Source organism: Gallinula chloropus (genome assembly GCF_964237585.1).
Source record: "Gallinula chloropus genome assembly, chromosome: 20".
Classification (NCBI taxonomy): domain Eukaryota; kingdom Metazoa; phylum Chordata; class Aves; order Gruiformes; family Rallidae; genus Gallinula; species Gallinula chloropus.
The window spans coordinates 2,667,438-2,955,795 of NC_140105.1; the positions used below are offsets into that span (position 1 = coordinate 2,667,438).

At 50.8% G+C, this 288,358-nt stretch overlaps 3 protein-coding genes across 4 annotated transcripts; 1 reads left to right on the forward strand and 2 right to left on the reverse strand.

Moving 5' to 3' along the window:
• Positions 1–45,309: 45,309 nt before the first annotated feature.
• Positions 45,310–174,758, reverse strand: SEPTIN9 (septin 9; the record flags this gene model as incomplete). 2 transcript variants are annotated; one of them, XM_084273343.1, is made up of 12 exons in its annotated part: positions 45,310–45,445; positions 46,134–46,185; positions 47,679–47,775; positions 48,516–48,611; positions 51,014–51,131; positions 57,620–57,757; positions 58,602–58,683; positions 59,084–59,212; positions 63,143–63,328; positions 96,962–97,621; positions 149,942–149,998; positions 174,737–174,758. In XM_084273343.1, the coding sequence occupies 12 exons, from the start codon at positions 174,756–174,758 to the stop codon at positions 45,310–45,312; spliced, it is 1,773 nt and encodes a 590-aa protein (XP_084129469.1). The 2 variants fall into 2 exon arrangements, with proteins under 2 accessions (XP_084129469.1, XP_084129470.1); XM_084273344.1 differs by lacking the exons at positions 149,942–149,998; positions 174,737–174,758 and adding an exon at positions 111,378–111,432.
• A 42,820-nt stretch (positions 174,759–217,578) lies between these two features.
• LOC311199594 (uncharacterized protein) lies at positions 217,579–221,301 on the reverse strand (the record flags this gene model as incomplete). The annotated part of the gene is made up of 5 exons (XM_084273715.1): positions 217,579–217,586; positions 218,327–218,458; positions 219,631–219,762; positions 220,685–220,726; positions 221,001–221,301. 5 exons carry the CDS (start codon positions 221,299–221,301, stop codon positions 217,579–217,581), a joined length of 615 nt encoding a protein of 204 aa, XP_084129841.1.
• Positions 221,302–281,418: 60,117 nt separating this feature from the next.
• Positions 281,419–282,567, forward strand: LOC311199530 (urotensin-2 receptor-like; the record flags this gene model as incomplete). Its single annotated transcript, XM_084273641.1, has 1 exon — positions 281,419–282,567. One exon carries the CDS (start codon positions 281,419–281,421, stop codon positions 282,565–282,567), a length of 1,149 nt encoding a protein of 382 aa, XP_084129767.1.
• Positions 282,568–288,358: the final 5,791 nt, after the last annotated feature.

The following is a 288,358-nucleotide window of genomic DNA, read 5'->3' on the forward strand; positions in this document are numbered from 1 at the left end:
ATGAAGCAGATGCTATTATTTTCTACTGGTATCCAACATCTTCCCCTACAGTCCATGTATTGCTCTCAAGCAAATACTAAAGCATTCACACCTTCTTTATTAAAGTCCATCAGGAGAACAAGAGGGCCACAGAAAAGAGTCAGAGCAGGATGGGAACCAGCCTCCCACGTGCAGCTGTAGCACCTCAAGATGCTGTCCTTCCTGGCAGTGCTCTGCATCAACCCCAGCTCACCGTGCTAAGGTGTGTGCAACACCACACTTCCAGAAAACACAGTGCTTTAGGTCAGATACCAGGAAGGATTTCTGTACTGAAAGGATTGTCAGGGGTTGGCACAGGCTGCCCAGGGAGGTGGTGGGGTCACCATCCCTGGAGGGATTTAAAAGGTGTGTAGATGAAGTGCTCAAGGACATGATCTAGATGTGGGCTGGGCAGGGTTAGACTGTGGTTGGACTCAATGATCTAAAGGTTCTCTTCCAACCCAGGTGATTCTGTGAGGCTTCCTAGACTTTGCCATCTGGTTGAAGGAGATAGTGTTGTTCACTGGGCAAGTAATAGTTGCTATTTTGCTACAACATGCACTTTTATTGCAAGAGCCTGCTCACACAACAGTTTTGGGTAAGGGGAAAGCTTACAGACTCACACTGATGTCAAGAAATGGCATCTTTATGCTGAGGCATACTTTCTGGGGAGCTTGAACAAGCCCTGGGTTAACGATACCAAGCACAGTGGGCCCTGGGTTAATGAAACTGAGCACGGTGCATAGTGGGACAGAGAAATAAAAGCAATTTACTACATTAGAAATAAAGTGGTTTCATTATTTCTCAATGGAAATAGCTGGAAACAAATGCCCTGCACCCAGATGGGAGTTATGAGGAAGAATAGAAATCCACTATGGCGATGAGGCTTCACCACTGCAACATACAGGAACCCAGGAGTGGCCACCCCTGCTCAGCACCACCCCTCTGCCCTCCAAGCTGGAGATGGGCAGTGGCATCTCCCCCTGGTTTTGCTTTGGAACATCAGACAGACCTTTAAGGCATTTGAATCATTGAAGGCCCTTTACTCAGAGCCTGCCAGTTCCCCAGGTCCATCACTTGGGGTGGGGAGGACACATCCCAGGAACCAGCTTTCCAGTTGTCAATTACACTGCAGCTCCACAGCACAATTATTCATAAATATTTATACACACACATGCCCTTTGTTCTGCTTTTGTGTGACATAGAGGGGAATTTGGGCTCTGTTCTCTCTCCCTCACCTGGATTTGCTTTGCCCTTTCTGCTGGATACAAGGGATTTGATTGAATTAACTTAATTGGCAAATGTATTGTTCAGACAGCTGTGACAGGAATGACTCCGTGCATTAGTCAGAAGGTTAAGCAGCTCACGGCAGCTCCCAACACCTTTTTTTTGCTGCCAGACACCTCTGTACCAACTCTGAACTGTCGTGTTTCAAAGCAGGCTTGGGGCTGTGTTGTACATCACATGTGGGTGCCGAGAGGCAGCCCGGTCAGAGGTGCCTATGCCTGGCTCCTTGCCATGCTCTCCCAGCCATTTGCCATGGCAGGTACACCAGAAATTCTATCTACACGGGCTTTTTTCTCCTCCTGTGTGTCTGGCAAACAGCCCTGCCCTGCAAACCAACGTTCCTGCCTTGTTTTTAGCTCATGTGCTGTGGCTGAACGTGGCCTGTGCTGCAGAGCTCAAAGCTGTGTGTGCCTGTGCCCTGCAGCACTGATCTGCTTGGTAACCTCACCCTTGCAGCCTGAGTTCCTACTGTGTAACCTGATAGTAATGGGACCACAGCGGCACAGGGATCCCTCCACAGAAAACAGAGCAAGCAGCATCTCCAGGCATCCAGGTCTCCAGACAGGATAACTTGTACCTGGGGAGACCTTCCTCTCCACCCTCTTAACTCTTCAGGCGCTGAGCTGAGGGGTCTCAAAACCTCAGATCTTCAGCTAAGTGCCTAAAACAGACAGCAGAGCAGTGCTTTCCCTTCTCCCTTGAGCTGTTGGCTGTTACTCATTGCATTTTACACAAACCACATAATTTTACACCTTGAAAGCCCACTATATACCTATGATCTTCCAGTGTCAATACTTTGGCATCCTTTGAATTCACACAACAAGAGGAAAAGCTGACAAGAGCTTTTTCAGCAGCACAGGGAAGCACAAGGGGAACCTGATGGCTGGAGGTGCTGTGGGATGGGCCAGGACATAAAACAGGAGACATTTTTTGGTCATCTTCTCAAGATGGAGCCAGGCCCCACAGCACAACATTGCTGTACAGGCACAGAAGCTGTTGCTATACCAAGGGGAAACAGGCTGTCACTTATGTCACTGACAGCAGTGATTTGGTGGGTGCAGAGAGACAGCAGCACCAATCCTGATGTCACCTGAGAAGTGGCTGCTGGATGCTGCCAGCACTCTGATGCTCTCATGCATGGAGGAGGTCACCTCTGGATGACTAGCAAGGCAAAGGGTGGGAGAGGCTTGTATTTACCACCACCTTGCACCCCGAGCATCCTCTGGACAGGCAGCAGTCCATCACCCAGGGCTGGCAGGTCAGCCCTTCCCCACCACCACAGGCACTTGAAAAACACATTTAAGACTTATTCTCTGCATATACAGGCATAGAGAGAATGGGAAAATTTCATAACCATTTTGATTTCCACTAACTGAAGCCAGTGTAAATCTCTGTTTTTTATGAATCTCACTTACATTTTGTGCCTGACTTGTGCATAAAACTTCCTCAGATTTACACAAGCTAACTCCATAAGTCATCCCCTTCCCAATCGGGCCCTATATCTTGATGACCTTTTAGAAACCAATGACTGCTTTCCTGTTGTTATCCATAATTGGAAAAGCACTGGAGATAAGAAAATTTATAGCAATGAGTGATCTACCTGCGAGAGACAATAAAGAACCCTGGGCAGTGAAAGAACAGGGAAGAAAAATCCCACACACGGGGATGCGCCGGCACAGGGGCACACAGAGACACAGAGACACACACAGCTCCAGCTGAACTTCACTAAATCTCTCTTAAGTCTCCTCTCCTTGAGCCCTTGGCTCCCCTGACCATGCAGTCTCCATGCTGCAGGACAGATGTACCACTATCAAGCATCTGCTCTGCCCTCGGGAGGCCCCAGCTGGAGTCCTGTGTCCAGAGCTGGGGCCCAACACAAGGAAGATGTGGGGCTGTTGGAAAGGGGTCAGAGGAGCCACAGAGATGCTCAGAGGGCTGGAGCAGCTCTCCTGTGGAGAGAGGCTGAGGGAGCTGGGCTGGGTCAGCCTGGAGAAGAGAAGGCTGTGGGGGGACGTCACTGCAGCCTCCCAGTCCCTGAAGGGAGCAGAAGAACAGGAGGGGAATCAGCTTGTTAAAGGGCAGAGACTGGCAGGACAAGGGGATGGAGTGAAGCTGAAGGAGGGAAGGCTTTTTAGAACTGGCTGCCCAGAGAGGGGGTGGGTGCCCCATCCCTGGGGGTGTTCAAGGCCAGGTTGGATGGGGCCCTGGGCAACCTTGTGTAGCTCCAGGCCTGGAGGTTGGTGTCCCTGCCTGTGGCAGGGGGTTGGAGCTCTGTGACCCTTGGGGTCCCTTCCAACCCAGACCAGTCTGTGATTCTAACCACTGGCACCCCCCTAATCACTGTACGAGCAATTTCACACACCCCTAAAGCCTGCCCTGGCTTCAGATGGATCCCAGCCACGGGTCCATACCTCAGCTTGGCTTTCTTATTTGCAGTCAGAGACATTAGACAGAGCTATCTCTAATAATTAACTCCCAAGAGAGAAGTTAAAGTAAAACCAGTAAGAGCAAACTGCTCAGAACCAGGGAAAAAATGATAATAGAAAAGGAGCAAATCCTGGCAGGGGCTGGGCTGAGGAAAGGCAAATGGAAAGGAACAGTCGGCACTGAGGAAACCCTGGCAGGTCTCCCCTGCAGCACTCAGCCCTCACAAATAAAACCCTCCCCAGCTTCAGCAAAGGTTTTGTGTGCAAAAGGTTTTGTCTGCTCCAGATGCCCTCAACTTGCAGCTTTTGAACTGGCCCCTGGGCAAACCCTGCTCAAGGCTGTGTGGGGAAAACCAGGTGGTGGCATCTCAGCTCAGGGTCACACCCCCCACCTTGCTGGGGTCTCCTCTGGTTCTGCTGCACTCCGTTTGCACTGAGGACACCTCCCTCAGACATCTGTATTTTGGGATTATTCATTAGGAATTGATTAGTTCATCCCACAGTCGCCCCCTGATCATATTCTTCCTCTGTACTAACATCTCAATGAATGAGCAGTCAAGTAGAAAATGAATGCATTAGTGCCTGATTGTATTACTAAGCTCTTGTATATGCTAATGGATGCAGCAGGGTTTAATTCAGCCAAATAACAAACAGGTAGTTACAGAGTTAAACAGCACAAGTGTCCAAACAGGAGTAAAACATCAAAAAAAAAACCCCTCTTAATTCGAGTGCTAAACCCAAAAGATATTAACTTTGGACATGAGTGTGTGTAGGAGGAGAATTCCTTTGTCTGGGTAGAGACATTTCCCTGCTAGTGTTCCCACAATCATTGACACTGAGCTGGCCACTTTAATCCCTGCCAGGGTAGAATCGATTACAAACCACCTAGTTAATTAAAACAACAACTTGCATGCAGACCTGCTTTTCAGTAGAATCTAGGCTCAGAAAATTACTTTTTGGTAACTCCATTGGAATCTCTATTTGCAACTCAATGTGCAAGGTAAAGTTCTCTGCTGGGAACACAGAAATGCAACTTTTTGGACTTTTTTTTTCTCTTTAAGCCATACACTGTGGGTGATAATTCCCTATTTTCATCCACAGGCAACTGCAATTGTACATGTGAAAGAGAAGCACTCAGAACACACGCTCATCTCAAAACAAATGGGTACGTTTGCTGAGCAGGTTGGCTGGTCAGGAACTTTGGTCTCCTTACACTGATGTTCTGCTCACTGGATCACAATGTACTCATCAAAACTGTACCAGTAAGAGATGAAAAAGTCTGGAAAATTTCCACAGAGCAAGCCTCAGGTTTGCCACCCTTGTTTACTAGAGATCCCAGACAGGCAAAGCTGTGCAGCCAGGCATACCCACCACCACTACATCCACTGGGCATCAGGCTCAGACCTGCTCCATGGGCTGGTTTTGGACAGGATGGAGATAACTTCCTTCAGTAGGCTCTGGGTTTGTGCCCAAAGCAGTGCTGGGAATACAGAGATGCTTCAGGCCCTGCTGAGCAGGGCTTGCACAGAGCCAAGGGCTGTCCTGCTCCTCAGCCCACCCCACCAGCCAGCAGGCTGCACAAGGACTCAGAGGGCACCCAGCTGACCCCAGTGACCCAAGGGATGTCCCACACCATAGGGCATCACGCTCAGCACCTCAGGGGCTGGGGGAAGAGGAAGAGAGGGGAGCAGTGGTGTTTGGAGTGATGGAGTTTGTCTTCCCACGTCACTGTTACGTGTGCTGGAGCCCTGCAGCCCTGGGATGGCTGAACACCTGCCTGCCCATGGGACATGGGCAATGAATTCCTTGTCTTGCCTGGCTGCATGTGCAGCTTTTGCTTTGCTGATTGAACTGTCTGTATCCTAAGCCAGGAGTTTTCTCCCTTTTGCCCTTCTGACTCTCTCCCCCATCCCACCCAGGGAAGGGGAGCGACCGGGCGCAGGGGCTGAGCTGCTGGCTGGGGTTAAGCCACAACACTCATGCTCCTCAAATTTACAAGGATAATGTTTCAGTGAGCTTTTCATAAGAATTGCTGCACAGGTACATGTTGTGTAAGGAATCAACACCCTAACACATCCACATGGTCACCACTAAAATGTAACCGGGGCTGTTTAAAAAGGTTCTTCCTCCTTAGCATGAAAAGAATCAGCTACAACACAAAGGACCCTGCAACAGCTGTCAGCACAAAGCCTGGGCAGCATCCCCCTCCACAAAGGCATGGGCATCCAGGGCTCTCAGGCCCATCAGGGTGACAATACAGGAGAGCAGCGGCTGTGTCCAGCATGACCTGAATACAGCAACGGGACTCAGCCGTGAGGCTGCATTCCTTAGGCAGCCTTGCTGGCTTATGGGCTTGCACAGAAAGCCCTAAGAAGTCCCTCCTGGATATTATCCCTCTTGAAAGGAAAAGCAGGATGCAGTAAGGTTGCAGAGAGCCCCTGAGCAGGGCCAGCTACCCCAGGAATGCTTTTGGATCTCTGCACTACAGAGGCCCCTGGCACTGGCAAAACTAAACGTGCCAGGGATGCTGGACAGCTGAGCCAAGGTACCATGAACTGCAGCTGGGCCAAACAGCCCTGCAGATCCAGCCCTTGCACATCTTCATCCTTCTTGCACAAGAAGCCAAGCGTGGCACAAGACACACACACACCAGTCCTCTGCCACTGACCCAAATCCAAACCTCTTGAGAGAGCAAAGGAGTCTAAACCAGGGGGATGTGGCTGCTTCTTTGAGTCCAAGATGGGCAGTTCTCCCAGAGGTCAGCTAAGGGAGATTTTAAGCTCCCACTTCTGCTAAGCCTCTGATGGACTGGACATACCTCAACTGCATGAAGATGATCAGACCCCTATGGTCAAAGACCTGTCCTTTCATGATCAGTAAGATGCTGTGGAACTGCGAGCCCAAAGCCACTAAGCAGAGTCTAAATTAGAGCCTGCAAGAGGTGCCTGTAACAACCTGAGCAGAGAAGACTGACTCATCCCCTTGTTTTCCCCAAGCACAGACTGTATCTGTTTGGCAATAGACCAAGGAAAATGACAGTATAAACTGCCAGATCCCAGTAAATCTCTTCTTTTGCTGCCTGTTTTTCACTTCCAGGAGGCAGAGATAGCTTTGTTACTATTCCATAGAACGAGCCTCATTCTCACACCTAAATTGGGCTCCCTCATCTTCTTAATAGGCAAAGTGACAGAGGAATTGGTCTTGTGCAACACCATAAAAAACTCTCCCCAAGAGTCAGTCAGCACTCTACACCTGTTTGTAGTCTCCTTGAGCAGCGAAACACAAACAGGCTTTGCACCATGCTGGGGGGGGTACAGGTAAGGATCACTGGGGTCTTGCTGCAAGGTGCCCCCAGCACCGACCGTGTGGGAGTCCCACTGGCTGCACCCAGCTTGACCAGAAGGTTTAGAGTACATGGCAGGTGAGTCTCCTAGCAGAAGCAGGAGACAAAAATGACTCTCAAACACTGTATTTGCCAGCCTTTCTGTATCTGTGGGAGAGATGATACTATATATCTATAGTAATAGTCTGACTTAAGCGCAGGAGAAAGCTGCTGGGCTTCGACTCCTGGGAGAGCTCTGTGGGAGCAGCAGGAGCAGCCAGACTCCCCTAAGGATCTCCAGAAGAACAGCCCCAGGAAAGGACTCCAGAGCTGGTGCCTCGGGCAGAACTGAAAAACGGGGTGTTAGCACAGGCCAGCAGAAGGGTCAGCACTCCCCCTCATCCTCTGCAGCATCTGTTAGTCCTGACATAAGGCCAGTGGAAATCTAGGGTTTGCAATTTTGGCATGTTTCCACTAAGAACCACAGTGAGACCATTCACTCTTTTTATACAGCCCACCAAAGAGCCATTTAGTGATAATGACCAAACTTGGTTTCATCTTGAAAACCTTTAATAGACTCCTCTATATTATTGAGGTTTTAATGGAGCTAGCAGGAAAACAGAGGAAGTAACACACACAATATGAAGCAGCTGGGGTTTGTTTTCTGTGTTCAGAATAAACCCCTATTTTGAATTCTTTCTAAATTTTTTCTGCACTTCCCCACTCAGATAAATTTATATTTATTATTTCAGATCTTCCATCACCTCCTTTTTCTTGTCCTCTTTTCCCCCTTCTCTCTACAGCTGTAGAAGAAAAAGAACACAATAAAAAAGGAAAAACAAGTGGTGATGACCCTGTTAGAGACTTTTCTGGGAGTGACTGCTCCCCACGAGTCTGTCCCTCTTGCTCTTCCCCTTACAAGGGCAAAGAGCTTGAGGAGGCAGCACGCATGAGACCCAGGCAGAGAGCAGGACGTAGTTCATGAGCCATGTGACAAGTGACAGGATTTGTCAGGACATGATTAGAAGAATCATCTGGTCTTTCCAAAGTAAGAATTAGAAGCTGGATATGTATGAGTAGACACGGGTCAGCAGACCAGGTCACTTGCCTTCCCTTGAGAGATGCCATTCTCCCTCTCTGGTTGAGAAGGGAAACAAGACAGAGGAGCTCTAGGTCTCTATGAACACTAATAGACCCAAGGAGAGGAGAGGATGGGGCCCTCCAAGTGCCCCTCAACACAAGCAGATGGGGACAGCAGCAACGGTTCAGTCATCTCAGAAATAATTTGCTTGCCCAGACACAAACAGCAGCACCTACCTGGTGACTGTGTAGTCCCAAGACTTGTACAAACAGGATAAGCCTCTCCATAGAAATTATCTTCTTGATATTAGATAGGTGCTCCTGAGCCAGAGGAGCAAACTCCCTCGAGAACAGCGATAAGACCTCTCCAACTGCCAGAAACAGCCAGGTTATCAAGTGTTTGTGGTAATCAGCAGGAGAAGGTGATTACATTCAACCCCAATAGGTTAGCAGGAATATCAGGCAACATGGGCACAAGTACTCGTGATTATGAGCTCCTGGCTGAATAAAGCCAGTGAGATATAAACAGAGGCATCAGTAGCAAAGGAAACCAGGACCACAACTCGACTGGCTGGGTGAATTGGATCTGAACACCAGAAGCAGCAGGTAGCAAAGCAGAACTGCTCTAGGCAGGGAAACAAATTTCGCAAAAGCATTTGAAAAACACATGGTTTACTCAACTGAGTAAATCTCTTCGCTGCATGCCATACATCCCATGGAAAGGAGAAGCTCGGAGGGTTTTATTCTTGTAAGCACAGCACTAAGTCTGGGAGGCAAACTGCCTTGGAGGAAACCTTTACAGCGATTAGAGTTCGGGTTTATATGACATGAAGTAGTGAGATGGACTGTTTATAACATCAGGAAAGCCTTGCCTGGCCTCACTGGGGAACCAGATACATGAGGAAGATGCCTTGTAAAATCTGCAGGAATTGTCCAAGCAGTTCAGAAAAGGAACATGGGGCTGGTTAAAGTCATCAGACTAACAGGCCTGCAGACAGATGCTTTGTACTAACAGGAGGGGGGAAAATAACAGCCTGGGAAACAATGGACTCACCAACACTGTTTAGCTTCACCTATAAAAAACATCTCCACGCACACATCCAGCCTTGAAGGTTTTATCAGGAGCAAGATTCCACTATAAAGATTACTTTCTAAGATTCTTCATCCTGACGTGTTCAGTTGTATCCAGATAACCCATCATATGGACCAAAAAATGCTCCTGCCCTGTCTCCACATTGCCCAGAGTGGGAAGGCCAAGAGCATTACTCAAAGAAAGTAGCTGTATGTTGTTTAAAAACAGGAAAATGACTTTAACTTATTTAATTCTTTTGTTGGCAGTCATTTTCAGTCTCCAGATCTACTTTTCACAACCTATAGAAGGTCCCATGCTTGGAAGAACTGTCACAAAGCTGGAGAGAAACAGGTAGGAAACGGCTGCTCTGGGTTTTGTACCAGTACTCTCAGAGCAAAAGACTTTGCTCAGGCAAGGAGCAGGAAGATGATCTGCTAATTTGTCCAACAAGATCAACTCAACTCCAAAAGGAACTGGCACACCCTGTTATGGTAAGGAAGTGGGGTTAATTCCCCTAAAACCAGAGCTGGACCACTAATCCATGTACCCATCTCATAGGACTCCTAGGGAAGTGCTCTTAATCAGTGCCACCATGAAGCAAGAGCATGTAGCTCCATCACACACACAGCCAGCACGCTCTCCATCAGTGAACCAGCCTCACCTCCTGTGAGGAGGTCTCAGGTCCATTGAGGGTAGCACCAAGGCCCCATTAGGGTGACCATGACAACAGGGGAGCAGGAAGCCCAAAGAGTGATAGACATTAGCACCGTATTTGTGTCAGTGGGGGGGATGTTCCTGCTGGTATCTGTGCCAAAACCAGGATCTGAGGCAGTCCAGGTCCCTTCACACTCCTTGCCCCATGGTGCTTCCAGCATGCAGTTGGCCAGTAAGGAAACGTGGAGGAACCTGCCCAACATCCATGCTCCCAGCTCAGACAGGAACCATTTTGCAGGTTCCCAGTCCTCCTGCATCTGCCCGAACTGACTGGCAGCCTTCTAACTGCTGTGCTTTCCACTCCTCCTCCTGCAAGGGCATGGCTGGGCAGCCTGCAGAAACACCGCTGGGAAGAAGGGACCACCACTTTGGGATGGGGGGAAGGAGAAGACGGGTTGTTGGGGTTTTCTAGGGGATGGTTTGGGGTTGTTTTCTCCAGGAGCTGCTGTGTCATCTTGTTTTATTTTCTGCCATCGCAGGCTGCTGGCAGGATGACTTGGTTGCCAGGGAAACCACTGGGAAGGTGCACAGGGCTGCTGCCCACATCCAGGCACCAGGACCGCCTGCCACCAGCAAGGGAGGGCTCCCCACAGCAAGGCTGCCCACAGCAAGGCTGCCCACGACCACCAGCCTTACTGTGCCCACACCAGCACCGTGTCATGCCATGGGACCCTGGGGGGCATCGAGGAGAGTGGCCAGCAGGTTGAAGGAGGTGATCCTCACCCTCTGCTCTGCCCTGCTCAGGCCCCACCTGGAGTGTTGTGTCCACTTATGGGCTCCCTGGGATAAAACAGCCAGGGATCTCCTGCAGAGTCCAGAGGAGGGACATGGAGATGATTAAAGGACTGGAGCATCTCCCCTGTGTGGAAAGGCTGAGTGAGCTGGGGCTGTTCAGCCTGGAGAAGACTAAGGGGGAACCTTATTAATGGTTATAAATATCTTAAGTATGGGATGCAGGGGGAAATGGGCAGCCCCTTCTCAGTGTCTGTGGAGAAAGGACAAGGGATAATGGCTGCAAGTTGGAGCACAGGAAGTTCCACACCAACATGGGGAAGAACTTTTCCCCAGTGAGGGTGAGGGAGCCCTGGGACAGGCTGCCCAGGGGGTGTGGAGTCTCCTTCTCTGGGGATATTCCAGCCCCGTCTGGACACCGACCTGTGCAATATGAGCTGGGGAGCTGCTCTGGCAGGGGGTTGGACCCAATGAGCTCTCGAGGTCCCTTCCAACCCCTATGATTCTATGCTAGCAGACAGGGACAAAACCAGCAGCAAACCAGGTGTCTGCTCACACATCACTGGGATTAGGGGCTCCCAAGCTATGGAGAGAGCTCTACACAAGGGCTGTGATGAACAGCACAACCCTCACCCACCAGAGAGGAGGGGTTAGCACAGTGCCTAATGGAGGCTCTATTTTTGTTATTTTTTATTTTTAAATCACTGCCATTAGGAGAATTGTTATGGTTGGCAATTTGCAATAATCAATTTGAAATCACAGTTTGATTAGTTAATGCACTTTCTGCTGCTCTCTGCTCCTAATTTGATTGGGAGGAGAGAGGGGGATTTTCTGGTCTGTGACTGTGTTCCAGCTCTGGTTTGCACGCAGCAGACACGTCCCTGCTCCTCACCCATCCCAGGGGGCTGGGCCAGGCTACAGCAGCACCCTGTGCCCCATGGCATGTCCCAGCCAGGGACAGGCTGGGTGTCCCCTGCCCTCTCCAGGCAGCCAAAAGGCTGCCACCCTTCCCTGCACACCCCAAGGGGTTGGGCAGTGCTTCCTCCCTCTCCAGCTTAGCGTGAAGGGCTGTGGGCAAGTGAGTGGTCAAGTGGGCTCTGGAGTGGGAAGAGAAGCTGAGCATCAGCTCCAGAAATACCTGTAATACACAATAACTTCTGAAAAACACTGGGCAGGCACTGATCTTCACACTTGCAGGTAGTATACAACTATCCTGAAGCTGACACATCAGTGCTACACACCATTCCCAGCAGCCACCAGCAGCAGATAGAGCCATGAAGCTGGAGGAGCACTTACAGGAAGAGAAGAGAAGGAAACACATTTTTCTCTCTTTTGTGACAGATTCAGGCTTCAAATATCTCTTTATAATCCACAGGACATGCCCAACCTGCTAAAGCAATGCAGGAATTGCTGATCAGCTCTCTTAGAAGAATGATCACTCAGTCCAAGCAGGCTGTTAGTGCAGTGGCACACCCTCACTAATGTACATCTTCTTTACAGAGTATCTCATGGCCTTGCTGATGTTCTACACCCAGTTGGACCTTAGGTTGGCTCCAACAGCTCAGATCCCATCACATCCCATCCCAGCAGGATGATGCTAGCATTGAGTATCTACCAGTCAACACCCACCCTCAGGAAAGGTTGAATTTGGAGCTGCAGAGCTCCCAAGGACCGTGAGTCCAAGTGAGCAGACAGATCCCAGAGGCAAGAGGAAAACTGGAAGAGCTATGGCTCACAAGGACCTGGGAAGCCACGGTCCTCCCAGCTTCAAGAGCTGTGACAGCCTCATTGACAGTGTCTTTCCACCTTAAAAATGACACCATCCTGACACAATGTATCTCCCCATCCTCAAACCAGCTCTGAAGAGAGTGATTCCTGTTTCAGAAGAAATTAAGTGCAAACCAACTTTCTTCAGACTCACACACCCCAGACTGGAGAGGGGGGACCCCAGAAGGCACAGGGGAAATTGCTGGTGCTATTACCATGTAAAATGCTGGGCTGCTTCTGTGGCTGGCAGACTGTGCTTCATCAGACTGATGAGCTGAGTGGTTAGTAGAGAAGCAGGGGGAATATCTCTATCCATTACCCTTACATATCAGCACCGGGGTGACTCAGGCATCACCAGAGCCTGAAGGACCCCGAATCCCTCCTCTCCACAGCAAACACTAACTTCTGAGAAGTCAGTTGAGGCCACCCTACTTGGTGCTATTTTCTTTCCCCATCACTCACGCTGCCTCTTGCAGCTCTTCAGTCCTGCTCCTTCCTTTCTCTTCCTGCTCACACTATTCCCGTACCAGGCAGCTTCCTCCACCCACCTCTCCCCATCCCCAAATCTCTGCATTTAATGCTCTGTTCCCACCTCCTTGGTTATTCTCAGCACCATGTACCAAAGATACACCAGACAGAAAGGCTATGACACTCTCCTCTGCTGCCTTAAGTGAGCAAGCTTATATATATTACATTAAAGGAGTAGGAAAAAACCCAACAAATCCATCTTGTGGAGACTTTACACATCCCACCTGCTCTCAGAGCATCCATGGGAGAAATCTGGATTGTTGCAATTGACATTACCTGGTGCAGTAATTAGAAGCTGTATTTACAGCCTTGCTACCATTTAATGCTCTTTTGCATCTGTTGTACTTTCACTTAGAGAGTAAATGTAGTGGGGAACATCTGTTTTCTGCTGCCAGCTCATGCGACGTTCCCCGGCCAGCGATTTCCCCTCTGTTACAGGGGGCTGTAATTGTTTCAATTACTGTTGCAGGGACAGCAACAGGCACCAGCCCTGGCCCAGGTTTTCAAGCAGACTGGAGATCTGAGGTGACATCACTGGCAGGGAAGCTCTATACACCCTCACAGCCCCTCCTACACTACGGCTCTGCACTTGCTTTCTCACCAAACCCCAACCATGGGTCATAGCATCACAGACTGGTGTGGGTTGGAAGGGACCCCAAGGGTCACAGAGCTCCAACCCCCTGCCACAGGCAGGAACACCAACCTCCAGGCCTGGAGCTACACAAGGTTGCCCAGGGCCCCATCCAACCTGGCACTGAACACCCCCAGGGATGGGCCACCCACCCCCTCTCTGGGCAGCCTGTTCCAGCCCCTCACCACTCTCTCTGCAAAGAACTTCCCCCTAATATCTAATTGCTTGATGACATCAGTCATCTCACAAATAGGGATGAAGACAAAGCAGAAACATTTAATTCCTCCTTCCCCTCTACCTTGCACACCAGTGATGCACCTCAGGGTGCCTGGAGCCCTGGGCTCGAGGATCACAACTGAGTGAATCACAGAAGGTTAAGGGGTTGGAAGAGACTTTAAATGGTCATCTAATGAGGTCCCTGTTGACTTTAACCTTGCAGAGGATTTGCTGTTGCAACTGAGTGCACAGAAGATGATGGGGCCTGATGAAGTTCATCCCAGGGTACTGAAACAGTCGGCAGTAGTTATTGTGAGACCTCTCATAGTTGGTCCTGGGAACTTGGAGAGGTCCCAGTCAACCAGAAGCTAGCAAATGTTACTCCAGCTTTCAAGAAGGGCAAGAAAGACAACCCTGGTAATTACAGACCTGTCAGTCTCACCTCAGTGCCTGGTGAAATTATGGAGAAGATTATTCTAGGAGTTATTGAAAAACACTTGAAAGACAATGCAGCCATTGGACAAAGCCAACACCTGCTCACAAAGGGACAGTCATGCCTTACACTCCCACACTGCACTAACACCCATTTACAACAAAACTACCACTTAGTGGACAAAGGGAAGGTGGTGGCTGTGGGGTTTTTGGAGTTTAGTGAAGCTTTTTATTCCCTCACTCACAGTAACCTTTTGGACAAAAGGTCCAGCATACAGCTAGACACATACACAGCACAGCTGGCTGAAGAGTCAGGCTCAAAGAGCTGTAGGAAGTGGGGTAACATCTGTCTGGTGGTCAGGCAATAATGGTGTTCTCTAAAGCTCAGTGTTCTTGTCAATGACCTGGGCACAGATCACCAGTATACACTACGTTTGCCAAGGATATTGACTTAGAAGCAGTAGATTCCCTTGAAGGTAAAAAGGCCTTACAGGGAGATCTCCATAGATTAGAGCTCTGTGTATTCACAATCTGGATGAAGTTTAACACATGCCAGCATTGGCACCTGGGACTGCATTATCCTGGGTGTATGTATAGGTTTAGGGACAAGAGGCTGGTGTGCAGCTCAGTAGAAAGGGACCTGGGGCTTTTGGTAGATGGGAAGCTCAGTATGGGTCAAAAGGACCAATCTTATGGGGTGCATTAAGCACAGTGTAGATACCTAACCAGTGGAAAGAAGGGATTGTCTCACTCTACCAACGTGTAGCATTGGTACAGCCTCACCTCAGTTTGGGGCCCAAAAATAGGAGGATATGAAATATCTTCATGTGTCCAAAGGGGGACAACAAAGACAGTGAAAGGACCAGAAGGCATAACTTCTGAACTGCTGAGAATACTTGGCTCATTCAGCTTAGAGGAGAGTCTGGGGTGACCTCATTGTTGTCTACAACTTCCTCATAGAGGGGAAGATGCTGACCTAATGCTGGTGTCCAGTGGTATCTCTGGTGTCCAGGGATGGCTTCAAACTGTGTCAGGGGATGTTCATATTGCCTATGATGAAAAAACTCTTTACCAAGAAGATGGTCAAGCACGACAACAAGCTCCCAGGGAACTGATTGTGGCCCAAAGTCCATCAGCATGCAAGCAGAACTTGTACAATGCTTCTTTTTGTGGAACCAGGAATTAGACATGATAATCCTTGTGGGTCCCTTCCAACCCAAGGACACTCCATGATTCCCTTCTCCCACCTAGCTGAGAGCTGCATTGGCAGTTTGATGATGTTTGACTTCCCCTAGTGAAGAAACATCACTTGCTGTAGTCACGTCACCCTGAAGGAGAGCTTCTGAAGCAGCAGATCCCCGTTGGATTGGTTATTCTGGGACACGCCCCTACACCTCTCTATTTCATAAAACCCCTTTTACCCACCCTGACCCTACGCCCCCAGCCCCACAGCACAGAGATCAGCGGCACATTCAGCATCTGCCACAAGAGGGACCCCCCGCCAGAGCCGCAGCAGAGTCTGGCAGCTGCCCACACCCCACACCCCCACCCCACCCCCCTCCCTCTCGTGGTCCTGCCAGTTGTCTAAAGATTTGAGGTTTTGCTGGAAACAAAGGTGCTTCCGAAAGGACACACCCACCACGCCTGGGGCTGGGATCTAAATCCAGGACCTTCGGTTACCACCTCATCCCAATCCCAAGTGTGACCCCCCCTGGCCCGAGCGCATCTCCCGCGGGATGCTGAAAGGGGGCAGCGCTGCCCAGAGCTGCAGCGGCTCCCACAGAAGAAACAGGCTGACGTGAAAACTACATTTTACAAGAGGAAACCTGCAGCACGGGGAAGGGAAGTGCTAACCCCTGTCTGACCAAGCAGATTCAGGGGTGACTCCAAGGTCTCCCATCCCTGCCCAGTGCCCCCAGCTCCACAGCCGGTGCTTTCCAAGCAGCTGAGCTGGGGACTAACACTCTGCCCTGTATCTTCTCATCCCCTTCCATTTCCCAGAGGAGCATCCTTCAGCCCAGCCCAGGGACTTGTCTGGATTAGAAGAATGGCAAGACTGCAGCTAGAAAGCATTTTAAATCCCTGCACTGGCACAGGCATGGACACAGTCCTGCTTGCTCTGGTCTCACCTATTTTGGTTAGTACTGAATCAAGCTAAACTGACACAAGGGTGTCTACTTGCCCAGGGTAGAGCTCTGTAGTCATTCCAGGACTGACTTTCTCTAAGCTGGGCTCAGTGTGCTGGTGAGACACAGCAGGAGAGCAGTGTGGAGGCTGTGGCTGGGGAGAACAGAGGGGGTGCAGCAGGCTGAGGTTCCACTCCCAGCAGGGAGAGGGTATCACAGATCAGAAAGGTCATCACAGACCTTAACAGTCAGGCTGTGGCTGCACTTACAACACCTTTCCAACACCTGCCCCCAGTACCAACAGGTCTCCTCCAGACCAGGCACCCCCCTGGCTTGAAGCTGCCTTTACCAACCCTCCAATCTGGCTGCAAAGGGCTCGCTCAGCTCATGGCCAACTCCAGCATCACAGATGAACCTTCCTGCAGCTCTAGGGCTTAGGCTTCTACATAGTCCAGGGGGTCTGCAGCCAGACCCTTTCCCAGATTTGATTCACTGCTCTGATCCATCTCTCCCAGCCAAACTGAGCTGCTCCAGGTTGGATGCCACCTCCCCACAACCACTCTCTGATCCCAGGGCTCACCAGGCAGCACTACACCACAAATAACTGTTAGTAAACAGCAGCAGCTTGAAAACCCACCAGGAAAACTGGTTTGCTCTGTAGTATGCTTAAGGAGGAGAGCTAGGGTTAGGCAGGGTTTGTTACCATCAAGCCAACAGAAGGCTCTTAAGTTTATTTAGGTCAATTAACTGCAGCTTTCACATTAAGTTCTCATCTCATTTTACAGACAAGCTGTAAGCAAAGAATAATAATAAAAAAACAGGGTCAGCTGAGGAGAGCACAGCCCAGGATTTCTAGACTGTTAAGTCATTTAAACCCAAAGGATAGGAACAAAACTGGGGATCAGGGAAGGGTGCACAGACCACCTAACATCATCTGCTGCTCTGATCACGTCTGTGGCACAGCAGGTGATGTTAGGTGGTCTGTGCACCAAACTTCCAGGACAGGGAAAGATCAGGGGGGGAAAGCCCCTATAGAGCACTGCACAAGGGGAAGCCATTTGTGTAGAGCACCACCAGGTTTTATTGGCCTCACACACCCTGGGAATGATGCTCCATATTCTTGAGTGCCATCTACTGGCATTTTTATCTCTTTGCTATATATTAAAGCCAACCCCAGTGTTAAAGAGCAGTCGGGTTGCAGTCAAGCACTTGAAAAATGCCAAAATCCAGGCTGCACACATAGCCTGGTCTCCTTGCATACATGTGTCACAGCACACATCATGATAATACAACCACACACCACTTCTCCTGCAGGAAAAAGCCCCCTTTCCTAGACCAGATGGATAGTGCTCTCTTAATGAGCAGCTATTCAATATTTTTCTTTACCCTCATCATTCACTAGGTAGCCCCATGTCCTGGGTAAGGCATGCTATTGAAGTCCCAGTCTAAATAATGAGCTATTAATTTTCTCCTGGGCTTTCACAGCATTTATTATCATAGTATCTGAGTGGTTTGCAAACATTAATTTGCCTTACAGCAGCCCTGTGAGGAGGGGTGAAATTATTCTTGTACAGACAGAGAACTGAGGCATGGCCAAATTAAAACCTGAGGGGTACTGTGTGGCTGGGTGCTCAATTTGAGATGCAGGATGGACCCATCTCAGTGTTTAGAGCATCACTTCCACAGCCTCCATACTCAGCTACAAGCCCACAGCTTTCCCAGTTGTTCCCAGTCCTGCCTGCCATGGCAGCTGGGAACCCAGCAGCACCAGGGTTGATTTGAAATTAAGTTTCTCTGCATTTTATCCAGGAAGTGTCTCTGGGAAGTGTTAAGCATCTCTAATGGAGAGGGACCATTCATCAGGGAGTGTAGGGATAGGACAAGGGGCAATGGGTTTAAATTAAGAGAGGGGAGATTTAGATTAGACATTAGGCAGAAATCCTTCCCAGAAAGTGGGGGGGAAGCCCTGGCACAGGCTGCCCAGAGGAGCTGGGGTTGCCTCTGGATTGAACAGGCTTCAAGGCCGGGTTGGATGGGGCTTTGGGCACCCTGGGCTGGCGGAGGGTGTCCCTGCCCATGGCAAGGGGGACATTGGGGGAATATTGAGGTCCCTTGCAATGCAAATCAGTTTGGGGTCCAAAGTCAGCTGCAGGCATCCAGGCTATCTTACTGTCTGCAAAGCAACAATCCTCCAGGATACATCCCTCCCAATATTGGCATCTCTCCCCACAGATTCCTCAGAGCCCGAGTAACTGCTTCAACAGCATGAGTATGGGGCAGCAAAGACATGCCTACTATGGATCACCCCAAAGACCATCTCTCAGGCAATACAACCCAGCACAAAACACTTCCTCTTACACCTTGGGTGAGCTTAGAAGACAAGAAATCAGGGCAAAAGGCCTTGCCTTGCACAAGAGATGAACCACCTCCTCTGCCCACAGTCCATGCACACAGAAGGCAAAAGTGCTTGTAGAAAAGGCTAAATTAGTTAATTCTTACACAACAGGCTCAGTAATCACTGAGACCAAAGTGGAGCAAAGATACAGGAGCTTCCCTTCCCTCCTCTTGCTGCTTCAAGGCTCAAAGAAGCTTTTCAGGATTCCTTCAACTCGCAGCAGAGGATCTTTTCTGTGCCAAGGGAGCTGCCATCACCATCCTGCCAGGGGATTGCAAAGGTGCTGGGAGGTAAGAGCCACCCAGCACCCCAGGCTGCAGCACCACGTGCCTCAGTTTCCCCTTCTCAAGACACATGAGCCATTGCATCCTCCCCTTCAAGGGGCTGTGGCATCTCTGGGCACAGAGCATCCTTCTCTGCACCAGGCTCCAACCTCAAGTGGAACAACCAAGTTCTCCTCGGACAAACTCCCTGCCCAACACCTGGGTTAAACTCTGTAGAAAATAGTTAATTAATCTCTCTTGCTGTGGCCTAATTCTCTTTTCAACACGTGGCTGTCACTTCCCTGTCATCAGAGCTGATTTACAATGGGGTTTAATTAAATCCTCCGTACATTATTCAGCATTCTCTGAAGACAACACCAAAGCAGCCAAGGGTATTTAAAATGTCACCTGCTGAGACGTATCATCTCCTCCTAAATAAATATGACAGTGATCAAACTTTGGCTAATTACACTGACTTCGTTATTTGTTTGTATGTTTTAATATTTAATTGCTTTCGTGTTCATCCAATTACAAAGCAACAGCAAATAGAAATTAACTTTTTATCAGCGTGTTCCCAGCCTGGCTAATCAGCACTTCAAAGGCCAGACACAATAGGAGGCCATCCAACCTGAGAGCGCTTTACAATCTATTCTCTGCTGAATGGACCCTTCTATTAAATTAAGGGAGAATTGTGTTTGGCAGTGTATTCCCAGCTCCCACCCGGGTTCCCTTTATGTGGCCATTTATGGGCCTTGCTGGAGCATCCCTGCAGCAGGGTAGTAAATTGTGGGTATTGCTCCTGCCCTCCTTCCAGCAGCGCCGCGAGCGGCTCTGCAGCTGCCCGAGGCAGCGGTGGGTTGCTCCACAAAAGTGGGGTTTTTTCAGTGTTTTTCACTGATAAAAAACACTTTTGAAAGAGTTGTGGGGCTGTGGCACATGCTGCCCAGGGAGGGGGCTGAGTCCCCACCCCTGGGGGTGTTTAACAGAGAGGAGATGAGGTGCTCAGGGAGCTGGTTCAGCACAGGATGGGAACGGTTGGACTGGATGATCTTAAAGGTCTTTTCCAACCTGGTGATTCTGTGATGCTGTGAAAGGCTGTCCTTTGGGTGCTCACCCCTCAGTGTCGAGCAGAGGGGAGTGCACAGGCACCTCGTTCCTTGCACAGGGGGATCAAAGGCAGCACCAAGCGCCACGTCCGAAAGCACCGGTTGGCTTGAATGGAGCAGAAGTTAAAGCTGACTCCCCACCACCACCCCCAGCACTCCCCAGTCTGAAGCTGCCAGTGCTGTTAGCACCAGTGTGGCTGTAGCAGAAGCCCTGGAGTGCTCACAAACTTTTCATCCTGGATCCTGTTGGAATTAGGCTCAACTCTGCAATGGGATCAGTTGTGTGGTCTCCCATCCCAGCTGACCCAGACCTGTGCCCATTTTAGAAACTACCAAGGGTAAACAGCAAGAAAAGCTTGAGGACACACAGCTGAGAGAAGCAGGATTACTTTGCCCATGCAACAGCCTCACAAGTGACCAGGAAACTATTTATATTGTCAGAAATCTGATGTGGAACACGAAAGGTTAAGTGAAGCTGCTTTCCCTCCACAAATCTCCCAGCAGAAGTGGAAGCTGCTGCAGACAAAGTGATTTAGGGTCAAAGAAAACATAAACAGCACATATGCCAAACATCAGAGGAGAAATACCACCAGACAAGCCCACGCATAAGTGACCCACATTAAAGAGCCAGGACCTGTGTGGGGCTGGCCCTGTGTTTCACTGCTTTGCCCCATTATTATTCCTGCAAAAAGCTGAGCTGACAGTGAAAGTCTGGATGAGGGATCAGGAATTGTGCTGCAGATGAACGTGATCCTTGGATGCAGCCTATGTAATAGTGATAATAAAACACAACCTCCTCTGAAATATGCAAACAAATCTGTGCATGTATAAACCCAGCGTGGGCAGGGGACCTTCCCCTTGGAAGCACATGCACATGCTGGTGTTACATCCCAATCTTGGCTCGTTGTGTTTCAGAGTTCATGAGAATCTCTCTTTCCACATAAGCACCAAGAGGACGAAGAAAAACAGAACCACAGAATTGTAGGGGTTGGAAGGGACCTGAAGAGATCAAGTCCAAACCCCCCTGCCAAAGCAGGGTCCTTTCCTAACTGAAAAACACTCTCATAACTGAAGAGGAGACCCCTTCTTGCCACACATCAGTCCTCAGTAGAGTTGTACCCAACCCAAGCAGTAAGTGAAAACCTCAAAGAGCCAAGTACAACCACAGGTCCTTCACACAGGTTCTAGGAGATGCCACAGCGATTATCACACTTCAGTTCTACTTATCTACCAACATCTGTTGCAGCAAGATCATACAAGGGGGGAAAAAAACCCAACAGCACAACCAAAAAACCCTATTTCTCCAAACTTCACCACGGCAGCAAGAGCTCATCTCAGTCCCTGGGGTATCAGGAGATCCAGTCCCAGAGCAGCACCATCTTTCTGAAAAGGATGGTGTGACATGTTATACAGAAATGAGGTGGGAGGAAACAGTTGTTCTAGGGCAAAAGAAGGGCTTGTATCAGATGGGTTTGGTTTTTCTTTAAAAAGGCCAAAGACAATCTCTGCTTTTGCCCCACTGAGAAACAACTTGGGTTTATTTTAGGCTTATCTCATAAAATATTAAATGAGCAAAGAAATGCATTTGAAATACTTGGATTTTATGGAAATTGAATACTTAGTTGGACTCAAACTTTTTTTCCCCAGATTTTTTTAATCTTTTAATCTACTTTCATTTAAGAACTCAAGAACTGCAGAGGGGGTTTATGAACAGGAGATCCAGTTTCTGCCTGGTTTCAGGAAGGACCCATTCACCATACTGATTTGCTACAGGTTTTGTTTCCTTATTTTTCTTTCCCTCCAGAGTTACATGGTTCATTAAAGAGACAGAAGTACAGGACTCACACCAAGAATGATGCTGAAGTGACTTGGATGGGTAGTTTGAAACAGCTGGATGATCAGTGGAGGAGAGGTTTGGGGTTGGAGGAGAAAAGCAGAAATATGCACATGAAGAAAACAGGCACTTTCCACTTGGATGAAAAATCTGAAGCATTTTGAAGCCTGTGCACAAAGACCTCAGCAAACTTGGCTGCCAGTGACATGAGAAGGGCAGCAGATAAAACCCCTGCGTACTTCCAGTTAGAAAGATGCGTTTGGCATCACTGGAAAGTCACCACTTTCCAAAGGCAGCAGAAACTGGTCAAAGGGCTTAAAACCCTTTAATTCCACACAACCCCCTGAGATACAGACTTTTCAACAAGGAAACTAAAAAGAAAAAAGTATTCTGGTTTTCCTGGCCAGTCCAATGCCTGAAGCACTGCTCATCCTGCAAGAGCAATGAGGACAGAGGTTTCCAGGCACTGAGTGACCCTGCTGATACCAGCGTGGGGTTTTACACTGGAAAAAGCACATCCCTGCATTCCCAGTGAATCAGACTGGTCTGGGTTGGAAGGGACCCCAAGGGTCACAGAGCTCCAACCCCCTGCCACAGGCAGGGACACCAACCTCCAGGCCTGGAGCTACACAAGGTTGCCCAGGGCCCCATCCAACCTGGCCTTGAACACCCCCAGGGATGGGGCACCCACCCCCTCTCTGGGCAGCCTGTTCCAGCCCCTCACCAATCTCTCTGGAAAGAACTTCCCCCTAATATCTAATCTAACCCTTCCCTCCTCCAGCTTCACTCCATCCCCCTTGTCCTGCCAGTCTCTGCCCTTTAACAAGCTGATTCCCCTCCTGTTCCTCTGCTCCCTTCAGGGACTGGGAGGCTGCAGTGAGGTCCCCCCACAGCCTTCTCTTCTCCAGGCTGAACAAATCCTGGTTTGAATCATTTCAATATCCTTTGACCTAAGGGGAGGGGAAGTTGGAAAGAGTCCTGAAGTCCTGGTTATATCACCTTCCACCATGCAATTTATTTTCCTCCTGCAGCTTGGAGCAGATCCGGATCCTCAAGCTCCAGCTAATTGCAATTGTACCATTCCAACTGAAACACAAAACCCCAGGCTCTGCTACCAAAACCAGCTTGGTTCAAATCAAAGGTTTCAGCTGGCACAGCCTGTTCCCCCTGTAACTCCCCCTGTAACTGGGGTTTGGAACTGTGATTTACCATCCAAACCCAGCACTGATATTATTATTACTGTATCTAAAGCTTGAATGTTTTCCAGGGTGGCAAAGATATCTCCTGTTCAGTTTTACTGCTTAGTTTCTGCATTTTTCAGCTCTGTGATATATTGGGTGACTGAGTCCAGGGCACACATCCAGCCTTCTGAAGCTGTCATGTCTACAAACCTCAAGAAATAAGTCCATGCTGGGGCCAACCATGACAAAAATCAGGCCTCCCCCCAGTTTCCCATTTCTCTGGTCCCAGATTCTTATTACAGAGCTGTTAAGTTTTAAATTGACTATTTCATATAAAAGTCCCAGATCCCAGAGTCAGAAAATTATAGGACAACTTTCACTTCCATTCCCAGAGATTCAAGTTTCAAACCTTCGTGGCTGCAGAGGAATATTTCAAAGGGCTGTAAATTCAGGAGGAAAAAAAATACTTCTGATGGTTAAAAACACCCCAATCCAATGGGATACTCCCCAGAGAACAGTTGGTGCTCTGGTCAGCAAGTGTTTGATACGGGTATTCCTGAGAAATTACTCCAGGACCCTGGGACAGATCACACAGGGCGGTGTCCAGATGGGGCTGGAATCTCTCCAGAGATGGAGACTCCACACCCCCTGGGCAGCCTGTCCCAGGGCTCCCTCACCCTCACTGGGGAAAAGTTCTTCCACATGTTGGTGTGGAACTCCCTGTGCTCCAACTTGAGGCCATTGCCCCTTGTCCTGTCCCCACAGACAGCAAGAAGAGGCTGCCCATGTCCCCCTGTGTCCCACCCTTCAGCTATTGATACCCATTGATCAGATCCCCTCTCAGGCTTCTTTTCTCCAGGCTGAACAGCCCCAGTTCTTTCAGCCTATCCCCACAGGGGAGATGCCCCAGTCCTTTAATCATTTCCATAGTCTTCTTTGGACTCTCTCCAGGAGATCCCTGTCTGTTTTATCCCAGGGAGCCCAGCACTGGACACAACACTCCAGGTGGAGCCTGACCAGGGCAGAGCAGAGGGAGAGGATCCCCTCTTGTGACCTGCTGGCCACACTCCTCCTGATGCCCCCAGGATCCCACTGGCTCTCTCAGCCCCCTGGGCACACTGCTGGCTGATGCCCTGTGCCACACCAAAGCCTCTTCAGAAGCAAACACTCCCAGAACACCACAGCCCAAGCCACAGCCAGGAACAGACCAACTTCCACCACACTAAATATTATTAAAAATATCAAAGCCCCACACACATTGCATTTGCAATTCTGATTCTCTAAGAGGAAATGGCTCCCAACTGGGGGAGGGGGAGACAGGAAATATTACAGCAGGGTTATTTTGTTACACTAATTACCGATAATGGCACATACTAAGCTACCAACCACACTCAATTCATTTTGAAAGCTATATAATAATGTTTAGGATAAGGAATTAATTTTTATAGCCACTGGAGCAGATTTACTTGTGCTGTAATGCAGATTTATTACAAATTAAATTCCCTAACTCCAGAGGTTGACTTGGAGAAGCTCAGCAGGGCTGAAGGAGACACACCCCATGGCAAAGAGGGAAGTTCAGCAGCATCAAGGCTCCTGTCTTCAGGGCAAAGGGTGCCCACACCACTATCAGCCCTTTTGCACGCACATGTCTGGACATACCCCTGGGGAAATCCAAGCCCACAGTGTGAACATGTCAGCAGGACCCAGGGAGTGACTTTCATTGAGTCAGCTGTGAAAGCTGGGGTGGGGGGGGGTTTACTGCAGGGCTTTAAAAGGTAAAGTTTCTGTACTACAGGGGTGGGTTTTTTCCCCATGCAGAAAGATCTCCATAAAAGATTCATAAAGTGAAAACTTTGAAGTACAGTCGAGAAGATGCATTCATTAATTTACAGAAACATCTCTGACATCAATCATCAAGTATGAAAGCATTCAGATTCTCTGCCAGTTCCATGCAACAGCAGTGCTGCCAGATCAGGGCTGACTTAGAGCCACAGGCAGCACTGGGCCTGAACAGGAGAGCTGAACAGGGAGAGTCTATCCTTGTCAGCACATCAGACACAGTCCAGAACAGGGACCCTGCTTTGGCAGGGGACTTGGACCTGATGATCTCCTGAGGTCCCTTCCAACCCCTACAATACTTTGATTTCCAATTAGCTCAAGCTTGAGTCCAAAGGGATTGCTGTTTAGTGAATGATTGGGCTAATTTCAATTTCTTCATCCTCTCTTGCTCATCAGTTTCCATCACTAGAACCATCACTACCTGGATGGGAAGTGCCCAAGACCTTTTCCTGCAGGTACACAAGCCAGGCTAAGCTTGGAAGTCCCCTCAAAAGCCTCAGGATCCAGAGGTCTGGTTGGCTGCAGATTGTTAGACAAGGACAGGGACCAAGAGTAAAACCAGGCTGGGCTTGGTTTCCTCTGGAGGGAGGGAACACTTTCTGCATCCAAGGAAGGAACACCCAACTGTGTACACAAGAGTGCTGGGGGACCCTCAGAGCAAACACAGCATGGATACAGAGGATGGTGAATCTTGGCTTTTAGCATCCATCTCTTGGCTGCACAGGGAATTTTCCAGTTTCTCAAGTCTCAGGAGAAGGCTTTGGAGCTGGCACAGGGAGCCCAGGCTGGGGCAGAGCGAGTATATGCAGCCAGATAAGGAGCTACATACATCAAGATGTGTCACACTGGGGGACTTCTGGTGGGATCATGGGATGGGACCTTCATCCCTAATGGAGCCCAATGGGAAATATTGCCAATATCTAGACACCCCTGAGAAATACTCAGATAAATACCCATGGGTGAGCACCCGCCAGGATGCTCTTCAGGACAAGGACTGGCTGTGTACAACCCTTCCCAATCTGCAGCTTGGAAAAGGGGCCCCAGCCTGCCCACCCACCCTTGGCACTGCTGCCCCCTTAAGAAAACAACCCCCATGCTTATTCAGCCTGAGTTCTGCAACAGCTTCAGTGACAACTGGCAGCCCAGCGTAGCAGCCAAGGCAGGCAGGAGGGGCTTGCAGTGGTTTTTAAACATCATCTCTGCACCATCTGATCCATGCAGGCACCAAACAAAAACCTACTCAGATTCCTTCAGAGAAAGAGCAACGGAGCTGGAGCTGCTCCAAGTCTTTTCCTGGCTCCAAGCAGCTCCTGGCCACGTCTCCACAGGGCTCACACACAGACACACACACCAACGTCACAAAGAGTTTGACTGATAGTGCGTTCCTGTTGTTTTTAATGACACTTCTAGAGATCCCACCACATTAAGCTTCATCCTGGGAGGGAGATGCCGAGGGAGGAGGAGACTCATTAGCTTATCCCTCACCCTGGCGAGGAGGAAGAGGAGGAGGGAGGAGTTTCCTATGCTAATTCTGCGCGGGCTGATCTCCCACCGATGCTTTCCCTGTGCTCCAGGATAAATGAGACTTTCCTAATTCTTTCCCCACCGCAAATAAACAGACAGGGAGCCTGCACCACGCAGCTCGCGCTGCCCTATTCATCACAGCATCCCGACTGTAGGTAACAGTGATTACAGCTAATTATTGGCAATTACCACCGCTGAGCTGGTAGGTGTGTTTCCCCAATAACTTTCCCCAGCTCTGAAGCTTTTTGAGGTCTTCAGAAGGCAGAAAGGCTGGAAGAAATCACTCCCCTCCTGTCCAGCAGCCAGACCCTCCTCCCCAAAAAGCTTCAGGCATCACCAATCAGGTTAAAAACCCCCAGGAAAACACCCCCAGCCCCACGAGCCTGTAGCATCAGGCACACGCCAAGTCTGCACGCTCGGCACAGCCGGTGGATGTGGAACACCTCCCCTTGGAACAACTCTTCTTCCTCCCCTTTTGCTCCTCCAAAAAGCTGACCCTGCAGTGGATCCTGCATCCCCCCTGCCCCTCCTCTAACCACGCAACTCGGTTCATAGGAGGAATAACCCCGCACCGCCGAGAAGCGCCCGCACAGTCGGTGCTTCTCCCGCATATAAAGTACCAGCAGGCTGAGGGATGGACCCTTTGAGAAATTCGTATGCCAGCCTTCCCACTATAGTAATTTCATTCTGTCTTTGTAATTGTCTGATATTACATTGTTCCCTGCCGGAAGATTAATTAGCTAGTCTTACCCTCCAACATACCATCCCTCTGCAACCCTCAAGGAAGCTGGAGTGGTGCCAAGTCGCAGGGATTTGCTATTCTGGCTGGCAGCTGCTACTGTCGCTACAGAAAAAAGCAGCCTCCTTTTGTCCCCAAACAGCAGTTGCTGTGCCAACTGACCCCCGTGTCCTCAACCTTCCTGAAACCACTGCCAAGGAGGTGGCCAAGTTTCCATGGCACGGGCTGGGCAGGGGGGCAAATGGGTGGTGGAAAATGGAAATGATAAAAAAAAAACACCAAACCAACCCAAGAGAATAAACCACCCAACCCCGACCGCCCCCACACCCCAACCCTCTGCCTGGCATAATTACTCACGCTCGTTAAGCATGGCTGCATTGCGTATGCGAGTCACGCGGGACAGGCGTGCACGCACCAGGCTGCCGGCACACCGATGCCACGGTCCCGGCTAGCGGTGGGAAGGGCACGGGTGAGATGGCATCCTGCATCCCAGCAGAGAGCCGCCTTCACGCCCCGGCCCGTCGGCAGCCTGTGCTGGGGAGGAGAGGGCAGGGGCGGGAAGGAGCATCGCCAGCCATGTCGGCTTGTGAGGAAGGGGGGGGAAAAACCGCTCTTGGCAAGGAGCCCGGCCCAGCGCCACGGTGGATCTGCTGCTTTTGTTCCTGCTCCATCTTCCCCATCTCCCCTTCCCTCCTCTCACACATGCTCTCCTTGTCTCCATCTTATCTCCAGCATGTGGGACCCGCAGAGGCGCCGGCATGCGCACCCACCGTCACCGCCCCACCGGGACGCGAGCCGTGGGAGCACACAGGCACCCCTTTTCCTCCCTGGCTTTTGTGGAGGGAGAAGAGTTCAGAAATAGGGAGATAAAGCACTTAGTAAAGGCACACATCTGAACTCCAATGCCTGCCACAACCCAGTGCTTATAAGCACGTCAGCTCTCTCCCTGCAGGTAACCATTGTTGGTGCAGTAGCTGGTTGTCCCCACAGCGCTGTGCGGCCACCCTGGCACAGGGTAGCACCCAGGACTGCAGCAGAGGAACCACCACAAACACCAACAGGTCGTGTTTTAAGGTTAAAAATCGTGAAGGAAAAGGAGACCAGGAGCCAATAGCAGCAGCGATGAGTAGAGGGGTGTACCGGACCCAGTACAGTCAGACATGGTTCAGCCACAGTATCCCTTCCGCCTGTCCCCAGCGCTGAGACACCAGGACAGCCCAAACCCAGCCTCTCCACCTCCCATCCCTCACCAAACTCCAAAAAAAGGCCAGTTTGTGATGTTCTTGCTTTTAAGTTGGGCAGATCCCCGTTCCTCACAAGCACACACCACCAGCCACACAGGGACCAGCACAGTGACACGGGGCTGCTTTTACTGGGCACGGGAAACCAGTTTGAAACCACCCATTACAGGACTGTGGGAAACGGCCCCATATCGTCACAGGGGCTAATTAAAGCTTCTCCACTAAGACAGCAGATCTGGACTGTCTGGGCACCCGCCTTTGCCAGCACCCCCACCCCCCTCCTCCTCGGGTGCTACGGAAACGGGAATTAAGCAGTGATGAATGCAGTATTAATTAATTAAGAGAAGAGGCACGTGAAGGGGGTGGAAGGCAGGGAGGGGGGGTGTCTGGTGTGGCCCCAAGGAGGGGCTGCTGTAAATTTGTTCCTTATTGTTTTTCGCTGACCAGAAAGCACTGAGAGGGGAGGGATGAGGGGGGGAAAAACACCCCTATACGCCCAGGCGGTGAGACCGACCCGCTGGCACCCCGTGCCAGAGCCACCATCCTCCATCACGGCGTCGCACGGGGAAGAAGAGGCTGTCTCAAGGCAGCGAGGAGGGAGCGGGAGCGCCGCCCGCGGCTCGGCGCCGCCATCTTCTTCCAGCGCGGAGGCCGAACAGCGGAGCGATTGTGCACACTCCTGAGATGGCTGTTGGGGAAGGGGGGGGTCTTTGCTCTGGAGACGTCCATGGGGAAGCTCAAGGCAGCTGAGGCCGGGGACACGCTGCCTTTGGGCTGTGCATGGAGGCTGTTTACACACACGATCAGCTGGTATTTTAAGCTTCTTAAACACACCAAAAAACAAGATGGGAAAGCACATTGTGCATCTCTGGTTTGTGTTCCCCACACAACACCTCATTCGCTACACACCTCCCAGAGAAGAGGAAGGACTTGTCCACCCTCGCAGACAGCTGGTCTTCAAGAAGGGAAACAACTCCATGTGTCTCCTCCATCCTGCAGGCTGCAGCTTCCAGGGATGATCTTCTGGAGCTTGGAGACAGCCACCCTCCCAAGATAACCACAACTTTGTTATACCAACAATCAGGGCAGAGAAATTCAGCAGCAGACCCCACTGACTTGCCCAGGCTTACAGGACAGGTAACATCACTCCCTGTTCCAAAGACCTTCTGGGCACCTCTGGCATAGCCTTGACAGGTATCTCAAATGTGAACGCTGACTGTTTTCTTCCTTCCCCCATTACACACACACTCCAGGAACCACCACCCAAAGGTACAGCTGTGCTTCAACCCACACCACAGATTCATCCCTGGTTTTGGCTGTTGGTGTCCAGGCCTCTCTGCCCCCCAGGTTACATGCCCACAGTTAATCTAGCCACCACTCAGAGCTTTGCCTCATCACAAACCTCCTCCTGGAAGAGCTCAGGAGGGTCATGGGGTGGGAGGTGTTTTGCAGGATCCTTCCAAACAGTGGGCTGCACACTCAGGACCACATGCTGTTTCTCCAACCCAGAGCCTACATTGCAAACTCCAGTCCTACATCACTGTCTCCTGGACCAGCTTTTTGGGATCCTCCAGAGATGTGACTTCTCCATGTGTTTCTAAGATCTTCCAGCTCATTGTCCTTCTCTGACATGACTGTAAGACCACACTTTATTCCTTTTTTCCCCTGCCACAGGGATAACCCTTCCATAGCCAGGCATCACAGCAGCCACTGCACCAGCAACCTGGTTGTTATTCTGTCCCTCCACTTCCTCTACCTCTCACCCAGGGTGGGTTATTTATACAACATCTTTTAACATTGACTTTTTGAACACACTTTAATTGCTTGCATTTAAAATAAAAATGCCAACCTGCCTGAGTGACAGTCTTCATTACAGCTCCAGTCCTCCAACTAATTAATATCTGTTAGCTTTGGCTTATACCCCAGGATGCCTAAATCCAAAATACACACAGCTGCCAAGTTCCTCTGCAAACAGAAACACTTGCCTTGAAGGGAGAATCACAGCATCACAAGGTTGGAAAAGACCTTTAAGATCATCCAGTCCAACCATTCCCATCCTGAGCTAAAACAGATCCCTGAGCACCTCATCTCCCCTCTGTTAAACACCCCCAGGGGTGGGGACTCAGCCCCTCCCTGGGCAGCCTGTGCCACAGCCCCACAACTCTGCCAGGGAAGATCTTTTCCCTCATATCTGAGCTGACCCTGCCCTGGGGCAGCTTGAGCCCATTGCCCCTTGTCCCATCTCCTGTCCCCTGCCTGAAGAGTCCATCACTCACCTCTCTAGCCACGTTATCCAGCTTGCTTCTGCACAATCTCACCACAGCCCTTGCTTTCAAGGACTTTGGCTTCAGAGAAGGAAAGCTCACCCAACTCACAAGATATCACTAAGAAATCAAAGAGGAAACCCAAAAGAAAGCAAAGAGAAGAGAAAAGGAGCGACACCACCAAGTGCAAGGCATGCTTTCTACCTGCTTTCTCATGCCCAATGGCTGCACAGGAAAGATTGAGCCTGTTCAAGCAAAATGCCCCCCAAGCAGGCTCTTCTCCAGCCCAGAGAGGACAGTGAGCTGCCTACATCCCAATCACACCAGGACAGACCCTCCTTTCCAGGGCTGTGTTACTGTGGTGCACATCAGAGAAGCCTGCACAGTCTCAGGAGTGCTTATTCATCAAGGTGACAAATAAAGGAGCCACACCAAGGTGTACCAAAGAACTGGCAGGGTAGAAAGGAGGGTACAGTACTCCTGCTAGCCCCCCCTCCCAAGTGCCAGTGCAGTCAGCACATCCTAAGGCTTAGGACTGATTAAAAAAGGAAAAGCCTTATGTAAACTTAATGCATAATTAACCTGAGAAACACACTCACAGAAGACATTATTGAGGTCATGAGAGCATCACAGCCACACAGACAGCTCCATCGGTGTACGAAGGATGGAACATCCACTGTTAGATTACTTGAGTGCTCATCTGGTGCAGGGGATAAAACCTGCTGTATCCTAAGAGGGACAAGCCTCCCTTCCAGGCTGATTGTAGGGGGGTTCTTACAAGCTTCCTCCAAAGCATCTGACGCTCCTGGCCAGGAAAGAGGGCCTGGGTTAGACAAGCCACTCGCACTTTTTAGTCCAGGTCAGGTCACCAGGAGATTCAGGAGGGACTTTAGTCTTGGGAAGAGGAGGCTGAGGGGAGACCTCATCACTCTCTACAACTGCCAGCAAGGTGGTTGCAGAGAAGTTGGGGTCGGTCTCTCTTCTCAGGTGAGAAGTGATATAAGGAGAGGGAATGGCTTAAAATTGCACCAGGGAGATTTAGGTTGGAGATCAGGAAGAATTTCTGTACTGAAAGGGTTGTCAGGGGTTGGCACAGGCTGCCCAGGGAGGTGGTGGGATCACCATCCCTGGAGGGGTTTAAAAGGCATGTGGATGGAGTGCTTGGGGCCAGGATCTAGAGGAGGATGAGGCAGGGCTAGGCTGTGGTTGGAGTTCAGTATCTCTTCCAACCCAGATGGTTGCATGACTTTGCTGCTCTACTACAGGCATCTGAATGGGACACCCAGGTCTGTGTGAGTTACCCTTGGCTGCTCTGTGCTTACTTGAGGAAACCAGCAGCTACAGGAGTGACCAAGCCCTGCCCAGGTGCAGTGGGGTGAAATGCCCTCGTGTGGTGCCAGTCTGTGTGATGCAGCATCACGTGCTGCCCTGGGCAGCACCCAGGGTGGGTGATGCATCAGGGTACCCAGAGGACCATGCTGAGCTGTCCCAAAATCAGTGTGCTGGAGGGCTCTGTGTATTTCTAAGCCCTTACAAGTCTATGCAAGGAGGTGTAAAGTCCCCTTCTCTCTTCTCACCAACTCCTCCCTCATCCCTTTCAAAGCCCTGCCCTTTCCCTTGCCCCTCCTGGACTCACATCACTGTCAAGGTTTCAGAGTGCAGAGGCACCTTTCAGACCCACCCAGCTCTTCTCACTCCTGTTGGGGATTCCAAGGTCTCAAAGATTTTCCTGATGCCAATTAAAATACAAAAGGAAAGCCTCCCATTGGCCAACATCTGCAAGCAACACACCCCCAGGCCCAGCCCTCCTCCCTCTCTGGCTTGCTCACAGCCCTGGCAGCTGTTTCACATTTCCCACTGAAGAAAACCTCATGTTAAATCAAGGTCTCTCTTGCCAAAAACCCAACAAGGCCCAGATTTCATGAAACCTCTTGGAGAGACTGAGAGCTGCCTTTCCCCAGGCTGCCCCTCTCCCAGCAGATCATCATCTGGAGACTGGAGGCTCCCTTTGGAGGCAGCCAGCAGCAGCACACATCCAGCGTGGCTCTGCACACCCAGTTCTGGGCTCACTGCCCAGCACCCAAACATCCCACGTGCACAGTGCCTGCCTGGGCTCACTCCAGCACCCCAGAGGGGGTCACTGCAATGGGCTCACCCACAACCAGCCCTCACATCCCCACCTGCCCCAAGCCAATAGCTCTGGTGCTTCCAGCACACACAGATGCCAGCAGCACCACAGGGTCTCTGCAGGGCAGCACCAGGCTCTGTCTTCGTGTTCCAAGCAATCCCAAATAAGCCAGGGTTTCCAAATAGTTAATTTTACAGCTAATTTACTGAGATGTTGATATAAAAAGCTTGGGCTCCTCATATTTGCAGAAAGCAAGTATTCTAGGGTCCCAGGCTTCACTTGAAGTGCCTCTGCTTCTTCAAGGGTAGAAAGGCTCACTTGGGAAGGAGGGATGCTATCAGACCACCAGACTCTGGGAGAAGTGGAAGCACCAGGTGTCACAGTGACAGCACAGAACACATTCAGGGCCAGGGAAATCAAGCTTGATCCAAGCTCTGATGTATGTTGGGTTTACCCCAGCACACAGCCCAGACCTGTCAGCACAAGGCAAGGACTCCCCTGCTTTCCTCACACCCCTCAAGGTCTGGTTTATTCCAGCAATTCCATGCACTTAAAGCCTCAGCTCCAAGAGTAGGGCAGGTGTACAGACAAGGAGGCAGCTTTGAGCTGCAGGACCCAGCATGATGGGGGCATGTGGGCAGTGAAAGCCCAGGGAGCCCCCAGCTCATGGGTCTGCAGTGATTATGGCACATCCTTAAAAGCTGCTGGGAAAGCTGGGTTTCCCCATCTGTCCCCCTGATCACTTGGAGCCTGTACTTTCAGTGCAGGATGAAAGCCTGGAGCAGCCTGATCCTTCAGACCAGAGTCCTGCACAAGCAGAGCACTTGTCACACATTCCAGCTTCATTTCCTTCATCCCCTCTCACACAGAGCCTCCCATCACATTTCAAGAGGATCTGTGGCTCAGCTGTCACTCAGGCATCCATCACAAGCACCACAGAAGAGCCCAGACAAGCACAACATCCCACATCCCTCAGTTCTACTGGGAGGGAAAGCTGGCTGCTGGCAGCACCCAGAGCCTCAGAGATGCAGCTCCCACACCTATCCAGCAACAAGAAAAACCAACCCCTCAGCTCAGAGGTGCCATAACTCACACCTGACACTTCAGTATTCATTGGCAGCCCCAATAAAACCTTCAGCACTGGGGGGAGGGTGAGGCCACACTCTGCTGCAGCAAGTTGCTGCCATCACCTTGTTCCACAGGCAACATGATTCAAGCTTCATTTGCCTTTTGTTTCTTGTGAAATGACACCTCACACACTTGCTGGACAAGGGAAGCCACAGTGTCATCAGGTCACCATGAAGATCTGAGGGACACTTCTTCCCTTTAGGAAGAAATAAATTGCAAAGGTACTTGGAGAGGTTTTTCCTTGTTCACATGGAGCAGAACTTGCAGTTGCTGGTTTACTGAATGACACAGAGGTGTCACTCATCTTTAGAGCTCAAAAACAAGCAAGAAAGGAGGGAAAAGGTAGTATTTCACATGCTGAGCAAGGCTCAAGCTGGTCTTACACCTGAGGGCAGGTTTCCCAGACCCAGGATGTTCATACCAACCTGAGCCTTAGTAACTCCCCATGTGATGATGTATCATCCAGCCCCTGCCAGGCCCTCACCAGCTCACTCCAGGACAGTTTCCATATAAATATATTATATAAATTATACCTATCACTGTATTGATAAAGATAGCTGGAAGCCTCATGGCTGGAAACCTCTCAGGACCTCCAGTCATTTCTTGCTTCAGGTCTGCTGGTGCACTCCTGTGGGAGAGATCCAGACCTTCCTCCCTCAGACCTTTTGATCCCCCTGCACAACACCCCTGGCACAACTGCTGGTGCTCCTATGCATCCCACAGAGAAAAGCCCACCCTTCTGCAGGGCTTCATCCCTGCAAGCCCCCTGGGTGCCCAGCTCCCCTCCCACAGGGACACACAGCTGCCACAGAACCTGCCACCCCAACTTCCCAGAGCCTCCCAAAGCCTCCTGCTCCTCACCTGATCTAGAGCAAGGAGCACAGAGATCTCACCCAGATGATGAACACCCATTTTGCTGGCTGAGCTTCAGCACTCCAGAGGGAGCTGGTCTAAACTGGGGGAGCAGCCTGAACATCCCCACCCTTCTCCCCTCCTTGCTTCTCGAGCACACAGAGCTTGCTCCTCCTCTGCAGCTCATCCTTAGACCTGTTGATGCCTCAGCCATCAAATTTACCTTCTCCAGACCGCAGCCCGGCGCAGGGTGCAGCCAGCACCAGTCTGGGCTGGGTCTCCTCCCAGTGCCAGTCCTCAAGCCCCCGGCTCCAAACAGGCTTCGCTGGGTGAGGGGCACACAGGATTGGTCCTGCGGGAGGACAGGGAGCTGACAGCAGCTTGACCCGGGGCTTGGCAGGGATGGCACAACCCAAGAGACAAAGATGCTTTGTGCCTATTGACGCCCCAGTTCATTTACATCTCTAAAGGCAGCACTTGTCCTCCTGAGCATCCCGCGGCCTTTGCAAGGAAAGGTCAGGCTGTTCCACCTCCCAGCTATGCAGCTGCCGTTCTTCCAGGAGGGTTTTACACCCAGAGCTTTGCAGAGCCCTCTGCTCGGTGCAGCTGCCCCGGTTGGAGCCCTCAGCTGGCCACGGAGTACCCGAGGGGACCAGGCGGGAGGGCTTGGGACCAGCTCCTCTCCTCCATGCGAGAGAGGAGCACCGCTACAGCAGCCCCCTCCAGCCAAAGGGACCCTGCCCATCCACTGGGTCCTCGTTCCTTCATCAGAAGGTCTTAAACTCGCCAAGATCAAGGGCCCTTTCATTGCTCGTTCCCCAAAGCCAGGGGAAAGCTGCAGATATACTATGAGCACTTAGGAGGAAAAACATTACAGCATCTAAAGGCACTTTAAATGATTTAGATACAAACTTGCCTGTAATAAGACATCTATTTTGGTTAATCTCTTAGTTGCAAATCTTGAAACTCTTGAACCTGCCTCAGGCTACTGTCAGCAGCACTTCATTTAACACTGCTTATTGGGAATAACTGCTATTTCCCACTGTAACCTCCAAACCTCTTAAAGTCTCTCTTATTGCTTTGCCCAAATATACTTGCCTTGAGGATACAGAGGGTTTTTTCTCACTAAGAACCGTTAAGATGATTTGAACAAGCTGAATCAGAAGAGACCATTTCCCAGGCGAAGCAGCCAAGGCTCAAAATACCTTTCCCCACGATATTTAGGGAGTGAGTCTTTTCTGAGCATTGACTTGGGTGGTGAAATCAAAGGTCTGTGCTTTGATTACTCCTCACAAGCAAAGGAGATGAAGGGATGGGTGTGTTCATCCTCCCAGAGACTCACCTGGGGTCAAGCACCTCTGCCTGCGCCTTAGGGATAGGGAGCACCTGCCCTGCCTGCACCAGGGATGCAGAGACCATCACTGCTCTGCCATGCCTGTGGCCAAAGCTCTCTGGGGAGACTGGGGGGTGAACTTGGCAGGGAGGTGTGTGCACATTTAGATCACCAATGCAACGCTTGTGTTTTAAGTTCAACCACATTTCTATTTCATGAGGGTGCAGAGCCACGGTGGGTGCTGAGCTGTGCAGTGCCCAAGCCCTGCTCCAGCCCATCAGCCCTAGCACTTGGTTCTAATTAACAGGCTTAATTTAAGCACAGCTGCTCTAATCACAGGCAGTTGGGCCCTAGACATACATAGCAATACTATATGGACAGGCTGTTGCAGCTCCCTCCTTCAGCTTCACTCCATCCCCCTTGTCCTGCCAGTCTCTGCCCTTTAACAAGCTGATTCCCCTCCTGTTCCTCTGCTCCCTTCAGGGACTGGAAGGCTGCAGTGAGGTCCCCCCACAGCCTTCTCTTCTCCAGGCTGACCCAGCCCAGCTCCCTCAGCCTCTCTCAGCTGCCACCCCACTTCTGATGGAGCCCAGGGTAGCATTAATACAGGATTTTCAAGCCCAGTCCTATGTCTAAGGCAATTAGGTTCACAGACCCCAACAACAGCTGCCACCTTCTCTTTGGCCACTACCCAGTTTTGACCAACCTGGAGCAGGGCAGAGAAGTGAGGGAGCACAGCCCCAAAGAAAAGGAACAGGCTCACACTGTGCTGGCTCAGGGCAGGCACAGGGCAAACTGGTTCAGCTCCAGTTCCATCAACACACCTGAGAAAGTGCTCAGGCATTAAGGGCTCACAGGTGCTGAGACACCACCCCATCCATCTGCACCAGTCTACACACCAATATTTTGATGCAAAAACCCCAAATCAGTATGAAATATAGGCATATATAAGGTGTGCTTATGTTGTGTGGGTTCTGGCTGCTAAAGGATCCCATCTGCCACACACATACACACAGGTTTGCTAGGAATGAAAGTCACAATTAACCCAGTTTCTGCTGAGCTAGAACCAACACGCTGCCTGCACAGCTGAGCTGGGCTCAATCTCCAAGCACTCAGCTTCAGCACACCACAGTCCCTGGAAAGCTGCAGAGACCAAACTGCATCTTTGCAGCCAATGCTCAGGGTTTTGTTCCCTCTGCTCTCTGCCTCAGGGATAACCCTTAGTCTGAGCTCAGGCTGCACCTAAGAAACACTCCAAGAGACTTCAAACAAGCACCAGTTTCCCCCCAAAGACCCCACTTTGCATAAGCAAAGCCAAAACCCCAAAGCATCGGCAACAAGGTACCCACACAGCCCTGGGCTTTGGGAGAAAGCCAGCCCAGAGTAAAAAAAGTGACATTTATATCCCAAGCAGAATAAAAACTCACTGAATGAGCTTCTCCAGGCATTGCAGCTCCAGCAGGACAGAGACACCTCAGGAGCTCTGGGTTGGGGCAGCCTCACACATGCTGGCTGGGGTCAAACTGCCCAGCACACCCAACCACACTCCCAGCAACACCCCTTGGCCCCACAGCTGCTGCTTTTAAGCCCTCAGAGCATCTCCCTCTGAGCACCTGCCCCAGCAGCTGGCAGCACTTACTGCTCTCCAATTAAGCTAACTTTGCCCCAGGAGGTGAGGTGGTTGTGCTGGTGCTGCTCAGGTCACCTTCAGTTCCCTGGTCCTTGCATGAGGGCAGCAAGATGTGGGCAGGTACCCAGAGGTGCTCAGGACCTGGCTGGCCTGCCTGTGCCAGCAGTGGGAGCAGAGATGCCAGGCTGAGGTGGGGTCAGGTGCCAGGACTCCAAACCAATGGAAGTGTCCTGGCTAGAGGGGTCAGTGTGACCCCAAATCTGCTTGCTCCTCCACCACAGGCCACAGAAGTGCTCAGAAAAGGAAACATTAAGCATCTGCCTCACATCTTTTCCTCCTGAAAAGTGGCCTAGTGCCTCTGTCCACGTGTGCTAGTGGGAACAAGGCTCTGCAGAATGTTTGTGAAGCTCAATCAGTGAAATGTTGAAACCAATAAAATTACTCAAATTCTCTCAAAAAGAAAGCAGGAGGGATGCTGGGATACAGGGATGCTGGGGTACAGGGATGCTGGGGTACAGGGATGCTGGGGTACAGAGATGCTGGGGTACAGGGATGCTGGGGTACAGGGAGCTACAGGAAAACAGGTTAGTGTGGAACTGCTCATGCAGATGAAGCTCTCAGTCTATTCTCACCACAGTAATGAGCACATACATGATTAATGAAAATATTTATCCTCATAACCCACTGCAGCAAGTTAATATTTAATCCAAAGTGCACGTGAGAGCTGAGCCTCTCCTGGTTCCTCACCTACCTCCTGAACTCCACAGACTGACCCAAGATGTGCCTCTCTGGGGCTGATCTAAGGACCACGCTGGCTTTTCTGCATAAGCACCACACCTTTTGATCCTGTAACCGCTGTCACTTGGGACCTACAAGGTTTCTTGGATAATCCCAGAGAGTCAGTGCTTTGTAACTCCTCTCACTTTGATATTCAAGGCAAAGCTGGACAGCCCACACATGAAAAGACAGCCTTCCCTTTCTTCCCAGGCTTAATTTCATCTGCAAATTAAACATATCGAGACAGATATTTATTGAAGAATCCCTGATCCTCTCAGGGGGGCTGTGGAGGCTCCAATGTGTAATTTTGCTTTAGGAAGGTGGGTTTAAACTTGACTTTCTGCCAGGGCTGGTGGCAGAGGAGGAGAAGGGCAGGGAAGGGAGGGAACACTGGTGGCAGTGCTACCCCAGCGCTCCTCAGCAAGCCAAGCCTAGGGCTGGTGTGGTGTGATGTGGTGTGGATGTGCAGAGGGATGAAGGCTCTTTCCATTTCCCTGTCATTGTCTTCTTCAAAGCTCTTGCAGGGCATCCTTTTGAAAAGCCTACAATTTTTACTTTACCCTCCTCCCAGCCACCGGGCTGTGTGAACATTGCCAGCAAGAGTTTTCAGCTGTGACTTACCAAAAACATTAATACATTAAATCAACCCCCAACAAGCCACCTTTAAGACTGCTGCATGGATTAAAATAACTGCTAAGCCTGGGTCCTGGGGTTCTTCATGACAAGTTGCTCACACACAGTCATCCATCCCCCTGTATCCCTGTCATCCTTCCCCCTGCATCCCAGTCCCTCTGGCCCACACTGTCACTGGGGGTTGTCTCCAGCACCAAAAAAACCCACAAAAAAGGAATGTTTTGCCTTATGTGGTTCTTCAGAGATGCCCCAGTGGGGGTGGATAAAGGTTAAAAGGCATGAGCTTTCCAGTGCCCAACTCCTTCCCTGAAATGGGTCTTCCTGCTATCACCCAGGGCTCCAGTCACAGAGAAATTATTCCCACCTGTGAGACCCCCACCCAGTTCCATCTGCCACCCTGCAACCCCTCTGACCTGAGGGATCCCAGTGGCCAAGGACCAGGAGCAAGGAGGTTTCTGCAGAGCAGCTTGGGATAAACTGCATCACCCCCCTGCAGCTGCTGTAGCTGAGGGAGGGGACCCCCCAGCTTCTTCTCAGGGGTGCTGGAGATGGTGTGCTGGGCTCTCACACCTTGGGAGCGGTGGGGTCCCCCCCATCAGACCCACGTAGCCCCTGTAAATCTCTGTGACCCTCATCTTCTCCTTGCAGGAGGCACAGCCAGCACCCAGCCCACACATCCTGGGAGCCCCAGGGTGATTCATTTCCCCAGTGGGCTTAGTGAGCTGAGCCCTGAAGGCAAAACTACAAACTCCTTCACACAGCAGTTGTCTTTCTCCTTTTTTCCAATGGAATATTCCCTCTACTTACCTTCTGGATAAAGAGTGACCTAATGCTGCTCTCCTTCTGCCCAATTTAAACCTCCACCACATCACACACACCCCCCTCTGTGATAGATTTGGCTGCTGGGAGCCCCACTAAGAAGCTCTGGCTTGGTGTGTGGATTTGTTAGTGCTGGGCTGGCTGTTACAACCAAGGTGTTGGGGCATGTTTCTGATTGTGAGGGCTTGGTCAGGATGCTGGGACCCACCACCAACTTGTGGAAAAGATGGGTTCAGTAGGAGTAAGAAGAGGGACTTTGGTACATTAGTGTGTGCTATGAGGTATGTCTTTAAGCTTCAGTAAACTTTTGGAGTCCCTGGGAAGCTGGTAATGTGCCTTTGAAGGAAGAGTGACTTGGGAAATTGCAGGGTTTTAGCTTAGCTGGGTCATGTTAATGAGAAAATACCATGGGCTGTGGGGGGAAGGCTCCTGAATTCCATAAGGTAGGAAGAAATGACTCTGTTTTCCTAAATGAAGCAATGCAATGCAATACTGCTCCTAAAATCAGGCTGATGGGGGGATTATTTACTGATTTCTATAGGGCCAGACACAGGCTCAGCCAGCAGAACCCATCCTAAACAGCAGCAAAGAGTTACAGGCTTCAGCTTGCTGCAGGCAGGGGAGGAAAGCTTCTGCTGTGACCCTGAGGAGGCACAGGCTGGCTGGGGCCAGCACCCTGTGTGATGGAGGTGGCACTGGGGTGGAGATGGAGGGACAAATGCTCCTTTCTGCTAGAGCCATGGCAAAGATGATCAACCCCCCCACCCCCCCTCCAGCTTTCAGCTGCAGTGCAGCAGCTTCACAGTAATTAAAGGCTGAGATCTCTGGCTCTGCCTGTGCCTGCTGCAGCACATCAAAAGGAGATGGTTCCCATGAGGACAGGTCCCACGTCACCGAATTCAGGTTCTGATGCACAGCACAGGCTGGTGTGGGAGAGTGATGATCCCCAAGTGCCTCTTAACAGCAGCTCATATTGAGCAGGTGATGACGCAGCCCCCTCAGGTACCCCAGGCTTGTGGTGACTTGGTGATGCCTCACTTTTTGGGGAGCACAGGCTCACCCCAAGGGACCAGCCCTGAAGCAGGAGGTGGCCCTTTGGGGCAGAGCAGGCTCCCAGCTCTAGGAGCTCAGGGTCTGTGGGTACCGTGCAGCCACAGCATCCCCTCCTGCTGGCACCTGGCCTCTTACCCAGTGAGGATTTATTCCTCCCTGAACAGGTCTCCAATGACGTTATTAATCAGGGAGATGGACGAGTAGAACACAGTTTATTATGTGCTGTGGATGAGTGATAAGTCTGGGTGCTGATGCTGGGGATAGCAATCAGGAGAGGGCGAAGGAAAGGAAGAGGAGGGGAGAGCAGCATTGTGGGTAAATATATGCACTTCTGGTGGTGATTACCCTCCAAGTAATTAGTTTTTAAATCAGGCAGACGTTTCAGGAACTACTTGCTATGAGCTGCTTTAATTATTTATACTCCCTTTTATTCTTGTTATTTATAGTCACCCTCTGTGGACGGTGAGACTCTCTGAGTCGGGTGGTCAGGGGGAACCAAGACCCACCTCCAGTCCAGCCTGGCCAAGCAGCCACCTCCTCCACCATTGCCAGCACCCCAAGAGCCTGGCTGTGCTGGGGGGTTCCCCCTCTCCTTCCCACAGCCAGGCCAAGAGGAGTGAGCGCTGGTCTTTGCTGTGGAAAGCCCTGCTTGGGTGGGTAATTAAACTCTCACTCATCTTCATTTCCCTGGTTTGTTAAAGCCAGGCCACTCATCAGCTGTTAGTGCCCAGCCCTTCCCATCAGCTGCAGCACGTTTGGGGGATTTCCCTTTGGGACAGGGGGGTGGGCAGGGGCTGGGGGAGCAGCCCCTTACCTGCCACCTCCTGTGCCCAAACCCTCCCCATCCACCCTGGGGAGGGTTTCCCAACCCACCCAGGTTGCTCCCACCCTTCAGCCAAGGCTCTGGGGGGAAGTGGGGGGGATTTTGCAACAGCAAACCCTTCCCCCAGCTGGGATTCTCCTGGAGCACCACACAAACTCCTGCTCCATCAGAGCATCTGGCGGTGCTGCCCTCCCTCCTCCAACCCCACCTCTCCCCAGCTTCCTAACATCTGGAAGCCATTCCCAGCCCCATTCCCACCCAGGGACCTCCGACCTGCTGGGCTCCTCCTCTGGGCTGAACAAAAGCCACTCTTATTGCTGAGCTTGGGAATGTTGCCTGTTTTCCCCCACACCAGCCACAAACCATTTCTCAGTCTGTCACCAGGAGAGCATCTGCCTGGAGAACCCCAGAGCATCCTCTGCCCCATCGCTCTCCATGGGCACAGGCACATGCTGGTGCTGGGACAACCACAGAAACCAGACACCAGCACAAGAGAAAAACACTGTACAGGGAAAAGCTGCTGCAGAGGTGTCCAGAAGCAAAGCCCATGGGCCATGTTTGTAATTACTACGTGTTGATTGTTTTTCCCCCTGAAGACCTTTTGCTCTGGGTCTTGCTCCTGTTACGATAGTGGGGACACCTTGATCTCCCTCCTCCTCACTGGAATGCTGTGTCCAGTTCTGGGCCCCTCAGTTCAAGAAGGACACAGAACTCCTTGAAAGAGCCCAGCACAGGGTCATCTGAAGGCCAACCCTGCAGTGGCAAAAGGGCTTGAAGACCATCTGCCTGTGAAGCCAAAGCCCCATTTGTGTCCAGCATTGAAAGGTGCAACCCCCTTAATAAAAACACCAGCAACCACAGTGGAAAGAGCTTCACCACCACAGCAGATGGGAGAGGACCCACCTGCCTTGCTCAGGATGCTTGAGGACACGGAGGATGTGCTGGCTCAGTCCCCAGGGTGCTCAGCAGCAGCAGCTCTGGTGCAGAACACTGTGTAGAGACTCAAGTCATGGTGTGGAGCACCCAGAGCAGCTGCCTGAGGTATCATAGAATCATAGAATGGCATGGGTTGGAAGGGACCCCAAGGGTCACAGAGCTCCAACCCCCTGCCACAGGCAGGGACACCAACCTCCAGGCCTGGAGCTACACAAGGTTGCCCCATCCAACCTGGCCCTGAACACCCCCAGGGACGGGGCAGGTAGGAAGAGTTATGGGGTTTGGAATGAAGAAAACATTCACCCCACAGTGAGCAGAGGGCAGCAGCAGCTCCAGAGCCAGACTCCCCCACCACAGGGTCCCCACAGCAGCAACACACCCCAGTTGGGAAGAGCCACTCCAAAAAGCCTCCTTCTGTTTGCATTTGAAACATTTATTTTGGGAAATACATATTAAACACTATTATTTATACAAAAATGGACTAAATTTGTCATAATGCTTATAACCCCCAAAAGGCCGTTTTAATAGGTCTGGGTGAAGGGTTTTTTGGTGGTTTTGGGGTTTGTTTTTTTTTTTTTTAAATTGTATTATTATTGGTTTGTCTTCCAAAAAACACAATCAGGTTACAAAGGAGAAAGTGGGGTGTCTTGCTTGGCCCAGCTTGAGATACTGACCAGAGGGGAGGAAAAGCAAGTTGAAATGATGTTGGCAGAAGTGCCTCCTGCAGAGATCCTTCTCCCCTTTCAGTTTTTCTTTAAACACTTGAAATATATATATTTTTTCAGTTAATACACCTTTTTTTTTGGCTTTGTTTTTGCTAAAATATAGCAAGTCAGCAAGTAGATAGTTGGGTTTCCCCCCAACCCCAACAGCTGTGGTGCTGTTGCAGAGGGGGGAAGATATGAGTTAAGGGGGGGAAGGGGATTCTCCTTATGCTGCACCAACCCCTCACACACACCCCTTTGGCTGTTGGGACACACACAGCAGTGTGGGGGGGCTGATGCAGACCCTCCTGGGCATCCCCACCAAGGTGAGAGCATCCTCCTCCATCTGCCTGATCACTGCGCTGAAGGAGGTGGCTCTGCCCCTTCCCCTCCCCTCAGACACCACAGGGTGGGCTCTGCAGGGACCTTCCAGTGCTAGGGGATGGGACACGCTGTCATTTTATTATGGGCACCCCTCCTTCCAAAAAAAATAGGGTGATTGGCAGTTTTATCCCTTGGGATACAGGGACTGATGGAGCAGACACGAGAAAGGCAAGCGGAGCTGGGGCGGGGGGCAGAGCTCTGCCCAGTGTCACAGGGGTACCGAACCCACCCCCTCAAAGGGGCTTATTTACTGGAGAGTCATTGAAGGAGGTGGGGGGGGGGAGGGTGGAGCAGGGGGGGCATGAGGCAGAGCACCCACAAACCCTCCCCACGGCTGTGGGGCTCTGTCTGCATGTTCACGGTGCCCTTGCACAAGGGGTGGCAAAAGAGGGGAGCGTGATACATGTACACACGTCACACCAGGGAGCCAAAGACTACAAAAATAATTCAAAAAATACCCATCAGCCTCCTCTGACGTAGGGAAAAGCCCAAGAATCACAAGGGTTGGAGAAGACAACCCTCCACCTCCCACCACGGCTTTGCAGAGACGTCCTGCTCAGCCCCTTCGGACACAGTCTGAGCCTTCAGCAGGGAAAAAACCCAGCCCACTGAATGAAAAATAAATAGACAAATGTTCCCAGGACATCAGCCACGTCTGTGGGAGAGGGAAAAGGAGTCTCTATGAAGTGTCACAGGCCTTTTGCAGGCTGCAAAGACAGACAAGGCCAGCCCTCCCTCCCCTCTCCCACACTATTGCAAGGTAACAGTCTGAAAAGGCACTTCACCCAAAGCAGTCGCTCTGCCTGGCCGGGGGTCGGTGACAGGCGAGGTGACACCTAAACACTCCCAGTTTATTGCATGTAGGCAGGGTAGAGGGATGGGTTGGGGGTTGCAGAGGGCTCGGAGGAGGCAGCAGGAGACAAGGATGGCACCGCCTTGCTCTCTTCACACCACCGTACCTGGCTTCTGAAGGCTACAGTCACCTGGAGAGACCCTTTGCCTTCCACGGACGGAGAAGAGCCTCTGCATGGAGGGGCAGGCAGGGCTCTGGGGGCACTCCCCCAAGCTCAGCTGCTGGGCCAGCACTGGGGGCCAGCAAAAGCCCAACCTCCTCAGGGAGATGGTCCCCAGCCCAGTGATGCTGGACCAGGGGCTGAGAAGACAACCCGTGCCACAAAGCAGGGGGAGGACGAGCGGTCACCCCGCTCCGCACGACAGAGACGGCGCCTGGTTATTTGGTCAGTTAACATTGGCAGGGGGGTTGGGGGGTGGGAAGAGGGGCAGTGGCAGAGGATTTATATAAAAATAAAAGGGGGAGAGGGGAGGAATAGCGAGCGTGAGCGAGCAAGGTCCTGGCTACGGAGCGAGACGGTTACATTTCGTTAGCCACCAGCTCTTTGTCGGTCACGCCGTTGGAGAGCGAGCTCTGGCCCTCGTTCAGCCTCTTGACCCTGTAGGCTTCAAAGTGGATGTTGCTGGTAATATCCTTTATGTTCTGCATGTGTGTCCTGTGGGAAAGGGAGATGGGGACAATCGCACCGTGCTGGGCACAGGTTTGGCCAGCCCAGCCTCTGCCACCCCAACCCTTGCACCCCTCAAGCTCTCCTTTCTAACACCTCCCCAGGCCAAATTTCCTGTGATTGGGTTTGCAGCCCCAAACAGTGACCTGCCAGCAACAGCTCATGTGTGCAGCAGTTATCCTGCAGCCAAATTTAGGAGTCTGCTGTCCCCTCCAGGAAGCCAAGGGCGCTCAGCCTCCCGCTCCCCAGCAGCACGGACACCCCCCATTCATGAGGGACCAGTGATCACCCAGCCCCCACAGTGGCACCTTCCTGGGATGCAGGAGGGTGATAGAGGTAGGATCTGGGGCTGGTGAGGACTCACTGAGGCCCAAAGGCTTCCCAGCTGCTCACAGGTGAGCTGGTGCATACCACCAGCAATCTCAGAATCTATCCTGACCCATCCAGTGCCCCTCTCCTCCCTTAACTCAGCACCATCAGGGAGAAAAACCCCCCAAACCCATGTCCCAGCTGAGGGGCTGCAGCCTTGCCCCAGGCTGGGAGAGGAGGGGATGGATGGAGGGACAGATGGAGGGATGGATGAGCAGAGCTGCTTCAAGCTGGGCTGGGCTCTCCCCTTTCTTTGGATGCCACCTGGTGACTGAAGGCTACAGGGACAGGGCACAGTCCTACCCACCTGATGAGGAGGTCCCGCAGGTAGGCGAACTCACAGTGTGTCGTGTTCTCCACTGGTAGGAAGAGAGAGAAACCCATCAGCAGGCACACATATGGCTTGAGGATGGCAACCACTGGGGGTACAGAGGGACCTACGTGGACCCAGCAGCATGTGGAGGGCTGAGGTGGGACCTTACCCCCAGGGCAAGAGGGTGCAGGGCTCAGGAGTCCTTTCTGCTGCTGTAAGGCTGGTACCCAGGTACCTGCCTCAGCTCAGCATGACCAACTGGCCAGTAAGGTCTGGTCTGATGGAGTGTTCCCAGTCCCTTCCAACCCTGTCCCACCAAATGAGGGAACTCCCAGCAGCATCATTTGCTGCAACTTTCCTTTCGAGCTCAAACAGCCCCAACAAGGCAGGAAAAGGGACAGGGTGAGCTCTGCAGTGAGCAGGGCTCCACATAGCTTCACCATGAGCATCCTGTGCCATCCCAGGCACGTTGGTGGTTGCTGCCCAGGTTGCTAGTGCTGTGGAAGGGTGCAACCACCTGCTGACAAGGGGTATTGCTGGCTGATCAGAGCTCAGAGTGAGGAAGAGCATTGGCAAGAGGGAAAAATCAAAGAGTGTTGCTCCACAACAGTTAGTCTGACAGCTTGCACTTCACCAGGCATTGGAATTTAGGGGATCAAATCTCTTCTTTGACTTTTTTTAACCCAAACAGGCTTGTACCTGATGCAGAAATAGCAGGACAACAAATAACCCTGCTCTGCAGAGGCAGCCCGTGGCCATGGCCGGGTCCTGGGGTCTCCCCGTGCTGAAGGCAGACGCCACATGGGAAGATGGGTGGTTTAATGAATCCCATCAAACCCAGAGCTTCCATGGATGGAGCACAAGAGGGCAGCAGAGCTTTAAAATACACTGCTTTTCCTGGCATCTTTCTTTGTTAAGCCATCCTTCAACACAGGATTCCTCTTAAAAAGACTCCTAAGTAAGAACCCGAGGAAATGAAGGCGAGGAAGGGAAGAGGGGTGGCACTGGGGTGTATCAGCTGGCTGCCAGAAGCCAGGGAAACATCTCCATGCGCTGAGGCCAGCAGCTTTCATCTACCCTTCACACCATGCTTTAAAATGGGGGAGAGAAAAAGGGAGATGCCAATGGGATGGAAAGGGAAGAGAGCCCACAAAGGCACCGACCGATTCATGGTGGGGTGCAGGTGCCAGGGGAAGGTTTTAACCTGGGCTTGAGACACAGAGATGTGACTTGTGTGCCCTCAAATCCAGCCATCAGGCATTTAACTGTGAAACCAGAGGAAGCCAGGCCAGAGAGGATGACAAGACACCCACAAGTGTCCCCTCTGGCACTCAGCAACTCTCCTAGCCCCACAGAGGCCCAGGAACTCAGTGCAGGAGCATTGGGAAGGTATTATCAGTCCCTAAACACTGGGGAACTGATTTTCTTTGGAAGGGAGCACTATATAGCCCTTGACCTCTGCTGCTGGTTTTGGACCTCATCACCTTCTGTCAGGGCAGGGAGATGGGCTCAGGAGGTAGGGAAACAAGGACAAGGTACCTTCAATGGTGCCCCACTTGGTCTTCCTGCCAAGGATTCTTCTTCCATTAACCTGGTACTCCTGGTCACTGCCCACCACTGCGAACGGGATCATTTCCTGAGCAAACAGGAGAACAAGGTTACGTTTTCCTCCTGAAAACCCACCAGGAAACCTGGCTGGTGAGCAAAGCCCTGTGTCAAGCTGCCTGCAGAAGAGTTTCATGGGATGAGCTGGGCTGTCCCTGATGCTCCTCACCAGTATTTGCCTGCCAAGGATCACAGGCAGCCCAGAACCAGACAGCAGCATCACTTGCATATGTGCCCAGTCCAAAACCAGTCTAAAACCAGCCCAAAATCAGTTTAGCCCAGCATATTTCATTGGCAGGGCAAAGTTATCATGATGCTTCCCTGGGAACTGTCCCCATCGTCTGTCAACCTGTGGCTCAGTGACCCAAGGTGGTGTCTTTGTACTAAGAGTCCCTAAAAGACATTTTTCTTCCTTGGGTTTGCCTAATCCACTCTTTTGAGTCAAAAAAAGTCAGCTACCTCCTAGGGCAAGGAACTGACAGCCAGGAGAGCAGAGCAGCCTCCAGGCAAATCACCTCCAGGTGCAGGGCAGGCTGCTGCCCTTGCCAGGTGCTGAGGGCACCTTTGAGGAGGAAGAGGGGACACCTTCTCTAGGTACCTTCCTCACCCTCTTTCCATCCCCTCTCTGAGCTCTGGTAGATCCTGGGCAGACTGCCTGGGCAGCAGCTTTGGAAAGAAAACAGGGGCAATCTGCAAGAGACCCCCCCCCAGGCCACCACCAGCACCCCCACGCCCCAGGGCCCATCCAAACACATCCAACCACACACTAACCCTGAATTTCTCATTCACTAGCCGATCTTCAGAGTCTTCATCAAACTCCTTCTGAGGATACACGTCAATCCCATTGGCAAGAAGATCAGCCATGATCTAGGAGAGAAGAGCAGAGAGGCAGGTGAAGGACACATGGACCAAAGGAACTGCAGCTGCTCTCCCACCATGGTGGCAGCTCCCAGACGACCCACAAGGTTCTCATGAACAACACCCAGCAGCAACATCTTCCCTCTCCATCCTAAGCACTGCCCACCTTGGGGAGAGGGGCCTCTATTTAACTTCTACCCACCTACCAAGCACTTGCTTAGGAGTCTCTGCAAGAACCTGCTACCAAGACATGGTTCAGGCTGAGTAAGATGAAGTTTTATGAGCTGGGGGTTGCTTTGGGATTGAAAAAGACAGCAGGACAATACAGGCTGCACCAAACAATGGGGAACAAAGCTGCCAGGCACGTAACTCAGAGTTATGAAGCTGCTATTTGGTGTCTGCTCATGCTCCTTGGAAAAGGGGTTGCAGCAGTACCTGCTCTGAGGGGACAGGGATGCAGGCAGCTTGGAGGAGCAGCCTCTAAGGATACGGCCCCTGTGCAAGGGGAAGAGATGCTGAGATCTGCTTTCTGGGTGGAGGCTCAGCTCACAGGGAACAGAGAGGAACAGCTGCCTCCAACAAAGCTGCAAGCCCAAACCCAGCCTGCATGCCTGCTCCCATCACTTCCTAGGGCCACGGACTCCCCTGTGTCAGCCCTGCATTGCAGGCTGCCAAGGGAAACAGATCCAGCCCAGGGAAACCCCCCTGCAGCATCCCACCCTCCAGCCAAATCCCCACACAAGTTTTAGGGGAACAACCCAACGAAGCCAACTCTGCCAGGCCCAGGAGCCCTCTCCAGTAACTCAGTGCAGTGCTGGCACCAACCCAGGCAGCCTGCAGCCAGGCTGGTGCTTCACCATCACCTGCCCACCCCAACCCAAAAAAACCTAGCACCCCACTGATAGTTACACCCCCAGGCACAGACAGGGCTCTGTGTTTTGGAAACAGGCATGCAGGCACCCTGGAGTGGGAAAAGATCCCAGTCTGTGTGCAGCTGGACTGGTTACCTGCCCTCTCATTTGCCCTGGCAGACCTGGAGCAGTGAGCCCCTTGCAAAGGGGCACTGCAAACTCACCACGGAGCTACTACATGCTCTCCCTCCATCTGGAAGGATTCTGGGGTCTGGTTACAATCAGGGATGTAACTGGAGATAGGGGGAGCTCATCCTGCAGACCAGGCAGTGCAGGGCAGGCCTCACACTGCACAAGTAGCAGCAGCTGAAAGCTCCCAGGTCCCAGACTGACTGTAGTCCCAGTGCCACAGCCACCCGGATCCATCCACTGGGAACTTCCAAATGGAGCCGTCATTCTGCCAAAGCCCCTGCAGATGGGGCACCACGGACTCCCCCCACCATCCTCCTGCACCAGCTCCTCGCAGATCTCCATGCAAACGGGCTGTCAGGCCAGCCAAGCCCAGCCTGGGCTACCTGGGCTACCTCCTGGCTCTGTTTCCAGCCACCCTCCATCCCTCCACAAAGGGAATGACTTGCAGACTCTGGATTCAGCCCTGAGATCAGGCTGGGTGTTTCAGCACCCAATCCTGCTCATCAAGCACCGGGCAGGCACTGGCATGGGAAGGGGTGGCTCGTCCTCTGCTGCAGGGAGGCAGCAGACAACCCCCAGCTAACATGCTGCCCTCTCCACAACCAGCAAGGGCGGCCCCTAAACTCACCCTTCGGTGGGACCCCCTTTCCCAGCGCTTCACTTCCCTGCAGTTCAGACTCATGGACCAGCAACCTTGCTGGTTTCCTTACTTGTGCAGGGGACACTGAGGCCATCACACCTGTAGCCACATCCATCAGCTACACAAAGAGCTTTCCAGCCCCCTGCCAAACCCTGCCTCTCAGCAGCACTGGGTGTGTGCACACAGAGGGAAGCCCACACCAGGCTGCACACCAGGCTGTGGGTTCAGCCAGCCCCCCTTCAGCTCCCCCCAACCAAGGGAATTTCATGCCTCGCTTCCCCAATAAATCTTGCCCAGCTGAGCTCAGCAAACCCACATTTCATTTCCCACCCACCCCACACTTCCTATATGGGTGCACACCACTGTGCAGGAAGGGTCTTCCAGCCTCTACGTGCGCTACCATCTACCTCCCAAAATAACAGAGACCAGCCTGCAAACAACAACAGCCATAACAAAGGAGGCAGGAGAAACAAACCTCGAGACTCAGAGCTCGAAACTCATCCTGAGCTGACAGAGATCCAAGAGAAACACAAGGAACTGCTTGGAGCACAGGCCTTTCCTCCGGCCACGTGGGATCGCTCAGAGCTGCAGCCGGAGGAATGCGCCGGGCTCCTGGCCAGGCAACTCGCCTTCCCAGCCCTGCCAGGGGGAGCAGAGAAGGGGGAGAGGGGCAGGAGGGGATGGGGGACAAGAGATGGGAGCCCAGAGGAGAGCCACCAGCCCCTTACCCTTTGTTTGAAATAGTCCCTCTCCTCCAGCGTTAGCGTGTCGGCTTTGGCGATCACGGGGACGATGTTGACCACTTTGCTCAGGCGTTTCATGAACTCGATGTCGAGCGGTCGGAGCCTGGAAAACACAGGGGATAGAAGGGGATTCACACACTGACAGGGAGGCTGCTGCAAGCCCTTTCCAACGGGAAAAACAGAGTTTCTTAAAAGCGTGACAGTGCGTGGCTGGCTCCAAGGTGGTTTGCAGGCAAATGCTTAAAACATCTCCCTTTCAAAGCCCTGTGAAGTGGGAGAGGGGTTTTATCTCCACACAGATGCTCAGCCACAGAGGACTGCAGGAACTTGCCCAAAGCTACACGTGTCCTTGGCAAAGCTGGGATGAGAGCATGGGCAATGCTGGCTGCAGGGCTGGCCTGCCTCCCCATGTACAAATCAAGCTGGGGAGAGACCATGGGGAGAAACCTCCTTCAGCTGTCACCCACTGTCCAGGGATGACACAAGGTGGAAATGGCCACGGGTGACTATTCTTGCTCACACCCACCCTCTGTCACGCCTGAGCCAGGACCACATCTCACATCCATCAGCTGGCATTAAACAAGGTTCTGCTCAGGCTCTGGGGGGAGCAGGAGAGAGTCTGCTCGCTCCAGAGGGGTAAAAAAGTCTCTGTGACAAAAGTCTCAGCAGAGGGAAGCTGCAGAGGTTGTGTAACCTCAGTGATCAGCCCCTTGGGAAATCCCTCCCTGCCAAAGGCTCCCACTGACAGCATGGATGTGACCTCCTGAGCCTTGCTGCTCCGCGTCCGAGGGCTGCGGTCCAGCCGCAGATGGTGATGCAGGCGCTTGGCCATCATCCTCCCTCACTCCTCCCTGAAGGTGTTTGTACTGCTGGGGGTTCCCAGGCCAGAGGAAAGCCCTCCTTGGGACACCTCCTCTTGCTGTCAGTCCTCCTCGGTGGCTCTGGAGGTGACAGGGACACACACCCACACAGGACAGTTGAGCAAATGTTGCCCTGAGAATGGAAACCTGGAGGTCCTGGGGAGGCAGGGTAAAGGAGCCCCTTTGGGTGCATCCTCCAGTGCTGCAGGACCTGCCCCTACTCACGGTTGGTGGAACTGGGGCAGGGAGGTGATGACACCTTTCAGAGGGGCCACAGGCTTCAGCAGCAGAGCTGGGGCCAAAAGTGAGGTCCATGGCAACAGGGAAGATACCAAAATAAATGGGACAGTGACTTAAAAATCCCAGGGGAGCACAGAGCAGAGAGCTTGGGGAGAACACAGCCAAGAGAGACCTACTGCCAACACACTCACACCAATACCACCATGGCCTTCTCAGGCCCTACAAAGGGCTCAGAGACTGCAACAGACCCTCCACAGGACCTGCAAACTTTGCAAGAGTGCACAGGGGAAGGGGCAGATCCTGCTCCTTGGTAGTCACCAGGCAGTGTCCCCACCCTGCAAGGCCATCCCTGATGGGCTCCAGTGCTGAGGGCACCCTGGGAGGGACACCCAGCCCTGGAGAGATCAGGTCAGCTCTGGCTGATCTGAAAATACCAGCCCAAGGCTGCACCAGTAAACTCAGCCAAGCCCTTCCCTGGCCAAACCTGCTCCCCTCCCAGGCATCCCGCTGGACCACACCACGCTGACCTTCTCCCCGCACAGCCCAGAGCACATCATTAGCATAAGGACAAATTAGTTCCTACCACAAACTCCATGACCACCCTGGGCCCCAGGAAAGAAAGAGTTTGGCTAATACAAAAAAAAAGAAAAGGAAAAAAACCCCTAAGGAAACCCCCATGGACACATCTAAGCAGACTTGCTGCTGGCAAACATTGTTCAGAGCTCTGCATAATGTATTTCCCAGACCTCCAAGGAAGCAGCGCAGTTATGTTCCCTTCCCAGCAGACTTCTTTCCCCTCCTCTCTCTTTGCTATTTTTCAAACAGTTTTTCCCCCCTCTAAAAGCCTCTTCCCCACTGAGACTCTGTTCCTGCCTCTTTCATTGGCTCTTCTTTTAGAGAGAAGACTGGGATGCACATGTGGCTGATGAAGATGGATTCACAATCAGCCAGACATCGGAGTTTCAGCTCCACTGACACGTAAGAGCCCAGTTACTGAGCCCTCACTGATACCCAGAGGATGCTCCAGCGATGCTCCTGAGAGCAGGGGGCAGAGCCAGAGCCAGCCTGCACCCATGCCCGTGTCCACCAGCACCCAGGCAGGCACACTGGCCACATCCATCACCACTCTGCACCCAAAGCCAGATGAGCCTGAGGCACCTCTGACACGACTTTCTGCTCAGATGGGCTTCTCCAAGTGCCTCGACACCTCCCTTCAACACCTCCCTGCACTGTCCTGGGTAAGAGGAAGGGAAGCAAGGCACTCCCCAGAGGAGCAAACTCTATGGTTTTAGGATATTTTGCTGCTTTCCAGATATTTTACCAATTCCTGCTGGGCAGCCCCCAAAAACCTGGAAGTATTTTAATAAGAAAGTGAGTAATAACAAGATGTGTTGCTAGGCATCACATTCATGTGAAGGTGCCAAAGGAGAATCAATGGCTTAAGGTGATCACAAGCACAAAGAGCTTGGTCTGCACTAACAGCCCTGTACAGACCCATGCAGACACAGCCAAGGTCACAACGGGGTAAGCCCAGACCCAATTCCTCTCAAACTCCCGGTGTGAGGCCCAGCCCAGGACAGCAGGGACTTCTTCTGGCATCTGCAGGGACCAGATTTAACCACCACCAGCCCATGATGAGCTGCAGGACTGGTGCTGGCCTCTGCTGGGTATCTGAACTTGGTTCACATCCATCAATTCCAGCACCCAGCCAGGATCAGCAGTGAAACCCTTACACACACAGACAGGGAAAGCAGCAAGAGAAAGGAGGAATCTCCTCCCAGGATCATGCAATCTGCTCTGGACAGATCACAGAGAGGGCTGAGCTCAAGAAGAAAAAGCATCTGGTTTCTTCCCCTTCCCCAAACGATATTAATAACTCACAAGTAGACACATACACGCTTTGGGTGTGCTGGGAGGGGCTGGAGGAGCTGTAAGGGGAGTGGATGGGCTGGAGCCCTTCCTGCATCTCCTGCTTCAAGGTTTCCAGCTCACCCTGGATGGTGCTGGTTGCTCCCCCGTCCCCTCTCACACTGGGGAAGGGACAGAAGAGCAGCTGGGCACAGAGTCCATTGTAATCCATTAAAATTGGCTTTATATGTGTTACTCAGACAGAAGATAATCACTGGAAATCAACAGCAACACCAGTGACTAAGCTCAGGATTCATTTGGCCCTGGACATTCCAATGAGAATCATTGCTCTGTTCAGCAAGACCTTGTGTCTGCTTTAGCTGTAGCCACTGCTGGGTACTCACTTCTTTTCCTAGCAAGGCCAGGTTTTGGTGCTTTTCCTACCACATGCCCAATAGCTTAAACTTACTTTCATTGTAATTGCTGTCCAATTAATTGATGACACCGGATTAAAACCTACAGAGGAGCTGTAACTGGTTTGTACATGCCATGTCTTCTCTCTCTCCATTTTTTTGGTGAAGTGTGAGGATCCAAAATACTATTTCTGTGCTGCCTGCACCCCCATGCAGGGACAGGGCCCGAACAGAGACTCAGTGCTGCTGCTTCCCTTGAAATACCGTCACAGGAACCAAAATTCATGGCGAGCTGCAGAGTTATTTCCTTTGGGTTGTGCCCCAGATCAAACGAGCAGCAAGAATTTGAGGGATGAATTAGGCAAACACCAGCAAGCACCCAGCACCCATCAGCCTGTCGAGGGACCTGGGGGACAGCCGAGAGGGGCAGCTCGAGGGGGTCGCGGCCTGTCAGCCAGCAACTCTGGTACAGGCAGACAAGGGGGTGAGGAGACTGGGGTTGTGTTTCCCAGTCCCAGTCCCACTTCAGAGCTGAGCTGGGCTTCACTGGGGTCAGCGTGGAGATATTTATTGGGTGGCAAAGAGCGGGGCCTGCGCGGCCGCAGCCAAAAGGCCCTGCCAGCTCCTTACTCAGCCTTTGCAAACAGGGTTTTATGGGGAGTGTTACAAGAAGGACAGGGTGTGTGCGAACTACACTGACTGCAAAAGCTCCCAGCAAAGGGAGCCGGCAGCAAAACCGCTCTCTGATTAACCCTTGAGCTGCCTGGATGGGAGGGCCAGGCTGAAAGGAGCTGAGCAACCCTCCGCTCCAGCCTCTCAACCCGTGTACCCAGTTAACTTCAGGGGGCTCATCCCCAACCCCCCTTTTATTTAAGGAAAAAGCAAGCCTTTGCACAGTGACCTGGTAGGCTTCACCCCAGCTGTCTGCAGCATCCACATGCCCAGTCCTGTGCTGTGCCCACCCACGGGAGCAGGGAGGGACAGTCGGACACGAGCCACCACTGCTTTGGTTGCAGCCCACAGTGAAGGCAGCAGCTCCCCAAAGGCAACGCAAACAAGCCCTGTGCAAGCACTACCCTGGGATGGACGGCACCAAGAGTCCCAGGATGGCAAGCAGCACAGGGAGCACACAAACGGGGCATGGTGTGGGCTCACCCCCAGTTGGGTGTGGGTGTCCCTGGATCAGGTCCCTGCAGAGCTATGGGCCCTTGCCAGCTGTGCTCCTCATCACCTCCCACGGAAACTAGAAGCACCAAAGCAAGGAGATGCCCTTCACATAGGCTTCCATGTGGGACCATGGGCTACCTGCCTTGGTGGGGACACAAAGCTGCGCTCAACATTGCATGACAGCCCCCTGACACCACCTCCCAAACCCTTATCCTCCAAAACAAGCATGAACCTCTGCTATGAGCACTGCCACAGGAGAGGTGGTAGCACCATCCATTTCTGTCCATGTACCACAGACAGCACCAGAGAAAGCTTGTCCATAGCAATAGGAGATGTAAGTCAGGCTTCATAAGGGCACAGAAAGAAAACCCAGTGCCTGTGGGAGCTCTTGGAGAAGCAAAATTTCCAACTGATTCCTCCCTCCTGGTGGGATTTGTCCCCCTTCCCTCATTCCTCAGCTTATCTCCATCCCGTGGCAGGACAGGATGTGGGAGCCAGAGGCCAGCTCTGACACCAGGGCAGGAAAGCACAGTGCCCCAAGCCACGGCCAGGGAATGAGCGCCGGCCCCAGCCGGGCTATCAGGCTACAGGGAAGGAGGATCCACAGAGGGCTCAGCAACAGCAGCCTCCAACCGCCGGGCTCGCTTGGATATTGGAAACACATGTTGGTTGGAGAGAAAGAAAAAAAGCAGCTGAACTTCCATGCAATTGCTGTTAGCCAGAGGGTGAGAGAAACCAGAGCGTGCGGCCGGAGAGGCTCCAGCGGGGGACACAGCTCCACATCACCATCACCACCCCCCTCCAAAAGCTGCAACCTCCATGCAGGTCAATTACCTGCAGGATCCAAGCATCAGACACACTTTAAAGGGTTAAACACCCAAAGCGATGAGTAAAAGCTCCAGCACAGCAAACACTGCAACACTCCAGCCTGCCAAGGCAGGGTCTGCAGATGGGGGCTGAGATAAGCGGGACCAACAAGCCAGGCTGGCCTCAAAACACTAGGCTGGCCTCAAAACACTAGGCTGGCCTCAAAACACTAGGCTGGCCTCAAAACGTCACCTCTCTTTAAAATGCTTTCTGCTTTATCATATCAAACCATAAACGTTTCATCAGCCCCTCTGCTCCCAGTCGGCAGCCAGTTACACAAGAAGAGCATAACTGGCCCGTGTGGTCATTCTGTTCCAGAGAAGGATGCATTTTTGGTCTACCCACTGACAGAAGCAAAACAAAGTCTCTTCTATCGGAATAAATCTCTACAGGGGGAAGAGGAAGAGGCTGACATTGATACAGCGCTGGCAGCTTATGTTTGCTTTTGAAAACAGACACCCCACCCCCCCCAAATAATCCCCTCGCAGACAGAGCCAGAAGGGGAAGGAATTGACACAAATCAAAAGGAAACTGAGGTCTTGTTTTATGTTGTGATACTTGAAGGCACGTTTTTCAAGGCACTTTAAGCGCCCCAGATTTTCTCTGCAGGCTGCACGCCTGGGGAAGGGGAAAAAAACAACAGGAGAAGCAAGATCTGGGCCTTTGATGCTGTCACTTGAGAAGTGCCAGAGCCAGGAGAGCTCTGCACTGAATAAACTGCATCCCACTTGCAGACTAGTCAAACAACCTACAAAATACCCTTAAAGGGTGTGGGTGTTCGCTCCCTCCGTAGCACGAAGACAATTGGTTTCTCCCCTTACAAAGGCAGGGGCACAGCAGGGACAAAATAAAAAGCTCTGTTTGCAAAAAGCCTTTCTGTGCCATTTGAGAGCTCAGGGACTGTTTTCACACCCTCGGTCAAGGTGACCAAAGCAAAGCATGAAGCTAACTGGAGCTCAGAGTGGCTTTATGGCCCCTCAGAAGAGGAAACACCATGTTCTTCCATGGTGCAGCAGCTCCTCTGCGTTACTGCAAGGGCTCCAGCTGTTCCAGCACTAGGAAAGAGCTTCCTGCTGTCCTCAAGTCCCTAGGAAATATGTTGGAAACCCAAAGAAGACCCTGGTGACCTGAGACTGGACGCAGGAGAGGGAAGCCCTGAGGGTCTGGGTGAGGATGGGGCGTGCTGGGGTACGTACGAGTGGCCGGTGGCTGGGATGAAGTATATACAGCAGTGCACCCGCGTGTCGGGGATCCGCTTCTTCCGGTTGATGTTGATTTCCTCCTGCAGGTACTTCTCATACTGGTCATTGATGAACTTCATGATGGGCTGCCAGCTACAGAGAGAGAAAGAAGGACATGGAATGGGGGGGTTTTCATGAGGGATCTGGACCACCCTGAATGTCCCACCTGGCCTGAGGGGGTGAAGCAAAGCCCCAGATCCAAGGGATGCTCAGCATCTTACAGAATCCCATCAGCCAAACCAACCAACCCAAAACACACTCACACTGGGAATGTTTTAGCTCCAGTAGCTCCCATGACACAGTGACTGTGGGCAGCAGGGAAATCACAAACCTCACACTCTCACTGCTTGGCAACTCCCCACACCGTGGAAGGGGGGGGTTACTGGCTGAGTTTGCCTAAAAAATCCTCCACTCTCTCTCCCTGGAGCTGGCTGCCAGGCAGGGCAGGGCTAGGGGTGTCCCTTGGCTCATTGCACTGTGTCATGGCACAGGAGCAAGAGTGGTATCAGCCCCCCAAAACCTAGCCCAGCTCACGACGAGAGGGCACCTGCCATCAGCTGGCCAGCCCAGCCCTGCCCAGCCTGGGGAGGGGGGCACATCCTGCACAGCCCACCAATGTCCCAGGGATTCCTGGCAGCGTTGAGCCTTCAGAGGCACATGAGTGAGGTCCAGGGACTGGCCATGCTGGCACACAGCTGCTCCCAGGCACAAACAAAGCTTGTCTCATGCCCAGAACAGCAGGATGTTTGTGGGCTCCCACAGGGCCCCGGATCAGCCCCGGGCAGCGTGGCACCACGCTGCCACCCACAGTAACCCTCTCCCCTGCTCCCTATGGAGTGCAGGCAGTACAGGACCAGGCTACAGCCCTCAGCACCAGCTCTGCATCAGGATGCCCTGGGGCTCAGCTGCCTTCCCTCCACACCCGTCCCCAGCTCACCAGTTCTCGTTGTTGATGTGGTCTCCAAAGCCTGGGGTGTCGATGACTGTCAGCTTCATGCGAACCCCCTTCTCTTCAATCTCTGCAATGGAGAGGAAAGCCAGGGCATGAGACCAGTGTAGATGGGCACTCTGGCCAAGCCTGCTCTCCCAAAACCAGCTGGAGAGCTGCCCACAGGGGAGGAAACACACCATCGCAGCTACCAACAGGCAGAGACCAGCCCTCCAAAGGGATGCAGAACCACATCTGCCCTGAAGTGCCACCCGTGTGGCCACTTCACTTGTTCCCTTCCATCACAGCTAAGTAATTGCAGGTGGATAAAGAGAAAATAGGTGTTTTGCCAGCCCTGCAAGCATCTCTAAATAGTAAAAGCCCCTTCAAACTGAAGGTAGTGGAGGTCCACACCTCCCACAAGCCCCTGGAGATGCAAGGCAGAGCAGGACCAAAAGCCAAAGCACCAGGTGGGATCTGCAGAGCCTCACCGTGAGTGATGGATTTGATTTCAATGGTCTTGGGGATCCGCTCTTCAGAAGTTGGCTGTACAGATTTCCGGCTGATTTTGGATTTGAAGAGGGTGTTGATTAACGTAGACTTCCCCAGGCCGCTCTGACCTGGAAAACAGCAGGATAAACCACAGTCAGCACTCGTTTGTTTCCAGGCTGTTTTTTCAGGGGCCAGGGGATGGGGGTGCTGATGGACTCAGCCTGTCCTGGATCTGGAGAAGGGATGCAAGATGTGCAACTGCTTCTCTGCAGCCTCCTCAGCTCAGGAAGCTCAGGTTTATCTAGGCAGGAGGATGCTGCAGACAGCCAATGCCTTCCCTGGCTCCAAAGCAGCCAGCTTGGTGACAGTGAGCAGGGCAACAGCCAGTCCCTTGCATCTAGCCAAACCCACAGTGACTCTGAGGACAGGCGGACACTGTCAGGGGTGTTCCTGGCACGTGGTGTCCCAGGAAGGACCATCCCCACATATCTGTGCCTTCACCCTCCTGCAGCCTTTCCTGTCCAGCTCCATAGAATCATAGAATCCCAGACTGCTCTGGGTTGGAAGGGACCCCAAGGGTCACAGACCTCCAACCCCCTGCCACAGGCAGGGACACCAACCTCCAGGCCTGGAGCTACACAAGGTTGCCCAGGAACCTTCCTCCACAAGGAAGACTGAAGAGCAGCTTGGTGAATCCTTTGCTGAGCAGAACTAGCAGCAGCAAAAGCCCTCCAAGCCTCAGCCCTGCAGCATCCACTGCTGTTTCCCAGATGGACTTGCTTTTGCAACTGGACCAGCTGGCTGCACAGGCACCTTGAAGCAGGCCTAGGCCAGGAGCTCCTTGGAGTCCCATGGACAACATCTCAAGAAGCACATCAGATTCCACAATTTCAGAAAAAAACAGCTTTGAGAGAGAAGCATTTTCCAGCTTTACACTCCAGAGCTGAGACTGGTCTGTGTGGAAAGGGCAGCAGCAACTCTCAACTCTCCAGACCAGCTGCGCCATGAGCTTGGAGAATAACATTTCTAGAGTAAAGAAAACAGAGCAGCTCCTCACAACCCAGGGGTGAGATGCTTGGCTTTAGAGCAGATACCCTGTGCTCCCTGTAATCACTACAGAGCTCCTGCACATAGCACAGGGCCCCTTCAAGCCCAGTTTTCCCAAGCCATGTTGAAGCCAGCTATCATGGCACCACTGCCAGCATGTCACTGGCACCATGAGGTACCTCTGAGCATGAAGCCAGTAAGGATTTCACCTCCAGACACGTGGACCAGGCTGGGGTCTGGAGGCCCCTGTCCTCTGCTGCCTGAAAACACATGTGGCCAAGCACAAACAGGTCTGGACCTGTGAAAGCAGAGAGCCAAAGTGGAGCCCTCATCACGCTGCTCATTGTTAAATGGAGCACGTGGGGAGAAGGGAAGTGCAGGGCATCACACTGCTAGAGCTCCTGGCAGCTGCTTGCTCTCTGTTCCTGCCTGTCCCAAGCTGCCAGAGCAGCCCTGTCTGGAAAGGGACCATAGGCAAGAGCTGCAGGTGGCCATGGGCCCGACGTTCCTCTCTGAACCTGGCTGCACCCTGGGGACCCAGTGGCCCCGGCAGCTGAGCGTGGGGCAGCCCCGCTCCCATCGCCCTGGTTTGCAGCCCAGTGCTTCCCTGAGCTGGCCAGGTGGGGAGAGCATAGCTGAGCCCGAGCCTCACCATGCCCAACCAGCTCTCTTCTCCTTCCAGCTGCTGTGGTCCAAAAACTGAACACAGAAGATGTGCTTTGGGGGTTTTTTAAGTTTTGACCATTTTTGTTGTCCCACAGCCTCAGGGGACTAAGCTGACCTCAGCCCAGAGCTTTGGTCAGGGTGCTGAAACCCTTTTGAACAGGAGCCCTGAAACACAGGGCAGAAGCTTTTCAAAAAGCCTCATCACAAGGACACGGTGTAAGGACAGCGATGCCATCCCAGCAGTGGTGCTCAACTCCCACACCCCCTGTGCAGAAGGCACCTCCCTCCTTGCATCACCCGCCTACAGAACAGGGATTGCAATGACTTCAGTGGAAGGACTCATGGCTTAGACTAGGTGGGAGTAAAAGAGCCAAACTAATCCCTAGAAGCCTGACCATCCCCTGGAGAAATGCAGCAGGACAAGGGACTGGCTGCTACGTCCCAGTCCCAGCAGAGCATCCCCTCCCCACAGGGCACCCCATGAGGTGCTGCTCCTCCTGCATCCCTCCCTGCCTCTGCTGGGAAGGCCAGAGCTCAGCTTGTTTACGCTGCCACGAATTCCCCAGCCTGTAAACAGTCAGCCCAGAGCCTGCCAAGGGAAGAACAATGTTTTCCAGGCACGCTGCAGCACGGGCTCTCATACCACACACAGCGCTGCCAAGGCAAAGCCTTTCCTCAACATCCCTCCACATCTGCAAGGCAGAAAGCCGGGGTGCTGCTGCGGCACAGCCTGCTCACAGAGGGATGGCAGGGAAATAAATGGGGGCTCAGTTCATGCAATCTGACCTGCAGACACCCAGGGTCAGTGCCTTGAGCCCTCTGCCCCAGCAGTGCTGCTCCCCTGGCAGCAAAGAGCTGAGTTTGTTAACAAACTTTGCAAGAACTGGTTCTGCAGTGAGCAGGTTTGAAGCCATCTCCCAGCCTGGGGAGTCCTGCCCAAAGATCAATCTGGGTTTGAAAATATCAAAATGAGAAAGGCAGAGCATCAGCAGAGCTTGCTGGGAAGCTACAGCACACCAGGAGCTCTTCTAGAGTTAGCCAGCCCTGGATCAGGTCCTCCTGTAAGCCCAGGAAGCCACCCAGGGCTGGGGGTGCTCCTTCCCCATGGGCATCCCTACACAAACCCACAACCCTACACAACTCCTGATGGTGAGACGCCATCACCACATCACGGGCTATGGCCCAGGCTTTACTCTTCCCATCCCCCTGCACCTCCCCTGGGAGATTCAGGCAGGGAGAGCTGCTGCTGCACAGCCTGACCCCAGGGAGCACAGCCCAGCTCCTGCAGAGGCTCCACAGGGCATGGCCAGACACTGATAGCTGGGGGGGGGGAAAAAGAGGCTCCTTTATTTTCCTTTTTCCTCATTTCTTTTCCCTTTTCCTTACTTCTTTTCCCTTCTTCCCCTTGCCTGGTGTCCTGCAGTGCCCACCCAGCTCTCTAGTATACCCATCACTCTGCTGGTGAGCAGCTGGTGCAGTCCCTGGCACCGGGAGCCAAGGGGCTGCAGGAGCACAGACCCCACAGCAGACGCTGCATCCAGAGCAGCGGTGATGCAGCCAGTGGCCTCTAGCTGAAATAAAGCTCCTTCATCCCACACACCCTGCAGACCCAGAAAATGAATGAATGGGAGCGTGTAGGCAGCAGAACTTGGACATGCAACCTTCCAGCCCTCCCTCCCTGCATGTGGACACCCTTTGAGATGTCCTTGTTCCCCCGTGCCACACCACTGGTCCCCAGAGGAGCCACCGGTAGTAGAAGCTGCTCAAGCTGAGTGACGCAGCCACACAAACCCTCTGGCTGCTCGGTTCCCAGCAGTAAATCACAGGCAGCATTTCCTCCCCAGTCCTTGTTGCCACTGCTCAGCACAATCTCTTAAACAGGAGAAAACTCACAGGCAGGGATCGTACCAGCAATTTATTGCTGGAAATGCTAGCAAGGGTCAGGGCTGTGGTCAAGGCTCAGCAGCGCCTCAAGCCCTAATGTGCTCTCTGACCGCTCCAACCAGCACAGGGCTCCCAGGAGAGTGGGAAGGGAGCTCTCTGCAAGCTTTGGTGAGTCCTGACACCCTTCAGGTTGTTCCCTGCTGGGATGTGCCTCTAAGAAATGCACCCCAAGATACAGGAAGATGCGTGGGACCCCAGGCCACGTCACATCGCCAACTTTAACAGCAGCTGACGTCAAGGCAGCTCCTCAGGAGCAGGGTTTGCTGACTCCTAAGGCAAAGACCCCAAAGCTGAGCCCACGCTGCTGCTCCTGAGGCTCCAGAGAGGACAAACATCTATTCAGCAGAACAAAAACAACTCGCCAAGCACGCTGCCGGCAGCTGGCGCAGGGGAGAACTCACCCACGACCATGATGTTGAACTCGAAGCCCTGCTTCATGGCTTTCCTCCTCATCTGCTCCAGGATGGCGTCTATCCCCACGTAGCCAAAGTCCGCAGCCGGCTTCTCCGGCCGCGCCGGCTGCTTGGGGCCGGCATCCCGTGAAGCGTCCGTCATGCCGGGTACGTGGCTGGGAACTGCCTCTGGACCTGTGGAGGCAAAGAGAGGGTGCTCAGGGGTGGTAGGCAGTGCCAAGCACAGTGGGATGCTGCTCCTGGCAGGGGATGAAGGGAGCTGTTGTATCTGAAGCAGGAATGAAGGGCAAAGTGGGGACTCAGGGCACCAGGTGGCTAAAGGCAAGGAGCACATGGAATCTTCCTTCACCTGTAACTACATTAGATTTGGGATTCCCCTTCTGAATGTACTGGCTTCACCTTGATCCCTGCCCACATCACCGAGCCTGCCGCAGCAAAGGGATGCTGCTAGGGAGGGCAGCAAGTGCACCAGGTCCCACGAGCAGCTGATCCACCACTGCAGAGTGGGACTCAGCACTGAGAAAGCCCAGGCACGAGTCCAGGAGTTTATTTAGTGAGTGATGAAGGCTTTTAGCAGCACGGCCCCGTGCCCAGGCACTGCCGTTAAAGGCTTGCAGACCAACACAGCCTGCCCTGCCCGCTCCTCTGTGCCGCTGTAATTACAGCGCTGCCCAGATTGCTGGTGGGAATGCCTGGTGGCCACGTTTCAGGGAACTGGATAGCTTTGCAGACAGAGAAAACTCCTCAGCATCCACCAACATGTGCCTTCCTCAAGCTCTAGCTGACACAGCACGCAGGCTGCTGGCCCCAGCTCGCTCCTTGTCCGAAAACCCAAGGCATCTGCATCAGAAGGGCTCACACCAGACGGCACCCACACAGCCACAAAGCTCTCACCATGCTGCTCTCACACTGCCAGTACCCAGCCAGGAACACAAACCCTTCAGCTTCCCAGAAACAGGTCGCTCACCTCCCTTACAAGACAGCTCCAGGTTAGCAAAGCACTTCAGGAGAAGCAAATGTACACCTACCACCTTCATAACAAACCTGAGGGGACCACCCACATCTGCATCTGCATCTGCAGCCACGATGCGTCTGCTCCCACCCAGCCCCAGCTGCTGCATGCTGCCCACAGAGGATGCCCCAAATACACCAAAGGCAGAGCACACACGAGGTCAGTCTGGTCCTTGCAAGCTCCTGGAGCTATCTGCCATGCATGGCATCTCCTCTGCTTCAAGCAGGGAGGTAGGTAGGTTTTAGGAACACCTACTTCTGAGAGCCCTCCCCATCCCAGCTGCTGTTGCTTGATGCCTGGTCCCTGCAACCACCAGCCTAAGCAAGCATTTTATTTTGTTAAGCTTTTTGCAATGGTTATTTATTATTTTAAATTATTTATTATGTTCTAAGCCCATTATTATTTGCAAAGGACTTATTGTGAAGCCCTCCTCCTTCCTCCAAACAGAAATACAACTCTCAGCTCATCTTCTCACCTCGCTGTTATTTCTGGCTGTTGAGAGATGCTACCTGGTTGTTCTCTCTCCCTCCCTCCCTGCCTCCTTTCCTCCAAAGGGATTTGTCTGGAGAAGCATGGCTGGTCCAAAGGGGCTCCTCCAAACACAAGCCTGTCACCCCTTGTCCTCTGGTGACGGGCAGGAGGTGTGGGAGCAGCGTCAGACCGGAGCCTGACGGGGTCTGCAAGGCGGAAGCAGCTCATTTCCTGCGAGCACAGCAGCATTTCCACCTACTTAAGTAGAGGCTAAGAAGAAAAAAAATCAATAATAATAATAATAATAATAAAAGCAAACCCCAAGGACTGCTGGGTCACTCTGGACACCTTCTCTCCAACCCTTGATCCTCGAGCCAGAGAGCAAACACACCCTAACAGACCCACGCAGCAGCAACAGGCTCCCCCGGGGCACACGCGTGTTCAAGGTATCGCACACACAGCAGAGCTGCCCCTTGCAAAGCCCACCAGGCACAGACCCCCCATTAGCTCTGTTCCAAAATAACCAGGCCCAGAGTGGAAAAGATCCCTATGCACAACTAGGTAAAGAAAAAAACCAACCTCAATGCACCCCAAAATGCCCCTAAATCATGTGGCAAACATGCTGCCACCATCAGCAGCACCGTGTTGTGCAGGAGTGCTCAGTACTGCAGGCACCGCCAGCCCAGCAGGACAGCAGCCTGGTGAGATAAGGTACACTGGGAAATGAAGAAATTAAACAAGCAGAAAGCCACCCTCAAGGCCAGGAGCAATTCCAGCACCTCCTGGCTGCTGCTCATCTAATCAAGCCCTGCTAACGAGCAACCAGCAGCGTGCAGAAGGGGCTGACCCCCTCCCTGGGCTGGGCGAGATGCGGAAGCAAACCTGTCCCCAGCTGCCTCACTGTGTTGACTTCGGTGTGACCAGGAAGGCTCAGGATGCCCCAGCTACACCCCCCCCACAGCAAGACACAAGCCACAGGAAGCACGGGTGCTGGCAGGCGGCTGTTTGTCACCAGGGAGTACGCAGGCGCGCTGCCACCCGGGATGCGCTCGAGCGAAACAGCCGGCGGCACGGCCCACGCTGCTCCAGCTCAGCTCCCCTGTGGGGATAAAAGCCATACAAAGGACATTTTCTCCCAGCACCTGGCCCCCATTTGGGAAAAAAATAAAATAAAATATATTTTGCAACCAGAAGGGTCTGCAGGACAGTGGGGGTGCAATGACACAAGCGGCCCAATGGCACCAACAGACTCCCAAGGGAAATGCCACAACCCAGATTGTCACTTCCCCTTGTGGCTTCCCAGCACCAAGCTGGTCTTAGCAAGGGCCCGAACATCCCACTTGGCTCCAAGGGGTCTGTACCAGCAAAGTAAGGATGCATCTGAGCCTCAGGACCACTCTGGGGCAGGCACAGGAGGTGGCAGACGTGGGTGGCAGGGAGCACTCTTGGCAAATGCTCCTCAGAAATAGAAAGATCCCAGAACTAAACCAGTGGCTGCCCTGTGATGCGCTGTGGGGAGATCCTGTACTGGTGTGACCTGCAGGGACAGCACCAACCCTGTGGTGCTCAGTGCCAGCGCTGAGAGGAGGGATGGACTGAGGGAACACACCACACTGTCAGGAATTCCTGATGGCCACTGAGTCCCTGGTAAGAGCAGGATGAGACCTCATGCACCAGAACTTCACCAGTGCCACCATACCACAGCTGCTCGTTCCTCTTGGGCTGGGGGGCTGGGGAGGGGTGCAGGGTGCTGGCTTGGCTCCTGTGCTCCCAGGTAAAACATGAGGCACGTTGCAACACGTGTCTGCGCCGTATTTGAACGTCATCTGGCAGGGAAACCCTCCCCATGCAGGCCCAGGAGATGCTGAGAGCATCAGGGCTGCGCTGCACGGAGCGGGAACAGACCCAGGGCGCCAGGCTGACTCAGGACAGCTGCTCTAAAGCTGATTTTGCCAAAGACTCCAGGCTGTTGCGCTGTAATTAATGCACGTCAGACATAAGCCAAACCCAACATCTGTGAAGGAGCAGATAAAAGGCACCCCGCAGGGAGGGGAGCCCCGGGAGCCCCCCCAGGAAGCCCCCTGCTCCTCCAGCCAGCTGGACTCTGCCTGAGGGCAGCTGTGGGATGGGCTTTCACTGGTGAGGGGCTGCCAGCAAACCCAGGGCTTAGAAACACGGTGCTGATGCCACGAGGCCACAGCCCAGGTCAGCTGCGAGCAGGGGATGCAGCACAGGCCCGCAGGCTAGCCCAAACCCCAGGGCTGTGAGTCCTCAGGGAGGATTTGGGGAAGGGGACAAGTGTTTCCCCTGCAGATACACAAAGGCCAAATAACCCTTTCAAGGCTGAACCCGAAACGTCTTGTGTAGCCCAGCAGCTCTGTGCCCTGCTCCAGTGATGCACCAGGAGCAGGACACTGGTGATCCAGGAGGGTAGAGCTGATCCTAGAGTGGGGCTGGGCAGGGACCTGGCACTCAGGAGCTGTGGAGAGAGGGCAGAAGGCTGCACCTCTGCCGTTGTTGGCTGCTCCATCCTGCCTGCCACCAGATTCCAACGATCCACACACCACACACACGATCCACACACCACACAGACACATTGCCAGAGAGATGCTAACGCTTGCTGGGGTGACTCAAAGACACATCAGACGCAGGGAGCACCGAGAGCTTGCCACCTTCAGTGACTCTGCAACCGGTTCCCTAGGAGCCTCAAGCACCCAGAGGACCAGGATGTGGGATAACTGGCCTTGGCTCCAGGCAGCACAGACCACAGGCTTCCGGATTTGTCAGACAGGTTGACACAAACACAGAGAGAAGATTCAAAGCAGCGAACGGCGGTTTATCGGGGCGTGAAAAGCCGACCACTTCCCGGGGCAGCTGAGCATCCACAGATGTTTTCGAGGGAGCAGTGCTAGACTGAGTAACCTTTCGAGCTTTGGGGAGCGGCAGCCTTGCAAAAATTGTGCCTGGTGGGTGTAACAGAGACACTTTTAGAACCAAAGAGTGAATTTATAGTTCCTGGCTAGAGTCGGCTGGCGGGACTGCAGCAAGCACAGCCTTTGGGGCCTCTCCCCCTCACACACCGAGCCAGCAACCGCTCGGCTGCGAAGGCTTTGGCATCCTCCAAGCAACAGGGGATGGATATTTTGCAAGAGACTCGGAGAGAAGCGTAACTTCCATGGACCTTCTGGACCAGTACCAACCTCCCTGGAGCTGAGGCAAGTGCAGTTGCTTTGTTGTGCCCTGAGGATGAGGAGGAATGCTTCATCACCTGAGTGGGGACCCTGTGCATCTGACAACCATGCCCCTCCATCCCTCCCCACGTGAGCTATGGAAACGGATCCAACCCATGGAGGAGGCAGCAAAGCCACAGTTTCCCGGTCCAAGGGGACAGGAGGTGTGGGGAAGGTGGGAGGCAGCAAAGCCAGGGCTGGATGCACACCCAGCATGGCCCAGGCACCTCCGCTTGGTCTGGCTGCCTGGTGAGAGCCACCATAGCATCCCCTGGTGCTGAATGGATCTGTCCTGGTCCCACAGAGATGTGTGGGTACCAGGGAACATGAAGCATGGCTTGGTCCAAAACTGGGGGGGCTGGGGGAAGGGGCAGCCAGCACCCCAGAGCAGCGCCCATCCTGGACCATGGGGCACCCCTCACTGCAGACCCTGCAGCACCAGACTGTAACTAAGGGACATTTCTGTTATTTGACTGCACCCATGTGAGCACAACCAGCCCGAGCTGCAGCTGGTCCCTCACCTCCTCCGGCACAGGGCTATGGTTTCAGGCTGGCTGCCAGCCTAGGCCCACCTCCCAAGCCGTCATTTCCTTCTCAGCTTGCATTTTCACCCAGGTGCCAACAGACACGACCCAGAAATAGCAGAGGATGCTTAACTACACTTCCTTAGACCAAATTCACGTGAGAGCTGTCAGAGAGGCAGCCAGGTGCCTCCTGAGCATGCAAGATGCTCCAGGCACAAAGGCTTTTCATTATTATGTTTTTCATGCAGGGGGATAAGCCCGTTTTCAGCAATCCAAGAAGGAACAGCAGTTCCTGCTCCGGAGTGAGTGCTGTGACAGGCAAGTGAGCTGTGGGCACACACGGGCACACACACAGGCCAAGCCATCCCTGCTCACGGCGTGTGCTTCCGTGCCTGCTGGCTGTGTGCTTCCCCTTCCCCACTCCGGAAATGCTCCTCTGCAGCTTGCCCCTCTGCTGCTCACCCCTGGATCACTCTTTCATTTACAAGAGATGGAGGCTTTGCATCCCAGGCTCTCTTAAAGAGCTGCTTCCCTTCCATGCTTAACCCTTTGGCTGCCACAGGGGCTTGCTGCGGGTGTTTCTGGGCTGGGATGAGGCAAGCTTGTCCCAGAGGTGAAACCATGGTGCCAGCTCTGCCTGGGCACAACCGTGATTGCCCACAAACCACTGCCTGTGAGCTCACACTCATGCTGGAGCCTTGGGGTACCCAGGCATGGCATGAGGCCGACCACCGCCCTTCCCGGCTCAGACACGTGCCAGCCCTTACAGCCGGCAGCCCCAACATCCTCATTTCTCCAACCACGTGAGGCAGCAGCTCTGAACCACTTAAGAGAGACCTGCAAGGAGTTGTTACCGCTGTTCTCCTTCTGTTTGCACACGGAAGTTTGAATCACAAGCCATCCCCACTCTTGCCTGCTCCAATCCTGCAAACCCAGCCCCCCCCCCCCCCCCCCCCCGGCGGAGGTCTCTGCCCACGCAGCCCCGGCTCTGTAAGCATCTTCCCTCGGAGGTGGAGCAAGGGCTGACCCCCGGAGCAGCCCTGCCTCGCTGGGGACGAGCCTGGCGTGGGGGAACTCTCCCACACACCGATGTCAGCAAAAGCCACTCCATCACCCGGCCCCACGCTGCGTGATGCCGGCGGCCAGCACAGCCCTGGCTCCCTGCGGACAGGGGTGCCCACGCAGAGCAGAGTCCAGGGTGGCCCTGGGGAGGGAACCCCCTCCCCAACCCCTGTCCACCCTGGGAGATGGCGCTCAGCGCATGAGGGATGCGTAGACCCTTCCCAGCCCCACGGCAAGAGAAAGCCCCTCTCACCCCGCCATGGCTTCTCTGCAGAGCTCCAGGCTCTGAAAACAAAGAGGCAGGCAGGGCTCGCCACCTCCCGCGGCCCCTGGAGCGGTGGGAGGCACCCCGGCACCAGCCCCTGGCACGGCTGGGTGTGCCCGGAGCCCCCCGCTTGAAACCCGGGGCTGCCCCCCCGGCCTGACCGAGCTACTGACTTCTGCACCTAGGGTGGAAGAAAAGCAGCGAGGCAGCAGCACCGGGGCTGCCGGCACCCGGGCACAGGAGTCGCAAGGAGGGATTTCCATCCTGGGCTTGGGGTTTTTTTTAAATTTGGGGGGGTTGGGGGGTTTGTTTGCTTTGTTCCCCCTCCCCCTTTGTTTTGTTGGTTTTTTAGGGGGTGAGAGTTTTGGTTGCGTTTTTTAGCTTGTTGGTTGGCTGGTTTTGGTTTTTCAAACGAAGGGCGGCTGCATCCCAGGCGCCCCAAGGGCTCTTTTCTGGGGAGGGGGCGGCAGCAGCGCGGGAGGGACCCCGCAGGAGGTGCCCCCCCCGGCTACAACCGCTATTCATGCCCGGACAATGCCGGCATCGCGGCCAGGCTGCCGCCGAACAACGGCCCCGCTTGTGGGGCGCAGGGCGAGAGAGACCGGCCGGGGGCCGCGGGACGAGACCCCCCCCCCTTCCCTGGCCGCACCCGGCTACCCCTACCCCGGCACACCCCCCCCTACCGCGCTCGGCTGCCGTGCCGGGGGCTCTCCGTGGGAACCGGCGGGACCCCCCCTTTCCGGCCGCGTTCTCAGACCATCACCCAGAATAATTCACACCCACACACTCCCCCCCCCCCGAAAAAGCACACCTCCCCCATCAGCACCCCCCCCACACCTCTCCGCTGCCCCCCGCCGCCGCCGAGCCCCCGCCCCCCAGCACCGGCGACTCACCCGTGGCAGCGGCGGCGGCTCCGGCAGCCGGCAGCTCCCCGCCTCCTCCCGCGTTGCCCTCCGCCTCCTCCCCCATCGCCCTTCCTCCTCCTCCTCCTCCTCCTCCCCCCCCCCCCCATCACCCTGCCTCCTCCCCCCACTCCCCAACCCGCCCGCCCTCCTCCCCCTCCAGCCCGGCCGGGGGGGATGGAGCCTCTTCCCGGGAAGTTTGCTTCGCCCCAGGCCAGTTTCCATCCCCCAGCCGCTACGAGCCGGTCCCGGGCCGGGGGGATCGGCGAGATTAAGAGAGGGAAGAGCCTGGGTAGGATGCGCAGCGGCCAGTCCCGACACCCGCGGCCCCGGGGCTGGGGCTTCCCGGGGGAAGGAGCCCGGCTGGACCCCGCCAACACGGTGCCAGCCCTGGAGAAGGGATGAGAAGGGATGAGCACGCAGCTCCAGGGAGAAGGGACGGGAGCACGGCCCGACCCCGGCCCTTCTGGCACTCCCAGGCACTGAGATTTGCCTTTTGCTTTCAAGCACCCTGAAACTGTCCTAGCAGAGACCACCACCCACCTCTGGTGGGTGTTAACACCACTGAGCATGGGGTCGCCTTGGCCCACAGCCCTGACCCCTGGGTTGCATCTCACATCCAAGCAACATCCTACACCCACCAGCCCGGCTGCTGAGTAAAACCATGTCAATTCAGCAGACTGAAGATATTATCTGTTCCCACAAGCCCTTCCTGCCCTGTATCTCGATCATCAGAGCTTCACCACCACCTCTCTCCCACCAGCGGAAGGATGGGCCCCGCTGCAGGGTGGGCTGCACCACCAGCCCTGCTCCCACCAGCAGTGTGAGGGTCCAGCCAGTCCTGATGTGTGTTGAAGCCCCCTTGGTGCTGCTGGGTAGCAATGGGAAGCCCTGGGGAGGCAGGCACAGGGGCTCTCCCTCCCTTCACAGCTCCAATGCAAAGCCAACCTGCCTCTCTCGGCCCCCTGGTCCTGACACGTTACTTTGAGCTCTCCTGTGATCTCAGGATATCCCTGCAGTCCTCAGATCTGCAGTCTGAGGGAAAGGCCTGCAGGTGACAAAGGGTTATCAGAGATTTGCATATTCACAGTCCTCAGTACTCAGCTGACTCCATTTCCCACACTGCAAGCCAAGGGCTAGCACTTGCCCATCCTTTTCGACCTGTTGTCAGCATCACCAGCCACTGCCAAACTCCTGCTCCAGAGGCAGACCCTTCTGCCCATGCCAGGGGCACCACAGCCCACCCTGTCCCACTACCCATGTCCCCCTCCTTCTCCCCTTCCTGACCACCAGCTCCTCTTCCTCTGCCCAGGACTGGGCAGCATCCCTTTCCTGCAATGCCCAGCAAGGCTGGTGGGGGCTGCCCTGGAAAGGATGGGTGCTCAGAAGGTGTGAGACGTGTCCCCCCCTCCCATTTCAGCAAGTGCCACAAATATCATTTCTGAGAAACCTCCACCCCAGCACCCAGGCAGGAAACCCAGCTCAATCTGCTTACACTGCAGCTGTGTGTAGCTCTCTGCTGGATTACACCACTTTTTATGACTTAATAAAGCTTTAACCCCTATCAGTGGGCATTAGTGGTTTAATCTCCCTAATCTTCAGGAAAATCCAACACTAGATGCCAAACTGGGCTTGCCAGAGCAGCAGCTGGGTCTGTTCAGAAGTCACTGCAGCCTTGTGTTAGCTGGAAGAAGGCAGGAGCAGAGCTGGAAAGCAGCTCATCCCAGCTCTGCAAAGCTCTGCTGCAGAGACCCAGGTGCTGTGCTTGCACAGAGAATAAGGGGAGATCTCAGGTGAATGGCTTCAAAGATGTGATCATGTCCCTGCCCTTATATTAACCACATCTGATGCTCTGCAGATGTTAAGCATCCAGCATGGGCTTCGCTTGCCCAAACTCAGACAGGCTGCAAAGGGGTGAGCCCAGGGTGCTAGGCCACATCAATCAACATCTTGCTCCTGGTGTTATTTTAACCCACTGAAAACATGGGGCTGCTTTAGCCTTGCCTGTGACCATGGACATATCTCAGTAAAAAAAACAACCCACAGAAAAGTTCCTCCCTTGGTCAGTGAAGCTCTGCAAAGCCACCCGAAGCAGGATGGCTGCTCACACTGTGTGCAAGTTGTTTTTCAGATTAATTCATAGAAAATATTTGGTTTCAGCTTCTATCTCATTCTTCCCAGAAACAACCTGAGGTGGGGGAGCGAGCAGCTCAGGACAATACAGCATCCTTGAGGCATCCTTGGCCTTAAAGCAAAGAAGTGCGTTGGGCTCTGCTAAACGTGTTTGTCCTCACAAAGGCTCTGGGTCCTCTCCATGGTTTCAGGGTCACCTGCACAGCAGAGTGCTCACAGAGTGACAAACAGCCCCCTCCAGGATTCGGTACCACAAGAGTATCTCTGTTCCTGGTTCCACCAGGCTTGTGCTCCCCCAGCACGTCTCTGGCTGCAGACAGGAAGGACGGACTGGCAGAGGAAGGCAGCAGCCTTCCCCCTATGGTGCAGGGGAACAGACAGACTGACTCGCCCAGGGTCAGGCAGAAAGCTCACCACCAAGCCAAGAACTGGATCCAAATCCCCCAGTTGGAATTTTAAAATCACACAGTCATTGTTCCTCTCTTGGAAAGAAAAATAATCCAGAGTTAGGAGCAGTTCTAGCCAGGCGCTCTTGCTGGTTTGTGTTGTACCAAGGGATCTGAACTAACTACAGAGCCAGTCCTAGGACTTAGAACTAATCCAAAATCATTAGGTTCCTGCCTGCCTCATGCAGTCCTATGGGCACAGCTTTCTCTGACATCTCTGCAGCTGAAAGCAGGTCCCTGTGTGACAGCCGTGCTGCATGGGGCATTGGGGACAAACCTCTGGGTAGGGCTCAGTGGAGAAGCTGGGTCCAGGGATGGTTCAGAACTGATGCTCAGGAAAGGCCAGGAGGCAGCAGAGGAAGGAGCAGGTCAGCAGTGAGGGAAGGAGAGGATGAGCAGGGAGGGTTTCCATAGTACCTCAGTTTTGGGGAAAAGCCCAACCACCATCCTCTACCTTGGACCAGAAAACTCCCTGACAGCGCCGCAGCTCTGCCCTGTGCCGGGCAACGCTCTGCCCTTGGCCAGCTCCAACCACAGAATCACAAGGTTGGAAAAGACCTTTGAAGATCATCAAGTCCAACCATTCCCATCCTAAGCTAAACCACATCCCTAAGTATCTCATCAACACTTTTTTTGAACACATCCAGGGAAGGTGACTCAGCCACATCCCAGACCCCAGGCTCGGAGGAATAACCCAGATCTGCAGGTAAAAACAGCTTCACCAGCACTTCTTGGGGTTGCTGGCAAAGGCTGCTTCACCCCAAGGTGCCCAGCTCCAAGGAAACACCCAGCCCCTTGAGCAGGGAGCAGGAGCTGGACTGTTTGTCTCAGGGAGAGCTGAGGGGACGTTTCCAACCCGCACTGCGCCCCACTGATCCCAGGTAAAAGTGCACTGCTAGGGCTTAGGAAATCACTGTTATTGTTTTAATAGTGCAGCAGTGCTGACCACCTGCAAGTCCTCAACGACCCTGGAAACCCTGCCAGCCGTATTTATAATCCCAGATCAATAGCAGAAGGAAAAGCACATCCAGAGGCCTCCGCAAAGCACCAGCAAGCTCAGTGGAAGGCAGGCAGCCTAACCAAGAAAAGGACAGGGGTTTGCAGAACACAAGGCCCAAATTTCATTTCTCAGACACCAAAAGGGACACCATCACTTGGAGCAGAAGCAGAGACAGTTTTCTAAGGGCCTGGCTGCAGGTCTGCAGGTGTTACCACTCGGGAAGGGCTCTGGGAGGCACCTGCTGTGGTCCCTTCTGAACAGGCTGGGTAACTCTCCAGGAGGTCTGAGCTGTAACAGCTGTAGAACATTGACGTTTCTTCCCTTCTGGCTGTACTGGACTCCCAAATCTACCAATGATGCTGGGTTTTTTCTTTCAAGCTCCCTGCTTTTGGCATGGAGCTGCTTCTTTCAGCAGCCCATGTCTGTGAGACATCTCTGCAGGTATCACACCAGCTCCTTCGTGAAAGGAGTTACCTGGTGCTTTAAATCTCCCTAGACAGCAGTGGAGCAGCAGGTACCATGGGGTGCAAGGTGCTGCTGGGAACATTTTGGAGACCTGCAGGCTCCTTCAGACAGGGCAGGGACATCCCAAGACAGCACAGGGAGTGATCACCCCCAACTCCCTCCGTGCCTCGGCCAGGAGCAGGCAGCAGAACCTGCCAGCATCACTGACCCACCCATGGTCATTTCACTGACCCCATGTCACACACAGCACCAGGACCAGTCCCACTCCCACTGCCCCCAAAACTGCTCCTCTGGCCAGACAGCTCCAGCCCGTTCCCATTCTGCAGGAGGGAAGGAAGGAATCGCTTCACACGCTGCCACGGGCCAGCACGCACGCAGCTGGCACAGTGTCCTTGGTGTGAGTCACCTGCTCCCTGGGGGACCATGCTTCCCTTCCTGGCGTCACATCCCATCCCCAGGGAAGCCATGCCTCATTTCCCAGTGTCACATCCCAGTAGTGACCCTGCAGCAGTGTCCCTTCCTCCAGCACATTTCTTCTGCAGAGGATCTGCAGTGTCTGCACGCTTGAGCACGGAAGGCAGGAGGCTCCTTGCTGTGCTTGAGCAATCCATCACTTTCCAGGAGGGAATGGGCTTTGCTGAGGAAGCCACTCTGGGGTCACAAATATTTGGAAAAAGCAAGGCAAAACCCCCCATTCCTCCCAACACCCCCCCCCTCCACACATGGGTTTGGCCACTGACGTGCCGGTTTGGACAGACACAAAGTGCACTCAGCATCTTCCAGGCACCTCCTGCCACGCCACAGCTCTGAGCACAGGTTTGGCTCAGCAGGGACCCATCTGCCTTGGCACCAAAACACTTAAGAGTCACCAGGAGAGCCCTGTGGATGGCACAGCTTGGCCCTGCCAGAGGAAACACACTGTGCTCCTTCAGCTGTTGCCTTTCTTTTAGGAGCAATCCTCATCCCTCCTCCTCAAGACCATGAGCTACCCCCCAAACACACCATGACAAAGGACAAATTATCCTCAAAAGGGTAAACCCAAATCTGTACATCAACCTGCTCCACCAAACCCTGCCCTGCAGAGAGGGGGGACAGATGGACACCGAGGGGCACCACACAGGGCTCCAGCACTCCTCCACCACTGCCCTGTTTCTCTCACCACCAACAGCATGGTCAAAGCAGACTCAGCAGCAAGGGCAGGGGATGTTTGGTAGGAACACATCCCCTCTGCAAGGCAGAATGGTTTGGAGTGAAACATTCAGCTGCCTGAGTCACCCACAGCTCAAGCAAACCTGGGTCAGTAGTTTTAACTCCATTTCACCCCAAAGTGGCATCTCCTCTCTAGATGGGTCAATGCCCAGGCAGTGGCATGAGGATGCTCCAGCACTGCCCAGGCAGTGATATCCCCAGGGGTCACAGCATCAACCTGGTATAAACCAAGCTGCAAAGTGGGTGCTGGGGTGTCCTGAGGGTCCATCAGACGATGGATACGGATCTGTGCAAGCTGTGCATACAGGGCCCTTCTCCATCCTTTGTGTGCTTCCCCTGTTAAACCTATAAATTCCCTCTGGAGGTAAAGAAGAAAGAATTTAGGGCACCCTAACCTTGTAAAGAAGGAAAACTCCATTCAAGCTGCCAAGCTGTCTCCTGCAGCATAATTAATAGCGAGCCATCCCCAGCCAGCCGCTTGCAGCACCAGCTGTCTCCTCGGATGGAGGTGCTTTCTACAAATAATAGTGCTTTGTGTTTTGGTGGGGAAAGGTCAGGAGGATGAGGGGGAGGAGGAGGACGGGTGGGAGGGAAATGTGTGGCTTCCCCACAGCTCCCTGCGCAGCAAGCGGGTGCTGCTCGGTTCCCATCTGCTCCTGGGCTCTGATCTGGGAGATGGTGGCACCCCCCCTCCACCAGCCTCAGGGCCATGGCATCTGAGCAGGGCAGGGAGGGGAATTCAGAGCTGTGGTCTGGAAGCCCCTCCCTGCTGCCAGGCCAGCTCCTCTGGGTGCCACTTTGACATGGTGCAGGATCCCTGTGGGGAAATCCCTGCTCTGCTCTTATCAGGAGCCGCCCTGATAACAGCACAGGACCTGTGCTGCAGGAGAGCCAGCCCTGCTGCTGGCAATGAAGTCCTCCAGCTCTCCTGCCCAAAGGGATGCTCCAGCACCCCAGGGAGCACTGCTGACAGAGCAACTGCTCTCCTAGGAGCAGACAAGCAGCTCTCCAGCTCTCACTCTTTGCTCGCTGTGATTTCTGTCCCCTCCATGTACCACCCATGTCCCTCTGTGACACCCAGACAGCCTGGTGCCATCCCAGCATTACGATGGCTCTGGTCCCAGTGCAGGACTGGCACGCTTTCCCCTTTTTCTAGTTTATCTGGGGGAAATAAGAGCTGAAAAATGCCACAGGCAGCAGAAAGCAGCGTAAGGAGGGTCCCCATACCACATACATGCCAATACGGTCCCTGTGACGGGCACCAAGGCTCTGCAGGACACGGCCTGCAACGCTCCCACTTCCACCCACAGCTGCTGAGGAAAAGGTCCCCGTTGCTTAGCAAAGGGCCATTCGTCACCCTGACTGTGTGGGATGAGAAAGGGTTAACCCTCTGCAGCTGGGCCAGAAATACCACCCAGGACAAAGGGAGGCTTCATGTCACCAGCATCCGCCCAGCAGAAGAAGGGGCCTTAATCCGATTCCCAAAGAAAATGTGGCTTTTACAGCCCAGCTCAGCTCAGCCAGGCCCCTCCAGTGAGTTTTGCAATGGCAGTGAGTGTAAACCCAGCTTGGGACGGGGCCAGGGAATGGGAAACCACTTTTCCACAAGCTTGTGAGAAGACAGAGACGGGTGAAGGTGGCTGGACCCAGGCAGTGTCCCTGCAGCAGGACACGGGGGGATGCAGACAGCCAAGCAGGGCTTGATGGTCACAAAGAGACCCCAGAGCAGCCAGACCCTGGTATGGTTCTTATGGGATTTATCTGGGACTGGGGAAAGCACCACTGCCAAATTCCCACAGGGTGATGCTCTGCCACAGTGATCACCAGTGGCAATGAAAGCACAGGGGGGACACACAACAAGGGACAGGGGACAGACAGACACCCATGAGCATCCTGACACCGCTAGTCATTTTGGGGATCATGCGTCAGGATGATGAGGGTGAGCTGGCACAAGCCAAAGAGCCACAGGGAGTTAACAGCAGAGCTCTGCCTCTTCTCCACAGGGACAGGGACCCAGGGGGCAAAGCCAGGGATGCTGCTGGGAACCAGATGGTGCTCACACCCACTCCAGATGTGGATGAACCATCTCTGCCTTCATTTCCCAGCCGATGTCTGGGCACATGTCCCACTGCACTGTGTCCCTCTCTGAGTTACAGCACGGCCCCCACAGCTACACCCCTGCAGCAAATGGGGTTTGCCAGCCTGGCCCCTCTGCCATGGCTCCATGCCACCTCCCCAGCCCCACACCCTCCTGGTACCTCGAAATGGGTACCACGTACCCACTGCCCATGAGACTTCTGGAGAGGCACCCCAAGGATGCCACTGAGCCATACCTGCAACATTAACTCTCTCACCCTAGTTTTTGTTACTTGTTAATGAACCAGCCAGCTTTACCACAGCCCCTGCCAAATTTTAAGAGATAAATCAAAGAAAGCATCCTGCATTCAGATACAAAGTCACAGCACCCAGCAGGCTCCAGAGGAGCACAGCTCCTTTCCTTTCTCATGTACTGCATCAACATCTCCAGCACAGGATTTGCTCAGCCCCACCAGAACTTTGCTAGGGCTGGATAGAGCGTCACAGCCACATGGAAATCACAGCAGTTAAACCACAGGCTATAAAAATTCCAGCGTGCTCAGGAAGGGGAAATCTGGATTCCCTATGGAGGGCTGTCCAGGAACCGCCGGTGCCGGGTTATTGGCCACCAAGCCAGCAGGTCCCTGCCACATCTGCATATGTTGAGCTATGGCTAGTGTATAGGAGCAAGAATAGATGGGCTGAATGGCTGTGAGGTCAAATACATCCAGTATCCCACCATCGGGCTACTGGTGAGCACTATGGCCACACAGGCACTTCGCTTTCAACAGGGAAAATCACGGACTGTGACTTTGCAAGTGATGAAGGGTCACAGCTCCCAGCACTACTGCAGCCTTCTGTCTGCTCCAGACAGTTTTTCCTATCCTCACCCATCCTTACCTGCACTCTGGCTGCCCTACAGCAGGGCTGTAAGCAGGGCATGCGCCCTGGGCAGCCGTATTCCTCCTGGGTGCTGTATCCTACAATCTGGAATCAGCCTGGACAGGGTGGTGGCACTTAAGAGGTTCACATATAAAGACAATTCTGGCTTTTGTTTTTGCAGGCTGGTGCCTGAGCCACCACTCATCTCAAAACCAAAGCTTGACCAAGCATTTTCTGCACATACAAATCTTCCATCACCCCACCCAGGCCCAGGTATCTCCCAGAGAAATCCAGTCAAGCCAGCCAAGGGGCTGTAGCACCCAGGACCCTTCCCCAGAGCATCTCCAACAGCAGCAGAAACATCTCTTCCCACCTTAGAGCTGCACCACCAGCCTGCTCCATCTGCTGCACCCACCATCTGAGCCAGCAGGAATTCAATGAAACTAAGCAACTTGCTTAACACAAGGGGTATTTAACCCAAAACTTGCCTGGCACTACCCTAGGATGTCCCTGTGCTCCTCTGAGCTGTGCCTTGGTGCGAGGTCACCCTTGAAAGCAGTGAGAACGAGCCCAGCGTGCTCAGCTCATGGGGGGCTGGCTGATGCTCCTTAGAGGGGTTTGGGGATGAGATGGAGGGACCTGTGATTTGTGGAAGGGCAGACACAACACTCTGTCAGTGCCCCCTGTTCTGAAATGATGAAATCTCAGAGCAACCCTCTGCAAACAGCTCGGTGTGTGCTGAAAGCTGCAGCAGCAATATGGGCCCTGTTGGAGCCCAGCTGCTTTCCAGGCCCTGCCCTGCCCAGATCCATCCCAGCTGCTTCTCTCCTGAATGGATTGTGGTGGCACCAGGGATGGATGTAAAACGCCTGGTGTGAAATCCTCATTCCTGTGCAGAGGCTGCGGGCAGGACTGGAGGGATCACAGTACAGACAGGAGCAGAAACCCCTCCTGGCTGTGGGTGTCAAGGCATGGGGTGACACCATGCCACCAGGGTAGAAGGGGAAAAGGGCAATTCCTGCCTGCACTCAGCGCCCTGCTGGCCCTCAGCACCCTGCAATTCCTGCCTGCACCCAGCACCCTGCCTGCCTTTAGCCAGGTGTGTGAGGAACACCCTGCACTGTGCAAGCCCAGAGGGTGACTTCAACACATACATTCCCAATCTTCCCCGATCACCACTGGCAGGAGTAGAACAAGGAGGTGCCATTGATATGAAAAAGTTAAAAACCATAAAATTAAAAATTAAAAAAAATAAGAAAAAGAGAAAAGCAGAGGCTGGAAAGGCCTCAGGCTCCCAGCTGGGCTGGGCTGCACAGCTCCAGAGCTGCCACACACTGACCAAACCTCTGAGTGGGGAGTGTGGTGTCCCCACTCTGCACACCCGCACGGTGTGACCCAGCCCCAGCTTGCCCCATCCACAACCCTCCCAGCACGGCTGTGGGGAACCCAGCACAGCCCTTGCCACAGGTTTTTATTCTCTGAGGCTGGGGAGAGCTCAGCAAGGACACTTCCTCAGCCAAGGATTAGGAGAAGGATGACAAGCTCGCTGCCCGGTGTCCTCAAGAGCCAAGGATGCTTCAACACCGATTTCAGCTGCCGCCCCAGCGAGTCTCCCCCCAGCTCCTGAAAAGTTCTGCACAATTCCCTCTGGAGAAAGCTCACAAAGCAAACCTCTCCTGGCTCCCTGCCTCCCTCACCACCAGGCATGAAAAGCACTCTGGTTTCTCCCCGGGTAACGCGGGTAAAAGCTTCCAAACATCAAAGGCACCACACAAGAGTTATCCCCCCTCCCCGTCCTTCCCATGAAAGCTCAGCAGCCTTGGTGGTTACAGCACCGACTGCACTTGAGACATAGTTGGGATTTTTTTTTCCTGTGGGTTTTTCCTCTTCTTTTTTTAAAGAAGAAAAAAAAAAAGACTCTGCCACGAATGGGGGAACTTGGGGCAAATCTAAGCTGGGCTTTCCTGTGGGACACCGTCAATAGAATCACAGACTGGTCTGGGTTGGAAGGGACCCCAAGGATCAGAGAGCTCCAACCCCCTGCCACAGGCAGGGACATCAACCTCCAGACCTGGAGCTACACAAGGTTGCCCAGGGCCCAGCCAACCTGGCCTTGAACACCCCCAGGGATGGGGCACCCACCCCCTCTCTGGGCAGCCCCTTCCAGCCCCTCACCACTCTCTCTGTAAAAAACTTCCCCCTAATATCTAATCTAACCCTTCCCTCCTTCAGCTTCACTCCATCCCCCTTGACCTGCCATTATCTACCCCTTTAACAAGCTGATTCCCCTCCTCTTCCTCTGCTCCCTTCAGGGACGGGAAGGCTGCAATGAGGTCCCCCCACAGCCTTCTCTTCTCCAGGCTGAACATGGTGCTGATGGGGGTTTGCCCACTGTCTGGCATGTGGTCACCCAAGGGAAAGGGGAATCAAAACACTCCCTGTGCCAGTGCTGTCTGCTCACTGCCCAACATTAAAAGAAGCCACTAAGTATCCTGGAGCAAAAACATAAGCACCCTCAGTGTGAGCAGATTCATTCCTCAGCAGCCTCCACAGCTCCATTCCTCTGTCTGGAGAGAAACAACATCTCTTCCCCTTCAAGAAGCACTTTGATATCTCGAGGGCAGAGCAGGGAGAGGGAGGGGATGATTATCTTCCCGGAAACAGGGAGCAGCATTTACACCCAAACCAGTAACAGCCCCAGCACAAAATACCAGGAGAGAGGGAGCAGTTGCAGGAACAGCCACGGATTCAGATCAGGAGAACTAGAAAACAGCTTCAAACACTGCAGGGATTTCAAAAAGTCATAGGACCTCATGGTTTCTTGGCCCATTTAAGAGGGTTCTTCATCCCTTCAGCCCACACAGCAGTTGTTCCTGCCAGATCACTGCCTGCCTGGGCTGCTAGGTTGATTTTATTGCTGGAACATTGAACCCAGCTTCGTTTGCAGGGGGGAGGTGGGAGGGCTCTGCTGTTTAACACTTGGCTGCGCTCGTGCTGTGATTAATATCACCCAGTGCACAGATCCCAGATGTTCTCAGGGCAGGCTGGAGCGTATCCTAAATTGCACCAAGCTGGAATTTTTGGGCAGTTTTCAGGGAGTGCTGAGGGCAGGAGCTGATGGCAGAGCAGATTTACACAGATAGGCAAGAAACAACAACAAAAAAAGGGCCCGTGGGGTTACGGCACCGGTCGTAACCCCTGGGCTGGCTGCAGTGCCATGGGCTGCACCTCTTCCCATCAACAGCTTGTCATTTGGGGGGCAACTACTTTAATTCTGGTTCTTCAGTGGGTCACAAGTGTCTTGTTTCCATGTGTTCACAGCAAAGATTTCAGATTAGCTCCTACCTCTGCTGCTTCTCCGGAGCTTCAGCTCCAGGAGGGAACTGCTGGTGCAGGAACAGCCAATCCTCCGAAGGTTTGACCTCTCCAGGGGCCCACTGCAAGCCCACTCCCAAGCAGCTCCTCCCCCTGCAAGCACCTCACTCCATCAGCAGCTTCTCCCCACCCCTATGGGGCCACCACAGGCATCCATTTAATTAAAACCAACTCCCCCCACATCACAGACAGGGTCATTCCCACCTTCCAGAGGCCACACAATGCTCTGCCATGCAGCTGACCTTGGTCAGGGCGACTTCTGGCTCACTGCTGGGTCTGGGGTGATGGGGCACATCTGCTCACGACTGGGGGGCTGTGCATCTCCAGCGTGACACTGCCCAGCACTCGGCTCTAGGAGGGGGAGCAGCTCCCCGTGCTGAGCAGCATTTGTGTCTAAGTTCTCTCTGCAGCTCAGTGAGCACAGAGGGGCTCAGCCACCAAATACTGAGATCCGAGTCAGGAGGGAATATGCTGGAGCATCTTCAGCATGGAAGAACTATGTGATGCCCAAAAGCCTCGCCATGGGGTCTCAGAGACCTCTTTGTGTAGTTTCTTCCAGCTCTACATCCTTCCTGCTGATACCACCTGGGATGTCCTCTTAAACTGAATTCAGGCAGTCCCAGGAACTGTTGGTTTTCTCTTTTCTTCTCTGGAGAAGAAGGCTGGAGAGTTGGGCAGGGAGAAGTTTAATGAGATTTAACAAGGGCATCTGGGGGAGAACAGCCCCAGGGACCAGCATAGGTTGGGGACTGGTCTGTTGGAGAGCAGCAGTGAGAGGGACCTGGGGGTCCTGGGAGACAGCAGGGTGACCATAACCAGCAATGTGCCCTTGTGGCTAAGGAGGCCAATGGCATCCTGGGGTGTATTAGAAGGGGGGTGGTTAGTAGGTCAAGAGAGGTTCTTCTCCCCCTCTAGTCCGACCTGGTGAGACCACACTTGGAATGTTGTGTCCAGTTCTGGGCCCCTCAGCTCAAGAAGGACACAGAACTCCTTGAAAGAGCCCAGCACAGGGTCACCAACATGATTAAGGGAGTGGAACCCCTTCCTTATGAGGAGAGGCTGAGGGAGCTGGGCCTCTTTAGCTTGGAGGAGACTGAGGGGTGACCTTATCAATGTCTATCAATATGTAAAGGGTAAGAGTCAGGAGGACAGAGCCAGGCTCTGCTCAGGGATGGCAGTGACAGGACAAGGGGCAGCGGGTGCAGCTGGAGCAGAGGAAGCTCCATGTGAATATAAGGAGAAACTTTTCCCCTGTGAGGGTGGCAGAGCCCTGGGACAGGCTGCCCAGAGAGGCTGGGGAGTCTCCTCTGGAGACATTCAAACCCTCCTGGTTGTGTTCCTGTGTGATTCAGTCTGGGTGATCCTGCTCTGGCAGAGGGGGATTGGACTAGATGATCTTTCAAGGTCCCTTCCAACTCCTAACGCTCTGGGATTCTGTGATCCCTGAAGCTCCATCAGTCCCCAGTGCTGCTGAACAGCACAGAAAGCACAGGAGTGTGTGCGTGTCCCTGTGTCCAGGCAGCACCTGCTGTGACTGTGGGCGTGAGAAACCCCACATCCCACAGGCAGCCTCTTTGTTTCTACTGAAACAGAAGGTCTGGCTGACACCTAAAGCCCTGTTTGGGGGGTTGTCAGAGCAGGAAGGAAGGGTAATGTCTCCACAGGCTCCCAGTCCCTGCCATAAAGGACTTCACCCAAGCCAAGTCTAACTCTGCCTCCCCTCCAGCTTTTCCCAGCCCCGAATGGTGTCACACACACAAAGCCACAGCTGAATCGTGCATTTACACCCAGAAACCCAAAGTAAAAGATCTCTGTTGTTCACTTCCTTGAGCAAAGGTTAAATCCAACCGAATAGATCAGCTTTTGCAGACAGGACGAGCGCTTGGCAGCCAGAGGGAGAGAGCAGGAACGTGGGAATTCCTCCTACGACTTGGCAAGAGGCTCTTGGAGCTCTCTGGGGTCTGCTCAGCCTCCGCCAAGCTAAGAAAGCCCCTCATTCAAAGAGTCAGTAATCTCACAGGACATCCTGCAGCTCAAGGAGGAGTTTGGATGAGGGGCTGGATGGATTCAAGCTGCCTAATTGCTGGAGAGAGAGAGACAGGAAAGGTGGAGCTGCAGACCTGGAGCTGAGATGTCCTAACCTGCTGTTGGGAGAAACACTTCTCTTCCCTTCTACAGAAGGTGTCTACAGCAAATTAGCTACCAGGCTGGCTGTGCTAAGCTGTAACATGAGGTCTGTCTGTGGTGGGCTCCTTCATGACATGAGAGAAGTTGCACTAACACTCCCAGGTCCCTCTGTTTATTCCTAGAGGCGCTGAGAAGCAGCAGGCCAGGGGAACAAGGATGCCATGGTCTGTGTGTGGTCCTTGCTTGGGAAAGGCTGTCCCAGCAGGTGCCCTTGCCCATGTGCACATGGCAAGGGGATGTGCCTGGCCTGGCCCTGTGGCACACTGTGGCATGGACAGCTGGGTTTTGGGTGCAGCCACCGATGGTGTGCAAGGTGCAATGCAAGCTTCTGCCCCAGGCCCAATACACTTGCTCTGGGCATTTTCACCCAGCACCATCCCAACACCAAGACAGGTCCTGAGGCTCCCTACAGACTAACACTCCAACAGAGCTTGCAGGGCCCCAGCACAGCACCCAGCCCTTTCCTCCCTCCCCCCCAGCTCCTCCCACCATCCCACTCCCCAGGACAGGGCGCATCTTGGTAGCTGAAGCACTTCCAGCTTCAGGGCAGTGGGGCAGTGCCGTGTCCAGAGACACAGAAAAGCCAAGACATGCATCCTAGAAGGTACTTAGGCATGTAATTCCAATTAGCATGCAACTTCTCCCCAGAGATTTCACTATATATATATATATATACACACACATATATATACACACACATATGTAAACACAGAGACCAGCACTGCAGATACTGGAGCTTCTGGAAAGCATCCTTAAGATAAGGGCTTTAGCAGCCCTCTGGCATGCCAGGACCAGGAAACAGGTAAAGCCTAAGGCACAAGGCACAGGAGAGCAGAGTGAAGCCATGAAAAGATCTGCTTTTCTTTCTTCCTTTCACAGGTTTTGTGTTTGAGGACCCAGGAATATCATCAACTCCTGGCAGCCTGGCCAGGCCAAGCTCTCCTGGCCTTTGTCCTTTTGAGGGCAGAGGCTGGGTGTTGGGTTTAGTCCCCAGGGCCATGGGCAGAACCAGCCCAGCCCCATGCTATGTGATACAGGATCACAGAATCCCAGAGCGTTCGGAGTTGGAAGGGACCTCGAATGATCACATAGTCCAACCCCCTGCCAGAGCAGGAGCACCCAGACTAAATCACACAGGAGACAGATGTCTCTGCCCTCCCCATCCCATCCTGTTCACTGGCAGCACACACAAAGCCTGGGCAAGGCAGGATCCCAGGGGCTCCCAGAGACTTGCCAAAACTCACTCCATGCCTGGGGTCCCAGATTGCCCATTCATTTCAGGTTTAAGCCAAGCTGAGCGATCAACTTTGGCCTCCCTACAGACCTGTGGTCAGGCACGACAAGCACTGCCCTCTGCCCTGCCTGAAGCTTTTCAACCAGCCACATCCAAACCTCTTCCCAAACCTTTCCATGCCTCTCCCACTGCTGCAGCCCCAGGGCTCTGCATCCCTCTGCGGGAGCCGTGGGAAGGAGGGCACGTCCCTGCTGCCCCACAGTTGCAGGGAGGGGAGGGCTGGGCTGGGGACCCCGGGGGGTCAGCCAACAAGAGGAAGAAAAATAAATGAACTGTGCAGGGATTTAGGCAGCAGCATTGGCTCCTTCCTGCAGAGCCACATTTGCACCACATCTGCTCAACAGAAGCTGGGGACGCTGAATTGCCTGAAGGGCTCCAGGACACTCCTGTGAATGGATGGATGTTTCCTTTCCTGATGAGTTTCCCCCCAGTCTGCCCTCCCCGAGGGCACCCAGAGCCCCTTCCACCCCCTGATGCTGCATGGGTATCTGCTTCACTGGCTCCACCCCTGAGGTTTTGCCAGGGGCAGTGGTGGGCTTCTACCCAGCACCATTTGGGGCATCAAAGCCTTTTTCATCCCCTCCCCACTCGCTGTGACCACTCTCCTGGTCCCTGCATGGTGTTGCAGCCACACAGGCAAATGGGGATGGTTCCAAGATAAATAACTGTCATTTCTGCCCCAAACCAGCCACAGCATCAGCCCTTTCAGTCCTGCAGCCCCAACACAGTCTGTCCAAGCTGCCCTTCCACTCCTGCCCCCCACAGCCCCTGCACAAAGCAATGCCAGGACCAGGGCTGGCTCATGCTCCCCAAGCTTTACCCAGCCCCAGCACGTTGTGCAAGAGCAGTGGTCACCACTGACGTGTTGTGGGGCTGCACACACAGCTTTCAGCCAGCTGTAACTACTTTGGGGATTTAAATCAGCCTCCTCCTCCCCTCCCCACAAGCTTGCTGGCCAAAACTTTCCCGGGGAAAAGCACCCCATGGAAAAACCTGGGAAAACAAACAGGGGGTGCCTAGCCAAATCCTTAACCCCAGGGGGGATTCCTGGGGTTATGTGCCACGGTGAACATCTGCATTACCCACCCACCAGGCACAGAGCTGCTGGCTGAGGGTGGTACTTACCCCACCCAATCCTTGGTCCTGCAGAGCAGCCAGGGCTCTCACCACCCCTCCCACGTGAGATGGTGCAGGGAAAGAAAGGGTCAAGGAGGAAAGCCAGAGAGGAGGATGTTCAGAGCACAGCATAACGTTCCATTCACGGGAAACCCGCCCAAAAAGGCACCCACATGCTCTGCTGCTGCTCCTGGAGCTGAGACACCACCTCACAGAGTGACTCAGGTCCCAGCACAGGCATAAGAGCTCTGATTATTCTTCCATTGTGAGCAATTCTATGATTTTTGGTGGCTGGTAGGAGGAAGTCAGCACAAGTGAGCTCAGGCCAGCCCCAGGTGCTGCAGAGATAAGCCCTGAGCCATCAACAGGCTGCTCACTCAGCCTGCAGCCCCCCAGCTCCCACCCCACTCCCCACTGCAGCTGTGGGCTCCCGGCCGTGGGGCACGGGTGGGTTTTTAGCCAATTGAGAAATAAATTCATTTCGAGCAAAAATGACCTAAATCTCCACGCTCCAGTCAATAAAGTGGGGTTTGAAGAAGCTTTCCATCCTGGAGCAGTAATCTCCAGTGAGCTGAAGACACAACACCCACCAGAGAGCTCCAGCGAGCACCACCCCGCTGCCCTCCCCTCCCCTCTGCCTGCCCTTCCCCACGCTGCCCACTCACAAATCTCCCCATTTCTCTTCCCAGCTCTGTCCCGGGCAGCCCAGCAGCTGCTATTCCCGGCCTGGCCAGGTAGATGGTGCTCAGCCAGCACGAAGAGGGAGAATCATTCCGGCTGGAAGGATTCAGTTGTCTGTGATGAAGCCAATAACTCGACAGCGGTTCCGGCTGACGCGCTGCTGAAGGTCCCAGTCCAGCCCCACACGGGACCCACTCAGACCCCAATCGGGGAATTTCACCTTTCATTTCAGGCTGGGGGGTGGCAGATCAACCAGTACCAGCTAAACCCGCACCAGATAAACCAGTACCAACCGCTGCAGCAAACCCAGAGCTCTCCCAACCCTCATTTCCTGCTGGAAATCCACTCTGCTGACACTTTGCCCCTCCCCAACTTCAACCAGCTCCCCACACACACAAAACAAACACCACAAACCCAGCAGGGCAGGAAACAACTTGCCTATTTCCCCCCCTACAAAGTCAGGGGTTCGGGGGGATGAAGGGGTGAGGGGTTCCTTGTCCTGCCAGAAGCTGCTGGGCACAGGCAGGGGGGTGCTTTGCATCACATCAGCCCAGGGTCCCTCTCCTCTGCCACGCCGGATGGAGGATGTCTAATATTTCTCCAGCTCTGTTGTAACACTCACACCATCTTGGGAGCAGGAAGCCCTAAGCCATTTCCTGCAAGGCATTGCTCTGCCTTTCAAATATTTTCAGCCTCAGCACGAGCTGTGTGAAACCAAACCTGGCAGCTGGAAGGGCGACAGCAGAGGAGGGGCCTGGAGAGAGAAAGTTCAGTTTGGGAAACCTACCCCAGGCCCTGCTGCCATGGAACAGAGAGAGGCTGTGAAGGACAGAAACCCTTCTCTGAAAGTGAGAAGGAAAAGCAGCAGCTCAGAACAAGGTTCTCTGTGTGTCCCCCAAGGGATGCAGCTCTGTGTCCCAGCAGAAAGCTGCAGCCATGTCCCCCTCGTCCCTGTGATTTGAGGGTTCCCCAGCTTTGTCCATTCAGTGGAGCCTGAACAACAGCTTTGGTCTGCTCACTCTTCAACCAACCAACTCACAGACTGTCTGTCCCTGAAAGGGGCTGAAATAACCCTAGAGAGACTTAGGGCAGAGAAGCCAAATGCTCATTGGAGCCTCAACACAAGAAGGACATGGACCAGTTGGAGCATGTCCAGGGGAGGCCACAAAACTGATCCAAGGGCTGGAGCATCTCTCCTATGAGGACAGGCTGAGAGAGTTGGGGTTGTTCAGCCCGGAGAAAAGGCAGCTCCAGGGGGACCTTATAGTGGCCTCCCAGTCCCTGAAAGGTGCCTGTAACAAAGCTGGGGAAGAGCTGATCCCAAGGGCATGGAGTGATAGGGTGAGGGGGGATGGTTTAAACCCGAAAAAGGGAGATTTAGGTTGAGTATTAGGACAAAGTTCTTCACTCTGAGGGTGGTGGATCCCTGGCACAGGCTGCCCAGAGAGGTGGTGGAGGCCCCTGCCAACCTAACGCATTCCAACATGACTCTGTGATTCCCCAAAACTCTGCAGAGTCATTTTGGGCCATGTCAGGTCAGAGCTGGAAGCCCCACCAGCCAGGCCAGTGGAGCTTAGCCCCATCCCCACATCACCCCTGGATCAAGGAGCAATCACTGCTCAGCCCCATCCTTTTGCCCCCTGCCTGAGCTCACACATGCAGTAGAAGGGTCCAGCCCAGCACAGCAACCCAGAGAGCCCCTTTTCCAGAGGAGACCACCCTGGCTCTTCCCTGGGAGAGCCCAGGGGGGTTCAGACAGAATAGGGCTGAGATTGAAGACATTTGGATGGAGCCTGTAGCAAGCAGCCAGGAAGAGGAGGGAGGTTACAGTCTCCTTCCTGGACACAGCCCAGGGATCACCCCTGCTTTTGCAATGGCTTCACAGAGGAGATGCAGCACAAACTGGGATGGGTTACCAGCACTGGTCATCTCCTCCCAGCTCTTCTTCTCCAGGTGACATGCACAGACACGTGGCCTTGCTACAAGGACATGAAGCCAAGCCACAGGGCCCATGAAGCAGAGAGGAAACCCCAGAGCTCCTTCAGTGCCACACAGGAACCCTTCACCTCCCAGCCTCAGGATGTGCATCCCTGGGCTGTAAATAAACTTTTATTTACTACACAAAGTAGGGCAAGGAGGACGTTTTCCCCTGGGGATGGTGGGAAGAACATCAGCATTGTGGCAGCGTCTCAGATTTCATCTGACTCCACAACACAACTCCTGGAGACCTCCACAGGAGTCCCACCAGGCATGACAACACCTCTCCCGTGGCTACATCACACCCAAGTCCTTCAGGACCCACTGTTCTCACTCCAGACTGGAATCTGTCATGGCCACAGCTCTGCCCAGCCACGCTACACTGAGGACCATCAGGTTTGGAGGGATCATGGCTGGAGCAAATTCACTTTCCACATCCCACAGAGCAACAGGCAACCCAAGGTCTATCCTCTGCAGACAAAGCCTGATGGATCCAATGCTCTCCTCCTCCAGGACCACCCGTGTGTGTCCCCGCTCCCAGCACTGACGTGTTCTCCTCATTTCAGAGCACTGAACTACCTAAAGCCTGAGCATCACCCTCAGCCCTCAACTGCATCCCCTCATCTTCTCAAAGGCCACCAAACGGCTGGACAAGGGATGTTGGGGGCGGTGTGACCCCAGGGAGGGCCTCAGCAGCCTGTGAACTCGGCCTCCCACTTCCACCCCCTTTATCTGCGCGTTGGGCTGCAGGAGGAAGCGAGTTCAGCCAGAGTTTGTCTAAACAATTATGTTGTATCAGAAAAGCTGCTCAGATCTACTCCTTTTTTTTTTCTTTCCCAGGACAAATCTGGACAACTCCAAGGTAATCTCCATTTTCCTTCCCATCTGCACAAGATGGAAGCTGGGGAGGAGGCAAAGAGCATCCCAACACACTGCCAGTGCCTGGTCCTCCCTCTGTGTCAGCAGTCTCATCAATCAGGAGGCAGCATCCATCTCCACATCTGCTCCCCACACATCCAAAGCTTGCCTTCCAAATCCTTTTTTCCCCTCTAAACTACAGGTTTTTCCAATTTAGGAGAAGGCAATGTGAAGAGCAGAGTAGAATGGAGAAGATTTTGATAGAGAAACCATTGATACCCTCCCTCTCCTCCTGGACAGCTGTGTCTTTGTAGAGCCACTCCAGTAAGCTGGGCAGAGCAGTGTCTCCCATCCTACACAACTCCACTGTACCTCTGCTACCAGCAATTTCCTTATCACCAGCTCAACCCTGAAGAAGAAAGGACTCAGTACAAGCACCAAACCCAAAGCATCTTGCCACATTCACCATCTCCTTGTTACAAAAGGAGAAACTGGAGTGGGGAGAGAGGTTCACCCAGGACAATGAGCAAGTGAACAGCAAAGGTGGGATCCTGGCCAGGTTCTCCTGCCATCCTACCTGTTGTCATGTCCTCAGTGTTCTTCTGGCTCCCAGTCCCTGAGCTGATTTCCATTCCAGGTGGGAGTGAGTTGCCAGTTAACAGCCCAAGAACATCACACGTGATGGAGGAAAGCAACCTCTACACTGTAAGAGCATGACCCTGTGCATCCATAGCTTCAGAGACCATACCAGGGACTCATCCTGTATTTCCATGTACCACAGCTGCAGAGAAGGGTTCAGAGGACATCACCCTTTTAGAGCATCAGTAGAAAGCAGCACAGCCTCCCAGATCAGAGCAAATAACAAGCAAAGTAAAGAAAAATTCCCACCCAGACTCATAACACGCAGGGGGAGCAAACACAGGCAGGGGCAATACCTGTGATGTCCACCCAGATATACCTGTCCCACATGAAACACACCCCAGGAGCATTCATGCTGGAGTTGAATTCAAGACAATTTAAGACTTGTGAGCTACCATACAGCTGTAACTGGGAAAGCTCCTTTCAAGAGCTTATGTATCATTAACTTTTATCACTGCCCTCTCCTCCTAGGCACCATACCCTCCTGGATTCCCATCTAATCTTCCTTCCCTGAGATCTCCCCAAACGGAGCTTTCCTTTGAGAGGAGGCAGGAATGTCTGCTCAACTCCATGCAGAGCAAGAGAGGAGGACAGGGGAGAAGACAGAGCCATCATAAAGTCAAAGCACTATTGATAAGCATCAAAGACAGTCTGACCCATGTGCTTAAGTAAATCATTGTCCACAGTGACCTGTTTGCAGAACAACCTGACACGAGGGGACCATGTTTGCTGGGGGATTAGCAGCTCGTGCAGCTCTGTCCTGCTGCAACATCACTGTACACCTCCTTCTCTTTGACTCTGGAAGTAATGCAGGAGGATGACTTGTGTGGAGACATCTCCAGCTGAACTGACTGCATGGGTTCTCCCCTTGCTCATCGATGGACAAAGGTTGGATTCTCAAACAGACAAAAGGATGTGGGTGCTCAGCTCCCCCTAAGTATTTCTGGGCCCCTTGGAAAGCCTCTGCAGACCCAGAAATCAGAGAACACCCAGGGGCTGGCAAGACCACCCACCTCAGACATAACCTGACCACTGTCTCTTGGGTTGAAAAGCTAAACATAAATCTGAGGTTCTGCTCATATTTGCTAGAGCATCAACAATCTTTTAACTTCAAGGTGCTGAAAGAGGCTTTGTTTCAGACATTCTTCAGCCATGTCACACAAATTGCCTTTGCTATGCAGAAACCAAGCCACTGCTTCCACACAGAAGAAACTGCAGACAACACAAGTCAAGGAGGAACCAGGCAACCCAAGATCCCCATGCTGTCACTCCTGCTCTGGCACAGGAACCCTACACAGCTTGGTAAAATCACTGTTAAAATGATTTGCTTTTCATAAATGCATAAACATGTGTAAAGTTTTGTTGTTTGCAGAATGCTTTGGACCAGAGCCTTCGGTCCAGTATTGTCTCTCATGTCCTGTACTATCTTCATGCCAAGATAAAACCAAACAATTCAAGAGAGTGGAATATTTATGTGTGCAACCCTGCAGAAATCCAGGGAACTTTTACACACACCCATTCAGAAGAGCAACGAAAGCAATGGCTCAAATTCAACTAACTCGAAGGAAAGCAGCTTCCTCCCCAAGTCCCTCCTCTAAAACCTGTAACAGATGGAAGAAAAACTGGGCCCAAAGAAGCCTGAGCACAGGCTGCAATCCAAGACCAGCTGCTTTTTCCATTTATAGCCACATTCACTTCGGTTTCGTCGCAGCATCTTGGACAATACAAAAGTGTCTGTGTGCCTGTTTGTTTGCTGGAGGAGTAAAGAACACAACTGGCTTGCTGTCAAGCTATCTGTTTTGCTCACAACAATGTTTGATCTTCTCAAAACAAAGTTATCTTTCTATAATCTCAATTTAGTTCCTCAAGTCCTCTTAACACAGTTTATAGAGTTGGCACCGTACCCAGCCTATGGTGTCCCTTCAATTACTGGCCAACAGAAACATCTCAGGCAGGGACAGAGGTCTTGAAATAGTTTAGGAGAGAATGATTTCTTAGCTACAGAAGGTTCATCACCATTGCCATCGCTTCCCTCCCCCCGCAGACAGCAGAGAAGTCACAAAATGAGTGGCCAGGCTTTACTGCAGGAGATCAAAGCAAACTCGTTGTTTTATCTCGGTCAAGATAACGGGTTTTATTTCCCTTATCAGCCTGTAGGATGATTAACCTAAATGTGAGAAAGCTTGAAGATGCCAAAGGAGTTGATTTGGGGGGAGCATGTTCCCCAGCACGGCTGACATGGGCCCCAGACGTGCAGATACCACAAGATAAACAGGGAAACTCTTGGGCCTGGCTCGTCCACGCCACCCTCAGCCAGGGCCGCATCTCCCACCTCCTTCCAGTGTCACTTGGACGCACACAGATCCAATGGCAGGCAGCAGGGCTCACCTGTGCTTCCCAACAAAGGCACCTCTCTGCCCAGGGGCTGCCTGGAAGGCAGTGGCTGCCCCAGTTTGCACACATGGAGGTGCAGAGCCAGGAGGGTGCTGGAGCTGCACAGGCCTCACGCCCCAACATGGATCCCACGAGTGCCAATGCTCTGTGGGTCACCGTCTGCCTGGAACAGGAGGCTTTGACCTCCACAGAGACTCGGGTCCTGCAAGGTTCAGGAGGCAAGGACACTGATGCTCACCCCCAGACCCAACCTTGCCATGGAGGAGGCCTGCCAGGTCATTGAGCCCAGCGCCAGGAGGGCTCTGCAGCTCAGCACCCACGGGTTCTCCCTCGCCTGGTCTACAACAATGCGAGGCAAGGAAGGGAAGTGGGAACTGTAACATTTCCTATGGGAAACTGTTCCTTCGCATAATGAAGCTCCACTGGGGAGCTCGCTGCTTCTCCTATGGGCCCTCAGGGACTTCCAACAGGGCAAACGAATTCTCCATGTGATGGCACCCAGGCCTGGCTGCCTGTATCAGAGACTGGGGGCAGGCAGGCTTGCTGCCTGGGTGGAGCACCCTCGTGGGACCACGATGGCATCCATGTACACTGTGCCCACGCAGACACAATGGAGGGGACACATGAAGGCCAACGTGACTGCAGCTGAACACTGTCTGTGAGTCTGGGAGCAGCACTGCTGGGGGGCAAAGCTGTGCAGCAGAAGTACTGCTGCATCTACATCATCTGGCCTTCACTGACCCTCAGTGCCCAAAACACATCCCAAAAGTAACTGAAGCGTGCTGGCCATCCTCTGCACAGCCAGGGACAGAGCACACGATGGGAGGGGGAAAGCAGAAAGCACCCGGCCCCCCACTGCCCTCCCCACGTGGGCAGGAGGCACGTGGGGTCCTGCATCAGCCAGCTGCTCTGTGATGGGATGGTTTCCCCCACACACACGCTCCCTCATTCCAAGTTACTGGCACTGCAGGTCTCCCAGTTTTCCAGATTATCTCATTTTTGGCACCCGAGTTGACAAGCTCTGCCCATCCCCCTCAGCCCCTCCACTCGGGCTGTAGGCGCTTTCCTGTTCAAAATAACAACAGCAACAACAACAAAGCCCGGCCCAAACGCAGCCCAAATGTGTCAGCTGGTTTTAAGGAAACATTTGTTTCCCTACAGCTTTAATCTCTTTGTACAGTTAAAGTGCAGCACAGCTCAGGGAACTGGAAATGATTACTCACTGCAGCTCCACTCAGCCCCGGCCTCTTCGGTTGCAAGACACCACAGAATCATAGAATCCCTGACTGGTCTGGGTTGGAAGGGACCCCAAGGGTCACAGAGCTCCAACCCCCCTGCCACAGGCAGGGCCACCAACCTCCAGGCCTGGAGCTACACAAGGTTGCCCAGGGCCCCATCCAACCTGCAATGGGTTGGGGATGAATATTTCTTGCTCTTCTAACCCACAAAGACACCTCCTGCCTCCTCCCCCACCTAGAGAGGACCACAGCTCCAGAGCAGGCTCAGCCTATGCCACCAGCATGATGAAGTTCGGTGCTATAATTACTCTTTTCCTCTGTGGTTTCCTCTGAACTGCCAAGCTCTGACTGCCCTTCTCCAACCAGCCTCTTCCCGCACAGGACGCTTTCCTGCACACCTTCAGCAGCCAGACAAGGGGTTAAGGGCAAGGCAGCTGAGCCCTGGCAGCTGGGGGAAGGCAAGTCCCACCACAGGGCTGGGGGCAGCTGGAGGCAGCTGCCTGCATCATCCCCTGCTCAGCTGTTTGCACTGGAGAGCAACCAAGCAATGGGATCAAGGGGCACCCAGTGCCAAGGAAGCACCTCCAGGTGGCCCAAACTCTGGACCTGTGAGAGGGAGCAGGACTTTATACCATGTGGTGTCTCTGCTGCAGGCAGCAAAGAGCCAGCACCTTCACTTGGGTGGATGTGGTGGGACCAGAGCTGCAGCAGAGCTGGTGAGCATCAGCAGGGCTCCTTGAGGTTATGTGTGGCCTCCCCAAAACTCCTCTGTGTGCTCACACCAGTGACAAGGAGAGATGCCATCCACCCACTCAGCATCACCCCAGGGTGTGTGCTGTGGACTAGGAGGAGGAGTGCCCTCAAATGGCAATAAAGGACATTGGACACAGCCAGAAGGGGACATGGGCTCTGGCAGCAACTCCGAGCTGTCCCTCTGTGCTGACACAGAGGGAGAAGGAGCCAGAGCCCCCCCAACCCCTACATCTCCTGGGTCTTCTTGGAGGCACGGAGACTGAAAGCCCCTTTTGTACCAGGTCCAAGGGCTGGCTCTCTCTGCAAGGCAGACCCCAGACAGCTGGGCTATTGGGCAAGATTCATCCCCAGCAGCTGTTCTGGGCTTCTGGAGTCCTTTTTAACACAAAGAGCCCTGCCTCTCCCCATCCCCAGGCAGCTGGGGGATTCAGCAGCTTATAAGGTCTTCTGCTCTTAAAGTGCCCAACCATCTGCAGTTCAGAGCTTGGGAAGCTCTGAACAGCTCAAGCCCAGAAGGACAAGGCTGAGCACCCTCCCACGGGAGAAGATGGGCCTCGTGGGCACCACGCACCCCTAAGGAGGGATCCAAGCTAAACCTCACCACTGGGCTGGGTCTGAGAGCTCAGCCATGCCCAGCTGAAAATGGACTGACTTGCTACCCTGAAGGCCTTTAAAACTCTTTAAACCCCAGCTCAGAGAAGCCACACCTAAGCCATTCACCACCCAAGCCTTACAGATCGGACATCAGCTCCACCCCTGACTCCTGATTTTATTTTAGACCAGATACACATGCCAAAATCTCCACAGACCCCATTACTACCCTGTGACCAGGGAGAGGAGATGGAACAAAGGACCATCCCGCAATGGGGCAAGACATGGGCTGGTGGTCCAGCTCCAGGGTCACGCACGGTCATCCCAGGTCCTGGCTTGGCCATCACACAACACCCCACAAGCCCTGGGGAGAGGCACAGGCTGGGGAGGGGAGGTGGTGTCCGCTGAGCGACTGCTGCATCCCTCACAGGAGAGCTCATGGGTGATGGGGAATGGAAAAATAATGAGCAGGCCAGAAGAGGGAGAAGAAGAAAGAAATCTCCCAAACCTTGGGGAGAAGAAGTGAGGGCTGGCGGGGGAGGGACGCTGGCTTTCATACGGGATTAATTGAATACAAGATGGAGCTAATCCAAGCCAGGGCTCCAGTTTAATGGTGGCTCTGGTCCATGATGTTATTAGACTTTGGCTCCAAGACAAAAAACCCTGACTCCTGCTAATGAAGAGGCTGTTTCTGCCTCACAGCCACAAGCAACAACACTAAACAACAAACCATCTCAAGACCACCTCCACAACGAGCACCTCGGAGGGTTTCTAGAGGCAGCACAGACGGGTGAGCCTGCACACGAGGCCTGAGCTGGCAGAAGTGTCATCTTTTGCAAGCGTCCAGGCTTCTGGCCTTGCTAACATCTCTTACTCAAGCTGACAGCCCTTTCAGCCAGGATAAACTCAAGGATAACAGCCATGGCTGTGGACACATCTGAGCACAGATCCAAGACCAGCCTCCAAGGGCATCACCCCCGCAACACTCAGTGTCTTCCCCTGAGCAGCTACTTGGAGCTGTACTCACCTTCTTCTCTCTTTGGTGGGCTCTCCATTGGCACTGGCTGCAGCTTTGGCTCTGCCTGGGGAGGTTGGGCAGCCAGGGGAGGCTCTGAGCTCTCCGCTTGCCGCGCCGGTGGGGCTGGGACCTCAGCCGCCTTCGCTACCTGGATTTCCACACGCTTGGTGCTCGTGTCGGGCACAGGAGCGTTGGAGGGCTCGGTTCTTCGCTGGGGCATCTCAGGGATCTTTGATGCTGGCGCCTCAACCCTCCGGAGACCCGGCTCCTGGGGCTTGCCGAGGGTGATCTCAGTCCTCCTTGGGGTGGGCTCAGGGGGTTTGTGCCCCAGCACATCTGCTCTTTTGAGGCCAAACCTCGACAACCCTGGGGTGGAGTTCTCCACCTGCTTGGATGAGATGTCAATGGAGATTTCTGTTCTTCTGGACACCGGCTCGGGCAGTTTGGGTCCAGCGAGCTCCACTCTCCTCAGAGAGGGCTTGGGTGATCTTTGGCCTGTGGGGTCTGCATGCCGGGTAGATGGCTCCGAATTCCTGGCACCGAGTTCCTGAAACTTCTGTGTGGAGCTGGACACGGTGGACCTGAGGAGAGGGTTCGGGGTCCGTCTTTGTGGGGTGGAGGAATTTGAAGACTGATCTACCTCCTCGACCTCAAAAGATCTTTTCAGAGCTGAAAAACACGAAAAGGAGTTTGGAATTTAGTTACCATCCACCTGAGCAACTCGAGAGACACATAACGGATGCCACCTGAGGCTTGTAACCCTGCTCTTGCTCCTCCACCTGAGGGGTCAGAACCCCATTTAATGCAGATGGGGACTGAGGGACAGGCTCTGCTTCTTCAGGCAAGTTACAATGCCAGTAACAAAGCTGGAACCAGAGCCAGGAAACTCAAACCCAGAGCAGAAACCATCCACGTGCTGCCCCCAATCCCACCCGCACCCCACACATGCTCAGAGGGGAGCCCCATGGCAGAGTGGAGCATGGCACAGGACTTGGAGGCAAACAGCCCAACAACCCAACACCTCCCTTTCCCTCTCATATCCAAAGGATGCACAGATAAACATGGGCTTCCCAGTAAGTGCTGCCAGCAAAATCCAAGTTGGGAATGGGAAAACAATCCCAGGAGAGCACCAAATCCATATCAACGCAGCAACAAAACCAAGGGGGACAGCCACAGAACTCATATCCTCAAAACCAATCCTAGAGGTCACCTGAGCCAGCCTGGAGTGCTTGGGGACACTGACATGTCCCAGTGCCCAGATGGGGCCAAGTGGGAGGCTTTAGGGACCTGCTGAAATCTAAGCATCATCACCCTCATTTCACCAAAGGGGAAGTTAGGAGGCAGAGAAACAGATGCAACATCAGATTAGATGTTCTGATTTGCAGGTGAAGAGGCAGCAGAGTCCCAGCTTCACCGAGCTCTGGCACCGTGCAGGACCTGGCTGCACTCACAGTAGAGCTGATGCACAGGTCCCTGTGCAGCGGTGCTCAGAGGGGTGCCTGTGCTCAGCTCTGCCCCCTACACAGGTCCTGCTCGGCATGCTGAGCTCCCTGTCAGGCAGGCTACATGAGAATGAAATCCCTGAGATCCCTCCTGCAAGCCAGAAGCGTGTCCTGATGGATGCTGCTGTCAGAGCTTCAGCTTGGGGACACAAGGCATCGCTGAGGGAAGCCTCCATCTGTGGAGTGGTGCTCCCACCCCAGACATGGGCCAGCAGCTGCCAGAGCCATGCCCTGGACTTCTACATGTCCCCCACACAGACCCCCTGCCCCACTCCAAACCTCATTAATTGAGGAGTAATTGCCCTTAAGCCCAGCAGATCCTCTGCTCCACTCAGGTGGAAATAAAAGAAATGGAAAGGGGGGACACAGAGACCCACCGAAATGCCACAGGCTGCCCACACCCCTGCGCCACCCAGCACCCAGGGGGTTGGGACAGGACAAGGAAAAGCCCCGGGATGCCAGAAGAACCCACATGAGCTGAAGCTCAGCCAGGGTGGTGACAGCCTCAGCGCGATGACAGCCACTCTCAGAAACAAGTCCACCATCCTTTACATCAAGAGAATGATACCACCGAGATTTCACCTTCAAAACCTCAGATCTGGGATGACTTGAGGCGCCAGGAGCCAGGGAGAGACTGGAATGCAGCCTTCCCTCTTCCAGGGTTGTCCACACACCTCCCAGCCACTGCTGGGGTGCATATGGAGGAGACCATCACACAGGAAGTACCTCCTCTGCTCCAAGGGCAGCTCCAAGCCCCGGGCAGGGCCTGGGGACCCTCCACCCCTCAGACACATCCATTCACCAGAGAGGAGCCATCTGGGCCCAGCCGGTGGGACAGGGAGCCCGCCACCTGGCAGCATCACTGGCAGATCCCAAACGCAGCTGCTGACACCCGCTGTCCCCCTGCTCCCGGCAGGGCTGGCAGCAGCTGCCTCTGCCCCAGGCCAGCAGCTCCCAGGGGTCCCAGAGGAGATGGTGCAGAGAGCAGGACTCTAGGAGCTCGAGGGGAGCACACAACGGGGAGGCACAGGGGAGTCAAAGTGTTAGGATGCAGGTCTGGGGCTGCTCTTCGGGTTTTTTTGGAGAGGAATACACAAAACCTGCTAAATACGAAGGCCAGGACAGAAAAGCAGCCAGAATGGGCTGGGCCTGGGAGCCTCCCTGTGTTAGTGACCCTCCCTGGAGCCCTTCTGTATGCGGGGAGGGGGTCCCCTGGCGTAGGCAGGGAAGGATGCACAGGGTGATTCACCCTCTGTATTAACCGGATGGAAACGGCACCGTGGCCACTTTATGGCTACAAAGAGAGGAAAGCACGAAGCACAACCCAACATCCACCATGCACAACCTGGGAAGGGCCCCGGGAGGAGCACTGAGCGACAACACGGTCTGTCCTGCACCTCAAAAATACTCAGCTGTGGGCAGGAGGAGGAAGGGAGGCAGCCCAGAAAAATACAGAGCTTCTTCCTCCACCTCACCGCTCGCTTGCGGAGGAGAGATGCTCTCTGCGGCAACCACTGTGCTTGGCACATCTCGTGCACTGTGGGTCTGCATCTCGGTTCTCAGCGTCCCCAGAACATATTGCTTAAAAAGAAAAAAAAGAAGAAAAAAAGAGGAAAAAAAGAGGAAAAATAAAGAGAAAAATAAAGGAGGAAAAAGGAGGAAAGAAGTAGGAAAAAGCGGGAGGGAAAGGAGGGAGGGAAAGAAAAAAAAGTCTAGGCTTGCGAGCTGTTCTGTCATGTCTGTAACTCTCAGGTCTCCAAACCTGAGCTGGAGCTCGGACTCTCCAGATGGACTTTTCTAATGTTTTCCTTTTCCATCGAACCTTTAACCCAGAAATTAAAATTCTAGCTTTTCCCCCCCACCAAATTCCCAAGTTGAAAGCAATGCACCAGCCCAGCCCAGTTGACATTTAGCAGGATAACAAGGGGAGCAGAGGGGATGCCCTGATGGGAGCCTTTCCCCAGCCTTGAGCAAAGCAGGGGTGGGAAGAGCAATAGAGGACAGGGCCCAGCCAGGGCTGCCAGTTCCCTGATGGATGGGATCTCACCATTGTCCACGTCAGGCTTTTAAAACCTGCTTGTCACTACTCCAGCCAGCCAGCTCAGTCTTCATTTATTCCCTTCAATAAAGCAGCCTAATAACCCCATGACAGATGTGTCTGGAGGACAGTTTGGAAATAAAACGCTCTCAAACCTGACAGCAAAGGAAATGCTGGTGAGCATCTTTCCTTAGTGAATGTCTCCCTGGAAATTTCTAAACCCCAAGTGGTTTGGGGATTTCTTTTTGACCTGATAATGAGCTTTGGATAAAAACAGCCCAGCTGACCTTCAGAATTCACTGTGTGAACCACCTCCATCATCTCAGCAACTTGGGAGTCCCCCTGCCACCTGCTTCTGCCAAAAGAAATGGTGGCACCAAGCAAACAGGTTGTGAGTAACTTGATGGCAACGCTGGAGCTGCTGCTCATGGCCTTTGCTTTTGACCTCAAAGTCCTCAAAGCCCAGGGTAAAGCTGCCCAGTGCCACCAGCACGGCCATCCCCTGCCTTTACCAAAGGGCAGGACTGACTACAGCATCCCACAGGGGATTTTCTCCAGCTCCTTCTGGGCCTCACTGCAGAAAGGAGAAAAAAAGGTCAAAGCCCAAAGGTGAAAGGACACAAGAAGCCTACAGAAGAGCTGCAAAACCTCAACTACAGCCGCAGCAGACTCAAGCCATCCCATGCCAGCTGTGGCCCTGATGGGCAGGATGATGGGTATTGAGGGGCTGGGCAAGGATCCGTCACCCCAAGGGAGGGTTGGGAATGGCTCAGCAAGATTCTGGCAGCAAAACCATGAGGACTCTCAGGTCCCAGGGCCATTCCCTCCCTAGTGGGCTCACTGATTTGCCAGGGGACAAGCTGAGACCTTGCAGACCTGTGGCTCTCTGCAGGATGGGAAGTTCATCTCGAACCTCTGGTGGCACAGGGATTTTGGCATGCAGCTTTTGCTGCTGGCACATCTGGACACTGCCCTGAGTCCAACGTGGTCTGGAGACAGTCAGACATCCCACGCACATGAAAGGAGAGGGACTGGGACCCATGGGGTCTGTTTCCACACCCACTGCCATGAGCACGATCTCCAGGGGTGCCACCCACAGTGACAGTGGCCCTCGGTGGGACCAAACACAGCTGCAGCTGCCTGCTGAGCATCACCTCTCTCCTGCTCCTTGCCCAGAGGAGAGAAAAGGACCTCAGGAAGTAAAACAACCCTCAAAAAAAATTAAAAAAAAAAAAGAGAAAAAGCTTAAAAATAGCCTGTCCTGCCCAGAGCCAAGAAAGGAAAGTAAACAGCCTCTGCTCCAGATGACCCTCCTCCCAGCTTCCTGCAGGGAAGCTGCCTTATTCATTACAGCACCAGGAGCTGAAGGCAGGGCAGTGCTGTGAGGCCCTGCACCCCGCTCCCACCCCCAGGGCACTGGAACCAGCACTGGGGGGACATGGGGTCCCACCCTGGCAGTCAAGACTAATGGTCCACATCACCACGGGGCTCCGGATCTGTATATCCCCAATACCCTAGGCCCAGGTGTCCCTGTTCTCAGCAGGGTTATTATCTCCACTATGATGTTCTCCAGTGGGGGGGTTGTGCTAGCAGGGCTTCCCCAGCCCCACCGGCAGCATCTGATCTGCTGGCTGGTGCTGGAGGCAGCTGGCAGGGAAAGAGGCGGAGGTGCGGAGCATCGCCCTTCCTCCTCTTCCTCTGGAGGTGCCCGTGTGAGCTCAAACCGGTGTTACCATTGACATATGCTTCCTTTTAACAGATTCCAAACCAATCCAGGCAGCTCTGGCTCTCTTTGCTGCTGCCAAAGGCAGCAGCTCCCCTCCCACAGCAGGGAAAGCCCAAAATCCCCTAAAATGCATTTTCCAAGCACTTCCTTTCAGATCCAACCTCTACCCCACCAGCCTCTGCCCATGGCCATCACCCCCAAGCTGGGACCTACTGGCCAGTGGTGTCCCTTTGGGACAAAGCTCTCGAGGTAGCGGTGTTCTGCTCAGCACCACCAAGCTGCAGTCCTGCTCCACAGGGCCAGATGGGCAGGATCAGTTTAAAAAATACCAGCATTAACCCTGGCATGTGAGGTAGGCATGGACTTTCTGAGACAGACCTGATGCAGGCAGCTCTGCCAGCTGCACACAACAGCAGCAGGTCCTGCAAACCCGCAGTCTTGACCCAAACATGGTCCCTGCCAGCCAGGCACTCTGGGGCAAGGAGCACATACCTTCATCCCTGGCTCAAACACTCCCCAGGCGCCCACAGGGCCTGAGAAGTAGCAAAATATTGATGTGTCTCTCTCTACTTTGTGCTGCAGCTCTAGGGATGTCTGCTCGGTTGCTGCAATCCCCTGACACCCCATGGCCAGGGATCAGCAAGTCACACGCCACCAGTTAAAGCCACTCTTCATGGATCTTGCAAATTGGGACGAGAGGGCAAAGGTCTGGTTCAAATCCCAGGAGCTCATACAACAGCCAGGATTTTTTTCCAGAGAAGTCACAAGTGGCACGGATGGGCTCTTGTATTTACACGCTCCTCTCCCACAAGATGAATCCCTCCTTGGGGGTCCCCGCCGAGCCAAGGATGCCCAGATGCTGTGTAGGGCTCTGGCTCCTGCCCAAGGTCTCCACATCTCCCAGTGGGAAGCACCAGGGTTACACAACACACCATCCACTATGGCTCATCCCACCCTGCAGCCCAGCTCCGAGCACCCCATGGAACCCCAGGTGGGTCAACAAGGGAACATCTGCTCCTTCCCTTCCCTTTTCCAAGCAGAATACCCAAGTAACAGTCGAGGGGATGCTTTATACAAGGAAACCTCTATGCACAGCGCTCAGGAGGAGACCAAAATAAACAGTGAGGGTAGCTGGCTCCTCCGGGACCCGCTTCGCAACCAGAGCCTCGGGCTGTGCCGTGGCCACAGCGCCCAACTGCTTCCCATTAAACATCCTCTGCCCCTCACCAGGTCTCTGTAACCCAGGGGTTACGTTTGCTTGCTTGCTTAAGCAGGGAAAGCTTTCCTTGGGTTTTTGGACACATAAGAGCCTTATGGGAGCGGGGCAGGCAGGGCCCCGTTCCTTCCCGCGATACAATGGCCCCGTTTGAGAGCGCTGCCTTTCCCTAAACTGCTACCAGATGGTCACCTCCTGTTCCCAGAGAGGAAAGAGGGGGAGGCTGCCGGTCTCATCTTTCAAGGAGCCCTTGGAAACCCAACACAGCATTAACCACTGGCGGCCCTTAAAGCTTCCCAGACCCCCGTCACCAGGCAGCAGGATGCTCGGGGCGGTTTTCAGCCCCGATCCCAGTGCAAAGAGTGTGGTTATCCACGTTACTGCCTGTGTTTGGCTTATCCAAACCCACCACCCCTGATGCCACTCAATAGCTGCCACCAGCCACTGCAGAGGTGGACACGTTTCAGTGATCTAAAGGCTCAGCTACAGGGACAAGTCAGAAATTCTTCCTGTACCTATAAGGCAAATATACATTGTATGTTAAGCCTGAAGGTCCTGCAGTAGAAGGGGAAGGGAGCTGCACCCCAGCTGCAGGGCCAGAGCAGGAAATCTCTATCCCATCCTCAACAACAAGGTGCTCCCAGTTGCACCAAGCCCCTCTGTGGGGTCAAAGCCATGGGGCTGAGATGGGAAATTCACTGGCAGTGGGGGCAGCGAGCAACACTACACGTGCTGGCAGGACTCTGTGAGTGCACCAACAGCCTCAAAAGGCCCCATGAAATTCAGATCCTCTCTTTGAGCTGGAGAAACGATGGCAGGACACTTTCAAAGCACCTTTCCCAAAGCTACTGGCCATCCAATGTAAAAGAGAAGAGCAGACAGGGTTGCTGGATCCCTTCCCTGTGTTTGCCCCAGGAGGTTACACACCTTTCTTCTACCAATAAACCAACCCTGTTGCAATACATGCATATAAACACGTATCTTCATATACATATATGTATATAATGACAGTGTGCTATTGTAGCCTGACTCTTAGGCTACCTTGGGTCAGGTTATGAATGGTTTATGCACAAACAAATCCCTTTTCTGACTTTACAAACAACATTCAGAAGAAGCAGCGATGGATTGCATGGTCTGGCACGAGTCCTGTGTAGAAGATAAGGCTGGCAACACACTGTCCATATGCAGTGCCTCCCTGAACCGTGCAAACCGTACCAAGAGCTGAGCTATGGAGGAAACATGGGGATAAATCCAAGTTCAGGGCTCTGACATGAACCACAGCTTTTCCAGCAGCACTTCGCTCACACAAAGCAAGCTCCAAACCAGCCTGAGACCAAACCCTCACTTACCAGAATTGAACATACAAAGGCAAAGCTGGGACTAAGAATAGACAAACACAAAATCCACACTCAGATTAATTCAAAATCCCAGCTTCCCAGTCCCTGTAATGCATTTCTACAGCCTTTTTGCTATTCTCCATTACACTTTGTGTTTTTTAGAACCATTAACCCTCAGCAAAATGCTTCCAGATCAGACCAGTATATTTTACATCAGTATATTCATTGCATTCTTGTACAGAAAATGACACAAAATACAGGGTATCCAGCCCAGCAGATTGCATTACTGGCTCTGCCACAGGCTCTCTGCAGCTTTTGCCTCCGGTCTCTGCTCCAGTTTCCTTTCACAAAGGGGGGAGGAAGGAGAGAAATAAATCCCAGCTCCTCCCAGGGGACCACAGATTTGGTTTGCTTCAGTAATATTTCTAAAACACCTTAAAAACTGTTACCCAGAAGGCAAAAGTGTGATGCAGATGGGTCTTGCAGACACCAGACCACCAACTTCTGTGCTGGTGCCCACACTGGGGGTAGGAAGCCACAAGCACCCAGACACCATCCTGTGAGTCACGGATCCCAGCGCCCACACAGGGCACCCCGGGGGTGACTCAGGTGGGTGACAGTGAAGGGGCAGGGGGACTCAGCAATTAAATCATTAAGTGATTAAGTGGGAAGGTGCTCTGATGGGTGGTGATGCAACACGCTGACTACAAGCTAAAGAAAAGGGTTAGTCAGAGTGGGGCAAGGAGGGACGCAGCCTGTGCCACCCACTGAGTGCTGGTGCCACTGCCCCCAGCTCTAGAGTCTCTGTTCCTTGTCACAAGAAAGACTGATGTCCCAACCCCCACATTCTCTCCATGCTCCTTCCCTTCCCAAAGCAGTAAGCTGGCCAGGACACAGCCCTACCCCATGCAGCAGGTCCTGACAAGCCCACCCCCGTCCTGTGAGGTGCTCCCGTGATGGACCCTGCCCCTCGCCAACCAGTACATCCCCACTGGGAGCTGGGCTCAAACCCATTGACTCATTTTACAGGCTTCAAACAAGCCCGACCAGGATGTATTTGGCTCGTTGCCTCCATATCCCACCTCTGAAGACCCAGAAGTTGCCAGAGCTTGCTGCAGCAGGAAGAGGGAGGCTGGGAGAGAGCCTGCACAGTGGTCCTGCAGAAGGACATTGCCTTAAATACCGATTATCAGAGTCAAACATGAATATCTGGAGTGATTATGGACTCTGAAGTCTCTGCTATTGCCTTTGCATTTATGACAAGTTGCAGCCCAGGCTTCATGGCTGCTGTCTGGGTCCTGGCTCCTAGAAAAGGGTGCTGAGCAGCTCCCTGTGCAGAATGGCTGCACAACAGAAACCCAGCACCCAGACAGCATGGCCATGGGACTCCTGGAGGTGCCAGGACTTCACAGCAGGTCACTCAAACCGTCAGGCATGACCTGCACGTTCTAGAGCTGCTTTCTACTCACTCCACTGGCAGAGACCACCAACAGGCAGCGAGCAAGGAGTAAAGTTGGAGGATTGCTCCACTGTAGGTGAGCTTCTTGCTAAGGGGAAGATGCTACCAAGATCCCAGAGCCTGGTGACAACTTGCAAGTGCCAATATGGAGTTCACACTCCAAAACCTTGACTTCCCTCCAGGCACCAGCACTACACCAGGCTGGCCCTGGTGTACACACTCAACCTCTCTCCATCCCCTCCCACCCAGCCACTCTGAAAGGTTTCCTTACGATTAGCACAACCCTGCAGTCGCTTTGCCCAAGACCAATCTCAAATGGACAGCAAGCCCTTGCCCGTACCAGCCAACACTGGAAGCCCTCCATGCTGACACAGAGCCAAGGACACTCTGCTCCATGCTGCAGTGGTTGCCCGTCCCCAAGGACAGGCAGCCCAGCCCTCCTTACATAAGATGACTATAAACAACAACCTCCGGATGATCCTACATCCTAACTGGGGCCAGAGGTTATTCCCAGAGCCCAGCTCGTGTGGATGGAGAGATCCACGTCCCATTCTTTCCTTTCCCACTCCCTCACAACCTTTTTATTCCCAAGGAACTAAATATACATGGGGAAAACAAAAAAAAGCACCCAACCCAAAACAAATCACCACAACTGTGGGTCTCCACTGTTGCAATCACTCTGTGATTGAAAGGCCAGTCTTGTGGGGAAGACACAGCTCCTGCCTTCCCACCAGGCCCTGATCTAGCAGAAAACTCCCATTCTTTTGTCTCACATTCAGAAACTTAGATAGAAATGAAATAAAAGTCTCCAACGTGCCTGTAAAGCTTGTCTGTGATGGTATCAGAGGTGACCAGCTGCCTCAGAGCAGCACAGCTACATCCATCAGCTGGGAGAGCAGCCTTGGCTCTACCCATGCAGGGCTGGTGATGAAGAGCACCAGACAAGCCTAGTTGCAGTTCCAGTTCTCAGGACAGCCCAGGAAATCCAGTAATTGCCATTCAGGAGCTTTGCTTCACTCCTGGGGTTGAGATGATCCAAGACATAATCTGAAAGATCTTTTTGCATTTCCTTTTCCAGGCACTGAACCTCCACACAGGTGGGACCGTGAGTCACACACCCAGACTACCAGCCCACTCCTACCTGGTGAGCCCTCATCCTGCTAACCCACGGCAGGGCTCGGGGGGGAGACCCCAAATCCAAGTGAGACACTTACACAGACACGAAGCACATCCCCTCTCCGGGGGCTTTTCACCATATTGAATTCAAGCCACATCACCCACATAACATCACGACCATCCCTCTGGCGCGTTCCTGCTAATATTAGCAGCAGGGCTGAGTCCCAGCAGCCGCAGCACGTGGCAGCAGCTGCTCCCCACGGCAGCAGGCATGCCAGCCCCCAGCAGCCCAGGGGGACGCATCGTGGCCACGTGTCCCACAGACAGCCTGGCCATTTGCTCAAAGAAATTTTAAGGACGGGTCCATGAGGTTCATGTATGTAGAAAAGGCCACTCCTAATAGAGCCCCCTCCTGAAAGCAACCTGGCTGATGGATTTCTGTCTTGAATGACTCTTGAAACCAAGATGGAACTTAGCACAAGGCATCAAGACAAAGTTGGCTGAGATACTAGAAATATCCTGCACTGGGCAGAAATATCTGTCTGTAGGGAAGGTGTCCAACCAAGAGGAATTAAAAGAATTAAAGAAAAAGTAACCAGAGCAAGTTTCCTGTCAGCCCCTGGCAGGGCCTGAGGCTCCTTAACCTCGGTGCCCAGCTCCATGCTGCGGTGCGAGGGCTTGCTGGGCAGCGAGCACGTGGTCCTCAAGGGAGCAGGGTTACATGGAAAGGGTCAATCAGGGATTAACCACCATCAATGAGGGGCATCCCGTGGGTTCTGCAAGCCTGGGTCCCCCCAGGCTCCAGCCCCACACACCATGTTGACCCCCATCACACCGCCCTGCCGCTCCGTGTCCTTACAGCCCCGCTCAGCGCTGCCCGTCTCCTGCAGCTCGTGCTGGCTGGGACATTCTGTGTTCCAGCTTTATGAGGGAATGAGTGTGGTGTTGACTGATGGCATTGGCAAAGACAAGGAGTGCTCAGCACCACTGCTGCCAGCTCACTGTCAGCGACTGCCAGCAAAAATGCACCTCAGTTACCCCAGGACTCTGCTCAGCAGCAGCCACATCCCACTGGGATGCAGGGCTGGAGCACATCTCTTCTGTCTTACTACAGGGCAGTAGAGCATGAGTGCACAGTACTTTAAATCCTTAGCAGGAAGATGAGTACCATGCTGTGGAGTTATCTTTGGGTGCCATCACCACCAAACATGGCTGTGAGAGGGAACATCCGGCCCTGCCCGCAGTAGAACATCACAGGCACCAGTGCTCCTGTATCACTCCACCTGAACTGGAGCAGGATGGTTTGGGGCTCACACAACATTAACATGCTGCATAAGCCTTCTACCACCCAGGTTGCTTTGCTGCTCCTTTCCTCAATCCTCGGGGGTCCCTGTCTGAGACTCCAGGGAGCTGAGCAACCCGCAGCCCCCTCCAAGGCACGGGAAGAGCTGCTGCAACTGCAGCTGAACCAGCCATGCTCCCGCAAACCTGCCAAAATCTATAAACCCAAGGGCAGAACGATTATGCTCTGTAAATCCTGGCAAACCACAGACCTAATAATGCTCTCCCCCATTAGAGATGAGGAAGCTCTTGCCAGTCAAACAAGCAGGATTAGCGCCCTCCTCCCAGGACACACGTACTGCTGCCTGGATGCGGCCATCCCCAGCACGTCATTGGGCACAAGGAAGAACGCACTCTGCTGTGCTGTGTTTCCCTCTCACATGTTGCTTTGGTTTGGAAATGAAACTGGTATTGAGTATCTTGTGCTCCTTCCCCCTCCCAAACAGCCCTCGCATCCTCCTGGGGCTCAGACAGGCCGGCAGCTCTCACACCAGCAGCCCACAGCTGAGCCCACAACTCCCCTGCCTTCTGCAACCCAGCAGGTACAAGAAACCTTGTCGGTCCTAAGCCAAGGAGGGATGCTGTGAGGAAAGCAGGCTGGGATGCTACAAGAAAAGCCAGCAAGAGCAACCAGGGTGATTCAGGAGGGCAGGCAGCGCATGACCGGCAAGAACAAAGAGGGCTCAGGCTGCTGGGTGATCTGGTGTTCCTGCTCCACGGTATTCTTGGCTGATCTTTCCTGCTTGGCCAAGAGCTGCCTGGGGCCAAGACACCCACCCAGCAGACACGAACACTGCATCTCCTGCCCTACAGGCTAGAAATTAATTGCCTTGTTCTTGGGAAGCTGCTATATACAACCCAGAAAACTAATTAAATTGTGAAACAGTAGCCCGGATCCCTGCTCAAGGGCAAGGCCAGAGCTTTTGGCTGCAGATGCAGAGAGCTTTCCCCAGCCTCTCCCTCTGCACAGGCAGGAAAGAGCTCCACAGACTGGGAAAAAAGTACTAATCGCACTGCGGAGCGGCTCGGTGCCACCGAGGAGCACGCACAGCTCCAGCAAGCAGCCCCAGGGCTCACAGCAGAGCCTTTATCATATCCAAGTAGGGAATTACTCATTCTTCAGGGATTTAAATGCAATCGGGGCAGGCAGAGGAAAGGCTGTAATTACATCAGCCCTCGGGAGCCCTGCGGTGGGCAAGCTCATGGGCTCCAAAGGACAGTTACAAAGGCGACGCTGAACCTCGAGTGCCACATGGTGTATTTGGGTCACTCTCTGTGCCCCATCACTTGCTAGTCCCAATCTTCCTAAGGGACAGGACTCCTCTCAGCCTCCTACTAAGCCCTCCGCTCCAGACTTCAGCTGAAGAAAGCCCAGAGTCTGGATAAAGAGAACACAACTGTGGCCAAACTTTACACGCCGGGGGGCTGCAGAGACCCCAGCTCTGCCACCCGTTTCCTGCCTGACCTGGAAGAGGAATCCAAGTATTCTCAGCTTCCTCAGCTACCCAGCAGGAAAACCACTGCCGTGCTCCTTTCCCGAAGGCAGGGCTGGATTCACCAGGAGACAGGGAACTCATTCCACAGCTACACACACAGCCCCTGAAAGAGCTTTCGCCGCAGCCCCCAGATCTTCACCATTTCTTAGCTGTGCTTTTTTTCCCCTCCTTCTTTCTATTTTTTTTTCTAGAAACCACTGCGTGAAGCTCACTTTGGGCCTCTGCCAGGAAACGAGAGTGCGCAGGGACTGAGCTGCTCCTCCAAAACTCTGGTCAGGAAGATGAGCTCCCCCAAGCCGCTCTCTCAATGCCTGCTCCAGCCGCAACCCTCCCCAGCCCCTCTCCTGTCTGTCTGTAACTCTCATACCCATCTGGCAGCCTCACGCCTCTCTGCCAGCTTATTTTCCTTGCCCGAAAAAGCCAGCGAGACCCACAGACACCCGGGGAGGAGGAGGAGGCATCGCTGTCCCCACGCCAAGGGGGCTGCGAGGAGATCGGCGAGCAACGCAAGGCTATCGGGCAGCTGGAGCTCCGCCACGGGACAGCCACAGAGCTTTCTAGGGCGGGCAGCTCCCGTTATGGACATATTTGAAACTCGGGTCCATTATCCACCTCCAGCTATCCCAGGGCTGTGTCTGCATCCAAAACCCGGGAGTCAGCAGCGGGGACGGTGCCTGGGGCTCCGCGGACTTTTAGGCGCGCCAGGCATGTGTTTTCAGCTAAAAAAAAATCTACGTGAAACTACTCGGGAAGGGAAGGAAAGGGAAAAACATCCCGTAAGAGCCTGCCTCAGCAGATAACAGCCGGGCGCAAGGCTGCTCTGAACAAAAGACACCGCAGCCCGTCCCCGGCTCGGGGCGGGCTGGAACCGGGCGCTCTGGGCACCCCGCGGCTCCCAGCCCGAGCCACCCGGGGCGGCCGCGACCCGCGGTGGGGCCCCTGCAGAGGCCAAGTCCGTGTGTGCGTGTCCATGTCCCTCCCGGGCACCTCCGGGACGGCAGCAAACGGGGGAGACCAGACCCCGAGTGGGGCTCAGCCCCGCTCCGCCGCTGCCCCCCCCCCCCCCATCCCCCCAACCCGGCGAGGGGAGGCTCCGCGCTGCCCGGCTGGGGACGGCAACAACTTCTCCCGCTTCCCCCCCACCCCCCATCTTCCCGTTTAACCTGAAAAAGCGGCACCCCCGGGGCCACCCACCTTCGAAATCGGAGATGATGCCCTCCAGGTGGGCGTTGACGGCCGGGTCGGCCATGGCGGGGCGCGGGGCGCTGCCCCCCGGCTCTGCGGGGCGCGGGCGGGCGGGTACGCGCAGCCGCCGCCGCCTGCGGCCGAATGAATGGCGGAGGGCGAGCGGCTGCGGCCGCCCCCCGCGCCGGCGGGCAGCCTGCCATGCCGCCCGGCCCGGCCCAGCCCGGCCCAGCCCAGCCCGGCCCGGCTCGGCCCGGCCCCCTCGCCGCGCACTGGCTGCTCCCCACGCCCGTCACGCCGCCACCACTCACCCCCCACCCCCCCCATCCCTCCCTCCACGGCCACGGCCCCTCGGCGGAGCGACGGGAGGGACCCGGGGGCGGATGGGACCCCCGCGGGAGCCCAGGCACTGCCCGCCCCGGGGCAGGGTGGGGGGGAACAGCATCTCGCAGACCGGCGCTTGGGCCGTGTCCCCCCCAGCCCGTCTGTGCCCCAGGGAAGCCCCCCGAAAGGGACGGCACCAGCCTTAACCCGCGGGTCGCGCCGCTGATGTTCTCCAGCACCCACAAGCCATCCGCTCCTCAGTTTGCCCCGGTTTGGACAGGAGCGATCCAGCCCCCCTACTCTAATTCTGTAATCCCTCACACTCACAGCACCAGCGCTAACCCATCACCACCCCACCCAAGCCCCTTCTCCAGCCAGCTCGGGAAAGCCACCTCAGAATCAGAGGAAGAGGCTGCTAAACCTTCCCCAGAGCCAATGTGGGGCTGGGGATGTGGGTGCTGAGCCCCATGATGCTGCAGCTCGCTCCTCTCCAGCCACAGCCAGCGAAGCCAGCACCAGCCCCTGCCACAGCACTGCTGCCTCCTCTGCAGCTCTCAGTTTGTGCATCACCCTGCTTGTTATCTGATGTTTCTCCCTTCCCATGTTGATTCAGACCCTGGCCTCTTGACCCTCTTTTTATCCTCCCCACCCTGTGTTTTATAGCATCATTTAAAAGTGATGATACCCACTGAAATGTGTCCAGGCACATCAACAGGAAAAGAAGAATTAATGGGCTGGGGCTTGAGTCCACTCTGGGTGAACCATAAAGAAAAAATTATGCAAACCAGTAGTACTGCTGCCATCTGGTCCTGCAAAACGTACATGCTTCACCACTTACATCACACTTTTGATTTTACACTTCCAAAGTCTGCAAACACCACAGACACCCCAAGAGTGCCTGCGACCCAGAAAACGAAACCAACAGCACCAATTTCCCAGGCTCAACAAGTTCCAGGTCCTCTGTGCTGTTAATGGCTTGAGGTTTTCATCCAAGGAAAGGCATTCCTTTACAACATGAGAACTGTTTAAATAGTCCTGAGAACACACCTTTAAAGCAAGCATGGTTTTTCAAGGTAGACACAGTGGTTTTCCTCCCCTTTCACAGGCAGCAGCGCTCAGCTCTTTCATTTCTTGCTCTCCCAGTGATGTCAGAAACCAACATACCACAACAGCACAGAGAAGAAAAGGCTTCACATCTCCATGCAGTCTGATATAGAAGTGTAAGTGCCAGCCTGTGTGATACACCATCTGACTGTGGCTCCCCAGCAGCCCCACCGCCTGAGTGATGCCTGTTCCTGGTGCCCTAGAAGGGAACAGGGATGAACGTGGAGCGGTGGCTCTCGCCCTACTGAGCTCAGGTGTTGTGTCCCTGCTGTCCCCACATCCGCACACGCTCTGCAGGGAGCGATGGTGGCTGTCACATCACACAGCATCACATGCTGGCTGACCCACACCTGTGCCATCGGCTTCCCAAAGCAAAGGGGGGTGTTTTTCTCAGGGGCTTGTGGGAAGGTCACATCCCCAGTCCATTTCAAGCAGGTAGAAATGTAGCTGTAATAATACACTTGGTTACCAGAGGAGAAGAAAAAAGCTACTTTGTTAGAGCTGCGGATGGAGGAGCAGAACCTCGAGCCGCCTTTCAGCAAAGCTGTTAACCATCATAACTCCTGCTCTCATCACAAGGTTGCAGAATGGGTTTAAAGGAGAAAAAGAAAACAAACTAAGCAAGACAAACTCAAAATCTACATTGTAAAAAAGATAAAACCCACCCCAATAGGGTCGATCTGAGGAAGGTCAGAGCATGTTTTTTGATGTTCAGAGCCTCTCCCCCTTTGCAAGCCCCCTGAGATTCAGCTTGACCCACTGCTTGTGGTTTGGTGGCACTCTGAGCTGGGTGTCACAGGCGTCAGGGTGGCACTGTGATGGGGATTCTGGTTTTGAGCTCAACTGGAAGCAAGAAGTAAACCACTAGAAAAATCCCCGTGTGATGGATTGTGACCAGCGAGCAGCACAGTGACAGCCACCGCTCTCCTGACGCTGGGGAAGAGGTTCACAGCTCCTCAGCAGAAGAGTTTGAGGCAGTTTGGTTTAGCCCCAGTTCCCTGGGTGACTCCGCATTTCCTAAGCAAAGACCATGTTATCATCCTGGATCTAATAAAGGTTTAGCAAATCAACAGCCCTTGAGGAGAGCCCCAAGAAGTGTGAAATAAAATATCCGGGCTCTAAGTAGGAGTTCATTTTCATTAAAACCAGCTGGTTAATACTGCACCCATGTGCACCTAAGGCACTGAGAGGGGGGAGAGGAAGATGGAAAATTACAGCAACTAAAGAATAACAAGAATATCCAGGGCTCTAATAGTAAATATTTAAAGCAGGAAGGTATGTAAACAACTCACCCCACAGCACAAAACCCAAGTGCCTGCTAGTAGAGGAGGAGCAAGCTTTGCTCAGGGGAGATAAACCCATCTTTCTCTTTCCTGCAGACTTTCCTGTACCTTTATCTGATTTAGCCACAGTCAGAGACATGGCTTTACAAGAGCCAAAAATACCCCCCAAAATAAAATCATTCCCTTGTGCAGCCAAGGGACATGATGACTAAACACCATTGCATCTGGTTTTCTCGCTGCATCCTGACCTCGAAAGCTTGTGTTTGGCTGAACACTTCTAGAAAGGCAGGAAAAGAAGCTGAGCACCCAGCCCCAGAGGGATGGGAAATCATCCACCTCCACTGGAATTTGTTACTGGGGCTCCCCATCAGCACAGCACATCATGTGTGTCGTATTGCTCATCCCAATGCAATTTTGGCACAGGCCCTGCTTTGCCCTTGTCTTGTAGATTGAGGAGATTAAGGACCCTGAGCCTTCTCCTGATGAAAGATCTCCCACACTGATCACATCACCCACCTTTCCTTTGATAAACTAATCAAGTTCTGTCCTTTGTGTCGTCGGTCCCTCAGTCACTCACCCAGCTCTCCTGCTCCTTTCTCCCAGCACCTCACAAGCGTTTGCCATTGGATTTTTATTTCAATAAAGACTGAGAACTCACTTTTCAAAAGGAAGACAGCAGATCACATCTCCCTTGACTGCTGCTCCCCTTGCTTACACAACCAAGGGTCTCACTAATGGTTCTGTACCGTCTTGGAGGACTCACCTCGAGCTCCTGGTCAGCTGAGACCTTCGGGATACTTTACACAGCAACTGCTGTCCAAGACACAATCCCTGCTCTGCAGACCATGGCTGGGGTTTAAGTCATTAACCTTCCTTGCTGTATGACATTACGATGCAAATATTTCTTGTTCCCTTACCAACCCAGGCCACTGAGGGTACTGACTACCCAGCCCTCTTTCCTTCATCATCACTCTGCTCTTCAGATGAACAATAAACTTCCTGCAAAGGTGGTTTGGTTTTTTTTTTTTTTTTTGTTGGCCTAGAAGTGATTTCCTGTAAAATCTGCTGATGCCTTAGTTACAGACACCCAGTTAAAACCAGCTTGATGCCACGATAACTGCCAGATGCACCAGCCTTGTCTCTTTTTCCCTGTGTACCTTATCACCCCCGGGCTCTCCTGCACTCCAGGCAGTGCTGTACCTCCTGCAGATCACAGCACAACCTCCTCCAGAAACAGCCACTGGCACTGCCCCAGCCCTGACATAGGTGTTGGGGGACCACTATGCAGAGCTGACCTAGCAAGTCACTTCAAGGAGGAAAAAAAAAAACCCTTAAGAGAGAAAACACCCCAAGGAGATGGTAGGTATCAGCGGTACAAGATCCCTTATCAAGACAGGCTAAGGCAGAAATAAGATTTCCTATCTACATGTATTCTAAACAGCACTGTACAGTCCTCTTGGGTGCTGTGAAGAATGCAGTTTTTCAGGCAGATTTTCTTCCTTCTGCAAGTCAAGTTTCTCTTCTGAAGCCCCGCTGCTCTTATCAGCCCTGCCATCCTCTGCAGTCATGAGCATCAGAGTAGGTGGCATGAGTCATTGTGGCTACCTGAATCTTGGATTAACTCATACACAAAAGCAGGTAATTAATGTGTTCATCTTCCCTTTCCTCCTCCTGTTTTAACTAGAAAACAAAAGTCTTCGTTGATTCTGGCCTCTTCTAAAAATGCTTTGAGACTTAATGACCACAAGCACTACATAGGAGCAGCTACTATCAACTGCTTAACCTGTCTATTGAGAGTCCAGGTATCTTTTCTCACTGCTGATCTCAGATGAAAAATGCTCTTCCAGCCTTCCCATGTTGGTGCAAAGATGGGTGGAGGCTCTTGCATCAGGCAACAGCAGCCCCCAGCATCCGCAGCGGTCCAGCATCCCCATGGAATCGCTTCCAGATGAAGCACAGGGCAACATCCACTCAGCTCTTGCTGTACAGCAGCACCAGCACAGGGTAACAGGTAGAAACAGAAGTATGACAGCCCAGGCATGGCAGATTTTGAAGGGGAAGGGATGTTGCGGCACTTCTTTATAAGCCCCCCCAAAAAATGGGTGCTGCAATTCCCTCCTGGTCCTCTGCTCCCTGTGGCTTCTGAGTTCTTGTCCTTCTGCCCCAAAAATGCTTCTGCATCCAAATCCAGCAGGGAGAAGGGCAATGATCTCCATGTCACAGGTGGGGAAACTGAGGCACAGAACAGACATCACTCAGAAATGAGCAGCTGGTAAGTAAGAAGTCCAGACCTGGCTGCAGGGGGGAGAGGTGCTGGATCCAGCTCCTACCTCTTTGGGAATGGCCAGTGTTGCTGGCTGTGGATGGGGAAGGCTCTGGAAGGAAAACCAGAGACACAGTTCCCATCACCTCCACCCATGCTTTCGTGGGGATGACGGCACGAATCCAGCCCCACTCATTACGCAGGAATTGTCACAAGAAAAGGCTCCTTCCCAAGACTTCAGGCTCTTCCTGACTCCAAAGAAGTAGGAAATGCAGCGAGCCCGGCAGCACCGCAGCGCTCGTCACACTGGGCTTCCTTTGCAAGGAAACTAACTCCATGGGAAAAGGTAAAAAACTTCAAAACAGGTTCACTGACCAGAGATTCCTGGCTATTTAACTGGTTTTCTTCATGAAGGAAACACAGCCAGCTCTCAGCCCTTAGTGCCACTGAGCCACGAGCGCAGAGCCAGGGGACTGCACAGGAGGGGGCAGGTAGCTTTGGAGACTGGTGAGCAGAAATAGGATGAAGTCTGGAAGAATGATGGAGGGTCAGTACCTGAAGGGCTTTTAATCAAGTCCTTGCTCATGAGAAGTGCATCAGAGCAGGACCTCGCTGCACTGAGGGGTGCCAGTGTGACCACGAGCCACCGAGGCCATGCAGTTAGAGCAAGTGTGCTCCTACAACATAGTGAATGTGGCACTTTCAGCAGCAAAGCAGGAATCACTAGTGCTCTGTCTTGAGTCATCCTGGCACCCCAACATCAAAAGAAGTGAGAAGTGAAGGTGGAGAGGGGCTGGGACTGGTACAGGCATCGTAGACGGATGCTGCTGTGCGCAAAGATCACTGTTGCCAAGGGAACAGAAAAAAAACCCCAATCCAAACCCAAACAGGGTTATGGTACAAACAAGTCAGAGCTAGAAATGAGAAGATGATTGCAATGGCCTGTGATGGGAGGCAGAAAGGGGCTGCTGTGAAGTCAGGGGCCAAACAGGTTTCATGGCAGGCACAGCAGCTCATAAGAAACACAATGTGACATGGGGAGGTGACCATCCCACGTGTGCAAATTCTGGCTGGTTCCCAAGAGCTGCCCAGCCTCCACGGGGCCCGATGAAGTTACCCTGGGTTCACACCAGTGCTGAGGTGGGATTCGGTCCCACTGCCTGCCAGCAGGAAGGATGCTGCGGGTCAGCACCCACCAGGCTGGGATCCAGCAGCACACGGCTGGGCAGGCACAGCTCTGCCCCCCACAAACACCCTCTGATGCACCCCAAGTCTCATCCACTCCAACCAGCAGCATTTGCCCGGTGACTCAGTGACCCTTCCGCATGGCACAAGCTCACTGCCGGCCCCACCGGCCTCACACCCCAGCGCAGCTCGAGGCACTTCACACCCAGCCGGCAATTCCGGCTATTGTGCCGAGAGCCTGGAAAGGGAAACACCATCCTGAGCCCGGGCCAGGAGCATCCCCCCAGCCCAGCGGTCCCAGGAGGGCAGGGGGAGCTGGGGAGCATCCCCACCGCACTGGGAGAGTGTGCTGGCAGCCCCCGTGCCTGGGAAGGGAAGCAGAACTCCCCGGTGTTGATTGAACAGCCCAAGGGGACACTCGGAGGGGAAGGAAATGGAAAGAGGAGCAGGAACTGCATCTGCCTGATCTTCATGCAGTTAAAACAAACCCAGTCCCATGCCCTTGTTCTTCCTTTTTAGTTTCAGGCCAGACTTTGCTAAGAAACTGGGAGGTGCAGTTTCATCCCCAGGCAGAAAACTGACGTAACAATTCATACTTTAAAAGTAATGGGTTGTTATATTTGAATATTAAGACTAGAACAGCACAAGCCCCAGCACCGTGTGACAGCACAGATGTTTTAGAAGGAATGAGAGGCTTCAGAAACCTTGCTCGTCCTCTGATGAGCTTCACACACACAGCACAGCATGTTTCCACTGCAAAGCCTTCCCGTGCTGCTGAGGGTGCCTCTGGCTCCAGAAGAAACTGCACCTCCAGGTAGGGCAGACCTCCCCCCCATCTCCACTGCCCACACGCTGTGGTAGCTGTGGGGATGTAAAGGGGAAGCGAGAGTCACCCCAAACACCAAATCCCTTGGAAAGAGACTATTTCCATTCCTGCAAGCTTCCCACCAGTCCCTAATTAGGGAGAATTTGCAGGAATAAATAAACTGGCAGTGCTATGCACATGCACTCTGCTTCCAGATGTGCGTGTCCAAGGCAAAGCTGGAAACTTTACTCCAGCACCAGGAAGGGGGAGGTAGGCCCAACGTGGGCTCCCTGTGCACAGCCCACCCCTCCAGCAGCCCCCAGCTGCAAAGCCCAGCACATCCCACACCACATCCTGGCTGCCCTGGGCATCGTTCATCCTTCACCCCTCCAGCGCTCACCACATCCCTCTCCCAGCACGCGGGGTCACCCCCATGGGACCCTCCCAGCCCTGCTGCAGCGCAGAGCAAAACCAGCTCTGTGCTCCCTCAGCCGCCTGCTCGTGACCTTTTCAGCCCAGAACTTTCCAGTCATAAATATACCAGCTCAGGGCAGGAAACTTGCTTTTCTTACACTTCTCCCTCGCTTCTCAGAGAGCCATTTCCAGCAGCTCAGCTCCCTGCTCCAGCCCTCGGTCGTTTCTCCCTGTTCCTTTGAGATATTTCAGGCACACAACAAAATCTCCCACAGCACAAGGACCCTAAGACTCCCCATAAAGGCTGAGGAGGCACAGGCGAGCTGCAGGTCAGGCTTGGGGAGCAGCTGTACCTCCTGATCTCCCTGCTTGCCAGCAAAGGTTTTAATATTCCTATTCCTTTCTGACAGAAACCAGTTCGATAAGAACAATTCCCAGGCGGAGCCGCAGCCCCACACCCACTCGGCTTCCTCCGGGCAGCAAGGAACTCGCTGCACAGCAGGAGGAGGACACTGGAGCAGGCAGAAAGGAAGGAGAGGAAGGCCAAGCATGATTTTCCTTTCTTTTTACAGGCTTTGGGGATGCTGAGATGTGGCAGCTGGTGCTCCTGCAGCACCAAACACCGCCAGCGGCTTCCCCTTTGCTCCTGCATGCAGGGATGGGAAGGGTGCAGGAGTGGACTGGCATCCTTGACAAAAGCCAGGGGCTGTGTGCTTCAGTCTCCATGTGGATGGGAATTTGGGTGCCCCTGTGATGCCCTGGCCAGGGGATGATGGCCTCACCTCCACTGCCTGCACTGCCACTGCCTGGGAGGTCTTGGCAACTCCAACACAGGCACGTACATACAATTAGGGAAGATTGGTGCTGTTAACGAACTTCTGGGCTGGAGGAGTGCAAATGGGGAAGAGATGGGACAGCCAGGACCTGAAGAGGAGAAGGGCAAGGTGTGTGCCTTGGGTTTTACATCTCATTAAATTCTCCTCCCAGGTTTACTACAGCTGTGTCAGGCTTACACAAAAGACACCCATGGCAATCCCCCTCTAACCACATCCCAGGATCCCCATGCTGGCTCCAGGGCTCAGCCAGCTGAGTTGTGCTGGGCAGCACTAAGGCATCAACCCCAAATGGTGTGTGCCAGAGATCTACCCCAAATACAGGAGGCGGCTGGGGCACCCTGACTCCAGTCACCTCCCTCCTGCTGGAAGAACAGGGCAGGGCAAAGGGGGCCACAAAGCCCCCCCCCCCAACCTGGTCACCCATGCACTTTGCTCAAGCCCCCTCACCTCCGATGCCAGCACTCAGCCTCTCCTGCAGATGCAGAGGTTGCCCAGCTGATTTCAAACACTGGATTAAAAACCCAACCAGCCAACCACTGACTGAGCACAGCAGCTTTCAGGGGAGTTCCTCCTGACTCTGCCTTTCACAAGCTCAGCTGCTTCTGCCTGCCCCGTGCCCGCCAGCTCCCCACTTCAGGGCATGTGTTTCTGCTGAGATGAAGTCATTACTGCAGGAGGGACCTGACGTTGTCACCACCACTCTCAGGCTCACTCTGTCTTGTAGAGGAGCCTGTCATCACCGAGCCTCATCCAGAGCAGGACAGCACTTGGGCTTCCCCCCATCCACGCTTGCTCCAGCGTGGCTTTCCAAGAGCCGTACGAGCCGCAGCCGGCGCACATGGCTGGGGGATGATGGGGATTTCAGCCTCCAGAAACAAAAGAGGATCCAACAAAAAAATAAAAAAGATCAGTTGGGAGATGTGCTGCAAGCAAGCCAAGAGCAGGGGCCAGCCAGTGTTTGCCCTAAATGGGAAAGGGGCCCGCCAGCACGCCAGGGGCAGAGCACCAGCCACGGAGAGAGATGGCATCAAGCCAGGCGGAGAGGAGGAGGTTTCCAGCAAGCAGTATGAGGGGGAGAGAAACTCCCCCCTGGCAATGCCCTCCCCCCCACCCCCCCCGACAGGCACAGACAGTAAAGCCCTTGAGATGGACTGAGTTTGGAGGACATGGAACAGGGCAAAGCTCAGAGATGCTTCAGTAGCGTCTGTGTCGCCATCAGCTGTGGCTGCCCCAAGGGCCGTCTTGCTGCAGGGCGATTAGCTCTGGGCTTTTGTTTCTAAGGGAAGACAGCAGAGTCCCAAAGCCAGGAGAGCCCAGAGCTGGACCTGCTCCCTCACAGCAACAGGAGGGGCCTGGCTATGCCTCCCTGCACCCATAACCCCTGCAGCCAAGTTGAGTAGGGAGAGGGGATGTGGCCATCACCATCACACGACAAGAAGCTCACATGGTGCTCACTTGCCATTATGCTCCTGCCATCTCCAGACCAAAGGCTGTTCCCACTCACCACCCCATCATACACACCACTACCCAGGGAGCTCTGCCTCACTGGGATGTCTTTTGATTAGTCCTTCATCTCTAACCACCACACCAGGTCAAGGGGTGTTGGATTGATGATCCACCAACAGAATTAATCTGCCCTTGTTTAGGAGAAGTTAAAACAAGACAGAAACACAATCTGAAACGTTTTTCCTTATAAAGGAATGGCAGGAGGGAAGGGCTGACTGCATTCAGCATCAGCCTTCCTCCTCCAGCAGGGACTGGCAGCATCTATAAGCTCAAGAGAAACTGTTATTCCCAGATGAGGAGTCACAGGGCAGACCAACACAGCCGTGTTTATGTTAACACCAGGGAATCAACTTCCAGACCTGAGCTCTGTCTCTACATACCTACCTTCTCCCTCCCACCTCCAGAAACATCCCCCTGCACCACAGTACCCCTGGTTTGGTTGGTGTAACAACTAGACAATGTTCCTGAGTCAGATAAAACTGCCCTGCTGCCTCCATCCTTGATTCCCCATCCCTGGGGATGTCTCCTCTGCAGCAACAGCCTTCTGCAAGAAGGACCCCTAACCACTCTGCAGACACACACCACTGCCACCAGCTCCAGCCCTCCAGTCGCAGGTCAGCACATCCCTTGCCAGGGGCATCCCATCTGCAGCTCCAGCTTGGCTTCTGTAGGTGGTTTCCATACAAGTCGTCTCCACAAACACTTGCTTATCCCTTGGGAGAGCATTGCCTGCCAGCTGGAGAGCAGACAGCTGTCCCATGCACTGCAGAGGAGTGCTCACAGCCCAGAGCAGCCCTGGGTGCTCACTCAGAGCTCAGCACAGCGATTCAATGCAGACCCTGGTGATGGTGACCCTGTCCCCATCTTTGTCATCCCCCGCACGGCCCCGGCACTGCCTGGGGTTTGCCAGCGTGACAGCAGAGCCGTGCTCTCGTGCAGCTCTGGTGAGCCAGGCACTGTGGAAGCAGCCAGAGGTCAATTTGCACACAAGCAGTCAAATTCTTGGAGAAAGAGATGCCCACTTGGTCGCTTGCCAGTCTGCAGACAGATTTAAGAGATGCAGGAATTGAACCTCCGGTCCAGATCTCGGCGTGGCCAAACAGGCCACCTCCTCTGCTGGCCTCTGAGAGCCCCTGGCAGCACAATAAAAGGAGTATTTAGTGAGGCTACAGACTCACTTGACAAACCTTGCGGCCGATGAGGGGTTCTGCAGCCAAGCCCCATATAAACAGGCTGATAATGATGTTCGCATCAGAGCTGGGGATGAACCGGGCTGCACGGCAACAGCCTCTCTGTCTGCCTCTGAAAGCCCCTTTCTTCCAGCACACGTGTTGAATCCCTGACCTGCGTCTCCTGCCAGCCACGTTCATGCTGCAATCTGCTCACCTCATCTATCTTCTCCGTATCCACGGCTTTAGGGGAGGTGGGAGCTCAGGCAGGGCTGCGGGGCTCGCTTGCCAATTCCTCTCCGCTCTCAGCTGTCCTGCTTCTCAGCACAACCTCTGTCCTGTCTTCACTGAGCACCTTCAGCAGAGCTCAGTGCACAGCTGGAGGCCAGCAGCGCTGTGCAGATACAGCACCCTCACAGCAGTCGTGGCTACAGGCTTCAGTGTCTTCCAGCTTTGATGAGGCCCATCTGGAACAAACTTTTGGGTGCTGAGACCTGTTTCTATACCCTACCCAAAGGTTACAACTGCATCCCTCTTCCACTCAGGGCAGAGAGGCCAGGGAGCATCCATCACCCCCCACTCAGAGACCCTCCTGCACACCACATCCCCCCCACTCCTCTGGAAAAAGGCTGTCCCAACTCTGCTCTGAGGACAGGGGACAACCTCATTAGCTGAGATACGAACACCCCAGCCACACCATCAGATCTTCCTTGGTCTACTGAGGACAACATTAGTTTGGGGACACTTGGATGCTCTTGTAGTCAGGTTGGTGCAGCCCCAGAAGGAATCCTGCACGCTCATCTCCAGCCGATCGGTCTTGACTTGGGTGTCACTTCGATTTGCATCGCTCAGCAGCCTTGCTGATGGCTTCAGAAAGCACAGGTTGCTCTAGTTTGTCTCTGCAGCCATCACGACTAAAGACTGATGAGCTCCTGGTCTCTGAGCTCAGACAACCGTGTGCAGACCACAGTCAGCTTCACAACTGCCCAAGAACACAGGCACCAAGCGCTCATCCTGACTGACAGGGAGACAACACCAGCACAAGGCAAACTCCTGTAAGTGCACTTGGAAAGACACTTCCCTGAGTTCAAAGAAACAACCCTTGCTCCTCAGTTATCACTCCCACCCCACCTCATTTACACATGCTGACCAGCTGCAGCCTGTGATGATCCTCAGGGCCATTCCTGTGTAATCAGGAACACTGTATTGACACGGTGGAGCAAGCACCACCCAGCACAATGAATATTCATGCTGCCTTCCACAGTCCTTAAGCACTTCATCCACACGCCTTTTAAATCCCTCCAGGGATGGTGACCCCACCATCTCCCTGGGCAGCCTGTGCCAACCCCTGACAACCCTTTCAGTACAGAAATTCTTCCTGATCTCCAACCTAAATCTCCCTGGTGCAATTTCAAGCCATTCCCTCTTGTCCTATCGCTTGTCATCAAGAGAAGAGACGGACCCCAACATCTCTACAACCACCTTGCAGGCAGTTGTAGAGAGCCATGAGGTCTGTCCTCAGCCTCCTTTTCTCAAGACCAAAAAGCCCCCAGATCTTTCAGCTGCTCCTCACAGGACTTGTGCTCCAGACCCTTCACCAACTTCATCACCCTCCTCTGGATGTGCTCCAGCATCTCAACATCCTTCCTGTAGTGAGGGGCCCAAAACTGGACACAGCACTCGAGGTGCAGCCTCACCAGAGCTGAGTACAGTGGAACTATCACTGTCCTACTGCTGGTCACACCATTCCTGATACAGGCCAGGATGCTGTTGGCCTTCTTGGCCACCCAGGCACACCTCCAGCTCATGTTCAGCTGGATGTCAATATATAAGGGAACAGCCACAGCCTCTCCACACCAAGACATGGCCGGGGGTTGGTGAGGAGGTCTGACCTGAGTCAGGAGGGTTTAGCAGGGGATGAACTGGGCATCTTGCAGAGAGAAACACCCCAAGCCACAGTGCTTGATGTCCCACGCAGTCTAGGGCTTCCCAAGAAGCTTCCCATCCCGAAGATGAGGACCTCTTTGCATCTCATTGCCACTCCTGTTCTTTTACACGACGATACAATGATAACTCTTATCTTTCAGCCACATCCAAAGACAGACTGGATGTCTATCTTTCTCCTAGCATAAGGGTTCCCCCAGCCCGTACCAGTTACCCAAGGACAAATTTCCAGCCCCAGCTGTCAGACCTGTTTAGCATTTACAGGATGTACTTGGTCTACATTTCCCTCAGGTGCTTCTCCTGGAGCTGCAGCACTGGAAGGTCCCGTAGGAGCACCCACAGCATCACCCTTCAAGCTTCCCAGAGCTCAATTTTGAGTATCTCCCAGCCTGGCAATGAAAGAGCCCCACAATACATTCCCTGTGCTTTTGCTTCCTTTCCCCTCTGACCTTCACGCCCAGAGCTGGAAGCTCCTTCCAGCCAAGCCTGCTTGGAGCGAGCACTTTCTCAGCTTGTGAGCCAAGGAAAGCCCCCATGGATTGCAGCCTGTTGCTGCATTGGTTGTCAAAAAAGCACAGCGTGTCAGAAATCACTAGAAGGGCAAGGGGGTGGTATTTATGACCTAGATGTATCGCTCCTCTCCTTCCCCAGGGTCCCTAGAAGTGTCAAAGAGCCCTGGCTCCAAGGCAAGCCCACGAAACACAGCTCCTCAAAGCCCGCATCCCGCTTCTCCACTTCTCCACCCAGCCCCCAGAAGCTCCCAGAGGTGTGGCATCCTCCTTTCCCTGCCAAGCACGGAGATAAACCTCAACTCCTACGCCTTCCTAGAGAGAAAAACCTGCTGGTGGTGCAGCGGGGTGTGCAGGTCTAACTCCTGCAGCATCCTGAACTGCTGGGAAGTCGTGTCGGCAAGAGGTGACCGGGAAGGCACAAGGAAATGAGAGACTTCAGGTGGAGCCACAGGAGCAAGCCAGAACTCGTGAGGATGACTTGACGTGGTACCCCAGCCCTGCTGCACTCTGTTACTGTGCCTGAACCAGCTCCCAACTTCTCCAGTGGCAGCAGGCACTGGGCTGACCCGAAGCCACAGCACACACCCTGCAGCGGCATCCCCAAGGCTCCGCTCTGCCCCATCCCTCCCCGACGTCACGGGGCTGCTGAATCTTCTGGCACAGCTCTGCATCTTGCAAGGGACTGTCAGCAATTTGCAGCTCGCATGTCCTGGCCCCATCTATAAACCAGGGATGTTTATATAACCCTTGGAAAACGCCAAGCGCAGCAGGATTGCGAAGGACTTACACGTTCAGCTGCTGGAGCTGGTGGAGCTCTGACAGCCCACGTCAGAGGAGAATCTGCCCTGAACTCTTCAGACTGAACAAGCAGCTGCCAGTTTAAATGGAAAACAATGAAGTCCTTGCAATGCTGCAATGTTCCTGCTCACAACAGACAGAGCTGATGAGCAAGGTATTAAACACACAGGGCCACTTCCAGCTCTTCCTGAGAGAGACCAGCTCCCCGCAGAGCACATGCTGCATCTCTGCTGGAAAACACCAGGTTTGTGGTTTGTTTTCAAGGCAGTTTCTTTTCCAAGCCAGAAAAAAGGACTGAAAACCAGTTTGGCTTTACTGTTAAGTCAGTGCAGGATGAATCAGTTGGACCCAATGATCTCTTGAGGTCCTTTCCAACCCCTACGATTCTGTGATTCTATTAATGAAAAGGCTGCAAAGGGGGTATTTCTGATGAGTTATTCCAAAGATGGATGCGACTTATGTGCTTTAAAAATAAATCCCATGCTCACTTGTGAGCAGCAGTCTGCCTCAGAAAGTGGCTTAACCACTACTGGCAGCCCCTGGCATTAACTCACTTCCCTAAAGACAAGAAAAAGACTTAAACCACCCCAAAAGTGATGAAGAAGCAAGTCAGGGGCATGTCAGCTGAGATTTAAAGTGATGGGAGACAGGCACATGGTCCTCAGCTCCTAGGATGCCACCAAGCCTCATGCACCATCCAAGCCATTCCCACACGTCTCACCACACACTGCACATCCCCCAGACACTGCTGACCTGCATCTAAAGTCCTATTTATGGTTTTAACAGAGAAGCAAGTGAGAGAGACAGTTCAATTAACTCAAACAGCTTCTCCCAGATGACCAGAGGCAATTAAGGAACAGTCCTGCTTCTGCTGGTGCTTCCCAGCCAGGGGAGCACACGCCAGCTCCTCAAGGGATCACAGAATCACAGAACCATAGGGGTTGGAAGAGACCTGGAGAGCTCATTGTGTCCAACCCCCTGCCAGAGCAGCTCCCCAGCTCATATTGCACAGGTCAGTGTCCAGATGGGGCTGGAATCTCTCCAAAGAAGGAGACTCCACACCCCCTGGGCAGCCTGTCCCAGGGCTCCCTCACCCTCACTGGGGAAAAGTTCTTCCCCATGTTGGTGTGGAACTCCCTGTGCTCCAACTTGCAGCCATTGCCCCTTGTCCTGTCCCCACAGACACTGAAAAGGGGCTGCCCATTTCCCCCTGCATCCCAAACTTCAGATATTTATAAACATTAACAAGGTCCCCCCTTAGTCTTCTTTTCTCCAGGCTGAACCGCCCCAGCTCACTCAGCCTTTCCTCAGAGGGAAGATGCTCCAGGCCCTTCATCATCTCCGTAGCCTCCTCTGGACTCTCTCCAGGAGATCCCTGTCTTTTTTACCCCAGGGAGCCCAGCACTGGACACAACACTCCAGGTGGGGCCTGACCAGGGCAGAGCAGAGGGGGAGGATCCCCTCCTGTGACCTGCTGCCCACACTCCTCCTGATGCCCCCAGGATCCCATTGGCTCTCTCAGCCACCAGGCCACAGGCATTGTTTTAGCTCAGAGAAACAGCAACCTGAATTTCAACTCAAAACACAACATGAACTTCTGCTAAAGTTCAGACAACTTCTGCCCCCTGAAGCTACCCTTGGTTTTACACCTCTGTGCCCTCCGGATTTTAAGCTGGCAACAGCAGAATTTGACAGTAAAAGTTCACACTTTGGATACATTTGTATGTCAACAGCCAGCACTTCTTATTTCATGGGAAAAATCTGTCAGCAGAACGTCCTGAGCACAAGCAAAGGGCCTTTGAACAGTTCATTGGACACAGAACCGGATTTCCCATCATTTATGCTGTGTGCTGCTCGCTGCTGCCAGGGCACAGAGGGGCTCCCACCAGGAACAGGGTGGTGGCAGCCACTGACACAGCGTTCAGCATCGTAGAAGAGGGAGTTGGTCAAGGGAAAGGAGGAAGCTGCTCGGTTTTGATGGCTACTCAGTGCTGTATGATGAACCCTCTCAGTGCAGAGGAACGGGGGCCATGCTGTCTGCCTGTTGTTGAGGCTCACAAAGGGATCTGCATCGCTCTGCGGGTGACCAGCAGTGAAATGAACCTCCTCTTGTGAGGCACCAGGGCTGGCAGATGAGTGAAACGGGTGAGCAAGCGAGCTGGGGCTTTGTGAGAGACAGAGCAGGGTCTGGGTCTGTGCTGGCCTGGGAGAGGAAACACTGCACCGAGCCAGAGGAGGGGGAGGAAGGCACCAAGCTGAGAAAGGGAAAGCACAGACCCAGTCCCCACCCCTGCTGCTGCAAAGCCCTGCCGCTCCCCCTCCTGCCTCAGCTCCTTTTCTCTGGAATACTCCAGCTTTTTATTCTTCCAGCAGGTCTGCAGCTGCCTCACAGCCCTCCAGCCCCTGTGACTAAGCCACCTCAGCATCACCCAGTGCTGCACATCCCACTCCCCTGCCCCTCTGTCCCCCCTGCTGCTGGCTGTCACCTCCTTGCCTTTGTACAGGGTGAGATTAAGTTTCCTCTCCAGATGCAGCCGGAGGGCTCTGAGGAGCCCTGAGAACACAGGGGAGCTGTGGAGCAGCCAGAGAAGCGAGTGGAGGACACCAGAGGAAGGTCTTAACCCACCTACGGATCAACTGGGAGATAAACAGCTGGTTTCAGCAGCGCAGCTTCAGTGCATGAGCCAAACAAGGCCCAGTGCCATGACGTACCTCTCGCCTGTCGAAGCCAGGCTGGGAGCAGCCACCCAAATGCCACCTCTCAGCCAACGCTGAGGGCATTATTGGAGATCCAGCAACATCCCCCACGTTCTCACAGCACAACCAGCCATTAGCCTGGGTACAGAGCCCAGCTCCACCAGTAACACCAGTCTGCTAGAAAGAACTCGTGAGCAAAGGGGAGAGAAAGCCCTGGAGCACAACCTGCACTTAAACAGGCAGCTCCAGTGGGTGTCCCAAGGGGTGAAGAGGCAGCAGAGGAACCAGGAGCAGCCTTTCTGCCTGGAAATGCTGCCTGTGGCACTCAGCTCTCACTGCTCAGGGCAGTGGGGAGGAAAGGGTTTCCTGGTTCGTGGCCAGCACCGCTGTTCCTCTTATGGAGGATATGCCTTCCCCAGGGTGTGTTTCAACCCAGAGCACGAGACACACAATTTCCATAGCTCGCTTTCCCTCTCCACCCACTGGGAATTTTTCAGGTTTTCCAGAAAAAAAAAAAAAAAACCAACAAAAAAACACCTCAAAGCACAACCAACCAACTGCTGACCAACCATGGTGGTTTCCAACAGGGCCCCCTTCCCTGGAGAGCAGCTGCCAATACTGATGTCAGCCAGTCCTTTTTAGGCAGCTGAAGTTGGTTGGACCAGTTTTCCACTTTAATGGAGGAGAAAAAAGGAATACCATGCTCTCAGGGTTGCCTGCTCTACCTCCATCCTGATAAATCAGTGCAGCCTTACTTAACCACGAGCCCTCCCGCTGAGCTGCTCTGGAGTGGCAGCACCAGCTTTGTCACTCCCAGCCCCAAGGACCTCACGGAGCCAAGAGAAGCCACAGAGGAGAAGGAAAGCAAGAAAGAAAAACTGCTGAACGTGCCAGGGTTGGGGAAGGGGAATGAAGTGGGGGAAATGGTCTGTACCAGGAGATCATCACCTCTGGGGGAGAGGGAGCAACGTTTAAAGACTTCAGTTTAAAGTCACCAGCAGAAGATAACAGGAAGGAGGAGTGGATTTATGTCCACTTCTATCTCCCCAGTGAATCAAGAAGAGCCCAATGGCTCTTGCTGAGGACTGGGGTAGAGATGAGGCCCATAAGCTGGTGTTTGGTGGTGCTTCAGCTGTGAATGTGGCACTGGCAAGTGGTTTGCACTGCTCAGTGTGAGTCCATCCAGAGGAAGCTCTGCCTGCACTTGCCATACCCACAGCGACCAAGAGACAGACATCACAGCCCAGGAATAAATCCCATGGGCTCTTTGGGCCATGCTTCCCAACAGAGATGGATCCAGCATGAACGATTTGTGTCTCCAGCCTGATGTTCAGCTCCTCCCCAGCCCCACGTCTCAGATTAGCACCGGCCGTTGCCTGCACCCCACAGGGAGCCTCATCCCAGCCCTGCACAGGGGTGCTGGTGTCTCAGAGGGGTCAAATCCCAGCTTTATCGTGACAAATCCCTCACAGCTGCCTAGCAGAGGATCCTGAAGTGCCTATGAAAAACGGGAAGCATCTACCTCATTTTCCATATCGGAAGTTAGAGCACACGTGTTAAATGATTTGTGCAAGGCTACAGGGTGATTTAGTGGAAGAGCAGGAAAAGGGACTCCACCAGCCCAGCTCCTCACTGCCACGAGCTGATTCCCCCCGGTGCAGCTCCAACCCTGACTCACTGGCAAATAAACTCTGTGCCAAAAAGCGGGTCTCCTGGGGAGAGAGGCACCCAGATGCTTTCAGCAGCACAGAGACGAACGTCTATCTGTTTCCACCCAACAAACCCCCTCCGTCCGTGCCTGTACCAGAGTTTCCCACTCTCCGCTGCAATCCCCAGCAGCTCCGGTGCCTTTTCACAGCCCGACACAACCCCAGCCCCGTTTCCCCACTGAAACCCGAGCCGGGGCTGCGGGAGCTCCCGGGGGACCCGCAAGCGCCGGGGCTGGGGACCAGGTCTGGGCAGGGGATGAGGAGGTCTGCGCAGGGGATGAGGAGGTCTGGGCAGCGGGAGGCCGGCGGTTCCCCCGCCCCGGAGGCTCCGGCGCAGCCCCGGCAGCCGCCCGGGAAGCGGACGAGCGGACACCGCCACCTAACGGCCCCGGGACCGGCCGCCCCCAGCCCCGGCGCAGCGGGGATGCGGAGGGGAAAGGGGCAGCACGAAGCGCATCCCCTGCCCCTATCTCCCCCACCCCGCCAGACAGCCCCCTCCTCTCCCTTCCCCCTTCGCAAGGGTATTCCCAGCATCGCTGCTTCCCGAGGCTGAGCATCCCTGCCCGCGGAACCGGGGGTCCCTTAAGGGATGGGTAAGGTCACCCCAGAGCCTGTGGGCACCCCGTTCCCAGCCCCGATACCCTGGGGATGGGCGGGAGTCACTGGGAGGGGAAGACTCGTGAGTCAAAGAGATGTAAGACTGAAGGCTCTGGGGAAGGGGATACCTGCCCTCAGCCCACTGGAAAGCAGTGACTGAGACTGCTGGGGCTCAGCTGTGATCTCCTCAGGAAACACAGGACAGCCACCCCTGGGATCTGCAGAGTCAGCCCAGGGACCTCAGTCATCTGGGCCCAGCAAACATGTTTCTTAGGGGCATTCAGGTGGTTAGTGAAGCCAACCAAGATGCTTCTTCCACAGGGGTCCCTGCATGTTAAGTGCTAAAAAGGCAGGAGGAAGTCTCTGGAGCGCTCTTCACAGGATAGCAGCTCACTAAGGCCAGCTGAAGTGGTTAAAAAAGCCTCTCCTCTCTCTTTTACAGGCCATGTAGTCAAGGAAACAGGTCTCTGGACTGGGAAGCAGATGATGTGACACTGATCGCTTGTACAGAGACAGGGCATTGCCTGGGGCTGCACAACTCATCAGGACCTTGTCTCCAGGTACACTCACAGCAGTCATCAACCCCAAAACTGACCAGACCTGGGGTCCCTGCAGCACTGTCACAGCAACATCTGTAAGAGTGATCCACACAGCACATGTCCAGGCAGGAGAAAGCACTGCCATAGCCTAGGATGGGCCTCCTGAGCCAGGGTTCCCACTTGGCCAGGCAGCCCGGTATAGGCTCTATTTCCAGCACTAATGAGATGAGAAGATCTTAAAAGCTCTTTGTTGATAGACTGGGTAGAGGCAGGGACCAGCTGGTACAGCAGCTCATGGACCAGTCTGAACCAGGTGCTTCTGAGGGAGGTGCAGACATACAGATGCTCACACAGGACCAGGCTGTTTCCCGATGTCAAACCTGCCCAAAGCTCAAAGTCTAAGCAAAAATCTCAGAGACAGGGAAAAGGAAGGAGCCCATGACTTGCTGTAGCTCACACAAGTCAGCCACACAGGGACAAAATCCCAGCCTCAGGCACAGAAAGCAGCTGCACTCACACTGCTCTGCCCAGCACGGCTGCTCTCACCAGTCTGACAGTGAAGCAGAAATGGGCCCTGGGCTCAAAACATGGGTCCAACCTGCAGTTTCACACCACCTCACTCCCCAGGAGCTGCCTCCCAGCTTCCCAGGTGTGCCTCAAAGCAAGCATCCCCGCCAAGCATTCAGGATTTCACCTCTTTCCATCTGTTCTCCTAAATTGTGCAGATGGACTCAAACTCACATTGCCCTTGACAAAGGCTCTGGCTTCATCAGAGATGCTCAGCCTTTGCAAGTCCCTCCATCCTGTGCAGACCTGGTACTCCTGCCACTGCAAGGCATCCAACCCAGCACCCACCAAGCACATGCCCCCACCCCAACCCCCTCCAAATCAGCCTCTTCCTCTCCAGCAAGGTCTTGCCTCTGTCACCAAAGGTCCTGATCCAGCACCATGACTAAGAACTCAAAGCATGTAACCCTGGAAAGAAAAAGCATCTGAAACTAATAAATCACTCGCTGGGAAGGAGAGTGTTGCAGGCAGTGCTGGCTGGCAGAGGGTGGGCTGCCAGCAAGGGGGTGGCTGCAGGCAAATACAGATGCTGGAGCAGGGTGGGAAGGCACAGAAGGACAGCCCAGTATGGGGGGAGTCAGGGACAGCATGATTTCTGAATGCATGGACCAATCCCTTCAGCAGCAGCCACACCAAAAGGCACCCACGCTCCCGTGCCCTGATGCCACTTCTCCAAACCCAGTGGGATTTTCAAGAATCAACATTTCAGACAGCAAAAGAACTGAAATAGGAGCTTTTCTGTGTTCCACTGCCCCAGAGATCAACCTTGGTTGTCTTGATGATCTGGTTTAATTTTCCAGATCAGCCAGCCAGGAGTGAAACACAAAACCCCCTTTATTTCCACATCCTCAAGCCACAACCTTCCTGCCAGCTCCTGGCCAAAGCTGCCACCTGGAGATATTGCAGAGCTAACAGCAGGCACCCCCACCAACCCTGGGGCACTCGAGGAATCATGCTTATCTCTCCCCAAATTGGTTTCACTGGAAACCAGAACCTGCTCCAAGAACGGCTGCTGGAATCAGTGCAGTGTCTGGTAATGATGTAATCACAGCATTAGGACAGGCCTGTTTATGGAGCACCAGTTTCATGTGAGGCAGTCCAAGGGGGAAAAGAAAAAAAGAATAATTTCATTTTGATACAAAAAAAATAGACATTTTTTACAGTGAGAATAATCAAATCACTGGAACAACCTCCCCAGAGCCACAGTAGAGTCCCCATCGCTGGAGGTTTTCAAGATGTGATTGGACATGGTGCTGAATAATCTCATGCAGACTCTTTCCCATGAAAAGCTGGGCCAGAAAAATCTTTCAAGGTCCCTCCCAACATGGGCTGTGCTCTGATTCAGGGAAAAAAAACCCACTCCAGGTTTATGGTGTGATTATTGCTTGTAAAACTAATGCCTTTTATTCACCTGTAAAATCACAGCCCTTCTCTCCTGAGCCACAAACCAGCTATTTAGAAATCTTGAATGCTTTTACCATTGGCATCTCACTGGTCTTTTGGACAAAAGGCTATTTCACATCACCTGCCCCCTCAACAGCAGCTCCATCCAGCAGCCAGGGCTCTCAGGCTTCCTGCACCGGGGATGTGGTACCCTGCTGCTAGCACAGGATGAAGAAACACAGCAGCAGCAGCCTGGAGTGCTAGAGGAGGGGCAGAGGAGCTGCTTATCCTGGAGATGACCGTGGGGAAATTAATGTCCCATGTTGGTGCTTAGGAAGGAAGCTGTCCTTACACAAACAGAAGCTGTTGGGCAGAAGCAGTGGGCACAGCCCAAGAAACTCAGCACAAAGGGATCACTGTCTGCAGACACTGGTTCAGCATGTACATAAAAGGATGCTGCCTCCATCAGCTATTCCTAGAAGCCATCCAGCACTAGCAGTCTGGGGGAACAGCTTCAGATCCCGTGCACCCACCTGCTGTACAGACCCACGTCCCCTTTGCTGCAGTGTCAGAAGAGCTCCAAGTTCCCATCACACTCCTGAGCTCCCAGCCACAGGCAGGCACTGCTGCCATCCCTCCTTTGCCTACAGAGAGGGTCCAACGCCAGATCCTTACCCAAAATCAAAGGGCAATGGGAGCACAAACGCCTTTTCCCAAGGATTTACACATAATCTGGGACAGACAAGAAATCCCACCTACCTACAGTCCCTGAAATGGGGCTCACTGCCTGTCAGGATCTTCCCTACTGTCTGCAGGATGCCAGGGTCCAGCCAGAGCCCTGAGCCTGGCTACAGCGCTCGCAGCACAAGGCACCATCACTGCTCTCTAGCAAATGACCCTGTCCCTGGGATACAGCTGTGAGTACCACGTGGAGAAGCCAACCGGACACAGATATTGTGCTTCTGAGCTCATTAAGGCAACAGAAGACATGTGTTGACCCAGACATACTTCCCCAACTACGTACAGGCTCCTACTCAGCATTATGGTATGCCGGACCTTGGAAGCGCCCCGACTTGCATGAGAAACGTCCTCCCTCACCCCAGCAGCATGGGAAACGCTCTGCTGGGAAGCTCAGAGTCATCCCACAAAGCATGAGGCAGGAGGACAGGCGGCAAAGGAGCTCCTGCCCCAGGGTCAGCCAAGTTCAGCAGGGTGAGGAGAAGCATTACCTGTGCTGCCAGGCAAGAGGTTGAGCTGTGTCTCACCACTGTATTTAATGGAGATGAGCAGAAACAAGCAGGCTTAGGAGCAGACGTCAGGAAAAGGATGATGCTTCATACCTTGAGGTGCCTCAGGCAACTGCAGGAACCTGTCTGCTGGCCAGGCAGGAGCAGGCAGCTCTGCAGCTGGGAGCAGCACGGAGCCTGCTGCAAACACAACAGGCAGCTCCACAGCCTGATGAAACCCAAACCCCTCCCTGTGAGGCAACCTGCATGGACCTACTATTAAATGAGCCAAAACCTGCAGCCACAACAGGCTGCTACACAACCTCTAGGACCAAGGGAGGTGTTTGAAGGAGAAAAGCTGGTGAAAAACGCTTTTCCAGGCAAGCCCATGGCCTCAGCAGACAGGGATGGCACACGGCAGCAAAGATGGTCAGCACCAGGCAGGGACAGAAGCAGTGGGATGCTGACAGCAGAAGGGAGTGCTAAGGACGGCCCCCCACGGCAGGACAGACAGGAAAGTGTCCCCAGGGTTGGATCAACACAGTGGGATCTAACAGGAGGTAGAACCACAGAGGCTGTAGATGCCCGACCTGGTGTCCCACACGTGTGATGTGCTGCAAGCCAGAGGGAAAAGAAAAATCTTTGGTAAAAGGTGTATAGCTGTGAGGGGATTGCTAAAAAGAAACATGTCAGGCTTTTATCTGCCACTTCCCAGGAATAACAGGGACACCACGAAACCTGAGCCATTAGAGAGCCCTGGAGTGATCAGAAGCCACTCCAACACCTCCACACGCACTTTAAAGATTGACTTCTCTAAACAAAAAATGAAGAAACAAGCCCATTCCCTCCCAGCAACCCCTCCCACCCCCAGCATTCACACACAGGGTTGCCAGGTTCCTTTCCTGCTGCCCAGCCTGGTGACTCTGAGGATGCTCTGCCCCAACGCATTTAGTCCCAGCGCTGCTGCCTGCCTCACCTCTCGCCTCATTTAGGCACATAGGGTGATATATAAAACCATATTACCCTCTATATGAGTACACACACACAAACATATCTGCAGTGGATATATCTGTAGCACTGAGATATTCAGAAGGATCACCAATACACAGCTCGTCCTGCTGTCTAGAGCTCAGAGTTGTGTACCAGCACCTCCAGCACTCCCAGCTGCCCACTAGCCCCGACACACATCACCTGGGTGTTACAGTTACCTACTCATCAGCTTTTCTTAACTGTGAAAATAACTTTGCACAGTGCAAGCTTAAAGATGGCATGACTAAATTATCAGGCCTCCTTCCCCATCAGGGTTGCACCCATCCTGTCACCCCATCAGTAACCAAAGCCCCACTGCCCAGGATGCTGGGGGCTCTGCCTTTTTTTTTTTTTGAGAAGAGGTGAGGGGCTCCAAGACACGAACAATTAAAGCTTTGTAGAAAGATCTGGAACAGCCAAAAGAGCCATCAGCTAGGAAAAGGCAGGAGAGCCATCTCCAGGCCACTGCCACCAAAGCAATCTGCACGGCAGGGAGAAGGGGCAGACGTGAGGAACACAGCAGCCCCAGAGCACAGCTCCCCGGCCCCAAAACCATTGCAGAAGGATGCCTGGAAACAAATTCCTGCAGAGGTAAAGCTGCTCATGCAGTGCTAGCCTGGGGAAATGCATGAGAGGTGGTTTCATCAGATTAAAAGGGACCAGCAAGTTGTATGAGACTGTTTCTGATACCAGCACCGCCTGAGACTGGTACCCTGTTACAGACACCCAGGAAGACCCTCCCTGCCCTGGAGCAGTCGCAGAGCTACAGCATCACTGCACCCCCGCAATGCCTTCCCCTGAGGCTCCAAGTGCTTGTCATCACCGGCTCCTGGAATCGGGGACACCCACTGCTCCGTGCCAGAAGGCCTGGGGAGAGGAGACCCCTTGGGACACGCGGAGCTCCAGCAGCTGTGGGAAAGCAGCCCCCAAAGACGAGGCCAGGCCCCATTCCCACCCGGCCCAGGGTGCCCTCGCATCACCCAGCAGCCACACGCTCAGTGCAGGAGCCAGTTAATTCCCACCCACAGCAGAGTATTAATTAAAAGCATATTTAGGGCCAGAGCAGCGAGCAGGACGTGGCCCCCAGCGCTGCATGGATCTGCTTTCATCTAAGTCATCTTTTGGTTAGTCACTAAAGCCAGAGCCCTGGCTGTGCCGCTGCCTGCACGGCTGTGGTGGGGGGACCCCTGAGCAGGCTGAGCTGTTCTCCCTGCTCCTCTCCTCCACCAGAGCCCACAGCTCTGTGAGACCCTTGGAGTGCATCAGCTGGCACAGCCCACTCACGTGCAGGCAGCAGCAGGACCTGTGTGAGCTGAGCAGCTTGCCCCATGAACCCCTTCTGTACCAGGTGTCCTGGTGACATTGTCACTTCTGTGACCAAAACCTCCCTGTGCACAGTTCTCCTTTACCTGGTTTCACCTTCCCTGCCTGCGCTGAGCCCTCCAAGCAGAGAAGAGCCCATCCCAGCCCTTCTCCCAGCACCAGAGCCACACATTGGGAACACCACTGGGATGGTCAGCACAGCTCTGCACGGCACACTACCTGCTTGTGTGTGAGCACAGAGCTGCCGTGTTCAGCATCCCACACCAAGCTCCAGGCACAACCATGCACCATGGGTACTTAAGCCTGACACCAAGCCCACCTGCCTGCCCTGCCTGCAGCCTCCCTGGGCCCAGCTCAGCCCTGCCTAAGCCACCCACAGCAAAACCAGTTCCAGCTGAGGTCAGAGACACACATACGCGCTTGGACAAGCTGCAAACGCTGCTCGTGCTCCTGGGGCTTAGCAAGAGCCCTTGTAACTTTGCACAAAGACCCTCACCCAGGGTCTTCCTGCCTGAGGGGATGGTGGGTGCTGCAGACCCCAGGACCGGGTGACAGCCAGCCCCGCTGCTCCTTACAGCGGATGAATACAACGTGATGCTCATGAGCTGAGAAAAACCCACCTTGGATGATCTTCTGAAACAAAGACCCCCTGGATCATGTCACCAGGGAGTCCCCTTGCTCACCAGCGACCCCTAGCTGCCTCTGTGCAGAGGGAGGGGACCCAGAGCTCCACCGAGGATGTAGCAGGAGGTGTGAAACACCAAACCAGAGCGGGACCAAATCATCCCTGCCCTGGCAGCCTGCACGTAGAAGTGACCCCAGCCCAAAGCCCCGGGCTGCTGAAACCCCCAACAGGCTCCAAGTGACGAGCAGCTCTCAGGAATGCTTTGAAGAGGCTCAAACCAGAGAAGAAAGCATGAACAAGAGAGAGAGAGTGGGGCAAGAAGGTGCCATCCACACTCTCCAGAGGCAGTGGGGAGTGAAGGATGCTCCTGCGGGTCCGCCCATGTCCAGTGCTACCAGGTGCCCCCCAAACAGGGCCCTGAGGTCTGGCACAGACCAGCCGCAGCAGCAGCTTTCTCTGCCACGGTTTCACTCCACCCTGGCTCGAGCATTTCCTCTCATCCCTGTGGTTTCCCTCCCAGTGCCGATGCCCAGCAGCCGTCCGGGAACGCCCCGGAGAAGAGGCCTCGCGCCTCCCCGGGGCCGCTGTGCCGCGGGAGGACAAGCTGTGCCACGCCACGCGGGGTGGGAGGAGGGAGCCCGCGGCACGCCGGGTCTGCCAGTCCTGGCACAGACACCCCCTTTGATCAGAGCGGGAGCAAGGCATGTAGGGGATGTCACACCACACGCCCCCTCACCCTGGTCACAGTCCCAGGAGCATCTTTGCTGCAACATCGCGTCCCGACGACTCGACGAAGCCCAGAGTGGCTTTTGGAACCACTCAGACACGCGCCATTAGATTGGGATTTGCAGGGAAGCTGGGGGATTAAATGAAGTTATTCATTCCTCCACTAACCATCCTCCGTCCTCCCCCCACCCACACGTCCCACATCAGCTCCAGCGCCGCACCAGGAACGGCGGCCAAGGCACAAGCAGGCAGCCCCTGCCCGGCCGAGCAGGCAGGGTGGGAGGGCAAAAGCCAGGGAAGACACTTTGGCAAGCAAGGAAAGCTGAACCACAACACACACGCAACCTCAGGAGCCAACCTTCAGAGCAGAAACGCGTCTCCATGCCAAGAGCTGGGCTCTTTTCCTCCCTCTTCCCGGCTCGCAGCTCTGAGCTAACAGGCTCAGCATTCATCCCCCCACGCCGCGCGGCACATGGGAGCGGGGCGGGGGGAAGAGAGGGACTCAAATGAAATCCAGACCTAGAAAGCAGTTTCTTTTTCCCCCCCTCGCTTCCCCCTTCTTTCCCCCCCCACCCTCCCCTCCTCCCCAGCTTCTGCTGGAACCACCTTCTGTCTAGAGGGCTCAAGAGGATGGGGGGGGGGGAATGCAGGGAGGAAGCATTGGAAAGGCAAAAAAAAAAACCCAGAAGAAATGAAATAAATAAAGGAATCGGCTGAAATGCACCCCGAGAGGGGCTGCTGCTCTTCTTAAAGTGCAGAAGCTGCTGGAAAGGTAGGAGAGCAGAGGCAGAGCAGAACATACGAAAGGATCAATAGCCTACCTGAAATCCGGTCCTTCTCCATTACTACGGGATATATTTAGCATCCGCGTGTCACGGCCGTCCCTTTTTTCGGTGGCGTCCCCTTCTTTCCCCCACTCTCCCTCCCTCCTTGCCTTGCCTCCTCCTCCTCCTCTTCCAAAAAAAGCTCTTTGTCTGGTCTAATTTCTTCAATCTGTTGCAATCATGAATGCATCCAAATTACCACATTTCCATGTGCTGATCATATGTTTGTGCTCCAAACTGAAGTAGCTTTGTCTCTTTGAAATGAAAAGGAAGAGGAAAAGAGGAAGAAAAAGGAGGAAGGAGAAAGAAAAAGGGGGTGCATGACCCGAAAAAATCCTGTAACTCCCTGAAATACTCCACCAGGCGCAGGAAAACTGGAAATCCCAAGTCCTCCGTAAAAGAGCCTTAAAGCTACAGCATGTGAGCGTCCAGGGGACCGCGCCAGCCTCCGCAGCTCCCTCTTAATATCCACCCGGAGATGCTTAAGGAACTTGGCTCCTCACAATAACAGAGAGAACAACTCATCCAGCTTCTCAAATCTCTCCCCGTTTCCCCAGCCTTATTTTTCCTGCTATTTCCTCTATCCCCTCCTCCTTCCTTGGCTCCAGCATTTTAAAAGCGCCCAGATCCTGCGCGTTCCCCCCCCACCACCACCCCCTCCTCCCTCCCTCCCTGCCAGGTCTGAAGTTTCGATTCATGCATAAACTATTCGGCTGATGAAGGCTGACTTCATTCCCAGCACAGCATCATGGGCTGCTGCCGCTGCTACCAGGCAGGACCCGAGCGCCTCACATGTTTATTCGCCCTGTGCAACCCGCCGCGGAGCTTCGCCGCCAGCCCTGGCACTGAGCCCCTGCTTTGCCTTCCTCCCTCCTCTTTGCCTTCCCCCTCAGCAAAGTGGTGGTGAGGGGAGGATTTCTGCAGTGGTAAGGAAAGTCTCTGCCCCAACTGAAGTCCTTAGTCTTCTTGGTCCTGCAGTTGGATTAGAGAACAATCTTCCTTCCCTGTGATGCCCAGGGAGGGCAGGGGGATGCAGGTGGAGTGAAGCAGCCCTGCAGAGCCTGTCACCTCCTCTCTCCCGCTGGGATGGAGGGATGTGTGGCTGCAGTGATGGACCAGCGCTTGGAAACTTCCACTTGGCCAGTGGCCAGTGCAGGCAGCCAGGACAGGACGCTGCATTAGCACCTCTGCTGAGACGGTGCCCGCACTGCTGAGGGCATCAGTGCTGCCCAAACCTCCCCATGCCAGCTGCCTGTGTCACCCCACAGCCACTGCATGGGCCAGGTGTACTGGTGGGATTCTCATGTGCTCAGCACCACATGTGGGACGCTTGTTGCCTCAAAACACTCCCAGTTCCCATGGAAAATCCCAAGTGTGGTAGTCGCAACGGAGCCCAGCACCCTCCCCCCCCAGCACGGGCAGAAGGACAGACTGTTTCCTGGCTGAATGATTCATCTTCCAGCAAACTTCCAAGGAAAGACTCCAGGTGGTACTGGGACAGCCTGGACTGACCTTGCATTGCTTTTCAATACCAAAAATCCCTGCAAACCTGGGTGTTGCCCTGCACAGCAGCAGATGGAGAGTCGCTGTCACCAAACCAGAGGGAATGGGGCCTTCGGACACCACGCAGCAGGGTCAGGGCAGCACCCCCATCGTTGGTGGGAGGCAGACCCAGGACAGTGCATCCCTTTGGGCTGTTCCTCTCTAAGCCCTGGGGGGTTATTCCCTGGGCAGGGGAGGGGTAGATTCCTTCCAAATTCCCATTTATTCTCCATTTGTTACTAAAGCTCTGCGTGTTCCAGTGCCTGAGGTGTTGGGGGGACACAATAAGTAGTGCTTTCCCAGGCATGGACCAGACCCACGTTTCCTGCCTGAGACCTCGAAGGTGCTGAACACAAAGCAGGGACCCAGGGGAGCTCACGCAGCTCGAGACCCAGCCCACTGCCTCCAGTGAGCAGCCTTTAGTGCTGAGGGAAGGGAAAGGAAAAGCTCAGGGGAAGTGAGAAAGGAAGAAGGTGAATGGAAAGGAAGAAGGGATGGGGGCAGCACAGGTTTGTAGGCTTTAACCCATCAAGACCCAGGTGATGAGGAGGGAGGTAAAGGTGTTGTTTCACCAAGGGCACTTGGTGAAGAGACTCCAACCAACCATCAACACAACTGCACTCTGAATTCATACAACCTCTGGGGAGAGGCTCTCCTTCAGACTTCAAGCCCTCAAGTAAATTTTACAGGCTTCACTTGCAAGGCACAGTTGTGTGCCTCCCTTCACAGCACTCCCTGGGCTGCTGTGGGCAGCAGCAGCACTGGGGCATCTGGGTTTGAGATGTGGGTACCCTGCCACGCTGTGCCTGCAGAGGGGTTTGCTCCCTTGGAAGGTGGGACCTGCACGTTACAGGGCTGGGGGTCACCCACCCTCCTTGGGTGTTGAGAAGCTCACCACACGCCTGTTTCAAGGGTGCTGTGTGGTCTGCGTGTGGCACACCCCTACAGAGAGAAAGAGAAAACACATCCCCTTTTCCAACCCCAGGATTGAAAGGGCTGGGGGGACACGAGCACATCTGGGGTACAGGGAGGGGACAAAGACAACTCCCCTGGCTGGGGCTGTTTCCTCAGTGTTAGAGGCCCCCTCCTCCCCCATCTGTCTTTTGGCAGAGCCAGGAGGAGAGGGAGGAAGCAGGAGCAACTTTTAGGAAGCCGCTGCTATCTGCTGTGCAGATAAACCCCACTTCCACTTGCAAACAAGAACTGAAACAAAGCTGGAGCCTCACTCCACCACAGCCCTGCACGTGCGGGCGCTGGCACAGCCCACACACCATCCCTCACCCCACCTCACAGCTCGGGAGGCTCCATGGGTGGCAGCCAGCGGGAAGCGCTGCCAGGGGCAGAGACAGCTCGGAAGGAAGTCGCTGGGAAGAAAGCAAACCAAGCCCTGCCACAAGCTCAGGGTGAATTCCATCTCTCACACCTTTTCCAGGCCAGCCCAGCAAGTCCCAGGAAGCCCTTGGCTAAGCAGCACACTGCTGCTTGTGCACAGACACGTAAGTCAGAGCAGAAGGTGCTGTGAAGACAGTGCAAGCTCAGCTTGACCATGGCCATGGAGACCCTGCCAGAGCCTGGGACTCTGTGGGGCAGGCAGGAGGGGATTTCAGACCATTGCCACTGTCACCAGGCACAGCAGTGGTCACCGTGGTACAGATGCCTGCAGCTATTCACACAGCTCTGCTTGGCAGTTCCTTGTCTTTAGCTTCACATTGTGATTTGTGACCTTATCAATGTCTATCAATATGTAAAGGGTGAGAGTCAGGAGGACAGAGCCAGGCTCTGCTCAGGGATGGCAGTGACAGGACAAGGGGCAGCGGGTGCAGCTGGAGCAGAGGAAGCTCCATGGGAACAGAAGGAGAAGTTTCTCCTGTGAGGGTGGCAGAGCCCTGGGACAGGCTGCCCTGAGAGGCTGTGGAGTCTCCTCTGGATTCATTCAAACCTGCCTGGATACGTTCCTGTGTGATCTAGTTTTGGTGATCCTGCCCTGGCAGGGGGTTGGACTGGATGATCTTTTGAGGTCCCTTCCAACTCCTGACATTCTGGGATTACATTCCTGTGGCATTTCATCCATCAGATGAGTTGTTTTCTTCTTCTACCTGTTTCCCACAGTCACCACAGGGCACTTTTACCACGCTTCCTTGGATCTCATGCATTGCTTTCATGGCTACCAAAACTTCATCAGAGATGCTGTACAGGTCTGCCCCAAACACCTCCAGAGCTTTATCCACCAGCCCATGGCAGAGCTGCCTTACAAACAAGTCATCTCTCTGCAACAAAGGGCAGGGAAGGCTGCACTCCTGGCTTTTGCAGTCCCAGACACAAGATAAATATAGCAAGGAGTAAATCGGTGCTCTCTGCCTAAGGTGCAATTATGGGTTTTGGTAAACACTGGCCACCACCGGACGTGCCGGCCTCGGAGGCTCAGAGGATGCCTGTGGTGGGCAGCCAGGGCTCGGGAATTTGCCTCTGCCCACGTGAGGAGGGACACCAGACTGCACGGGGAAGAGGGAAAGCTGAGCAGCCACGAGCTGGGCTGCCAACACGCCCAGGAGCAACTTCCAAACTGACATTTCAGCAAGAAAAAGAGGAAGAAAATAAACACCGTGGAGAGAGGCACACACTGAGCTGGAGCTGAGAGAGACGTGACTGCACACAGCTGCTCAGGTAGCCAGCACTGCACGAGCCAGCACGCACAGACCAGCTCAGTCCACACCAGCCCTTCTCCAGTTCGTTGTTCCTCTGCTCCCAAGGGGATGGGTGCCAGGTTCTGCACCTCAAGTACACACTTCCACAGCTGTCCCACTCCTCAGGTGCCCATGGACACCTTGGCTAGGAGCATGCCCTTTCATTCCCCAGCACCAGGAGGGCTTCCCCCTGCCCCCAGCCTGCTCCATCAGCTCCAGGCTGGAATCATGTGCCAGCCGCCTCCCAGCACGGCCCTCACAGGACGTGGGCTGGGGCTGGCAGAGGCAATAACCATACTTCAGTCTCCCAGGGCACTGTGATCTCCTCTGAAGGACTGCTGTGGTTTTGCTCCCCCTCCACAGTGAGATGAGACAGAAGCCATATGCCACTGTCCCTCCCCTTCCTGGCTCTGCCAGCTCGGCTCTGCCACAGCTGATGTGAGGGTCCCTCCCAAGGTCACAGGAAGCTTCTCAAGAGATACCTGGGCCCAAGGTGGTAAATACCTCATTTAAGGACTGCTGGTCCAGTCCTGGGGGAGCTGCACTCTGCACCTCTACAGCCCCCATCCTCCAGGAACCCCACAGACCTTATCAGCACATCAACGGCCCACCCCAGTGAGGAAGAGGATTACCTTACAAGAGTCAGCAGCTGAAGCCTCCAAACATCATGGAGCACCAAATCCCCCATCACTCCTGAACTACCAATTAGTATTTCCCTGTCTGGTTTCCTCACACCACAGCCCACGCTGAGAGGTGCTGTACAAAGAACACACCAAAGCACCAACCCACTCACCTGTGATACCCAGTAGCCTCTTGGGACTAAAGGAGACTGGAAACAAATCCTGGGCATGGTAAGGGAACAGGATGAGCCAGGGCTCAGCACATCCCATCGACAGCAAACAGCCCGGGGCACCCATCACTACTCCTTAATCTCTCAGCCCTGCACATGAGCACGGACATCCCCTCGTTGGCTACATAATGCACATCTCTGCTCAGAGCACATGGGAGCCCCACAGGGCTCTCTGGGCACCGTGGTGTCCACGTGCCTGCGTTACACAAGCCCCACGCTCGCGTGTCCGTGCAGGAAACCCAGCACCTGAACCCTTTGAGCATTAACTTCTTGCTGCCTGGAGTCAGGATTTCCTGCAGAGCCACAATGGTGGTGGCTGCTGAAGGGACTGTCCAGGCTGGCTGATGACCAAGCTTCACCCTCCGCTACCTTGCCCTTGTGATGAGAAAGACCAAGAGGACACATGTCAAACGAGGGCTCGTCACTTGGGAGCCCGAGGAGAGTGAGCTGTGCATGTGGACGGGCTTTGGCACAGAGATCTGCACAGCTGGGGTGACCAGTGCAGTGCTGGAAACAAAGGGGAATAGAGGCTGCCCAAAGAAACTCATGACCTCATCTAAGGACACATCCAAGGCAATGAGGCTGCAACCACAGGTCTCTAGTTAACCCTTCTGCAGCCCTACGGAGGGGAAAGGCACAGCCTGTCTTAAAACCATCACACTGCAGAGATGCTGCGCATCCCCCCAGCTTCCAGCTGTCCCAGTATGGCAACGGGAGGCTAAAAGAGGACACAGTAAAGGTTGGGATGCTCTGAAGGTCTGAACCAACGTTCCCAAATTGACAATTGCATGGGGAGGGCTGGGCTGTGGGTCCCCGTGTCCGAGCTGAGGGAGATGCGTGACAGTTCTGGCAGCATTTCCCTGGGGACAAATCTCCAAGTCCCCATGGTTTTTACAGCACTCAGAGCTCAGTTATGTAACAGGAATCAGCCACGCTCGACTGGGGAGCCCCTGGCTTTGGACATGCCTTTTGTTTATTTCCACCATTCTGGTTGACCTGCAACCTCACATGAGCTGATTTCTAAAGTTGTTCCCTTACAGACCCCAGGAGATGGTCCTCAGGGCAAGGTACCAAACCAAGGGATGGAAACAGCAAGGTCAAGCAGCATATCTACCTTTAACTCACCATGTGAATTTGGAGCATCACACATTGCCCACTGAAATTAGATGGGGAAGTGACCATGCCAGTTTAAGCTATGCTCACAGCTACATGTGTTTGGTCCCTCAATCCCCACAGCCACACCACTTTCCCTCTCAGTCCCATGGGTAAGGATCCCCACATTCACCACAGGCAACACAAAGAGCACTGCTTTCTGCTTTCACTTTCCCTGCTGCTCGATTGCCCCAGCTCTGAAATGGGAACATCAATGTAGGGAAAACGTAGGGCCTAACCTGAGGAAAGCAAAACATGGTAAAGACTATCTGTTCTTGTCTTCTTGAAGTTTTCACATAAGACTCTTGTCTCCACTGTTACTAATCCCAGGTACCAGCTCCTGCAGAACTCTGGGGTGTCCTGGGCAGTGTGGCAGCATAGTGCCATCGTGGCAGTGCGGCAGCACAGTGCCATTGTGGCAGTGCAATGCCATCGTGGCCAACAGGCTCCAAAACTCATATCCTGAGCAAAAGCTCATGGATGGTCACCACAAGCAGCACCTTCAAACCATCTCACTCGTCCTGCATCTCCAGCCCACGCTTGTCCAGCTGCCGTGGCTTCTGGCCCCTCTATCCCCATCAACCTAAACATTATGTGAGGGGTTCAAGCTGGTGCAAACAAACATGCCTGGCACGGTGTGTCTCTGCTTCACACCCAAGAGAAGGATTTAGAGTGTACGAGATGAACTGCCCTGATGAAGGTTTCATGACATCAGCGAGTGCCCCTTGTTAATGCGACCCAGAGAGCTGGCCTGGAGCTTCAGGCCTCTCTAAATTATGCCCTGTGCTTCCAAAAAGCACTGAGACAAGTTGTGGTTGATCCCTGGCCAACTGCTGATGATGCAGAAGCGGGGCCGCTTGCGCCCTCGTCTTTTTTGGATGGAAAAGCTGTGCCTGCCCTGGACTGCAGCTGGCCCTGGCAGCCTGCCCCTGCTCCGCTCAGGCTGGCTCCAGGCAGACAAAGGCTGAAACAGGAAAGCTGAGGCACCTGCTCCCCTCCCACCCCTTCGGGACCTCTCCTGAACAAAGCACCTGACTCACAAACCACCCGGTGCAGGGGCAGTTCTGCAGCGCAGCAGCTGGAAGGCATCCTCCTCACACCAACCCCCAACGTGCTGGTGCAGCTAAATCCATAAACTCTACCTCGCTCCGGACCCTCCTGCATTTCCCTGCCAGGGAAGTTCCTTCCTCTTAGCAAAAACCGAACTCTGGGCTGGAAACAAATCAAAGTGCAGAGCACAGCTGGCTGCCCCAGAGCAACACGATGCCGGTTTCTTCCACTCCAACTGCTCTGGGGCTGTTTTCTGGCCAGCTCGGGAACACGCCGCTGCTCAGGATGGCAAATGTCAGCACATATTTCTCTCTTTCAAACTCGCCAGGTACAGCTGTAGGAAAATGAGGTGGGAGGAACTTCCCTGACACACCATTCTCTGCAAAAACACCGCCCCAAGCTACCCACATCACCCGGCGGTGGCATTCTAGGGGCTGGAGTTCTGGTGGAGCCTTTTATGAAGGGCTTCTGCCCACTCCTCCAGTGCCAAGCCCCAGACACCTTCCTTATCCTTCCCAGTCCTCTGGCCAAGGTCCTCCCAGCTCCTGCTGTCAGCCCACACCCCAGGGCAATGCTCCTGTCCACAGCCCTGAGCCCATCACAGAGTGAGGCCTATGTGAGTAGCAACACTGTGGGAAGAGGGAGCCAGTGGTCAGCCCAGCTCCACACATCTCCCATGGAACTGGGCCTGGATTAGCTCAGCACCCCCAGGGTGCACATCAGAAGGAGCTTCTATACTGGTACCTGTGTCCCCACTACAGCCACATCACACCCAAACACTGTCCTAACTCCATGTCTCTCCCTTCCCAGGGCACTCCTCAGGTATGCATGAGGTTAACTCCGCTTTTGCAGCTAAAGAAAAACAAACTGAGACCAAGAGCAGGATTCAAGTCTCCCTGAACATAGCTACCTAAAGACATTGTGGTCCCCATTCCCTATGGAGGTATGGGTTCCTCCAAGGAGCATGTTCTTCCCATTCTAAAGTCAGAGCTCCTGGACACTCTGCAATGGCCCCCAGCTCCCTCCCTTGAGCTGCCCACGAGTCCCAGGCTCACCTAGACTATACAGCAGGCCTGGATGAAATGGAAGATGAAGCTCCAAAGCCCTGGAATTGCTGCTGAGTGATACTGGATGCCAGAGCCACACAAACACTTTCAGAGGGAGAAGGAAAATTGAGAGGAGTCCCAGAATAAAGCATCCAAAAGAGAGGTGGACATCAGATCTCCAGGTTCCTACTGTCACTGCATGTCCCAAGGCAGCACGTGGTCCGTGGGTGTCTGCATAATGATCTACATCCCAGGAGTCAGTGGCTATGGAAATGCATGTCATCCCTTTCTTTGTTTGGGGTGGCAGAGAGCCCAAAGCAACCCCTTCTGCAACGCTTCACTGGCAACCACTGCTCAGTCATCCCAACCCCAATTTATCTTTCACAGGAATAAAAGCTTCTGAGTGCAAGGCCAGATGTGCAGAGGGGAAAATTTGGCCCTGAAACAAGGGGAAATTGAGCTGCATTTATATGGAGCCATAAATATTTACTGCAGTGTCAACCAGAGCACCGAGCTGCTCGTTTGATTTTAACTCGAAAGAAAAATATTAAAAATTAAAAGGCCTCTCACCAGAAACATGGAAAAGTCTATCATTAGAGCTGCAGAAAACAAGCTCCAACAGCCATGCTGTGTCTTTCAATTTGGATCCTCTACAGTCCAGCTGCCTTTGGAGCTGTACCAGTCCCCCTCTCTGTGCTCAGACACATGTATGGAAACAGGCAGTGCCAGGGCTGGGACTGTGAAGATAAACACATGCTTTGGTTCAGAACTGCCCACTGTGGCACAGCTTCACACTGCAGCTCCATCCTTCTGGACTGAATGATAAGAGAATTCCGGAATCTCCTGAGCTGGAAAGAACCCATAATGATCATCAAGCCCAACTCCTGGCCCTACAAGACCCAGCCAAGTCAGAGCAGGGCACTGAGGGCATCATCATCCAGACATTTCCTGATCTCAGCCCAGCTCGGTGCTGTGACCCCTTCCCTGGGGAGCCTGTTCAGTGCCCGACCCCCCTCTCAGTACAGAACCTCTTCTGAACATCCAACCTAAACCTCCCCTGGTGCAGCTTCATGCCATTCCTCAGGTTCTACCATGGAGACATAGCACCCACACTGGCACACCAGCTCCACACTAAATTGTCTCTCATTGCATTTTTCCTGCCATTTGACCTTGGTTTGGGGTGCAGTGCCCCACTCTGACCATATTTACACCTCCCCACAGACACAGCGCAGCATTAGGGCTGCAGACGGCGACTGTGGAGGCTCCACATGCCAAGCAGCATGCCATGTCCCATCACCTTTGTCAGTGCTGTGATGCAAATACCTGTCCCTGTGCTTATCATCAGTGTTTGATGAGGGTCAGGCAGCAGCCCCACTCCCAGGGGGACACACGCTGAACCAGACCTCTGACTGCTCCCATCCCACACGCGCCGATGCCTTGACGCAGCAGAAGGCTCCAGGAAGGCATCCCGAGGGTGGCTTTTCTCCTCCCACCCACACAGAAGGAAAAGCTGAAAATGTCTGTTTTGATAAGGACATCTGGGAGCTGAGACAGGATACAAGGGCTGAGAGGATGAGTTGAAATAGCAAACAGAGCCCAGAGGGAGCAACTGAGGGACAGAGAGACAGTGGGGAAGGCAGCGGGTGAAAGCCCTGAACCAAGGGTGGCCAGAGCTGCCCACGTGTTGAGGAGAGCAGGGTTCTTGGGGGGACAGGCTGATGGCAGCAAGCAGCAGAGACAACTGTCAGCATCCCAGAGAAAGCTAGCAGGCAATGCCAAGGGCAGGTGGTGCACCTCAGAGAAGCAAGTGTGAAGGAAGGTTTCAGTTGCAGCAAAGCACCTGCAAAGAAAGACCAGCGCCTGTGATCACAGAATCCTTTAAGCTGGAACAGACCTTTAAGACTGTCAAGTCCAGCTGATGCACAGGGGGGTTGTACCATGCAGCATCACAGGTCCCTTGGGGCAGGCAGAGCTGGCAAAAGGGGGCATCAATAGGAAAAGCCCAGAAACAGGATGTCTCAGCTTCCTTTTGGGTATTTGAGATGAGGAGAGTGACATTTTCTACTCACAGGGGTTAACTTAGGTCAGACCAGCACACGTAGAGCAGCAGGGACCTGTCCCTGGGCCGACCTGAGCTCTGGCACGCACGAGCTCAAGTGCTCACAAGCACCAAGACCTCTGCTGCTGCTTTCCCCAGGCTGGGAAACACCTTCCAGAAGAAAGAAACCCTCCCACCCGCTTCCCTCTGGATCAGAAACAGCTTCAGACACATTAAGCTGCAATTAGGAGTGTAAATTTAGTCACAAGCACATATAATCCATAAATCTCCACTTCCAATAAAAAATAATAGCCAAGGAGAGTAGGAAAGAGCTGCTAATTACTAAAGCTGTATTTCAACCTCAGGCCATTCCTGCTTTCTGCTGCCCTGTGTCAGACCCCTGGAATTGAGATGGGGCTTTGCAATTATTCTCTCTGGATCTATTATTTAGTAAGTAAGTAATCTTTTATTTTATATTGCTCACTCATTTCACAGTTTTGCAGAGACTTTTTTATAACATAAATACCTTGCTCTCTTGTATATATACAAATATATATAAATAAATATAAATCTAAGTAAATATAAACATATATAAATATACATACACACACACACTGCTCACTCTCTCCAGCATTGAGAGCTCTGCATTTCAAACCAGCTTTGCCTTTCAAACCACAGCCATGGCCAGGAGGCAGGAGATAGATGGGGTTTCTGAGAGTCAGCTCTTGCACCCCCTCTCTTTTTTTTTTTTCATTTTAAATTTTAGTTTATTTTTTTTTAATTGGATGAGGAAGTTTCAAAGGGAGAAATTCATGTAACTTACTGGGACTAGTCTGGTCACTGGGTCTCTGAAGTCTCCCGCTGGAGATCCGGGTGATTCCTAAAGCAAGAAGAAGGTTTGAATTGGCCAAAGGAGTTTGTGTGAACACAGTATACGTGAAACAGTCTCCCCACTATGACTCTACATCTGGAGAGGCACATTTTCTGTCAGGAACCCACTATGCACGATCATCTCTGCGATCAAAGGATCATTATATGTTATTTTAAACAGAAAAACACCTGAGGGGAGACCTCCACCTCTCCCTGAGGATGTCAAACATTGTTATTCAAACATATCAAACCCACAAATGTATTTAAGGTTTCCAGACACACCAGAGAACTTCAGGAATCACTACGTGGGACACGCACCTTCACCTCTTGCTCCAGGATATTTTATCCCATTAACAAATGCAGCACTTACAGACATGTTTCCTTGCTGAGAGAGGAAAGCACAGGGATTTTTAAGGACCAGCAAAGAGGTTCCTGCAAGGAAACCACTTTCCCTGAGGTGTTTGGCCTCTCCAGCCAGCTCAGCCTCAGGGACAGGAGTGGTTCCTGCCTTCAGCATCTCAGGAAAACAAAGGGTGATGTTCTGGCATCCTGGGAGCACATTGTATAGAAGATCCCTGTCATGGGGATAGGCTGGAACACAGGGGGCATCCTGTGTTCTGGGCAGATGCTGAGCCAGATGTTGGGATTGTTCTGCTCCATCTTTTAAAATGCAGAAGTGTTTCTCATACACATTGGGAGAGCACACTGCTGATTCACAGGCACTGTGCTGGAGAGATACAGGGACAGCTCAACCCACCATACATCATAAATATACTTTGAGAGGCAGAACCTGGACACACCTCCATTCCCATACCTATTTAAGAAGGTAACTGGCACCCCCCAGATGCCACCTGCCTCCCAGACTCCAGGCAAGACAGCAGGACCTGCTGGCTATGACAACGCTTCTCATCCATCAGCATCCCAGCTGCCTACTTGTAAAGTGGCAGTTGCCATGGTGCTGGTTTCCCAGCTGTGCTGAACCACTCAGCAAGAACCAGAACTCACCATAACAAGCCTCTGGTTAAAACCTCACCATACACACAGACTGCCTGTTGGTTAGTGCCTCAGTTTCCCTTTTCTTAGCATAACAACAGCAGACACAATAAATAGAGTGAACCACCTTATGTGGGATGTTGTAACTCTGAAAGTACCCCAAATGAGATGATGTGCCAATACTGGAATGCCCAGAAGCTCTTCAGTCTCTGGTGGGCCCTGAGAGAGGAACCATCTCATGCTGGAGCTGCTGAGCTCCAGAACAGAGGCAAAGAGGCTCCTCAGCCCAATACAAACCCTGGCTGAGCAAACCAGTACTTTGAATTGGGAGCTCTGTCTTGCAAACAGGTAAGAAACTCCCAGATTTCTGGGGTGCTGTTTGTAATGATGACATTTAAACTCCCTTCTCACCATCTACCAGCTCTGCTGCACAATAAGCAAAGGGATTAAACCAGTATTCGTTTAATTAAACCGCTATCAATTTAGGCTGCAGAACATCCCTAAACTGTGACTTGTAACACAGCCACAACCTTATAAACTGTCAGCTGGAAGAGTGCATCCAAAAAGAAGAAAGAGAAAACATACTAAAGCCCAGAAAGCCTTTCTACCAGTGAGCCCTGGGCTGGAGGCAGGGAAGGGAAAAGAGCTGCCTGGCAGCTCAACATGGAAAAAGTGTCTCACTTTCAGAAACCTCTGCTTATATATATATATGTATCTGCATATGTATGTGCATTTTCCCCCTCCCTTTCTGATATAAAAAGCCTCTGTGCCTACATCATCCTGTGGGCCAGCTGCAGGACCGGTCCCAGAGAAGCCCAACCACAGCAGCACAGGGTGAACCCCTGCCCTGCACCACCTGGTACTGCTCCCCACTCAGACCTGCCCCCCCCCCCCCCCCCCAACAGCCAGAACCAGAGCTGGGACTGTCTCCCCACAGGCGCGAACACCCCAACTGCCTCCAGGAGCTGCAACGGAGCAGTCCAGTGCTACACACATCACCCAGCACACCGTTTCCACCACTGACAGTGAGAGAGGGGATGATGTTTCTGAGCTTGTGCACTATAACCACAAAGACTAAAAACCCTTTAATCTATAGAATTTTTTTTTCTATGAAACTCAAGTCCTTGATTTTTAATTTTTTCCCTTAATTATTTTTCCCCCCTCTAAATGTCTGCTGTTTCTCTGGACACTAGAGAGAATGAAAAGACATTATTTCCTTGGCTGAGTTTTAAATAGCACTTCTTCAGACAAGCTGTAAGAGCATTCGAGCCCTGGCTAGGCTCCTCACTGTGCATGAACCCCTCTGCTCCACAAGCAGGCAAGGTGCAGCATGGAAATCTTCTGTAATTGCTCTAAAAAAGGGATAAACACATGCCTTATGGGTGGCATGCTGAAGAACACAGAGATGCAGCCACGCTGAGCTAGTTAAATACATCTTTCACAGTGACAGAGCCCTGGGACAGGCTGCTCAGGGGGTGTGGAGTCTCCTTCTCTTGGAGATATCCATGATCCATCAGGACACTGACCTGTGCAACCTGTCCTAGGGAGCTGCTTTGGCAGGGGTGATGGGCCTGATGGTCTCTGGAGGTCCCTTCCAACCCCTACAATTCTGTTATCCCTTTATAAGGCTTCATCCAGTCTGCAGCAGAGCAGGACGGAAGCAGAGCAAGGAGCTTACAAGCTTGGACAGGATCACACAGAGGAAACAGGCTTTACTCCTTTCAGCAACGACTCCAGTGGAAAAACCACAACAGGGACTTGGAGCATCCTTGTGGCACGGCCATCAGAGCATCCACATCCTGGCTGAGCCTCCACCTTTCATGCAAACATTTCTGAGATGGGTTTATCCACCATCTCTGGGGCTCTGTAATTGCTACCCACACCCTTTCAAACAAGTAAACCTGGAGCTGGACAGGCTAATTAGTTTGATCTGATTGGAGGCAGCAGAGGAGGAAACCTGCCTGAGAGCTGTACCTTCAACCTCTGTCAACAACATTAATAATACATAATGATACTGTTAATCCTCTTGTGACAAAAGGGAACATAAGGAGGAAACAAGCACTTTGTATGGGCTGTCCAGCACCTCCACAGCAAATCTGGAAAGAGGAGCAAGCGTTACAGAGCCCCAGCCAAGCTTGTGATGCTCCACTGCCCCTCCGCCGAGGGAGGATCCAGACTGACTCCTGGAAAGCAGATAAACAGCAGGGAAAGCTGGCAGCCTGGCAAGACACAAGGATCTGTCCAAAAACACACAAATAATGAGAAAGCAACAGCTAAAAATATGCTGCTCTGAACAGGCTGCCAGGAAGCCAGCGATGTGGGAAGGACCGGAGAGCATCGGCACGCTGAGCGCGTTCTGGGGTTACCTCTATTTATAGCGTGGAAGCAGCAGGCTGAGCCCTGGGTTGGGGCTGGGAAATGAAAATCAAAGGTTTCCAGCCCAGACACAGTGTCTGTGAGTCTTCCCTCTTAACACGGTTCAAATCCCCCCCAGGCCACGCTGGACGGTTATTGCTGGACTAAGAAGCATAATGAAACATGCTTTATTTAGCTGAAATTAGGAATGCTTCCCTGCTTCCCCAGTGGAATGGCTGCAAACTGGAGAGTCCAAGAGTGAACATCAGCCAGCCCAGGAACGGCTCGTTCAGCGCAGCGGATGTGCTGCAGCGGGACAGAGCGGTGACGTTCACAGGGTATCCTCACCTCAGCTCAGGGGCTGAGGGGGGTTTTCACCTCGTTTTATTATCAAGGACTAGTTCCCTCTGGATGGCCAGCCTGGGACTGTATGGCAGAGGTGCTGGAGCAGCTCCCCTATGAAAAGAGGCTGAGGGAGCTGGGCTGGTACAGCTTGGAGAAGAGAAGGCTGTGGGGGGACCTCATTGCAGCCTTCCAGTCCCTGAAGGGAGCAGAGGAACAGGAGGGGAATCAGCTTGTTAAAGGGCAGAGACTGGCAGGACAAGGGGGATGGAGTGAAGCTGGAGGAGGGAAGGGGGAGAGGAGATATTAGGGAGAAGTTCTTTCCAGAGAGAGTGGTGAGGGGCTGGAACAGGCTGCCCAGAGAAGGGGTGGGTGCCCCATCCCTGGGGGTGTTCAAGGCCAGGTTAGATGGGACCCTGGGCAACCTTGTGTAGCTCCAGGCCTGGAGGTTGGTGTCCCTGCCTGTGGCAGGGGGGTTGGAGCTCTGTGATCCTTGGGGTCCCTCCCAACCCAGACCAGTCTGGGATTCTATGACACTGGTCTTCACTGGGGTCTCCTACGCGTCTGCTGCAGCAACAGTCACTTCAACAGGGTTGTGTCAGTGCAAGTGAGACCTCAGCCAGGCTCAGGTTTGGATCACTCCTTCCAGAACATCTCAGGCTTCCTGCAGCCGCTAATATACCACAGCATGGCTATGAAACATCCCAGTACTGAAACAGAGGCATTTCATAGACACTTGTCCTCACGCAGGCATGGAGAAGGACACCAGGGACACTGAATCCAACCTGTCAGGAGAAACTGTCCTCACTGTGGTGTGACTTTTCTGGTCGGCTTTGGTGAATCTGGACCTCGTGCTAATAAGGGGACAAGCTGTTCAACTCCAACACAGTCAACACGTATGTTCTCCAAAGCACATTGAAGTTCTTGCATGATACTCCCCAAACTTTTTATGCATGCATGTAACAGTAACAAGACAGGCCACTGGAGATTTATTTCCCCCTCACAGTGGGATCCATGCCCTTACACTCATACAGTGTCAAAATCAAAAGAACAAACGAGCAATTTCCATTATCAAGAGAACCCACAGGGTGAGGACAAACAGTGGAGGATGTAACCCAGGAACTCGCTCTCTCCACATGCTCCAGTAAAAACAAGACACAAACAAACACACCAACCCAAACACAGGTCATGTCAGAAAGGGATGGGCCAAACCCAGCAGGAGCCATCCCACACCATGCTGCAGTCAGCAAAGCAGCACCAGCTCATCTGACCCTTGCTGCTGTTAAATGTAGTTACCAGTGGGTCTGAGATCAGCTAATGCAGCTTCCTTCTTCACCCAGCACGAACACAGCAGGGTGTCCAGACAGTTCTTGAGATGTGTCTCCATCCAAGACTAGTTTGTTCCTACAAACATTTCCTCACTCCTGGCTCCCCAGGGCTTTCTCCTGAGCCTACAGATCTGGTCCAAGTCACAGAGCCAGCTCTAGATGCCACCAGCCTTGGCAGCAGTGTGGAGGTAGACCCCCCAACAGAACTCTTCAGAGGTGTCTCCAGCACCCACACAGCACCAGCAGTTTAGAGCTGGCTCTGTCCAGGGCAGGATCTGCACCAGGCTGTGCACTGAGAGGCATCCCATCGTACTCCTGCTGGTCCATCCTGCCCTTTGCCATGTCCTCAGGCCACCCTACTGTCGGCTGGGGAGGAGATGCCAGCACAGATGTCACCTCACCAGCCCTGCAGTGGATACAGATTCACAGGTACCAGCACAGAGGCTGGGACAGAGTTTTCTCCTCCCTTCTCAGATGTGCATCTCCATCACAGCACGGGGTGTGCAACCTATCTCATTGTACCTACCCAGACAGCAGGCAAGAGAATTGCCTTCCCTGGTGACTGTGTTTCATTCTGCTTCACAGAGACCAGTTCCTAAAGCTCCTTAGATAAGTTGGAGAAGACTTCACCACTAAGGAGGCCTGGAGCTGTTAGCAGAGGCAGGATAAACCACGTGTGCTCTGATCCAGCCACCACCTCGGTGGCTTCTCCAACATACCAGACCAGCTGCTGGGCAACAACCTGCAAAGTTAATGCTGACACAGGACATCACCTTCAGAGGCAGAGCTCTGCTGATGGAGCTGTGGGTGTCACTGCAGACAGCTGGGGACAGAGAGGCTCTAGAGGAGTAAAAGACTACAAGGGAGAGACATCTGCTTGGAGAGTAGCAAAGGAAGAAGCTTCTATTGCTTCAAGCTGGACTCCAATGAACCACACAATTACAACTTCACTTCTATTAACTTGAAATCCACTTGCAACATTAACCTCAAAAGGAGTATGTTTTAAAAAAAAAAAAAGAGGGAGAAAAATTCCTGTTCATTTCCAGCACTAATCAGAACCAGGCTCTGAAGAATACAAGACACTTTTCCAGATTCTGTGTAACAGAGACTCTTTCCAAAGAAGCTGAGCATAGCTAGAAAAAAAACCAACCCACCAACCTTCAGCCCTTGTGCATGGTTTCATTCTGGACTAAGGATTTCTGGCAGCAAAGTGAGCTTTTGCTGGGATGGAGGGGATGCCTCAAGGGATGCTGATTACAGATTCAGGTGGACGGCTACATTCTCCCACACAGCCACTACCACATGGGTGCACCAACAAGCTGTGTGCATCTAGGTTGAAGACTAAGCCTAGACCACGCAGCCTAAAACACCACAAGCCATTTCACTTAGGCAGGAGCTGACTGTCATCATGCTGGGGCCAGACACCACTCATCAGCACAGCACCATTAGTGGAGCCATGAGCTCCAGGGTGGGTAACAGGTAACCCTTGAGGGAAGCACAGGATAATTGGTATATATATTGGTATATATACTCCTGCAGTGCTGTATTACTGGCAGGTGCCAAACACATTCTAACACTGAAAAAACTGCTCCAAAAGCTCACACTAACACTGAGAGGCACAAGAATTAAGCCTCAGTTTTTCCAGCATTGGAAGGGCTTCCCCAAGGCCAGCAGAGGCCTGTCCAGAGCTCTGAGCCACAGCAAAGCACTAGGTTAGGCACAAAGAGCAGTGGTAGCAGATGAGAAGAGATCCAGCACTTTAACCTTGGCTCAAGTTCAGGCTTTAATTCAATATTTTAATTTAAATTAAACCACATTAACTCTTAGGAAATGGAGTGATGCATCCACAGGGCTCAAGGCCAGCAAACTGCCCTGGCTGACCTGCATCACACCCCCAGCACACGGTCCTACCAGTCATCCTGATTCGAGCTCAATGTCAAGATTAAAACCCTGGAGTGACCCCAAGTGCTTTGGCAGGCACCTCAGGAGTTAAACCAGCCTTCAAACAGCAGAGAGGCCGTGGCTCTTCCCCACACTTTTCTTCTGAGCTAACTCAATCCTCAGATACTCAATAGAAATAAGGGGATCATTTCATCACTCCCTGTGATGGGCTGTACTTTACTGCCCACAAAATCCTTGCAGCTGATAGTCATTCAGAGATATGCTGGACAACCATGAAAGCAATTAGCCCAGGCAGCTTTTTCATATGAAAAAGCATGTTAGTCATCATCTGTGATCCTTCTGGTTAGAGCCTTTCAGTAATCTGCCCAGGCAGCGGGGAAGATGCCACGTCACCACACTGACACATCAGATGAGTTGTACAAATGTGTATTTATAAAGCAAGTATCCCCACAAATGGAAAGGGACTGGAAAAACAGGCTGTTCATATGTCAGTTTTGGTGGTTTATGCAATTCTTTTAGTTAGCAGCAGGAGAGGAGAGAAAAGAGTTTGCAGAGGAACAGAAAATTGTTCTTGTCAAGCTACGTGGACTGGGAATGGACCTGGTAACTGCTGGCATGTCTAAAATCACTTCCAGTTCAGTGCTGAAGCTAAGCAGGCTTCCAAAGAAATCTTGTCCCTCTAAATTCACCCTGTCTTCACCAGTCCTTAGCTTCTGAAATCCAAGAGGGAGAAGCCACAGGACCTGAGAGCTACAGCGGTGTTCTCATGGCACTTTCACTACACAAGGAGGTTTTGCAAAGCCATGGTGAGAGCAGCTTGGACCTGGTCCCATTTATTCTGTAGAACCTGCAGCATCCCAGCAAAGATGGGAAGGAGGGAAGGCATCTGAACTCGTCCAGAGCTTCAGCCTTGCTCAAAGAAGGAAATAATCAAACTCTTACATTAACCAGCTGCCAGGAGAGCTCCAGCCAGTTAGAAATGTGTCAGTTAATCATTAACATTAATAGCACAAGAGTTCCCAGGAGCCTGAATGGACGAGGGATGAGGCTTAGCACGCAGAGCACGATGCAAATGCAAAGAACAAACCAAACTATCCCTGTTCCTCTTCTGCCTCCCAAACCCCTTCTGACATTTACAGCACCCAGGCACACAAGCACACCTAATGTTCTCAGGTTCATCCAGCAGCGGCCATGGATTAATTGGGGAAAACCACTGTCAGATTTGAAGGAGGAGAAAGGAATTTTAAACTGTGATGTGTTATTTCCATATGGATCCAGTCCTCCCCAGACAGCCCACAGCTCTCCTCCCCACAGAGCTGTAACTCTGACCATGCAGGAGAACTCCTGGTGCAAACCACCCAGGCCAGCAGCTGGCACTCTGCTGCGCCTCGATGCTGCACACAGCCTCAGTGCACTAAGCAGCAGCAGCAGCATTAAAAAAAGCAAATTAATCACCCTTACTTAGATTTTAAATCGATTTTTTTGCCACCTTTGTGTAATCTCAGTGCAACTGAATTCTATTTTTCAGCCCAGCATTAGGCCAGTGAGTGCTCACTGCTTCCTGCTCTTGTTTCAGACACCCAGAACCCCCAAACGTGTGTTTCAGAGGGTTCCCCCTGCCACAAACATCACTGGGTCTCTCACTGGAGCCCTGTAAGCCTGGGGCTGCCATCAGGATGTAATACAGACCCCTTCTATTTGCCAGGCTCCCAAAAGCAAATGTTGATTTTTCCCAGAGAGGGATGGGGGTGTATAAAGAAGAGCTGAGAACAAAGAGCAGGCAGCTCACTACCCAAAGGGCTGCCGACGACAAAGGGCAGAGGTTAAGGGTCCTCCTGAGCCAGGGTGACCCACCAGGATGACCTATGGGGATGACCCACCAGGATGCTTGGCAGAGCCTTGCCAGCATCTGCAGCTAACAGGACTCCCAGCACAGACCTGGCCATCAGACTTCCCAGCCTTCATGAGCAGCTCCATGTTTCCAGCTCAGGGAGACAAGGGGCAGCCTTTGATTTGGAGATCAGCATCTGATACCAAAGCAAAGGGTAAAACACAACCAGGGATTTCACTTAGACACAAACACGTGTGTCCAGTCTCGGTCCAGACTCGTGACAAAGTGTTCACTTCCTCCAGCTGGTATGAGAGATGCTCCACTGCAGGCATGTAACACCAGGGTGAAGGAATCAAGGACAGGCAAGGCAGTGGCCAAGGGACCCCAGTCACTAAACCCCATTCCCTTCAAGCCAGGAACTGAGAAAAATAGTGTAAAGATTTACAAACTGTCTGGCCACTTGACTGAGAACAGGTAATCTTGGAAAAGCACGATGCTCAGATGATGAGCACTTATCTCTCTGCACCCAGCACCCCCACAGACCCACCCTGGGCCACAAACACTACCTGGAGCCCTCTCACCTGAGCATCCCTTGTGAAGCCACAGCCACAACATGCACACTTTGCCATCGTGTTCATACAGTGATGAGTCTGGATCGCTTTGGTAGGAGCCCTGTTGATCCTCTGATACTACACAGAACTGCCCCAAAGTCTGAAAGCCCAAGATCCAAGCTGCAGTTTGGAAACCAGATCCCTGGGCACCCCTACACAATGAATCTGATCTTGGAATCACAGCACTCACAGCCTCATATTTATCTTAACCCCAACTCCAGTAACACCTCAGTTTTCTGCTCATTCAAGGCCAGCTTGCTCTGGGAAGATGCTGAGCTGGGTGTCTAGGCAGAACTAGCTTGGCTGTGGGGCCAAAGCCATCTGCAGACAGAGGAGTCAGGAGCCACTCAGCTGCCATCATGGTGCTACCCCAACTCATTGCACATCACTTTCCTACCTCCACATGTCTTTTCTCTGCTTGTACAACAAGGTGTCAAACACTTTCCCTGCTTATAGGAGCAGGAGGGATATTTTCTTTAATTGCTTTACACATTAGCTGTAAAGAATGAGTCAGGCACTATCTATAAATGACTGAGATAATGTCTGCTGTCCTTAGACATCAGGGAAGAATCACAGAATGATCTGGATTGGAAGGGACCTCAAAGACCAGGTTACCCAAAGCCTCATCCAACTTGGCCTTCAACACTTCCAGGGATGGGGCTTCCTGTGCCAGGGCCTCCCCACACTCAGAGTGAAGAGCTTGTTCCTAATGTCTAACTTAACCCTCATTCTTTCAGCTTGGAGCCATCACCCCATGTCCTGAGGCATTACGTAGCTCCACAGAAGAAGGGAAGTCACAATTTGCAACTACCACGAAGCCCTGGACCCATACAATTGAGGGTTTTCTCCTACCAAGTCTGCCCCAGAAGTAGCCAAGGCAACCCAGTTTCATAAGCTAGTAACATTCTTTGAATGTTTGTCCTTGTATCTTACAATTATATTTAATAGTGGCTGCAGCAGGGAAACTGCAATAGAAGGGAACTTCAGCCAACTTTTAGGACCTATTTGAGTGCCTAATGTTGGAGATCAGCTTACACTAGAGCTAGCAAAAGTGCCTTTACAAACTGCAGTTAACTTCACCTCTATCTTGAGAGGGCTTAAATACATCTGAAAAAGATCGATGCTGCATTTGCAGTTCTCTCCTCCAAGCCAGACACCCACAGAAGGACCAACCACAGTCCCACAAGCAGCCTAAGCCTTTATCTGTGTGGACTCAGCAATCCACATTGAGATTCAATGTCCTGTGAGCTGCTCTTCTCCCCCCAGTCCCTCTCATATGAAGCATTTAGAGGCAGTTAAGTGAGGTCCAGGTTCCCAGGAGTACCCATTGCCCATGCTGAGCCCCAGAACATGTCTGCTGCATCCTGCTCCTGCACACCAGAGGAGAGAGGCACCCAGTGCAGCAGCACTAAATTAATTTCAAAACAAGAGGCAGAATCAACACATAAATAACTTATTTTCTTATCCTTTCAAATCTTTGGAAGGGACAAAATCATCCTAGATCCAACACCTACCTTTCTGCCAAGCCACGCTCCCCAACAGCCAGATCTACATCAGGGCTGCAGGAGAACTAAGAATAGGTTCTTTTAAATAAACCCCAGCTGTAGGAAGCACCTCTGCTTGATACTACTCCATGATTACACACTCTTCTCCCCAGGTACTAAGCAGACCCAGTGCAACTCATCCCTCTCATGGGCTTCTGCAGCTGCCAGCAAGGGAAAGGCAAAGCACCTGGCACCACCACACAGCTCAGCCCTGGCAAGCAGCAGAGTGAAATCACTCCTGGCACAGGTGGAAACCCTTTCAAAGCACAGAGCACTGCCTGCAGCCTCTGAGGAAGCTTTTCTCTCTCAAAAGAGGGCTCACAGAAGGAGACACAAAGCCGACTCTGTAGGTCGCACTGAAAGGCAGCATTGTACGTGGAACATGGCACGCTCGGGGCAACGGGGCCGGGCAGTGGAGGTTCAGGTCCATCCCAGAACCCATCCCATGAGTCCCTCACCCCAAAGATACAAACCCCCAGAATGAAAGGAGCAATTGCTGCTGTTTCTGTAATACACAGGTGTACACACAGAGAGGAGGTGAGCTGTGTGCTGGGGTGGGGGGATGCTCCCCTGGAAGCTCAGCCTGCAGCTGCTGAGCAACCCAAACCTCTGTGCATGGACCTCAGCTCTGCCAAGCCCTTGCTGTGTGCCATGCAGCTGTGTGAGAGGGTTCCCAGCACAGTGACATGTACTGACTTGTCCCCATGAGCGAACTGCCACAGTGAACACAGGGGCTGCTGCCAGCCAAACCTGAAAGGTTTTCCTCTCTCCAGAGACTCAGGTTGCTGCCCATGACCCCTGCACCACTGTGATGAGGCAAGGGGACCTTTCATGAAGGGCATCCTCCACAGTCAGAGGACTCTAGGGGACCTGTGACACTGCTATGACCCTCCACCCCAAACCTGCTTCCTGAGGGATTGCCCTGGGATCAAGGGAGGGTGCTCCAAGGGACGTCCCAATTCCAGCCTTATCTCCAGAGGTTGAGATCATGAGCAGAAAACATTTCTGTGCTGTCTCAGGAAGGTTCCTGCCAGCACCTTTCTTCCTCTCCACACAAGCACCTCTCTGTGAGCAGCTCTGGAGCCAGAGATGAAAGCTCACCAGTACACACTAACATATTCACCAGTCCTGACATCAGATCCAACATGTGCCTGTCCTCAGCATGACCCAGCTGTGTCCTGAGCAGGCTGGGGAAGCAGCCCCAGCATCACAGCGATGCTCTCACTTCTTCCAAACACTGCCCACACACCAAGCAGCTGCTTGCTGCAGACTGGTGGCCATGGGCTTGAGCATCTGCAAAGGAAGGACGCCCACTATTTTGGAGACCTCTGGTTGTTATCCTAAGGCCTGGGTTTGACTCTGCTCTGCCACTGATACCCATGGGCCTTGTGGCAGTGCCTACCTGGGCATCTGCACATCAAACATCCTTAGGAGGCAGGCAATGCAGCTGAGAGCCTCCTCCATCCCAAAAGCATGAGGTGGGAGGCTGGGTGATCCATCAGTCAGCCCCTGGCTGGAGAGATGCCGCAGGGACCAGCTCGGATTCAGGGAGCTGCTTTTAGACGGCTCCACTTAGGCAAAATTCAATTCCACCTTGGGTTTGTTTTTTCCAGGCCTCTGTACTACAGAATATTAGCTCCCTGAGTTTGGAGATCAATGTCTGACTCACACAGGGATAGGAAGCACTTTGCTTATCTGCAGAGCCATTAGAGAAAGGAGCAGGAGTCGGGGCCTCTGATGATACCCCAACCTGGCTGCACAGATGAACAAAGCAGCTCATTTCCCTGCAGATTGGTTTCCTCAGCAATTAAGTGGACATAAGTGTGTATCTCTCTTTCAGGAGAACCTCACTTGAGAAGATTTGGGGTCTCAGCAGAGGAGGGGATGGTGTTTCACAGGGTGTGTGCCCCAGAGGAGATCCCCTGCACAGTACCTGGGGTGGGGGTGGGGTGAGGAACCACCCCATCCTGCTCCAGGGGGAACCAGCACCACTCCCCCTGAAGTTCCCTCTTCATAAACAAGCTCTGACCTCCAGGCTCCTGGGCATCTGTCACCATCAGTTTATTCCATAAGAAATTGAAATTAAAAAAAAAACAGCCAACCCTGCTGCAGAAACAGTGTTTAATCTCCCAAAGATTATGATTACATGATTTGAAGAGCAGAGGAGGCTGTTAAGCCCCTGAAGCAGAGGTCCCTACTTGGCTTATAGTCACATTTTGCCCATACTCTACAAGCAACAGGGCTTGGATGCTCCCAGGATGCTCTGAGGGACTACACTAAGGCAATTTTTAATCCCAAGCCTCACCTCCCAGCTGTTTTGACCTAAGGATACATCACTCATCAACCATCAGAAATGGGAAACAGAGATGTTACAAAAAGATTAAGACAATCCCAAGTGGGGGTGAAACGCCAGTATGTTAGAGAATATTATAATTTCAACTAATCCTGATACACTGGGAATGGACAACACACAAACAAAAAACCCTGATAGGACACAACATGATTCGGCAAGGAGCAGCACAAAGGTCAGGTCCACACACTGGACTCCCTCAGTCAGCAGCTGCAGGAGGATGCTACCCAAGATTCAGACCCTACATGGGCTGAACTGCCAGATTTTATCATCACCAAGGGCAGAAAGAGCTTCAGGTGCCAAGTACTCCAGGGAGGTGCTCACAGGAAGGTGGGATGGAGCTGCCTGCAAACTGTGGTGTGGAAGGCGGCTGTCAGGGTGCTGTGAACACAACGCCTGGCAGCACCCAGGCACAGGCCCAGAAATCCCCTTGTAGAAAGTGGGAATTAGAGCCATTTGCTTTGCAAACCTTGAGCTGTGCTCTGGATCCTCAATGTGAGCAGCTCTGCCTCCAGAGTTTGCTTGGCCTCAACAAGCTTGGCTGTTTGGGGTCCTACCCTGCCCTAAGGTATCCTGTGTGAGAAGGCAGGACAGATCACAGGATCACAGAACTGTAGGGTTTGGAAGAGACCTCCAGAGATCATCAGGTCCCACCCCCTGCCAAAGCAGGGTCCCTAGGACAGGTCACAGGTTGGTGTCCAGATGGGGCTTAAATATCTCCAGAGAAGGAGACTCCACACCCCCCTGGGCAGCCTGTCTCAGGGCTCTGTCACCCTTATCATGAAGTTCTTCCATATATTGGTGGGGAACTCCCTGTGCTCCAACTTGAGCCCATCGCCCCTCGTCCTGTCCCCACAGACACTGAGAAGAGCCTGGCCATGTCCCCCTGTGTCCCACACTTCAGGTATTTATAAACATTGATCAGTCACACAGATAGAGCCAGAAGACCCGACCACGCATGGCCAGCCTTGCAGCTAGCAGGCTGCTCCCATCAGATCCACGTGCCTCACTGCTTCCCAGCTTGCCCAGTCCCTGCAGCCCTCCAGGCACTGAGTGAGCGGCAGAGCCTTGTGGAAACACCCTGGGACCACTCAAAGGGCTAACAGGAGGTCCTCCAGCCTGTGTTAATAAGCCTTGATTTTGCCTTGAAACTCAGAGCACCTTGGAACCGGACAAGGTGCCACACACCAGCTGCTCCAGCTCCACGGCACCGCCAGGTATTTGCTGAGAAAGGCAAACAAACCCACCCTGGCAAGCCCCGTGCTCTCCCGGAAATTCAAACAAGGTCATCTCCAGGTGGAAAGCAGGAGGGCAAGGAGCAATCCCAGGGAAAGCAGCCCTGGCAGCCCACAGTCAGTGGAGAGGCGGCTGTGAGGTCGGAGAAAAGCCCCAGCTCGCAGGCAGGGTATGGGAGCAGCCTGCTCCCCACATGCAGACACAGTTTATTGCCATACTGAGCACAAGGTGGGGGGCTTTGACACCATGTCTCCTCTTCTGACCCGCTGTTCTCCATCCAGTGACACCTCCTGCAGCCAACCATGCAGATTTAAGGAGAACATGCAGCTTCTGGTCCTGAGTGCTCCTGACCTAAGAGCCCAACATGAATAGTCCTTGTCATTGCTGCTGTCCAGCAAGAAGAGTTAAAACCCCTCATGTACTAAGGGCAGCATGGTTCCCACACTCAGGGGCCTGGGCTCTGACTGGCAAATTCAGAGCAAGCCCTGTGCCCTCTGCCTGTGCTGTGATTATACACAGGAAGCTCTGATCATGAGGCTACAAGCTGCTGATGGCTCCTGTGCTCTTCAGGGGCAAGGTGAGTCCCTATGCAGGTGTCCTGCCCCACTGCCAAGTGTTCACCGACTGGAAACCATCAACACAAAATCTCTACATGAGTCATGAGCACTCACACTACCTCACCAGACCATAACCACCTTTTTTAAAAAGAAATGCAATTGTAATGTAATTCACAGGCTACTTGTCTAGCCTCACCTTCTCAGAGGCTATCACAGCTCTCTTCCAGCCATCCCTTCCAGTATCTCCCAGTAAAACTTCTGGCTATTCTGATTCAGCCTAACACAGAACTCTCTGAAGAAATTATTTCCTATCTTAATGTTTTCTCTTGCAGCCTTACACGATTCGATGCTTTCCACTCTGCCTCCCCAAAAGCTGACCAGCTTTGGCCCAGATAATTTGTTACCTGGTTCACCAGCTGTCCCCATCTTCCCCACCTTCAGCGTATGTTGGGAAAGCTGCAAAAACGCTCAAAACACCAATAAATCCCCCAGGGCAAAGACCAACACGCCCTGGCTCAGACTTTGCTCCTGTGGCTGAGGAGGAAGCTGCTCAGATCATCAGCGAAGCCACTTCCTTCCTGGCATCTCTGCTCCCTCCCCGAGCCCAGCAGCACTGCAGCCTGTGCCCGGTGCTGGGTCTGCATCCTCCTCCTCCTCTCCTGCCTTTCCACTTACTTGTCCACATTCCTCTACTGGTGTTCCCCCACAGCTGGTGTGTGTGCTCTGTCAGCAGAGCTCCTGGGTTTCCATCCACTGACCAACCCTGGCACTTCTCACCCCCCTATGTCTCCCTGCAGCAGTCTGTCCATCACTTGGAGGGGCTTTGGGCACAGTAACATCTTCATCAGATAGGAATGAGGCCACTGCTGATTTTTACACAGGTGTATGGTCCAGCGATGCTCTGAGCTCACCAGGGGCTGTGTCACTATGCTCTGGACAAACCTTCCAGCTCCTTGCTTCCCAGTGTCCAGAGCCACTGACTCTTCTGTGTTGCAACCTCTGCTGACAGCAGCCCACAGACTGTCCCCCAGGAACAGGAGCAGCCTATAAAAGAGTTTAATGCAGATACCTGCAACAATAACCAGGTGGTACATAGACACAGGAGGCTTTTCTGGCTTACATCCACTCTCAGGGACTCCCATACTTATATTCACAGCCCAAAGGACATAAAAGGCTTAGTAAGATCTGAACATTCATCCAGACACATATTATGAAGCAGATTTTCACTATTCCCTCTCCACCACAGCTCAAGCACTCTAGGCCCTCACTTGTTCCCACGATGATCTTAAACTCAGCAAAGCCAAACACACAAAAAACCCCAAGGCCACAGACATCCTCCTGCCCCTCTCCCTACCACATATGCTGTCTGAAAAGCCTGACATCTATTTTAAAACGTCAATGCCTGATCCTTATTTCCTAGAGAGGAAGGACCATGCACACAGAGCAGAGCAGCTTGCCACCAAAGCAGGTTTGAAACCTCCACAGATGGATCAAACTCACAAGGGCTGAGCTCATCCATCCCAACGTTAACTCATCGCTCTCAACATTAACTGCAGGAATCAGCTGTCAGGTTATTACACAGCACTGTTGGGAGGTTTATCTGACAAAAAAAACCCCTCCAGGAAATAAATCACTGCCTTGGACTGCAGCTGCCAAGCAGGATGGGAGAGACCACCCAAGCCATGACATCCCCCGACAGCCTGCAGCACTGACAGCCTTTCCGTGGGACTCAGCCAACTGAAGCATCTCACTTGTCAGAGCAGCAATTTGGGAAAGCGTTTACAGATGCAGATGTAGCTGAATGACAATTAACGTGGAAGGGCAATTAGCTCCAGCAATGTTAGTCCTTCAGGCTGCGTATGGCTGAGCCTCTCAGTAAATACCCAACAGCTCTGAGAGTTGTAATACCTCTTTTAGCAGGTATGTTAAAGGAAGAAATCCCATGGGAGGATGTGGTGGGTTTGGTACAGCTTGGGCACAGCTCAAAGTCCCATTGCTCAGTGTTATGCCCAATTAGATAAAACATGCTCTCAAACATGCAAAGGCAGGACACCAAAGGGGAAAAAACCCCTTCACAGGGCAGGCAGGGCTGCAAGAGCACACAAAGGTCTGAATGTAAGGATTTCCTGGTGTGCCTAGCAATTGACCTCAGATAAAAGCAATACAGTGCACATAACTCCTTTTACAACCAAGACATTGAAAATCAGTGAGGTCAGAAACACACCAAAACCAAACCAGAGACCAAGGAGGAGGAGGAGGAGGACAGCTTTGCAGGATTGGACTGGCAACAACATCAACGTACAGTGCTTCAAAGCAAATTCTAAGTGGGTGATGAATTCTGTTTCATCCTCGTTCCTACTGATTAAAAGCAATATATATATACACACACACTGCTTTATATATACATATACATTGCTTTTAGGAAAAAATCTAAAATATCAAAAAAATAAATAAATATTAAATATTTAAAATATATTAAAAACTATATACATTGCTTTTAATTAAAAAAAAAATTAACCAAAAACCCCATGAGATGGAAGATGGCAGCCACAACATGCCAGGGACCAACCCCCTGGTCACACAGCCAGGCAGGCTGGGTGACACTGGGTCTCCTGCAGCCCCGAGCTGTACCTACCCCACAGGCAAACCAAAGCCTCCTTAACTCACAGCTTTTCAGCAACCTTAAACACACTGAACAAACCCCTGCCACCACCCATGGTCTATCACGAGCAAGTCCTTTGTCCTGACTTGCAACACACCAAGGTCTGTTATTCTTCTCAGCAACTTCTATTCCTACGTGTCCAGGCACTTCCAGCTCAGGCACTGAGTCACTCCCAGCAGCTCCCAGTGCTCGCCCAGGGCACCTCGTCCTCGTTTCCTTTGTTTATTCTGTCCATTATATAAAGCTACAGGCAATCCCCACTTCCCTCTGTAACAACAAAACCAAAGCAAACTTGCACCCAGGGGATGGGATCAGGACTCCAACCTGCTCCCCAAGGACATGCCCTCGGAGCTTCCCCTGCGCTGTGCAGCCGGCAAAAGGACATGACTCCCAAGGAGCCGAGCATCTGGGAGCCTCTGTGTCCCCAGTAGCTGCTCTGGGTTCAGTCTTGGGGGGCCTCGGGGTGAGCTCTCCCCAGAGGGAGCTGGTTCCTCTGCAGATTGTCCTCTGGCAAGTCCTTTCTCCCTCCTGGGAACCAAAGCCAGAGCTCTGTTATTCCCTCAGTCCCTGGAATAGCCATACTCCCACACCATGAAATCACGGACTTTCTTGAGCCTTACTGTGACCTTTTCCATTTCCATTTTGCCTTCAGCTGGTTCCTCCCCCTACACTCCTTCTCTAAACAAATCTGAGCTGCACAACGTGCTTCCTGCAAATAATACTCATCTGGCACAGACAAAGGGGGGGGAAAAAAAAAGGAGAAAAAACCCTTTTGCTGCTAGTTGTAGCTTGTAATCATCCCTCCAGTTTAACTTCCATCTGCTCAACCTGGCAGCCTCAAAGTCAGCACAGCACTTGAGGGAAACAGGGGATGGTTACGCTCTCTGGGCATTGGATTCAAACCTGCCCTCACTGAAATGGAGGGTTCAGGTCATGGATGGAACTTGCTATGGTGCAAGGATCAGCGCTCATTCTCCTGCAAGAGCTTCACAGTGGCACCACTGGACAGAACTTTTCCCTGAGTGTCCTCGTGGTGCCATCCCATGCAGATGCCAGCTGCTGCTACAGAGGAGTCTGAACCCCACTGTGCCCTGCGAGAGGCCAGCCTGTGCACAGCCATGGAAGCTGCCTTACAAGCACAAAGCTGGCATTCCCTTTAGGGCTCCAGCAGTGGTGCCCCATCCTGCAGCAGCTGCCAGAGACACCTCAGCAAGCCCACGCCATTGCCTGAACAATGAGATTGACAGAAGGAAACAGCTTCCCAGGCTGCAGTGATGCCCCCTCCCCCAAACATAATGCCTTTCAAGGGCTGTCCAAGTCACCCCTGTCACTGGTACGTCACTGCGGGCCAGTGTGGGAACAGGCTGACTCACCAGGATGATGCTGCCTGTGCTGCCGTGCACAGCGCGTGATTTCCACAGGGAATGAGGGCTGCAGGAGCACAGCTGCTCTTCCTCAGGACACCAGGGTCATCAGGAAGGGAAACTGCCCAGCATGTAGTTAAAAAACACTGGCGTGGCCAGTTAGCATCACCCCTGGACAGGTGATCCCACCCCTGTGTGGCATCAGGAGCTCACAAAAACCAAGCAGTCAGACAGGTTGAACCCTCACAAATCACTGCAGCACAAAGTTTTCTGCAGACTTTGCCCTGGATTTGGATCCCACTGTATGGTGCAAAACCCATGACATCTCTTGTCCAGGAGGGGATGGATTGCCCTCACACAAAAATCCCAGATTTCCCTGGGTTGGGAGGGATTTCCCCACTCACAGGGAGCAGCAAGTTTCTCCCTGCCCCAACATCTCCCCCTGCCACCCAGCACCACCTCTCCTTGCTCTCCCCAAGTGGGCATGGGAAGATGACCCATGTTTTGGGGAAGCCAATAACCGCCCTATTGGGCCCCCCATAGCTCTGTTATTTTCTGCATGTGGTTGTGTGTTGCAGTTTCTCCACAGGCTGGAGTCTCTTGTTCTGCATACTATTTCCTAACAGATGTCAGGATGTTTTGCTACCTGAAGCAAAGCTCTACCGCTGCCTGCACATGCCAGCCAAACCTGGCAAGGGTGAAGCTCCCAACCAAACCCACGGTGCTGATCCTGCCACCCCAGCACAGCACAGCCTGGCCTCTACAATAGAGGTTTTTTACATAACAAGATCACATCAATCATCATGAGGCATCGGAAACGTGTGGTGGCAGAGCACATTGACCTTCACGGCAATATATTCTGTCAGCATGCAAATAAAATACAACAATCATGCGTTTTTGATTGGACATCTCCTGGTTCCACCTCAGTTTTTACAGCAAGGCAGCAGGGAGGAAGCTTGCCAGCTGCCTGCAGCAACTCCCAACAGCTGCAAAGCTGCAGAAACAGGCAGCTGAGAACAGCGTGCTGGAGGATCGGGGCCCTTTCACCCATCACAGCCCCCCAGCCATTTGTAGTGCTCTGGGAAAACCACAGGCTTTGCTACCATCAGAGAGGGCAGGCCAGTTAGAAATGCAATTACCTAATGCATAGGGGTTTTTAACTGCAAAAGCAACCAAAGAACTGTTAAAGGTTTTGAGCTGTTGAGCACACTGTGCTGACCTGGGCGATGCTGCCTCACAGCCGCAGTGCTGGCTGCGGAGCGCGGCCTGCAACGCTGCCCTGCGACGCTGCCCTGCTCACGAGGCCTTTGCCTCAGCCACCCATCCTATGCCATTGCTGAGAAACAAGAGGCGTGGGGAGGAAGGACATAGAATCACCTGGGCTGGAAGAACCCTTCAGATCATCGAGGTCAAACACAGCCTAACCCTGCCCAGCCCACATCTAGATCATGTCCTAAAGCACTTCATCCACACGCCTTCTGAACCCCTCCAGGGATGGTGACCCCACCACCTCCCTGGGCAGCCTGTGCCAACCCCTGACAACCCTTTCAGTACGGAAATTCTTCCTGATCTCCAACCTAAATCTCCCTGGTGCAATTTCAAGCCATTTCCTCTTGTCCTATTGCTTGTCATCAAGAGAAGAGACCGACCCCAACATCTCTGCAACCACCTTGCAGGCAGTTGTAGAGAGCCATGAGGTCTGTCCTCAGCCTCCTTTTCTCAAGACCAAAAAGCCCCCAGCTCCCTCAGCTGCTCCTCACAGGACTTGTGCTCCAGACCCTTCACCAGCTTCATCACCCTCCTCTGGATGTGCTCCAGCATCTCAACATCCTTCCTGTAGTGAGGGGCCCAAAACTGGACACAGCACTCAAGGTGCAGCCTCACCAGAGCTAATCCAGTGAAGAGTATACCCATCTATTCCACGGGTGGACGATGCTGTGGGAGACAGTGTTGAAAGCTTTACTGAAGTCCAGGTAGACAACATCTACAGCCTTTCCCTCATCCACTGTGTAGGTCACCTTGTCACAGAAGATGAGGTTGGTCAAGCACCATCTGACTTTCATAAACCCGTGCTGACTGGCCCTGATTGCCTGGTTGTCCTGCATGCGTCAAAACATGCTCATTTTCAGCCTGCAGCCCTGCAGGTCTCAGGGCAGTGTGACCCATTCCCTCTGGGCAGCTCTGAACTGTCCTGGCACTCAAAGAACAATCCAGGGGCATCAGCCAGCAGGAATATCAACGGCCACATCTAGTCACACACACAGCAAAGGGGAAGTGACTCAGGCAGGGCTGGAGCAGCGGTCAGCATGATGTGAAGGATCAAGTGGTAAAAGGAATAAATTAAGGGTGTTGGGGAAGAAAACCCACATGCATGAATGTGAGCAGGCTCTGTGGCTGCGGATCCCTGGTTGGGAAGCGCGAGTGCAGGGCATGGGCTGGTTGGAGATGTGGTTGTTAAACAGTGAGCAAGTGCCTGCCATGCAGGAACAGGTCTCCTTGGTGCTGTCATTTGTCTAGTGAACTAAATTTAAAAAATAAATTTAAAAAAAAAGCATATCAGCCTGAAAAATTCTGCTCATTTTTCCATGGCTCAAACACAATGCCAGGGGACGAGTCCTCTTTGGGAGAGAACTACAGGGCTCTGCAAACACCAGGTCAATCTCTGTCCCACCCAGGAACCTTTACAACAGCAGTGAGGGCATCACCCTGGGCCGTGCTAGCGCAGTATCAGCCTCACTAACTTCAGTCTCAGTTTCTGCAAGCACCTTAGTAGACGGGTTGCAGCCCACATACCGAGGCACCTCTTGACACGCAGCGCTCACCCAGCCACAAACCATGACGCTTGTTTTAGGGGGGGCCCAAGCCTACCCACTGCTGCTTCACTGCACCTTGACGACCTCCACGTGCTGCCAGGCAAGCACTCGCTGCGGTGCACGTCCCTGCGCTGTGACAGCTGCACGCTGCCGCACTCACCCACCCCCCCAGAGACATCACTTGCTTTTCTTCTCCACTGCTGCATGAATGGGGAGCCCCTTGGCAGGGCGCAAAGCTGGCTCACCCCAAACCCAACACCCATAACTGCTGCTACCACGGGTGCTTGGGATCCACAGGATGCCAAGGGAATCCAATGGGGCTGTGGCAGGGAGGGGGATCCTGGGACATGACAAACCAACCCAGAGGACAGAGCTCTTTCCGCAGAGCTCCCTGAGGTAGGTGATGCCAACAACCCCAATATCACGTGTATTATGTGGACAGTGCTTTATAGAGAATCATTTTTGCCCTACCATGACTTGCAAAAAGTTGTTCCCAAATCCTGATGCGAGGATCCGATCACAGTTCTCTGTTACTCCTGCATTCATTCCTACAGCCATAGCTCACATCTGAGGAGTCACTTCTCCCTGCATGCCTCAGCAATCAGGAGTGCAGGGTTTGGGTAAGCCCGGGTCACACCTAACCACTAGGCATGATTGTGGAGGTTCTGTCATTAGGTACAATCCTCCTCTCAGCAGGCACCAACTCCTTGCACAAATCCAAAACTGCAAACAGTTCTTGGCCAAAACAATTTGCACCATCCCTTAAAATACCTATAAAACCCTCATGTCATTCATCACAAATCCTGCCTATTGCTTCTTTGGCAATGCAGTTGTGCTTGAGTAATGGAAAATGAGAACCAAAAATACTTTAAAATAATAGTATTCCAGGACAAGTAAAACATCTCAGAAAAAAAAAACCCCAAACAACTCTCCTTGCCTTAAGCATCTGAAATAATAGACATCCCTAAAGCAAACATAAGAGAGCTGGCTGCAATAGCAGTTATTGCTCATTTTTAACTTGCTGTGTAAAGTCCCCTTTTCACCCTCTCCCTCTCCTCCTGCCAGGGAGTTCCAGGAAGAACAGCACTACCGGGCTGAGCCGTACGCGCCCGCGGCTACGGCACAAAGGTCTGAGTCTCGCTCTGCTCGTAAGAGGCAAAGCATCCAAAGGCAAACTCCTACTCGGCCGCACCTACGTGGCATGTGCTCAAAAGTCATCGTGGATGGGTAATGATTGCCCCTGAAGTACTTTAGAAAAGGTAAACCTGGCTGGGGGTGGGGAGCAGCCTGCTACCAGCATTGCAGGAGGAGCTACCAGCATTGCGGCTGGAGCTTCAACCCAGCGAGATCAAGTTGAGATCCCCCAGGTTCAGCGGGACCTGACCTGCAGATCACATCCATACACTGGAGAGGATCAAACAAGACCAGTGAGGGATGCTCCCTAACCTCAAGAAGTGTTTGAAGACGCTGACTGTTTCCTTTCACCATCAGGGTTGGGGGTTTTTTTGGAGATCCTCAGCCAGGAGCTGTGTTTCCAGCCTTCAGCTACGTGCTGGGGAAGAACAGTCTTTGCAGCTGGGAAGTCACGTTGTCACCCCACCAGTTTCTGTGGCAGTAGAAAGCTCAGAGGCCTCGCAGCACTCTGTCTCACATATCAAAGCAGTAACCCAGATTGCCAGTGAAATTCCCCAAAGCAAGTCACCAGTGGCTCTCCAATTTGTTAAAAAAAGCGGATTTATAGGACGTGGAAGGCTGGCTCTGCCCACACAGAGGTGGCAGCTCCCCTAACGCAGCCTCCCAGCGTGCTGGGTGATTCGGCAAGTGCCTTTTGCTCACTTTAACCCACCACAACGTGCTCATAACCGTCCTTAGGCTTTCTCAGGTTCCCAGCATATGAACCTTAATAAAACCTCCCCGGCAGCTCATTTAGCAACACTAATGAGAGAAGAGAAATGTGCAAGAGAGAAGCATTACTCATTAATTTAACAATAAACAGGCAGCAGTATCCCACAGGGAATTTTCTGAGTGAAGACAAACCCTCGGCTCCTGTGGCTTGTGAGCTCATGGCACGGCCAAGTGACTCGCAGCCGCCACTAACACCCCCGTGGTGTGGTCAGACGCGTGACTCAGGACCTGAGGAGGAGGAGGAGGCCAGCTCGATGACACCGTGTCCCCCACATCAGCAGGGCAGAACTGGGCTTACAGAGCATGGGGTCACGGGCCGGCCCCTGAAGCTGAGCAGGAATCAGCTGCAGAGCAAAGTCCTGCACTTGGAAGAGCTGCCAGAGGCACCTGAGCTTTACAGGGGGGAGCAATGCACCCTTTGAGGTGATGTGTCTGCTCTGGGGTGCACTGGCCAAGCCTTCGGAGTGCTGTCCAGACTTCACAGGGGGCTCAGAGAAACTGTACCAGGAGCTGCAGAGCAGAGCCCAGGAAAGCTGGGACGGGGAGCTGGGAGATGCCCACAGCCCGGGGGGATCCCAGCTCTTCCCCCCGTGATGTGGAAGCCCCTCCACCCCAAAGGGCGTCAGCGTCCCACCCAGCACCACAGCCCCGGTGTAACGCCCAGCCGCCCTCTGCCCCGCAGCTCTGCCGGTGCTGGCACAGGTACCTCCCCAACAACCACCTCCGCGCCGCCGAGTTTCGCCCGGAGCGAGCCCTGTCCCTGCGGTCACTTCGCCTTCGCCGCTCACCGCCGGGGCTCCCCGCACGCAGCGCGACGGGCGCGGGGACCCCGCCGGAGGCAGCCGCGCTGCGGGGCCGGCCGCTCCTTCCTGGGGGGACCTGCTCCCTGCCCCGGGTCGGGCCGCGCAGGGAGGAGGCGAAGGCGGGAGCGGGGAAGAGGCGTCCGCCCGCTCACCTGAGTACGAGGATTTCTTCATGCCGCCGCTTCGAGTCGCGACATAGGGCGGAGGCGCTGGCGCGAGCGGGCCCGTGGGTGCCGCGCGGCGGGCGCGAGCCTTTTGTGGGCGCGGGCGGGGCCGGGGAGGGGACGCGCGCGTTGTTCCCCCCCCCCCCCCCCTTTCCCCGCAGCCACACGCGGGGGGCCGCGGCCGAGGCGCATCGTGCGCGGGGCTCCCGGGCGGCTCCGCCGGCACCGGCGGGGGGTCAGGGGAGTGTGGGGGGGGAAAGGGCTGCCGGGGGCACCTCCCGCCGGCCCCCGCACGGAAACCAGCGCGGGGGGAGCCAGGGAAGCGTGTGGAGGGGGGGAGCGGAACCTCACGGCTCCAGCCCGGCGCACCCCAGGGCTTTGATTGAGCTGCCGGAGCGGCTCAGGGCAGCCCGGGCGCTCCCCGTTCGGCGCTGCCGGCCCCGCACCGAACACCTCTTTCCTCTCCGAACCCCCCCGCCCTGGCCGGCCCCGGGTTGCCATCCCTATAGCTCTCCGCGCCGCGAGGGGAGCAGGCGGCTCCTCAGCGGGCCCTCGCGAACCCCAGCTTGGGATTCGCGAGCCCGTGATGAGCTGGAGGCATTAGTAAGGGCCAGGCAGAGGGAGCAGGTCGCTCTGACCGAAGGCACGGCCAAGCGCAGGAGCTGAGCTGCTGGAGGAAGGACGGGAAGATTTCCACAGCCAGCCGGGCTGCGGCACCCGGCAGGGGTGCAGAGCACAAGTCACATCCACATGAGAAGCTTCTGCTCCCTCAAAGGCATCATTTCAGCAGGAAAAGGTTTCTGTTTGATTTTGTGGTCTTTGACTTCCTCACAGTAGGAGAAAACCCGTTCTGCCCCCAGCCCTAACCCTGGCATCACACGGGGATGGGGGAAGAGAGCAGATGATGCAGACCCATCGCTACTTGTTACCATTTCTCAGCCACACATTATTGCCTCTAACATGAAAACAGGATTGTCTGACCCTCTCACAGGCACTCAACACACAACTTGAAGAACTAGCTGAAGTTGCTGGGATATCTGGGGCTAAGCAGCCAGGCTTTGCCCTGGAAGAGCTCAGGAGCACTCCCACACTCCCAGGCTCATCGCAGCACCAAGTCCACCCACTGCTGCACAGCTGTGCTGCATTGCTGGTTCCAGCAGGGACATGTTAGCAAGAGACTCCCTCAGCAAGAAAACTTTTGAACCACCAAAGGTTTGTTGCTCAAGTCAACACGTAATCTAAGCCCATAGCAACAATGTGTTACTCTTTCTATGGGTGCTTTTGAAATCATTACTCACAATTTACCGAGCAGAAGCAACAGCACCATGAGTTGCCCCACCTCATACACCACATAAGGGCAAAGGTAGGAGCAGGACCCACTCCTGAACCCCCTGATCCACTCTTGCCTGCATCTCTCTGATGGGCACAATTACTTTTAACACTCAATACTCAAGGGGATACACTTTCTAGAAGGTCAGAAGACAACTTTCTGTTCTTGCACCTGGGCACATGTGCCTCATTACATGTGTTATTACATGTGCTCATATGTGCAGTTACAGGTCCAGTCCCACATGTGTGCCTGGCTGTGTGTGCAATGTCTGCCTGCACCTTTGCAGGGCTGCTGGTGAGCAGCATTTTTGGAGCTGTGGCTGGGGTACAACCATCTGATCAGCTTGACTGCACAAATACAAACAGCAAATTGTGGAGCAGGCTTTCCACTGCAGGGCCAAACAAACATGATGAGACAGAAAATGGCTGAAGGGATTTTTTCTGAAATACTGTCTGACAAAGAATCCTTTTCTTTGCCTGCCCAGCCTCAGAATTACCAAGAGAATCAGTCACTTGGCTCAGAAGAGCAGGTTAATGTTTAATACAATGCAGAGCCCACAGGCTTCGAATAGGTAAGGCATTTAGAGCTTGCCTTTTTTTTTTTTTCCTTCTTCTCTTTCCTCTTTCATAAGATTAGTGAGAGAATTTATTGTTCCTGAAAGTGAGGGATTCAGCCTGCTGGCTCAGCCCAGCCGCAGCACAGGCAGGCACCGTGTGAGCCTCATGCACCCAGCCCTGCCAAACCAGCTTGGATCTGACCTGCGCCAGCCTGGGACATCCCCTCTGCCAAGTGCATCCCACCCTCCAGCAGCACAGTGTGAGCAGAGGTGTGGAGCTGGGCTCTTTTCAGAGAGGCCGTGTCAGCCACCCTTGTTTTCATCCCTGCCCAACTCCATGCAGGAGGCAGTGGTGATGTTTGACAGCTGAGCATGGGAAGGCTCCCAAACCCTGCACCCACCGAGGCTGCAGGTGCTGCACGTCCTGCAGCAGCTGTGAGCCAGGCCCAGCTGTGATGCCCTCAGCAGCAGCTGGCTCCTCACAGCTCAGCCTGCACGGCATGTGTTACAGCTTCAGGGCAGGCGTGAGTAGTGTTCTCTGCTAGTGGTACGTGCTGCCTCTTCCCCAGCAGCATCCTCCAGGCAAGTACATCCCCCAGCACGTGGGGGTCCTGCACGGAGATAAAGAGTCTCCCAAACTAAACACAACTCAGTGACCAGACAACCAAGAGAGATGAGTACCACCAGCTGCATACAGCAGGCTGAGGCAGGGAGCTGGAGGCCCAGGAAAGGATGAAGGTGAGGGAGAGACTGCGGGAGGCAGCAGGATCAAGTAATGCATGCTGCAGAGAGGAGGGAAGCAGAGAAATATGTGAAGGATGAGCCTCCAGAGAAAGAAACCCCTACAGTCTCCTGGACTAGCACAAAGGTAGACACAAGATACCCTGTGCTGTGTAATTGCATCTCTCCAGCTGACTCATTCAACCTCTCAGACCATGTTTCTCATCTTGCAAAAGGGGAGGAAGGCTGAGTTTTCCCAGGGAGAAGCATGGGGAGGCTGTGAGTAACTCAGTGTTGCCCTGGGGCTTAAAGGCATTGCCTGGTAGGCAAAAGTTGCTGTTATGGCAGAGAGTGGAGCCCCCTGGGCGACCAGCAGCAAGGATAAGCAGGAATTAATGCTGCAAAGTCCTGTCAGCAAGCAGCAGGGCTGGCCCAAGCCTCCTCTTTGGGGAACAGTATCTCTGACTGATTTAGAGGTGGAAATGCAGGTGCCAGGACTATAAACCACCCACATCTCCCTCTCCAGCTCTGTTTGGTTTACATACGATCCTGCAAGCTCCTGACCAATTGCTCTTTCACTTCTGCGAGGCTGGAGAGAGGATGCAAAGTTTTCCACCCTGCTCTGCACCAGCATCCCACCCTGCCCAGCACAGAGGCGGCTGCAGAGGCAGGCACAGGGTGAGCAGTGGCACTGCAGCCTAGGACAGCTCCTGAATTCAAGGGAAAGGAAACAAGAGGGGACGGAGGAGACACAGAGGAGACCTTTTGGCTAAGAAAGGGCTTCCTGCATTGCTCAGCGCCTGCAGTCAGGATGGCTTTTGATGCTGCGGTGTGTGCAGCGCGGCCTGACTCACCCCACGTACTTTGGTAGGCCCAGCAGGTCAGGTGCACAAAGCCAACAGGAAGGGCTCGGTGGTTCAGACAGGCCGCTGAACCCAAGTGCAGGAGCTCTGGGCGGGCGGGCTGCTGGCAGCCCAGCTCAAGGCAAAGTTCAGTCCCTGCTCTGCTCTCTTTGCACCGCGCAGTCCCTGCTGTTGGGGCCCAGGACAGCAAGATGCTTGTGAGGAGAGACAAGAGCAGATCAACCAGTGCCAGACACTCGCAGAATCTGCCCCCCTTTCTGCCACCTTCTAGAGGATATTAAAATCTTGTGGCACCTCTGATGGGTCTCCCTTTCATGAAGCCCTAATGGAGTGGTCTCACACTGGATGTGCCACAGTTAATCCTTAAAATGCCCTGGTTAAGTTCATCATTATCCTTATTTAGTTAAGAAAATGAAATGAAAACACAGGCTGAATGGCTCTGTAAAAGGGTTGCCCAAGCTGAGGTTAAAACTCAGGGCTATCTTAACTTGTTACTACCTCACTTCACAGCTGCAGGAAGGTTGGGTCTGCCAAGCTTTGGAGGAGTCAGTCTCATAACAAACATACCTGCCCAGAGCTTGGAGAGGGAGATCAAAATCAGTTTGGTGATTCAAGTTTCTGATAGATTTCCTGGAAAATACAGGCTTTGCAGAGCACAGCACGCAGAGGTCTGGAGGACTCACAAGCAGTGACCTGGAACTGCTTCCCCCAGCACTCAGGGATAATTCAGCAGAATTCACATCCAGGGAGACCCCAAGCCCTGATGCTGTTGGTAGGCTCATATAGAGCCTGGAACTGCTCCCATTTAGCCTCCTGGCTCTCAAGCTTGCAATAAGGGGTAGGTTTGTTCAGTGCATTTGGGGTGCCTAGTTATTAATGAGCAACAAGACGAGTGAATCTGAGATGAAGCAGTCAGATGTGCATGAGAGGAGCTCGGCTCCACATGGATCGAGACTCTTAGGTTATGGCTGAGGTATCCTGGGTTTGGTGGATAACTCACCAAACCCAGGAAGTCTAAACACAAAGAACAGCAGTGACAGCCTTCAACAAGGACACAGCTGAAGTCTGCCACACTCCAGTTCTGAGCCACCTTCTTGCCAGTGGCCAGGATTTAGTGCAGCTCTCCCCTACCCTGCTGCAGAGTAGGACACAGATGTTCAGCCTCTCAGCACCAATTCACAACACTGGGATACAGGAGGCAAGGCAGCTGTGTTGATCTAAAGCCTCAGACATTAGCCCTCTGCTTTTACCAGGGACTGATTCACTTGGCCAGGACACAGCACAGCCAGACTCTTGCTGTGGTCTTAAGTGCATACAGTTAAAAAGTAAATAATTTAGTGGTGTGTTTCCCAACTCCTTTCCCCATGACTCCATCTGACAACAAAGCACCAGAGACCCACAGCATTACAGTGTCGACATCGATGGTCTGATGGTGATGCTGTTCTCTTCTTTGGGCTGGTGGTTATGGTGAGGAAGCAAATAATGAAGCAATTACTCATATCAAATCAGCAGGTTTTGTTCTTTTCTCCTGCCTTAATTACGAGGAACCAGGAAGAATGTCCAATTACTCAAGGCAGAATTTCATTACCAAGGAAGATAACATCTGCTCAACCACAAGGTACATCAAATGGCCATTTTCACAGAACAGCCTCTCCCATGGTTGAGAAGGGAACGCTGCAGCATGGGATTAAAGCTGAAGTGTGTATTAACAGACAAAACAACCCAAAGGCAGTAGTCAATGCCCGTTCAACAGAACGAAAATCCCTGAATGTGAAGGAAGCCTGACTGAAAGTTCATATGCTTCTCCACTTTGAATAGCCCCAGTCCCTGAAAACAAAACTCTTCAAAGGTGCTTCGTGAGCTGACCCCCATGAACACCCCACCCCCCCTTAAGAATCATTGTAAAATCCCTCAGCTGCTTCCAGAAATGCCACCTGAGCACTTCTGAAACTTGTTTTTGTTCTTCAAACTCTCAACCCCCTCAAAGTTTAATCCATTTGTCACAAATATACAACCCTTTTATGGATTTACAGCTCTTGAGCCACTGTAGGAGTGAAGCAACAGCCATAGCTTTGCATCAGTCATGTCCCTCCACAGTGGTACAGGAGAGGTCTGGGTCTCACTTGCCACCAGGTGAGAATATCTGAGCATCATGCATACCCCAGCTTGACCAAGGGCAGGCCTGGGGTGATCAGGTACCTTTTCACAAGTGCAATTTGGAGAAACGAACCTACAATCTTGGGAGGGAGAAGAGGAGGCAGTGCTGGAGCTCTCAAAAACAGGCTTACTGGTCCTGCCGCACTGGGGGGAAGCACAGAAAGTGTGAGGCTGAACTGCTGCAGGGGAAAGGGACCTCACAGCCCTTCCAACCCCTCCTCAGCAGCAGCAACCAACCAACCTGGCCACAGACTTGAGCACGTGCCAAGCAAACAGCCAGGCATGATTGTTCTGCTGCTGTGTAACTGCTTGTGTTGAGGAGACATCCACGGGGAATTAGGGAGCAGTACACCCCTGCTCAGAGCCATGCTCAACTGCCTGCCTGCCATGATTTCTAAATCCATCCCTGAATGCAACTCCCAGTCCTGCCAGCATGATTCAGAGCCTGTTCTTAAATGCATGAACTTACATGTTTGCTCCCTGTATTCACAAGCATGCAAGAGGTGCAAGGTGCCCCCTTCCCCTGACAGCTCCATGGAAAGGCAGGCCCAGATGCAGAGGGGGAAGAACTGGACTGGAGCCATGGGGCCTGCTAGAACTGGAAAAGGGGAGCAAGGAACTGGAGAAATAAAAAAGAGAATCCACAACGATAAAAGAACCCACAGAAAATGTGGATAAAGGAAAACCACAGAAGGATCAACAAGAGTCTGCCTATAATCACTACCAAAGCAATTACAGAATTAGAGAAGATTTATAACAGACTGAAGAGCTGGATACTTGGCACGTGAAATGGAAAAGCTGTAAGGAGGGAATTCTGTATGCTGGCACGGGGCTCAAGAGCTGTGAGTGATGCAGCCTCAGCAGTTCTGTCCTATACAGAGCAAACTGAGCAGCACTTGGGATGGCTGCTCTTGTACCTCGCAGCTTCCAGCTATAATTTGGTCCAGCCATCGATTCCAAGTTTTAAAAACCAAAACAAACACAATTTATTTATGCAGAATGTTGAAAAAAATATGAGTGATTAATAAGAGCCACTGTTTCTCTTTATCCTGTAACACAGCACAGCTTCTAGCCAGCACTGGCAGCTCTTCAGGGAGGAAATTACTCTTATCCAACTCTACAGGTGGGGAAACTAAGGCACAAAAGGGTTACAGAAAGCAGCTGGTTTAATCCAGACCTAGAGTTATAGCCCTAGTTGTATATTATCCATACAACTCTCAGTTTTCCTGGTAACTGATGCAGGTTTATCTGTGACACACCATCTCATGGCGTTAGCAGTCCCATACATCTCTGCCTTGCTCACCAAGAATATAATTCCATGGTTATTTTCCCCTTTTCTTACACTGGCACAGCTTTGTTTCTCCTTGTTCTTTATCTTCCATCTATATCACTTACTCCAGAATTTAAATGGGTAATTCTGCCATCAACTATAACTACTAAAATACCTGCACAAGACTTTGAGCAGTGGACAGACCCGCCCCAAACCCAATATACTCATGTCTACCCAACTCATACATAAACAAGCCCTAAGATTTCCAAGGTAGTTGTGTACAAATACCTTTGAAAAGCTGCAGAAAGGCTCAGGGGATTCCCTCATTGACAGCAAAAGGAGCAAACCTAGCAGGCAGGGGAGCTGCCACAGGCAGCGAGGGGCTTGAAAAGGTAAAAATCAGCTCCATCCAAAGCTCAGCAGTGCCAGCAAGGAAGCAGCCAGGGCTGCTTCACACCCAGCTCAAGGCTGATCAATCAAAATGAATCATCACTTGGGAGAGACAAGCACAGAGGTAATTTAAACACTGAAACAAGCCTGCTGCAGTTCAGCAGGTAACAGCACGACTGGGCCAACAGACCCACCTCAGCGAGGGACTGAGCTGGGCTTGGGAGGGCGGGCAGAGGAGTGGGGATCCCAGCCAGGGTTAGCAGGAAGCTAACCAGCTTCTCTGCATCTCCACAATGGACAGACCTGGTCTCATTTCTAGGGAAGCACCTTAGAGCCTAAAGATATATTTGCACCATACATGTCTCTGGAAAATATAAAGCTTCATAACCACTGGTCATTGTTTAGCTGAGGCACTTTGCAGGTGATTGAGTAAACATGGCTACACCATGCAAGGCTGCCTGACTTATTGGGGAAGGGGCAAAGATGGCATTAAGGGCAGCTAAGAAAGTAGAGCTGGGGACTGATTCCCACTCTGCAAACCAGAAGGAAGTGCAAAATTGTATTGGGAAGCTACTGCTCGAGAACAGCAAAGGACTCGGGTCTCACTGCAGCCCAGACCTCGTCCCTGCTAAAACAAGCCAGGCAGCATCAGAGAGGGCTGAATGCTGACAGCATTTTAGTGGGGGTTTGGGCTTTAAGAAGTCAGCTAGGGCTCTAGCTAGAGCATGAATGGTTTCCTAACAGAAATGATTTCAGAGTCTGGAGCGGTTTCAGGAGGAGCTTGCTGAGCTGGCCGGTGCCAGGAACTATGTGAATGTAGCAGCAAGGAATGCTTTCTCCCTCCTCACCCCCCGCGCCTCTCTGCTGCTCCCGAGATGAGGCTGCGCTGAACAGAGCAGGAAAAAGTCAGTTGTCATCCAGAAACCCCAGGGGGGATCTGGCCTCCACTTCCACACGGGCTGCAAAGGGGAACGAAGAGTAGCCGGAGAAACGGTCACCTGCCGACAGGGTCACTTCACCCCTGGCCAAAGGAAAACAGCCCCGCTCCAAGGAGAAGGAAAACCCAGGGACTATGAAAGGGATATTGTATAAGCCCTAACGCAAAAGCCTTCCTGCTGTTGTTACATTTTAATAACTCATATTTCCGAGAGGAGCGGGGCCTGCGAACAATGGTACCAGCCAGACCCCGCCGAGGCTCCTCATTCATCGCTCGCCCAGCAAGCTCCCAGCCTGGCCCAGGGCCCCACTCTCCTCCCGGGCTCTGCAGCTGCTGCCGTCCTGCAATTGTTTCCCTGATGGATTAATTTTCACGCAGGTTTTTGTAGCTGCTTTGCCCTCTCGTGGTGGCCCATAGATCAGATGGATGCACCAACAGTCCCTGCTAGACCCTGCGGTCACCCTCCTCAACGGGGTAAGAGCTTTAACCTACTTAACTCTGCAGCCATATTGCACGCTGCTCCTTGTCCAGTGAAGTCATTCTGTGCATATAAGCCAACTACAAATGCTACTTTTCTTGCTTTTGCTTTTCTTTCCTCAGTAAGAGAAAAAAACAGAGAGGAGCTAGAGATGCATTCACTCGGGAATGGCCTTTTGCCATCGCTGCTGTATTCTGAGGAAGTGGGAAGGATTGAGCTGAACTGCTGGGAGATTTTGGCTTCTCAATTTACGAGTAGCAAAAAAATAATTTAAAAAGTATTAGGTAAATCATTCTTTCCAAAACATTCATCATCTGATCTCACCAGAACATCTCTACAGCCAGCTGTTGAAATAAGCACCACAAGTCTTACTGGTGCTGGTCGGTCTTTGTGACCACATGAGCTTTCCCAAGGAGTCAAACCTATTGTTGTTCAGTCTGACCAAAAACATAAGCTTTTGTGCAACTTTTTTAGCAGTCACCAGATGGAGTTATTCCTGATAATATTTCTATAGGCATTTAAATCATGAAGATACATGGGGAAGTCAGCTAGCAGTGTGGTGCTTGTCTTACAGAGGCTGAACATAAATCAGTCTGATCACTGCCCACAAATCTCTGAACAGAGTAATCCAGGCAGCTACTTTCAAGCTACACACAAGCAAAAGAATGGTAGAAACATGTTGCTTATGCCGTTAAAGCCCAAGCATCTTTAAAAAAATCATTATTAGCAGCATATGAGCAGTGCCTCAGTAGCTCACTGCTCAGAAACAAGTATCAGAGGTCACTAACACCCATGTCCTTTCAGCAACACAGTCGTGACCATCTTGGTTTTCAAGCAGTAAGTTCATCTTGCTGCTGAACTGTGCCTATTTCATTGATGCTTCAACTTATCTAACCACAAAAGCAGCTTGACCAGTGACAAATTACACTGTTTATACAGCTGATGTTTCTCGAAGAGCATCCCTCTTCCAAGAAACCACAAGCACTTGCAAACCTGTCCTTGTACAGAGAGGAAGAAAGCCAACACCGGAGTGGCGCATGCGGCTGCCAGTTATAATTGAAATCATTTTAATAATTCATGCCTCATTACCTTGCCACATGGCAGTTCAAAGACCATCTCCTAATCCTTTAACCCTTTTCTCCTGTGTCCTTTGGTTTGGGTTTTAGTTTAATCAGTGAAGAAACAAAATGGGGAACGCTCATCAGCGCTTGCCCGTGGGAGCAAGACCCAAGGGGGGGCCTGGTGAGTCTAAGATCTTAATTCCCTTCCTCCTGCCCTCCTAGTTTTCCTGATTGGATCCATCACTGTCAGCTGAAACAGCAAAGAAAGTAGTAAAGCCTCTATTATATCCCCCAAACCGTGGGCTGAGGCTGGAATTGCCTTACAGTGCATATAGGTACTGCACTCAGGGCAAGGGGAACTCTTGGTTAGCAGCTTCCTACAGCCAGTTAAGAACTGCTGGAAGCTGCAGGTTTCACATCAAGTGTCTTTTGTCCTAGGAGAGCTCTTGTCCTCTGGGTACTCAGGGCACAGCCATGGGGCTCTCTCATTAGGCAGAGTTAAATTTTGTAAATCACAAGAACGGAGCATTGCATCTTTAATACTTCCAAAGCCTTCTTGTTGGCCCCTTGGCCACTTCAGGAGATAACACCAAATATCTATTTATTATTGCTGTCCTACATGGGGAGATCACAAACAAGTAGTAAGGTGTAAAATTATTTATGACTGCAAGTACAGTCCTGTTCACTTATGCAAAAGAAAGAGCCTTGTAAACACACATTCATTTTGAGCACAGTATATATTTACACACAGGAGGTGTCCCTCCTTCAGTGGCTTAACTTATGCCTATGAGGGAGACCAAACTATGTTTGCACAAACATGCATGAACACGTGCAAAATAGCAGCACCAGTGTAAGATTTCAACACCAGAAATGCCAAGAGCAGCAGAGACTATTGTTTATAACGACTCAATACATTCCAACAAGCAGATACGTAGAGCTATAGATAAACCAGCCAACAGCTTAATGAAAGCTGCAGCAAAGAACATTGCAATCTCTATATTACCACCTCACCTGCAGCATACTGCACCCAGGTCACCAGCTTGCTGAGCCACATGCCTCCCAGTACAATGCAACCCCCATCTCAGCAGCAGGTAACTAGCATGCTAGTCCCTCTCCCCATCCCAGGTCCCATCTGCATCCCCACAAAGGCACAGGGAAGGCTTTTGAAGGATTGATGGCACGAAAGGTGACAGTGCTCTCAGGCTCCAGCAGAAGGAAGTGTGTGCACCTACTTATTTTGTTATATCATGGTGTCCTGGGAAGCAAATCTCAGGCAGGCTGGAGCAGAGCCAGGGCAGCATCACCTTGGGGAGCTTGTCAAATAAATGCAGGTCTTGAGCCTCACAGAACCATGGAATATGCTGAGTTGGAAGGGACCCATAAGGATCATTGAGCCCAGCTCCTCACAGCCTCAGGTGATGGAAACATGGTGTCCTGGTTCTGGCCAGGCTGGAGTCAGCCTCCCCAAGCAGGTCCCCTAACTCAGCTCACCTGTGCTGGCTGCTTGGGGAAGGTTGACTCTGGCCTAATCAGAACACCTGCACAACCAGTGATTTCAGGTGATTTATACCCTGGAATACAGTATAAATTCAATGGCTATGTCTGTATGTTGAGCATACATAGCTGTTTCTATGTCCTGTCTGCACCACCAGCTAGAGGTGATTGACCTGCCCCCTCTCTCTTTCTATGAGGTGCTTCTCAGAGGAGTTACTGTGCCTATGGACTGTCTGGATCTGACTAGGTGGGGGGTCCTCCATGCCCTTTCCCAAGATGCATGAGTGCCTAGCAAAGTGATTTTTAGAGAATTTATTAGGCAGCCTAAACAGCAGCCCAGAAGTTACCTTTGAAGCCCTAAAATAAGATCTATCAGCACATCACTACCTGCTGGGTGAAGAACAAGGTGATCAAACACAGGGTGTTCTCATGAACGAGCTCTAGGCTGAAGCACTCTCTGCACTTAACAGGAAAAAGACAAGTACAGTGGTGTGACTCATGGAAGAGCTGTTTGGCCATTTTGGCCTTTAGACCCCACCCAGCAGGTCATGCTCCTCTCCTCAAATGTCCCAGAACCAAGATGTTCAGGTGGGTGTTTGCCTTCACAATGCTAATTCTAATTTCCCTTTTAATGGTTGCTCAAAATAGCAAACACTGCCCAGTGGAAAAAAAAATAAATTAAGGTTTTTAAGCACCAATTTTCCAGTTTGAGAGTAAAAATAAAGGTCACAGTCATCATTACAGCTGTCTCCTTATTCAAAGCAGAGAGGTTTATAGGAGACTGTGGCCCCACTTCTAATCAGCATTCAGTACTGGAGAGCTTGGGGCTCTTCTTGTCTGGGCAGAGGGCCAGAAAGGGACTCTGAACAGAAAGAGTAAGCAAGGTCCATTCTAATTTCACTGAGCAAACCAGGTAAAACACAAAAATAAGTCAATTAAAAGACAAAGCTGTAATTCAGCTTTACAGCAGTCTTTCCACTCAAACATAAGCAATTAGTTACAGTGAAGCAGGCAAAACAACTGATCTGTAAGGACACAAACGTGCCTCAAACTGCTGCCAACACACAGCATAACTCACACAAAGGATCAAAAAGGAGCTGTGGCTCACACAACAGATCTCAGAAGTCCATCTCTTGATTCACAGGGAGATGTCAAAACCTGGCTCTGAGCTGCTGTGAGAGATTATCTGCTCCCAAATTCATCTTCTCCAAGTCAGCTGCTGAGCCCATCTCAGCTCCCAGGCACATTGCACCCTTCAGTCTTCATCCAGCTTTCTGTAGCTCAACCTCCTCCAGTTCTTCCCTTTAAAAAACACCTTGAAGTCTTTTAAAGGACCCCAAGCATCCAGTTCAACACGAAGAGAGCAAGCTGGCCACTTCTCTCCTCCCTCCCTGGCTGCCCCAGCCAACTACACTGCCAACTTCCAGCACATCCTGACCATATATTTAGTCTGCAGTAATTTGCTTTGCATTGTTTCATGCAGGTTCCAAACCCAGGGATTACATATCCAGCCAGGCATCCAGCACTCTGTAAAATCCTGGAGTTTTAGAGATTTGACTCATGCCAAAGATTTAGACACTGCTTGGTCCAGGGAACCACTGAGAGCCAGAGAATCCCAGCAACAACTCAGGGAGACAATCCCAAATTCCCCCCCCCCCCCCCCCCCCCCGTCTGTACTGATGGAGTAAGGTGAGAGTTAATATTAACCTTGTTCATGGAGGGGACCAATGCTATAGGCACACCAAGGGCCCTTGGCAGTCCTACTCACTGCTTTCTAGAAACATCACCCTGAGCAGGGCACAACCAGGGGCACTTTGTGGCACAGAGTCACCATGGAACCCTTACAACAGCCAAAAAGCACACCCAGCAATAAAACATTTCCAATGAAGGCTCCTTCACAGAGTAAGGAGTAAGAAAAGGTTGGGTTGAAGTACATGGTTGGAGGCAGACAGCTGTCTCTGATGCCAGACACCTTCTCCTAAGGGATCAAGGCTCTTTCATTAGTTCACCTATAAAGGGGCCAGAACCTGCTGTAGCTGAATATCTGTTATTCCCAAAGGATTCCTGTTCTGCTCCCAGGCCAGATGTCTCCCAAGTGAGCACAGAGCTAAGCCTGTTAGACCAAAGCAGATCAGTAGTCTTGAAGGATCCCCTGCAGTGACCCAGCACAGAGTAGACACACACCAAGGTAGGGGAAGCAGGAGGATGCCAGACCAGGGTGGTGGTGGTAGAACAACAGTGCTTGGGATACACTTCTGGGTACTTCATGATTGGGTTTAACATAACATCTTCAAAGCTGAGCATAAGTCACTTGCCAAGAAGGGATGATTCAGGGGCTGTTTAAACTGACCTGCACCCTCTCTCCAAGTCAGACACGACTGCAGTGGAGATCAGAAGCAGAGCTGTGACTGCCCCTAAGACTCACACCCCTGGCCCAGCACGCTGCAGGTGGGACTGGCTTGGGGAAAGCAGGATCTGATGTACAGGATGTGCTTATCCTGAAGACAGCTCTTCTCTCAACACCCCTCTATACACCATCAGAAATCAGAATCCCTGCCTGGGGCAGAAGCAGGTTCTTTTCCTGGGTGCTGGCAGGCATTTTAGGGTGGTGCACTCAGCAAGGAGACCCCCGGTGTGTGGAGAAATGGCCAGGACCCAGCAGAGACATGGCCACGGCTTGCACCCTGAACATACAGCAGGGAAGGGGCCTTCCCAAGGGTCAAGGTCCTGTGAGGAAACCCTGGAATGATTGCTGGTGCTCAGATTCTGCTCAGAGAGGGGCAGCAGCTTGGAGGCAGCATGTCCCAGCGCCCACAGTGAACCACAGCATCAAGCAGGAGCATGGCCAACCTCACCCCACCAGGTCAGAAGGGAATTAAACGCGGTTCTTTCCCCTCTAGAGCACATTCCCCACCGGCCTCCTCACCCTCCAACACGGTGGTAGACAAATTCCTGAGGAAACACCACCCTCTTGTGTCCAAGTTGAAGCTAGCAAGAAACGCTTTCCACCCCGGCTGCTCGGCTCCCAGCGCTCCTGCATTAGAGAAGCGATCTTCAGGCTGTGGACGTGGCCTTGGAGGGGAAGGGGAGAGAAGCATCCCCCCCCCCCCGAGCATCTGCAGAAGATAGAGGACGGAGCGCTACTGCTACCGGTTATAAAGTCACCGAGGGCTCAGCCCCACTTGAAAACGTTGTGGAGCCTCCAAGAGGAGAACAGCACTGGCTCCACACCAACACAAGTCAATTACCATGAAAATCAATTATCCTTGCTAGCCTAGCACCCAGGGATGCCCATGGAGGGCAATTGCTCCTGCCATCAGGCAGCAGGACTCACAGCTGCAGGAAGGGACCAGCGCAGAGGAATGGAATGCCAACAGCCTGGCACCAGCCCTCTGCCAGCACCAGCCCTCTGCCAGCACCAGCTTCCAAAGGTGTTAGTCTGGAGTCTCCCACCTGCAACGCTTCTGTGCTTTGCTTCCAAGAACTTTCTGTGCTTCCTGCACTGCAAGTGATGGGGTACAAGCTGCACAAGGTACAAAGGGCCCAAGGCACAGTCCTGTGACCTCTCCTTGGTTTAAACTGTGCTTTTGTTTTTAATGGGGATGTTAATCTGCTGCTTGGCTCTCACTTCAGTTCAGTGTCATCACTGACCATAATGTATCCATACTCTCACTCCATCCTTAACCCTTAGCAAAATCCCACCTGGATGCATCACTTGAGCAAGGTGAACCCTTGTCCTTTGAGAAAGCCATCCCATGGCTGCTCCTCATGGGCTTGCAGAGGGGCAGATGTGTCTCCAGCAACACACCTTGTCCTGATTCTTAGATAACAGTGTCACTGTTCATCCACATCTCACACCATCAAGAAGGTTTTACATGTGGGTTTTGTTCTTTTTTTGTTGTTGTTTTGTTGTTGTTGTTGTTTGGGGTTTTTTTTAGTCTGCTTTTGCTCATGGACATTTCTACACACTTGTTCTACAACACACAGAGGTAAACATGATAGTAAGTCTACAGGGAGAGTCACCACATCATCCGGTGTGCCTGGCTGCTTCATTTGATTTACTCTTCTCACTACCAGCCAGTGTAAAAATGTCTCCTGCTGTCCTCCTATCCCATCCCATCCAGGATAGTCCACTCACTCCAGGACACCACCTCCATTTCACTTCCCCTTTGCCTATTCCTATCCAAATCCTGTGCAATACAGTTTAGCTTGGGGAAAAAGTGATAAATAGAATACCAGATTGGGCTGGGTTGGGAGGGACCCCAAAGATCACAGAGCTCCAACCCCCCTGCCACAGGCAGGGACACCAACCTCCAGGCCTGGAGCTACACAAGGTTGCCCAGAGCCCCATCCAACCTGGCCTTGAACACCCCCAGGGACGGGGCACCCACCCCCTCTCTGGGCAGCCTGTTCCAGCCCCTCACCACTCTCTCTGGAAAGAGCTTCCCCTAATATCTAATTTAAACCTTCCCTCCTTTAGCTTTAATCCATCCCCCCTCTCCTGCCGTTGTCTACCCTTTTCAAAAGTCAACAGAACGTCCTGCTGCAGAAGGGGCATCCACAACGTGGGCACCATTTAGATTTAATCAGAATGTTAATAGGCACTAAATGGTGTTTGAGAATTCCAGATGTATTTAATACAGGGAGATTTGCATATCTGCCACCCAGTTTTTAATCCTTGATAAATGTGTAGAATAATCAATTATTCAATGAACATACAAGAGTTCCCTGATTAAATCTCAAGCATAAAGGCAAGTCTTACCCCCTCTATTTATTACAATTGTTCTCCCAGCACTGCCTAATTAAGCCATATTTGATTATGGGGTGAAAAACATTTATTGCAGATATTGTGGCTCTGTAATTGATGCATATCTGTGGCCTGGCTGTTAAGCCCTAATAAATACATTTTAAACAGCTAATTATTTAATTAACAACAGTCTCTTCCAATCTCAGTGCAAAGCATCCTGCAGTCCTTGCATTGAAGCCCTAATAGGAATGAAACAATGAAGCTGCTTCCAGCAGTTCTCTCCCCAGCACAAGAGCCTTGCCAGGATGTTCCCATCTCCACTGGCAGTGCTATCAAAAGAGATCCCACTGCATGGACTGGGATCCACCAGTCCAAACTGGTGTGGACATGGGCTAGGATCCACCAGTCCAAACTTATCTGCAGCGTGGACATCTGCACCTGCAACTGATCTACATCCTGACTGCTATAGTCCAGGGAGAGGAATAGGTGGTAGCAGGGGATGCTGCACTTGCTTCTGCAGGGATTTTTCCTGCAGGCATCCAGCTGCTTCCACAGACTCTAAAGCAGCCTCAGATGTACACTTTGCATTTTGGAGAACTGAAGGTCAGCAAGACGAGGCCTGTCTTGAGTGTTTTACATCCCTTAAGCATGTTTTTTGACCTCTATCATGTCTCACCCATTTCTTGACAGATTGGCAAAGTTTTCCAGGTGTTGTGGGTTTGCAGTGCAAGGTTTCGGTAGCACGGGGTGCAGGGATGGCTTCTGCAAGAAGCTTCCTCTAAGTCTGACAGAAACAATACCAGCTGGCCTGCTGCTGCCCATCAGTGATGGTGGCAGCACCAACCCTCACTCCCCATCCCCCTGTGCCACTCAGGGCAGGGGGGAGAGAATTCAGGAGTGAAGTGAAGGCTGACAGGAAGGGAGGTGGTTAAAGGTTTGGGTTTATTCCTCATGGCTCTATTCTGTTTTGCTTGGGCACTAAATTAATTGAGTCTGGTTTGCCCATGACTAATTGCTGAATGACCTCTCCCTGTCCTTATCTTGCCCCATGAGCCTTACATTATATCCTCTGTTCCCTGTCCAGTTGAAGGATAGCAATAGAACAGCCTTGGTGGGCATGTGGCATCCAGCCAGGCTCAACCCACCACACCAGATCAAGCTAATCTGAGTCACTAATTGGCCTGTAGCATAGTCAGGAGCTGTGTGCTGCTCCCCACCTCCTGTTAGCTTAGGGAGACACAAAAGCAAGGACCTCTTGTAGCTCTACCATGGCAGGAGCCTGTTTACATGAGGAACCTTTGTCAGCTTCTGGACATCATCACACCAGGTGTCTTAAGGCTGGTTTCAGGCACCAGCTCTAAGCACAGCAACCTCAAATGTTGTTCAAAAGCAAAGACATCCAGAGAGTGCCCCAAAATTAATTGTTTTCCTTCAACTATGGAAGTGTAACTCTTCTCCCTTGAAGAGATCCTTGTACTGGAAAAGCCACCACACAGTTATAGGAAATGGAGAGGGAAGAATCTGGATGGACTTTCACTGCATCTACACACATACCCACAGCACCAGCTCTCAGACCTGTGGACAATCCACCTGGGGTGGGCACATTATAAGCAGAGACTTAACAACAGCCACCAAAGCTCAAGAGCTCAGCCTCTCTGCAGGATGTGTAGTTTACTAAGCAGCTGCCTCCTGTTTGTGGTTTAAAGTAAACATTGATCTGAAGGAAATAAAAACTATCAGAGAGCAAAACATTCAACCTACTGTAGTGCTAAAAGACATGACCAGCTCACACCTGTCCCACATTGGCTAAAATGGGATTTGCCAATGCAGAGTCAGTGGGATACAATTGCAGCAGACTCCAACAGAAGCAGAGAAAGTTAGAAACTTTATTTCACCAGGCACTAAGGAAATAACCCCAGAACTCTTCTGAGCAGCCTGCAAAGTCAAGCACCATCCCCAGCCTGACCAAAGCCTGCCCAAACTGCATTCAGAACAGAGGTGGTTTCATGTGGTCCCTCAGGTAACAAGTGCTGGCAGCCCTAATACAAGGTGACCTCGCTCAGAACGTGGCAGAAAGGATGCTGTGCACAAGCCTGTACATTGCTCTGATCACACTGATGCTCCTCATTCTCCTTTGTGCAACAGTGGAGAGCACAAGACAGGTGACACATATTTCGAGCTGCCTGCATACACGTGCTGTTACTGCCACTCATCATGTCAATTAGCAATCAAGTATGATAGGCAAGTTGGTGCTTTATAAAGCACCAAAGGTAATAGTTAAATTCATGTTCCCAAATTTGGGGCACTGTCACCTGCACCTAAAACCAAGTCTCATGGCAGCAAATAACACCCCTGTCTTCAGAGGATGCAAACTCCCTTTGTCTCTTCAGGCAGCAAGCTTCAATCCCTGAAAAACCCAGCACTGTCACATATCAAATCAAGATTTTGTAGGTAAAACCAAGCACTGAATACTAACAGCTTGGGACTCAGCTCAAACTGGCTCAATATTGTCTGTTTTGTTACAGCATCTAAAATAATTCCTCCAAGGAGAACACTGATATTCTTACCCAGAGGGAGTATGAGGACGCAGCAGCAATCTGTTACACACTGGAGCTAAACACAAGCCTTTTGGAGTAAGGCAAACACTGAAAAGTAGTACAGCTACTTGCATCATCTACCCATGGCTGGTGGGGAAACAGTAGAGATTTCTATGGAGTGGTTTCATCTGGTTTCATTTGCGAGCTTATTTTTCCTGGGAGGAAGACTCCAAGTTAAAGAGCTATCATTAAAACTCATCTTCAAAAGGATTTTAATGAAGCAGAATTCCTAAATGTAGAAAATTAAAGAGGCTTCTGTTTATCCCTGCTATCTAAATCCTGTAGGCAACATGAAAGTCACTGGAATACTTCTAAGCCTGAATAATGCAAGACATACAGATGAAAATCTTCCTCTGATGAATATTTGATAGGAATAGGCTCAGGATGGAAGGTGGAGAGCACGCCTTTGCTCCCACATGTGTCTGTATGCACACAGGGAAAGCTCTAGAGACTTAGACACTACTGTGGGAACACAACTGTCAGCTGCTGTTCTCACTGCCCAGCCAGGCAGCACATCCTCCTCCTCACTGATGTTTACTGGCTGGTGAGTCAGTCTGTCCCTTGAGCCTGGGTTCTTACCAAGACTCTCATGATGCATCTACCTGTCCTGCCTTAAACTGCTTTAGGCCTCACACATGGGTAGATGAGGTACTTTGGGATATGGTTTAACTTAGGACAGGATCAGTTGGACTTGGTGATCTTCAATGGTTTTTTCCAACCTTGTGATTCTGTGATTGTCTTCAGTGCAAATTGCCCCCAATAATATTTCTCCCCAAGCTTTTCTGTTGCTACCAGGTCTACACAGGATTCAGTAAGAGTCTCTCTTCAGGCAGCAGTACCTTCTTCAAGGTCCCCTGTTCTGGTCCAAGACACTACTCAAGATACCACTGATACTACTCAAAGAACAGAGAGGTTTGGTTTGCCCAACACTGCCAGTTACAGGGTTTATCTTGAGCAGATCTCAGTATCAGGCCAGACAAGTTACAAGGAAGTTAAACTCTAGCACAGGCTGTATGAATTATGCCACCAGCAGGAGCCTTCAGGAACAGGCAGGACAAGCACTTCACTCCTGCAATGGTTTAGACCTAGGTACAGCTCATTATTTTTTGTAGTAGAGATGCAGGTCAGTGACACCTCAGAGTCCTTTCTAGCCCCAAGCTTCTCTCAGCTCTGATCTTTGCAGGCCCTAGCCCATTCCTTCTGCTCCAGCATCCTCCAGGATGCCTCTTCCCATGCTTTACTAACACCCCATGCTTTACTAACACCCCATGCTTTACTAACACCCCATGCTTTACTAACACCCCATGCCTTTTTCCATGCTCTCAAAGGGACTTATTTTTAACAAGCCAGAGATTTCCCTCCCAGAGGGATATCTACCTGGCCAAGTAGGTCACTAATCAATTCCTCCTGAACCATGGGAGCTTTATTATTTTTCCCCTCCCTGTCAGACAGTTCCTGAGGATAAGTACTCAGGGAATATCTATCTTTTCTATTAAAGACTGAGGTAAAGAAGGAATTAAGGACCTCAACCTTATCCTCATCTCTTCTCACTAATGTTCCCTCTGCAAGTGACATCTCAAGTCAACTATGGGAACAGATATTAACAAAATCCTTTATACCATTAAACACCAGTATGCAATCAAGGGTTTTCCTGTTAAGTATTGATGGCATAACCTACTATAATATCCACCACTTGAAACATACTTTCATGGATCTGAGAAAAAGAAAAAGCAAACCCAGAGTATTAAGCAGAGATTTCCTTCTAATAGCCTCTGGTATTTCCTTTTCCTCCAGCTGTGAAAAGGCTCACAGTAACAGCCCTTCTCATCCTTTCTCCTCAACTAGCCAGGCTGTTTGGCAGTGTTCAAGGCAGCTTTGACTGCAGTTTGATGAAGTAAATGGAGGCACCTCAGATCTTTATGATCTTGTGGTTCTCAAAAGCATGTCCTGTTGTGTTGCAGAGGAAACGAGTAACACACACAACAAAGAGGCAGCTTCCAACTCATACAAACTAAACTGGCTGCTGAGGAAATGTGTTGCCAACACAAATATTGTGGAAGAATTCACAGCACGGTGTCTGGTTGCTCAGGCACTGCACTGCCTGCCTTTCTAACTGCAGGCTTGCAGGGTAGCTGGGAAGGGTAAAGTTACCTCAGGGGGTAGTGATCCCATCAGGCAAGGGACAGGAGGAAGGTGCTGTGCCAGGGAAGGGGTAACATCCAGTACACAAGATGCAGGTTGCTACATCTAAGACATAGCAGAGCTGCAAAAGCCTGTAATAGCACCTCATTTGCTTGCTAGCTCGGCTGAGGCCACGTCCATGATGCAAGCTCAGAGCTGTGCCGGCTCCTGGGCTTACTAGAGACACTGGGAGGTTCAGCACCTTCTCCCAACACAGCAGTACAGCTTCCTCAGATCAGAGCAGCACCTTCACTCCCTGCCTTTTCCAAACGCCCACAGCTATAACATCTCTCACTCCTTCCAGGATGCCTTTGCACTGACAATTATTCACAATTAATTTAGAGTTAAAACTTCATTGTCTACCTGCCCACACAAGCTCCTGTTTCACACATTTAACCCAGCAGGTTAGCACCTGGAGCTAGACTGATTTCCTGAGACCAAGTTTCTGCTAGAATACAGCAATGGTGCCTCATGCACCCACTAAGCAGGTTCTTCCCCATAACCACCACAGCCTGCCCCAAGGAAAGAGAAAGTCAGCTATTGCCTGTATTTCAAGGACTCATCATTGCTAAAAACCACACAAAACAAGTAACACAGAACATTTTTCTACTTTTTTTGTAACACAGCTTTAGCATCAGGAAGAATAAGGCAGCACTTACCTAACAATCCCAGCCAGGAGCTCAGACAAACCAGTCTGTTTCCCTCCTGTCCTCTGCTTTACATTGCAAACCAGCCTGCTTTCCTCCTCTCCTCTGCTTTATATTGCAAACCCCTGTGCACCTAAGGATGGCTCAGCTGTTCCTCCTTACCTGGCTGCTTAAACCTTGGGTGGGGAATCAGTTTTCTGCCAGTCTGAAACAGCATCTGTACCAGCTGTGTACTGCTGGGGAGTTACAGTCACTTAAAGAGGGATACACATATAGCTGAGCATGTTTTAAAATTACAATTCAAACAGCACAGGGCCTCCCAGAGATGATAATATATTGTCCTAGCAAATGCAAACAATCTGCAGGTCAGCCCATATATGAGTTAGGCTGAAGAGCATTCCAAGATTCATCTGAGCTTGTTAGTGTGACCCTTGGGACCATCAGCCAGCTCATGGAAGTCACCAGCAGACCCTGACCCTCACATCACAGCTCAGAGTGACTGGTACAGTCTGGGGCCAAGAGACATCTGGGGCTGGCAGGCAGAAAGCACAGCAGATCGATGCACAAGTGTAGCTACAGAAAAGTAGCTGCACAGCTTTTAAATGAACTGAGTATTGGGTAACGTTTTCCATCTCAGCTTATTGATCTGTTGAGTCTGGGGCTTGTCCCTGGAAGTACTTGGTACTGCAATGAGTATCCCTGCTTTCTCTATCACCTATCAACATCATTGTTGAATGAATCTAGCAGGTGGACAGCAATAAATGTAGGAACTTGATGTTTCCAAGCCAGCAATCAGTGTTCAATCACTAAACCAGCTGATAATTTTTTTTAAAAAAACCGAAATAATTAAAAAAAACCCAAAACACCAAAACTCTTGTTTAGTCTCTGCCTCTTAAGCAGCTGCTTTGCTGATACTCCAGACTGTGGTGGTTCCCTCTCTGCACTTTGCCACTGTCAGACTGGGAGTTCAGGATGGTACACAGTGCAGGGTGCACCTGCAGAGCAGCTGAGGCACATGGCACTAGCCTAGCAAGTTCAGGCACTGACAGCAGCATCGCTGCAGCACGCTGGACCTCAGTGCCAGTGGGTTTCTCCAGCACCTGTACAAATGCCCAGCCTTGTGAAAGGCAGTGCTGCTGCATCAGTGGTTGGGTGTTGCTAACTGATATGCCTCCCTGAATGTCGTGTTGTGATACCAAGGCAGCCAGGCAAGCCCTGAGTGTGACACAGTATGAGAAGTGGTCTAACCATGGGCAGGGTACCTGAGCCCAGAAGGAAGCTGAGACTGCAGCTACCCAGACTGCCAGACTATGTGTGAATGGTCACTACAGAGAGGCGAGATGTGCAAGTCTGATGTAGAAATGCCCAACTGAAGGCATGCAGCAGGTGAGCTGAAAGGCTCCTTGAGCAGTGTATATACAAGTGGTCATAAATGTCAGTATATATAAGTGGTCATAAATATCATATGCCAGATCTCCACTCTAATGTCAGGGGTGGTATTTGAGATAAATAAACCCCATCAAAAGAGAAAATCTCAGATCAGATAACTTGTGACTGACGAAGCAAGGTCACAGCCTGATAATAGGTTTTGGTGACAGAGCTGTCACAGTCATCAGCCACAGACACCAGCCACTTACAATGTGCCACTGGCACATGCCAGGCAGAGTGTGAGGTTGGGAGGTGCTTTCACTTTATGCAGGGAAGATGGGCTCAAAGCTTACAAATCAAAAATCCAGAGGCATAATGCTCTGAGCAGATCAAGCCCTATTCATGTACTGGCCACTGGGTCTGCTGCTCAGATTGCAGGAGCTGCCAGAGCTGAACGTGGCCGTGGAAAGCCTGAGGGGCATGTTCATGTGTATGGGCTGAACCCTGAGCTTTACATACGCTTATTAGTAAGCCACAAGAAGAACCCTGTCCCTGCAGACTGCTCTTGGGCCAGCCAGCAAGAAGCTATTTCCACCGAGTAACCTGATGGCTGCAGCCAGCTGTAGTACAGAGCGTAGCACAGGACGGTGATGGGGGACCGCAGGCAGGTCACTTGCTGACGGTGGAGGACTGGCAAGGCTGTGTTCAGTGAGCTTCTTGTTGTGCCTGAGTTTTTCTGCTCTGCACAAACTGTGTGACAGCCTTCCTAGCACACAGGAGCCAGACCGCTGAGCAGCCCACTCTAGCAGATACAGACTGGCAGATACAAACATAACACCTCAAGCATCGCTGCAACAACCAGACATCTATATCTTTACCACAAAGACCACAGGCTGTCTCAAGGCGTAAGAGCAGACGTGAAGAAGGTCGCTAAAGAAAGCATGTTATCAATCAATGTAGTCATTTCTATTGCGATTATTTATGCTTTCACCAGCGTGGTGGAACCAAAGTGGCCTCAGGTCCAAGCATTAGAGGTTGCCATTAAGCAACCAGCACATAAAGAACAGCCCGCTTCTGCTTCCAGCCAAGTGCACTGAGACTATTTGCTAACTTGCCGTGACCATAATAGTGAGATTTACCACCAGGAGGACCAGAAGGACAACAGATCTCCTTTTGAGGCTGGATCCCTCCCGGTTCACCTAATTCTGAACACGTCTCGAGGTTTTGCTTCAGTTCAGCCTGTTCATTTGAGTTTCTGGGCTCCCTGATATAAAAAAGACAGGGATCTCCTGGAGAGAGTCCAGAGGGGGCTACAAAGATGATGAAGGGCCTGGAGCATCTCCACTATGAGGAAAGGCTGAGTGAGCTGGGACTGTTCAGCCTGGAGAAAAGACAAGGAGAGACCTCACTAATGTTTATAAATATCTTAAGTATGGGATGCAGGGGGAATGGGCAGCCCCTTTTCAGTGTCTGTGGAGACAGGACAAGGGGCGATGGCCTCAAGTTGGAGCACAGGGAGTTCCACACCAGCATGGGGAAGAACTTTTCCCCAGTGAGGGTGAGGGAGCCCTGGGACAGGCTGCCCAGGGGGTGTGGAGTCTCCTTCTCTGGAGAGATTCAAGACGTGTCTGGACACCGACCTGTGCAATATGAGCTGGGGAGCTGCTTTGGCAGGGGGATTGGACCCGATGATCTCTCGAGGTCCCTTCCAACCCCTACGATCCTGTGATTCTGTGATTCTCTGTGAGCTGAAAACCTCCTAGAAACTGTGTTCTGTTCTAGGAAAGACAGAAATCCAGTTTTCTATTTCTGCACACAACACCTTTATTTCCAAAAGAACCTTTGCAAGGGAGGAGCATGTGTAGCCCTCTGAGAAGGCCTGGTGACAGTTCTTCCTTCAACCACAGTGCGTACACACACATACACACACTGTTTCTTGTTAATGGGCTTTTTTGAAACCTTGGACTGGTTGTGTATCCAAAAGCTGTTAAGAGTTTGGTCACTGACTGCCACCACTTCCAGGAGACTACAAAAGCTTGCACTATGACATTACCCTGTGTGAGTGAGAGGAGCAGGGAAATCCACCAGGATGGTGGATTTCTTAAACAAGCCTCTTGTTTCCTAAACAAGCCTCTTACCCGGAAGTCACAGACATTTGGGCAAAATGTTATCTCACCAGACAGCTTTCAAAACCCAGATGAGGACATAGCTGTGCACCTCAAATGTCACTCGCCCGCAGACTTGCTGTCAATTACGTCTCTGCTCAAAGACAATGTAATGCAGGTGCAAAGCGGGAGCAACAAACAGGCCTTTGTGGTTTCTCAGAAGCCTCGTCTAAGACCCGTCTAAGAGTTGTAGGGCAATACCTGCAGTGGAACACCACCCCAAAACACAAAGCTCTCTTTGTTTAATAGAATCATAGAACATCGTGAGTTGGAAGGGGCCCGTAAGGCCCATTGAGTCCAACTCCTGGCTCCACACAGGCCCAGCCATGTCCGAGGGTGGCACTGAGCACATTGTCCAGACGTTTCTTGCCCTCAGCCCAGATGGGGCTGTGACCCCTTCCCTGGGGAGCCTGTGCCAGTGCCCAAACCCCCTCTCATTACAGAACCTCTTCCTAACATCCAACCTAAACATCCCCTGGTGCAGCTTCACGCCATTGCCCCCAGTTCTATCACTGATCACCAAAGAGAGACCAGTGCCTGCCACTTCACTCCCCTCATCAGGAAGCCACAGACCACCGTGAGGTCTCCCCTCAACCTCCTCTTCTCCAGGCTGAACAAACCAAGGGACTTCATCTTCTCCTCTGAAGACTTCCCCTCCAGACCCTTCACTACCTTTGTCACCCTCCTGTCATAGCAGAGTGATAAATTTGGCCCTCAAAGGGTGAAATGGTTACTCTGGTTGTTAAAACATTACTTGTAGAAGTAGCCCCAGAGTAAGGTTTTACAATTTGAACTAGGTCTGCATGACTCAGCTCTGCATGTCTTAGTGCACTTGTGGGTGCAATACTGGCTCCTGAATCCCAGGGCTCACCCGGCTTCTATGGACACACAGACATGCAGTTTTCCACTGTGTTAAGAGGAGATGGACCAAATGTCTGAGGGTGACATGGAAGACACGCTGAGAGAAACAAACTCTCTCAGAAAGTTCCTAATTACTAGTTCACAGAAAGAATGAGAGGGCACCTTCCACTTGGCACCTGTAATGTTAATACCTCAGGTGGATATCTTCTCTGGGGACATGGACATGTCTCCTCTCACTGGGAAGAGTTTCATAAATATGCAGCCAGCCGTTGCAAATAGCACCCAAAAGCAAAATAATTGCTCAATGGAATTAATTGCACAGGAAGGAAATAGAGAGTTCATTCATGTTTATTAATACATGTCGGAGTCCCCTCTCCCCTCTCATCCACAAGCTGGACAGATAAGCAAGATAGATGATGACGACACTATAAAATTTAAGTATTATGAAAAGGTTTTTATTCACTCTGCTCAAGATTTAGGCAAGTTGCTTTACTTCATTTCCTTGAATGAAACAAACAAACAAACAAAAGTGATGTCTTAACATTAAGCCACTCCTCTGCTTGAGAGGGTATTGTAGACAAGGCAGGATGCTCTGGCTATAGAAGTGTTAAGATGAGTAATCTACCAGTGGTGATCTTCCAAAAAGTAAGTTAAAATTTGTTGAGATTTCACGTGAAATCTGGCAGATTTCTTGCATGCTGCACACAGTCATTACTGAAGCATTTAAAATAGTGTTGAAAACCATGCATGACAACGCAAATACTCTTACAAGTAGGTGTTGAGCAAAAGAATTCATTAACTAGTGCAGAAGCATATTAACCAAAGATATTAGATTAAAAAAACTTGGCACCAATAAGGCACTTTCAGCACCTCAGAGCTCGACACTGTGTGAAAACCAAATCTGTGAACTACCAGAAATACAGTGCATATTTTCACTGTGACTGTAAGCTGACAGCTAGCACAATTGCAACTTTTATAAAACATTTTAAAAGAAATGAAATACCTTGAAAAACAAGCGCTTGCAGAAGGCTGTATGCCATGAGCGGAAATGTTTGGGTTTTTTTTTTTTTCACCAACACCTTGAGAAATCATGAGTTAGTGGCTTGTTTTCACTAGAACCAGCACTGCTGGGCATATTTTGGTCATATCCTCTAAATACTAATACAAAGTCTCCTACATGAGTTATTATGGAAGTGATCACAGGCAGCAACCAGTGAGAGACAGGTGGGAGAAACTAATTCCACCCAGCTCTACCAGTGGTGGCTTTAGGAACATGTCACGTAGCATTTAAAACTGTGAGAAGCATAGAAACATTTGTTTATGGGCTAGTCACTGGAAAAAACCCAGTGTCCTACAATGTATCAGAAGTCACAACAAGAGAACCTACTTCTATCCTGTATACAGTACTCCTGGAAAATGTTTTTGTGGGCCAGCTCAGCTTATCAACCTCCTTGGCATCTGAGTTCAAGCATATACTTGTCCAATGTGCTTCAGTCAAAAGGTTAAAGTTCCTCCCTCAGTTAAATATTACAGAGTTTCTGGGTTCCATTAGTGATAATCTATATGGGCTGACAGGTCTCTCCAGTTTTGCCAATAACCAGAAGTCATTTCTGAAGAGCCTTGCCCTTCCCAAGAGCTCCACTCAGGCCTCTGCATGTAGTTCGGCACCCTGAGTCACTTCTGACATGGCCTGTACCTTGCTGTCATGTTTTCTCTGCTTCTGACATGCTGACCTTGCTCAGCTGCCTCAGCTTTCCCTATCCCTGTTCAGTAATCTCCAATACTTACTCTCAGAGCCTTATTCTGTTCTTTCCACCTCTCCTTGAAAATTATGTCCCTCCTCTGTGCAGGGACAGGAGACAGAGAAACAGCAAAGACAACAAGGTAAGCTCAGAGCACTTCTGTCCTCGACTCTCATGATGAAGCATGCAGCTTGCTTGCCTTGCAGGCAAGCTCTGAGACCACACTGCACCCCTCCACAACCCTCCTGAGCAGCCAGATGCCCAACATCTTCCTCCGTTAAGCCAATTTCTCTGGCAGCCCTTTTCCAGAAATACATTCACCACTGCCTGGGCTTGATTCTCTACGCCTCTACAATTCATGAAATGCCTCACTCAGGCTTTATTTTTTTAAATTTTTTATTTACCCTGAGCCAAAGAAGCCCTTCACTACTGTTTCCTTTCAAGGCTTGTTTTGGGGTTTGTTTTTTTCTCACAACTGTGGTCATGTTTGCACAGTAGTATAGCTGCTGAAAGCTGATGTGAAATGCCAGCTTGCTCACCTCAAGCCTCCACACTTAGTCTCTGCTCTATTTTAGTAAGCCTCAAGCTTTTTTCAAAAATTAAAATGTGATGAAGAGTGACTGACTGTGAGCACTTCAGTTCCTAGATTGATATCTAATTTGTTATATCATCTTCCCCTCACCGAGCTTGGGTTGCCAAGGCACAAAGAACAGTCCAAATGCTGTGGGGGGACATTCAGACAGGGCAAGAAGACAGTGGGATGCCCGTCAGCCCCTCCTGCAGTGGGTTTCTGAAGCCCCAGGCCTTCAGACACCATGCAGGCTCTGGTGGGAGAGCCTCCCTGGTAGCTGTTCCTCCCTGGTGGCAGCTCTGGGAGGTCTCTGTCAGTCTTGGAGCAGCTTTGGGGCATGCAGGAGAGGCTGCAAAGCCTCTGTTGTCCCTCAGGCTCTGCTCTGAGTCAGGGCCTTCCACCTGACCCCAACACAGACGGCACTGAGCCCCTCCAGGGGCCCAGGCCCGCAGAAGAAGCCCTGTTGCAGTGAAGGGGCCGAGGGGCTGGCAGCACTCCCAGGGTGCCCACTCTGTGGCCTGCCCACACCACGAGCAGCACGGGGCCTCCATTACCATGGCACCAGGGCCTGCTGCAGGTGGTGAGGGGATGTGGCCTTGATTTCCCTCATGGCAAGGGGGGATGTGGGAGCCCCAAAAAGGGACATGGGACCCTGCTGGGGTCTTGCTCATGGGGACATTAGACAAGGTCAACAGTGATAAGGTGCCGCTTCCTGCTCCAGATTTAGCAACATTTGTTTATGGGCTAGTCACTGTGGCCCTCAGTCCTTTTGAGCAGGTGCAAGGTGCCCACAGTCCCACATCAACCATGCCACTATCTCTGACAAAGGCCAAGCTTCCTCAGCCTGTCTCTCACCTATCTCCATTTGACATTTTTAGCCCTTCAGGAATTTTATCTTAGCCATTTTGAAAGGACTGCAGAAATATACAGGGTCTGTATACTCAAACCACACCATTTGGTGTTTTCTTTAATGATTAGTTTTAAAATAAAAAGCACCCATGTGTGGATTACGTAAATAAACTGGAAATTAGTTATTATGTTGCATACTGAGGTGCTGTTATGAGCAAGTTACACTGCAATTTGCAAGAAGACTTTGAGTCACTCTAAAAAACCCAAACAACAACAAAAAAAGTAAAATCATTGAAAGAAACAGTCCATTCCATAATCAGCATTCATTTGCAAAACATATTTCACAGTCTTTATACATGTATAAAAATATCAAGCAACTGTACAAAGTGGCAATCACAAACAGCCTTTTACTCAAGTCCAGCTGTGTGAAGATTGCAGACTCTGCAATCAACAGGCACTTCTTTGCTTACAAAGTAAACCCATTTCTCCACCAGCCACCTGAGTGAGATGTCTCCCTTGGATCTGGTGTACAGCCTTTCACCAGGGATATTTGGAGGGAAACATGCTCTCAGCTTGGCAAGCTGAGATCTCAGCAGAGCTCCCCTCCAACTATGCACTCTCATCAACGGCAAACCAGCCCAAATGCCTCAAAAATATAATCAAATACATCAAAAAATTATAGTCTCAGCCTGTCCCCAGAACCACAATGCCTCATAACAAGGCAATTTGATATTCCTCTGGGGATGCAAGATTGGTGATTTTCCTCAGTGGACCTGGCTCTGCAAAACCAAAACAGCCCTGCAGGAAGCTGGAGCCCATCCTTAGCTGGAGCAGAGTTAAGCTCATGGTAGCAACATTGTCTAAACCATTAATAAATCAAAATTAGTTTTTCCTTGAGTGAAGTATTGATAAATTCTCTTGTTAAGAGTGATTTTGGACTCACCTGTGCAGGCACTGGCTTCATCCCAGATCAGTTCACCTTGGTCTGTACAACGTAGAGAGCCATTGACCTGGAGAAATGCATTCTGCTCTGCAGTCCTTAGACATCTGGAGTTCAAGACAACACCAGCACACCACAAAGATTTCTGCTGTCCCGCAAAGCCATCATGCCCCAAGTCTGGTAATTTTTCATGTCAACCACATCAAAACCCACACCAGCCATGCCACTATCTCTGACAGTAATTTAAAATCTAGACTTGATCACATTTCCGTGGGATGTTATGATCTTTGAATGGGTAGGACCATACCTACCTAGCCCTTCACTTGTAATGCACTCTGCCACAGCTTCTGAATTCTCTTCAGAAGAGATTTCTTTGCTGTAACTCGAGTAGTTTTAGCTATCTGAGCTCTTTGGCAGACAACCAAGGATTTGTAAGAGAACTGTAATCCATTAATATTATTAAACAAGCCTGTTAGGGTCTTCCTGAGCACTTATAAAAGCTCAGAAAGCCTTTCAATCTACCCTGCCTTCCCTGAGAGGTTTATTTATCAGTCAAAGAAAGGAGTAAATATGCATCTAGACAAATGCAAAGTCCAAAAATACTACTTTCTATATTACACTGCGAACACATGCACAGGGTACTTGCTTTTCTCTACATTTTCTCATTTAAAAAAAAGTCCACAAGTGGTCTAAAAAGCAGAAATAGCTTTGGAAACAAGGCTGGTGTTTCTTTCCACTGAAGAAGATAGACAGTAGTATTTTCCGTTCATCAGGTTGTTAAGGCAGCTCTCACAGAGACCAGTAAAGGAACAGTCGATCCACACACAGTCCCAGCTGGAAGAAGTTTAATTGTCAAAAGAGCAAGTGTTGCTTCTGACCAAGGTGTTACGTCTAGAACAGAGGGACATATCTTCATATATTGGGGATTTTTTTTTCCTCTGGAGATGCATCTTCATCTGCAAAGCAAAGCAAAGCAAAGCAAACCTCCATTCAGAACACAGCTTAAAAATACCCTGACCAAGGAGGAAGTCAGTTTACATCTTAGTTTACAACTTCAAACAGTCCATCTGTTTGAAGTGGAAATGTGCTTTTTTAATTCCTCTCATAACCAATGAGGTCTTAGAGGATTAGGTGAAAATTGTCTGATTATTTGACTTATTTAACCTATTTATTTACCTTTCTATTGTCAGTCTGCTATAATTTCACAAAAATTTCTTTCAAGACTTGGATGCAACTGTGGCCCCAACATAAACAATGCTTATCCTTAGTTTGTTACTGGTAACACAAGAGACCAGTTCCCACAGTGCCACTTGTCTTTGCCAGAATGGTGTTATACTGCTTGGTTTTATCACTACTGAAGCCATATGTGGAGGGATGAGACAGGAGCCTGGCGTGTGAATCACACAGTGTTAATTTTGTGTAAACTTTATGATACAGAAGAATCTATCAGATTCCATTGCTGGGCACTTTCTGCAGAATGTGAGTGTAAATAATCCCAGTAAAGGAAGTTACTCGGTCGCCTTGTTTTCTAGGACAGGGCAAAATTGTCATCCTACAGCAACTTTCAGATATTAGGCTGTTTTGTGACATTTTGTTGTCCTTGTGTCCCCCTCTAAACATCCCTTGCATCTATTACAAGACTCATATTCACATATACAGCTATGTATTTTAAAAAATGGCTAATTTCTCCCAACTCCCCCCAGCAAGCCAGAACAGTGAGGTGTTCTGTGCAGGGAAATACACACAACCCATGGCTGTGTGTTGACTGGGAGGTTTACCTGAGGTTTGCTATCGAAAAGGAAACAATATCTCATTTACTAAGAGTTACTGAAACTTAAGACAGTCTTTACTGCCAAGAGTTTACAGCTGGGAGACATTAATAAGGGCAAAGAGGAGACAAACTAATGCCACAGCTCCTTAGGTTTATCAAATGCTTGCTTACTGCAGACTTTCAGAGAATCAGAGAATCTTTAAGGCTGGAAAAGACCTCCAAGATCATAAAGTCCAACCATCTGCCCAACACCACCTTGTCAACTAATCCACATCCTGGAGAGCCACGTCTGCACGTTATTTGAGCCCCTCCAGGAATGGTGACCCCACCACATTCCTGGGCAGCCTGTCCCAATGCCTGACTCCTTTTTTGGTGGAGAAATTTTTCCTAACACCCAAGCTAAATCTCCCCTGACACAACCTGGACCATTTCTGCTCATCCAATTGCTAGTTACCTGGGACAAGAGACTGACCTTCACCTCACTACTCAGGTAGTTGTAGAAAGATAAGGTCTCTCCTCAGCCTCTTCTTCTCTGGGCTCAGCAATATTTACTAATAATGAAACAGGCACCTGTTCACACAACCCAGCTTCAGTTTTGCTTTGGCATGGTAGCAGCATACTTACATAGACATGGTGCACAGTGCAGCACACCAGCATAACAAACAGTAGCACCACCGCGATGATAAGACTGTAGATGCCCCAGAGAGTGTTACTGCAGTCTCTCTGCTCTGCTTCTGCATGTGAAATGATATTATTCTTATAAGTATGAAGAGAATTCTATTGTTGTTATAAAAAAATACTATTTATTGGTCAGCAAGAACTAAGATGTGAACAGCAGAATCCACAGCCACCTTGGTCATCCCCATTAGTATTCTCACTGGCATTCCCTGTGCTCTTCTAGAGGCTGGTGATGGCTCCAGGCAGCACGTGAAGGGTCAGTGTTACAGAGGTGATGGGCCTCTGTACCACTGATCAGAAGGAGGACCACATACTCATACCAGAACCAGAAAAGGTTTTACTGCAGTGTATATATACTGGGGTATATAAGATTTATCTAACAGCTAGGGGAGTCAGGCTGCAAGCAGAACAGACTCTGAGCAGCAGTGTGCTAGTGGGAAGGGTTATAGTTCTCCAAAACCTCAATTAATCCATATCTGAACAACATAATGCCTGGTAATCACCCTGCTGCTTTGATGTGCAACTGTCCTTCTCCCCAACTCACATTACTCAGCTGTTGCATCAGTTACCACTCGCGGTACAGAATGAGTGGTGTCTGTTCTGCAGCCTGCAGATAGATCCTTTGCAAATCTTAGGGCCTGTGTGAACCTTAATTATCCAGAGGGCTCATCAAAGCCCAGTGCACAGGGTTGTGTTGCACCAGTAAGATCAAAACAAAGCACTGTATTGCTGGGTTTGTCTTCATCTTAGCAAACAGTTACACCACCATCCCACACAAAAGGAAAACCCTGTCCCTGGAGCATATGCTCACAGTGTAGATGTGAGATCTTCACTGCTATTTTCTGGGGCACTTCAGGTAAACACCTGAGGACTGTGTTTCTCTGCTCCCTCGTGTGACCTGTTTTTAAGCATGAAGATTTGCTACAGGGAAATGTTTCTATAAGACATTTATGTCACATTAAGTGCAAAGAAATGATGCTAAAAATATGGATTCACTTCCTAAAAGTGACAGATTATTCACAGACCCACCAAAGTGTTTGTTGTCTGATTTTCACCTTTTTTTAAAAAAAACAAACAAAAAAAAACCCCAAAAAATAAAGCTGTGGGACCACAGCAAGTTTTCTCTTTCCTGATTCCCCTCTGGTACAAGGCAGGTACCAACACAGAGCCCGTTTCTGTCACCTAGTACAACAGGGTGCAAAGGAGTCTGAGCAACCTCTCCAAACATTCTCAGGTTCTGGAAGAAGTCCAATCATAGATTAGTGCTCTACCTGTCCTGACTGAAGTCCTGCAAGCTTTTTGGTCACAAAAATCATTAGTATTACAACATGCCTATAACTATTTTTGAGCAAACAAGGAAAAGGATGGTACCTTTAATGATGATCATGGTGCCACTTCTGTCCACCCAGAAGGAAGAGGAGTTTTCCTCCAAGCCAGCACACATATACACATCACTGTCGTTTTTCTGGAGGTTGTGTAGAATTACCACTATCTTATTTTCTTGAATCGAGTACTCCAAGCGATTAGCAAAAGCAGAAAGAATATATGAACCATTCTGAAGTGTAATATGCAACACTATTTCAGGCTGTGTGAGAGTCTTGAGCAAAAAGATCTCCTTGTGTAAGCCTCTCAATGCACAGGTAATAGTGACAGACTGGCCTTGGAAAGGATTGGCATAAAGTGGTGACTGTTCAACGACTCCACGGGGTTTTTTTGCTGAAAACAAGAGAGATTAGTGGCATCACAGTGCATTTTCACTAGGAAGCAAATAGAAACATCTAAGAAAGGAAGAACAGACCACAGAAATTGAGATAATTTTTTTTTAAAAGGCTGCCTTTATGCATGCTTTCAGAAGAAAGATATCAGTACACCCTGGCATGTTTTCCAGCCCCAGGATCTGAAAGGACTGACCAAACAGGTCTACCCGGTCTCCACCTTGCTAAAAATATATATATATATATACATACACACACACACTGGACTCTCCCAAGGCAATGCAGCATCATCGGTTTGCCCTTCAGACATGGATTGTTTCTTGCTTTCTCAAGTGAGATTAAGCCACAGAAAGATCTGAGGACTATAGGTCTGGGTGAAATCATACAATGTGATTGCCAGCAATGTGGAAGCTGATCTTCAAAAAGTAATAATTAACAGCTTGCTGTCCAGCTGGGAATACATCTCACTGAGTTCAGCTGAGGAAAGGTCCTTCAGGTGTTATCATTAACATGGGTGAGGGAATGGAGAGACAGACTTTATCATATTTGTACAAAAGATCATTCTGGGAAGGTCAGAGTTATTTTAGAGAAGAAGATCAGAATAAAAAAGAAATATAAGGTAATTTAACAAAATGATTTGGAGAAACAGCACATAATCTACAAGATTGAATTCATTTGGTCAAGAAGTTTGAAAAGAGAGGCATAAGGAAGATATAAATGACTACCTCAGACCCAGAAATTAATTTGGTTTTTCATGCCTTGGGGACAAGAAAGGAAGAAAATCTTGTAGTTTTTGGTAAATGTGTTCTGGGTTAGGAGGTCTCAGCAGGAGGGTAGGTATGTAGAGGCATAAGCTGCTAAAAAATACTGTGGAATCAGCCCTTTTCTAATGAAAAAAAAAAAACAAACAAATCAACCAAATGAAAAACTTTTCCTGGCTTTTTTTTTTAAAATTAGACAAAACAGAAAAATTCTTCCCCAAACCAGAAATTACAGCCAAAAAGACTTGTGCTCACTCATCAACTGCTTGTTAAGAAGATAAAACCCCACATCCCATTATTCACTGCTGTCCTACTTGCAGACCCTGCCTAACACCAGCTTCCCAGTTATTATTCATTTCTCATTTAAGATGAAATGGTAAAAGTAGATTTGCAAAAAAACATTACACACACACAAAAAAAAGGGCTCATTGCTCTCCTATTTATTCATAAAGATGTCACTGACTGTTTTGGAAAGAAGTAAAGGTCCTCACTTTTTCCAAGCTGCTGCAGCAAGCTATGACTCATAGAAAATTAGTCATGAATTGATGTTGTGGGGGTTTTCTTGGTATTGTTCTACGTAAGGTCTTTTCTTCATCTTTCCGGAGAACAGACCCACACTTTACCTTAAATCAGTCCATTACCTTCATAGACATGTGTAGTTTTGCCAGACTGTCCCTCACACTATGCTTTCTTCCCATCTTTGATTTAAAACGCATATGTACTTATTAATCATCAATAGTTAGTTAATTATTAATTAGTTAATTGTAAAATAATTAATTAATTAGTTAATTGTTGGTTAATTATTAATCACAGAATCACAAGGGTAGAAAAGACCTTTAAGCTCATCAAGTCCAACCATTCCCATCCTAAGCTAAACCAGATCCTGAGCACCTCATCTCCCCTTTTTTTAAAACACATCCAAGGATGGTGACTCAGCCCCTCCCTGGGCAGCCTGTTCCAGCCCTGACCACTCTTTCAGTAAAAAATTATTTTCTAATATCTGTTCTGACCCTGCCCTGGGGCAGCTTGAGCCCATTGCCCCTTGTCCCATCTCCTGTCCCCTGGCTGAAGAGACCATCGCCCACCTCTCTGCACCCTCCCGGCAGGGCAGGGGAGGTGGGGAGAAGGTCTCCCCTCAGCCTCCTCTTCTCCAGACTGAACACCCCCAGCTCCCTCAGCTGCTCCTCAGAGGATTTGCCCTCCAGCCCCTTCCCCAGCCTGGTTGCCTGGACTCGCTCCAGGACCTCAGTGTCCTTCTGATGGTGAGGAGCCCAGAACTGGACCCAGCACTTGAGGTGTGTCTGATTTATTAATTCATGACATAAAAGATGGAATTGCAATACCTTTCACCAGTACCAAAGTTGTTTTCCCACGCAGCTTTCTGAGCTGGCCAGTCTTTTTTTTGTCATAGTAAATGCACTGGTATTTATCAGAATGAGATTCCTGTACATTGTGCAGAGTTATCCTGACATCCCTTCCTTCCCATGAATAACTGGTGTGATTAATGAAAGCAGGAAGGATATATGGAGGATCCTCTGGGGAAACATATACCACATAGGCGTTCTGTGTGATAGCTATCAAGTGCATTGCCATGTGACTTTCTGAACCTCTCCGTAGGCAAGTTATGCTGATGGAGTGTCCTTCCCAAACACTGACAATGTCTGGTGACTGTTCATTTTCTCCACCTAAAAATAAGAAATGCAAGTGAAATTGTAGTATCAGAGGGGTTTTTTTTTTTTATCTATCTATTACTATCAGAGCAGTTTTCAAAACCAACTACTCTGTCAACAGAACTGCTCTATAAGACTGGACTTTAGTCTTGCTATCCTGTATATATCACCCCTGAAACCTGTAGTGCCTTTCACACCCACTGACCTGTGCAACTCAATGTTTCCCCAGAGTTTAAAAGGCCTGAGCAAAACAACAGCTGCTGTCACTCCTCCCAAAAATTTAGTCTGCTCTGTAGATTCCCAGTAGGATCCTATTTGTTCTCAAAATACAAGCTTCATTGGGCTCAGCCCAATAACTGGAACTGGCGAGGGTCTAAATCTGGAATTCAGAGGTATCAAAAAATGGCAGAGAATGGAAGAAAAATTATACAAAAAAATTATATAAAGAGGCTTTCCTAGCATCAGGAAACTAGATAACCTAGCCTTTTAGAGAGAGAACTGCAGAAGGTATAACTCCAGCCTTTGCTAGGACACAAAGGTACAAAAATATATAGTTCTCTGATGACTTCAATATCAAAAGAAACTCGTACCCTGAATAGTGAGGAGCAGAGGGATCAAATGGGGAACACCTAAAAGAAATTACATTACAAGCAAGGGAAGAAAAAGTAAATATACAGTATTGTGTATCTAGGAGAAACATAGTATAGGAAGGATAGAATTATTCAGAGTTCACAAGCAAAGTATGGATCCCTGTATGCTTAAAATAATTTATTTTAATAAGGGAACAAACACAGAAAGACCAGTTCACAGAAATTTAGATACAGCAGTATAATCCAACCTGACTGGACACACGGACGTTCCTCCTACAGCAGTTAGAGAAGGAATTAAGGCAACCCAGGAGCTGTCAGCAATTAGCTTCCAAAGCAGCAGAGAAAGGTGAGGGAGAAGGTTGGAGAAGCACAAAGCATTCAGCCTTTACAAGTGGGGAAGAAAATTCATCTCCATCACCCTAAAATCAGTACCTCTAAGCTGACCCACACTCAGATGATCAAAGAACCCATACAGCTAACGACAAGCAGCCACAACCCATCCATTATTTTCCTCCAAAAGATTGCTCTAGAAGTTCAAGGGTTAAATCATATTTGCAGAAATCAGTATTGACTCCTCAACAATGACTAACAAAAGAATGGCAAAGACACTCAAAAGAAATGTTCTCACCACATTCACTGCATCTTCCTTTCATGCAGGCTGATTTAGGGATAACATTTTTTCTCTCAAGTCATCATTCTTTCCAGTTAATATCAATGGTCATGGGAAAAAAGGGCTGACTGGAGACTCTTTTCTCCTCAGCCTGTTCTCAGAGATTCACACTGTGAATCCCCAACTGTGCCACCAGCTTGTACTCAATAGTTACAACAATATTCAGCAATGGACATTTCTAGTAAGGTCTTACACCTTCAATAATTATGTCCCCATTAAATATCAATAGTCATTTCTACCCATCAGCTGGCTTCTGCATCAACCTTAACGAGACAGATACTGTTCACGTTGAGTTACTGGGAAAGCAACTTCCACTCTTTCTACAGAGAGTAATTTTTGTGTAGAAAAGAAAATCTCTGGTCACTACAAATGTTCAATTTTTTCCTGAAATCTGATTCTATAATTTCAGAGAACATTTTTTCCAATTTCCATCTGTTTTTGCTAATGGTGAATTTGCCAGGAACCTGTTTGAGACAATAGAAAAAGAAAGAAAATATTGAAATCTGTGAAATGTAAGAGTATCTGTGTTGTACATACCGTTCTGGCCAGGGAGGAGCAGAAGAAAAAGAGCTGCAGCTGGGAAAAATACCCACAGCATTTTCAAAGTCTTTTTAGTTATTATCTGACTGATGAATTAAATGCCATAAGTCAGCCAGTTTTCTTTCAGCTACACCAAATGATGACTAAAAGAGGCTAGCAATGTGCTGCTTTTGCAGCAGTGTAACAAGAAGTGTGAGAGCAGAGGGGGGGGAAGAGAGCTCTAGCTTCAGAATTTCATCTTGGTTTTGACTTCACACTTGAAACGCCCATGGTTTCCTACTACAAACAACCCCCAACCTTGAAGGCAGGAGCAGAAAACATCTGTATGGCAAACACCTACCTTACCTTTGCAGTCAGATGAGAAAAGGAAGGCTTAAAGATGCTCTTCACAGTGTCCAAGTCAGGTAACCATCTCCTCCTTGTTCTCTTACTAGAAATGTTAGGTGCCTGGTGCAATCAACTCGTTCTGTCAGCATTCCTATGGGTTAGCAGGCTGCCTGCAAATGCAGATGTCTTGAGCAAGTAGATGAGAGATGCTCCAGTGCTAAGGAGCATCTAGGGAGCAAGTGGATGAGAGATGCTTCAGGTAAGCCTTTAATTATTATACAAACCCTGCTCACTAAACTACAGGTTTGTCTACACCTTGGCAATGACAACAATTTCCAAGCAAGAGCTTGGCATGTACCTCTCCTGTGCCTCCTGGCTTCACAGTCAGTGACATGCTCTGCAGGGTCTGCAGCAGCTCCTATCCACCAGCAGAAGGGAATCTCAGCTACAGGTCACATTAGCTCCTGCCTGGTGTGATGAAAAGCTCTTGTTGCAGGCACTGTCCTCCATGTGAATGCACAGGCAAAGGGGGTGTTCCCAAAGAGTTTCCTGAATGCTTGGAAGCTTGCAAATTTTATCAATTATTGTAAAGAAAACAGAGTTCAGGCAGGTTGCAGAATGAGTTTGAGAGCCACGGGATGCTGATGCTTTGTACAGGAGAGTAACATACCAAATATCAACACCACCAACCAAGGAACAGCCAGGTTTTTATCTGAAGTTTTATTACGAGGAGTATAAAAACACAAACCAAACCCAAACATCCTGAAAATGAAAATACAACTGTCAAATTTTTGCATTTGGTGAGTCAGGCTACTTATAACCTTAGTACTTTTTTATTTCATAAGCAAATATCTGTTTGTATTTATATATTGCAAAACACACAGTGTGGTTGCTTAGAAGAAACACTGTAGATCTTCTCAGCTACTTAAAACTGCTTTTCCTGAGATGGGGGTGATTATTGCCTCTCTGCATAAGCACAACTGGAGGAGCAAAGTGAAAGGGCTGGTAGTGATGCCTCTGAATATCACAATCTGTATAACCATGAGGAGAAAGAGATGCAAAGGAAAGTGATGGAGTGAGTCATAAATACCTGTCTCTGCACATGCATCTTGTGACTGATACAGCAAAGCAACTGTCAGTGGGCAGAGGTGCCCTTAGAGCCTTTCTTCTCAGAACACACCCTGCTGTCTGGCCCCAGCTGGTATTGAACAGTAGAAGTGAAATATGCACGTCATTAAAGCTCAATCCCTCAAGTCAATCCAGCCTGAGGTCCCAAGTATCACATCATCCCTTTGCCAAAGAGCTACATATCTGAGTTTAATACTAAAGCTACTCAGGGTCAGAGAGCAATGGGAGCTCCATACACACACACACAGATGCTTCCACACAGACATGTTTGTTTTTCTCATCCAAAGACCATACAAAAGAAGTGCCTTCAACTTTAAGACAGCATTTTTCTAGGTACAGGACATCCCTGCAGATCTCCAGCAGCACAGCATACAGCTCGGCTGCAGAAGCTGGCACTTCCTCAAAGGCACCCACAGCAATGACTGACAGCAGAAGGAAACTAAACCAAAAGCATCACCTGTGATAGACATTGTGAGGCCAAAAGGTGAAAGGCCCATACCTCATTTAAATGCTCCTTTCCCAAGCTACAGAAGCAGATATGTTATTGCCTCAAAGGGGATGGTTTTTATCCCAAACCAACCTCTTCCTCAATCCTTTTAGTCACAGCTCTACTCTGTTGAAAGACTTGGGGAACTATAGGCTGGTCACTGTCCCCTCTATGCCTGCCAAAATCATGGAGCAGATCCTCTTGGAAACTATGCTCAGGCACATGGAAAGTAAGGAGGTGATTCGTGCCAGTCAGCATGGCTTCACTGAGGGCAAATCATGCCTGAACAAATCTGGTGTCATTCTGTGATAGGGTTACAGCACTGGTGGATAAAGGAAAAGGGATAGACATCATTTGGCTGGACTTGTGTAAAACACCTGTCACTGTGCTGCAGTATATCCTTGTCTCTAAATTGGAGAGACATGGATTTAACAGATGGACCACTCAGTTGGTAAGGAATTGGCTAGATGGTTGCACTCAAGGAGTTACGGTCAATGGCTCGATGTCCAAATGGAAACCAGTGATGAGTGGAGTTCCCCAGGAGTCAGTACTGGGACTAACACTGCCTCATCTTTGGCAGAGACATGGACAGTGGGATTGAACACACCCTCAGAAAGTTTGCTGATGAACTGTGTTCAGCTCTGGGGTCCCCAGTACCAGACATGGATCTGTTGGAGCAAGTCTAGAGGAAGCCACAAAGATGATCAGAGGGCTGGAACAACTTTCCAATGTAGGCAGGCTGAGAGTTGGACTTGTTGAGCCTGGAGAATAGGCGGCTCCAGGGAGACCTTAGGGCGCCATTACCATCCTCAACCTGCAGGTGGCTGCAAAACCAAACGTCTGCTCAAAAAGCCCAACCCCTCTAATTCAACACATCAGATGCCCGTAGAAAATGCTTTTTGCGACCTAGAGCCACCTGGGAGTTAAAAACATAAAGATCTATAGGCATGCTATTGCATTATGTAATGAAAGACACAGAGAGAGCATCTGCTTCAGGTTGTAATGCATCTTTCCTGAGCACAGAAACAGTACTCTGAAGAATTTCACATGAACTGGTAGTTTCACATTCACGAAGACCACGGAGAGAATTCAGCTGGTTTAACCTTGTGCTGCTGAGCCAGGTTGTGATGACTGCCATCCTCAGCAAAGAACCAGGAGAGGATGGAAGAGCAGGGAGCTTCTCATGTTGCTTGCAAAAGCCTGGAGCTGAATGACTATGGCAACCACTGTCCCCAGTGAACATATGGGTTTGGTGAAGTTACACTTGTGAAAACAACCGTGAGTCTCTCATAAAATGAGCACCTGTTTCTTCAGTGGCATGCTCTGCATCATTACTGAGGAGTGTGCTGCTGGCACAGAGACATGGTTTTCTCATCTGCAGACTTTTTTCCAAGCTTATGCAAGGTTTTCCACCTCAGGACCCTCTCCCGTTTTCTTAACAGCTGCAGATTTGAAGGGAAAATACCTGTGAGGACACCATATGCATAAGTTGTATTCAATCAGAATTACAATCCATTTGCCTGTATTTATGCTTGGAGATCTGGAGTGTGAATTCCAGGGCTCCTACCCTGTCCCACCACCTCTTGCTCTGCAAGGATTGCACCTTCATTGCCCAGTGGATTCATGGTCTCTCTGCTGAAACCCAGCCCTGGTTGCTGTGGCCCATCCACCTGTGCCTTAGAGGGGCTCTGTGGCAGGCCTGAAACATCACTGGGCATTAAACCACAGGGCAGGACCTCATGAGAGTCACCAGTGGTCATTTTTTTAACCTGTCACACCAATATATCTCTTAATATGTCTCCATAGCCTGGGTGGGACTGGTGGTGTGCTGGTGAGACTGTGAGACTGGTGTTGTGCTGTCTTTACTTGGCTTTAGAAGCCCTTCTGCAACTCATATTTTCAGAGATAGTCCAGCTCAATTTGCAAACCCCTCAGCTTGTTGGGAGTTGCTGCCTTTAGCGATACAAGAGAGCAATGGGCAGCCTCAAGGGGTTATTAATCTGTTTGATCTTAAAACCATTCTGAGAAGCTGGTACGTTTCCCCTTAACAGCTACTTCTCTCCATTCATTAGGAAGTGAGCACAAGATACAAATCTCAGGCTTTCACCAACTTTTAACTTACAAGTTCACCTTAAACAGACTTAGAAATTAAATTCTTAGACTTTTAGAAAGCAACAATCATCTACCAGGGGAAAGTTAACAGGAGCATTTGGTTCTAATAAAATATGGGTTATTTTAGTAACTGAGAGGGGATGTCCCAGCTTCTGGCATTACAAAAGGTCCCATAAAACCTGGAGCCAAGCTGACTACAGGATATAGAGGGGAAACTGTATGTCAGGGTCATGGAGCATCCAGAGACATGTGCAGATGATCAAGACACGAGTACTGGCACCACTGCAGAGTCACACAGGGACCCAAGTCTATTGACTCAGATGTGATGCAGGGATGGCATCTACTGAACATGGTCCTAGTAAACCTGTCTAGTCCCCCACAGGACACCCTCCTGCCACTGTAGTAATGTTAATTCATAATTTGCTATAATTAAACCCCCAAAAGTCAAATCTTACCATTAAAAACCTGATGGAGCACAAAGACAGGTCCTAGGAAAAAAACAGCATAAGAACACCAGCATTAGCAAGGATTTAGTTAGAAGAATTAAAAGTAACAGACTTGCAGGGTTTTTTTCCTCAATTTATCTGAAATTCCTGGAAAAACTCACTGGTATCCATCTCAAACAGGTCCACAGACCTTGTGTTTTGTCCACAAATCCCCACCACACATGGCAGGTGTGACACTTTGCCCTGTAACAGCACAGTTTCATCCCAGCACAACTATCTCTGAACTGAGAGGTGGTTTAATACTATCTCACTTTCAGAATATTGCAGTTTCAGTGTGGTGAGGGAGGAGGGAAGAGCCAAGAGCAATACCCAGGAAGACAGATATTTCCAGAAGGTTTTATTCACACGACCGACTTATTCCATGCCCTTCTAAAAAGTCCCTCCCCAGCTTTCTCATAGGCCCCTTCAGGTACTGGAAGGCTGCTATAAGGTCTCCCCAGAACTTTCTCTTCTCCAGGCTTTATTTTTCACAATAAAACCCACTGCCTGGGAACTATGCCACGGCACCAAAGCAGAGCGCTGCAGTTGGTACCAGCTGTCAGCCCAGCCTCCAGTTCCCAGCGCATATTATTTAGCAACTTAATAAACAATGCTAGAGAAATGAGATGCAAAAAGAAAACCCTGTATGCTTTTTCCACTGCCAGTGCAGCCTGTAAGGCAGGTCACCCATAGGAAATGTAGCATTTTGTCAGACTGTACCTTGACCATTTCTTTTCCTTCGAACACAGAACGCTGCCACAGCTGTCACTGCCAGCCCAAGAATCATTACGGCGATGATGATGATGTTGATGTTGCTCTTGTCATGAACATCTGTAACTTTTAGTGCAATTCCTGCAAAGTAGAAGAAAATAGAGAGTTCAAACAGATGGGTCAAGAAATGAGCCTGCCTCAGAAGCATCAGCTATGAAGAATTAGACCTGGTCCTTCTGCCATGTACCCTACAAGAGCTGATAACGAGAGAAGGAAGTGATGAATGAGGGAACAAATAGCCTCTGGCTTAGGATAGCTTAATGAAGATGCCTGTAACCAAAAACATCTCTCTCAATCCTTGAATCTCCACCCCAACAGATACCCTTGAATACCTATCTCTGAAACAACCAAAACCAAGAGGTGTGAGATCTTGTATCCTGAAAATGGAAGAAGGCCAATAGCTCTGAAGTCTTTTAGTGATCTTACTAAAAATACTAAAAAACAGGGCATGCAATAAGTAGAAAATAAAAGTTGGAAGAATGTTTTTCAGGGCAGCATCATTCTAGATGGTGTCTGGGTAGTGTGGATTGTGGAACCATTCAGCTAGGTAATATAACCTGAGTGATGGGTTCAGATTCCACTAAGGAAATCCATTTTGTTCATTTTTTAAAGACCTCAATCCACAGGAACATAAACATATAAGTATCTAGAAAAGTTATTTATATACTTGTCTATTAATTATAATAGACTTATCCAACATACATTGAAAAATTACCTCTCCCACCTCCCCCCAAATCCCAAATAACACAGCAAAAAGCAGAGCCAAGGACCCTCCCCAGATAAGAATAAATGTTTACTTGTCTCAAGCAAAGATACCCTGTTTGTCCATAACCTAGGGAAGACTACAGGGATTTCTACACTGAAAGAAATTTGGCTATAAAAATTAACTGTGTGTGATGAAAGTCCTCTTGGTCTGGAGGTAAAGTCTCATTTATCATTTACTGGTCAGTGGAACTCTTGGGAGCTTGTAGTGTGCCCATCTCACAACCCCTTCCCCAAAAAGCATCCCCCTATCTATAGCTGTATAGCTACCAGTATGCAAACATGTGTCAGTGGATGTTTTCAGGACTGAACACCCACATGGGCTAGTGGAAAGTCTCTGAGTTTGGATGGCCACAGCACGTGTACATCCAAGGGCACATCCACACTCCCCTCCAGGTAAAACTTTGTTCCCGTCAAGCTGACTGGGCAAAACTTTCTCAACATAAAGAGCAAACACACACATTAGAAGATGAACCCCTATTTCCCCTCACCAGTGTCATTGGTTAGTGATTCTGTAGATTTCTTACTGCATATTTCAGTGTAGCAGTCCAGGGAAGGTTTGGGCTCGGAGATGTTGGTTTCTGCCACACAGCAAGTTCTAGTGGTGTTACCCCTCAGATTTTCTGAGAAAGATGAAAGACAAAAGAAGTTTTAGTTCTAAACATGGATCATTTAGAAGGCTTAGCCTGCATGCTTTTATACAACTTATTCCTGTTCTAAGAGGTGGGAAATGTAATGGCCATTAACCTGAGACCTTCTTCCTACCTACACATCCCACTCTCAGCACATCCACCTGCTCCCCTCTCAAGGGATACAGGCATCTCTGTCTGAACCAAATTCCAGTTTTCCCTGAGGATGTTTTAGTATCACCCAAACATTACACAGCAATAAAGCATGCAGATATTTTGTAATGGTAAACATAAATCTAGGAGAGGACTGGCTTGCAGTGGTCAGGAATCACATGCAATGGCAACTGTTAGGCTGGACAAAAAAAAGAGGTCTTTTCCTTAACTACTGTCAGCCATAACATTAGAAATGATGCTCCAAGTCTAACAAGAGAGGTGATGAAAGTTGCTTTTCAGAGAGGGTCATCCCCAGCCAGGAGAGCAAAGCCATATACAAATATATATTAAAAAAATATGTTTACGTATATAAATATATATAATATATAAAAATATATTATATATCATATAAAATATATACAATATGTTATACATTTAAAATATAACATATAGATATATAATATATTTATATATTATATATAGATATAAATATATATTCAATCAGATGTTAACTGGTGACATGTCATTGACATGGATGGCGTTCAACTAAATTACCCTCATGCAATCTGATCCACCATGAAGTTTTGCCCTCTTGGGACACCTGCTACATGTACTGATGGGGATTTTTATTTGACAGTTTTATGAGAAAGCTGGAAAGACACCTCCTGGTTATATACCAAACTGTACAGGACAGCAACACAGAATGTCTTTGGGCTAGAGCTGGGTTTCAGCATGCACTGACTCAAGTAGATGGGATTCCTACCTTGTAAACTGGCACAGCCTTTGCTCATGAGAAATTCATTTTCTATAAAGAAGAAAAAAAAAGAAATATTTTAAAGATGAGGGAAACAGGAATTTATCTGGATTTCCACTAGTGTAGTCTTAAGCAGTGGTTGACCTGAGAGAATGTAAATCTTTTCTGTGAATGATTTAATGACTTTTTTTCCCCAAAATAAACTCATTTGGATGATTTCATTTACTCATTAACCTCACTGTCTGCCAAAATATGTAACAGCTCAGTTTAACAACCAGAAGTATGTTTTCCATATGTTGACAGCCAAGCTTCCAGTAGAACATACCTCCAGAATCCGAGATGCTAGCACACGAGAGTCCCACTCCTCCTTTTTTCTTCCAGTAAATGGCATAAACTCCTTTAACAGAAGTATATTGAAAGCACATACTGATATGTGTGTCATTGGTCTCCAACTGAATGATTCCATTTGAAAACATCTCATTTTGTGTTTCAGCAATTATATCAAAGCTTTCATAATCATGTGATTGGCACTTGGCGGTCTCACAGCCTTCACAGTGGTAGACTGTCACAGCTGTGTTGCTAGAGGAAGAGCCTTGTGTTCCCCCAGCATGATTCTCACTGGCCATGGCAATATCTGAATGAGAAAACAAAGAAACATTATCTTCTACCAGCTTTCTCCCCAGACTTACAGTGGTAGAGAATGGGATGAGTTTTGGTGGGCAAACCAGAGTCATGGCTTACAAGACACTGTCTGCCAATAGGAAAATTTTATATGGTGCTGGTTCCAGTCTCCAAAATAATTTCTGGGGTAGAAATTCGACATAAGACCCCCCACTGCTTGGGAAGCAAGTTGAAAGGGATTGCTCTCACTGAGCTAAGAGATCTTCTGCCCACACAGGCTCAGATGAATCATCTGACCTTATTTTCTTTTCTTCAAGACTCCTTTCATAGAATCCCAGACTGGTCTGGGTTGGAAGGGACCCCAAGGGTCACAGAGCTCCAACCCCCTGCCACAGGCAGGGACACCAACCTCCAGCCCTGGAGCTACACAAGGATCAATCAAGCCACCAACATCCAGGCCTGGATCTACACAATCCTTTGCACAATCCTATCAGACATATCTCCAGCAGACCCCAGACCAGTGAAGTTCACAGCTGACCTACCAGACTACATACAGCTAGGTGCAGTGTCCCAGGTCACCACCACTGACTGACTTCAGCATTGCTGCAGGCAAATCAAAACACACCAGTGGCCAGGCTGAAGTGCTGGAGCATATGCTGGTGCTGAGAGCTGACAAGGGGTGTCAGTCAAACTCTCCTGGTACAGAGCCTGTCCTTTGAGAGAGGACTTGCCTCATCTGACTTCAGACAGATCCAAAAACTCTTCCCTCCCAAACTGGGTGATTATGATGGGTCAAGGAAATCAACCTTCACTTTCTTAATTACTTCTTTCACCTCGGTTTGTGGTCTTAGTTTTAACTGGACACAACTAAGCTTTCTAATAACAATTAAATGCAGTGGTAAGTACTGAGAGCAAACCAGGAGACTCACTTGGACAGGAAGCTGCAGTGATCAGAATCAGGAAACATAACTGGGTAAAACGGAGATGCTCCATCAGGCTGCTTTGGGTGCTCAGCTCCAGCAGTGTAGGGTGCTCTTCTAGATCCTCCAGAATCCTAGGGCAGGCTCACCAGGCTCCTCCCTCAGTTACCTCCCTGTCTGGACATTAAATGTAATGTTTAACATCCATTACCTCGTTCTTATTATCTTTCTTCTGTCAAAAAGAAAACAACTTCCAGGTCAAGTCCTCTAAAGCTTCTTCCAGTCAAGAACAGCTGGAATACAGTCAGAGAAAGTCTCATGCTGCTCAGCTGCTACTGCACTCTGCGGTGGCTTTTGCAAACGCCAAATTCACACCCCTTTCCATCTCTGGGTCAACCACGGCAGTAGAAGACACATGGTCTTTCCACAAGGAAAGGAAAATCCCTTCAGAGCCTGTTGGGCAGGAGGATCCATGTCCAGGTCCTCCAGGCTCCTCAAGGCAGCAGCTCTGCACACATCAATCTGGAGTACATGCAAGAAATAACATCATGACTTGCTATCACTTCCAAAACACACAAAAAATTGGACAAGGAAGGGTTTTTTTGTGATGACTGTTTTGCTTGACCTAGGTCAAAATATCTATTGTCAAATCAAATTTTATTTTTAATTTAGAGGATGTAATGGGAAACATATGCTTAAATTAAAACAAACAAAGAAACAAAAAAAATAGTATTTCTTTCCAAACACTGGATTTGGTTTATCCAGAAATTCATCTTTAATCATTTCAGTGAAACTGCCATGAACTTGTGAAGTGGGTTTTAATTAAACATAAATTTAACTTTCCAAAGGAGAAAAAAAAACCTGGAAAAATCAATAGTCTAATTCTGGAAAACACCTTCAAGAACTTTCCAAATTAATCATGTATTAACACATAGTTATACATGAATCCTTCAGTAGTTAATAATTGTTTTTCTTTCACAGTCTGTGCTCATCTAGAGCTTCAGAGAGCCCCACACCAACTCCCAGAAACAGCTGAGACAGGAACAAACCCACAGAACAAGCCCCTTCCCTTTCACTGGAGGTGATCGTTGAGACTGTAAAAATTCTTGTGGAATAAAATCTGGGACCCTTCTGAGGTGCCCCAGGCTCTCAACACCCCCATGCAAGACCCAAGCCCAAATCCTAACCAAGGTCTGGAGCTGCTCCACAGACACCATCAAAGATGCAACGCATCAGCTTCCACTTCCCACCACACGAGGGACCAGTTCTTCCATCCTATGCACAGGGCTCCTGCTCACTGACATCATCCTGCAAGAATTTCTTCCTGTCCCACCAAGTGTTAACAACTAGGAGCATCAAACAAGCACAGCATCTTTTCTCATCCCCTTTCCATACACCTAAAACAGTTCCTGATTTTTCAGTTTTGGGTGGGTTTTGGTATTTCTCAACCCCAGGCTGATCAGCACCATCTCATGATTACTCACTTGATCCTGTTTTCTGCTCTGCAAAGCACCAGCTGACAATGCCAGTCCCCCTCTCTCCTGCAGACAAGCAGAGTGCCAAGGGGCTGCCATCAGCCTTAGACCCACCGAATCACAGAATCAGTTAGGTCAGAAAAGACCCTTAGGATCACTGAGTCCAGCTGTAACCAAGCACTGCCAAGTTCATCACTAACCCATGTCCCAAAGCATCACCCCTGTGCATCTCTAAATACCTCCTGAGTATCATTTAAGGCCAGGTTGGATGGGGCTTTGTGCAATCAGGGCTAGGGTGTCCCTGCCCATGGCAGGGGATTGGGACTAGATGGGCTCTGAAGTCCCTTCCAAGCGGAAGCATCCTAGGATTCTATGATTGTAACTCCTTGTCCTCCTCAGAGCGTGTTTGCCAGCCTGACGCAATCCTCACAGACCAGCTGTAGCACATCTGGCAGAGTTATTTGCCCAGAGGTTTAAGACAATAAGTGGGGGTTGTTTTCCCAAGTAATTTTCAGCCTGAGGTCTGTCTCTTCTGTCCTTATTCATTCTCTCTTCTCTTTGACAGCCTTCTTGCCTCATCTTTGCCCTTCCCCCTCATTCTGGTCAAAGGACATCTACCCCCTTCTTCTCTCTGGTGACATTCCTTCTTACTCCTCCCTCTTCATTTTCAAAAGCCAGAACACTGTCCAACAAATCTCTGCCCCCTCCCACTGGTCTGTCTTATGATCCTCCCTTTTTTACAGGTTTCTGAGAGTCTTCAGCCGTCCTGGTGACCTCCTGCCATAAGTTTTAAACTTACTTTCCCAATAAAACACTCCAAAATAAAACATGCTCTTTGGATAGAAAATATTTTTCATCAAGCTTTTTGTCTGCTTGCTGGGGTTTTTTCCCCAAGGCAAGAAAAACATTAACTGTTCAGAGTTACTGAAGTTGCCTCCACAGCTGTAACAAAGCAATGCCCGACCCTAAAAGTGGATCGGCTGCAAGTTGTACTTGAGTGAAATAACCACCAGGAGGGTCTGGAGCTCCTTCACCAAACCCCAGTCATTCACACGCAGCTGATGACCCTTTTCTCAGGTCAGACCTGAGCTCACAAACAAGCCAGCCTGGCACCACCGGCAGGAGGGAATGGATTTCACCAGAATGGAGTGGTGTGGAGCCCTAACCAGGCCATTTGGTTTTGGAAGTATATAATTGAGTAAAAATCACTTCCTAAAACTCCCCTGCTTTTCCTTCTCCCGTAACTTCATTATAAACACAACACAATAAACAATTGACTCCCAGTCAGTTATCAGAGCAATGGCATAATTTCCTCAAAAAGAAAGGTCCTCTTTCAAAGTTAAAGCCATCTGGAATATCCTGGGCTGACGCCTGCCTTTTCCTGCTCCAGGTCTCTGCATCCTCAGGTGGACCAGCCTCAGCCTGGGGACCCCCTTGGTGACAAGCACAGAGCTGTGATGGGGGAGCCACTCAAGGTCCTGGCCATAGGAGCTGGTAGAACAGAACTGCTGCCCCTTGGGATTTAGATGCTCTTTCCTCTCCAACTAAACATGAAGGGCAGTCATGGACCCAGGAGACCCTATGCTGTTCTCCAACTGGAAATTCTGCCCTTCCCTGCCCTTGTTCTTTCTCTCTCCCAGCCACACACCCTGGGGGTCTACAGCTTTGTGAGCATTTCAGCACATGGCTCTATGGCCAAGCAGAGCTGTCTTGGTGGAACAATCCCTTTTCAGAAAAGATTTATCAGGTACACATAGTAACCCCACAGAGAGGACTCCAAACAGTTGCAGCAAATACTGCTACTGAAGGAAGTAAGAATACACCAGAATAAAACCCAAAGACCTTCATAAGGTCCTGCAGATGTTGTTTTCCTCTTCTTTCCTGGAAAAGGAGTAGTATTTGCATAGAGGTTATTTTTAATTTTCTTCACCTTTAGGTACTGGCTTCAATTTGTTCATCAGCTGAATACCAGTCAATGCACTTGGCACTTAATTAATTAAAATAAATCACCAGGAAAAGTTAAACAAACATTTCCTGAGCGACCTCATCATTAGATACTGTTTCCACAGTCCCAACAAGCCAGCCCAGAAAGCGATCAGCAGGACACTCTGCCTGCAACAGTCCTGAAGCCACACAGGTGTTTGAAAGGTTTTCCACAGGACCCATTAGAAAACACCATGATCATTTTATTTTCTGTTTGCAGCACATTAAGGTGACCAGAACAAACTGTTCCCCCGGTCATATTTATTTTATTAACACCCAGTTACTCTCTGATGCTTTCTGTTTTGGTTCCCCTGTTTTGTTTTGAACCCAAAGCCACCAGAGTCCCTACAGGTCCCCCTTGGAAACAGAGCAATAGCCACAGGGAAAACAATGTGCAGTCAGCTCCAGATTTGAAAGCAGCTTCTCCTTGAAAAGGAAGAAAGTTGTGAAAGTTTCTACTGTGAGCATCCCAGCAAATTAGCCTTTATTTGAAGTATGACAGAATGGCAATTTTGGAAAAGGAGATCTAGGCAAAACATGCTAAGGAGATATGAAAGGGGGGAAAAAAAAGGTTAATTGGATGTGGGGAAAAATGATTTGGGAATTACATGAAGGCAAAACTGCTCTTATTGATTTATCCTATTCAATGATCACTCATAATTACTTAACAGTACTTATTGCAGCAATTCAAGCAATGTAAGAGCAGGGCACAACTGCATGCAAGTTGGCAGTTCAGTTAAAGCACCGTTAATTATTTAGTAATCTCCTGCACACAAGTAACACACATTCTCCCCTATGGAGAGAATGCAAAATATACTAATAATTTCCTTTCTGCCCAGACTTTTTTAGTGACTGTTTCTAAAAGCCTACCCAAAAAGAGGAAACAGCAACAATTTGTAAAAGAAAAAGCTGGTTGTAAGACAGGAGCCCTGAAAGAAGACAGCAAGTACCTCAAAAGTTGTTTGCATTTGAGGAAACCTTTGTGCCTCTTCCTTTCTCCATGCACCCCAGCAGCCTTTCCAGCTCCCAGTTCAACTCAGCTCCTCTTCCAGAGCCGTGCACAGGAGACGCAGAAGCCACTTGGATCAGCAGAGAAAGAGAGCTATCACTGACTGCTCCCTGCTTTAAAAAGCCACTGGATTTTCACTTTCACTTCTTATGGAAGTTGTGCTGCCACCAAGCAACACGAGTTCAGTCCAAAGCACTGCACTGGACTCTGCACCTGGAAAGCATTGGAAAGAAATCACATGCTCCAGAAAACCTCCCAGAAATCTGCTTATGAGCATCCAGGTTGTAAGTGTGTGTCTCTCTCTGTATTGCAACAGAGATGTGACCAGACTGGATTTGAGATCTGCTTCTGGGTCTGCTGCTAATTGTTGTGCAAGAAGAGCCTGCAGCACTGAGCTGAGCTCAGTTTATTCTTGGCAGGGACCAGTGTGGAAAGACCCTGCCAAAACTCGCGTGCTTCAGCGGTCTTTTTGTTGTTTGTCTGAGGTTGTGCTGATCACGAAGCCTGGCGTGAACAATTGAGGCCAGAGGAAGGGCAGAGAGTCTGTAGATCAAAAATAGGTCCCTAAAAATCAAAGAAAGGTCCCTAATTGCTGGACTCTGCCAAGCCAACGAGCGTTATATTGCCTGAGCTGCAAAGGACTTGGAGATTAATGATGCAAGGGTTCATTTTCCAGTGGGTCACTTTTGCATTTGCTCTGCAATAGAGCGAATCATACAACCCCAGAATGGTTTGGGTTGGAAGGGACCTCAAAGCCTGCCCAGTGCCCCCCTGCCATGGATAGGGACACTCTCTACTAGCCCAAGGTGCCCAAAGCCCCATCCAACCTGGCCTTAAATCCTGGCAGGGATCCAGAAGCAGCCGCAGCTTCTCTGGGCACCCTGTGCCAGGGCCTCAGCACCCTCCCCACAGAAGAATTTATTAGCTCTCACCACAGAATTAAGGTTTCCAGGACTTATTTGGTAATATTTTAAACTTGCTGTGCTCTGCTCTGCTTCAGCTTCTCTTCTCTGCGGGGACTAGTAGGGCTGGTAGGAGAAGGCTTCTTTAAACATGCATTCCTTACCTCCCTTGTGTCCTTCCTTCAGGAATGGCTTGCTTTGAAGGATCACCTCCAGCAGGTATAAAAGGCTTCTAGATATCTGGAGGAGAAGTTAAATACTGTTATCAGCAAGTCAAGAGGTGTAGGCAGGAACATTATTCCAGGAATAAAACACAAGATGACGCAGTCACTCTCACAGTAAGTCCCAGGAGAACAGTTTTTTTTGTTGAAGTCTGCAAATCTGGCTCAGCAGAAACTATTGAACAGTGACTTCACAGCAAGCTTACACTCAAAACAAATGCTTGTGCCATTCACAAATAGTCCTGACTGCCAAATCCACACATACTAAAAGAAAACAGAGTTAGAAAACCACTACCTGAAGCTAATCACTGCTGTTTGTTCCTGTCTACCTGTTTGGTTGGGTCTGGTTTTTTGCAATGCTGGGAGACATCAGTATACTCAGGAGGAAGTACCCTGTTCCCAGTGAAGATGGGGTGAGGTAAGGGAACATTCTGGACTCCCACACTGTCTGCTTGGAGGCTGCATATGGGACCAATAATCACGGAAAAGGCTAAGGAAGGTCCCAGGAAATGGGCTCAGCACAGATACTACACAAGCACATCCTCAATGCATCTGGAAGATTTCCTTTCCATGGTTCCTTTCACCCATCTGCTCTCAAGTTTCTGGAAAAGACCTCACTCAGAATTCCTCTTATCTAGCTCATTTTCACCATTTTCCTTAATTGGGGATGACCTTCCCCATTCTGTGCCTTCACAGGCTTGATTCAGTTTTTCCATAAAGCCTCCTTCCCTTTTCTGACATGACAGATGTTCCCCCCAAGCCCATTTATGATGCTTAACATGACACGTTGAGACACTGGGCAAAACAAGTTCTTCCTTCCCAGACGTTCTAAAGATGAAAGAAAAGTGTGAATTTATAGATGGGATTTTTTTTGAGGAATAAAGAACGTCAGTATTCAAATGGCTCAGAGGTACATGGGTAAATTTATCACTGACTATACAATAGATATGTTCAAAATCTGTATACAGACCAGTAAATAAGATTTGCTGTGTGTTGGAAAAGTGGGAAGAAGCTGACTGCAGTATAACCCCTATGCCTCTGCTGTCAAAGTCTTGCCAAAGAGAAGTAAAGGACAAATATGAACACATCCTCAACAGCTAACTGCAGGAAGTGATACAGCTGTTCTACCCTTGCAGGCCTTGAACAGCTTTCAGTTCAGGTTTACATTCAGTCTGAAAAACTATATCACTGACAGGAGAAAATAAGGGAAAAAAAATTATGTACTCGTGGATGGAGACTGTCCATTCAGCATGGTGAAATCATGAAATCTTAAACAGCAAAACAAGGTATTCCCATGCAGTATAAAGACCCAAGCAGCTTTCTCCATAATAGCATCTTGAGAACGAACAAGTATTTTGAGAACTACCCATAAACCAAGATTTTTTTTCAATATAATTTCAATAATAAATCAACAAAGTAACCAATATTCTACAAATTAGAGATGAGAAGGAAAGCTAAATAACAGCAAGGGATGAGAGGTGCTGGGCCTTCCATGAGCTTGAGTCTTAAGTTTGTGCATCCTGCACTGGTTCAAAAAAAATGCAGAATAAGAGAGAGTCAGGAAAAAAGCATAATGAACCATTCTGAAAGAGTTTAATAGTCCAGGCAGAACTTAAGGTGTTGCAGCAGCACAAGAAAACATGTTAGGTATGAGTACCTACTCGGAAAGAAATCTTTCTCAGATCAATATTTGGGTTGAAGTAGTCACAAAGTACCGGTAGGGAAAAGAGCAGAAACTCTTCTGCTCCTTCTGAGCAGCTCATACCATGAGAAAGCAAGCCATCAGTTAAGCCAGCTGCTCCCTAGAAACAATAAGTCATAAGGAGCTATAAGAGAGTTGCTCCAAAAAGCAATATTGTTATAAGAAGACAATCTCAGACCAGCTGCATAACCTTTGCTGGAGTATCAGGCCCTCTGTGTTTCTCCTAAAACACGTTGCTCTTGGACAAGAACGCAACGCCAGTTGCACAACACAGTTCCCACATGTTAAAGACTTTCCTTTCTCCAGCTGTCCGAGTCTCTGGCTCCTAGAGAGCATTGCTATCAATCCATAAGCAGCTCAAAATTAAGTGCTGTGACAGTCTTTAGGAGGGATGCCATCCACCCTGCCCTGTGTCACAGAGCTGGATGGAGCTACTAGAAATGAAGAGGGGGGGCAGGGATACGTAGGTCTATAGAAGTGTTGAACTGATCAAATTCTATACCATGGGATGCACAGCCAGTGCTGAAAAGGAGCTTTTTGTTCACACAAAATACGTATCTACTGCCATATAACTGGTCCTGGAAGCTAGGATTTTGCCTGTGGCAAATCAGGTTTATTCTCAAAAAGCCAGATGAAGTCAAAGTGCTGTGATACTGGGGTACATGGCAGATGTGGTGCAGCAGGAGACCTCCATGTAGCTGGTTTGGGATTTGACAGCCCAAACCTACTGCTGGGTCATGTAGGTGGCTGAGAGCAACGAGCTGCACAGTGCTGAAGGACAGGCAGCAGATAAATGCAGGGAGCCTCATCCCACAACCAGGGAGAACAGTCAGGAGACAGATCAAAATCCCACTCTGCAGCTTGTTACTCAGAAGTGGCTGCAGAGAGAGTCATTCTTGTCTCTTGGACACCCAGTGCAAAAGATGCCAATATTTTGAGAATATGACACAAAATTTGAATTTTTCTGTTACCTTTACTCTTTTTTCAGTGTCAAATCAGTTTCCAACTTCAATAATGTGGTAATACCCAGCCACCCAAGATGTACTTCAGATGAGCCTCTTCTGCAGTGTTGGGTTCCTCTAGTCCTCTTTTCATGAGGATTTTCAGTTTCAGTGTCCCCTGTAAATGACAACCAATTCCTCAAATGCCACTTTCTACAAGCATAGAACAGAAATGTGGAGGAAACATTCTGCCTACACTAAAATTTCCATGAACAGGCAATGAATTTCAGTATCTAGGAATGTTTTGAGTAGTTTATCTTTGTTTATATAGAGTGAGCTTGTATAGCATCCTTTGACTGTAAAGGAAGTACACGGTAAATTGAAAAGAAAATTCCTAATCTGTGTCTTCAGTGAGGAATTTCCCTTTCTCTTACCCAGAGGTATGTTATAGGCATTTATTTTTTTCTCTGTGGGCTTCAGAACCTTCTTGCCTGGCATTATGTGACGAGACCTTCTGGAAATAAGATCACAAACAAGATGCTGTGTTCCTGCTAAACCATCAGCCTACTCCTGCACACACATGAATTTCTGTTTAAGGCAAAATTTCCAAGTTCCTTACACTATTTTGTCCTCAAAACCCAACCAATCTACAGACAAGTTACTTGATGAAGGACAGACAGTTATATTCTATTTTACTCACGTCAACACCATCAGGGTCCTTATTAGATGTATTTATACTGCACTAATCCTAGAAACTCTACTCAGGCTTCGTATCGACTTCCAGAGAGATAACCTCCAACATGAACTTTATCCTATGTCCAAATAGTCATCTACCTGACACCACAAAATCCCTTCCCTTTAATCCAGCAATATCACCCCAGAATATGTACTTCAGCCAGACCTTTACCCCAAAAATCAACATGGGAAATGAGCCAGATGACGTGAAAGGCAAATAAAAACCTCCGCTTTCACTTTGCAAGGGACCGCTCAAGAAAATATCTCATGATGTAACTTATGAGAGCCATAATTTTTTATGATAATCAACTCTTATCAAGACAGTTATTTTTATTGCTATTCAACAGTCAAACATCATGAATGGGAATATAAGGAGAGAGAAAGCTTTTTATGGAAAAGTTACCATGCAAAATTGAGTATACACAGTAAGTTTTGTTCAGAAGAATGCTAATAGTTGCTATGAAAGCGACCAATCTCATACCTTGGCACTAGTGCATTACTGCAAAAGAAACAAATGAAACCATCCAAAATGTTGCTGGAGAAAACAGCTTTAGTAAGTTTTCATCGTGACCTTCAGACAATTCATTTTAGTTCATTCACTGAGTCTTTAGAGCCTTTATTAAATAGCCATAGTTCATCCCTGATGCAACTCCACTGCTTTAAAAAAAAACCTAGGGCTTGATTCTTCACCAAGTGGGTGACTGAGCAAAGATTCACCAAATGCAGCTCTGAGATTTCCATACCCCATATGAACAGTTTTCACCCTCTCAGTGTTGTCTGCTGCAGATGCTGCACTGTTCAGCACTTAGCCAATATCTGTCCTTGGAGAACCCCTTGTGCTGAGTCCCCTGCAGACACCCTGTGAGGAAGCCTCTACCTCAAGCATGGTGCCCTTGAAACAGAAGATACACCAAGGACAAGAATGAAGACAGATTATCTGAACCCTACACCTAGATGGATTGTGGCTTCAGTGGGCATCCAGCCTCCAGACAGGGTCAAACCACCACAGTCCTTTTTGGCACCCAAAGTGAGATAAGGACAATAATTGGATGAGGGAATGGGCAGAAGAGGCTGAACATAGCTGGGTAGTGTAATAATTGTAGAGAATTTCTGTTGGGATGGGGATTTTAATCACAGTTCTCAAATATGTGATTCCCAGAGGCGCTGTGACCATCACTGATGGGCTCGGCCTTGGTCAGCAGCGACTCCGGCCTTGAGCCGGCTGGTGTTTGCTCTGTGGGCTGCAGAGAGCTTCTGGCTGCTGCTTGCAGGAGCCACCCCTGCAGCCCCCCTTCTCCACCAGAACCCAGCCATGCAAAACTACATCTTACTAGCATCAAATTCACTGCAGAATGATGCAGTCACCTTTCTGACATCCTTCAGCACCAGGCAACATCCCTTATGATCTCTGTGTTTCAGAAATGTGACAGGCCAGCTATTTTGAGGCCTGCAAAAAGGCTGCTCTCCCTACATGACAAGCTCACGTACTGCTTGTATTTCAGCTTTGTTTCACTGTTGACCTGTTTAAAACTGCAGATGTTATCTGAATCCGATTGAAACAGAAATCTTGCCATACCTGGGGAGACAGAAAGTCTGAATAAAGCAGCTCAGCCTTCTTTGTACTGGCCAATAAACATTTAGAAAATGCCTGAATGGGATGAAAACATTTATTTTCTGCAAGAAAACAGCTTATCTAGCTTTTCCAGCACTTGTGGCAATGCCCAAGAGCCTCTGCAACCGAGGTTCCTTTAAAAGGCTGATTTCCTGGAACAGCACTGAAGCCTCTAAGGGTGCCAAACAGGAACCATATCTGCAGCTGTGAACCTTTAACCCAGGAGTGCTGGCTGGCCAACACCCTAGCGCTGGGCTTTTAAGAGAAACACAAGCCTTTTCCAAGCATCCCTATACCCTTAGTGTACAAGAGGTCAGGTTTTGATTGGGGACACAGCTACAGCACAGTTAATACCCAACAGCAACTCAGAGATCAGAATAAAAGGGAGCAGAGATCTAAAACATTTCCAGCTTTGCAGGCATGCTCACAGCTAACAACACTATAGACAAAGCAGTTTGGCTGAGGAAATTAATAAATTGAAACAGGATCCAAAACTACTTGTGAAAAGGAAACTGAAAACTCTTAACAGCTTTATTATTGCTTAATCACAAAGCTGCAGGGGTTGGCAAGGGCATCTAAAGATCAACCATCTCCCTGCCAAACCGCCACCATGTCAAGCAGGTTGCACAGGATCATGACCAGGCCGGTTTGGGATCTGTCCAGAGGAGGCTCCCCAGCCTTTCTGGGCAGCTTGTCCCAGGGCTCAGATACCCACAGGGTGAAGAAGTTTTTCCTCATGTGGAGGCAGAAGTCCCTGTGGTCCAGTTTGTGTCCACTGCCCCTTGCCCTGTTACTGGGCACCACTGAGCAGAGTCTGGCCCCACCCTCTGGTCACCAACCCTTTCTTGGTAAGATCTCTCTCAGCCATCTCCAAACTAAACAGCCCCAGCTGTCTCAGCCTTCCCTCATATGAGAGATGCTCCAGGCCCCACATTATCCTCACAGCCCAAATCTATTACAGTTTCCTCTTTACCAATAGACATGCCAAGGACTATAGAAGACAAACAGCAATTAAAATCCAGGATTTGGTTCATGGTTACTCTGATTTCTCCCTGAAAATCTCTTTTCTTCTGAAAAATCAGATGTCTGAGATGATGACCAAAGGACACAAGCTACTTTTCAGAGACTAAAAAGATAAGATAGATGGAAGGAATATTAGTTTTCCTGAGGCAGGAGTCAGTATGCACTTCCCCAATCTCATCTGTCTGGTTATAAGATTAAGGATAATATTTGGTGATTGCTGAAGTTTAGGCTTACCCTTTTGGAGCACAGATCTGTAATTATCATGAACTCAGAATTGAAAAGATGAATAAAGGCAACATTTAAAAAAAACCCCAAATTTCACTGTTAAGCCTCACTGATCAAGCTCCAGCCAGAAGCCCTACACACAGAGCAAAGCTCCCTGTGACCGTTGCAAGCACCTGCTGTTACTTTCAAAAAGAGTTCTCAAGGGTATTGAAGGCAGCACTGAGCAGCCTGTGCACACCATGGTCCACCCCATCCTGCAGAGAGAGAAACAGCCTGAGGAGCAAGGCTGTGTCTAAATGAGTAATTAACACACCGTTTTCTGCTCATCCGGGGTCGGTACATCAGTTTGCTTTAGAATTCTGAAATGAACCAGCTCATTGTCTGAGACAAAGAGGTGTTAACAAATGGGCTCCCTTCCCTTAACTATAGAGTGAACTGCCATATGGCAAATCTGAGCTTCTTGTTAATAATCACACCAACCTCTTTATGGTTTCTGGGTGCCATTTCAACTGTTCTCCTCATTTACCATTGCAAGTCCTAGCATGAACACAAGAGAAGATCTCAGCATTCCCCCAGCATACATATAGTCAGTGAACCTCACACATAACCAGGAAAGGTACAACATGTGTGTAAGAGAGAGAAATTAAACATCTCCAGTCACAACCTACCTTCTAGCCTTTCCTGTATGACCTCAGACATTTAGGCAGTGAACTGAAGTTCATGCATCTTCCACCCTCCTACAGCTTCTTCAAAGGAGCCACTCTTCCTACTTTCATGAAGATCCTTTAACCACCAAGGAGCAGATGAAAGCAAAACCACAAAAACGTTCCGTTATATTACCAGCTCAGAAGGCACCACCTCCCCTATTTCAACGACTCACATTACACCTTCCTGATGAGACCTGCTTAGCAATTTGCCTGCTACTATTTGAACCCCTCACTGAGAAAACAAGTTTTAAGGGCTAGCACCTGTGCTAAAACCCACTGCTGAGGGGAGTTTTGATATCTGCCTGTTCTCAGACAGAAGATGCTCCAGATTCAGGTGACACTGAAGGTTTTTGGCTTTGTGGTCAGGTTTTTTATGATTTTTTTTTGGGGGGGGGGGGTGTTGGTTTTTCTGGGGAAAAAAATAAAATCTTTATTTCTTGTTGCATAATGGTGGCAAATTGCAGTTTGTCAAGCCAATAAAATGATCAATTCTATGTTAAACTCTGCTGCATGGGAATAGGTGGAGGAAGCTTCTTCAAGGCCTGTATGCACAGGGCAGAGGATGAGGATAAAATCTGCTTCTTTCTTTAGGTTATACCAGGAAAGTGACCTGGAGAGTGGCTGACCCCACTCTCCCTTCCCTTTTCCCTCCACGCCCAGATAGGTCCACAGAGCCACAACCTCTTTTCCTTGGCCATTCCTTTGGGGCATGCAATAACCTTTTCCAGTCACTCACCATCACCATGCAGCTCACAGCCCAGGTGTGATCTGCAGCCAGTCACAAGCAGCAGTCCCAGCTCCACACTCCTACAACCTTTGGATGAGGAATTCCCCCTGCAGGTCCACAGTCCATTCTTCCATGAAAGATGGTGTTTATCACACTTTGACCTGATTTTCATCACATGATCCACATATAAAAAGGCCTCGCCAAGGTCACTGCACTTACCAATCGTGCTCCAAGAAGAAAGTGTTTTTCCTGGAAGCCTTTATGTGCTTGGGTTTCCCTGAGCACTGCAATATGCTGGGCCCTTGTAGGTGAAGAGGTGAATAATGAGCTTAGGGAGACAAAATTTCAGGGTTTTATTTAGCAGACATCATACCTAAATGATCAACCTTCAATTTAATCCCAGTGCTGCAAAACAACTGCTGCCCCTTAGGTGCATCTGTAGATGATGTGCTTTGCTCTTACAGTCACCCTTCAGCACTGCAGCATCTACATTAGCAAAAAAAATCATAACACTCATCTTCCAGGCTCAGGGTTTTAAGATAAGAGCCGTTTCCTTTAAAAACAAACAATTCCCTTATTTTTCTCTGGTAGGCAGACTGACCTGGTTAAGACCCCATGTAATAACCACGTGCACAAATTTGAGTTCATGTGTCTCTCCACTACATTCTTACATCTACTTCCCCCCCTCCTCCCCCACTCTTTGCTTTAGTTCTGGCTGCTTTCTGAGCCAAAGTATCTAGAAATTTTGGGAAGAAACCTTTTTTTTTTCTGCCCCTCTTTCAGATCAAAGGAATGCTTCATCAGAGCAGCAGAAATAAGCTCAGCATGACCCCGAGGGCACAGAGAGGAAACTGCACCTTCCTCAAGAGGATGCTGAGAAATTACAAGCGTTTGGGGGCAGTCAGCAGTATCCCATCCATACAGACAGCACACAGCCTCCCTCAGCTCCCTCCAGCCAGGGATTCCTGCTGTGAGGCAGCTGTGGTACCTGTGGTTTCTAACTGAGAGATGAAAGCCTGATCCTTGCCTAAGGCTTCCTTTCAGGTAACATCTTGGTATATGAACTTCATATACATACCTTAATGTTGACAGAAATTTTAAGTTTTAATGGGTTATTTCTCTCCCCTTTCCCTCATGGTTTAACAACTTAAAAGCCCCATATTGAGATATAAATTGGGGTGTTAAACACCTCAGCTGAAATACTGATTTTTCTATTAAATGCTTTAACTGTCCACACTCTCACTTCATTATTAACAACAACATGATACAGCTTGTCTCACATTACCTTATAGTTTCAAGACTTGGAAAACTATATCCTCCAATCAAGCCATAAACAGAGATAGGCAATATCCTTCATGGTATTCCCCCTAACCACCTTGTCCTGAAACATCGATATATTAAAATGAGGTTACCCTTTAAGATAAGCACAACATGCCTGCAGGCTTTCCCTGGAGCCAGAAAGTCTGCCAGGATTTACCAAAGTCCAAAGAGTCATCCTGTTCTCTGCAGTACATTCACAGGGACTCGCAGACAGACAAACAGCCTGTCTGTCCTGGCCAGTGACCACGGGCACATTGGCCCAACACAGGCACATCAGACCCAGACCTTGCCCAAGAGACATGAAAACCCACTGTCCAAGCGCAGAGATGGAACTAACAACTGGCTTTTCATGCAGCCATGCCACCGGGCAGCAGGATCACATCGGACTGCAGGTAACCTGCACCACAGTGGGGTTACAGGTCAGTCTATGACAGCTCCAACTCACTGGGATAAGGAGTGTTCCAGAATAACCTGATGAATTTTTGCTCCCCAACTCTCCCCCCGCCTCCCCAGTCATTTTTGTTCTCAAAGTTTGCTTTCTCTTACAACATGAGAACTACAAGAACTTAGTGTTCAAATTTATTTTCAAGCTAATGGCAGCAAATACAGTGCTGCCTGCAACAGCAGGATGGGCTTTCCCTTTCATGAGAGGAAATGCTCAAATAAAGAAAATCAGCTTTATGCTACTGTCAAGCTTTCCCCATATGTTTTCAAGCAGAAGAAGGGCACATTTGGCAGGAGGAACTGCAGCAGCAGCTTTGCTCCACTCCAAGCTTGGCAACACCAGCCTTTGCCACATGATCTGGTTTTGTTCACTTTGGCCAGAACAAAAGACAGAAACAACCTGCTACAAATTCCCTTGGGAACACTTATTGGACAATGAGTTTGGGTGGCCTGTAGGCACAAAATATGAACACACTTCCATAAGCAAATATACACTACATGAAAACCCTGCAAGCTTAAAGCCAAGACCACCAAACAGCTCGTTCCAGCTCCTACAGGGTCACACAACACAATCTGGAGTAACCTATCTTTCCTCTAGTCTTGTTTACCCTCTGTAAAAGCACAAAGTTCTCTGGGCTTCAAAAGGGAGCCCCAGAAAGTTGCTCCCATGATAGTTACCTAGTGCCACAACTTACTTCTAGGTCTCCATGCTTTACATGTCGTGCCGGTGTCCAAACACCAGCCAGGGGCTTGGAAAACATGTGGAATGCTAGTTCATACAAGAATGCCTCAAACAAACAGTTTCTTAACGTATACTGAACAAGAGATGAGGTTAAAAACCTGGAAGGATAAATATTGAGAGACATTACTAATGGATTTATTTGAATAGGGCTTGAAACAAAAAGCTCTGGAACCCTCTCTCAGCAGGGGCTCCCCAGGAGTTCCTCACCATGGGCCATCGCTCTGCTGCACCAGGGACCTCCCTGCTTGTTGTTTACCTTACTCAGGAAGCTACTGGGCATCCCCTACTAGAACACAGAGGTTGTAAAAGCCTGGAAATCAGTTGTGTGTGTATTGTGTTTGTGTATCTGACCCTGCTTGGGTCTGGTTTGGTGTCACCACTGGCAGAGGCCAGCCCAGAGTCACCATCTGGATCTGATGCTGTCTCAAATAATGATGGGATTGCAAAACAAGTCTACTTAAACAAACAGTTGTGGTATTGTTTTAAAGTGTAGAGCACAAGTTAGTATTTAGAAGGCAATATCCTAGCTGACAAATTCCTTGGCATCTCAGAGCAGCTCATATGCCTTCTGAGGAGTTTCAATCTAGATATTGCCCAGAGAAAAACAAAAGCCAACACCTGACAAACATTGCAGGCAAAACCTTGCCCAGATACATTTGGTACAGACTACAGCGGGGAGCAGGTTGCTCTGTAAGTAAGCACACAGAGCACTTCTCAAAGATAAAAAGCCAGAGAAACCATCTCAAGACCACGTACAGTGTTTTATGCCTGTTGTCACCGAGTTTCAGTTCTAGTGCCAGCACTGCTGACTTCTCAAGTCCAGCTTGGACAACAGCCCACAAGCCAAATTCACAACCCCAGGAACTCAGTATGAAAACAAGAAGTGAAATGATTTCCCAAAACATAAGTCAACACACGAATGGAGAGTTTTTAGATACCTACTTTCTTGCAGGCATCCTACTACACACTAGCAAAAAGCCAAAAGTGCTGCTCAGCATCAACCAAGCCTGTCAGTGGGAAGTAAGTCTTCAAAATAAGGCCAGAACAGTAGAAGGCAATCACTAGCAGACAGAAAGGAGAAGTCTGCAAGACCTCATAAGGCTGGAATAGGCTGTATACACGCTACTCTCCCAGGCAAAACCAGAAAGAATAGACACAGATGGGTTGGTGTAGAGGGAAAAAGAAATTAAACTACTAACAGTGGGTAAGACAAAAGTCCCTCCTATGAACAAGCCATAACTTGTGAATCCACCAACTCTGAGCAGGGAATAAGACTTATCTATTGCAGTACTGCTGCTAGGGGAAGGAAATGGGGTTTGAGAGGGGCTGTTGCTTCCTAATGCTTTGTTCTGCCCTGAGGTCTCTCTCCATGGGTCCCTAGACAGAACACTTCTTCCTCAATTACTACTAGCAAAAACCATGTAGGGACATGCTGCATACTCTGGAACTGTTCCTTGCATGACTCATATTGCAACTGACACTGCTGCTTTTCATTTGGCTATTTACAAGAACAGGGTTATTTGTGATGTGTCTTTCATTCTCAGAGGAAATTATTTCAACCCCAGCACAAAAGACGGGGGACTTTGTAGTACTTCCTTTGCCTATCTCATACTGGAGTCCAGTGATCCAAGGAACTCTCACATCTCCCTGAGATATTATCACAGCTTCCACAAAAAAATCAAAAAGCAGTGTTTCATTATTCCTATTTATATTCCAGAAGATAAACAAATAGGTTTAACAATACAGACATCTGACCTTGTGAGGTCCTGTTCTCTGCTCCCCTCCTGTACAGTACATTGGTACTGAGAATCTGCAGAATTTGAACCATTTTTCCTTCCCTTTAAAAGTGATGTTTAATCACAAGGCCTATGGCATTATTATGTTTACTGGACACTGAAGAGACAGAAGCTGTCAATGCCCCTCCAGGCCAAGCCCCTTGATGGCTGTTGCAGATGGGGAGTGAGGTGGGTACACCCTTGACACTGCAAGGGACTTGCACATCCTCTCCAATACAGTTCCCTTGCAGACACTTTCCATAGCAAGGCTTGTTCTTCCACCACTTGAGGCAAGTCAGAAAAGCTAAGAAGAAATTCCTGTTGAGGTAATGTTTCCTTCCCTCTCTGGTGTATTCCAGAGTGAGCTCATCCTCTGCTCTTGCACCTTGTCCAAGCTGATGTTGAGGTCTCCCAGCTGTGGAGCAGCTGCAGCTCATGGTGTAAGAGGATCTTGCAATGGCTATGCAGATGCCAACGCTGCTTCTGAAGCATCAGAGCAGATTTCAGTGCCATCAGTCTGAGAGATGGAAATCTCACCAAAAGATTGTCCACCTTTCCAAAGTGACCAGCAGGCACCAGCTCTTATGGCTAAATCCCAAGCAAGGAGCTGCCTCTAGAGCTGTCTTCCAGCTTAACTGCCTATCAGATAACCAGGTCTCATGATTTCTTCCACATTTTTGGAACCCCTTCTCAGCAGGGACTCCCCAGTAGTTCTCCACCATGGGCCATCGCTCTGCAGTACCAGGAACCTCCCTGCTTTCATCTCTCCTCAGAGGAGAATCACACTCCCCTTCTCTACAGAGGTTGCACCACAAGGAAATCTTGCCATGGGGAGGTGCTAACAGAGACAAGAGGCTCAGCCTTGGGCAGCAGCAACTCTGGCCTTGAATTGGCTGATGTTTGCTCTCTGGGGCCTGCAGAGAGCTTCTGGCTGCTGCTTGCAGGAACCATCTCTTCAGCCTCCCTTCTCTACCAGCACCCAGCTATTCAAAACTGTGACAACCAGGTGCCAAGTCAAGATGTTCTTTGTCTCTGAAGTAAACAAAGGTGTAAGTGGGCTTGGAGTTTAAACTTGATTCTTTTTCTCATCAGAAGAGCATGGGGGGTGGATGGATGAAATGACTGAAGCAGCAGGCACTGAATCCTAGCAGCCCTGAATTTGTTAATGATTAGGGGTGGGAGGAGATGGGGTTAGCTAAGAGGTCTTGTATTTGGATTTTATATACACATACAAATAACTATCCTACCACATCATTAAACATTTGCAAAACATCCAAGGCACATGCAGAGGTGTTTCAAATCCGGAGATCACTCAAATTCACACCACAAAACCTCAGCAAAACACTGGCAACATAAAGAGTCAGGAACCATGCCAGGATCCCAACCACCACACTTCCTTCAGAATCATTCCCCAAAAGGATATGTGTATTTATGTCCTCCCACACTCCTGAGGGATTCTTTGGACCACTCTTTCTATTTGCACAACTCAGCTTTGCTGCAGACCCCAGATAAAATCTGTTTTTCCATAGAAGCTTCCAAAAAAGGAGAGATATGGGAAATCAGTTTATAAAACAATTGAATCTTTTGAGATGCTTAATAGTCTTGTACTCCAGACATGAATAAATACAGCTTTTTCTAACCAGTTTGTGAAACCAGGAAAGGAAAAGGGCTCATATAGTGTTTCTCCTGCTGTCCCTTGCACAGGTCAATGAAGTGATGAAGACCTGGAGGAATGCACGAAGCACACTGAACTGGTGACCAAACCCATCCTGTTACAGTTGCTGAGAAGAGAGCTGGAGATGAGGACCAGAAGCTGGATCACTTTCAGGATTAAAGCCCCGGGGTTGGAAAAGAGTCTCAGCCACCAGCCTGGTTCTCAGGCCACCACTTGTCAGGCTCCTTACACGGGAACACAGCTATTCCCAGACCAGCTTTGCACTGCTCAGTTAGGGACTCCTGGAGCAGGTGAAGAATGTGAGGAGTCCTCCCCTGAGGAGGAGGAACAGCAGAGAAAACATGTGATAAACATCACAACCCCTGTCCCCCTGCTTGGGGGGAGTTGGTAGAGAAATCAGAACTGAAGTTAAGCTGTAGAAGAAGGGAGGGGTGAAGGGAAGGTAATTTGAGGATTTGTTTTTATTTCACATTATCCTACTCTGAACTGATTGCTAATAAATAAAACTAATTCCCCTAACTTGGTCTGTTTTGCCCAGTATGGCAATGGTGAATGATTTCCTTCATCCTTACCCCAACTGTGAAACTACCATTGTATTATCTCTCCCCTGTCCAGCTAAGAAGAGGGGTGATAGAGCACCTTTGGTGGGCACCTGGCATCCAGCCTTAGTGAACCCACCTCAGTAGAGACCCTCCCTCTGTCACACCTCCAGGAGAAACTGGAGTGAAAGCTTCAGGGCTGGAGCTGCTCTCTGTGGTCTCTCACAATTTGAGCCCATAAATTACAGGAGGAATGAAGGGAAGAGGTTGATTGTGCAAAATGAAGTGCCCAGGACAGCTGAGGGAGAAGCCAAATGGTGCTCAAAGCAGAGATGAGCTTCAGTTTTTTCACACAGATTGACTGTATTCCTCTACACCCCCATTTCCAGCTATTTCAAACAAACACCTAAACTCCCACTTCCTTCCTGTGTCACACGGGCTCCTTTGTAGAGAACAGCCATACGGCAGACGTCATTCTCAGAGTCCAAAATAATCCAAAATCACTCATCTGGACATGGACAAGTCACATCCCTAGAAACTTCCTGCTTCAAGATAATCCATCAAGATGATGGAGAGCGGCTCGGCAACCACATCAGCAGCTCCTTCGGGACCCTGGGATGCATGTCATCCGGCCCCATAGACTTGTAGACTGTCAGTCTCATGAGGTGGTCTCAGATTTGCTCTGCCCTTACAGTGGAGGAGAGAAGGGGGTTTACTCCCTCAGTTCCCACCTAGAGGTCCAGGGATGCAAGGTTCTGGGACTTGAGAGTGATGAGAATCCTGGCTGCCAGAGAAAATGGAGGCAAAGAACTCATTCAGTACCACAGCCTTCTCCACATCAGTTGCAGCCAGTTCTCCTTTCTCATTCACCAAAGGGTGTAGGCTCTCTTTGGCCTGTCTCTTCTGGCCAATGTACCTGTAAAATCCCTCCTTGTTGATTTTAACATCCCTCACCAAGTTCAGTTCCATCTGCACCTTGGCTTTCCTTGATCCTGTCTCTGCAAGTCCAAACAGCAACCCTGTATTCTTTCCAGGTGACAGGCCCTTGTTTACACAGCTCCAAGAGAAAAAAGTTCATTACCAACTCCAAGGGCATATGTATCAAAGCTTTTCAAATCTAAAGAGCCATCATGTAAAAGCAAATGCCTGTCTGGGCACCTCTGCCTCAAACCTGTGGCAGCAATTACAGCTGAGATGGAAAATTTCCAGGGTTTGACTCCTACATGTGCCAGACCCTGGGGGGTGGGGGCAGGTCCTGGCTTGGTACAAGCCCACGTCTTGCTGCTGCTGAATGAGGCCACAAGAGCCACAACCCCAGCATGGACCTTAGGGTGAGGGTAGTGGAGGTGGGGATACTCCAACACACCCCAGAGAGAGCTGCACAAAGAGATCTCAGCACATCAGGAAGACAAGAGACATGATGAGAGCTTTGGAAATATTATGGATCTTTACCTGCCTTTGCCTTGTTGACAGGGTACAGAGGATCACAGGATTGTGACACATCTGTCACCAGTTCTCTTGTAGAAAAATGGATCCATGGCTGGGACCCCTCCCTGTGTGTTCAGCGGGATGCTGCTGGGAACTGCACGCAGTCTTGCTGCACAGGTTATAAGGGTTTCCATGCCTGTTCTGGAGTTTTAAGTTATGAATCACTTCTCTGCTCCAGCTGAGCCAAAAGATCCCTGTAAACAACACGGGGCAGTGAGGCATAGGCTCCACCACCCTGGTAGACCTGGCACTAACAGGCTGGATCCAGTCTCCCAGGGTCATTTAAATGCACTGTCATTCAAGGTAACCTTTCTGCATCTTTTTTTAAAAACTGCTTCAGAGCCTGGAGAAGTCACCCTGTGCTCAGGGAGGTGATGGGAACAGAGCTGCAAGTCCCACTGCTGGACGTGAGGGACATGCAGTTTGCACTTGGGCATCAGCTACACCACTCAAAAAGTCACAACACAAATTGCCACCACCATAGGGTGACATCCCCCTGAAGCTTGTTCAGATGCAAAGCTTTCTCATTTACAGAGCCATTGTTCACTGGAACAGCCTTCTGGCCTGTTAAGTAACACAGTGACTTTCAACAACCTCCTAATCTTGACATAGTTAACTACACATGCACCCTACCCATAAAAAACTTGTGTAAAGGTTTTGCCTCCCTCTGCCTGCATATTCCTCAAGTTCCTTACCTCTGTTCCAGCTGGTTTCATGGTGGTTTATCTGCACCACTCCCAGGATTTGCCACCCACAGTTGTGAAATTATTGTCCTCCACTGTATCTTATCAGAGGCCACTTGCAGTCCTTCTTAGTTCCTGGTTTATAGTTTCGTGTCACCCCATCAGTTCTCCATAACTACATTCTTTGTTCCATTACAAAACAATAGCTCACTTGTGCAAATCTGCCTTAATCACAGACTCTGTATCATCATTGTCCTGGGATGAAACTGCTGTACAAACAAAAACATAGAACATTTACCTTAAAGAGATCATGATTAGACAACCATTGACTGTCCCAACAGTATGAGATGGAGAAAGGGAAAAATCTGGACTCCAAGTCTAGTTTATCATGAGCAAAATAATTACGTGGTGAGAGTGGCTGGTAATTTACAATAAGATGTTCAGTAGATGGGTAGGGAAAAAATGATGCTGGAATGGCTACTCCTAGATCTATGTGGGTCATCAGACACATCAGCATGGCTGTCCCTGCAGCCAGGTACATGGGTGCTCATGTGGAAACAGCTCTGTTCCTATTATTTTTAGTACTGTTCTCTAGCAGCTGATTTTCTGTAAGCCTGGAAAAAACCTAGAGGGCAAGGCGATCATGTTCCATTTGTTTTATTGTTTTAAGATTAAAACTTGGTCTCTTTTCTCATAGAAAAAAAATAATAAATGGAGACAATAGGGGGGAAAAAATAAATCCAAGTCAGCACACAGCTCCATGCAGACCACTGCCAGGCACACATCTGCTGGTGAGGGGCTCACGGTCAGAGCTGGCACAGATGGGCACTGCTGCACTGGGTGGCAGAGGGAATGAGGGCAGAGGTGCTGGGCGCTGCTCTGCCCTGAACATCCATGTCTGGGTACCCTGCCATCTTACACAGATCAGCAACTCAGTCACAGTCAGTAGGGGATAAGGACACGTATATCCCCAGGGCTTGGCAAGAAGATAAAACCCACATATTACAAAAGCTTGTCTCAACAAGAACCATGTGCAGTCTTACAATGCCTTCAGAGCTCCAACAGCCTGCTTTTGCTGGGAGCCAATTAGCACCAAGAGCCGTCATTATGGAGTAGATGCTCCTTTAAGCAGGGGTCCAGCCGACTGCACATGTCTGTAGCTGTCTGTCTGCAGCCTTTGGGAACCCTCAACCCCAGACACACAACAGGAAGGACACTCAAAAAATGTAGGACACAAGTCAACCCTGATGCCCAGATAAGATCAGGTGAATGAAGGACGAGGAAAGACAGAGCAAATAACACTATCTAGAGATAAATAAATAAGGATTACGTTTAGCTATTACTAGTTCTTTGGATGACCTTTTTATTTTAGATAGAGCAAAATTATGTAGGTCAACATCTGTTTCCTGCAGAGTGAGATATAGTACATAAAAACCAGCAGTGACTTTCCCAAAGACCCTAGGGTGTCTGTACAGGGCCCAACATTCACAGAAAGAGCCTGTAAAGGGGACTGCTTCAGAGAAAGGAAAAGGAAAGTTTGTGTTCTCTGTTCCCAGAGAGCCAATACCCTTCACAATGCTTTTATCAAAACAAAGCTTTTTAACCTAAATAGGAGTGGTGACATTTAAAAGCTGGGAAACCAGTTAGCTGAAGCACTGCTGAAAGGGGAGAGAAAACCTCTCCCCTCTAAGTCATCAGAGCTGCTCATCAAGCTTCTCCTAGATGGGAACATTTCTAGTCTTTGTAAAGCCCAGGGTATTTTCCAGCCCAGAGCTCGGGTTATTTCTGCTAAGAATCACAACATGCATCTGTACTGGGTCCAGGCACCTAATCTGGGTAGAGCACGAGCCAACCTGAGGCTCTGGACATCAGCCATTGCTAGCAACTTCCTTTCAAACCCTCTTACCCTATTTTTCTCCACACCCCAAGCTGCCCTTAGTTTCTCCAGCTCTCCATGAGCTCTTTCCATCACCTACTCCTCAACAAAGGCTGAAGAATACTCTCACTTCTCCTTAAGCTTTTGTTTACACCAAATCCAGACATTTGCAGCTACTGACTATTTCTGCAGTTTCTACTGTAGAAAGGCTTTGAAGCAGGGCTGGGCAAGGTGTGAGAGCATTTATAGATGAAACCACCTGGAACACAAGATGCTTTCCATTCCTTTTGCAAAATATGCTTGCAAGGCATTAAATTTCTTTATTGTTTTTTTTTCCAAAAAGGTACAAAATGTGAACAATGGATTTGGTGAAATGGTACCTGTATAAGGGTGTCTGGGAGAAAGCATGTACCTAGTCTTTGTGGCACAGTCCCCATCCTTGTGCAGGATCACACTATATTCAGAACTCCACAAACCCAGAAACAAAAGACTGACCAAAGTTATTTCTGATCACAAGAGTCCTGAAATGGCTACAACAATCTCAAACAAAACAAAGGAGGATCAACATCTTCTGAACCTCAATGAGGAATTGATTCTAAACAGAGCCAAACTAATACCAAGATTCTCTTCAGTGACAAGTATCTGGTACAAAACCACCTGAAGGCTCCCCCCTTCGCTCATCATCTACCTCACAGCCCTGTCGCCATCCCTTTGATGCATCTGTGCCTGCTTTAGTGCTCACATCTGATAATGGCTGTGCTGTGCACAGAGTGGAAACTGCTCAACTTGGACGCTTAATCCTTAGTAGGGACGTCAGAGAGCAACAACAATAGTAATTGTTCATCAATTTGTGATACAAGTGGATTTCCTTCCTCCAAGTGCTGGGTTGCAGCTTTCTCCTTTCAGCCTTTCCTTCCCACAAAGTGTTTGCTGACGTGTTGTGCAGCCCAGAGGGTTACATACTCCTGCTCAGAGCAGAGTGAAGCACCACAGCCCAAAGGAGGCTGAGCTGCAGCAACCCCAGATCCACACAACCCAAACTCCAGCCAGTAACTTGTTCAGCAGCTTCCTGCCTTACATACCCACAACCTGTGGCATCAAAAGGTGGCAAGAGCCTTCCTCTAGAGGAGATGCAGCTCGGCTTGAGGATGAAAACAAGGGTTGTAGGTGCTTGGCATTGTTACCCTGGTGTGTAAACAGCACAGACAGGGCGTATTCATTCCCTGAGGCAACAAAAAGCCTGCTCCATGTAGCAACCCAGCATCTGCTCCAAATCCATTGGCTGACATACTTATAGACTGCTGCTGGAGGCATGACTACCATATCAAGTTTAGTTCCTCTTCTGCTTGTGATTGGCCTGACAAGATGGAAAGAATAAAAAAGGCATTAAATGCACTAGTTGTTCTAGTGAAAATACAAGAATAAACCCATTCAGCATAAGAGCTTTACACAATTCATTCACATCTGCTGAAAAGAGCCATGGGCAAGAGTTAACTTTATCAGAAATGCAATCAAAATTAAGACTCTATTTACAGGCAAGCACAGGAGATCCACAAGACTCACTGATTAGGTCACTGCTGTGACCTAAGGTAAATGTAGCATGACCTCAGCATCCTCTTTCACAGTGTCCAAATCAGCCAGGCTCCTTTCCAGAGCCAGGATCCCAGATGTACACAAACTGTTTCCTCCAGCCTCCTCCCAGTTGAGCTGGGCCCTGGATGACCTCTGCATGCTGGGACTGGCCCTGAACAGGACACAAAGGCACAGATACTAATACATGGCACAGGACAAGGGCATTCAAAGCAGCTGATAGAAATCATGCAAAGACACCCCAAAAAAGAAAAGTGTATGTGTGTGTGTATATATATATACATTAATTATTTAGGTGGATACCAGTCATCACCAGCTCAACGCCAACAAAACTGGTCTGCCAGACCAGGCAGTAACTGCTCAGGGACTCCATTCCCTTTGTTTCCTACCCAGAGGCAGCACCTTTCCTGGGCAAACGAAGGAGAGAACAAACTAATGGACACCCAGCTGTTCGTTTGAGTTTGACCCAGAGATTAGAACAGAATAGTCCTTAGTCAGGTCGACAATTGTGCCTCATTGCAGAACAAGACTAAGATTTCACATCCTCTCCTGGAACAGTTTGGACTAAGCAAAGCTCCAGCTCCAGTCCCAGCACCAGCCACTTGATGGCCATCCTGCTTCGCACAAGAGCGGGACGCGGGATGGTGAGGCCCCAGGGCTGGGGGTCTGCCAGGGACCCCCCCCACTAGCAAGCAGGGAGCAAAGGGGCCCCCAGAGCAGGAGCTCAGCAACTGCTCCGCTAAGCTTGCTCTCAGCTGGGGCTCCCGAGGGAGCATGGCCCCCCAGCTCCCCTCAGTGCCGATCGCACAGCCCTCGCTCTTTGAGGTCAGCTATGGCCCTGGAACCAGGCCGGAGCGTGGAAGAAGGGATGAGCCCCGAGCCAGCTGCTGCTCAGGCCCCGGCTCGCTGCCCAAGGCCCTGCCACTGAGGCTCATATATGAGCGCTGCAAAAATCCCAAGTGAGGCAGCAACCTCACAGCTCTCACCCGTGGTACAGGTACACACAGGTTTGTTCTGGCAACTACGTCAGGGACGGAGGAGTCCCTGAGGTCTGCCAAGGCCACTCGGGTCAAAACTCTGCTCGTTCCCTTGCCCAGAGACCACCACAGCAGGGAACACCCCATGGTCCCCTCGCGCCCCAACAATCACCCTGAGTGAGTTCGCAGGGTCCTGCTCTGATCAAGCCAGACTGCTCAGTGGAGGAGTTCATGAAACAGCAATTAAAATGGCTCATAAGTGATTTACATACCATAAATAAACCTAGCAATGTTAGGCAAGTAAAACAAGGTAATTCTGTAAGTAATGTCCTGAAACAGAAACTGTCTGTCCCCAAGGGGAGCTGCTCCAGAGCCAGCCCAGCAGGCCTCAGTGCACAGCGGGTTTCCTGAGGCAGGGAAATGCCAGTGGAGCAGAGAGACCCACTGAGAACAGCAGCTCTCATGGGAGACACTGACACAGCCTGGGCGTTGGCAGAGCCACAATGGCCACTCCTGTGCCTACAAAGAGCAGCTCAGGGAGCGTGAGTGGCCAGGAGCACTGCAACCACGGCAGGTGAACAGCATGGTGTGGAAGCTGACGTGGCAGTTGGCATGCAGGAATGGCAGAGTTCTGTTCTCCTTTCTACACTGCTTGTCCCCCACTAGCCCAAGGGCTCATCCTTAACCATTTAACATGGCCAAATGTAATGCAAGTACATGCAACAACTGAAACCAGTGGAACAACTCAATCATCTCTAAGACCTGACGCCTGTAGCGATTACACCTTGCTTCCTCATCCAAGTGACAAGGTTGGTGCAACAAGCTGAAGGCTTGGTGGGAGCTGTCCAGGCCAGGACAAATCCTCACCCCACAGGGACAGGCAAGCTCTGTGCTGAAGCAACCGCTGGAGCCTGCAGCAGCAGTCTAGTCAGGTGCACATTATTTAATTGGTTTGATGGGATTTTCTAGACTGCTAATCACCACAAGGTAATTAAAAACCTGTGCAGCACATTGAGTGCTACAGCACATTAGAGATGTTAAACTCCTGAGAGCTCCTCTAATAAAAATGTTTTTTCTCCTAGACATCCACAAGTGGATGCACATGCACCTGAGTGCCCACAGCAGCACCAGGAGGAGAGGTGAGCTGTTCAGACACATTATGAAAGATATTCACAGTTCATGAAAATAAAGATTTAGAAGTATCAATTTTCAGAAGGGACAGAAGCTGTCAGTCTTAAAGCAGAGGATATCTCACAGGAGAGAAAAAAAGAAAAAAGAGAAAAGAGAAAAAAAAAAGATAAAAGAAAAAGAAAAAAAAAGGAGGAAAAGAAATCAGTTCTGCTTCAGAGTTTGAGTTTATTAACTGCTCACTGAATGGTTTGTGGTGTCCAAGATTCTCAGGGCTTCATGAATCTTTTTCATGGTTTCTCAGGAATCAGCTACAGTGTTTAATGAAGCCCAGCCATGCTTTCACCCCTGTGCATACAGTGGGGTGAGATAACTCAACTTAAAAAAAAAACCCAAACTCATGCTAACTTTTTTTTTTTGATAATTTTTCCAAAGGACCAGTATTTGCTCCAGGAACACACCCAACAGATGACAATGCATGTGGAGAGATACCATTTCACAAGTATCTTTAAGCGAGATGCTATCATACTCACACCATCTTCCAGGAGTTTGAAATTCCATCTGCTTGGTTTGATCTTCTCCCAGAAGCCTTTCTCAAGTGATTCACTCTCAATCACAGCAAGTCCCACCTGGCCTCAAATGAAGGATCATCTCTCATTTCATCTCTTTGCAGGCCCCTCTTGGTAGGATCCTGATCACAGCCAGGGACACAACGCTGTAATACATGCCTTGCCAGGGCATAAATCATGGCAAACATTACATGTATGATTCAAAACAGGTAAAATTACTGTTTAATAGCAGAGCAGATGCTCAGCCCAGAAACTACATCCAGTTTGGTCCCAGTTGGGCATACTGAAGTCCTGGCTATGCACTGCATTGCAGCATCCCCCCAGAACCGTGCTGCTTTGGAGACAGAAAGGTGCTAAAAGAGTCATTCACCTGCCAGATCAGTTTTAATAGGCAGGACTGTGGTGACCAGCATGAATAGAGGACAAGGGTTGCAGGCTTTGCTGAATACTGGAGCACATCTCTACCCTGGAAAGGCAGCACTGAACCAGCTTCATCTGCTTAAAGACTTTCTGCAACATGATCCTAAACCCACAGTATTTCAAATCATGGCTTTCTCCTCTACAACCCAATTTCCACAAAGCTCCTGCTAAGCAGGCTGCAGACAAGTTCTTCAGGATTTCCAGATAAATACCTTTTTGTTTTTCTTTCATTTTTATCCCAGTGTCAATACAGCAAAGCAGCAGCACAGATTTGTCAGGCTTCTTGCAGTACTGCTGATGTTTGTTTAAAGTACCTCATCTAGCATCAGTATAAGGAGCAGTCATAGGGAACAGTCAGCTCAAGCTGCTTTTGCTGTACACTTTGCTCATTGTACAGTGAGTATAAAGAAGGTGAAGGAGAGAAACCAGCTCATTTCATCACTCCACTGGCTAGAGTAGAGGTTCACAGTAACACAATCACTCCCTTGGCAGCTTGGGACACAGGAGGAATATTTCCACAGGAAACAGCAATTTATAAATAGCAGAATACTTCCAAATGAATGGGCTTCAAGGAAGAGCTTCCACCTCTGCTGGACATCACCACTCCCTGCCCCCCCTTCCTTGCTTCCCCAAGGTCTCCACTCTCCAGAAAGGGTGATGGGGGCATCTGGCTCATGGGCCTCACCTCCATCTCCAACATCCTCCTTCCTGCAAAGGACAGATGAAAAAAAGCCTTTCAGTGCCTTTGGGTGTAGGGTTTGTGTCCTGCTTCTTACTCCCCTTGTCCCCATCTCACGACCTGCAGAGATGCCAGTAGGACAGACCAGGGCTGTGAGAAAGCATGAATTTGACCATACAGAAAACCCCAAAACAACATCCAAACAGCATGTTCCTCAAATGCAGAGCACCTGCCTGATATGAGAGTTTTGAGAGGTCATCTTTGAACCAGAAGGCTTTGGGCTCAGTAGAGCATCACCCATCATCATTCAGGAGGAATACACCTCGAAGTCCACTTGTGATGAGGAGCCTGCCAACGTTTGTGAAACTACAGCCCATCAGAGTTTGGGTCTCCATCAACATCACCCTAGTGCTCAGACACCCTGAGTCTCTCTCCAGCTCAACAGCTCACTCCTGAGCCAAGATTTCTTCCCAAAGCACAAGCAGCAAGTCCACAAGAGAGTCAAAAATGCCTCCGATGCGCACCCAGCCCCACACGCTTCAATCACCAACTGTGATGGTGAAGCCTCTCCCACCGAGCAACAACACTGCCTGCAAATTTAAACACCACAGAAAACTGATATGAAAAATGTCCTGGCATCCCCCAAACCTGTCATATCCAAAAGAAATAAGACTCTACTTGCTTTCCAGGGAAAACAGGAGGTGAAATTAGAAGCAGCCGTTAGAGGAAACATGACCCGCACTGTTCTAAGCAGCTTTGGTTCTACTCTGCGCCACCCCAGCCTGAGGAGTCAGGCTTTGAACTGGATAACTCCCTTTTTTGGTGATTAGATTATCACAGGGGAGAAAAGAGTTTGTTTTGCTTGTGTGTTTGTTTTGTTGCCTTGCTGTGCTTTCTGAAGGTTTCCCCACTGGCTTTAAAGGTAAACAGCTCCCAAGCTAGGCTGAATAGGATTCTGTATTTGCTGCTTTGGGTTTTTTAAAGCTTGAGCCATTTTCTTTGCTTCCCCTGTTCCCCTCAAAGACTGACATTTTGGCAGTCACAGGTAGAAAATCCACAGTTTGAGAGCGGGAGTGTAACATAAAACTAATGCTTGTCTCAATAAAACAGCTGTCTGGCTCAGCCAGGGGAGATGCCACTCATTTCTGCGGTAGCACTGCTGGCAGTTGGGATGCAGGGCCATTCCAGCAAAGCTCGTGGGGTGAGCATCTCCAGCTCACAGCTAAGACAGGCTTGATTGTGAAGATCCTGCCTGGGGGCTTCAGAGAAGTTTCTTGACCTTGGCAGTCTGCCCCAGCAGCCTCTGCTCCCTTTCATCAGCAAAATACAGGGTAATTTGTTTGTTGACAAAGTCCCAACCACATTACGAGGACAGCATGTGTAAAGCAGTTATTAAATGACATCCCTGAAGACTACACTCAAGACCACAGACATTACTTGGCTTCTGGAGAAGCAGTACAACTTCAGTGTACTAAAACAGCTCAGTATCCTTTGTCAGCCAAACACAAATGCCATCAGCTTCAATAGCCTTCTTCTTCCTCTCCCAGGGAAGATGTCCTTACCTCCAGGCAGCTCGAGGGAGCTGCTACCCCCACCCAAACCCCCACTGGCAGCACAGAGGCTGCTGTCAGATGAGTTTAAATAACTTTTTTGCCCTAGTTCACTAATGGAAGTTGTGGCAGAGTCAGATTTAAAATTCTCATCTGATAACAAAACAATTTAAACTTCGTTACAGAAGCTTGGAGACCTCTCAGAGAAGAACAACAGAAGCTGAGGTGATCACTGCTGTTTGGTTTTACATTAGTAATGTAGATGTATCCTATTCCATGAGCACTGCTGACGTTTGACTTCTGTTGATGAAGGTTTTGGGGAAAGCACAGCCTCAGGCTGGTTGCCCCCAAAATACCACAATTCTTTTGTTGAAACTTTTCCAACTGTAGGTATTTTTGAGAATACCGTTATTATCAAGTTATGAAGTCTGACCTCAGACAAGCACAAGGAAATATTCCTGATTTATGGAGGTAAATTAAAGGAGAGAAAAGATAAGCAGAGAAGAGATCATTCCACATGAGATAAAGTGCTGCCTCTTTCCTTCTTTTCAGAGGCCTTTAATAACCAGCCACACAGATAAAATAAAAGAACTAGGCTATGCCACCATCTCTAAGCAATGTCTAAGCATGGGTGGACATAGGGTAAGGAGGTGTTGCCTGCTACAAGCATCCACTTTTCAAAGCATATGGAATAAGGAGAGCCACTGTCAACAACACTGTCTCTATTCAATGTGCCAGGCTGAAAACTCATCTTGTAGGACACTGGAGTTTGGCAGAGTGACTTTGCTGCCTTCTAAATCCTGCTAGGACCTTCCAATCAGTGTCTGAAAGCAAAGTTTTACAGTAACTGTCCCCACAGCAAACCATGGGCTCTGTGTGGAGGCACCAGCCGTGACTGCTTTGAGCAAGGCAGGAATGGAGGAATCCACACTGCTGATTCCTAAACACATCACTTCAAAGTCATAGTGAATTCCTGATGAGCTGACCAAGAAGGCAGCCTTCATGTCAGCAATTAGCTGCTCTGCTGGGCACCTCACACAGAAACACCCATGAAAGAACATGTTGTTCTTCCATGCCAAGTCAGGGCAAGGTCAGTACTACAAGGAGGGACCTGCCAAGGCCCATCAAGGGAGACCAGGGCAATCCTGCTCTGAGAACCAAAGCTGCTAACAATGTTTGGCTAACAAGCAAGCTCAGTGGCAAGTGCCTGGTGCAGAAGGGCAGACCTGACCCTGGTCTGTTCCTCAGCCACCCCGTTACAGTTCCAACCTCTTCCAACCAATCTTGTAAAACAAGATGTACTTGTTGCAAATGGTGTGGAAGGAGAGAAGGAATCATACAGGCCTCACCAGCAGACAGAGGCAGCCAGGAGAAATCAGCCTAGAAACTGGTGCTGTAGTTACATTTAATTTGATTTAGAAACGTCATTATAGTTTGGGGTTTTTTTCCTCATACGGGTTATATGTCCTTCAGCAAAGAGACTGGATTCAGCCCATCATTTCCCTTGCTGTACCATCCCTCCTCCCACCACTAAACAAAATTAACTTCCCTCATTTCCTTGCTCTGGAAGCACTGAAAGCACCTCAGAAACCAGAGCTCTGATGACTGTTCAATCCCAATGCCACAAAAAATAATGACACAATGGCCAGGGAGCAAAGCTGGCAATGGAGCATCAACAGGAGATGCACCATTAAGCATGCCATCACCCTGAGATGCAAGGGAGGCACCTGTGTTTGCAGTTGGTTTGCAGTGTGGCACCATGTCTGTACTGCACTGTGCAACAGAAAAAGATCAGCACGTATCAAGAGATGGAAATCACTGCCTTGCATTACAGCTCTGTAAACATTAGATTGCAAATCTTGTGCAAGGAACAAGGTCATTACTACCTCAAAGATTTTTAAAAGTATCCTTTATCAGATGACTTTCAATAGAAATAATGACCACTTCATGCCTCAGCAGGTAAACATAAGTAGAGCAGCAAATGCAGGCAGAACAGGAACTCTCACTTCCCAGAACTTGCTCTCATTTTCTGTTTGAGTTTAGCTTTGACCATGTCAGACCACAGGGTCTAACAGACTTCTTCCAGTCTAACAGACTTCCTGTTTCAGCCCTCATGGACAGCCATCCTCTTTCTCTACTCACACATCCTTTCTGTGCCATGTCCGAGCTCAAACCAGCCTCTGAGCTTTCGTGGCTGTGACTGAAACAGTGATGGGCCAGCTCAGTCCATACACCAGCAGCGACACAAACAATGTGAGGGACCTAAATGCAGGTGACAGCTGCCCTGAAGTTACACACCTCAAAATCACAGCAGATGAGGAGGTGACTGCAGCTGACATCTGCACTGCCCATATCTGGTCTGTGATAGGCAATTGCTTATCAGCAGCATGTTTCACCTGGAGCAGAGCTGAGACTTTGGAAGAAACAGGTGAAACTGTGGAGATCAACTCTTTTCTTAACCACAAAATGTTCAAAAGACTTGTTTCAGTCAGAGTTCAGAGCCTGGGGAAGAAAAGAGATGAAGATCTGGGTAGCACATTAGACAATTCAACACCCCTGTGCAGGGCAGGAATACAAACCAAATGCTTTAAGGGAGACTACAACAAATAGGAAGGACATTGAAGGGGTCAGGAAAAATGGGATGACCTGCTCAGAAGTCAAGTCATGAATACAGAAGTATAACACAGCCCATGCTCTCTGGATTGAGTACTTGTCTTCTTGGTCACCCTACTTAATCTGGCCACCAATATTTCTATAAAAGACAAAAATAGGTTTGATCTCTGCTCAAAACTTAAGCAGCTGCCCAGATTGATGACTCAAACATGAGTCATCATCATGGGCATCAAACCATTACAGGATTTTACATGCAGAACTGCACACACCTTCTTAGAAATACCTGTAATGGAGGAGGAACAGTTCAAGCACCCTAAATCTTGAATGGTCCTCAAAGCTGTTTCAGCAATTGCAGTTACTGTACATTGAACATAAGCATCTTTATCTTTTCCAGCTAAGTACAGTGTTCTCCAGATAAAGCCAATTTATTTTCACATTAAAACATTAATGAATCACACTCAGTCTTTATAACAGTCATTAACCAACACAGATAAGGATTGCTGCACTTTACAGCAGAAAACCCAAAAACCTTGCAAGTATTTATGTATTTTTATTCCCCAGCAGACTTCTCTTTCCAGCATCTAGAAATTCTTCAGTAGTTGCCAGAATTCCAAAGGATGCTTACACCACTCTGCTTATGTGACCACTTGTTTTACAACATCCTTGCTGAATGGCTTTCTCCTGCCTGGTGCACACACTCTGATTTAGATGTTAATTCACTCTTGAATACTAATGCTGTGACTAAATAGGATGATGAGTCACCGGTGATGCAAGACCGGTTCTCACAGCCCTGTTCCTCATTAACTCAGCTGCAGGAGCAAATACACCCAGCTGCTGCACAAGGAGCATGGCCAAGTACACCCCCACCAGGACATCCCTCTGAGATGACCCATCGCACTCTTGCAGTATCAGAAAGACCAGAGGGAAGCAGGGTGCTGGGTTTGAGGAACAGCCCTGTGCAAGGACAAGGTCTAGTTGTTCTGCCAAGTGTGAGGAGAGATGTGTAGCTTTATTGCTGAGACAAGCTGACACATGATTTCCAGTTCCCATCCCCGTTACTCTCTACACGTTGCAGAGAGTGATGCCTTCTGCTTTGTGGTTTCGGCCCCAACCACCTCAGGTCCACGCAGCAGATATGGCTGCTAAGAGTCCCAAGACTCCTGCTGGCAGAGGACCCCAGATCTATACATCTCATGAAATCACAGCCCAGAGGGGAAGCGACAATGGCTGAAATAGGGAGATGATGCAAACCCTGGCAGAGACCCAGTTCATTTCTCCAGGATCCAGCAGATACAGGAAGAGCCTCAGAGAACAGCCTCAGAGAACCTTTTTCCTTTTTCTTTGGCAGCTCTTAGGAATATTCATGGCCCATTTGGCTCGCTGCAGCCTTTGGCTGAAAGGTCTTGACCTTTTGTCACAGGGATAGCTGCAGAGAGGACAGGCCAGTCTTCTTCCTAATTAGGATGAGCAGTGCTGCTGGGAGGAGTTCAGCTCAGCTCCGGGAAGACCTCAGGTCTTTTGTACCCAGAAGGCTCCCTGTATACTCCCACTCAACAGCCAAGGACCTGTGCAAGGGGGGAGGAGGAGTAATCTAAGCAGCCCTCACCTTTTCCTGGGAAAGGGAGATGGAAACCTGCAAAGATGATTTGCTGAGCAGACTGGATTTCTTCTTCCCAGCAAGATCACCTCCTCATTTCTCACTGGTTTTTTATTGCTATAACTTTCATACTGAATCTCACAAACCCCTTTACAGCACCCAAGTGACTCTGCCCCAATGTACCTGTCAGACAAGGCAGCCATCCCTCAAACAATGCCCAAGCCATCCCCCAGAAGTCATGTCAGAAAGCCAGGGACAGAGATTTTGGGGAGCTGTAGATATTCAGACAGCTACTTCAGAGTCCAAGTATGAGCCACCCCAGAGCCAGGGTGGTCCTCTTCCCAGGAGGATGCTGGTACCATCATTGTCCACCACCTGGCTGGCAGTGTCCACATCACATGTGGCTGACTTGAGGTCTTTGAAAGATACTACTTGTTGGTTCAGCAGTGAGGTGTTAAAGCTTTCCTCTCTCACAGAGGAGCCTGAAGGACTGGCTGCAGGGAGACCTGTAGCTTTCACATAAGCAGTTTAAAGGAGCTGAACCCCTTCTAATACTGTTTGTGCAGAGCCATGCAGGATTAACAGAGCTGGGGGCTGAACATAGACCTCCTGAGTCTCAACTCAGTGTCTCATCCACAACATCAGTCTCGACTCTCTCTGCAGACACAGTAAGAGAAGTCTTCATAAAAATAAAGGAGCAATAATTGTAATAACTGTGCACACACCCTGAAAGTGAAACTAACCCCTGAGGATCTGATTACAGATTACTCCCTTGCCACTGTCAGCTCTTTCTTCAGTGACAGTTATGAAGTTTTCATAAGTCAAACCTATTTTAGCAGATAGAAACATTGGCAATGTTGCATGGAAAACACTGAACTTGAGGCTTTATGTCCCTGTCACTACTGCACAGGGCCACAGAAGCTGCCCTCCATTGCAAGAGAGAAACAACAGACCCTTGTGAACAATTGCTTCCTATATAAAAAAACACATTTGGAAACATTTTTCCCCTCTCTGGTGCTGGATTATTTAACAGAAGATCCTGCAAGAGAGGCAGGGTTGGAGTAAGAGTGCCATTCACATCAGAAGCACTGAAATCGAGGTCAGGCAAGGTAGAGCTGCCAGCTGGACTAAACCAGAATTGGCAGAGGCATTAATCCAATCAGTCATCTTCATCTCTGCCCATTGAGGGATCTCTCTGAATGCACTGCAGACCAGGACTAACATTGTTATAGCATCCAGAGCTGCTGTTGAGTTAACCTCTAGTTACTCAAGAGAAAGGATTGCTTACCTGTGATTCAATCTGTATTCACACAGAGATTTTGAGAGGTTAAGTACATCAACTTCCAATGCCAGCTGCTGTGAGCAGGTAGATAAGATCCAATAAGCCATGACACACAAATCCTCTATCTGCAAGCACAGCACAATGCCCAAGAGACAGATATAGAATCCCAGCCTGGTCTGGGTTGGAAGAGACCCCAAGGATCACAGAGCTCCAACCCCCTGCCACAGGCAGGGACACCAACCTCCAGGCCTGGAGCTACACAAGGTTGCCCAGGACCCCATCCAACCTGGCCTTGAACACCCCCAGGGATGGGGCACCCACCCCCTCTCTAAAGCAGCCTGTTCCAGCCACTCACCACTCTCTCTGGAAGGAACTTCCCCCTAAGATCTCATATAACCCTCCCCTCCTTCAGCTGCTCCATCATTTTGCTCTATTCCCCAGGCAGGGTGGGGAAAGAGTGGAAATCTGAAATCATCCCAGAAAAGCCTCAGGTGAGCCAACTCACAGCTCCCCATCCTCCCCAAAAGCCATGGGCTGCCTCACAGCTGCTGCCTCTCTTCCTGCAGAGGAAACAGCTAATGGAAGCATTGAGATGCCAGGCAGGTTTACACTGGAAGCAACGAGAAAATTACAGCTGCCCAAGCAAACACCACTGCTGGGCATGTGCTGATAACACAGAAAAACCTTAAAGAAAATAAGAAAAGCCACAACACAACATACTCCACCCTCTACCACACTCCTCTGCCCTGCAGGATTAAGGTTTCCCAGCATAGGAGGGGAATTACACTAATGTGCCAACTCACAGGGCCAGAGAGCAGCTCCAGACAGGGAGAGGCTTCCAAGCACCGTGTGTTTTGGAGATACAAGGACAACTGTGACTGATCCTCCCTCCACAGAAGTTACACACAGTGCTGGGACAGCACTTAGCACAGCCACCTGCCTTGGCATGGTAAGCACTGGGCTGGGGAGTGATACACAGTGTGATACAGGACAGGGGCTACAAACCACCCAGCACCCATGGAGCTGCTTTCTTTTGTAGCCACTTGGCTCTTCACAGCAAGAATTAGTTGCTGATCTGAAACTCAGACGTGATCTGCAATAGGAAGAGGCAGTGTCTCCTCTGAAAGTTTCTCACAGACTGAAGCATTGTAGCACAGCTTCTATCTGCAGAGATAAGGATGTCCCAGCCCTGAGCAAACTCCTGCTGGGATTAAGCCCAGTGCTGACCCTGGCAGGGTGCTGAGCAGCCAGGAAGCAGCGCTGGACACTCCACAAGGACCTGGCAGAGCCAGGGGATGCTGCACAGCCTCCTGCCAAGACCAAGCACAAGCACTCAGGGGAGGTCAAGACCACGTCTCTGTCATCTAGTCACTTATTTATGAGCTAACAGAGTCTTTCTGTTTAAGCAGCTTTTCTCTTACCTCCACTGCCCTGCCACGTGCACAGGCAGCTCCCAGTCTCTGCTGGGCTGCAAAGCTTCCCCAGCCTGCTCTGGGGAGTTGGCCATGCTTCACCCTTCCTGCACCTGCTCGCTTTCCAGGTTCTTGCTCTAAATAAAGTCAACTCTTATTCCCAAAAACATTTAAGCCCCAGCTGCAGCCTGCAGCTAAATCAGCATATTATTGAAAATCTTTATCTTCTCAAAGTAAGAGAGACATCCCCTCTCAAAGAGCTCACCCCAGAAGAGGCAGAACAGGGAGTACCTCAGGGTCCTTCAGCCTGAGACAGTTTCAGAGGAGGTTGTTCAAGGTTCATAGATTTCCATTTCCCTTCCTGATTCTGCAGACAGGAGAGCCAAGGGCTGGCTTTGCAGTAATCCTCCTCTCCTGGCTCCGCATCCAAATGAACTATGAAATTGGAAAGCAGGGAGCCCCAGCATCCTCACCTGTGCCTGGCTCCTGAGCCAGCCTTGCATCCTGCAGTAGGAACAGCTGCCCTGGACACTGCTCACTCTGCCAATCCCAGCATCCAGAGAAACCCAGGAGAGGAAAAAAAATAACCCAACAACAGAAGACAGCCAAAGCCTAAATCAAGGCAAAGCCCATCCTCCTCTACCCCTTCCCTGAGCGTCCCCTCTAGAGCAACAAACTCAAATCCCAACAAAGCCAACATGCCTGTAAGGAACACACAAAGACAGACTAGTGCCCTTGCAATCTGACACAGCCTTTTTGGAGAGGACACAGATGCACCATATGAGCAGCTCCACAAGGTGCTGCTGTCAGGGCTGATGTAAATGAACACTGACTTCCAGTTTGAAAGACTGTTAGGAGACATCATGGAATTTGCTTTCTGAACTGCTTGCTGCAAGGAAAGATGACACACATCATTTAGTGTCACGTAGCAGACTGTCCTCTGACACAGTCATCCACACTGCCACCCAAGAAGAGCCTTTGAGAAGATCCCAGGGCTGGCATTGAGGGAGCTGTCTGCAGTTAGCCTGGCCTGTGTGGTCACAGCCCCTCAAGCCTCCCACCTTCCCCACCCCTGGGAAAAACAGTACCAACACCTTCAGAAGGAAACTACAAACTGCTTCAACCTGAGAGCGTGAGCACAGGCCTGGAGCTGGCTCAGGGAGGAGGGAGAGATCTCTGCTGCTGAGTGCAGCCCCAGTTTTCAAAACAGGAACAAGAAACAGAGGTATGTTGAACATTCAGGTGAGCTGGGCAACCCATAAAGCTTATAAACTGTCATCAAGAGGACAATTCTCCATAAATTGCTGCTCTGAGCAGCAGTGAGGTCCTGCAGCCATTAGTGGCTTAAAACTAGGAACAGAGGGGGGGAATTTGTTAACATTTTCTTCCTCTTTCTCTGCTGATAGGAGCCTGCAGACGAACTCTTGTAAGCTGTGCATGTTCCCCTGGATACAGGTCACTGCTGAGATGCCTTCCCTACAGGAGCCTGCCAGAGCTTCACTCGACCCCAGCCTCATCCATACTTCAGAGAATCACAGAATCATAGAATGGTCTGGGTTGGAAGGGACCCCAAGGATCACAGAGCTCCAACCCCCTGCCACAGGCAGGGACACCAACCTCCAGGCCTGGAGCTACACAGGGTTGCCCAGGGCCCCATCCAACCTGGCCTTGAACTTCAAAGAGAAAAGCAGCTGGACATGTTGCAGCTCAACACAGAGGAGCAGGCAGAGCACCTCCTCAACTGGCAGCACAAAAATCATCCCAACAGGTACAAGGAGCAGACCAGAGACTTGAACTTGGGCAGGAGCATGGATTCAGGGAACTGTTCCCAGAAGCAAGGCCCTCAGAGATTTCTGCTGTGTCGAGACACATGACGCCTTGGGGAAGCAAATAACACACACAGAAAACTGGCTGTGGGAATGGAGAAAGAGAGAATTCCTAACGGGAAAGGGAGCACTGGGGATCTGAATTTGAGACCAGGGACTGGATTGTTGCTGCTGTAGAAAGGCTCTGACCACAGGCTACAGCTATTTTAATCCCATCTCACTGTTCTCCAGCAAAGCCAGCTGGGACAGGCTCAGATGTATGAGCTGCCTCCCTCCCCATCCCACTCTGCCAGGCTGCTGCAGAGCTCTGGTGTTTGGGGGCTCTGTGTGGCAGGACTGACATACACAACCCAGAGCTTACAATACAAGGAGGTGCAGGAAAGTTGTGCTCCTTGCACAGAGGTGGCTCCAGAGCAGTCCTGGACAGTAATTTCCTACTCAGAAGAGTCTGACCAAGGATCTGTCAGCAGCCCTGCTGCCCACAATGCTGCCAGGCACGAGGATGGGGGAAAGGCATCCCACCTGCATCCCTCCAGTTCCAGAGCTCACTGCTCCATTCCCTCTCTCCATATCTGCAGCTACAACCTCCACCTCCATTAAAACAGTTTCTGTCAAGCACAGCACAGACATTACTGTGGGGTGCTGAGCAGTGATGTCCCCACAGCACCTTCTGCTCTGGTTCCAGATGGAAAAGCTGCCCCACACATTGATCTTCTCCCTACATGTGCCATCCCAGACATTTCCCCTCCCAGCACCCAAACAGGCAGGTCATAGCTCCTGCATTTCAAGTACAATCAATCAGTCAGGCTCCAGGCACAGGGAAAAGAGAAAAGCAATATATGATAGCATCTGTATGTGGCTCTAATACATACAAAAACACAATTCCAGCTATTAAACGATTTTATCTGTATGGGAGCGTTGTCCTGCTTAGAGCTAACACTCAGAAAACCACTAGACTCAGTGATACCACCCATGCAGGGAAACATGAGGCAGAAGCTAGTGCTGAGTGAACTTCCAGCCTCCCCACACTGCACAGGTTAAAACAAACATCGGTCATTTGCTTGTAGACACTGATTTTCTTCAGATTAGGGAAAGGCTTACACACACCCCCAGCAGTTAAAACTGAGCAGAAGAGAGTAGATAAAGCCAGGAAGAAAATATCTTCATTAATTCCTTTTTTGGGCCTAAGTGGTAATTTTCCTTATATAAGTTAAGACACTGAAATGACTTTCTACCCAAGCTGGAATGGAAAGCTAGACTGCTGAGCTCTCTTATGAACTGGAAAATGAGACATTAAAGAGTGCTGGACGAGGAAGCTTGAAACTAAGAGCTTCATTTCAATAGAAACACAACGTTTGCTAAATCCAAACACCCTTTTGCTTCAGATGAAGCAATAGGAAGCAAAGCTTTAAAAAAAAATATCTCAATGAATCTTTACCATGGAAAAAAAATATCAGTGGAACCACATCTTTCAATCAAAAAAGCCTCTTTACTGACATTTCTCATCTGTTTTATTAGGGGGATTTGGAGGAGGTTTTGATTTTGGAGGAAGTATGTTGGAATTGATGGTTAACTTGGCAGGAGGGCTGTGAGCTGCAAGGCTCACAGCTGGAAAGCAGCATTTGATCAAGGCAATTGTGTCATCTTTACATCATCTGTAGGTAGGGAGTGTGGCACAAGGACAAGTACAAGATACGTGGGGACTGCTCAGTTCAAGGGATTAAGTGTGTCTACAGGAAGGATTTCAGACTGAGGGATAACATCCATAGCATGGTTGGTAGCTGTGAGTTGGAAGGTGGGACAGAAGCTTCTCTTCCTGAAGTCAGAGTCTTTCTAGCTACAGTTCTGGCTTATCTTTTGGTGTCTTTTAGCCAACTTGACTGAAGAGAGGAAAACAAAGAGATACCTGCATCCAGGCTGCTGCTAGGCAAACCTGTGAGAAGTACCACACACTGACAGCCAAGAGCCCACATGTTCCCCTCATGGGCAGTATATTACTTCACAGCTATAAATAATGCAACAGAGCTGGCTGCAAAGAGTTAGCCCGTGGTTATCCTGTTGTGTGGTGCACACACAGCTGAGACCTGGGATCATTAACCTGAGCAACATGAGAAGGTTACACGAGATGTCTGCACAGCCCAGACACTGCCACAGCACAGCCAAAGGAGAGGTGGCAGGAGGATTTGGGCAGATTATCCTTCCCACAGCTGGGAGCCTGTGCTGATAAGAGCGAGCATCGGAGCGGAGAAAGGCTGAACTGCAGGTCAGGGGGCCAGGCATCTCCTAATTTATGATGCACAAGCTGTTATTGCCAAAGTATCACATTGTTCAGCTTTGGGGTTTTGTTGGGTTCTTTCCCCTCTCTCTTTGCTCATTGCAAAAGCACAGTGAAGGCTGCTGAGCAGCCCTGGGTCAGTTCAGGGAGAAGTCTGCTCTGCTCCAGTCTGCTTCAAAGCTATTTCATCACCCCACACATAACAGCAAATCCAAGGGCTCCTCACCCTGGGTGACTGCCTCCAGGGCCTCCTTTCCTTTCAGCCTCTTCCCTCCCACAGCTTCCTTCTCGCTGCTTTAAGTAAACCCCCAGACCTACCTGCCCAATGCTCTGTGGCCCCACAAAATCACTGCAGTGCCACTCAGAGCACACAAGCCTGCCTGGGGACCAGAAGCAGCCTAATCACATCAGCACAGACCTGCACCCAAATTAACTAGTTGTATTGAGCTGCAGGGCTAATTGGCACCACACAACACTGATGTGCTTGTCCTGCTTTGGGAACTGGAGCTCAGCATGGAGCCAAACACACGGATTTGCTCAGAGCTCCCTCCTATTGCTCACCACAAAACAGTGCCCCACCACAGGCAGGGTGCATCTGACAGCTGCTTCTGCAGGTAACAACATGAAATTTCCCTTCCACCCACCATCAGGAACAGCCCAGGACAGACACACTCTCTGGTCTAACTGGTTTGGTTGTCTTTTCTCCTCCCCTTGACCCTCGAACTACAATGTGGGCCTATGCACATACATAACCCTAACACCAGGCTCCAAGGTCCCCACATGCTAAATGTGCCTACCGAGCTTGTATTTATGTGTGAGAAGCACCATTGCAAGGTTTCACCAGGTCTGGATGAGCTTTAGTAGCTTTTAGAGAAGCCAGCAGACATTTGAGCAGCTTTCTGAAGCAGAGCAAGCCAAAGAAGAACCTACAGGATCTCCTCCTTCCCCTCTCTAACTTCATCATTCCTCTGTGCTCTCATCTTCTACCATGCTCTCCTACAAGCCACCAGGTCCTACTTGCCATCTGCCAAGGCACCCAGGTTTTACTGCTACTGAAGGTATCACAGGCACAGGGACTCTTAGATCAGCACAGGGTCAGGAGTTCTTTGCAAGGTCAAATCTCAAATCAGCCCACAAAATATAAAGAAAACTCCCCAAAGATGCACAGAAAGGAGAAGCCTTGGAGGCTCAGACACTCTGTGCTGCCCAGTTACTGCCTGCCCACCCATACCAGTACATTTGGGGTTTGCCCACTTGCAGCATAGGGAGTGATGCAGGAGGAAATGGAGCAGTGAGAGAGAGAGATGAAGTCGTCTGGCAGAACACATGGGTTGTGCAAGATGAGGGATAAACAGGTGAGGTGGGATCTGGCACATGAGAGATGCAGATGGAAGTCTCTGAGACAGGCTGTCTCCCAGGTGCTGGCACACAGCAGCAGAAATCACAGTGACATTCATCAGATGTCCTGACAAGAAGCTTTGTCAAGGAATGCTGGACCATTTGAGAGCTGGGATATTTTTTATCAACATGCTACTGATTTTGAGAAAGCAAGCTAGGAGCTCTGATCAGAGTGGAAGAAAAACCCTTTCCTTTCCCTCTCCCCCTCATATAGTGTAAAGCCTTGATAAATCATCCTGATGGAAAAGCTCTGTGTTGTTCAGCTGTGAGTTACAGCTCCAGGGAGCAGCCAGTGCAGCTCTTGGGAAACACTCCAACAGCTGGGTTTCTGCAAGTTTACTTGTTCCTTTGGCAAAACAGAGGATGCTCTTGCAGGAAAGAGACACAAATCTGTGCACGTCTCTTGTCCCAGCCTCATCTGGCTGGGAGGGAGGGGAGAAGATTACCTCTAGTTCAGCAGGGCATGGTGTTTCACCAAGCCCTTTCACCCACCCTACTTGGCAATGAACTGCAGCTGAGTGAGCACTAGTGTTCAGTATCATGGACCCACAGCAAAGAAGGGGGAGCACCAGTAATTTAACCACTCTGTAACGAGGACAACAGTACAGCCATCCTCAGAAAAAGTCACCAGAGTATTCCCCCCTTCCCCATCTTGGCATCTCTCAAGCATGGTGGGAGCCAAGGCAGCATCTCATACATTCCTTATATCCCACCTGCTACTTAGGTAGTAGCAGAAGTGAAGTAGGAGATGAGATTTTACAACATTACTGCCCCACCAGCAGTTCAAGCATCAATCCCAGTTCAGTTTGTGGTAAGGGTGACTCTCTTCCATTCCTTCTGTTACCCCCTCACCCAGCCACTGGGTACAAACACAAACCACAGCAAGACTTTCCCCAGGGAATAACACGACTTACAGCTTCCATATGCTCTTCATTTATACCTCCTCCTGCTCACAACCTACCTGGACCTACAAGGGTTCAGCAGCTCCCCAAGCCACAGCCAGCACTGACACTGCTGAAGCCCCACTCCCAGCTGCAGCAGAAGCACACAGCCCACCCCTCCTTGCAGCTGACACTCCCTAAGCTCAAACACAGCCAGGCTACACTAGCAGCCCCAGCAGGGATTTATGCCCCAGGCTCACGTGTGCAAAACCCACAGAAGGTGCTTCTCAGAAGAATGTGTGAAGACACAGAAACCCTCAGATTCGTGATGAGATTGATGATCACTGACAGCCAAGAGCTGCAAAGCTGGCAGCCTGGCACAGCCAGTCCTGCTGGGAAAGGATGTTCTGTACACTAGGAAGATTATTTTTTTTCTTCTTCTTCCAGTTCATTGTTCCTGTTTCTTTCTGACCCCCCCAGATAACACAGGAGGTAATATATTAAGTGCTGCAGATGTCAAAGAACGCTCTCTGGTACATTTAACAGCTCCCTTATCCCTTCTGAAAGGACCCAGGGTCAGCAGTCCAGACTTTGTATTTTCAATTGAATTTCTAAAAGCCACATTCCCAGCCCAAGTATCCTTAAGTCAGTGTAACACACCACATCCTAAACCATAGATTTCTTTTTACAGAAGGCCAGACAATCAATGAAGTAAAATAAATACACCAGACTATGATCTTCCCCTCCTGTATGAACTTACTTCAAGGATGCCAAACTAGAGCTGTGTTCATCCCCAAGCTGTTGAAGAGCCCAGGGATGAAATAGCTTCAAAATTAACTGTGGCATGTTACTTCTTGCTTGAAGCTGTAGCAGATGACTATACATTGGTTAATGTGATGGCAGTTTTCCAAAAAGCTTTTAGTGATGATGTGGGGGGCTATGGAGCAGAAGGCATGATGGATTAGGAGACCTGGAATAAAGAAAAGAGTGAGCAGGCACAGGGGTGAGTGTGTGAGGGAAGAGGCAGCCCAGTTCTCAGAGAAGCTCTACCTCAGGGGCAGATTGGAGATTTCCAGAGGAGCCCATGAAAGTGTAGAAAAGGGAAGTATAATTACTACAGTTTGCTTGGATAATCAGAAAGCATTAAAAAAGGAGCTTCAGCAACTGAGCTTCCATAAGACAAGAGCAAAAGTTGTCATACAAATAACTAACTTAAAGACAAGAAACATAGTGTGGGAGTAAATGGTCGATTCGCAGAGCAGGCAGAGTCAGCTGTTGGTGTCCAGCCATAGAGTGTCTTCATAAACCAACTGGAGAAAAGGAGTGAAGAGGACAAAGTCTGCTGATGATACAAAGTGATTCTGGAGAGTAAATATGAAATCCAAATGAAAAATCAAAGTTGTTTCCTTCCTGATGCCAATAATATCTTAGCCTCACAGCTAGGTCTGCATCATAACAGGGCTGCAGAAGCAAATGCTCCTCTACAAAGACCGTGATGGTCCTCTGCAATATAATTAATTTGAGGCAATTACAGCAGTCAAGGAGCTGCTGCTCCTTGTGCCCTGGGCATGGCTGCAAGGAGCAGCTCCTGAGAGGGGCTAGCAGCAAAGGGTAAATGAGTTTGAAGAGGAAATGCTTGATGCCACTGGCAAGAGGTGACACCTGGAGCAGGTAGCAAAGGCACAGAGACATGCCTGCATCTGACCAAGTGAAATGCTGTCACCTCCCATCACTTTCTGTGCCAAACTGAGAAGTCTGGAGCTCTGCTGCGCTGCGAGGAGACGGCATGGCCAGAGGTTGCAGTGGCACAGAGTGCTGGATCAATGCTTGGTCAATGTCCCACAAGGACTGGGACTCAGACAGGGTCAGAACAGTTCACTGAGAGAGTCTTTACAAGAAGTTGTGGGCTACCTAATTGCAGTGAGTCATGCACTCCTGATGCAGGCTGGAAAAAGCAGGTTTAAGTCACTAAGATTCTTGAATGTTTTTCTTGTGGTTAACTCCAGAGGTGTTTAAAGGCCCATAACAACGATGGGCAACAACTACCCATCCCATGTAGCAGGTGCCTGATATCTCTCCTCTGTGTTGGGGACAACTTCCAAAGTGGTAAATGCTTAAGAGCATCTGCCAGCCCCAGCCTGTATTCCTGACCTTCCACCTGCTAGCCTAGAGAGCCACTTCATCCCAAACAGCCTGCAAAGGACATGCAAACAGTGCTGCAGACTGGGCAGAGCCAGCTTGTGGCTTAACAAGAAATTAGGATTTGGTTAGCAGGGATGGGAAAGATGCTGATCTGCTCCTCTCTGCTGGGTACCAGGCAGGCACCAGGGACCAGCCTGCAGCACTCAGAGCCCAGAAGGTGCGTGGGAAACCCCTCTGTCTGCAGCTCCCAGCATACACATCTGAGGCAATCTTCTCTCCCCATCCACAGCCAGAGCAGCCTTCACACTGAAATCAGAGTGGATTTGAACGCAGCTACAGTGCATAAGCATGGGAAATGAAGCTCTTCATTTCCCTGAAAATCTCTTCATTTGTACAACCCTGGGGTGCTACAGAGCGAGGCAGGATCCAAAACAGGAGGATGAAACAGGAGGCAGAGCCAGCGTGGCTGTAACAGCCACCCCCAGCGATGACAGCGCAGCCACGCAGCCAACACCTGCATCCCACAGCAGCCTGATGGGAATCAAGAGGTGACGTGCTTGGGGTCTGGAGACACAGCAGCAGAGCTCTTCAGCCTACTGCTGGTTTCTTCACTCTGTGGGGTTTTTTATGGTTTGTTTGGGTTTTTTTCACTGATGCAGGTGTTCCTATGTTTTGGCATTTACAGCCTGAAAATCAAGGGATGCACAAGGGATGCAGCTCCCTTTAACTCTCCAATAAAACAGCTCTGGCTTTGACACCACTTCCAAAACCCAAAACACCTGCTCTTCAGCCTCACACAGCATCAAAAGGCCATGGCTCACTTCAAAGGCAGTTCCCCAGCCCACTGGGAACAGCCTGTTACAAGCATAAAGATTTTACAAGACCTCCAAATGTGCAGCAATGGTACAATAAAAATGTTCTGGAGCCACTAGAGCATTTTATGCTGCAGCTTTGCTGTGACTTTTATGTGGCAGCTTTGTGGTGACTATTTCGTGGCTGCTGCCATAAGCATCTCTGTGATACAGCTCAGCTGGGCTCAGCTACTGCTGGGAAAGCAGCAGAGGTGAAATAAAGTATTTGCAGTGAGGCCAATATGGGAAAGATGCTGTGTCCACATGTGGGGTTGAGGTGAGGTGAGAGTTTTGAAGTGCACCAGGTACTCCAGGAATATGAGGATCCAGTAGTGCCAGAGGGCACTATCAGAGCAGCTCAGGGCAGTTGAGTGCAGACAGGGAGGCAGGAGGGGGAGAAGGACAGCTGGGGCAGGATGAGTCCCTGTGTACACAGCGTTTCCCTTGGCCAGCAGCATCAGCCACCACAACGATACAAACATGATAAACCACGTTACACCAGACTGGTCAGTCTGGCAGGGGAAGAAAGGCTTTGCTTGGGCTGCAGATGGGCAGTTTATCTTCCCATTGTGGGCTTTTCTGCTACACCCCCTCACAGAGCAACCCCTCTCACTCAGGGTCAGTGCTGGGGGCAGCCCTCAGCAATCCCAACCCCATCCTCAGTCCCCACTCTGCCTGCCATCCCTTCCCATTGCGTGGTGCAACACTCAGCTCCTAGAAAGGCTCCACTCAGCAAAGTGTTACTTTGGACCCCATAAAACCAGAGAAAAGTATTTTAAGACAATAAAAGGTGCTCTCCAACTGTGAAACCAGGCCCCTGCTTAGTCTTCTCACTGCTTGCAACTGGGGAATTCAGCCCTTTTTCTCCCATCAGTCATGTTTCCAGAATTACTGTCTGACCCAAGACGCCAGTGGTTGCATTCTTCTCCGACAGGGTTTATAGAATGCAAAAGCAAATGATGGTGGGAAAGGCCAGAGGAGCACTGCACCCTTGGAGAAAGGAAATGAAAGAAGAAAAACAACCACTGCCTGAGGGGAACGTGCCCCCTGCTCAGGGTTAAGTGTCACGTTCAAGGACCGCTTGATCCTTCAGCCAGTTCCTACATGAAAAAGCCAATAGAGGGATGAACACCACACAGCCATCACCCCTGTGCTCTGCCAGGTCATCACTGCTGCCCAAACCTTGTCCTGCTGATGCAGAGGTCCCCACAGAGAGGGGCTCTCTCACCAGTGCAGGTGACACATCTGCTACCTGCTCCTCATCACAGGAAGCAACCCGTGGAGGGCAAAGTGCTTTATTTAAACACTGGCACAGGCTTTTCAGTCTTTTAGCTCACACCTGTCATTTCTGGCAGTGCTTTTAGCTCAAAGTCCTTTCCTTTCACGTACCCTGTGCACAGTCATTCCCACCCACCTCAGCAGGGACCTCACAGCAGTGCCCAGGCAGGAGGAGGTAAATCCACAAAGCTCATCATACCAGAGGACAGGTGCTCCACTGCTGGACTCTGAGAGGCAGCAAGCCTTCATCTCACTTAAATCACCCAGTCGGGGGGTGACCCAGCCTGCCCTGCAGCCCTCTCTAACCACAGATCAGTACCCAGTGCCAACACCACCACCAGCACTGGATGCTGGCGCCCACTGCAGAATACACCATGGGGCCAAACCTCTTGTGCCAAGCAAGCCTTTCAGCCAATGCTGCCCCTGCCCCAGAGCATCCCTGCCTGTGCTGTGGCTGGGGATGGCTTACAGAGGGGTGTAGAGCCTCTGGCCCTGCTTGGTGACCCCCAAACTTCTGCTCTGCTGCTGTACTGCTGGAAGCTTCCCATCAAGAGATGCCCTGAAAAGACTTGAGGGAGCTCAGTGTATAGCAGGAGGAGGGCAGCAGCCCCAGGGAGGGCTGAAACAGCATCACAAGGACTCTGGCTCAGTTTGGTGACACTGTCATAAGGGGGGAAAAGGGACTTTACGGTCTTCAGAGTAATGTGAAGACAGGCACTAGAAGTCAGCACTGAGCTATCACCAGTGAGAACAGAAACTACTCATCAGAGTAAGCAAGAAAATGTATTATGTGGCAGTATAATTTATTATAGAAAAACAGCTTTTTAAAGGAGAATTTGAATTAGCATCTGCTGCTTCAGAGAGGTGACCCCTACCAGCACCAGCTGCCAGTGATATCACCATCCCCAGGTCCTCACAGCTCTACCCCCATGTGTGCAGGATGGCAAATGCCACCACAGAGTCCACAGTGGCACAAACTCTATGCAGTGACATTTGCTGCTCTTTACATGCTGCCAGACAACCTTTCACGCTTCGTCTTGTGTATCTTACAAGAGGTTTTTGAAAGCTCCAGCAGAAATCTTGCTGCCAGGCAGAGGCAGCAAGAGCTGTGGGTACATGCTGCCCTCCATGCCAAGAAAAATCCTGGGATCTTCAGCTGGAAATGGTGGGAGTCTGGTTTTTGTCCCTACAAGTCTTCTGGACTCTCCTAAACCCTGTAATAGCTGGTTGTGAGGAAACAGGCTACAAAATACAGAATAGCCTCCCAGGAGGGACCAGGGCAGCTGGAGAAGAGGAGAGGGCTGAGGTCACTGAACCAAACTGCAAAGCAGCGGTGTGGTCAGCACAGCCACACAGACCAGAGCGTGGAGATGCTGCACAGGAGATAGGTATTGGCAGTGCTCTACCAAATGATGGCAAGGAGACTTCTGTCTCTAGCCTAGCACCAGGTTTTGGCCCATGCAAGGTGCCTCTCTCAGTTTGGGTGTACTCCCCATGGCTTTTCTGATGAGGATTTGGAGGATTTTAGGGACAACTCTGCTGCAGTTTGAGTTACAATCTCAATAATGTGGCAAAGCTCTGCAATAAAGAGAATTCAGTGACATCTGGCTGTGTCCCCCTACCCCAGTCACCCTCAAGACACTGTCAAAAAGATAATAAGATTATAAATTGACACAGAGCAAAATATTACCCAGGCCAAATCCTCTTCCATGATGAAGAGGTTCTCCCAAGAGGTGTTTGTAAGAGAGATGCTCTTCTCAGCACTTGGAGGGAAGCGATGGCCTCTTCTGCCTACCCCAGCCTGTCTGCCTTCCCCCAGATAATCAAACTCACTGCAGCTCTTCCAGGAATTGAAAAGGAGTTGGAGAGGTCGAAGGATAAAGCAGCTCGATAGCACATCTCAGACCTTGCTAATAAAAGTGTAAATGGGGCTGCACAGACTGGGGCCATGGAGGATGAGGCAGGATGGCTTCATTTAAATGTTGTCATGAGGCAGCAGGGCAAGTGCCACGCTGGCTGCACTAGGGAGTGCTGAAGGCTGCCAGCAAAGTCACCAGCTTATTTCTGAGACAAACCCATCAGCAGATATATCAACCACTGAGGTGAGATCTAAAACCACTCCCAGCTGATCATGATTTTCTGTACTTGTATAAAATGGATGTTCATTAGCAAAGATTTCCAGCTTCCTTATCTCTATCCACCCCGGTTCTCTGTATCCCAAAGAACAGCTCTTGATGCAGCAGGAGAAAGGAAGTGAGGAAAACTTCTCCTCAGCAGGTCCTGGATGCTTTGGCTTCTCCAGACATCTCAGGTCCAGGACAGAAGCAGTTACATGAGAGTTTCTAATGGTGGCAAAAGACCCAAGAGCTTTGGTAGGGGTAAAAAAAAGCAGAACAAAGGAGTTACAAATGTGATCAGTTAGGGGAAAGCCTCTGAAAACCCACGTTCCAGCGAGACATCACTGGTTCTCTGATGGAAATCACAGTACATGGATTGGCTCTAATTACTACTGCCATTTGCACCCATAAATACACCAAGGAGTAAATGGATTTGGCAAAGCAGACTCATAAAGCCTAAATATATTGTAAATCAATGTATTGAATGAAGTTCTTGTTTGCATTTGTACCAAGGCCCTTTGGCATTAGATATTGCTCATAAAAGAGCACATTAGAAACCTGTTTTACATGCAACCAACCACCTCAGTCAGTCTGATGGACACACAAGGCCATCACGTTCTGGGTATAGCAAGATCACCACCCTCTCCCTGCCAGCAGCAGGAGCTCACAGCCAAGGCTGCTGCACAAACACAGCTCTGCTAATAGAGTTATCCAGCCTGAGCTTTCCTGACCATACTCTGAAGGCAATCTAAAGCTGTTGGCAAAGAAAGTCAAAGCCAGAACGAGCACTGACAGTCTGTGACAAATCCAGCCTCAGCCTAGACCATTGTAAATGCTCAAGAAAGGTTAATAAGTATTTGGTCATTTGATGCCAGAGACCCTGGAGGAGGAGGAAGGATGAATCTACATGAGATCACCAACTCCTCACATCCCACTGGGCCAACCACACAGCAGGATGGATGGATGAACAACAGCACAGATGTAGTGACCACTTTTTCCATTCCAATGTTGTTTAGGATGCAGATGTGAATTTCCAGCAGGGCAGGAGGAGAAGGAATTAAGGAGGCTGTAACTCCCCCTCATCACCCACCATCAAGGCGGCCTGGGTCATACCTGGTAGTCAAGGCTCCCCTCCCACCTTTGCAGGGCATGGTGGGACCTGGCTGTGACACACAGTCACTGGCATCTCTGTTTAGCAGCCCTGCAGCGTGCTGTGCAGGTTGGGCAAGGGGACAATTCTGACTGCCCACTGGGTGCACAGGGTGCTCAGCCAGCAATATATTGCCATCCTACCAGAGGACTGGGACAGGAGGCAGGACTGGGATGCTCTGCAGGTTGTGCATGCATCAGGCCTCCTCCTGGAGAACAGCCTGCCCCTTGGTGCATAGGAAGAGGGCTCGGGGAGGAGAATCCCTGCAGGAGATGATACACCCTCAGAGGGTCCCCTGGTCCTGAGTGCCATGGAGGAGTCCCAGCCCTGTTCCCCAAGAGGGATCAGCAGTGCCTGTGCTATCCCCAAACAGATGGATCCTTCAAACAGCAGATGTTAAATCTGAGTGTCCAGTGCCTTGGTTCCCTGGCACAGCCATGGGAGCACTCCCACCAGGGCAGGCACCAGGACATGGAGTCTCAGACCAGTCTGTGAATGTCGAGAGAGCTGAAACAGGGGCCAAAAGATCCCACTCATGCAGGTCACACAGGAAAAGGAACACCATCCTGTCTGCTGTCCAGAGCTGGAGTCAGACCAGCTGCAGAGATGGAATAACATCTCCTCCTAATACTGTTTGTCTGTGAAGTATATCCAAGCTCAGAGGAGCCCGGAAGCTTCTTAGTGGGATGGTACAATCAGGACAGAGAACAACCTGGGAAACGCTCCCTACACTAACTGCATACCCTGTGTGAGGGCAGCAGAGCCACAGACCCCCATCCTCCCAGCCAGGGGGGCTTCTAGACCACAGAGGCAGCTCAGCGTTAATGCACTCTGCACCCCTGCTCACTCCAATTCACCTCATCCCTGACAGGGATGACATGAGAGCAGTCCCAGGAGGAAAGCTGGGAGAAGCTCCAGCCCTTCTACTCCTTTCTCCCCTGTAGCACCAGCCTTCACCATGCTCCAGGGCTGGAACTAGCACCAGTTTCAACTGCAAATCCCAGTGAGTCAGAGCTTGAGCCCTCTGCCCTTTCCTACCCAAACTGCAGGGCAGGAGCAGGGAACATCTGGGTTCCTTCTCCTGCCCTGAATAGTGACACTACTTGGGTGAGAAACACCACAGAAGGGGTAGCTAACAACCCAGGAGTGCACCTCAGTCCCCTGTCAGCACCACTCCTCAAACTGTCCATGCAATTTCCCCTGTGCATGGGAAAAACTGATGGCAACACACAAAGTCTCCTGGGTTGGTAGAGAGCCCAGTGAGGGATGAACGTCCTGTGTGAGCAGAGCAGCTATAAACTGGTATCTGTGTAAGGGATGAGGGAAAACAAGCCAGTGATTTCAACCCCCAGAATCTCACTTTCACATAAAGCAGCCAAGAGCAAAGCCATACGGGCTCAGAAAGGACAACTGAAGTTTCATATTGCAAAAAAACAGGAAGAAAAGAGCCAAAAAAGCCATAAACGCTCAGTGAAGTGTCCAAATGCGTTGGCCGAGTTTGGGTGCCTCTTTGAGTGGTGGGGACAGACAGCAGGAAGACTGCAAAAAGCAGTTGGGGACCAGCTGGGGATTTGAATATCATATCTGCATGTATCCAAGACCACGAGTGCTGGAACAGAGGGATTTAAACACAACTTTCCTAAGCACAAGGGGTGACCAGGGGACTGCACGGCGAGTCACAACCACCTCACCAACGCTCTTTCTCAGGAGCTGCTGCCACCTGTGTGCTCCCAACCCTCAGTGTGGCTGTGGGAGGACCCAGCTTTGGCATGATGCTGCAAATGCTTCATCTCCTTTGGGCTGACCCCAAAATTAGGGCAGCTTCTCATAAGCTACTTGTAATATCTGTGTGTCCATAACATTTGCAGTGGATACAAGATGTGCCCTACATCATGACCTCAAAGGGGGTCATGCACAGAGATGAGTAAACCAAGTCAGGCAGTGGGGAATCACACCTTATCCTGGGTTTCTAGACCTGATCCACACCAAGAATGCAGACATATTCATGAGATTCTTTTATTGATTTAGGCTGCACGTGTTCACGCTCTGCCCTACACGCAGGGAGCAGTGCTTTGTTATATTTCTAAAGTGCAATACATAAACAAATCTATACTTCCAGCTTGGAGCAGAAGAGATCACACAGCTGCTGGCCAAGATGGTTTCAGAACTGCCCCAGAAAGAGTGGAACATGCTGAAGGGGCCCTGCACAGACTGGGGAAGGCAGCAGGCAGCTGGTGGGGTGCACAGCCCAGCTCGAAAGACACAAGAGATTTGAGTGGTGTGAATCAATAACCAAACACAACCAACTTCACATAGCACTGGCATAAAGCCTTATATCAGTGGGGAGAAGTCATCTCTTTTGCCCTGTGTCTGATAGAATAATAACAGTTAGTACCTTTACTTCAGAAGGCCCCTTCACAGAACTCAAGCCCTGTAGCAGTGGATGTTGTTTGAATGATTAGACAGACCTGTTTCATATCTCAGAGGGCTCCTACCTTCATCTGTTATTGACTGTGAGGTTCCTAGTCCTGTTACAAATCACTGGTGCTCCTGCCTTTAGCTCTAATAGCATCTGACAAATGTGAAACCCCCGAAACTCAGAGCACCGGGAGATGAGCGAGCTCAATGATCTCTGTTTCACTGCTGAGGAAAATAAGGGGAACAGAAGCAGCAAAACTACACCACAAATAACCCTCTGAGCCAGGGCTGTGAACCCGACACTGTCCACGCTGCTCTCAGCTGCCTCTCCAGACACCTCCTCTGATGACTCCAGCAGGACATGGACCGTACCAGAGTCCAGCTTCCCCTCATGGCAGCCCCGTGGGCACTGAGATTTCCTGATAAACACACACGCTGCTGTAACCTGTGTTTGTGCTAAAACGATCAAGCACCCAAAAAAAGGAAGTATCAGGTGGGGACCAACAGGTCCAGGAAACTCATGAGTTGGCCAGAAACCTTCCCCCATCCCACTCCCCCCTGCTTTCCCTGGCATGGGTCAACACCAACCCAACTGGCACCTCAGTGACAGAGGAGTGACAGGAATGTGCCAGTTCCAGTGTAGGTGCCTGGAGAGACAGCTGCCCACACCTCCAGCATGCTGGAGATGGAAGCAGCGTGGCCAAGCCATACCCAGCAGAGACAACCACCTCCCCAGTCAGCATCGCTGCATCCACACAGGGCTTGTGCCAACATGCCCTTGGAGGGGATTCATGAACACAGCAGGTTGTCCCAGCTCTGGGTGTGAAAAGGAGATGTGAACAACCATCTTGAGCCCAGTGGGCCCCAGAAACAAAGCACTTTGCCAACGGCTTTGCCATCGGTGCTCATCAAGGGACAGCTCCTGCTCCCTGAAGCCAAGCAGTGGATGGCAGCTCCATCTCACCCGGATGGCAGCACGAGAAGCAGCTCCCAGCCCACACCTTCCTGAGGATTTCTAGGGGACAACCACAAAACACAGACTTAGAGCAAAGCTTTAGAACAAAACAGCCGTTCACTTGAGGGTGTTTGGGCTGAGGTTTGGGCTCAGCCAGCCCTTGCTCGAGCTGCTAACACAAAACCTATTTTCACTGCAAAAATCAACCCCCCACATGAAGGTCTGCCACGTGAGTCCTCACCATACTCCAAAGTCTCCACATCAGAGGGGCCCTGCTTTGCACAACAGCTGCCTCATTGCAGGGACAGCCAGTGCTCACCAAGCTTTCCAGGTGATACCATGGGACCCAACTGTGCTTCCCCCCCTGTGCAGCCTGAGCACAGTTGGGTCCCTGCTGCAAGAAGACAAGACCTTAGACACAAGCTGCATCTGAAAGCACACAGACAACAGAGTATAATAGGTTGGCAACAAGAAGAAAGGACAAAAGTATCCAGGGAAGGGCTTAGAGGGGTAAACAGCTCTTGGTTAGTAGCAGGATGGATGAGCTGGGGCTGGCTAGTGTTGCCTCCCAGAAGCCCTGTGCTAGAAAATATCAACTTAATTGCTTTTAGGCAACCAGTGCAATGGGTTTGTCAGGCACTTCCCACGCAGCCGTGTCCAGCAGCAGACACCCCAGGAGAGATGGGTGCTCCCTGCTTCCCACTGGTGCAAACCAGAAACAATTCACTACGGCCCACAGAGTTACAGCAGGGAACTGGGAGGAAGAGTGCAAGAAACTCTTGCCCATCACATGCAAGAAACCAGCACAAGATTCAGCTGCTAGAAAAATAACCCTGAGTTCAGGTTCAGCATTTCTCACTCCTTCTTCACACACATGTTTTCTAGGACCCTGGTTGATATCACTGGGTCTTTACCCTCCTTGCCAGGGGAAGGCAACTAGCCGAGCTCCAAACAACCTGGGTAACAGTTTGTTACCACCAGTCCGACATATCTCAGATGCTGTGGGGCGTGATACCACCACACACACAAATTCATCAGTTAATATGCCATCCAACCCAAATAAACTTTGGCTTCACTTTGGAATTGATCTCCAAATCAAGGAGCTCCTGCCGTTTCCCTGGGCAGCCCACCCTCCCATAGGAATTTAACTCTCCCCGGCCCGACCGCTCCCCTCTGGCACAATGGGTTTGTGTTAAACGTTAGGTGTTAGAGCTCTTGGGTGCGATGTCAGGAGAGGTGGGAGGGCTTTTTGTATCACTGGTCCTGGGATGCAAACAGCCTTGACATCTTGCATCCCCAGCTGGCTCACAGCCAGGCGGGGTGAGCCGGCTAAACAAGGCACAGCTATCAAAATGCTGCTGCTTTAAAAAGGCTCTTTGCTGGCTGCAGTCAAAACCACGCTATGCCTAACGTCACTGAGGAACAGAAATAGCAGGCAGGAGTGAAGGGAGGAGAATGAGAGTATTAAGAGCGCACAGATTTCAAACATACTTGGCTAGGTAGCACGCTCCCTTCCTGCTGCTGCCTTTCCAGATGCGACGGAGCACGGGGGATCTCTTGCTGTCTGCCCAGGAAGAAGGATTCTCTGCTTTTCCACATCAATTCTTTTTCTTCCTTTTTGAAGTTTCAGCTTTAATACCATTAGGATCCTTTTCATTTTATTTCTTGTAGGAAACTTCATCTGCTGGATTTAAAAGCAAGGTTTGAGCAGGAGGAATTCATGTATGTTTATAGCTACTGGAATGTGCATGGTACTCCTGTGTGATGATAATGTAGAGGGAAAGGCAGGATTGGCTGAGAAAAATCGCTTAGATGCTTGAATGAATGGCTGCTTGAAGTAGCAGGCTCTCTATTGTGTGTGTGTGTGTGTGCATGTGCTGAGTGTGTGTGGTTATGTACGAGTGCAGCAGTGACAGTAACTTTACAATGATGTGAGGTTTCCCTGGTTTGCTTAATTTTCCTCTGCTGAGAGTGAGGGTTTGCCTAGCTGTGGGCTCTGGCTGGAGACAGGCAAAGGGTCCGGATTGAATTAGCGCTGTGGGAATTTTATGAATGAAGCGAAACGCGGGTTCGGCGGGAGAGGAGCAGAGCGGGGAGACGCGGGGTGCTGATCTCTGTGGCAGGAGCTGCCACCACAGGGAACCACACACAGACAGGCACAGGCACGGCACAGATCTGCCACAAGTGCCTGGAACACAAAAGTGCTGCAAGAAGACAGCACCTGGGCCGTGGAAACCGGCTCCTGAAAATGAGCTATCGCGGATCCAACTGAGCTCGACAGCTGCGTGTGTGAGCAGCTTCAGGCTGAGCTGGAGCATCCCATGCAGAGCCATTCATTTCCAACCAAGTGTGCTGGTGGTCTTGGGGCAGAGGAGCAGGCAGAGCTCCCTGATCACCCATGTGCATGATGCTTTTGCTGCCAGCACAGCTTCCACATGAACATTGGTAAAGTGGACGATGAGGGAGCATGTCGGTGCCTGGCTGGCTACACATGCCCAAGGACAAGCAAGAGGGGACTGAGGATGCAGATCAGGGTTTGCAAGGTCCAAGAAAGCTGAGTTGCTGGGGAAGCTGCTGGAGTTCAGCTCAGAGGAGCGATGTCCTGAAGGAGCACTGACGGCTGCAGAACCTGCTTCATCACCTCTCCCCCTCAGATGTCTGTACCCAAGGGACTGTGCATTGTGTTTTCTCTTCTTTTCTTGCACCTCTAACCCAATTGTTAATCTCACTGTACTGGATTGCCCTCTTTGGTACAGAATTTTTGCATGACATCACCCAGAGCAGGTGGTAATGGGAAGAAGAGAAGATGTGGGCAAGTCATGAAGAGGATGAACTTGTTCACCCTGAAGTGCTATGGGGGTCACGGTCAGGGACTCTGACACAAAGGCAGCTGAAAGAGGGCCTGGTGATGTAATGCTACTGCCAAGGACCTAGGAGGGAAAAAAAGGCAAAGGAGCTGGTGTAGAAGCAAAGGGACACCGAACTCACAAGGAAAAACTACAGAGCATAGCAGATTCCCAGGATAAAACAAACCCAACCTGCCCAGTAGAAGGAGGCAGAGGGAAATCTTTGCTGGCTGGTCCCTGCAGAGAGAAAGTGGTCCAGCACCCCTTCTCACAGCATTTTCCAAGCAAAGAGACCATCATGCAAAGTCACTTGTGTGTTCAGTGACCTTTAGGCAGGCACAGGCTTTTGGTATGGCTCAAAATTTGGGCATTTCAAGCTCTTTCTTCAGTGTTTCTCTCAGGTAGCTTTGATCTCCTTTTTTCCTACACCCAGAGCCAGTGTAAAATTCAAAGCAGCACAAATCAAGATTTGTGTAGCATTGAGCTCGAGCTAACCAAAAGGTCCTGAGTACAGAGCAGCTACCTGCCAAACACACTGCAGAGCAACCTCACACCTCGCAGCATGAGGCTCTTTAGACAGGTTCACAGGCTGGCTGGCTGAAATATATCTAATGCATGGGCACACGGAAATCTGTGGGATCACACCTGACAGAGGGCATGAAAACCCCTGTGTTCACAGACATATAAAACCCACAGTGAATCCTACATCTTGTGCCACAGGTATAAAATGCCTTTTTTTTCCCCTTCATCACGCAATACAGTTTGAAACTGCTGGTCAGGACAGAGCAGGGACTCCTCATGCAAGGGCAGGTGCTCTGTGAAAACGCTGCAGGGACGCTGCACAGGACTTTGAGTGTGTCACACAAAACAGGCACTTTGGCTGCAAATGGTAAAACCAAAGTTTGGTTTTCGTTTTTTGGGGTCTTTTACTCCTTCAGAGTTAAGAGTTTAGCAAAGAGGTTTAAGAAATCATCCTGCCGGGTCTGTAAGTTACCATCATGAATTTAGGAAGGCCAGTTTCTTCCCCCAAACCGAAACTAACCTCAAGGATTGCAGCAAGCAGTTCCAATGATGCACACAGTCTCTTCTGTCTCTATTCTGTGGACGTGCAAACACGTGTCATTCCTCAAAGCTCTGGCCTTGTAATGATAGCATGAAGCTTACACATGAGCAGCCTCAGTGCAGAAGGCCTTTGGTACATGCAGACAGGGCAGATACCTGCTCAGAAGCAGGTAACTCCTAAATGATAATTTGCATTGCTCTGGCAGGTTTCTAATATGCTGGTTTCTGATGTCTTTCCTCTAGTGGAGAATGCAGATCTTCCTCGGATGAGACGCTGCTACATAAATGGTTCCCCATCTCTCAGCAGTCGCATTCGCAGAGGAGAAAGATCTTCGGACCGCTGTGGTATGAGCAAAGCCTCTGGCACTGAAAGCCCAGGAGGATGTCCCTAACTGAGGAGCTGGAGAGCCACTTTTCTCCAACCCCCTACATGGTGACAGACACAAGTGAGGGCAGCCTGTTCCGAATCAGACCCAATGCCTCTGCCAATGGCACTGGGGATGGTGTGCCAGCCGCTGGTTCCATGGAGGACATGATTGCCATCTGCACCATCGGAACGATACTCTCCCTCATGTGTGTGATTGGGGTGACAGGCAATGTCTACACCTTGCTGGTGATGTGCCATTACTTGAGATCCTCTGCCTCCATGTATATTTACATCATCAACCTTGCTCTGGCAGACCTGCTCTACCTTCTCACCATCCCCTTCATCGTTGGGACCTACTTCATACAGAAATGGTACTTTGGGGACATTGGCTGTCGCATCCTGTTCAGTTTGGACTTCCTCACTATGCATGCCAGCATCTTCACCCTCACAGTCATGAGCACAGAGCGCTACTTTGCTGTGCTGAAGCCCCTGGACACAGTGAAGAGGTCCAAGAGCTACCGAAAGGCCATCGCTGTCGTCATCTGGCTGGTATCACTGCTGCTCACTCTCCCAATGCTCATCATGATCCAGCTGGTGCAAAGGGACAACAAAAGCATCTGCCTGCCTACTTGGAGCAAGATGTCCTACAAGGTCTATCTCACCATCCTTTTTGGTACCAGCATCGTGGGCCCAGGGGTAATCATAGGCTACCTTTACATCCGCTTGGCTAAGATTTACTGGGTGTCACAAACAGCATCCTTCAAGCAGACCAAGCGGCTGCCAAACCAGAAGGTGCTCTACTTGATCTTCACAATTGTGCTGGTGTTCTGGGCTTGCTTCTTGCCTTTCTGGATATGGCAACTCCTCTTCCAGTATTATGAATCCTTCCCTTTATCTCCCAAGGTGATGAAGAACATTAACTATCTGACAACCTGCCTGACCTACAGCAACAGCTGTATCAACCCTTTCCTCTACACCCTGCTCACCAAAAACTACAGGGAGTACCTGAAGAACAGACAGAGGTCCCTTAGCAGCAGCAGTGGGTACTTCCAAAGGAGGAATCGGTTTCAGAGGATTTCAGGGAGATCCCTGTCCACGAGCAGTCAGCACTGCACAGAGACATACGTTCTTGCTCACGCTCCTTTGGGAAACAGCAGTGCCTGAAGGTAAAATTTATCTCCAAGAACAATCAATATTGACTTTGGTGTTGATTTGATTTCAAGTGTACACTGTAAAGACAAAGCCTTAGAGGATCCATAACGTGCCCACATTTAGTCCGGAGGCTGTGCTGTATGTCTGCTCTCATTTTCCTCATTGCCACTGATTTGATGCTAGCAACATTCAGCTGAACATCTTCCTAAGTAGCCTTTTGCTTTTTATCTTTATATTTTGTAGTGTACATCTCCTCAAGTAGCCATCAATAATGAAAGCCTATAATAGGGCCATGTTTTTTAATAGCATCAGCTGTCTCACAGAGTTTAAAATGATGTGATCCTGGGAATGGCTGTAGTTTGCTCTTTCTTTTCTTTAGCAGTAATGCTAAATTTGTAGTTGTATGGGGACTGAAAACAATGAAATAAAGACAAAGCAGCTGATGTTTGTGACATGCAATCCAGTTTGAATTTGGGGTAGGACTAGACAGCTGGATGAGGCATATCCAGGGGCATTTTGAGCATATTAACACATATTCTACACTCATGTCTATACACTGGTCTTGATTCTTCATTCACACCAGTAGGGGATTTACACCACAGTTCATGTTAGCAACACAGTGCCACTGTCAGGGAACTCTGAGCATCCCCTAATGCATTTACCCCAAACACATGAGCACACATATGGGGGAATATCATCTGTCCTGGACAAGCATATCTGCCCTCTTCACTCCTCTGAGGAGGAGCTGGGAAAATCTGATGTTATTCTCAGGGCATCCAACAATAAACTGCAACATCCAGCCTGACAGCCCAGCCCTACATCACCAAGTGCACAATGAAAGGATGGGGCAGGGAGTGGGGAGGGGAATGAGATCTCCAGTGGGCAAAGCTATGCTGAAGTCACTAACATTCTCAATTATAAAAGCAAAAGTTCCCTATTAGTGAGATCAATTGTTCTGTTCACCAGTGGTTTTGCTTCATTGCTACAAAAAGTGAATTAGTCCAGGTTACACCAAGAACACTTTGCTGCTCTGGCTCTCACTAATGATAAAGCATTGTTAGTATAAATATATCTTCCATGATGTCTGGCACTTCTCCAGTGGGTCTAAAAGTACCTTGTCTGGGATGCTGCCAACATCCATGCAGGAGTCCTCTGCTCACATTAGCACCGTTACCTCATTAGCAGGGATACAAGGATGCAATGCCAACACAGCTCTAACCAAGTTACAGATTTAGAAGCCAATTAATGCTTAGGAGTAAATTCAGGACTGCACTGAGAGATGCCATTTGGCAGCAAACTCTGTTGGCTCACACAGAAACTGGATTTAGGTTTTAACCACCTATTCCCCTTCAAGGCATTTAAGTGGTCACTGCTCATGGGGACAGCAAAAGCTTTGCTTCCAGCATCCCTGGGTGATACAGAATCCCAGACTGGTCTGGGTTGGAAGGGACCCCAAGGATCACAGAGCTCCAACCCCCCTGCCACAGGCAGGGCCACCAACCTCCAGCCCTGGAGCTACACAAGGTTGCCCAGGGCCCCATCCAACCTGGCCTTGAACACCCCCAGGGATGGGGCACCCACCTCCTCTCTGGGCAGCCTGTTCCAGCCCCTCACCACTCTCTCTAGAAAAAATTTCCCCGTAGTATCTAATTTAAACCTCCCCTCCTTCAGCTTTATCCATTCCCCCTTGTCCTGCCAGTCTCTGCCCTTTAACAAGCTGATTCCCCTCCTGTTCCTCTGCTCCCTTCAGGGACTGGCAGGCTGCAGTGAGGTCCCCCCACAGCCTTCTCTTCTCCAGGCTGACCCAGCCCAGCTCCCTCAGTCTCTCTTAGTAGGGGAGCTGCTCCAGCCCTTTGATCATCTTCACAGCCTCCTCTGAACCCTCTCCAACAGTTCCACATCTTTCTTGTATTGGAGGCCCCAGATCTGGACACTTGACTCCAGCTGGGGCCTCACAATATCCTTGGAAAAGAAGTTGCCTCTCTCATGCATGGGCTTAAAGTTTGTTATGTCTGGGGAAAATAGCACTTGTCATGAAAGAAGCCTCTTGTGCATGCAGTTTTAACACTGAACTGTTGCACAACTCTCACTTTGTGCTCCCAACCCCCTCCAAGTCCACCATCCACAGTGGCTCTGCAGCTCAGAGCCCCTTCCCAGCACCCTACTTGCAGTGCAAGTTTGCAGAAGCTCCTCAGGCTGAAGCCACACTAATTAAAGACCATTCATTCACCACTTCTTAAGGAAGAGGGAGCCCGTGTGTGGGAGGTGAAGAGGGTTGCTTCATTCATGAACCAATTTTCCACTTACAAAGTCAGTGTTTCTCATGGAGCAGAATGTAAAATTTGACCTCTTCTCTGTTTTGGAAATTGCACTTTCACCTCTTGCTCAGAAACAGCCTGATAAGCCCAACACAAGCTCAGCACAAGGAGTTCCCATCACTGTGAAGGAAAGCTACTGTGGGTTTGGGAAGGAAAGCAAACTCCACCTTTTCTAAAACCAGACAGTCCAAACCAAAGGGTGGTTTGCACATCTCAGCTCATCCAGGCTTTATACACCAATGAGGACAAAGCAGGAGAGTTACTGAAAGGCACGGGAGTAGATCTGTCTCCAGAGCTGATCAGTCAAACCCCTTTGTCCCCAGAGGTCCTGCTCTGATTAACTTCTCCAAGCCCACTGCAATCACTGCATCCCACAGAAAACATTTGCAGGAAGCCTGTCGTGCTTCTGGAGGTGCAACAAGCACCCTAGAAGCAGCAGGAGCAACGTGCAGTGGGACCACAGCCATGACAGAGGTCCTGCTGTGCCCTGGGACAGGAGCTCAGCGCAGGGTGCAGGGGTTCCCTGCCTCCCCAGGAGGACATGCAGCCTCAGCCCTGGGCTGCATGAGCTCCTTTCCCATTTGAAGCTCATGCTGTGCTCTCAGCAGGGTCTTGCAAGCATGTTTATCAAATCAGCACAACAAAGGCAAGAGAAAAGACAACACCTGCAAGTTTCTGTCAATACTGGGTCATCTTTGAATGATGTTTCATTCAAGACTTTCAATTTCCACACCCACCTCCCAGGCTGCAGCTTTTTTATTCCTTCAAGCACTCACATCCATCACTACCCAGTACAGGCAACAGTAAGGGAATATTATTCCAAGTCTAGAGGTAAACACAAGGCTCTGAGGAGTTTGCAGGCAGCATGTGCTTCAGCTGGGCATCCCCAGCTAACATTCTGGGGCATCACCCCCTGTCAGACACCAAACATTAGAGCTGCCCTGTTCCTGAAACCAAATAGCCACTCACCTACAAAATCTCTCTGAATATAAATGGTGGGGAGGAGTCAGGGAGCTGCCTCCTCCAAGACATAGATTATTTGGCTAACAACAGCTGCAAAATAATTCTTGTGCCCTATGTGCTCCTCTGTGCAGAAACCTCCTGTAAGTCAAAGATCCAAGAGCTGATTTTTGCAACAGAATTTGAAATCAGTGTGAAAGGGATGTGTGGGTACTGTGTCCATCCTGCAGACCATGCCCCTACACTACCAGCCTATTCACATGGTGTTTCTTCTCTGCTGGGTGAGACCAGGAGCTCTTTCATCATTCTGAGGTCTTAAATCCCTCCATCTCCCAGCATCCCATATCCTGCCAACTGGATTTCACCAGTTGAGCTCCAGGTAGAAGTCAAAACTCCATTTTTTTTCCCTAATTTAATCCAGGGAGCTGTTCCTCAGGGCTCCTGTAAGTCCAGCAGTGAATATACCATGGCAGGGTGTCTGAAAAGGGCCCTTTTGCAAAGGCCGGGTGCCCACTCTGCTGGTTGAAACAGACAGCGACCTGCAGCTGGGGCCAGCCAGTGTTTGCAGTTGGGGAGTGTCTCTGCCAGAAAAGGACGACGTTTGTGTTTATCCAAACTATCTGCAAATCCACCCAGAAATTTAAGAATCCTTCTGGAATTCCCCCCCCCCCCCCCTTCTTTTTTTCCAAATACTGAATTGCCTCATTTCAGCCTTTAGGAGGCAAAACAACACAATTTCTCACTTCAAGATGAGGTTTTATTTATCAGGTTCCTTACACCTGATTTTAAACACCCTCTGTTTTGTTCAAACCACAGGACTCTCACAAAAAGTCCCACAGTTCAAGCAGCAAAGAGCAGCTGCTCGCCATGCTGTGCATCCCTCTGTCCAAAACCTGCCTGGATGTGGTGGGCACCCATCTTCTGCCCAGTTCCCACTGGTGGAGTCACAGCAATCACAGGCACAAACCTTCCTCATTTCCCACTGGTTTAACCTGATCAACAACCCACATCCAGTCTGAGTCGCCTCCTTGATCCTGCAACCTGGCAATTGCAAGGGCAGAGGATGAGGCTGCTCTGGGCCCCCTCTTTTAAGCTTCACAGGTATCCCACCTTGATCCTGTGAAGATAACCAAGCCAACAACTCCTCAGCCTACCTCTAACCAGACAGAAAACCTTGCCACATGCTCCCAGAAGTTGTGGGCAATAAATCAACGTGCAGGTTTGTTTCATTTCTAGCCACAAGTTGGGTGAGGACTGGTTGGGTTAGCTCTTTGGCTCTAGGCCACCAGTTCAGTATGTGGCCAGGTTGTGAGGGGTGGGATTGCCAGGTCAGCAGGTGACCTCCTTTCCTTTCTCTGGGGTGCTTGCTCAGAAACTTCTCATTTCAGTGTTTTCTTCAGCCAACAATCAAACCCCAAGACCCTCACTCAGCTCATACTCCTCCTCCAGATCAAACACCAGCTGTCTCCAGTTTGGAGAGTCCTTTAGAAGAGAATCAGAGCCCTCTTGCATTTGGACAGCTTTGCTTTAAAGTGACACCCTGGCATGCTGAATATTGTCCTCTGCACAGCTGGATCCAGGCCAGCTCTGCCTGGGTATATAATAAATAAATGCCATCTATTTATTGCAGGAGTTGTCATATCCTGGAAATAAGTGTCAGTTCTAAATTATTCACATCACTTTTGCATCTCCAAATTCACTATGTCAACTTTAATCCTTGCTTGCAGCCTGGTACAGTTTAGGGTATTGATTTAGGCACATCAGAAACGTGGTGGGATCAAGACAATCAAGGTGGCAGAGAACAAATCACACTGCAAAAAATACAGAGGCATCTTTGAAACTGGGCTGGGAAAGGAGAGGCAGAGCAAAGCAGGCAATTCATTGCTGATTTCCAGTTTTTCATGGTAAAACTAAAAAGTAACCACAAACACAGCAGAAAACACCTCTCACACTGTGAGTGCCAAGCAGCAGCCAAATCCATCACTGATATCATTGAAGAAATGCACAGGAGGAAAAAGCCACCTGCTTTACATACTCAATGATGGGCCCTTTCATTACTCTGGAAAGTGACCTCAGAGCTTTAATCAGTCACCAGCTTCAATGCAAGAAGCAAACATGCCCATGGACAGGAAAGCACCAAAGCAAAACTGGTTGAACCCAGTCCAGCCACTTCTGGTTTGAAAGTGAAAGATTTGCCTCAATCTATCTCCACATCAGACTGCCACGTGCTATGACCAAAGCCCCTTCACACATCAGGTGATGTATCAACCAACTATCAACTGAAAATGCTGCAGGTCTGGGTGCCACAGGGTGAAGCACATCAATCCAAAATACTTGTGTGACTCCCACAAGTCCCCCTAGGCAGCTTGAAGGCCAAACTGCAGCAGTTGGCCAGATGCAATAGGTGCTGTGAGCACTTTAAGAGAAGCTTTACCTCATTTTTATTCTGCTTGCCCAGGAACAAACACCCCATCGAGGTAGTTTGAGATCAAGGAGTCCACCAGTCAAAAAAGTCAGTGTTTTAT